Source organism: Cuculus canorus, chromosome 21 (genome assembly GCF_017976375.1).
Source record: "Cuculus canorus isolate bCucCan1 chromosome 21, bCucCan1.pri, whole genome shotgun sequence".
Lineage (NCBI taxonomy): Eukaryota > Metazoa > Chordata > Aves > Cuculiformes > Cuculidae > Cuculus > Cuculus canorus.
In genome coordinates this window covers 1,874,447-2,140,035 of record NC_071421.1, presented here as the reverse complement: position 1 = coordinate 2,140,035, position 265,589 = coordinate 1,874,447, and the positions used below count along the sequence as shown (strand labels likewise).

General features: G+C 45.0%; 9 protein-coding genes across 28 annotated transcripts; 7 read left to right on the top strand and 2 right to left on the bottom strand.

Annotated features, from left to right (window-relative positions):
* The first annotated feature begins 1,141 nt into the window (after positions 1–1,141).
* Positions 1,142–13,514, top strand: TMEM52 (transmembrane protein 52). Of its 4 annotated transcripts, XM_054086082.1 has the most exons (5): positions 1,441–2,005; positions 2,163–2,323; positions 2,708–2,824; positions 4,616–4,785; positions 5,417–13,513. In XM_054086082.1, the coding sequence occupies exons 3-5, from the start codon at positions 2,793–2,795 to the stop codon at positions 5,734–5,736; spliced, it is 522 nt and encodes a 173-aa protein (XP_053942057.1). In that variant the 5' UTR covers positions 1,441–2,005; positions 2,163–2,323; positions 2,708–2,792; the 3' UTR covers positions 5,737–13,513. The 4 variants fall into 4 exon arrangements, with proteins under 4 accessions (XP_053942056.1, XP_009559866.1, XP_053942057.1 ...); XM_009561571.2 differs by lacking the exon at positions 2,163–2,323 and having other exon boundaries at positions 1,437–2,005; positions 5,417–13,514; XM_054086083.1 differs by lacking the exons at positions 1,441–2,005; positions 2,163–2,323 and adding an exon at positions 2,494–2,525 and having other exon boundaries at positions 5,417–13,514.
* A 13,125-nt stretch (positions 13,515–26,639) lies between these two features.
* GNB1 (G protein subunit beta 1) lies at positions 26,640–70,878 on the top strand. 4 transcript variants are annotated; one of them, XM_054085758.1, is made up of 12 exons: positions 26,640–26,809; positions 48,591–48,642; positions 55,661–55,768; positions 56,421–56,459; positions 57,257–57,363; positions 59,071–59,134; positions 60,600–60,762; positions 63,419–63,485; positions 65,005–65,206; positions 65,538–65,754; positions 68,673–68,784; positions 69,162–70,878. In XM_054085758.1, the coding sequence occupies exons 3-11, from the start codon at positions 55,712–55,714 to the stop codon at positions 68,777–68,779; spliced, it is 1,023 nt and encodes a 340-aa protein (XP_053941733.1). In that variant the 5' UTR covers positions 26,640–26,809; positions 48,591–48,642; positions 55,661–55,711; the 3' UTR covers positions 68,780–68,784; positions 69,162–70,878. The 4 variants fall into 4 exon arrangements, with proteins under 4 accessions (XP_053941733.1, XP_053941730.1, XP_053941731.1 ...); XM_054085755.1 differs by having other exon boundaries at positions 69,159–70,878; XM_054085756.1 differs by lacking the exon at positions 26,640–26,809 and adding an exon at positions 27,694–27,934 and having other exon boundaries at positions 69,159–70,878.
* A 16,132-nt stretch (positions 70,879–87,010) lies between these two features.
* On the top strand, positions 87,011–109,058 carry NADK (NAD kinase). 3 transcript variants are annotated; one of them, XM_054085653.1, is made up of 12 exons: positions 87,011–87,183; positions 92,601–92,814; positions 95,536–95,619; positions 99,769–99,898; positions 100,445–100,553; positions 100,773–100,858; positions 101,143–101,245; positions 101,994–102,145; positions 102,647–102,746; positions 103,378–103,535; positions 104,673–104,755; positions 105,800–109,058. In XM_054085653.1, exons 2-12 carry the CDS (start codon positions 92,642–92,644, stop codon positions 105,945–105,947), a joined length of 1,326 nt encoding a protein of 441 aa, XP_053941628.1. In that variant the 5' UTR covers positions 87,011–87,183; positions 92,601–92,641; the 3' UTR covers positions 105,948–109,058. The 3 variants fall into 3 exon arrangements, with proteins under 3 accessions (XP_053941628.1, XP_053941629.1, XP_053941630.1); XM_054085654.1 differs by lacking the exons at positions 87,011–87,183; positions 92,601–92,814 and adding an exon at positions 93,286–93,428; XM_054085655.1 differs by lacking the exons at positions 87,011–87,183; positions 92,601–92,814; positions 95,536–95,619 and adding an exon at positions 97,100–97,881.
* Positions 109,059–109,207: 149 nt separating this feature from the next.
* Positions 109,208–132,938, top strand: SLC35E2B (solute carrier family 35 member E2B). Of its 5 annotated transcripts, XM_054085656.1 has the most exons (14): positions 109,208–110,421; positions 114,311–114,524; positions 114,620–114,847; positions 115,346–115,456; positions 117,354–117,499; positions 119,804–119,964; positions 124,322–124,845; positions 125,541–125,676; positions 126,782–126,909; positions 127,807–127,927; positions 128,271–128,324; positions 128,917–128,989; positions 129,186–129,331; positions 129,912–132,938. In XM_054085656.1, the coding sequence occupies exons 7-14, from the start codon at positions 124,521–124,523 to the stop codon at positions 130,156–130,158; spliced, it is 1,230 nt and encodes a 409-aa protein (XP_053941631.1). In that variant the 5' UTR covers positions 109,208–110,421; positions 114,311–114,524; positions 114,620–114,847; positions 115,346–115,456; positions 117,354–117,499; positions 119,804–119,964; positions 124,322–124,520; the 3' UTR covers positions 130,159–132,938. The 5 variants fall into 5 exon arrangements, with proteins under 5 accessions (XP_053941631.1, XP_053941635.1, XP_053941633.1 ...); XM_054085660.1 differs by lacking the exons at positions 109,208–110,421; positions 114,311–114,524; positions 114,620–114,847; ... (1 more) ...; positions 117,354–117,499; positions 119,804–119,964 and adding an exon at positions 120,622–120,684; XM_054085658.1 differs by lacking the exons at positions 109,208–110,421; positions 114,311–114,524; positions 114,620–114,847; ... (1 more) ...; positions 117,354–117,499; positions 119,804–119,964 and adding an exon at positions 120,702–120,851.
* Positions 132,939–134,094: 1,156 nt separating this feature from the next.
* On the top strand, positions 134,095–151,262 carry LOC104059847 (cyclin-dependent kinase 11B). Of its 6 annotated transcripts, none has more exons than XM_054085651.1 (20): positions 134,095–134,174; positions 135,026–135,154; positions 135,827–135,942; positions 136,456–136,580; positions 137,149–137,287; positions 137,862–137,992; positions 139,157–139,279; positions 140,432–140,527; positions 140,639–140,767; positions 141,555–141,620; positions 142,232–142,401; positions 143,068–143,158; positions 144,867–144,988; positions 145,317–145,422; positions 145,999–146,120; positions 147,080–147,187; positions 148,061–148,177; positions 148,446–148,594; positions 149,187–149,376; positions 150,219–151,262. In XM_054085651.1, the coding sequence occupies exons 2-20, from the start codon at positions 135,044–135,046 to the stop codon at positions 150,309–150,311; spliced, it is 2,304 nt and encodes a 767-aa protein (XP_053941626.1). In that variant the 5' UTR covers positions 134,095–134,174; positions 135,026–135,043; the 3' UTR covers positions 150,312–151,262. The 6 variants fall into 6 exon arrangements, with proteins under 6 accessions (XP_053941626.1, XP_053941624.1, XP_053941625.1 ...); XM_054085649.1 differs by having other exon boundaries at positions 142,226–142,401; XM_054085650.1 differs by having other exon boundaries at positions 140,429–140,527.
* Positions 151,263–151,647: 385 nt separating this feature from the next.
* Positions 151,648–167,722, bottom strand: MMP23B (matrix metallopeptidase 23B). The gene is made up of 9 exons (XM_009556748.2): positions 167,194–167,722; positions 162,287–162,621; positions 159,952–160,097; positions 158,805–158,944; positions 157,452–157,619; positions 157,068–157,232; positions 156,094–156,204; positions 155,071–155,197; positions 151,648–154,602 (listed from the first exon to the last, which is right to left on the bottom strand). The coding sequence occupies exons 2-9, from the start codon at positions 162,455–162,457 to the stop codon at positions 154,428–154,430; spliced, it is 1,203 nt and encodes a 400-aa protein (XP_009555043.2). The 5' UTR covers positions 162,458–162,621; positions 167,194–167,722; the 3' UTR covers positions 151,648–154,427.
* A 1,592-nt stretch (positions 167,723–169,314) lies between these two features.
* Positions 169,315–209,716, bottom strand: MIB2 (MIB E3 ubiquitin protein ligase 2). Its single transcript, XM_054085645.1, has 19 exons — positions 208,989–209,716; positions 197,286–197,636; positions 196,665–196,836; positions 190,988–191,094; positions 188,798–188,992; positions 188,340–188,482; positions 186,477–186,584; positions 185,149–185,253; positions 184,253–184,415; positions 183,026–183,159; positions 180,937–181,085; positions 180,164–180,320; positions 179,332–179,486; positions 178,589–178,715; positions 177,330–177,560; positions 175,858–176,036; positions 174,154–174,338; positions 173,338–173,403; positions 169,315–171,561 (listed from the first exon to the last, which is right to left on the bottom strand). The coding sequence occupies exons 2-19, from the start codon at positions 197,530–197,532 to the stop codon at positions 171,320–171,322; spliced, it is 2,865 nt and encodes a 954-aa protein (XP_053941620.1). The 5' UTR covers positions 197,533–197,636; positions 208,989–209,716; the 3' UTR covers positions 169,315–171,319.
* Positions 209,717–226,129: 16,413 nt separating this feature from the next.
* Positions 226,130–259,980, top strand: LOC104055604 (Golgi integral membrane protein 4). Of its 3 annotated transcripts, none has more exons than XM_054085795.1 (14): positions 226,130–226,453; positions 231,930–232,004; positions 232,403–232,452; positions 233,279–233,332; positions 237,121–237,271; positions 240,294–240,376; positions 244,127–244,282; positions 244,404–244,682; positions 245,376–245,533; positions 248,494–248,702; positions 250,366–250,433; positions 250,730–250,894; positions 251,948–252,019; positions 253,150–259,980. In XM_054085795.1, the coding sequence occupies exons 1-14, from the start codon at positions 226,267–226,269 to the stop codon at positions 253,258–253,260; spliced, it is 1,818 nt and encodes a 605-aa protein (XP_053941770.1). In that variant the 5' UTR covers positions 226,130–226,266; the 3' UTR covers positions 253,261–259,980. The 3 variants fall into 3 exon arrangements, with proteins under 3 accessions (XP_053941770.1, XP_053941771.1, XP_053941769.1); XM_054085796.1 differs by having other exon boundaries at positions 251,948–252,032; XM_054085794.1 differs by lacking the exon at positions 253,150–259,980 and adding an exon at positions 252,224–253,061 and having other exon boundaries at positions 251,948–252,032.
* Positions 259,981–261,848: 1,868 nt separating this feature from the next.
* FNDC10 (fibronectin type III domain containing 10) lies at positions 261,849–262,931 on the top strand. The gene has a single exon (XM_054085955.1). It carries the CDS (start codon positions 261,992–261,994, stop codon positions 262,631–262,633), a length of 642 nt encoding a protein of 213 aa, XP_053941930.1. The 5' UTR covers positions 261,849–261,991; the 3' UTR covers positions 262,634–262,931.
* The last annotated feature ends 2,658 nt before the right edge of the window (positions 262,932–265,589 follow it).

Genomic DNA, 265,589 nt, shown 5'->3' with positions numbered 1-265,589 from the left:
TCCACAGCTCAACACAGCAGCTCCAGCCTTCGTGCACGTTGATCTCTTGAAGAAGCAAAAAGTCCCGTTCAATACTGTTCTTCCAATGCAGGTGATCAATACCCGTAGCACGTTTGGTGTTAAAATTGCCAGGAGATTCTAAACACACATCTAATGTTTATAAGACACCATGAGGGATGAAGCCCTCATTGTGGTGATAATATCGAAAATGTGAGGAAAATATATCAAAGTTTCCCAGAAGCTTAAGGTTTCTGCTCCTCTGGATGCATTTCTGAACATTATGCTTTCAGACTGAGTTTTGCAGCTGTGATTGCTCTTGGATCACTGGACACAAACACTTGTGCTTTCAGATCTGGATCTAAATGCAAATGTGGTTTTTGGCTCTGATGCAGCTCCAGTTGAATAAGAGAGCAATTCACATCCCTGTATGATCTTTAAAATCCTTAGAGTTCTGGAACAGAAATCCTCATTTCTAGAACAGAAAGGAAGTGAGCGATCACTCCTGGTGTCACACACATCTTATGAAGACATGTTCCGCTTATCCAGTGACTTCAGAGATTGCTTCACGCTTATGAACGCAGCTTTTCCTAAATGAGCAATGGTCCCATGATCCTGTAGGAGACACTTTAGTCAGGGCGCCACATGCCATCGTTGAGCTTGAAACACTGATTGTAAGCGTTGTGGAGCAGAAGCAGTGACTGTCATCTGGAGAACAGTCAATTGAACCAGCCGAGGGGTTTTGTCCACTGTTGCTCCCACGGGCATGATTGGCTGGGGCACATTGGAGCTTCTTACAGAAGAGACTTCTGGCAACCGAAGTCCAAATACATTCTCTTCTTGTTCCATTAAAATCTAAAAAAAACCCAAACCCTTTTATTTTGTGCTATTCTCATTCCTGGTGGAGCTGTTGTATACATCCCCACACGCACACCTTGTGGACATCGGGGACCTCAACAGACTTGTCCAAATACTGTGCTTTCAGTTGCTCTCCTCCTTTCTTCTCCCATTGAAATCTTCATAATCGATTAATTGGCTCTCTTGCTTTTCAGCTCTAGACATCTTTCCTTGTGTTGCTTACCCAGACATTTATCATCATCACCCTCGTTCTGATCATCTCTCTTGACTAACATCCTTTTTTGCCATGTACCTCACCTCTGCTATATTAGTGCTTCACAGGTGCCTGACCTTCAAGTGGCTTTCTCCTGTGAAGCAGAAATAGTCCCTGCTCATGTTGGTGGCTACAGTTGGCCTGGGGCACGTTTTCTTCTTCCTTGGTGATGGCAAAACTTCTGTAACTCATAGCGGGTCCTGGCTGCTAACGGGGTTTGAGGAGGTTTGGGAGGCACCGTCCTCCTCAAATAGCTGGACTTGGCCCTGGAGAGAACTGCAGGGAAGCAGATGGGCCAAACTGCTGCAGCCATTGGTGTAACTGCAGCAGCGAAACATTCCTCCGTGGAATTCCTGCCAAGGAGTATCAACACCAGGGGCTGGGACAGTGGTGTGGCAGATAACCCTAAGCCAGCAGGCAGGCGCTGTAACCGGATTTCTGCTCTGCGTTTGGAACACGGGGCACAGGTCAATTATGCTGGAACTAACAGATCCTCAGTGCCTTTCCGTTCGTGTTCCATGCGTGCAACAGGACCGCAAGGGAATCGATCCGCTTTCCCAACCCTTTGTTCCTCTTGGATATTTTCATATTTATGTTCTCGCTCCTTTTCTGTTCTCGCCGGTTCTGTTCTCAGCTGCGGGCACGCATCTTCCCCTGGCAGCGGGATTCCCTCCCTCTGGCGTCACCCCCTCGATGCCGGGGGCGGCCCCCCCGGGCATTTATTGCCCGCGCTGCCCTGGGGCTCCGCGTCCCTGCCCGAGGCTCGGAGCTGGCAGGTAGCGCAGGGCTCTGCCTGGGAGCAGCCGGGGCTTCGCTGCGCACCCGCTGAGCTGATCCTGTGCTTCCCCTCTGCCGGGCACCGCTCTGTCCTTCGGAGAACCACAGGAACCCTGTCCCGTGAGTAATCCACATTGCAAATGTTTGTCCCCAAAGCTGTTCCCGCTGGGATCGAGTGGCGTGTCCGGATCGGAATGACGAGTGACTGACAGCCAGCCCTGATGCTTTTCTGTCTCTGAGGTCACTACTAGCTTACAAATCCGGACTTCTCTTTCAGGAGTCACCTGTGAAGAAGCCAGTTTAGGGATTCTCTTCTGTGACTAAAAGTGCTGTTCTGTTCCACAAAGTCGTGTGCGGTTCACTGCATACAGTGCTGTCGCGGCAGCTGCACCCCTGAATGCATTACTGATTGAAGCTGCTCTCCTTTTTTCTTGTACTGTAAGTAGATCTGGAAAAAATATTTCTGATTGCATTGAAGTTAGGAAAAAGTAATTTAAAAATAACCTGGAAAGCAGCCAGTTGGCTTGGGCCGGCACTTCCAGGTCTGTGGTGTTAGGTACCTCCTCTACGTTAACTTTAAATAACTTTTTGAGTTGTTGTGGGAGAACCCGGTGTGTGCAGCTCTGCCTCCTCAGCAGTGGTAAAGTACCGCTTTGTAAAACCATTTACTGACTCCAGCCAACTTTTACAGTGGGTTTATTTGCGTGTTCTTAGCTAGCAAAATTTTACACCAATGACAAATTGGATTTTCAGTTGTCTGAAATGAAATCTAAAGGGTTTTTAATTTTGCCCTTATTGATTGCTTTCCCTTTTTCAGCTCAGAAATCGTGTGATGTTTGCTCTCTGTCCTGCATCCACTGTGTGACGGTAGATCCTGAAGTCCTTCCTTCGCAGATGCTCTCAGAACATGTCTAGCTGGACCAGCCTGTGGTACGCCTGGTAAGTTTATTTTTAATCTTACTAGCCAAGAATAATTAGAAAGTTATTACTAACAGTAACTGTAGTAAGGTATCAGAGACATTCTTCCCTCGGGCAGGGTGCAGGAGAGGGTTTCTCCTCAGTTTTACAGAAGCTACCCCTGAATATCTTACAGATGAGGCCGTGGGGGAGATAAGGTGTCAGGCAGGGCACGGCATTCATCTCGGGATGTGTCATCTTTCCTTTCTCAGTGCGCTGCAGTTTAACTGTGGGGCTTGTTTGTTCTTCCTAAATAGAGAACTTTGCTGACCACAGTGGCAGCCACGCAGCAGGGACGCGCTGGGGCTCGGCCTGCGTTGCCTAATGCCCAGTGCTCGATCCCTGCCTTTTACGGGACAAGAGATCGTTGCCTTCTAGCGTGAGTTCTCGTGCTGAGCTCAAAGCAATTACCAACCTGTTTACTGGCTGAGTGACGCAAAGAGGGAGAAGAGTGATAAGTAAAAGGGTAAACTCTTGTCACAAGTGGATTCTTTTTTTGCCTAACACACTCATTATAGGTATCCTAACAATACGTTAGTATTTGCATTCTGTCAATATTTAAGCCTTGATGGCAGCACGTGGAGTGAGTTGGCTACTTTCTGCTGTCATTCAGTCTGGGCTAATTTGGGTTGATATTTTTGGCTTTCCCAGAACGTGCTGATACACAGAACTGTTTAAAAATATATCGGTACGGACATTATTTTAAGAAGGCTTCTGTAATCAGGCAGTATTGAAATCACGAGAGCTAATGAGCTAGTGCTGAGGTGGGCAGTGCTGAGACGCCTTTACCTGGGGGATCGCTGCCTTCATCAGAGCGCCACCGCTGCTGAGGGCGGAGGATTTCACAGGACCCGTGTGCAGCTTGTGCGGCTTCAGGGAATAACGATTGGCTGGTGATGAGGGATCACTCTTCGCACTCTGTAGGCAGCGTAGCCATTGCGTGTGTCAGACTCGCGTACTAACAGAAAGATACTGTTATTAAAACTAGACAGAACAGTTATTAAAGAAATGTTTATTTTGGAATCATGATTCATATGAGCTACTTTTGGTTTGGAAAAAAGAAAATCCTACTGAGGCCATTTTTACACATGTTTCCCAGTGAGAAATTCAGGAGCATGATCTGTCACACGGTAAGTCCTGTCAAGCCGCTATGAATGCACTTCAGCTTTGTCCTTGGACCTACTTCTTTCCAGGACTTCCAAGCATTTCTTCTTACCTCATTGTCTCATGACGTCTCATGCTCACCCAGGTCATGAGAAGAGTGGGTTCGTTTGGGAAACTGGGGGGGCAGGAAGGCAGGGTGTCAGTTGAGAGGAGAACCTGAAACCCTAGCGTGTCGACCTAGGAGCACTATGAATTGTTAAACAATAAACTTCATTAAATAACTGGAGATAGAATTGTGTCTTCAAGATGTAGCACGAAATATAATCCCTATGCTCATTTCCTGAGACTTAGGAAAGTTTGTGCTTGTATTTCCCTCCAAGTCCATACCCTCTGTTGAAAGCGGAGCCATTCTCACTGCATGAAAACTGAAAACACAACCCAAGATAATTAACATAGTGGCATCTGTGAGCCAGAAGGCTCCCCCATGGGCAGCAGTACTTTGACTTGTGAGTGTGTTTGTGATCCGCTTTCTCATTCAGGCCCATTCAGAACTAAACCCAGGAGGGTTGGCCTGTCTTTCCCTGGCTCTGGGAGAAATTATATATATATAGCTCTGGAGGAAGTAAAACATAAGCAGCGAAATGATGGTGTTCTTTCTCCTTCTCTAAGGTTAATCTTGCTGACGGTGTTCCTGCTCCTGTTCTGTGGGATTGCAGCAAGCTGTATCAGATGCTGCTGCCGCAAGAAGAGGCCCCCGGTTGAGCCCTTCCCAAGGGCCCCTCATGATGTGACAGTTACGACCATTGACAGTGACAGCACTGCCCACAGCACAGTGACCTGTGAGTATCCTCTGGAGGCAACTATTCACCAGTGCTTTGCTATTGAACCGGGGCCTAGAATTCTGTGCCTGGGGCCTGCAATAACAGGGGCTCTCTGAGGTAGTCCCAGAATAATTTTCAGCTCCACAGGGTGGGCAAGAGAGATAAAGGAAGGTCGTCAACACAATGAGTGAGTGCAGAAACCAAGTCAGATATAAGGCTATTGAGGTTAAAATAAAGTCTGAGGTGGGGTTACCTCTTAGGTGTTGACTCCCACATCTGTTCTTATCGTCATTCCCTCGTTTATTTAACTTTCTGCCCAGCCAAAGTTATCTGTCATGTGAGGAATCCTCCCTGTTCATGCATGCACCCGACTGGCACTGCCCTGTTCCGGCGCGCTCGCGCAGTGCCAGGTGTTTCACTGGATGTTTCGCTGGATGGCAACAGGCAGAGCCATTTTCTCTTCCGACTGCTTTCTTTCGGAGAATGTACAGATTCCACCAGGGGTAATTCTCAACCGATAGCTTTTAGTGTTTATGTTCTGACACCATGAAAGAGAGTCCATAATTTCTGGGAGAAAAGCACGATTGGCCCTTTGTATTCCAGCATTACATGAAGGTGTTTAATTTTTTTTAACTCCTTTTCTTCCCAGCATACAGCTCGTTCCAGTACCCTCCGAGTGCCCCAATTCCTTCAATATTTGTGGATATGGATAAGAACGCTGTCTCCCCTCCTGCTTACAGTCTCTATGCAATGGAGCTGCCACCTTCTTATGAGGAAGCTGTCCAGATGGGTAAACAATACACTGAAGCAGCACAGATAAGCCAGAAACTCGACGACACCCCTGGGCAGGGGACACTGGGTGGGCTGGATCCCATCCAGTATTCACCTGATACAACCAACGGAGATCCAGCAGCACAGGCAAAGTCACAAAATTTAGAAGGTGGAACACAAGAACAGGCCCATCTCTGACTCATTTCCGATGGGGAGTAAAGGAAGGGAAGGATTTTAAGAGCTAAAGAAGATATGAAGAGTTGGTTTTATAGGCAGGTTATGATGGAAAATTTTTCCTCTCGTGCCCTTGTCATGATCTGTCAGCTAGAAAAGATGTTTTCTGTGACTGCTAGAATCTCCTGGGAAAGCTGCTTCAAGGATCTGAAATGAAGTGAAAGGGCAGTTTAAAAATGCCTGTTAAAGTGGGACACGAATGCTTGTTCATCCTCTGATTAAAAGAAATATTCCTCATGTCCAGCATACGGCAATAAAGGGGTCAGGGGAATGTCATCTTCTTGGGAATACATGAAGAGTCAGAACAGTCCTGACAGCAAGCTGGTGTTCCGGAACAGAAGCTTCCCAAGCTGGAGCTGGAAGGGGAATCCTAGCAAGTCACACTGAATAGCTGCTGTCGTTTCTCTTTTGAGAACATTCACTGTCCAGAAAATCGCTGGAGTGTGAATTGCTCCGTGCTGGCACACACTCCCTAAATGGCAGGAAGGTGGCAAACAAGGACAGGAAGGCATGTGGAGGGAAACACACTCCGTTATGTTTCACCACTAGAGACCCGGAATGAGATATGAGAAAAGATACTTTTGGTTTGTTGGTCATGAGAACTGAAGGGATTGAGTTTGAGGGTTTTTAAATCTTTAAACCTCTGTTTTCAAGGTGAGCTGGCTTGTGGGTGGGATCCTTCTACTACTTATTTTGCCAGTTAAAGTACAAATTCATCTCAAAGAGACGCACACATGGTTAAGTATTACTAATGTGTTACAAATATTCATTGAGTATGTCAGAGGTGCCTTTATAACTTGTTATCTGCTCAGGTGTCAGGGTCTCAGTTGGTAACAGAAAAGAAAAATCAAAGATTCCTGGCAGTTTTCACCAGTTTGGTACATAGACAGAGCTCAGTGCAGGATGATATGAAGCACACTCTAGCTCTGCCATCTCAGATAAGTTATAAATACAAAATACCATAGTACAGGCTGGGCGATAGTCCAGAGAAAGTTCTCTTTAGGGATGATCCTTCATGAAGTACTGATAGGAAAGAGAACTGCTGTGCATCATTGCAAGGCTGGGAGCTTGAGTGGATCGCAGCGGCTTCAGCCCAGGCAGAAATGTGGGCCGAGTGGCCTTTTATTGAATGACAGCTCTTTCCCTTTCTTGCCCCTCCCATATTCCAAATAGTATGAATTTTGTCCATTCCTGAGTGGTGATTTTCTTTGAATTGACTTTAGCAAGGTGCTGATTTAGCTGCCTTTGGGTGGTTCGATGTGTTTGATGTACTATCTACAATACAAGAGCGTGAAAGAAATCATGAGCTTTAGGTGCTGTTAATGAATATAACCCGAAGTGTCAGTGCTAGGTCAGAGTTCGTGTTGGCTGCCCTGCAACCGAAAAAATGACTGATGGGCTTCATTTTGGGGGAAGGTGCTTTGGTAGCTGTGGAAGGGGGCTACCTTCTGCAGATATTTAGGTGTCTGACGCTACTAAGCAGTAGCAGTGGTGGCCACAAAATTTTGCACAGCTTTTAGAAGACTCTTCTCTGACAACCAAAGGACTACCCTGAAAATGAGCACTAATGATTTAAAACCGAAGCTCTCCCTGCCAGCCAGCAGACTCAGTCTAGAATCCGTTACACATTCACTTACGTGTGAGCTGTTCCTGAGTCCAGCTCCCTAGAGAAGAGTTGGTTCTATATTTAGCTTGCGTATAGCTTGCTTTGAGGGCTGCAGGGAGAGATGGGCTTAACAAATCTGCTTCTCTTCTTTCTCTTCTCTGTCATTCATAATTATAATTCTGTTTTATTCTCTCCTCTGCCTTCTTTTCCTGTGTCGAGATGGAAGTAGGCACAGCCCAGCCTTACTATTCAGGTGTCTCTGATGGAAGAACAGTAGATGCCCAGCCCTGGGTGTCTCGAAGTCACAAATTCAGCAGGTGTATTTTTATTTATTGAGCTTCTCCATCAGGATAGAGCTCAGAAACAAACCTGTGCTTTTCCAAAGAAGAAATGGCTGTTGGAGGGAAGCGACTGAGCGCTTCCTCACTAATAGAAAGAGGAATGTAGCACCAGTCGAATGAAAAAGCAGTGAGTGACACAAGAGGGCAGTCCTTCGCTTGTCAGCGTGTTGCCGCCTGTCACCGCCGGGAGCAGCTCCGGGAGGGCCGAGCGGAGCTCTCGGGGTTGCGAGAGGCGAGGGCGCTTCCAGGACTCGGGTTTGCCGAGTTCCTCAGCGATTACTCTGCAGTGCAAGGCCTGAGCTCGCTTGAGAGCATGGAGGAATGATCACAACGGTTTGACATCCCATCCCTTCATGCTTTAGCTTGCACAAAGCTTCTGCCTGCCGAGCTGGCAGGAGACTGCCAGCCGATCTGCAAGAAGGTCCATTTCCACTCGGTTATGGGCCCATAGTTCGAATTGCGAGACCCCATTCCAGACCCTAAAGCCCTGTGGAGCCGGTACAAGTCAGATCTGACTCCACCACCACCTGGATCAGGAGAAAAGCCTGTCTCCCTCTGGGTCCTTCTGTGGGCAGCGTGGCCGGGTTCGGCTTGCCCTGCAGCTGATTGCATGCTGCCGCCAGGCATTATCCAGACTAACAAAGAACTGGACTTGTCTCTCCTTTATGAAAGAGCAGAATGGGCAAAGAGGGGGTAACACTGAAGGGGCCGAGTTTCCATGTGTGCCCAGGTGCTTGCCTTGTAAGGTGGTTCATTAATTCAAACAGGAACTATTTGTAAACATAAGCTACTGACCTCCCCACCCTGCAGGAATACAGAATTTTCTTTGTACACCAAAAGCAGCTCAGTTTGCTCCTCACAATGTTTTCAGTAGTGAGGTCTCAGCCCTTTATCAAAACCACTGACTCCTCACAGAAAGCTGATAATCAAAGGTGTCCTTGATCTCTGTCTCTGAGGAGGCCTTTTACCCCCACAACTGTTCGTTAGTTACATCTCCACTGCACAGGTTTCTGCAGCTCTATGGCATTGCAGCTCTGCTCCTCCAGACAGAAAGATCATAACTAGGGAATTTACAAATTCCATTTAAATTCCTGCAGCAAAGAGCTCTCTTTCCATCTTGAGGGCAGTTTATATTTGTGTAGAAAGACCAGTTAGTTCATCAAGCAGAATCACTGTTGCCTGTGGGAACACAGTGAAAGAAAATGACCCCTTAACGAACTAACATCAGATGAAAGAATGAAAAGGGCCTTCTCCTGAATCCTGGTCTACACAAGCAACAGCTTGAAAATGTTGCTCCCAGGTGCTTTACATAACCCTAAACAGCAGGATGTCCAATGGAAAAGCATCTCCATTGATCACCTGGATCTTTTCTGTTTAATTGAGCAAGTCAGAGCAAGACAGAGCTCCTCCTTGTTAATGTCTCTAAAAATAGGCTCAGTAGGCAGCTTCCTCTCAATGCGTTTTTACATAATGAGAAGGGAACTATGAGCTTCTCACCCCATGATGTGGTAAGTCCAAATGAACTCCTTTGTTTTGACTGATGTTTTAAAACTTATTAACCAAGTCTAGAGATGTGGAATGAAGATTAATGCTCTGCCTTCATATCTGCTGATGGTTTTTGTAAAAGTTTTTCTTCTGACTTTTGGTTTGTGTTCTGCAGAGCTCTGTTGGCCTCCTGGTGCGGGGTCTGACTTTGTAGTCCTAGAAAACTGTTGGGTTTGCTCCCAGCCTAGCTAGACATAGAGTTCCTTTGTGTTTATTCTACTGAGCATGTAAAAGGGGAAGGACCATTCTTAAGCTTTGCTTGTTCTTACTGGGTATGACTATGGGGTCCCTGGTGGTGTCAGTGAAAGCGTTTGGGCTGCAGATGGTTGGTTTGCCTTTAGGTTTGGATTCTGCGCTATTAAAGTCAGAAGAAACAAAATGAGACTCTGCTGTAGAAAAGGAGCCAGTTTACATTCAGGTTTATTCCTCTTGAGCACGTCTGCATTTCCTCCAGTATTTCCAAACAGGTATGATGTCTCGATTTCTGGTCAGAAATCATGGGCAGCGTTGCTGTAGGCTCCATAAGAGCCATCAAATGGCATCCAGAGGAGGGCGGATATCTGTGAGAAGTGAAGCGACCCCCATGGATGTATTTCTTACAGCCAGTTTTTAAAGAACTCTGAAGTTTCAAAATAAGACACAACAACTGATGCTGTTTTAGTGCTACAGGCATCTAAACTGTGACTGTCTAAACTGAAAGCCTTCCATGAGAAGCATGCTATCCCTGACAGTAGCGTAGAACAGCCTCTTGGGAAGATCCAGGCTATTTCCACTCATAAAGAATTAATCTATACACTTTTTCTCCTCAAAAATGCTTAAATAATTAAATAGGTTTTTTTTTTTTTAAAAAAAAATAAAGGTTTTCTACAACAGAGAAGTGAATTTAAATGGATAGATTAAAAAAAAATCGCTTTCTAATAAGGTGGTCATTCATGCGTGCCTGAATAATTCTAAATGGATGTATTTTTAAATTAGGTAAATAACCAAACAGGACTTCACTTATTGGCAGATCTGGTCAGGGTTCCACTGAACTCATGTCTCTCGCAGCTGTGTATCACAGCTTTTCATACAAGTCTCATGCCATTTGTGTAAAAAATGCAATGTGACAGGCCCAGAAAGAAGCTGCAGGCGTTAGTGTGGTGCAGCAAAGACGTGCTCACGATTTACTCTTAGTTTGATCAGGTCTCTCCTGCCTGTTGTAGGAGGGCCCTGGGAAACGTGAACTCCTGTCAACACCGCTATTGAAGCAATTCCCCCTTATAACGCTAAAGGTGCTGCCCTCTGGTAAGGAAATTGCTCGCAGCTCCTGTGCTGTTGCCATGAGCTCTGTTTAGAAGCCCCTTAAGTGTCCTCCATCGAGTCACTTCCTCTCTTAAACTCTATTTTTCCCCAGCCTGTCGGTCCAGTGCTTAAGATCTATGGTCTCTGGTGCAGGAAATTCTCCCCCAGTGCTGCTGTAGTGGGAATCCGCTCATAGAAGATCCTCTGCGGGTTCCGATAGTAACAACTGTTGGGGAGGAGGAAAAACACTGAAACCCCTTTGAGTTTCTTAAGCAGTGGAAGAAATGGAGCCTGATTGTCTAGATTTCTAAATATTACAGCAAAGTTCCTTAACATTTAAGAATATGTAACCTTCAGTGGAAGCTTTCCTTACAGTTCCCTTTCTTGTGTGTACTCTGGTGTATTAAAAGATCTCTTGTCTCTACCGAGCTCCTGGTTTCATGAAACGTTTAGAAGCTTCGTGTCTCTGAAACCTCCAGTTCTCTATCACCTCGCTTGAAACTGCTCAGTGGATTCAGAAATTATTAGCTGGAATGTGGAGTGTTGAAGGAGAGGAGGCAGGACACAGATTTGATGATTACAAAGCCTCTCTTCATAAGAAACCGGGTTTAAAAAGACCATCGAGAAGGTTCTAAGTTCAGCTGGATGGAGGAGCTAAGAGTCCTAATTTGTAAGTCTAGCCCTTTCCACCATCGCTAGATCCTCTCAAGTCCGATTATATCCACATAAGCTTTGTGACATCTCGAAGCAAAAAGCCCCTCTCTGTAATTATGCAAAGTGTATTTTTAATTGTGACTTGAATTTGGTGTTTGTCTGGCACTGTTAACATGCAATTATTCTTCTCTCTTTCTCTAAAATGTTTGTTTTGCCAGTTATTTCCTGTTGTCATTTGCTGGCTGTGCTGGAGAGATGAACTGCTGGAGAAGCTGGAGCTTGCATGGCTGTCAGCGTGCAGTTCTGTCTCTCTCCACTCACATGCACTCATGAGCACTTGTGCTTAGAACAAAAATGCAGACTTGGAAGTAAATTGCCTCAATAATTCATAGGCTTTATAGCCCAGAGCAATTTATACCTTGGCTCTGTCATGAAATTCAGGTTGCAAATCCCTTTATAGCCGAGCTCATTCACAGTGTAAGTAAAGCGGTACATCTATAATGGCTTCTATAACAGATGCATTATAACTTTTTGAGAGTATTAAGTGGTAAACCTGCAGCATCCAGAGTGGAGCATCAGCAGGGCCTGGAGACTGTAAAAGTCTTTTTGCCTTGCAGTTGCCTTTGTCTGCCTTGCTGCCCCCAAATAGCTTGGAAGAGGGTTTGGTTGGTTTGTTTTCAAACTGCATTTCAACGTGACAAGATGCAGTTTTTGAGGGAAAGGCATCCCTGGGGTCACGCTGATGGGTGGGACACAGACACCTGCAAAACCTGCTCACATATGGAATAAAATAGCTCTCACAAAAACCACTTTCCAGATTCTTGCTTTTAGCTGTTTCTTGGTTCTGATTCTGATCACCTTTACCAGCTGGAACTATTTCTGCTCAGGGAGATGTTTACTAACTTTTTTGCAAATAACAGAGGTTCTTTCCTTTACCCACAACTGAAATTCAAACTGTGAGTGAAGCCTTTGAATCGTATTCAGAGCAGATGATGAAAACAAAGTATCACAGGGGAATTGTGCTGTATTAAAATGGAGAAGGTGATCAATTTTTAATGAACTATTGCATCCTAGGGTTAAATCGAATGCAGAAAATAAAGCTTAGGTGCAAACCCGCATCACTGGGAAAACATTTTTTTCTAGTCAGTCAAAATGTAGACCACAAAATGCCGGAGCTTTTTACCTTACTGGAGAGAAAAGGAGGCTGTAGAAAAGAGTTACTCACTTTTTGTGTTTAATCTTTACTCACTTTTTTACCCTGCTTTCCCAAGTAGCTCAAAAAGGAAATGAAGAAGAGCCTGATGTTGAGCTCCGTGTGCATTTTCTCTTTCCATGGTAACAGTTCATGCATAAGCCATTTCCTTCCCACAAGTGAGGAAGTACAACCCCGAGGTCAAAGTAGTGACCTGGAAAACCCAGCTTGGCTCCTTGTTCTGCCACAGGCTTCCCATACGGCCCTGGGAACGTCACCTGGTGTGCGCTCACTGCCTCTCCTGCCCTGCAGAACAGAAACTGTAGCGCTACCTTATCTTGTAAAGAATTTTGAGGAGAAATATATTGAGCGTGGGCTGCACTGTCATAACGCAATACAGATACGCAGTCAGAGCACAATGAACTTATCCTGAGCTTTGTGTCCCACACAGAAAACCTCCCTACTCCCTCCTCCTCTTAAGGAGAAGAAGAGAAGAAAGTCAGGCAAAACAATGTGAGGTTTAGCAATAGCCTCTGGCTGTTGGATACCTAATCCAGGCATTGTTACAACATTCCTAACTAGAGGAAGAAACAGAGGGGAGAGGAATTTAAGACAGGCTCAGGATCAGTGTGCGATGCCCAGTAAGGTGATGGTAGGAGTCCTGTGATGCACCTTATCTTACCAGATCGCAGACCTCCTGGGGATCGAATGTCCTGAGATACCACCTTGTGTGTAAACATGAAAAAGAAGAACGCTACTTTTTGTCGGTTTGTACAAGCACTTAATTATTCTCACTTGAATTTCTCTGAAATTCTGAAATTTGCTGAAAGTCAGCCTTTGCTCTGTAATCTTTTGCTCTAGTTCAGAAATCTGCTTTCCACCCTCCCCACGCTTAGCAGATCAAACGAGGCCAGAAGCTTTGTCAGGTCCAAGAATGCTGGCAAGAGATGCCCTCCTTCCCACCCCTGCCCAGGCCGAGGGGCTGCTCCTCTCGGCAGCTGGCGGTGGGCTGTGGAGACAGCTCTTCTGCACTGCCCGTAAGGGCCCTTCAGCTCTTTTTAAAGGCAATACTATTACATTATGTTCATGGCCTTCTGGTTAACTAGTTAAACGCAGCGGGTGTGCTGTAGAACTCGCTGTTCTCTGGCTAAGCTGCCTTCTTCCACGATATGGCACAAGGTGGCCTCAGTGGCCTGTGGGGGGGGTTGGAAGGGGTGGTGCTGGGAGGCCACCGTACAAAGTCAATTCGGTTTTGTGGGAAAATTATTTGAAGGGGGAAAAAACCCCCACGTTGTATGCCTTTATTCCTGACTTCAAAATTGCACATATGCAATTTTCTTTTTCATTTGATAAAAGGTCCCCCTACCTGCTGTAGAATACTGAAATTCAACTGACTTGGGCCGTAGCAGAGGTTACAAAGCGCAGGTTATTTTCACTGTAATATTCCAGAAAAGAATCTGTGATAGTGGAAAGCGCTTTCGAAGCCCCTCCTGGAGTGTGACAGACTCCTGCTCTACCACAGATACCCGGAGCATCTACACATGTACTACTTCCAGTGTGGGTGCAGAAGGGTCTGTCTTCAAAGCCCATGTGTCTGCAGTTCTAGTGATTCATGTCTTAAGCTGCTACAACATTGTCTTGAATTCAGGGAAGGCTCCAGTATAAAATCTCTGGCACGGGAAGTTCAGCTTCCTCTCCAGATTTCCTTCCTCCACTTCCTTATATGCAGAATAGCAGGGAACATGTTTAAATTTTGCTTGTGCTGAGTGAAAACTGACCACTGTAGAGCATCTTGCATTTGTACCCAACAGTTTCGGCTGAAGTGGTTGAGACAGGTAGCACCGAAGCCAGTGGTTTTTAATGACAAGACAACCCCCCAAATATCCTGAACTGTTCTATTCTGCCACACTGAGCTGCACCCGCTCTGTGAAGAAAATGTGATCAAAACGGGTGAGAAAGGTGACACTGACGTTCCACCCCACTTCCACAGTGAACGAGGTAAAGCTCTTATTGATGACAGTGGGGAGTTTAGCCATACTGTAAATCTGCTTCAAGTGCAGTGTAAGAAAAAACTATGGAAACCCAGGCCTAAAGTACCACCACTTCTGATATGTTGATTTCACTGCCTAGAGACTTTTATCTAGGCTTCAGAGTCCTTTAAAAACAACTTGCTAGGGTCCCAGGCAAGGGCCAGTCAGTCCAGTTGAAATTGGATAGAAAAGCAAAGGCACACTACAGTCTAATGAAGCTGTGGCAGCGCGACTGCCGTCCCTGTGCTGGCAGAAGTTGGGTACCCAGGTCTGGTTTCAGCTGTATTATGGGCTGGGCAAGCTCAGTGCTGAAAAATGAGTAATGCAGACGGAGCCGAGCGCTGCCCTCAGATCACATTTGACAGCTTTCTCATTAGATGCGTGTTACTGATGTGCAGCCTTCCACGAGGCTGGCCGAAAGTCAGAATCTGAAAGCATAAAAAGCAGAGTCACCTCAGTGCCAGGTGCAATTGCTCACTTTGGGAAGCAGCGAGGGTTTAAAGTCCATACTGTGCGATCTGCTTATTCATACCAGAAAAAAAAAAAAAGTAAAAATAAAATCATTGAGTTTCCATCGCATCCAGATGCTCAAAGTAAGAGATTAATAAATAATAACTAGCAGTACTGTCAATAACAAATGCCGTCGGGTGATGCTGTGTCTCAATGCGGATCTGCTGACTAGTGTGTATTACTGAACCGCCTCGTGCTTCTAGCCTCGACTCCAACATCAATTTTGGCAGTGGAAAGAGGTTTTATTAAAAGTACTGAAATGTATTACGCTTGTTATGAGGATTTAAAGCCCAATACGGAACGACGGGGAGAGGCAAAAATTGAAACTGCCTGATCTGATCATAAAAATAAATGAAACTCAGAAACTCACACTTCAAATAGTGAGAAGTACATTAACTTCTGATGTTTCTAATGCTATAAGGTGTTACTGATAGCATTTGTTTTTTGAGGTTTGTTTTTTCTTTAAGGTTTTCTTTTTAAATCCCTTGTGAGTTAAATGATCTGCAGGTACGTTATGATGGTAGCCTGTAATATGTAGGAGCAAAAAATTAAATAAAAGGTAGGAATGTGGAGAAATGAAACCATTTGATTAGGTTTTTTTAATACTAAATTCAAAGAAAACATAACTCTTCTTAAAAGTGCTTCCCAGCAATCCAAGCTGTTCCAAACACTGCAGTAAATTCACTTATTTGAAACCATCACCATATCTTTTTTTCTATTTTTTCAAGTCCAGTGCTGTACAGCATGTTGGTGTGTCAGTCTTTCCTAATGCTGAATCATTTCTGGGATGTTCTAGAGCTTTCAGGAGCCTGAAGTTCCTGTGGAATTTTACTTATTGCAGGCTAGGATCCATAACCTCAAAATAGGATGCACCAACAATTCGCTAGATTGTTCTGCTGTTATATTACCAATGCAAATCCCTACTGGTACCAGTGGTAGAAGTCACAAAAGATACAATGGTCTTTATGTTTTATTGGATTAGCATAATACACATCAGTAATATCGCAGCATAACTCAGCCTAAACACACATAGGCAATATTACAGCTCAGTTGCTGAGCTTTTGTAGGTAAGGAATTTGTCAGCATGTTGCTCACGTTATGATATAAAACCTGTTTTCCAGCTGTTGCAGTTCTCAAGTAAAAATGTCTTTAATCAAGCACCAGAACTCAACACTTAATAATCGCCTATGAATAGAATTTATCGTTTCCAAAACTAATTTGTTCGGTTCATTAAAAGCAGAAGGTTTTGGAGAATACAGTCTCTTTGTGGGTTTCCCTAGTTCTGTGTTTGTTCATGGAGACCTGTTACATGGGGGAAAGTGGATGGTTTATTCTGGCTACCTATTTTTTTTTTTTTAATGCATCACTTGACCCTTTAGAACTTGTTGGTCCAAATCTGTTTGTGTTTTAAGGTTTATCTAAAGATTTCCTATCAAAATTATTTCTTCAAAAAATATTTTGGCTTGACTAAGCAACAATATACACGTAGAGGGGCTTATTTTTTTTCCATTGCATGTAATTATCTTTATATATAACCTCAGTTTTATTTACTAAAATGTTAAATTCTTCCCAAGAGAGAAGCTCCCTACTGGCTCAAGCACACAGGTATTTCCACATGCAAATCTTGCAGAATACAGAAGGTTTGCAACTTTTCTCACCCTGTATCACTGCCAATGAATTTGGAATCCTATTTCCAGAGCTGAGAAACAGAATTCAGTAACAGCATCAACAATCATTACAATTTCTTCATCTCTTCCAACCCAAGGATCTCAAAGTACCTCGAAAGCATTACTACATTAAGTTTTGCAATACCATCGTGTATTCCTACGTCTATTCCCCACTGGCATATGAAAAGCAAAGGAGCTAAAGAACTAATTCAAAATCATCCTCCACAGATAAGCCAAGAATAAAACTAAAAAGATTAGAGTCTCACTCCGGAATTTCAAGCCCTTCTTCTTGGAGCAGCCGTAACACATTTGTTTTGTGCTCTATAGGGGAACTGTCAACAAGACTGTTCTGCAGGCAGGATAATCTGTAAATGGATTTTTCCTTAAACAAGAAAACCAAGACGGCAAACCATGTGTTGACACCCCTGGAGGAGGTCGAAGATTTCTAAGGATAGCGGAAGCACGGATAAGCAGAAAACTGAAGTTAGATTTCCTTTAAAGTAAATGACAACATACATAAACAAGGGCTAACACTGGGGAGATGTGAAGATATAGCATTTCAAATGCACAGTACAGAAACCTCTATATTGTATTTAAAAGCAAAACTGCCCATGTCTTATTTCCAGTGTTGTCACTGGGAGTTGTTTCCCCAAAATACAAACAAGCACCTAAATACCAAAATTACACTTAATATATTCTGACACAAAATCTTCTATTGGCCAATTTGTGGATACTGGTGAAAAGGTGGAATGAAATAAGAAACCTAAGTTACTGCTTTATAAATTTTTAAATAAGTGTATGAGAAATTAGGCACGTTTCTTTTTGTCCAACGCTGAGTAATTCAAGCTGTCCAGCTCACAGGGAGTAAGGCTGGAATGTACGCTCCCCTCTCTGCTCGTGATAGTATTTCTTTCTTGTATTTTTTTTTTATAACCAACTTAACCATTCAAGCATGCACAGTGAAAGTCTGGCTGTAAAAACGGGGGTAAAACTCCTATATGTGTTCATGTAATTTAAAATCTCCTCTGAACTCCTAGGCTACTATTGCTTGGCCTCTGAAAATCGGGCTGTACTAACTAGGCAACCACCTCTGTTGGTTCCCTTGGGTGGTGGCTCGAGAGAGGTTTCATGTTAGGTATGTTTTGTTCTGTTGCTTAGAAACATGAATTTTGTAAGCACTTTTTTTTTTTTTCTACCAGGTGCTCACAAGAAAGGGTTCTGCAGAACAGGGATCTTTGATGAGTGCTTTGAGATTTGGGGTGTTTACTGTAACAGAATCCCAGAGGTCACAAGAATGTTCTCTCTTTGTAAATTAGACTCATCCTAGTCTCTTGTTCAAAGGACATGAGTTTTTAGAGATAGAAGTGTAGACCTTTGCTGCAAGTTCTTTCATTCATGGCAGCAATTGAACAGTAAGGTAGATACGGGTCCTGAATACTCAAACTTTGGTTCCCTTAGCTCGTTCTCTTGCAACTCAACTCTGTAAACAGACTTCCTCCCATAGTCTTCGTGAATATCTTGTACTAATTCTTTCTGCACCGGTGAGTAAGGAAATGCAATATGCAGGTCTTTCTTGGAATTGCTATTACTTAGCCTGCCTAGGTTGTGGTTTAATGTAACATTAGAACAGATTTTCTTTTCTAGGTTTTCCACGCACTGCTTCCGTGTCCAAGACCAGCACAGCAAGGAGCACGTGTAGCTCGACTGACACATCACCGGACCTCATAACTGGTGATTCTTATTGCTTCTCCCACAGCTTCATGCCCAGCTGTGTCTCAACCGTTCTCTATCTTCAGCCCCTAGAGCCCTTAGGGCCACTTAACACAACAGTCGATATTGCCAGGCAGCCCACGCAGAGCCACTGTGCCCCTTAGAATATTCACACATTTTTTTTGAAGCTTTCTCTGAAACAACAATAAGATCGACATGCATTTTTTGTTCTTTATGTTCTTTTCCACTGCAAGAACAGAGTGGTTGGGCTGAACTCAGTTGCCAGTTCTGCTTGACGTGGCTATCTTTCATCGCCGTATTTCGCTCAGTCCCAGTGCACTTTCCCAAATAAATGCTTGTGTTTGAAGTACAGGATGTAACCATTACAGACGCTACTTATTTTATTACCTATTGTGATTAAATTGACTACTGAACTTTCTAAGCATGCCTTATGACTTTTCTGTATCACAAGCTGTCTTTGTCTGACTAAACATAGATGCTCCGAGGATGGTGGTACATGTGCCCCTACTCCAAATATTTCTGATTTATGAATGCAAGTTTTGTTTGTTGGATTCTGGAATCTTCAGCAATGAAATGAAGGCTTTCTGAAAGAACAGGGCTCTGCTCACTAATTGCAGTGTTTGGTCACTGCTTCACTAGGATGTGAAGCTAGTGCCTGCTTTCCCAAACCACTGTGTCAAGGAGGGAAGAAGGTTCTACAGGAATCTGACACATAGCTAGGTAAGCAAATTCTTTCTTATGTTTGGAGGTATTTCTCACAAACTTCCCTGCAGGTCTGATGTGTCTGGTGACATGGAAACTTTAGTAGCTAGGCTGAATTCTCAACGCGGATTCTAAATTCTCGTTGTCTCCAGGGTTCTAGCTGTTTTCTGTTAGTTGCTTCATAAGACAATGATCCCCTTGAGGAAAGTCTCTTCAAGTGGAGAAATATTGGCCTCTAAGTTTTTACTCAAACTGCTTAATCAGCATTCACACAACTAAAACATTACTTAAAAGATTGCTTACTGAAAGGAAATCGTACAGGTGTGCAGACAGTTGCGTACATACTTGTGTGTATTGATATATGTGGGTACACGTGCACACACTGTAGAATCCGATCTCTCAGATTATAGCAAAGCCCTTTGTGGCTATTACAGCTGCAGGATAGGTGTCCGTACAGGAAAACAGACTTCCATTTACTTCAAAATATCCGTACTCTTACTCTTTTGGTTCCACCTCAGCTCTGAACAACCCATGCTCAATATAGGATATGAGATCCTGAAAGAGATGTTCGTGCCCTGTTTTATATTCTCCCCCATACCTGCCAGTTTGCTGTGCTTCAGGACATGGCAAAGCCAGCTGTGTTTGTTCCGTGCCATAAAGGGTTTCATCATGTTGAAAAAAGATTCCCCTGGCCCAGGTAGGGCAGCTTCTTGGCCAGGAGAACTGAGGGACTTTTTGAAGCCGAGCTCTGGCTTGCCACATTTGAAAGGACAGCAAAAAATGTATATCAGTAACACGTGCTTGAATGTGAATGATAAACAGAGTAAAACCTTGTACAGTTCCTTGCATGTGGAAAAGACCTCTGATACCATTCTGGCTGTAGATAAAAAGCACCAAAATCCTCTCTCCCAGCTCTCTCAAAATGAGTTTGCACATATACAAGAAATAGAAGGCGGTTTCTAAGTGCACAAATGGGTTTGGAGCAGCCTGAAGACACCCATATATGTTTCAAAGTTGGAAGAGAAAAAGAGCAGATTTTACTCCCAGCAGAGGAGTTCTGTTATTTTGTTGAATGTGTATAGATAGAGATTACAAAATGCTGCATTTGTATCACTGTAATCGTATCGCTGCGTGAACCTACCCACTGACCGCAAGGAACACCAGATCCAGGTTCCAGCAATCCTGACATTTCACCTTCTCTCTCTCCATGAGCTGCTGGGCTGGGGTGGCTAAATCACTTCGTGTGTTATGCATCAGTTTCCTACGTCTCAGAGAAGTGCAGTTCATATTTTTTGCTTTGGAAACTGCATCAAGGTACTCTGAACATGACAATCACACTTGAACTAGGCACTAAATGTTTATGATTGTTGAAGTTGGAGAGGCTTATGGCATTGAGTTTTTAAATGGGTCACAAGGGCAGGTCACAGGGAACAAGGTTTTGCCTTGGAAATAGAACTACCTCAGCTAGAAATTGAGAAAACAGGACAACACATAATGCCCTTCAGGACATGTAGACCAGTGTACGCTGTCCCTGTGTGGCTTTCTCTGCCTCTGTCAAGAATGAGATGTACAAAGACAGCCATGTAACAGATGCGCTTACTACACTCTCAGCACCACAAATGAGCAGTGCTGCAGTAAATGAATCCACAGGAACCCTTGTGGGCCTTCATGACCCTGTTCAACTTTGCTCACAGCCAACATTGTTTTTTTATTTCAAAGAATTTTTAAGCAGCTTGCAAAGTCTCTGAATGTTTCTGAATTAACTGCTCTTGAACCCATTGCACAGATAAACCATTCTAATTCATGCCATAAGTAAGATGTTCTGTATAAGCTTCCAGGACTGTATTAGTCAGGAGACCAGGGTAAATGGATTTTCCTGCCTTTTTGTCCTAAATTACATGAGGACTCTCAAAAGTAGTTCCTCTTACCTTAGAATCTTGTCAATTTTATTCTGAAGAGAATATAAGTTATGCTAATTTTATGCTTTGTCCTCAGAATTTGTTTAAAATAACTCTTTTGTTGCATGGTAATACGCAAACTGAAAGAAACGATGAGAAAGCAGAATGTAACTAAGGAGACTGAGTTACTCCTACTTTTTCCTCTGAAAGTAGCAGCCATGACTTTCATCCAATTGTTAAAGAACTGGTAAATAACAGCAGGTTCAAACTGTTCTGAATCAGTTTTTTTTTTTTAAAAAAAAAAAATTTAAAAGTATTCCTCATCTTCTGAATAGCCTGGTGACCAAAGCATGGCTGAAACTGAAATTTGCATAAGCTTAATTTAACTTTGGTGAAAAGACAGGAGAAACAAGGGGTCTGGGATGCTTTGGGGACCAAATGGAGCGAGAGCTTCAAACAAGATCAAAATCGCTTGAATGTCTCTTAACCTCTCCACAGTCTTAATAGAATGGACCCTATAGAAATCAAAGAATATGAAGGTAAACAAAGTGTTCTGGAATGGGAAATAGTGCTGGGGTGATTCTGGAATGGGAGGGGTTCTTTTGAGTTATTATTGTGGGCAAGTCCATTAGAAACAATTGCCTGAGAAGTCACAAATAGAGGAACAGGCAAAGCAATTATTACTTCTGTAGTGTTTTTATACTGAGGAGCTATGCAATTTTGGGAAGTGCTGCTTTTTCATCCTTTCTTTAGAAACCACAGCTGTCACCATACCTGTTTGGTGACAGTAATTCTTTCAGAGTCCAGGAGCATCTTCGACTATACAGAACATGCAGTTCATTTACTAAGATAACAACATGTAAATTTTGATTATAACAATGCTATTTATATGCAAAAATGAACTACTTTCTAAGAAATTACAAAAATCCATTCAGTAAAACATGAATATGATATATTTCTAAACAACACACAGTGGCGATTTCACTTGCAAATAAAACCCGTACTCATTAATACAGTGGGGATCGAGTTACATCCTTGCTCTTCTTGTTGAACAAGAACACCTTCTCCCAAGACTGCAATACCTGTCCTCCTATCTTTTTGCTTTTGAACTGAGAGTTCCTTCTCCTGCAGCCTAAGAAAAGCAGCAGTTGCCTTCCTAACTGCTACACTGATAAAGATCTGATACAGATGCCTCCAAAAGTACTCCACCATGCGTTATGGCATCATTAAATCAGTAAATTTAACTGTTTCTAAACAAAGCAACATGGCTTTGAAAGACAAATCACCATACGTGTGGATAAGCAAAGCAAAAAAACCCCAAACAAACTAATTTTAAGGCGAAGTTTCCCCACCTGTCAAAGGAAGTCATATGGCAGGGTTGCTTGTCTTGTGAGCTACACGACTCAAATCTAACTCTACCTTCCAGCTCTGTACTTGTAATTGCCTCACTTTTAAAGGTACAGCCACGTATCTGACAAGGCATAGTTGGGATTCCTGAAGCAGTTTGTTAACTAAGATGCCTGAACAGGGCACACTTGGCTGTCTGAGCCACTGAGTTTCATTCTGTGTCACCTTGTGGATGCGAGACAAAGTTTTAAGATCTGATGACCATAAGTGAGACAACCGGTATGTAGGAAACATTCCACAATTTCCAGTCCCTGGAAGTACTCTCTCTCTCTTATGCAGCCCAAGACCCTCACAGATGAAGGAAATATAACAGCATTTTTGGTTGTCAAGATTCCCAAGTCTGTATTTCCGTACTATTTTAATGCCTCTCTGTAGTCTCCTTTTTACCTGTTGATGCAGTCACACGTGTGAGAGTGAAAGCAGAGCCTGGAGGCCAAGAGCTGGAAAACAACTTTCAATGTGCGTGCAATCAATGGCTCTGTTTAAGCAGGTGCCCTGTTATCAGGAGTTGGTAAAAGGGTAAAACTATGCGTGGCATAGTTACTCCCTGTTTGGAAAAGTTTCTCGGTAACACCAAGAAAGCCATTTTTCATTTTCACATCCAACTTCACATTCCACAAAAGGCTTCAAACAATGACTTTTCACAGCCTCACCACCAGCATGCTGTAGTGATGCTGTAACGCTGGGTTTTGGAGGCAATCTACAAAACCGGCTGTCCCGGTAGCATGGCAGGTAGGACCAATTCTGTCTGGTTTTGTCATTGTGTTTGAAACACCTGAAGAGACACACAGACTAGTGAAAGTGCCCACAGGTTCATCCAATGCTCTCTATAAAGGGGTTAATATCAGCTGATTGAGAAAAAGGTACAAGAAATGTCGCAACTGAGAACTATGGAGCAACCTGCTTGTTGGAGAGATTTTCTTTAGAGCTAAACCTAGCTTCAGGAGAAAAACTCCTGTTTTTTTCAGCTGACCTAGTCCTAGCTTGCGTGTAAGCCTCAGGTCTGAGAATCACAGAATGGTTTGGGTTGGAAGGGACCTTAAATCATCCAGTTCCAATTCCTTTACCATGAGCAGAGGTACCTCCCACCTTCCAAATATCTAATAAACTTGAGGTGTTTCTTAAGCACTTACATTAAATCCGTATTTTTCAGGTAGGAATTCTAGATGAATCACTAGCCTCAGCCTCAAGGACTCTGTCAAACATCACCAACCTGCACAGATGCAGTTCCAAAGATTTTAACTGGATATTTCCTGTCCACGATGCTCGTCATTGTGGATCTCTTTCAAGGGTGGAACAGAAATTATTTCCCCATGATTACTGAACAGAATGTAAGCAATTTGGGACTATAATTTGAGACTACTTTAATTTAAGTTTATTTTTTTATTTGTAAATCTCCAGGCAAAGAATTAAGGCATCACTGCAGCACACGGGTTATTTAAAAATGAACATTTGATTATTACAAAACAAAGGCTTGACCACACCGGGACCTAATAGTTATTAGTAACAGACAACCCAAATACCAGCCAACCCATTTTCCTACAGTTTAATTGCCAAACCTATTATTTTTCTTACTAATTACAGGTAACCTCGCCTACTTTTCCAGAAAGCATGATGGCAAGCAATATGTTTTAAATTCTGGAGAAGCAAGAAATGTCTAGGGGAAGGGTTTGCAGAAAAGGTATTGTTCATTTAATGTTTTGTTGGGTTTGTTTTGGGTTGTTTTGTTTTTGTTTTTTTTTTTTTTGGGGGGGGTGCATGTTAAAATTTAGAATCATAGAACAGTTTGTGTTGGAAGAGACCTTAAAGATCATCTAGTTCCAACCTCCCTGTCATGGGCAGGAACACCTTCCACTAGATTAGGGTGCCCATCTATTACAACATTAATTTATTACAATATATTCTTCTAATAAAAAATGTGCTAATTATGTGATTTTTTTACTTTTTATTCTAAACCTACTTGGTTACTGAGGTAATCTTGTCTCTTAACAAAGTATAGACAAATAGGGCAGAGAAACAAAGCTGGGTTTAGACCTATTGATAGGAGAAAGTGGTGCAATGCTTCCTGTATACTTACTTTCCATTATCCAGTAACAATGTTTCAGTAGGAGAGCCCTGATGGAAACATTCCGTGTTGGCAACATCTGCCTTGCCTGGCTGAAGTGATGCCCACTCTGTAAGAGAGAAATCGCGTTTTTTAAGTTCCCTTATTTTCCCTTTGACTTTCTCTTTTCTGCAACGCCTTCCAGAGCCGAGAATGATGCTCATCCTCTGAGAAAAAGATGAAAAGAAGGCTCTAGAAAATTTGGCTGTGCAAAAAGTGAAATAAAGAATCATCAAATGCCAGGTCGGAAGGATCTCAAGGATCATCTGGTTTAGCCATTTTAGGTGATAAATTGTTGACAGGAGATGGCTGAGCACCCTGTCAAACTGAGCCTCAAAAGTGCCCAGGGTTGAGGAATTCCCCGAGGTGATTATTTTGATATCCAACTGTTCTCTCTACAACTACCTGACAGGAGGTTGTGGAGAGGAGGGAGCTGGGCTCTTCTCCCAAGTGACTGAGGACAGGACAAGTGGAATGGCCTCAGGCTCCGCCAGAGGAGGGTCAGGCTGGACATCAGGAAAGGGTGGTTGGGCCCTGGCAGAGGCTGTGCAGGGAGGGGGTCGAGTTGCCTTCCCTGGAGGGGTTTAAGGGTTGGGGGATGAGGTGCTGAGGGACATGGTTTAGTGAGCGTGAGGAATGGTTGGACTCCATAATCCAGTGGGTCCTTTCCAACCTGGTGATTCTGTGATTCTATGATTCTTGTGGTGAAAAATTTTCTTCTGGAATCCCATTGGAATCTCCCCAGGAGCAATTTAAACCCATTACCCCTCATCTTTTCCGTGGTAAAAACGGGGTCTCCGTCCTCTTGGAGACAATCTGCGCGGTGGTACACGGGAATAAGGCCTCCCTCAGCCCTTCTCCTATCAGGGCCGAACAAGCCCAGTCCTCTCAGGCTCCCCAGAGCTCTGCTCATCTTGGAGGCCCTTCTGTGTTCCCTCTCCCTCTCCTCCGCGCCTTTTCTGCTCGGCGGGACCCATCCCGCAGGCGGTAGAGCAGCTGCGGGCTGACGCGCTGAGCTGAGGGGACACCGCCTTTCCCGCCTCTGCCGCCCCAGCCCCGCCCCGGGGCCGCTCCTGAGGCGCACACGGCCCCGGCGGCTCCTCCCGCTCGCCTTTTGTCCCCGCGGCTCGCTCCGCCCGGGCCCGACGGGGCACGAGCCGCCCCCGCAGCCCCCCCCGGGCCCGGCCTTTGTCCGAGGGGCTGCGGGGGGGTCCCCGCGCCGTGGAGAGGAGGGCGGGTTGCGGCCCCGCCCAGACCCGGCACCGCGGGCGGCCTGGCCGATCCCATCCCCGGTTCCCCCGGGCTGCAGGGCTCGTTCCCGGTTCCCGTTCCCGGTTCCTCCGGGCTGCAGGGCTCGTTCCCTGTTCCTGGTTCCCGTTCCCGGTTCCCCACGGGTTGCCAGGGCTCATTTCCGGTTCCCCCGGGCTGGAGGGCTTATTCCTATTCCCGGTTTCCCGCCCCAGCCTGCACGGTTCATTCCCGTTCCCTGTTCCCCCACACGCTGGCAGGCTCGTTCCCGTTTCCCATCCCCGGTTCCTCCCGGGATGCAAGGTTATTCCCGGTTCCCATTCCCAGTTCCCTCGGGCTGCAGGGCTCATTCCCGCGCCCCATCGCCCCCCCCCCCCCCCCTCCGAGGCTGCCAGGCTTATTCCCTGTTCCCGTTCTCCCCTGCTGCCAGAGCTCATTCCCCTTCCCGTTCCCGCCCAGTAGCAGGGCTCATTCCTATTCCCGGTTCTCATTCCCCGTTCCCGCCCAGTGCCGGGCTCATTCCCGTTCCACTCCCCGTTCCGCCCGGGCTGCAGGGCTCATTCTCGTTCCCCCACACCCTGCCAGGCTCGTTCCCACTCCTCAAGCGGTGCATGGCCCATTTATATTCCCGTTCCCCCGCTCCAGGCTTGTCCCCGCCGGCCTCAGGGCTCGCTCCCGCTCCCGTCCCCGCCGGCCCCAGGGCTCCCTCACTCCCGCCGCTCCCCCCCCGCCTCCAGGGCGTTGCCCGCGGGCGCGCGCCGCGGTGCCGGGCGGGGCGGGGCGGGGGCGGCGCGGCGCCGGGGTTTCCCGGCCGGGCGGGCAGGGGCGGGGCGGGGGCAGGTTGGCCGCGCCCAGGCTCTCGCTGCCCGATGGCTGCGGGGAGCTGAGCGGGCACCCAGCGCGAGGAGGAGCCGGGACGCGGCCACATCCCCCCCCCCCCCCCCCCTCCTCCCGCCGCTCCTTCCGACTCGGCTCCCCGGGACCAGCCGGGCAGGGCGCGGGCGGCTCCTCCGCCCCCTCCTCCGTCTTCTCCTCCGCCTCCCCCCTCCTCCCCTCCCCGGCAGCAGCCGCGGGCGACTGGACGAACCGGGCCGGTTGATGAGCAGCGGCCGGGAGGGCAGGTGAGAGCCCGGGGGGGGGGACGCGGTGGTGGGGGGTCTACACAAAAGCCTCGCCGGCCCCACCCCGGGGCCATCTTCCATCCCCCTTCATCCTTTTCCATCCCTTTTTTCTCTTCCATCCCCGTTCTCCATCCCCGGTTCCTTCCCTCCCCTCTTTATCCCCTTCCATCCTTTCTTTCTCCTCTTCCATCCCCCTCCTCTGTCCCCTGTTTCTTCCATCTTCTCTTCCATCCCCCCCTTTATCCTCTTCCATTTCTCCTCCTCCATCCCAGGTTCCTTCCATTCCCTCTTCCTCCCCTTTCACCCCTCCCTTTATTCCCGGTTCCTTCCACTCCCCTTTATCCCCTCTTCCTCCCCTTCCATTCTCCTCCTCCACCATCCCTTGTTCCTTCCATCTCCTCTTCCACCCTTCCTTTATCCCCGGTTCCTTCCGTCCTCTCTTCCTCTCCTTTCACCCCTCCTTTTATTCCCCGGTTCTTTCCATCCTCTCTTTCTCCTCTTCCATCCCCCTCCTCCATCCCCGCTTCCTTCCGTCTCCTTCCACCCTCCTCCATCCCCGCTTCCTTCCATCCCCTCCTCCATCCCCGCTTCCTCCTTCCCCCCGTTCCCCTCCCCCGCTCTTCCTCCTCTTCGCTTCTCCTTTTTCCCCTCCGTCCTCCCCTTCCGCCGCTCCCTCTGCCCCGGTTGCTCCCGGCCCCTCCTCGCCCACCCCCTTCTCCCCGGGCCGGGGTTTGTCCCCTCGGGCTGGAAATCGCCCCCCTCCCCCGCGCCTCCCACCTCCTCTCTGCTCCGGCTTCCCCTAAAAAAGAAGCGTGTTTGTAGCTGGAGGAGGAGAAAAAAAAAAGGTGGGGGTGGACCGATTCCCTCTTGAAGGCTTTGAGGCGAAAAGGGAGGAGACCTCGGATCTTGCGGGGTTCCATTTTTAATTAGAACTACCCCGTGGTGGCTCTGCCGTCCGGGTTTGGGGCGTTTTCTTGACCGCGCTGAGACACAAAAGGCGGCTTTGCCCAACGATCCAGCCGGCGGAGGGGAGATCGGGAGAGAAATTCCAGGCTAGGAGCTCCGGTGTGGCTGCTGTAATGGTGGAAAACTGATTAAAGAGGAGACGGGGGTGAGACAACCCGGGTAAGAGCGCTGCCGGGGCTGGGAGGGGTTCTTTCCCTTCGCAATCCGACCCACGGAGGGATTTAAACCGCATATTTGTTGTTCCCCCGTGGATTCTGGTGCTGCAGATCCTCGGGAGCCCCCGGCAGCAGGACTGAGGATCATGGAGGGTGTTTGCTACAATAGAAAAATGGAGTTTTCCCTCTTCGGAAACGTGGTTGAAAATATTCGTTCAATTCTCAGCTTGTATTCAAACGGTTTCAGTATTATTATCTTTTTATTCGTACGAGGCGCGTTTAAGGCGTAGAATTTTTTATTCGTAGGCAACGAGGTGTAGAGCCTGATACGTAAATATGAAAGAGGAGAGACGTTTGATTAAAAACATATCCAGGAGAGAACCAGAATGATGTGGAGGTTGTAAGATGCTAATTTATCATTCCTGAAGACCAACTGATATTTGGATATTCTCCCCCAGAGTCCCGGCTGGGATTCGTTCTGTGCAATCCGGCATCCTCCCTGGGCTGGGGCTGCCACGTTAGTCTGTATTGTCTCCACGGCAGAAAATAGGAGGAAAAGGGCTGTAAATCTACGGCTTAAGCGATTATTGAAACAGCTTTCGAGAACAGTTGGCTCGACTCGGAGAGGTGATTTAAGACGGAAAAATTTAACGTTTTGCTGCTGTAAAATATCCCCACCTAATCGTGAGAGATTTATCCCGTATTTTAAGCTGATCTGCTAAACGCCAGGATGTGGATGAGGACAAAACGCTGTCGATGTGTGTGTGTGTGGAATGCATTGCGAGCAAACCAAGAGGTGACATCAAGATCTACATTTGTTCCAAACCTCACCTATCGGAGCTTATTTTTTTGATTTCCCCCCCTCCCCGCTTTAGGAGAGGAGACAGGGAAGGGGCGATGAGGGTGCAGTTGTTTTGGTGGCTGCAGCTCGGGCAGAGGGTGTGTGTTTGATTTTCTTTTTGCTGGGAATGAATGGATCCCTCTGTGCCTGGGCCCAAGAGCTGCAACAAGATGGCGTTTGCAGCAAGGCAGCTCTCATTTTTCCACTCCTCCTCACCACACAGCTTTGCCAAACTGCATCTTAATTTCGTAACTGTGTTTTAGATTTACTTTCTCCTTCTCTTCACTTTCTCCTTTTTTTTTTTTTTCGGATTGGGGAGAGCATTTGGAAAATCGTTAGAAGGAATCTGTGGGGTTGTGGTGGGTTTTTTTTTCCTTTTTTTTTTTTTTTTTGTGAGATAGGAACTGGGTGGGAGGAGTAAAGAGTTTTATTGAAATGTTCACACAGGCTCTTGCTGGAGAAAGGGGTGACATGATTTCCTTTTTCGCTTAGCACCCTCGCGATGCTCTTGGTTTTCAAGCCTGTTGCTGACAGACAGAGCTTTAAAGGCAGAGCACGGGTGTCCAAAGAGGCTGCTGGGGCTGAGCTCTGCTGGCCAGGGAATCCTCAGACCATGGGCAGGCGGTTCTGTTCTCTTTCTGTGATACAAAAGAGCCTCCCGCCTGCTTCAGCGCGCTCACAGTTTGTGGAGGCTTTGGAAACGGCTTTGGACCTGGAATTATCGTGGTGCTCTAGGTAACTGTGTGTTTTAAGGCAAAGAAAAAGAAAGATTTGGGATATTAATAAGTTAGGGATATCAAACTGATTCTGTCTGTGTTGTATTTTACTCAAAAATGAAATCACAAATTTCTAAAGCCTTTCGCATGTGGTTTTTTTTAGTATCTTTTCAGTATAATGGACTTTCAGTTTGTAACTTTAATGATATTTCACTGTAGTGCCAAGCTTCTTAACTAAATGAAATATCTTGGTTAATATTTGATATACTGAACGCAGGCTTAAAATCATACGCTATCCAGCAAGAAAAAGAAATGCTTGTTGTGTCTCCTGTATTCAAATGACCTCCAAACCTTTGGTAATACCAACCTTTTTAGTACTGTTTATCTATGACTTAATGTATAATCTGTTGTTTGTTAGTTTACTGTAATAGCCCAGCTGTAGTTCAGGCAGAAGGAAGGTAGGAAGAAGAAGAGCTGATTTGCAGTTGAGGCTTGTTTTGTTTTTTTAAAGCAGAAAAACCCAACCCATTTTTACTCCTAGTATGTCAAGAACAATTTTTAAATTGAGAATACTTGGCCGATAAACTCTTAGTTCCAATTGATGGTACTTTTAAAGTGCTGATGAACTTGAAACTAGTTGTGCAGTGGTTTTTGGCCTTTCAGTACAGGATCAGAAAGCAGTGGGGTGAAGTGGGATTCCATTTTGGGTAAGATAAATTGCATATTTTCCTTGTGTAGTCCTTGCAGCTGCCAGGTCAGTCAGTAGCAAGCCTCCTACCACGAAATGTTCGACAACGTGTAAAGGTAGGATTCCACAGTAAATCCTAGCAGAATGGTTTTTAAATCGCCTCCGTACCTCATGGAAATCTGAAAATGTTGTATTTAGACTTAATGAGAATTCCTCTTGTGCGAGTAACCAATAAAGTTTTCTATAATTAGGAAGTGTGTAGAATTCTGAGCAAATCATTATTCTTGCTATCATCCAAGAATAAACACTCTGCAGCTATTAAACATTTTTAACCTAGAACAGTTAAACTAATGGAAGAAGAAAATCCTTCCATTAATGCAGATACTTTTAGGATCCTTTAACTCTAGTGGAAATAGCTATTTTTATGTGTTTGTGGGATGCTTTTTCCTGAAATTGAGCAAGCTGCTGTTGGCTGCGAGGTGCAATAACTTCCTGGTGATTTGTAGGCCTGGGTTTGGTCATGTGGAAAACAGCCTCAACTGTTTCTTCTGACATGGTTACTTAGTTATGGTTTCTCAATCAGGGGGAAACAAGAGCCAATTCACATGAAACTGGTGTTGCTCTTGCGGGTTGGTGGGATACCTTTTGCTGTAGCTCTTCAGGACGTGTTACATTTAACCAGTTTTGTAGTTTTTGCAAGGAAAAAAAAAAATCAAGAGTTGCTGGGTGTCTGTGAAGCGGGCGGTAGATTTGTCTTCTGGATGTCAGGCTCAGCTCCTGTTTTAGTCAGTGAATTGGATTAAATTCTTACTGTCCGTGGATTTTGGCTCTCGGCATTAGTGGATTGGTAATTGATATTCTCAATTTTAATATCCAGTTTTAGCCATATGGCGTACCGTATTGTTTCAAGGATTGCATTTAGCGCTAGCTTGTTACCGGCGAGCTGAAATGAGGAATCGTGCATTCCAGCGGTTGAATTACGCCTAGGTGAGTTGGCTTTGGAGTCTCTAATGCCTATGTTTGTGCCGGTACTTTGGGTATTTTTTTACAGTATTTTACCGGTTATATTGGGGAAAAAAATCTATAACCTTGAAAGCAACTGGCTTGTGTTAATAAAATGTTTCTTAGCATGTGATTAAAGATAATTTCTTTAAGTGAGTCTCTTGATTGCTCAAAGCGCAGACTCAAAAATGAAAAGAATACATATCCCATTCAAAATGTTTTTTTTCTCCCCACTGATAATGATGTATGAGCCAAGGTCGTGATAAAAAACAAAAATACCCCCAAGCCCTTATGTTTCTATTTAACATAGTATCTCGATTTATTATTTCTTCACAGGGTGTCCAGTGTGCTGGGGATTTTGTGTGCATGGATTTGTTTTTCACCAAACAGGAATGTATGCAGAATCCATAGATACTTGAGCCAACTGGTAGTTCAGCAGAACGTTAAGAGGTTTTTAAAAGCTTTGAGCTGGCCATGATCAGTACCTTTACTTGAGATGCCAAAATAATCAATTTAAATTACTGGAGAAGGCTTCGTAGTACAAAAATATGGACGCTTCAAAATAGGTTTTGAAGCAGAATACTGAATTTTTATTACAACTAAGTAGAGAGAAAGGGGATGGTGGGCTGGCTTGAATAAAAATATGCATTTAAAAGCATTTTGGAGAATTTGAGGATCAGATGTTCGTGGCCTGTTTTCTTACCAGCTGACCTACAATGTGTTCTTTACAATTAATATCTTGTAAGGCTCTATTCACTTGTAGTAAATGCTTGTGTCCATTGCGTTTATTAGAGTGATGTGGAATGTGTGATGGCTTTTTTAGTCTCTGAAAATATAATGAAATATTTCTACTTGTCTGGAAGCCTGTAGTTGGAACCTTGGGTGTACTGGGTCCATGTTTGCTTGCCCAATACATTCTTAGACACCAGGAATCTTCCTTGAACCCACCTAGAGTGCAATGCCATGAACATATCCATGCATGCATCTGGAAACGGCTAAGATACCGTGTTTCTTGCCGTCTATCTCTTACACTGAGTGTTGCTGAGGATGCTGTAAGTAGATGCCTACGTGATAATTTGTAAGTGTAGGCCAGAACACTTTTGGGGACATCATGGGAGTGTAATTTGTAGTGAGACTTGGAAATTATAACTTCAAATTCTGTCCAAGATTTTTCAGCAATGGCCGGAACACTCAGCTAATTGGTTCTCAGCATTTTAAAATGGCAGAAAATAAGGATCCATACAAAATGTTACACACTGACCTGGTTATTGATGTTTTGGTTCATTGAGGGTGGAGGGGAGGAATGACAGGACACAGGAATAAATGCTTGAGAAAGCAGTTACAAAGTAAATGTTTCAGTTGTTTAGGTGTTGCCAGATTTGAGTCTTATTGAAATCCAATACAAATAACTATGGCAGGTTTAAAATAAGGTTGTTTTAGAAGATGTTGCAGGTGTTCAGCAGACCTGGCTTTGATAGAGGGCAACCTATTCATTAACCCAACTCTTCCATGGTAACTCATAGAATAGTTTGGGTTGGAAGGGACCTTAAAGCCCATCCAGGCCCACCCCCTGCTGTGAGCAGGGACACCTCCTGCTGGATCAGGGGCTTCAAGCCCCATCCAACCTGGCCATGAACACCGCGAGGGATGGGGCAGTCACCACTGCTCTGGGCAGCCTTGGCCAGATCTCACCACTCTCATAGTGAAGAAATTCCTCCCTATGTCAAGTCTAAATCTGCCCCTCTCCAGTTTATCCCCATTGCCTCTCATCCTATCCCCACAAGCATTTATGAACAGTCCCTCCGCAGCTTTCCTGCAGCCCCTTCAGGTACTGGCAGGTCACTATAAGATCTCCTCGGAGCCTCCTTTTCTCCAGGCTGAACAACACCAGCTCTCTCAGCCTGTCATCGTCCATTATCCCAAGCCTGCACTCTTTAGATAAATGCAAGGTTATTCAATCCAGCACAGCCCTTTTTCTTGGAGGACCTAATTAACCCAGTATCTCAGGCTTGATTTAGCCTGAAAATACACATATAAGATGTCTCCTGTGGGCCAACTCATGTTGGCAACTTGCTCATGAGTCTGATCCCTGCTTGGCTTGTGGACCAGTAGAATTGTAGGTTGATGTCAAGATCTCCAAGATTCCTACTGACTTAAATACTCCGGTAGACTTGTTTTAAAATTATTTTTTCTAAATATTTTAGTCTTAAGAATTCTTGAAAACAAGGCAACTTTGTCACTTGTCACAGACTTATGAAGAGAAGAGCTATAGTTAATTTTGACTTGGTGGGACCGAAGGATTAAAATTTGATCTTCCTGTCCTGTATCTGTTTTGGAATCCTAATAATGAGTAAGTGAAAATGAGGCCAAAGACATGAAGAAGGTGATGTGAGGGAACGTAAAGGAGTCAATATATAAGGCACCTCTGTAATGGATGGTGGTAAAGATAGGCTGAATTTTCAAATTATTTTCATAGATAGCATTTAGAACTTGATGAGGGGAAAAATTAGTAGCAGATAATAAAGTGAAGAGAAAGTGATTAAAAATCTAGCTGCCAATTTAATGTGAAATGTAGTTCATTTCTGTTAGTTGGCATGAAACTACTTGATTAAAAATATGCATTTTGATTTCATTAAGTAGGATTTCAGCCTGTCAAATCACTGTAATTTCTAAAGATTCTGTGTGTCAAAGAAATATCTTCTCTATGTTATAAGGATTAATTGAATTGTAGATGGCTAAATACTTTTTTCTGTGTGTTTCTACACTGGTCTGAAAACCAGGAAGGTTTGCCTAAAATTTCTTGCCAGTTATGTTTTTAGTGTTTTTTTTCAGATGAGAATATTTTTGATGTCTTCTTGAAAATTGCAGTAATGCCTGCCAGCACTCCCAAAAAAGAAAATATTAATTATCTGTAATTAGATGGATTAGATAATTTTTTGTATCTTTATGTAATACAGTCCCAGATTAAAAACTATGTTAAGATTTTTGTCGCTATTTTCAGCTCTGTCTCTTTTTTTCCCTCCCCTAGCAAAGTAGGGGGGGGAGAAAGTGAAAACAAAATACTTCTCTCTGGCAACTCCTTCATGTTGTCTGTCAACGTGATGGTTATCAGCGGTGATTTTGCTTATCCTTATTAAAAAATCAAACTATATTGAGTATGGGGGACTAAATAAGAAATTTTGCAAGGCTTTCTATATGACTTTCAGAAAGACGAACGCCCACAACATCGACATCACTGACAGGAAAGCAATGCCTTTCTCCCGTGGCTCCTTTCTTCTGTTACAGTAGGCTGAGTTACAGCAGCTGCTGCCAGTTCTTTCCTTTCTTTGTAAGAAGGAAAGAATTTCTGCTTAATTGTTGTAGGTGACTGTTAATTGTCTAAGATGTTAATACTCTGCATCTTTATTTTCTTGCTGCTTTTCTGGCTTTCTTGCCTATCACGGGCTGGATCTAGGGAACCATCTTAGAGGGCTGCTCAGTAACACGTGCTTTCTGTTTCATCTTGATGGTTTAGGATTTACCAAACGCTGTCAATAAACAGAGGTTATCCAAAACTGTTTACAGCACCACGAAGTTATTTGATGAGCCCAGTGGGTTTTGTTTTAGTTTCATGAAATGTTGAAACAAAATTCTGATGCTGCTCTGAATTTTAAAGGCAGGAATTGCTAACTGTGCACTGCAATATTGCAGTTTAACCTTGGCGGAGGCTGCGATGCCCCCGCCCAGTAGGAATGGTGGATGCTTTCCTGTAAGGGCCTTCCCACTGGGACCTCTCTGGTAACAGACTTCCCTAGTTTTTCTTAGCTGAGGGTTACTGAGCAGGCTGTTGAGCTTGCAAATGTTGTTGGAGACAGTGTGGTGTGCTTGTTTCTGTCCAGGTGTGCCCTGCAAGCTTCTGCCTGAGGTCTCGCTGCCCTTTTGTAATTGGTGGGGAATGGGGCTTTCTTCTGGAATTGGAGAAATAGAACTACCCTGGAATACTCCCTTTTCAAAGTGCAACACTGTGTAGTTTGGTCTTTCGGAGGTAACAGAGAGATTTACTGAAACAATTGAGGGATGGGAGGTGGGTCAAAGCTCCAAGGTTAAAAGGTACAGCAGATGGTATCAGAGATCTTAGAAGTTAATGCTTAGTTATCTGCAGCAGTGAAATCTGTAGTCAGGCAGAAATGTTCGCTTTGCAATTGGCATGGCCAGAAGCCCCCAGACTTCTTTCTCAGTTCAATTTGTGCACAATACTAATATTTTCTACTAAGGTCTTTCTGGTGAGGACTAATGCAGTAAGTCTGTTTATGCCATACAGGAGAAGTTCTGTTCCATTTAAGTCAATTTTAATTGTTAGGCTGATACCTCTTAGTTAACGCCAGCTGGTTCAAGGGATGTGTTGAACATAGCAATGCTTGAACCTCAAGCTAAAAAGAAGTAAACCTGCGTTTCGGTATATAAAATACTGTGACTTGTAACTGCATAATACAAAACTTAGTGTGTGTTTTGTTTCCAGTAAGTGAAGCAATAGTGCTCAACAAAGCAGGCCTGCGCGTGCTTCAAGATGCTGAGAAGAAATCCGTTTATGGTCCTCTTGGATTTTTCCTGTTTAGTTCTCAAAACTATTTTCTTCAGCTAGCCCCACTAATGTGTTTGGAGAGTGGCGGTAGTAGTTCTTTCTGTTTGTCTAGAAAAACAAAGTAGGTGTGATAGTCTGCCGAAACCTTTGGTACTCGAAATAAGATTATGCTGCGCTAATTAAAGAGCTCTCTTTGTTGGAACATATGTTTGATATTCCTGTGGCACATTCTTTGTGAAGTGGTAAAATACTGAAGATACACTGCTGTCTGTTTAACAAAGGTGTTGTCTGTGCAAAGATCAAGAACCATTCGCTTGATGCTTATGGCAATTAAATTGTGCTTCAGGTTACCAAGTCCTGGGTTTCACCACAAGTTGTCAGATATTATCTGGCTGGTGCCTGGAAACTGTAGAAATTAAGATCCAGGACTTTGGCTAAAAGACTGTAACACTTGGAGAAAATGAAACAATATTGAGCAGGAATGGTTTAATAGATTTAAAATCTTGACAAATAGCGTGTATTTAACAGACACTTGAGAAGCTAGGGAAGTGGGGGTTTTGAGAATGGGAACTCAAATATCATAGAAACTTTGGACAGTGAAGTCCTATTAGCTGGTTTATCTTTCTTTATTTTCGAGCCTACAGAGAATGGGTGAAGGTTCAGTGTTTCAGGAAATACTTTGGTTTGTCCTAAAAAGATTCATAGCTGAGGTATGGGGGAAGGTGAAACTTGTGCAGAACCTGCATTTGGGGCGTTAATATGTGGGCATGGCAGTTCACAGATATTTGAGTATCTGATTATTCCAAGGCACTCGTTACCTTGAATATGATGTACTACAAAATCAGGGTATCCAAGATTCAAGTATGTAACGATTTAATAAAGAAAAATCTGTATCCTTATAATGAAATGAAGTACAGATCTTGCAGAAAAGGAGAGAACGTCTTAAAACCACTATAAACTGAGAAACTTTGGAAATAATATTAAGTTCTTCCGAATATTTTTTAAACCTTAGTCCGAAATCCTTAAACATGAGAGGATGCTCAGTGATTTTCATGTTTACTTCCAATCTGACTCTTCTTTCTTCCCTTTTGTTCATATTAGAAGCTGGAACTCATGCTAAACCGGGCATTGGAAATTCCACTTTTGATTTGCTAACCTGTGGATCAAATATAAAGCATTTGAATGTGGTTTCTTGAGAAAAGATGGGATGTCAAGCTCTGTCACCTAGGTAGCGGTCACTACCTGTTTACCTGAATGGAGAATTCAAGATTCAATTCATTTGGATTTGATTTCTCAGTCTAATTTTAGTAGTTTATTCCTTGTTCCATATCCTTGCTGTTGTGAATTAAACTCGGAAGGCTCGCTGTGGGGAAGCCAGTTATTGCTGCCCTCTGTCACAAAACGTGGCACAGACATCTGCTGTTCCGCAGCTGCCTCACCGGTTCCCAATGCAGCGTGTTAAGGAAACCAAGATGGGCACAGACTTTATTACCATGCACTGTGCTGCACAACTGTGACAGCTCAGCTTTTATGGAAGATGAAGGAACTTATAAAAGCAAACTGAGGTGGAAGCTGGAGCTGGAAACAACTACTTTTTTCCCAAGTCAGGATCCTTACTATTCTGTGTAGGGAGGAAGCAGCTTGTCTTCAAAGCTCTCTCCCCTTCTATTTTAAAGGACCAAGCTCATCTATTGTCTACTGCAGTTAGGGTGTTTTCTGTTTTAAAACCAAACTTAAAACCACTGTTCCTTCAAAACCTCACATAGTTTTGCACAACAGTATTGTCCAGGGGCTCCTAATAAACATGAGGCAGTGCTGGTGTACACGGGGTGCACAGAAGATCAAGAAAATCAGTGCGGAACCTTAACAGTTACAGGTTTTGGCTAACCTTACCAGCTGCTGGCTTTGTTTAACACACTTGGCTTTTTTTTTTGACTTGGCTTTGCACATTTTTTTCCTTTGAAATAGATCAAATTCTCTTTGAATATTTTAATTTTTTTCCTAGTTAATTCCCACCTTGGCTCCTGAGCCAGTTGTGCTTTGCTTGCTGCTTTTTTTCTTATATTTTAATCTTTTATTTTGATCACCTAGCCAGATGCACCCTATCTAGAGGAATACAACTGCTGCTTAAAGACCAGTGCCAGGAGTTTTAAGAGGCTTAATGCAGTACTATGGAAAGAAGAATGTTCAAGAGTGAAAGCAAGTATTTCCTGCTGTACCTTTGTGCTCTTTATTCCGATACTGCCCCTGGCTTGTGCTTGAAGTTTACCTTTTGTATCAGTGTTAAGCCTTGTTGCATTGTCTGTTCCCAAACACCACTTCTCAATCTGTCAACCTTGCTGTTCTTGTTCCTGCTCTTCTGTCCCTTAACTTATTTTGTATCAGCAGTACATATCAAAATACAGCGATTGCTGGGAGAGATCAGTGAGCTACTGGAGGGTATAAAATCACTGCTATCAAAACTAGTGGAACTGCTTGCACATTGGTTAAAGATGGGTTATGTTGATTGCAGGGCTAGAGAACAAAGTATTGCCGAGTCTATATTGGGTAAAAACACTAGAGAAGTCATGCCATATTTTAATCTCTGAGTATTCTTTTATCTACTATATGCAGGTAATATGTTTTGTTGATTTTTAAGGTCCATTGAAATACTTCTTATCTTCAGGCTGGTGCTAGAAAGTGGTTATTTTGTGATTTAGCTTAACTTCTTTCTACAGGCACTCTCTTCATCTCTTCTGCAGATCAGTGTTCTGTCTGAACACCCAAATTCTTATTTCAACAAAATAAATGTATTCTTTTATTAATTAGCTGAAGCTTGGATAAGATCTTGAACACAACTGTAAAGAATGATCACCTTTTAGATGATCTCTCTGGGGCCGTTCTGTACAGTCTGTGTAGCAGAGGCACAAAGAGAGCAGACTGTTCCAAGGTCTCAACTGCCACAGCTACTGAGGCAGGATGTGACAGTGGTTATGGACAGGAGGTAGTTATCAAGTCTTGCCCAGCCTATCTCTAACATAGGCCACCTCTGTTGCTTCTATTGGTGTTTTTTAATTATTATTATTTTTATTTGCATAAAAGATTAATACAGTAAAGCTTGCTTGCATTCTCGGAGTCATTTTAAGTCAGAGCAGAAAGAAGAAGCCATATGCTACAGAACTACTCTTTCAGGATTCAGCCCTAAAATGAAAGCGGTTTGGGTGGAGCTCTTGATCTGTATAGTAAAGCACAGATCAGGTTTGATAGAATATAAATTATCTTGCTGCTTCTGGAAACCTGATGTGTTTTACCTTAGTGTTTTGGGGCCTTAGTGCAGTGAGACATGTAAGCCTGTGAGCATCTCAAAGTCTGCGCCTACATGTGTGGATGAGGGCGATGCTTTTCAGAAGTAAAACTGTCCATAGAGGACCACCTTATGTTGGTGAATGTCTCCCTTAGCTCAAGAATAAGAGTATGTTAATTCAGCTGGCAATTTCTTCTAATTTTAAATGGTGTGACTTTAAAGGATGTGGAAAGCAGTATTGCTAAATGTGGCATTCTGAAAGTTAGTTGTGTTTTTTAAACGGGTGTAAGCAGGAAGCAGCTGATTCTCCTTTGACTCAGTTGACTCTTTACTGGCTGGCATGTGTAGAACGAAATGGATGATTCAGCTTCTGTTGATAAAATAGTTGAGCTGAAATTTATGGAAATATATAATAATAGGAATTTCTACTGATTTGCTGGACTTACGCATGTACACAATCTTGCTGGGGGGGTTTATTAGTATTTTTCGTGTCTAATTTTGCTATTTTTGTTTCTGGTTTTTGTTTTGTGAAGAAGTGATCACATAGCTCATTTCCTTCTCTAATATAATAAATGTTGTGGTGAAGATCTCAATGTACCTACTGATGTCATTGGAACGGTAATATCTGAAACAATACATGATTTTGAGCACGGCTGAGAGGATCTCTCCAATCCAGACGTGTCAGCAAGCAAAGATGAGGGAAATACTGCTCAGGCTTTTGGAAAATACTTATTCTTCTTTTATGCTTTACCCCTCAGCCAGTGGCAATTGATCCACCTGCTGCATTTTCTTGGAATCTTCAGGATTTTGGTAACGGGAGGTGGTATAATCATCTACCTCTGCAGCAGGATTTGCATCTGGCCGACTTGCTTGTGCATTCAGTGCTACACGATCCTGAGAGTGCTCAGCACCTCCTGGGAGTTGGGTGGGGAGGGCTTGAGCAGAACGTCATCACGACAGAGCAATGTATCAATCTGTGTGAGGGCTTCTTGGTCATGTTTAAATTATAGGAAATAACTGAAGACCTACTGGAAAATTGGTAGACCCCCAAAAACCCAGTCTTTGGAAGCGCCATATGATTTGATAAGGATCGTGTTTCCCAATAGGATTGCAATGGCCTAGAGGCACAATCTAAAATTGTGGACTATAAGCTTGGTTTGATGCCTGCATAAATGTGTTTCTAATGTTAACTTTTGCTAAAAAGAAACAAGAACACGTATTTAGGTGTGTAATATGTTTTCATTTGCTGTTATGATTGTGGTGCTGATTTATCTCGCGGGGATGATGTGTGAACTGTCCCTACAGCAGCTTGCTTCCATTTCCAGCTTGTAGGAGAAAATGTGCTATTTATAGCTGGCATTCTGAACCGCCCTAAACCTGCTGCCTATAGACTCAGCTGATCTAGGGGAGAGATTACCTATTTTCTGTAAAGACGATGTCCTGATCCTGTGGCATTGCTTTAGATCCCCTGGAGAAGAAATAATTAATTTCATGGTTTCTTTCTGGGTTTGCATCATTTTGTTTGACTTCTCTGCAAACGTATCACTGTGAACACTTCACACCAGGCAACCTTTCTACCTCTGACTGATTTGTGCTATAGTTTTATCCTTGGGTTTTTTCCTCTTTTGCCTCCTTAACATGATAATTATTTTTTTTTTTAAATCTGAGAGGAACAATGGTATCTTTGATTCTATGATTCTAATAATAGATTAATAATAATTTTATGATTCTGATTAGATGGTATCTAATGATTCTATGATCTATGACCTTTTTGATCTATCTCTAGTAAAATGCAATATATTTGTTGGTTTTAGCCTAGTAAGACCTAGTTTTAGTTCCTGCAGCTCTTGAACAACTGTGTGTTACTGAGAAGGTGTTTGCGTCTAGCAGTATTTGGTTATGTACCTTTGTAGCTACTTCTCTGTTCATGGCAATAATATTACTTCTAAATAGTGAAAAATATGGTCTGTGTAAGTATTAAAGCAGGGTTGCAATATCCCTGTTGACCGTGTGCTCTGCCCGGTTTGGTTAAACAGGGATTTCTGTTCATGAATTAAGAGAAAATGCCAGTTAAAACTGCTGGCTAATGATGGGAAGGAAGCAACCTCTTAGACAGTTGAGGTAAGAAAGAATTGCTCGGTTACTGTAAGGCTCCGCAGATAGAAGCATCGAGTAATAAATGCTTAGTCATTTCTGTGTTGGTTAATTAACAGCAGTGTGTTCTCCTTCAGTGCTGCCTGGGTTTTGTTTTTCAGTCTGAAGGGAGATGTATAGTTGTACGGGACAGCAAAATTGCTTGGGTTTGTGTAAGGGGATACTTTATTAAGTGGCAGTTTTCAGTAACTGATAAATGTAGGTAGGAATTCATGCACAAGCAGGTTCTGAGCCATCCCGACTTCCTGTGGGGTGTGTTTTTATTTGTAAGATCAGGAAAGGAGACAGTCAAAACCATCACTGGCTAGTTTGATCAAACTGATGCAGTTCGTCCATAGATGTGTTGCTCTCAGAAGGAGTAATTGCATATTGGTAACTTTGAACAAAGGAATAAAACCTGGAGTAGTGGCTTTTAGCATTATTAGTAAATACAAGTTTGTTGAAAACTGGTGCTGAATATCAGTAATTTTTGTTCTTACAATAAGTTAACTTCATATGCCGTCACTTATTGGGGAGCATTACAATGCTCTTTAATGTGAATTTCTTTCAGAGCGAGGCAGGAAAGAAGATACGCAGTTAGGAAAAGCTTTTAGCTTGGGTCACTAAAGTAGCAACAGTTATTAATATTCATAAGCTACTTCAAAGATTTCCTAAGACCCCTCTTCTCAAAGTGTGAATTTAAGCATTTGGCTTTAGGCATCTGTTAAACTTGTAATATTCGGTTATTTTTTTTTTTCACAGAAATTCTCTGCTGTACCTAGAATTAAGGATTTTTTCATAGTTCACATAGCCTGTGGATGCATTTGGAAAGGATTAATGGGTGACCTGTTACAGGCCAGGTTTTTGTGCTTAAACACTGCATCAGAACGATTTTTTTTTTTTTAGATGTAGGTCATGGGATTAACATCAGGAAATGTGAGTATTTTGGCAACACAGGGCTGCTGTCTGCCATGAAGACAGCTTGAGTTTGTTCACTGTCGGTGGCAGCAGGAGACGGGCCACTGCCCTGCTGAGCTGGCGATTGCGAGCGTCTGTCCCTGCCATGATCGTGAGCGTCGCTGTCTGCTGGTTAGTGTTCTGCTTAGAGAAAGCGGTAAATTATCCAAAAGGGTTTTATTGTTAAACACAGGGAGTGATTAGTCCTCAGGTCTGAAAATGCAAGTGGGAGCTGATGGATTATTCGTATATAGCTTGAGTTTGGTGATTGGCAGTAGGTGGTGTGTTGCTTTACTGCGGGGTAGGAGCCTCTGGCATTCCGAGGAATCTGCTCGTGGATGTTAACTGTTTTGTGAATTGTTCTTACTCTTAACACTTTTGGAGGAGATAAAAATGCAGTTTCGCTGGGTCTAATTTGGGCCTTTGAATGTCAAGCTGCCTTATTGAATCATAGAATATTGGGGGTTGGAAGGGACCTTAAAGCCCACCCAGTTCCAACGCCCCTGCCATGGGCAGGGACACCTCCCACTGCCTCAGGGGCTCCAAACCCCAGACTTCAACCTGGCCTCGAACACCTCCAGGGATGGGGCAGCCACAACTTCCCTGGGCAACCTGGGCCAGGGCCTCATCACCCTCATAGTGAAGAAATTCCTCCTTATGTCCCGTCTAAATCTGCCCCTCTCCAGTTCATACCCATTGCCCCTTGTCGTATCACTTCAAGCGCTTTGTAAACAGTCCCTCCCCAGCTTTCTTATAGCCCCTTCGGGTACTGGAATTGCAAAGGCTTTGGAAACCTTTGCAAGGTTTCCAGATTTATTCATATCTGGCTTCTCTTCTGAAATACAAGGTTTTAATTTTTAAATTTTACTTGATTTTTTTTTTTTTCCTGAGTGCTAGCAGCTATTGTTTGGGATTGGTTTTCTTTTGGTATTGTGGGATTCTGAAGTGCCTACACTGCTGTCCTCACTCTTTAGTTGAAGGCAGTTTGATGGAAGGCCATGCTGACTGGTCAGAAACTGTTTAATGTAAATCTGTTCTGCCTGGGTTTTCATGTTTTATGTACTGTTTTGCGTGAATAAGGTTACAGGATGAAGGAAAGTAGTTAGAGGTTTGAAGAACCCTAGAACTGACCTTATTCTCTACCCAGCAATTTTCGTGTGTTTTATGCAGCGATGAGAATTTCTTTTCCTGATGCCATCTCCTGGATATGTCAGGAAGAGTAGACAAAGTGCACGATTTCTTCAAGAATAAAGCATTTCCAGATTTCTGCTACTAGAAGTGGCAGGGAGGACATGGCACTTGTAATCTTAAAGATAATAGCTCCTAACAGGGCTGCGACTTTATACCGTGAGGTCACAAGCAGAGCTTGAATGTTCCTCAATCCTGTGCGCAGGAAACAGGTGAAGGATTTAATTTACCACAAAAACTTGTCTTTGCGTAGAGCAAACACAGAAAAACTGGGTTTTTTTGCTATCTTACAGGTGTTCTGCAGCTTTTTTAATGCACATAATCTCTAAAGTATTGACATCATTGAACATGATAGAAAGCTAAAATGAATCCTGGAGCTCGAGGATTGAGCTATGGGTAATAATGAAGCATTAGTGAAATCAGTTCATTTAGTTACAGTTGATTTTACCTTGTGTAATTATTATTTTGTACTTGCAGACTACATTGAAAATGGAAATTTGTCAGCTCTTTAACCAGCTAATGCAACTGTTGCATAATGAGCATTAACACTTATCGTTATTTGCTTGTTTTATGTGCACTTCACACCAATATGGGAAAAGGTTTACTGAGCACAGTGACTGCTTCAGGTGGCAACCGGGTGATTCTCCCAACGCCAGAAGCATCCAGTGCCTCCCAAGGAAGGCCCAGCCATGCTGGCCTTTGACTACAGGAGCCTTTGCGGTAACTCTTTGAAGGAGTTGTACAACCTGGCGTTGTCCCTACTAGGGTAATCTGTTTTGCAAACCTGCTAGTGAGGTACTGCTTGCTTTTCAAAGCTTCTGCTTGGAAATTATAGACGCAGCAGTTGATTCCCAGGAAGAAGACATCAAATAAATGAGAAGAGGTTGCATCCGTTCACTTGAGCATATTTAGATTTATGAATTTGTAATTATTTTCTGCGTCTACAGGCTGTCCTTCAAAGCCGCTCTTGTAGGAGGTGACAGCAAAGACTGAGCATTCTGGGATTCAGATCTGTACTCAACAAGGAAAGTCTGAACTAGAATTAACTCTTGGAGGAGTTAATGTGGAGACCAAAACGTCCTTCAAGTTTCCAGCTGTCTGATAGAACTGTTTATGCTGATAGTTAGGACGAAGCCATCAAACAGGATAGGATTTTTTTTGGGGATGCAGAATAGTCTTGAAGCATAGCTTTAGATTTCAGGCTTCTAATTACTGTTGCCTGGTGGCATAATTGGAATTTCTTGTTGTTAGCAGTGATTTGGAAAGGTCGTGTAATCTCTCAGGCATCAAGATGCTGTTCTGTGATAATAATCAGCTACGTAGACTGTAAGAAATAATTTTAATAAACTAACTTGCAATTCCCAGTTTCACAGACATTGCCTCTCCCCTGTAGTTGATAGGTTAGAGTGGAGAGAAGCGTTGGATACCTGAACAGAAGCGTCTGCATGTTAAATTAGCGGCTGCCTGCCTGCATCCTGCTGTCCTTGCTGGGTGTAGGATGCATCCTGCACGGATGGGTGTGTGTTGATAAGGAGAATATACCAGCACGGTAAAATAACCTCATTTGAAATTGTTGATTTACTTTAATAATAATATTGATGTTTGCTAGTAGGTTTCTGGTTTTGTTTGGCCTTGTTTTTTTTTTTTTTCCTCCAGTGAATCATCTCTGGTTGAATCCTTTGGATGAAACAACCTTCTGTGCTGCGTTTGCAGGAGGACGTGTTGTACAGGAAATCTTTAAAACTCAAGTGGTGGAATGGCCACAGAAACTAGTTTTTACTAGTATGATGGGGATCTGTTTAAAACTATGTCATAGAATCATAGAATAGTTTGGGTTGTAAGGGACCTCAAAGCCCATCCAGTCCCACCCCTGCCATGGGCAGGGACACCTCCCACTGGCTCAGGCTGCCCAAGCCCCATCCAACCTGGCCTGGAACCCCTCCAGGGATGGGGCAGCCACCACTTCCCTGGACAGCCTGGGCCAGGACCTCATCACTCTAATAGTGAAGAAATATGTTAATAAAGCCACTCAAAATACACATCTATACCGAAGACTGCACATGTTAATAAAATTCCCCTGAGCCTCCTTGGGGCCGAACAGATCTCAGCTTTTCCTCATATGAGAGATGCTCCAGACTCTTAAGGACCTCCGTGGCCCTTCACTGGGCTCTCTCCAGTTGCTTCATGTCTCTCTCTTGTATTGATGAGCCAGAACTGGACTCGGTACTCAGATGCAGCCTCACTAGTGATGAGTGGAGGGGAAGGATCCACCTCCCTTGTCCTGCTGGCAGTGCTCCTCCCAGTGCAGCGCTGGATGCTGCTGGACGCTGTCTTTGCGGTGAGGGAACATTGCTGGCTCATGTTCAGTTTGCAGTCAGTCAGGACCCTCAAAACATGAAGAGGAGGGCCTTTCTTGAGGACTGGTTTGGGGTGGGATCCCTCCTGCAGCTGTGCTGGAGATCTCCTTGCTGAAGAGCAGCTGGTGTTGTCTGTGCTCTGCCTGTGTCCCTACAGCAATGGCAACTCCTTGCAAAGCTTGGTCAGACCTTGTCCCAGGGCCTGAGTCAAAACCTTGGTGGGCAGGTGTCCTGTTCAGTGTGCTGTGCCATGCCTGACCTTGCGCCAGGTTATATAGGACCTGATGGGGTGTGTTGAGAAGCTGGAGTGCTTTTGCTGCAGTTCAAATATTGGCCTTTGGCATCTCATCAATGTAAGTGTCTTAAGGAGGTGTGCAGGTGGAATTGGCATCTAGAATATTTGGGTTTAAGTTGCGTTGAATCCATAGTTCAAGAAGAAAAACGTGTTTACGCAGCTAATGGCTTTGGAGAGGGCTCTAGTGAATGTATTTAATCTTCTTAAGAAGTTGCTTAGAGGAATGTTCAGATTTGCTATGATGTTAAAGTAAAATATGTTTAAATGCTTTCACTGCTCTTCAGAGACCCTCTTCTTCCTGTCTTGTCTCTTTTCTTCCCTGCTTTCCCAACCTCGTGAAACGAGCTGTAGTCTCTTCAGTGGAAGAGTGGTCTTTGAGTGAAGATTTGTGTTGTGGTTGATATTGGAGCTGAGATGAATTTTTAGGCTGGGCTGTAGCCTTATAACTCCTTCAGTATCTTCAGAGGGGAAAAAAAAGATTATTAGGTTACAGCAGTTAGTGAGTACCTGCAGTAGGGGAGATTAACCCAGAAATGACGGTGCTTTTCACCTCTGGAGTTACTCCGAAACTGCTGTGCTGCTTCTCCTGGAGGAGAAGACTGTGGGGTCAGCCACCATGTGTGGGGCTGGCCAGCCTCTGGGTGCTTTGATGTAATGGCTTAACCACTTGAGCCATGCCTTAGGTATTCTAGGGTACTATTTGTTCTCTCTTGTTTTAGAAACCCCAGTTCCTGATGCTGAGAACCTCAAGCTCTCAGCTACGCAGGGTTCTGAGGCCTCATGAGGGCAGAATGAATGAAGCTGGTTGCACCCTATTTGGGTGCTGAACTGGCACTGTTGCGCCATGAAGGAGTTGGCCTGTAATCTTCACGTTGCTTTTACTAGGCTATGTTTTAGCAAAAAAATGGAAGCTTGTGGTAATGCAGATCTTTTTTTTTCTTAAGTAGCTTGTCTACTTTTGCTCTTAAATGAGCAAAATGAGCTCCATCTTCAATGTAGAACTGAAAATAACTCAGTCTCCAGATCGCATTCCTCGGGCATCCCAGGATGCTTTTGTATACCTAACCAAAAACTTCACCTGGTTTGAAAAATCAGCTAAACTTAGTGGAGGACTTTGCTGTTATGATTCTTTACTCTCCTTACAGGCTGGTTAAAGTAGCTTTTTGTTTTGTTTTTCCTCTTTTTGCAGAAGGCATATGAATCCTGCAGCACCTCTCCTGTGTTAATGAGGGTGCAGCACCGGACACTAAGGGTGTGTGATTTGGCCTTTGCTGCTGTATATTCTGTGCGCTGTTAGTAGTTCAGCCTAATTTTACTGGTAATCCTTTCAGAGTTTCACTAGGTTTCATTATCTCTGCTGTGTAGGCAAAATCTTCTCTCAAGACCTCTGAAAGCTGAACATAGTTGGTCCTTTTTCAGAACTTTAAATGGCCACGTCATGTGTTTGTGTCTGTGAGGGATGGAGTTTGGCCTCTAAGTGTGAGTTACTGTTTTATGTCTGCGAGTGCGTTGTTCTGGCAGCAACAAAACTGCTTACACTGGGATGGTTTCATAATCACAGCATTAAACTGTTCATCTATAAATGAGCTTGGCTGAGGATGACCCATATCCTAAGTAGCTTAACCTCCATACCCGACACTGAAGTGGTTTGTAAATTTTCCAGCTAATAGCGAACTGTAGGAGCAGAGAGACACGTTATGTGTGAGCATTTGTTTAAACTGTAGGAAGCTGTAGGCTGGCCTTCTGATTTAAGATTATTTTGCTTCGGTACATTCTTGCTTTGTGCTTAGAACCGTCTTCCACTGTCCGGGTGCAGCAGTTGTGAAAATGTGCTCTTAGGTGTCCATGGGCAGCACTCAGCCCTTGTCTTGCTGTGCAGCGGGGAAGGATCGCGAGTGTTTTGGATGTAGAGGAGGCTGTCGGTGTTACAAATCCAGGGGCTAACTGAAATTATTGCTTTGTGCTGCTGGAGGGAAGAATGTTCTGAAATTTCTTCCAAAAACCTTTCTCACCTTGCTCCAAAACTGCTTTGTGTGTTGAATATTTACTGCAAGTGTGTGTTTTTTCTGTGTCAACTCTTACTTTTTTTTTACTTTAGTGATAAGAAGTCACAACCCTCCTAGAATAATGTTGTGCTCTCACTTGAGCTCATTAGTAGGAGGTTTATGTAACTTCTTTCGATGAAATAGATATCTTGATATTTAACCCTGCTTAGAAATCAAGCGTGCCTCAGGAACAGCATTGGGCAGAAAGAATTGAGTGCTTAAAACATGCAAATTGGAGGGGGAGTGCTTTGTAGCACAGTGAAAATTAGTCTGAAGGAGACAACGTTTTGTTGTGATCCTAAATTCTCTGATAGTATGGACTTCTGTACTGCTGGAGGAGGAGAATTAATGATCTGAGGATCGCAAGGGCTTTCTTGGAAAAAATGTTAAAAGCTTCTTGACATGAGCGAGTCCTTTGGTTACAAGATTATTATTAAAGCAGTGCTCATTTTTTGTGAAGGCAAGCCGGCAGTTTAAGGTAGCGCACGCAGAAGTCTGCTTTGATACTGATTTAATTTCTGCTATATTTTTTAAATAAATCAGTGTTATTTCTTGTTAACTGTACTAATTCTGATTTTGTGGTTTTTTTTCCAGAATTTACATGTTTGACAGCAGAAGTTGGCTTTCTACTGTAGTGAGAGAAAATGTAAGTAGTGGTTGAGAAACCAATACTGTGTTTTGAAAGTGGCAAACATAAGGTTTTCAGCTGCTATTCTGTGCAAGCCTAAGGTCCCTGTTTTCTGCTTTAGCATGTGCATTCTTATGTCAACAGGAAGGATTTTAAAATGGCCAGGAAACCTGCTAAATAATAGATGTTAGTGCCTGCCTTCTTTCAGAAATGGAACTGGCAAAGCAGGGGGAGACCGCAGATGAAACTGTTTCATCTCAGTGGGGCAGGGAGTTGTAATAAACAAAATTATGAGAATAGTTCTTCTCATGAATGAAAAATTACTGATCCACCATGTTTGACAAAAGAAGGCCAAATTTCTTTTGAGCAAAATGGTTCTTGTCAGAGTGGTTTTTTTCAGAGTGTCAGTATTATTTAAACAGAACCTGAAAGTTTTGGAGTTTGTTCTGTGTAATCTTAATTATTATTAATTTTATTGGAACAGAGAAACTTTCATTGCCTTCTAGACTGTGACTTCAGACGTTCCTCTTGGTCTGTGAGGACCATTCCCACCTGTTCTGTGGAAACCATTTCCCCAGTTAAATTGTTTACTTTCAACGCCAAGGTATTTACTTGCTTTTCCAAAGCCAAGCAGCAAGCTAGCCCCATCTCTAAGCCCATTTCCTGAGGTGTTCTCTAATCAGTCACTTTGGTCCACTCTGGGTAACTGAAACCAGACACAGTGTTCCCAGTGTAGACAAACTCAGTGGCATTATGATATTTTCAGTATTTTCTGTCCTATTTTCTATATACTCTTCTGTTTTAAGCAGTGCTATGTACTAAGCCAATGTCTTTGAGCTATCCAGCGCATACTCTATTGGCTTCTTTTACCCTTCAAATAAAGTTTATATCACAGAAGCTTACATGATTCTGTACATTTTTTTTATATTGTCTTCCTGTGTACCTTTTCTATGATTTCTCTCTTCTGAAATTATCTGTACACTCTCTGGAGATATGTGTCCTTCAGAATCAGAAGGCACCCCTGAATTTTTTTGTCAACTATTCTGGGTCATGTAAATGGTAGAGAGAACACCTCAAACTTGTTCCACAAGCGATTCTGATCATTCTTACTGTGTTTTCTATTGAATAAAAGTCAAATAGAAATCAATATGTACTTCTGATTAAATAACAAAGCTACCCTCAGCTTTTCAGAGCCAATAGGGTGTCAAAGCATTGGAACTAACAGTGGATTGTGTATAATTCCTTTGTCATTGTGAAAATGTACAAGCTGCTGTGCATGTTGCTAATAGGATTTATGGTATCTAATAGATTAGCACGGCTTCATTTAATCAGATGACCCGCTATGAGACTGTCTGGTAGGCATAACATAAACTTGTTATTAAGGCTGTAAGGTTTTGGGTCTGGCTTTGCAAATAAAGTGTTTTGATTTTCTTCTGGCTGTTTCATAAACGACGGGTATTATGATATACGTACTATGATATCGAACAGCTTACTCAACTGGGAGAAGGGTGATTTGACTAACCGTAAGAAATTACTAAAGTATTGGGTAATACTTTACAATATAAATTGAAACCCTCTGTGTTACCAGACTTTGCAGCAACAGTGGCTTGGTGGGATTACTTTCCTTTTCAGTAGTAATAATGCATAGTAAAAATACCTTGTAGCAAAGAAAGTTTGGCTGTCAAGGGCTTAAAGTACTAAATATTTGAATTAATGATAAATGTGACTTCAAATCTGTATTCTCTTCTTTTAATCTGTGGAGATTATTCGCAGGACAGGTATTTAGCAGAGGATGGAAGACTCCATCCTTTTTTATTCTTTGATGTGAGAAAATGAGACAATTAAGTGTTTAGTAAGCATTGCCTCATTGCTGTTACCAGGTAGTTTTAGAGAGGAATCTATTTAACCCAGGAATATGTGTTTGGATGAGCTGTATTTGTTCTTCCTATTTCTCTTATTATCTACATATAAATGTGACGGCATTAAACCAAGGGTTTCTTTACCTGGACTTAATTGGATCAAGAGTTTGAACTCTGGAAAGGACATTGAAGCCGTAACAATGATATGAGTGAATCTGAATTCTTCCTTAGCTTTTGAATTTTTCTGTCACTGTTTTCTGTGTAGTGAGCATTACCTTGAAAAGGTAATGGTATTGAGATCTAAGTCTATGTCCATTTGCAGGCCGTATGTGGAAGTTTTTCTTATTTCATAAGGCTTCCTATTCAGTTCAAGGATTTTGTGTAGAGCCCTTCCCCATATAGTCAACTGCCTGGACACAGAAATTTCCTCTTGTGTAGAAACAGAGCTCATATAGCTTAGAGGGGAAAAAACTCAACCAGTTGTTAGTTTGGAGGTGAGTGCCATGATACATCCTTTTGACATGGTTGAATTGTGAAGTTTTATTATATATAGAAAGTAACAAATTAAGTGAAATCGATACTTGATTTTCCTGTGTGGGGAGCAGAGGAATAAGTTGATTCTTCCCTGGGTAACTTTTAAGAAGAGATTAGCGTCTTGGGTTATTGGAGTAGTGAGGAACAGCAAACTGCTTTGCAAATGCACATATTGTTGTCCCTAGCAAGAAGAGAATTATCTACAAGGAATTCTTGTCAACAAGATTAGGAGGAATTAGGCTTAGAGCAGAGACACTTAAGCACTTCAGCCTCTGGAAAGGTCTAGAGTGAGTTCAGCAAAGTGAATGTGCTACTCTTGAGAAGTCTGCCTTCAAGAGCACAGTAACGTATTCAAAAGAAAGTGAGGTAAGCATGAGTTTGGCTGCTACCTGTTTCTTCACGGCTATGATGATAATTTGGATAAAAGGAATGTGGAACTTGCATAGTGACTTTTTGTGTGAGATTTGCTTGATTTAGGAAATTGGTATCTTCTTTCTAAACCCCTGAAGTAGAAGCATCATCCATATGAAGCTTACAGTTTCTTCTAGAACCTACCTTTAAAATGGGGTTAAATGCCTTTAGAACATTCTGAGAAGCAAAATACATTATAACATGATAGTCAGTTTTGCTAGTTTGCGATAAGCATAGATCATATATTGAACAGTCTCTGCTTGTTACTTCTGTCTGTAGTAGGAATAAATCTTTATCACAATTTCCCATGTATCAGAAGTGAGAACAGATAAAAAAATTGTTTTCCCATACATTTTCCTGACCTTACCCGTTGCTCTTGCTCTTTTAAAGTTTTTTTAAATGCTAGATACTAGTATGCTCTGATTTATAGTACAGCTGGAAAGTACACAAGAGGATGGAGCCGTTTTTCCTCCATGGATCTCATATTTCTGCCATAAATTTAATTGCCTAAGACTTAGCGTAAAAGAACTAGAGGAATAGCCAAGTTGGTTGGCTGGCTGTCCCATAAATTTTACAGTCTGCTTCAGAGAACTCTTATATTTTAATGCCCTTGGCTTCAGTAGGATTTTTGTTTCCTGAGTTCAGTCATGTTGGCAGGAATTGAAACTTCCTGTTGATGTTGAAACAACAAAGGCTGCATAGGGAATGTGGAAATCTGGTTTAAACAACTCCTATGGATGCTGTCAGAAACGCAACTCTGAGCCTGGAGCTGCTTGGAATGCACATGGGCTAATTTGTCACTGAAAAAGCATATCTGACTTATCACATGGCGGTATTATGATATTGGAGGTGGGGAAGACATCGAGGGCTGTACGTGCTGGGCTACTGACTGTCATGCAGGGAATCATAGAATAGTTTGGGTTGGAAGGGACCTTAAAGATCATCTAGCTCCAACCCCGCTGCCATGGGCAGGGACGCATCCCACTAGATCAGATCCTATTGAATAGGAGTCCTGCCTGGCAAGTGGCCGAAGGCCTAGATCAATAGAAGCTGCTTTTACCATAGTTGTTAAGTGCCTTGAACTCCTTGAAGCCTGTGATAAAGGAGGCGATACCTTGTTTGTAGGTGTAAAGGTTTCTGTAGTGTTGGTAAACCATTTTGAAACTGTTCATTGAAAGGAAACTTTCCTTTAAACGTTGGTGAGAGACCATCTTGGAAGTGGAGCTCCCAAAAAAATGTTTAGGAGCTCGGCTCCTGCAGGTAGGGCAGGTTACGTATGTGCACGTTTATGAAATGATGCCGAAGGCTGGGTTCTGTTCCTGTGTTTAGTTAATTCTGACTGGTTGGGAGGAAATTCGGATTGTTCTGTTCCCCCATAGAGTGGGACTTGGAAGAGAATGGAGGCAGAGTGCGATCTTGAATTTGATGTGAGAGTCTCTTCTGTAATAAAGCGATGCTATATAACAATTATTGTGCGAGGCCTAATGGAGGTTTCATTTGTGTGAAGCTAGAAGTGTATGTGCTGGTTAAGCTGTGAGATGATCCCATCGGCTGGGCCATGTGCCTTAGGTCCTTCCAGCTGTTTATGTGGCTGTGTCCGTGTTACCGCAGAGGACTCGGCACTGTCGGCTGCTTCCTCTGGCACTGTGGTTTGCAGGGGGGCCCTTCTGCACGTGCTGCCTTGAGCAATAAGGCATAAGCGTGGAATAAGCTTGTACGATTGTGTTAAACTTGCCGTATGCAAATAATCCAGAATGAAATTGCAGGTTCGGTTTCTGTGAAGTGAACTTTTTCTGTATGACCTTTCCTAAGATTAGTGTTCATCCCCTTGGGCCTCATCCCGTTACTCTTGTTTCATGTAAATGCAAGTGAATTCTATTGCCTAGCTCTGGTAGAACTGCACTGGCGCTGTTTTAAGCTGTGTTACAGCAGAACATCTCTGCTTTGACTGACATTGGATTATTCATCCTATTAATGAAGCTGCATGTAAATCTTCTATGTAGTTACCTGTGACTCTGCAGCTGGAATTCTGGTGTCCTAAATCCTTGTCCTAATCTCATCGTTGAGTTGCTGTGACCTTGAGCAAAATGTTTAAGTTTTGGATCGCAATTTCATTCTCTTTAATAGCAATGATAACATCTCTAAATTCTTTGTACTCTGCCTGGACAGGTTGGTATTTGCTTAGTGGGAAATGGGCTTATATATTAACATAGAGAATGGCAGAAGTAGAAGTGGATGTCTAAAAGAGAAAAGATCTGAAAATTTGCGGTTTATTCTTAGGAAGTCTTCCGAGTTTCTTAGTGCCTTTCTGACGAGAGCAGTGCTTATTATCACAGTGTGTGTGAACTGCACAGGAACTGGGGGACTGCGTGCTGAAAACTGCAGGGAGACCCAGCCACAGAGTGCTTTGTCTTCAATACAGAATGATCAAAACATCTTGAGAAACAGAACAGCCTTCAAAAGAGACAAAGGTGTATGTAGGATAATAAAACACTCTTGATGGGTTTTGTCTTAACTGGATTTTGGACTAAGCTGAACAAGCAATCTTAAAGGTGCTTAAAGATGACCCTGGAACCAGGGAAGAGAAAGAGGAGACCCAGTTTCACAACGAAGCGAAAGGAAACTGTGTGAATGAAGGGTTTTAGACAAAAGCGAACTGAAATTCCTTTTCTAAAGTATGTTGGGTTTCAGAGAAGAGTATCATTTGTAAATGATGATAGGACAAGATCTGACGTTTGTTCCTTGAGGTCCTTGGTTTGGAATAGCAGCTAGTATGAAGAGAGCTCTGAGATAAGTCTGGTTATGTGGGACAGCAATGTTTAAGGAATGCTCAAGTCTTAACTCTTTTGACAGTGATGTTTGCTCTACTGCTTTAATTTGCCTTCACAATATTTTCCCTGTTACTGTAACTGGATATAAAGTTGGAAGTTATCCTCAGCTGTCTCCTTGGGAAGAGCTTTAGGAACAAAACAAAACCGCATGCTTGCAAAGATAAATAAGCTGATTAAATCTTAGCAGAATAATATGTAAAGCTGCTAGCAAAGCATTTGCTTTATTCAATAGTAAAGGAGTCCATTCTGGCTAATAAAATGTTCTAAAAACACATTACCAGTGTTTTATTTATAAATTCCGGGTATCCTATGTAGCGTTTGAAAATGAAACCAATTATCTTGTTCTGCAATAAAGATAAAACTTCATCAGCACGTTTCTTCAGCATCTTGTAGTGGGGTCGAGCTGCAGAGACTTTGAAACAAAGCTTAAGAACAGCTGAGTTTTCGGTATGGAGATGCCAGTGAAAACAGCAACAATATCTTCCTGGAACAGTGACTATTACAGATAAGTTGTACGCTCCAGAGAAAATATTGACGTGTTTATTATATTGGAAAACTGCCCAATGGTTGAGGAGGTCTGCAGGCAGTAGTCAAGGGTGGTCACCTAGAGCTGTGTTCTATTGCGCCTCTCTTACTGGTTGCAGAGCACGGCAGAGGGGCGTGTGTTAGTAATTCTGTGCTTATTGATGTAGGAAAGTGGAGTTTAGAGGGCGAAATGTCTATTTGAGGTGGTTTCTCCAATTGCTCCCTTCAACTTCACATTCTAAAAACCACTGATTTTATTCTGATGCTATGTTAACATTCGAATCCATTCTGGAAATCAGGGAGCCCTTTCAGCAATTAACAAGCGAAAACCTGAGCAGTGTCTGTGAGTGATTGCCTTTTATCCAGATCTCCAGAACAACATTTCTTACAACACAGATAGTGTTCACGGTGGGTCTATTTACAGCATTTTGCAAGTCCCTGTGTCAGTCTGTAGATACTTAAGGTGCTTATGCTTGATAGGAGGATTCCTTACTCTGTTCTTAAGACCTGCAGAGAAGTTCTGACTTTCATGTCTAACATCGGTGTTATCTGCTGGCTCACTCTCAGGGAAACTTGAATTTATACAAAACTGAATCAGAAAAACACTAATGAAAGAAATGCAAAATAGAGGCCTGGAGGAAAGGAAGAGTCTTGAGTTATATTTTATTTACTGTGGCTGGAAAAAAGCTGAGCACGTTTGTGTGTGGTAACACCTTCTTGTGAAGAGGTTTCAGGGAAATATTTTCACCTGTATTCCAGTACTTCTAAACCAATCTGCCCTTTTTTCAAGTGCTGTTTGAGGTGGTTATCTTGCCTACTCTAGTGATTTCAAGCTGTGATTTCTAATAATTCTCATTACTGTCCACTGTCTTTCAGATTTCTGGTTGTTTCAGAGGTGGCAGTGAAGCACACCTTTAGCACAGGAAAATGAGCGAGCTCGACCAGTTACGCCAGGAGGCTGAGCAACTGAAAAACCAAATCAGAGTATGTATTGCATCAGGGGATCCTGAACCCACAGTACTGATGAACGGGCATTTCCATGACCTGAGGAGGACAGAGGTGGACAGAAATGATGCATTAAGTTAAATGTTTTCACCATTTCAAGGTTGTTTAAAAGAGCAAGCACATATAACTGCTTTATGAAATTACTTTTTGGTCTCTAATATTGCTTAGAAAATTGTAGTTACCCAAACAGCGTACAAAATGGATTAGATCAAAATGAATGTTTACTAAAGTTGTTCTGAGCCAGACTATAAGCAATGTTAAGCAATCTCCATCTTAAAATAAGGTCACTTATAAGGTTGTTCTGGGCTCTGTCCAAGTTAGGCCTTGAAAACCTCCAAGGATGGAGACTGCACAGCCTGTCTGTGTAAGCAGTTCCATTGCTTGACTGTCTTTGCGGTGAAAATCATGTTACCTTTCTGTCAAAAGCAGAAGAAAATGTTGAAGTTAATTTCTCAATGTGTTTTGACAGCAGCCAGGGTGTTATGTTCATGCTGCGGTTAGGATGGGTCCTCTCTACATGACAAGCAAAAACCGCTTCTGGCCTTGTTTTGAGAGTGCTTGATCACCTTGACAAAGCAGAGATAAAGACATGTACAGAACTTTCAATTTCTCTAACTTTCTTCTGTTGCAGGATGCCAGGAAAGCATGTGCAGATGCCACCCTGGCCCAGGTAAACATTTGAGTTTAACTTGAGTTTTGAAAACTTGTCTCCTTTACAAAAAGAACATGCAGGTTAAAAACATAAGTGCAAGTGAATCTTCTTTGCCTCCTTTATAGATTATTTTATTTTGCTCTTGGGTTGTTCCTTCTGGAAATAAGAACCTTGGTTATGTTTGTCCAGTTCCTGAGGGCGATAGCCTTGAGCAGTGGCTTCTTTAAGCAGTGGCTCGGGGTGGATCTTAACTGCTCAGTGGAAAATAATGCAGGGAAACCCCAGCATTCTGCTACGGATATGTTAGTAGTGCAGTTATGTTACTGGGATAGTCTGAACCACAAGACCTGTTGAGGTTAACCTCCTTATTTCCACACAATGTTGCATTTATATCTGAACTGCTTCTGAACCTGAGCTGACACCTTTGCATTGTGCTCTTCTGTCGTGTTTTGGTCCCATTCACTTGGCTTTGGACAACATTAACTTGGGAAAGTTAATAGTCTAGTACATCTCATGGAGATATGGTGGGGGTTTTTTTCCTAGAAATCTGGTATAAATTTAAACTGGAGCAGATTATTTTGGCGCTGGAAGAGGTGGCAAGCCTTTGATTTTTGGGGTTTTTTTTTTCCTAGATATATAATGTACTGGTTTACTCTGGTCTCCTACTTCAGTCCATTTACTTGAATGTTGACTCTTTATCCTGTGTGTCTGATTTAAGATAGTTGGCACAGAAACGCTTGCTGTCACTTTATTAATTTAAAATGTCCATAGCTATAAAGTCAAAAGGTCAGAGTCTGACTTTATTCCTATTTCAGATCACAGCCAACATTGACCCAGTGGGGAGAATCCAAATGCGCACTAGAAGAACACTCCGGGGACACCTGGCTAAAATTTATGCAATGCACTGGGGGACTGATTCCAGGTGGGTGCCAGCAATGCAGCCCTTGGCTTCACTGCTCTTTGGAAAGCTGAGTGCACAGGACTCTTTATTTTTCCTGTTTCTACTACTAGGAACCAATTCCAAGGAAATTCGGATAACCAAGAGAATTTAGAAACACTTTATCTCTTTTTTCCCCTCCTAATGTCCATGTTTTTGTCATCTAAATCCAAGTTTGTTGCCAAAATACGCAGTCTTCATCAGTTTGCCGACAACCTATAGTTGTGGTACCACGTCAATTCTGAGGAACTGTGGAGATAGTTTTCATTATCAGTTGTCTTTTTTTCTTTAAATCCTTCCTGCTAACTACTGATGTCCAGTTAGAGAGAAATGAAATAATATTACTACCAGCTACTTTCTTTCCCTTTTTTTACAATGTTTTTTTTTGCTGGAACAGATTAAGAAAACCCTCCAAAGGAATTTTTAAGTATCTAACTAACCTCTTTCTGCTTGGTAGGGATTGTCACAGGGAGCTCAATGTTGTCAAAGTTATGTCCTTACCAAATTTCTGTATGCAAGCTGTGCCTTATGTCTGTGCTGGGTGCACTCGTGTCTGGATGCAGACAGTAAATACAGTAAAGCAAAGTAGCCAAGTGGTCAGCAAAGACGAGAGGATGCATCATGAAAATGAAAAATACTTCATGATGTATTATATTTTGTTTCTGAATTGCTTAGTACTTAAAAATCGGAACACACACAACTGTTACTTTGAGTTAAACTTCAGTGTTTTGCACCTCAGTTTTCTATGTGTGTGAAAGAAGATAATTTATCACAGATGTAGAACTCATTGCTTCAGGCATCTCTTTGGCATATAGCTTTTTTAAAAGATGGGGATTTAATTTCTTTTTTGGTGAAAGTGTTTCAAGATGGCTCTAAAATATAATCTAGAGCAGAAAAAGCTTAATACAAAGCAACTGGAGTGCTTCAATGATTGCACTTTGTTGTTCAGCTGGGAAATGGTCAGAGGATGCACAGAGCAAATTTGAATGCAGTACTGGAGTATTTTATCCAAAATTTAGTGTGGAGACAATACAGATTTTTTTCATTTCAGTATACCTGATCTATTTTTGAATGCATTAAAAGCAGATAAGAGAGCTCTGAAGGATGAATCAGCTGCATCGCGTTTCAAGCATGGTTGCTGGGTGGGGACTGAGGTGGTGCTGATTTTAAAGTAAAATATTCTGAATGCTGCCCCTTCCATTGGTGGTATTTTTGCTGCGTTTTATCTTCATTCCATTGTATTTCAGCACTAACATTAATTCAGGGCTTTTGGTCGTCTTAGAATAAACTCCTGTTTTAAAAATAGGAAAAAGGAAAACGTGTTGATAGTGTAGATTCCCACCAAATCTGAAGGTTGCGTGCAGAACACAGAAGCACTGATTCCGTGCAAGTTTTGTCCCTCAGTTTTCAAGACTGAGGTGTAAGTTAGATGCCCACAGTTTTTTCTCAAGTCAGAATGTGTTACCATGAAGGTGTTCGGCCACATGTTCCCCTAATATTTAGCGTTGAACCTCAGTAGTTCCAAAATCACTTTTATAGTGCTAATAACTAAATTGGGTAACGCACGCTGGACTTGGTTTCAAGTACCTTGGCCTTGACAGTGCAGACAAATGCCATCACCAAGATGTTAGAGAGAAAGCTGTTCCTCCTTGTCTTTGTGCAGTGACCATGCTTACCTCCTGTTCCCTCTAGGCTTCTAGTTAGTGCCTCCCAGGATGGCAAACTTATAATTTGGGACAGCTATACTACAAACAAGGTAAGACTAACTGATACATTGTGATGTAATTCAGTTGTAAATACAAAGGAAGGGAATGTTATTTGTCTTGGTTTTGGCTGCATTGCGTTCATAGTCCTAAGACCAAGCCTTGAGTTCTCCAAAAGAATATATTTACATTTAAAGAATGAAACATGTCTTCAGTGCATTGTGGGTGGAAGTGTTCCCCACAAATGGAAAATGATGAAATACTGAGTTCTAGAGGACGTTTTGATTTGTTTTGATACCGCAGAGAAACTGGTCAGCAGAGAGCAAGGAGTCACCAGCAGGTTGCACCAGAAGGGTCAGGTTTAAGCACAATCATAGTAATTTGTTGTCTGCAGTTAAAGCATTGAAATATCTGATGGGTACAATGGGTCATCGCTTTCTGGCTGCAACCACATGATGCAGTTCAGGATTACTTTTACTTTCATATGACAGTGATTGGTATTTACTAGTTACTTTAAAACAGTTTTGCCAAGGTGCTGGAGGAGAGAGATACAAAAACAAATGCAGCAGCAACTTCTGAAGCTGGGATTATTCTTGAATGTCAGTTGTGAAACTAATGAATCTATAACTCTACTAAAAAGTAACAATACTGTTTGCAAAATAAAAATAAACCCTCCCATTTTTGCTTTCATTCTCCTCCTTTGACCCCAGCCTGCAGGTAAATGTGATCTAAACAACTGTAACAACTGAAGGATAGGATGGTAAAACAATCACTGTATGCCGTGATTTCTATATTGATATCTTCAGTTCTTATATGAACGCTAATTAATCCATGGCATCATCAAGAGGCAGAGAGCAGCTTTCTTATCATGAGGAATGGAATCAGAGGTTGTTACTAGACTGGTAAAATTTTGACTGGAATTGGAAATAGAAACCTTAAACTGCAAAACCATCCTCCCCTCCATGCCTCTTGGCAGTATTGATCCAGTGGAACTACCATTCAGCTTAAAACAAAAAAACCCACCCCACTCCAATGGCCAGAGGAGTAAAAAAACACCAAACACACATCCACACCAAACAACAAACCTGCTGGAATTATACGTAGGAAACAGTATTAAATCTGACTAGGTAGTGCCTGGAAGCAGTGGGTGCATCCCAGCCTGCGATCGGCAGTTCTGCTGACTCCACTTGAAAGTCAATATTTTTCAGAACCTGTAATAACCAATAGTAATCAGAGCACTGAAATGAAAAGATTTATTTTTTACTGAAATTACTGATTAAGCTGAATTCAGGAAAGGCAAATCTTAATTATGTCATTACTTGGTCTGATGAGCTATATATGCAAGCTACCCTCAAAATAGTTTGATACTCAAACAGACCAAGACTTTTCCTCTCTTCTTTTCCTTTCTTTTTGGTGAAAAGATGGTGTATGGCTTGAGAGACAGGCAAAAAACTTCCTGATGGTAAATGATTGACTCAGTTGTTTTGCAGATGAAAACCACTAATGTATCGGTTTCAGGTGCATGCTATTCCCCTGCGTTCCTCTTGGGTCATGACTTGTGCATATGCTCCTTCTGGAAATTACGTGGCTTGTGGTGGTCTCGATAACATCTGTTCCATTTATAACTTGAAAACTCGTGAAGGGAATGTACGTGTCAGCCGTGAACTAGCTGGTCACACAGGTGAGTGCCTGTTTAAAATGATCCAAACCACAAGGTGATGATGTTTTTTAAAACCTTTTAAATATAATTTCCTAATTAAAAAGAAAGATCTACTTCATTGTTGCACCTCTGTTGCTCGGAGGGGGCCGTAGCTTTGAATGGCTTTTTCTCCCTCCTTTTTAGGAACTAAATTTTTAAGAATGATACTTTTTGAACCAAAAACGTCTGACGAGGGAGAGTTTTAACTCCTCAAAAGAAAGACAGCTGCCTTTTGAAGGAGCTGTTCTTTAGCTGCAGAGGTTTGAGTTCTCATTGCTTCCCCTTCTGTTTCTCCCTTCTCTCCAAAACGCAGTAGCTCAATTTTTGCCTTCAGTTTCTGTTTCAAAGGTTGACTGTCTTGAGTGAGAAGAGGCAGGTAGACTTGTAGGCTTTGCCTGGTGAATTAGGATGTAAACTGTAGCTGCAGAGTTCTCTTCGTGACAGATGAAGCAAAATTCGTCTTGTTAGGTAAGGATCTTAGAACACAAGCGTTAGAGTGTTTGAAGTAAGGAAGTCCCTCCTGGTGCTTAAAAGCTAACGTTTTAAGTGTGGAGGATGAGTTGAAAATTATTCTTTTTGAACAAACCAAGAGACACAGTGTCACAAAGTCTCTTTAAGGGCAAATTCAGTGGCTGAAGATACTCTCACTTCCTGAAGAACATACAGTTAACAGATGAACATTTTATAGGCAGTACTAACCTAGAAAATGCAAACTGCTTGAGCATATTATCTGATAATGGCCAGATTGTATTTTTATTTTTCTGTGAATGGGACTGGACATTTTTCAGAGGAAAGCCAGGTGCGTGGTTTCTTGAATTCCTTTGAAAATGCAAACACTGGCTATTTAGCAGGCACTCTGGTATCCTGTCAAGCCCCAGCGTAGTGCTGAGCCTGGCACGCACATCGGGAGTCTTCCGCATTCCTGCGGAATCAGTAAAACACCCAGTGATCCGAGAAAGGGATTGGACTGTAATCACACATTTCTCTGAGCTGTCTCTGAAGCTGCAGGTTGGCTTTATGGCCACAGAGAGCGTAACCCAAACTCAGCAAAACACAGGTCGACAGCTCTGGAGGCCACGAGCTCAGCTCCAGAGAGAACCCCCAACAGTTTGGTAGGGTAAATGTCAAGGGGGCTCTGTCTCTTGCTGGCTTTCTTGCCTGATCAAGCCTCTAAGTATGGAGTACAGAAAACAATAGAAAGACTGTTCATTGAAGGAAAATACGGCTACTCAGAAATGAAGTTAAGCATTAATGAATTTTTATTCAAAAAAAGTTGAATGTGTATTAAAGTTTGCTTAATGATATTTAATTTTCTTTCAGCTGTTTCTCTTACCAAGTATGGTTTAGGTAGTTCAGGGCAACCGTGTGCCCTCTGGCTGCAATTACGGGTGTGAGAATGCAGTGTTGATTTGACCTCCAGGCAGTGGTTGGGGTGTGACTAGTGAAGGGTTTTGTAAGGGGGTACTTGCCTCTTCTTCGCCTCCCTCCCTCCTGCCCTTCAGGACACAGGAATAATTGGAATGGTGTTTGAACTCCGGGAGCTTTGGCTTTCAGGACGTGGCCTTGTGTGTAGGTGTATCAGAATAGTGAAAAAATATTTTAGCAATAAAGGAGAATTTTTTCGTGATATTCCAGCTGCTTATTGCTCTTTATGGTTATAAACTGTGTAGCTGGGAAAACATGGATTTTTACATAACACAAGAGGTAGAATTTTGCTGTAATGCATAGGTCAGCGAAGGAATACATTGGAGACCTGACCGGTTTGGGTCGAATCTCCTCCAAGGATCAGTGTTAATGAGCTGCTTTTCTGCTGCAGAATGGAACAAAGCCTGTGGCTGGGAGCTGATGTTCACAGATTTTCTAATTTTGCTGTAGTTTGAATTTTCAGAAGATGTTTGTGTTTTGTGGAATAGAGGTGGCTGTCAGGACAGACTCATTTTGTAATAAGAGTTCTGTTGATAGTTTGGCATGAGGCACTTCAGCAGAAAGATTCTTCAGAGCATTCAGATGAAGCTGTTTGGTGCCACTGTTGGGCGGGTGTCCTGTGTACATGCTCTGGGTTTGGTACTGATCAAGAATGTAGTACATCTTTCCTCAACAGTTGTATGGTACTGCTGAGGTCATGAGTTTTGGTTGCTCCTGGATGCAGTAAAAGAACCGCGTCTAGCATGTTTAGTGTGTACCGTGCAGGGTTACCCGTAATTCTCTCCAGCTTGGCCAGGGAATTCCACACTTTTGCCCCTCTATTCTCTCTTTCTCTTTCTCCTCCTTCTCTCCCCACTCTTCACCAAAAGAAAAATGGTAGGGTATTTCCAAAACATTGTCTACCCCATTTGGTTAAGCTGCTGAAGTTTACCTTGTTCTGTTACAGCCACCTTTGTTCAGGTTGCCCTGCTGTCGCAGGAGTGCAGCGCTGTGCTAGAGTAGGTTGAATTGGGCAGGTCTGTGAAGAGCCAACATCATTTTTGGTTCAAAATGTTGGAGGTTCGTATATAAAAATCGTCTGTGTTGTATTTTAGGCTTATATAGCAGCTCTTGCTTCCTCTTCAGGAGAGGAGAAAGCAATGCCTAAGCAAGCCAGTATGCCATGTGAAGAGTAATCTCTGGTCTTACTCATCAACTTTTAATTTGATTTCAGGATACTTGTCATGCTGTCGTTTCTTGGATGATAATCAAATCGTTACCAGCTCTGGTGACACCACTTGGTAAGCAGTGAAATTTGGATATGATGACTTTTACAGCTACACTCTATTATTGAAGGAAATAATAATCTTTGTAAACCTATTAGCTATGCAGAAGACTTAAGTGTGATTAATTATTGTTCATATGGCACATTTTTACTACCAATGGAAAACCTGTTTTTCCAAGTCTGCTTACTTTGGCTGTTTAGTTGTGCCCATGTTCTGAAGAGCCTGACCCAGTTCTCTGTGTTAGGATGGAATGGGAAATTGCTTTTACCACAGCTATTTGACTTTCAGAAATGTGTGTTAGACTAATGACTTTGAGAAAAGTTGTTTAGTATCTGCTATTTATCGTTTAGTGTCATATTTGGATTTTTCCAGCTTGGAATTTAGTTTATGTAGCTATTCAGAACTGCTAGAAAATATTCTACAGTGACAGCAGATGGATTTTTTGAGGAGAATGTAGGTGTGTGTCTTTATATACACCAGCTTCTGAACCAAAAAAGACCTCGCTCTTTTTTTTTCACAGGTTATTCTATTATATCTAATTCTTAAAAGCATCTCAGCTCTGCCAGGCAGCAGTTCTTGCAGTGAAGGTTGTCGAAATGCCTCTCCTGCACAGTGTCAGTCCCTCTGAATGCCCATCTATTAGTCGAGGGATTTGGAGTAGCCGTTGAACACAAACGTTTGGGTTTTATACAGAAGTGTTTCTAAATATGTGATTGTGGGTTTTAAAGAAAACAAAACCACACACAAACCCCATCACCTAGAATTAGTTAAAATTATGCTCTCGATAAGAGAAAGCAGCAGCTTCAGGAGTGATTGTAGTAACTGTGCAGCTGTCTGGATAACAGTTTGTCCCTGACATGCCTTCAGTGCTGCTAAGCTTCAAAGTACAGCATCAAAGTGCAGCCATCTCTTATTCACGTGGTGCAAATCCGCCACTGATGGGTCTGATTTACTGAGAAATTACAGAAATTAAAATTCCTCAATCTTGCCTAAATGTTTAGACCTCTCTTTCTAGGGAGGCGAGAGCATTCTTTCATCCCTTTACACTCTGATTATCACTGTACTAGTGGTTTCGCTGTCTCGGGAAAGCAGCACAGCCTTAAGATAACAGAATCCACAAAGCTGCACATCCTCAGCGAGCTCTTAAAAATGAGAACTGCTGACTCAGCTTTTGCCAGAGCCTCACCTCCGCTGCTTTAAATCAGCCTTGTAGTAGTGCTAGACAATAGCCATTGGCGCAAGGACTGTGTGTAAAGCAACAGTGAGCGTCAGTCCATAGGATTTTGTACTGTTCTTCAATTTAATACCCTCAGTATTTTAAAATTTGAGATGGCTCTGCATAATTATCCTGTAAAACAGCCAGAGTTCAACAAGGAATGTTATTTTTCTACTCACAGTATAGTTCTTGTTAATACTTCATGGAGTGTGACTTTCCAGTAGCGATACTAATAAATGGGTTTAGACAAGAATTGCTGTCTAGACCTTCTAGTGGAGAACAAATGTGTTGAGTTTTGCCTTTTTTTATTCTTTCAAGCGCTCTCTGGGACATAGAAACTGGTCAGCAGACAACTACATTTACTGGGCACACTGGAGATGTCATGAGCTTGTCTCTTGCTCCTGATGCCCGGTGTTTTGTTTCTGGTGCCTGTGATGCCTCTGCCAAACTGTGGGATGTTAGAGAAGGAATGTGTCGGCAAACCTTCACTGGCCATGAGTCGGACATCAATGCCATCTGCGTACGTATCAACCTGAACTGGGGACACGGAGTTTAGATTTGTATTATTTCTCTGGTCTCATGTACTCTGCGATGTAGCATCTTCTCTTTAATTAATAGCTTTGTAAACGGGGAAAGTACCTAAAATTTGCACAACTTGAGGTAAATGAAAATAGTGGCTGTTAAAACAGTGTTTCTTCAGATGCTCTTAATTCCTTCCTTGCCCACCATCCAGTCGTAGAGAGGTTTATGCTCTTCTTTTTTCCCTTGGTCTGTACAAAATGATGTATTGAGTGAGACGGAGGAATCAAATCTGAAATCGTGTCTCGTTTCCTTCCCCTCTCCCACTCCAGTTCTTCCCAAATGGCAATGCATTTGCCACAGGCTCGGATGATGCTACGTGCAGGCTCTTTGATCTTCGGGCTGATCAGGAACTTATGGTTTATTCACACGATAACATCATCTGTGGCATCACCTCTGTAGCATTTTCCAAGAGCGGCCGTCTCCTCCTAGCTGGTTATGATGACTTCAACTGCAACGTCTGGGACACACTGAAAGCTGATAGAGCAGGTAAAAGGTTTGAGGCTTAAATATGACGAACGCCGTGTGATGTATGGGATGTGTGAGTTGTATGTGCAGACCTGTTAGCTTCCCCTCTCTCAACTTTAAAAATCTGATACCGTGTTTTAGGATGACCAGTGATGAAACATGATGTTAACAAAGAAATTGGAATACTTCTGAAGGGTGAAAGGGAATGATGGATGCTTAAGAACAGGAAGATTGCCATTAAAAATGAGGTTTTGGCGGTGGATGGCTATTTCCTTTTAGACTTTATGGCATTGTATATGTAGGAACTGTTCAAAGCATTTCAGCATTAATGCTGCTAATTATACGAAGACTTCTATATTTGTAGCTGTAGAGACAACCAGCGAAACAACAAACACCGCAAAGATTGTCTTTTAAGAAAATAAATATGAAATTTATGGTCCAAAGATTGAGATAATTTAGCTTCAGTTCTTTAAAATGAAAACTTTTATTAGAAAAAAGGTGAAAAAATATAAAGGAAGCCACAAATGTGTTTTTATTCTCATCACAATAGGGGAGGAGAACAAGGACCTACTCTGTTACCAAATGAAGTGGTCTAGACTTTTCAAATTATCCTAGGTGGGTTTTAAAAGCAAACAAAACCACCAGCCAAGCAGAATATTCTTCCCTGTGCGGTTGAAAGGATTAGTTGCAAGTACATTGTTTGGTGCAAATTGACTCATTGCTCTGAGGGGAGCATATATTGCAGGTGGAAAACACATAAAACAGTCACATAATCCTGAGCTATACCAAAATAGTTTCCTTTGGGGATGTTAATTTCCATCTCTAGCAACTTGGCTTTGCTGCTCAAATCTCCTCTGTGTCCCAAAGAATTCATGATAGTTTTTATCAGAGCTGAGAAGCTGGAACTGTGGACACACAGCTCGCATATTGTGAAATAATATTTGGTTCTGTTTGCAAATTAGTGGTGCCACATCCCATCATTTCAGTAGTGACATGGATTTTATGAATCGGGCTTGTCTGTGTGTTGAGATTTGCAAGTTGAGATTCTTGTACTTTGATTATTGAGACAATAAATGTGTGTTTAAGCCTAAGTGGAGACCAAACTGAGGAATTTGTCTTGATTCATGTCAGACTAGGTTACAGTTGGATGTAGTTAAGCACCACATAAACAGTTTTGTTTTTTCTTGTTTGTTCTTGGTTGGTTTTACAAAAAACTTGATTAACAGAGATTAATTGGAAGGCGGTAGTGATCTTGCTTACCTGTAGCAATAAGAAACAATTTTTTTATACAAATCTGGGTTTACGGCTGATGCTCTCATGAAGTGCGATTCTTCATTGCCAAGTTCTAGAACTGATTTAAAGAATTACTTTGTCAAATATTCTTCTTATTGAGATGTTCAGAGACTTGATTGCTGAGCAGATTGACACTTCTATCGTGCCTGATTCTATATTAAACACCTTTGTGGTTATGCATTCCGTTCAGATTGTGTAATTCTTCTTGGTGCTCTCTTTATTTTACCAAATTGCCGCAGCTATTCGTGTTGGTGGTAGACTGAATTTTCATACATTAATGCTATTTCCACAGTAAATTCTAGGTGACTCCTCAGTGCTTCTGTATTTCACCAAACTTCTGAAGATTTTATCTGCTTCAGCCCTTAAGATTTGGTTTCCGCTGTAGAACCAAGCGATTTTGTGCTGAGGCTTAGACGCTCGTATGGATTTAACGGGATCTGGAGATTAGTGGTGTTACAGAGCATTGCTGCTTTTAGAAAGTGTGTATCAGGAAAGTCATTTCTTCAAACGTAAAACCCCCTTGAGTATGAAATAGTCATTTTTACACTTAGTTAATGGTTAAAAATAATGATTTTAAAATATACTAGTTTGTTTAAGAACTAAAAGAGACTTAATTCATGTTTTGCACTGGAGAACAGTAAATGGAGGGGGAAAACCCAGGTTATGAATGAGGGTAGTCCTACAAGCAGTGTGATTGATGTAAAAAGATTAATTTTAAGCCTTTCAAGGATATCTTAGCTCTGTGCTGCGGACTGGAAAGAGCTTGAACATAATTAGGTTTTCTTTTGACCTCCTTGAAACTGTTAAATTAAAGAGGATACAGGAAAATCTTGGCTCCTTTCAGTTTTCTGTTTAGCGTCTCAATGTTTTTTTTAATGCAACTATAACTGAATTGTAGGAGATCTCCATATTGACAAATAGATTGTATGTAGGAGTTTGTCTTGTGCTTACAAGTATAGTAAGATAAAATTAGATGAAAAAAATGCTTTAGTGCTCATAATATAATTCAGCTTAAATTCATAGTTTAGACATCACAATGTTTTGTAGAATCCAACTGATCTGTATCACTATAGAGAGGAAATACCAAAGGCCACACAACGCGTGGTCATGCTGTATTTATTGCTATGACATTGGCGGCAGGATTTTGAGGTCTGTGATTTTACAGCTCACGAGAAACCAGTAAAAGTCTGGGGGTGGGCAACATACACGGAAAATTTTGGAGTTAATGCATTTACTGAATTACCCCCTTGCAAACTCACCCAGTTATATTAAGGTTGTGCTTATAGGACGAAAAACATTGAAAAATTAATAGAATCACAGAATGGTTTGGATTGGAAGACTTTCAAACATGTCCAGTTTTGACCCCTTGTGATGGGCAGGGACACCTCCCGTTGGATCAGGTTGCTCAAAGGCCAGGTTGGATGGGCCTTGGGCAGCCTGGTCTAATGGGAGGTGTCCCTGCCCGTCGCAGGGGTTGGAGTTGGATGCTCTTCGAGGTCTCTTCCAACCCAAACCATTCTATGATTCTATGAAAGCCAACAATGTCTGTTCAGGATTTTTGAACACGAAGGCTAACCCAAACATGCCTCAATGTTACTTGAAATAGGAGATCATCCGAGTCATGTCCTGCTTGTTCTTCCTTACAGGTGTCCTTGCTGGTCATGATAACCGTGTCAGTTGCTTAGGCGTGACTGATGATGGCATGGCAGTGGCAACAGGATCATGGGACAGCTTCCTCAAGATCTGGAACTGAAGTAGGTAGGTGTCCCATTCATGAACTGTCCTTCTTTGGGATTCAGCATGTTTTTCTCCAGGTCCAAGCAGGGCTGTTTTCTCAGTGTTGGAGGCACTTAGTTCAGATTAGGCATGGCACTGAGCAAACAAAAATAATTGTGTCATTTTAGAAGGTTGTTTAATGTATGCATGACATTTTTTGCGATGAACTATTTTTGGCATACTTTATTTTCTCGGTAGGGATGACTGTACGGTCTTTTGAGTCTGGGTTTGTAAATAAATGGCATTCTTGAAAATGGTGAGATAATGGCTAACTGCGTCAGCGGGCAGTGAGAGCAAAGCTTGAAAGTTGATTACGGTTTAAAGTGCAACTCTTAATAAATCTTTCTGTGTGTCAGAAGAGCGTCGGACTCCATGACTGGAAGAAGTCTCCAACGGTTGAAAATTAAAAAATGATAGCATATCCAATCCAACCATACTAACTCGGACTCCCATCCTCCCCAACTTCAAAGGGCAAGATCTTTTCCGTCTCCTGTTGCTGAAATGAAGAGCACAATTACCTTTCCAAGAAGAATTTCTGTGTTGTAAGCAAAATGAAATTGTGCATTCCTTTTGGGACCATTTTTTTTCTGTCTTGAGAATTGAAAAATGAAACACTATCATAAAAGCATGACCAGAAAATAAACTTGAGCATAATTGTGAAACAGTTAGCTTTCACTGTAGTTTCCAAGTCGAGGTTAAGGACTTTCTCTCACACACTTGCAAATTTTAAAGTCATGTTTGTAGCAGGATTTTTTTCAAGTTTCCTTTTTAAATACATTTCTTTATGTATTTAATTGAGCAAAACAAGGGAGTCCTAGCCCAGAGCACCTGGGGGTCGTTAACGCTGTAAATTTAGTCCCTAATTTTTTTTATTTTATTTTCTAGTATCACAGATAATTGTTGCACAAAACTTGGCATATATAGGATAATGTTAAGCAGTAAGGTAACCAAGCACATGCTGTAAAAGGTAATGAATGCTTGTTTAAAGAATCCTTTCACCTTTTATGGATAACAAATGCAATCCTTGGTCCCTCCTGCCCCCCCGCCCCCCTTTTCACCACACTGATTTTTTTAATCTGTTTTGGTTTTGTCCACTTGAAAGGGCAGTTTCTATATCCTAACACTATCCTATAAGTCTCAACAACCAGGAATCTCTGTTTTCAAAAGAGACCTATCCTACACTTGGGTATTGAGTCAATTCTTTGTGTATGAAATGATGTACAAATCAATGTTTTGAAAATAATGATCTTGAACTTTCTAAGTTAAACAAAAAAAAAAAAACCTTTTTTGATTGTTTGCCATATTGGGTGGGTTTACTCTTAGAATCGCATGCTGTAGAAATGCTAAAAAGTGCATATTGGACTAAGTCCTTAGATGTTTTTTCTTTGAAGAAATAACCTGTTTAAAAACTGTAACCATTGTCGCTGTATTCATTTATTGTTGCTACTCTGTGCATAAATCTATGAAGAACTCGAGTAAAAGCTATGCACGTTTTGGAGTAGCGTGATAAGTCACTTTTTTTTTTTATTTTAAAGAAACAGCCTGTTCAAACAATCGCTGTCAAAGATTCTGGGGTGTGGGAGGAGGGAACCTAGACCATCTTCTTTATAAATCAGTTCCTCACAGCCAGTTCCTCTTGTAGGATGAGTCCTTTGCATCTGATCAGAGTCATTTTTGTAATGAGCAGGTTTTCCTGGCTTTCTTTTCAAATAAAATGTTAAAAGCAGCAGTGTTTGGACAGCAGATTGTTCTGTTAAACTTTCCTATCTTCTCACTGTATCCAGAAATGCTCCTTCCTAGCAGCAGTAGTAGCTTTTCTCCATTTTGTTTTTTCTGCAACATTCTGTACAAAAATGTGCTGTAATTGTGCGTTAGGCCTGGATTTGGCATAAAAGATGAATTCCCTCTTACTCTCTTTCATGAAACTACTCTGTAGAGCTTTCTCCACGCCCTGTATCCCTCTTCACCTTTTGTATTTAATTTTAAAGTCAGTGTACTTCAAGAAAGCTGGATGCAAGATAGATACTATATTAAAATGTAATGTTATTTAAGATGTAATAAAGCAGTTTGACATGAGTTTTGACTGATCTGTTCTGCAGCTTATTGTTCAACCCACAAAACACCTTCTGGCAGGAGTCGAGTTATGAAATTAAAACGTGAGGGAAGTGTATGCTGCCTCCCAAAATGGTCAGTATTTTTAAATGGCTTAGATTTTTTAATGGTTAACTGGACAGAATATTCAGCACGTTAGTGTGTATTCACATGGAGGGATGTGGGTTTCATTTTATAGCTAAAAACAAGAGTTGCACGACGAACGAAAACCCTCACGATTTCTGTTACAGGAAAGTGTCGCAAGCAGTGTATGAAAATACCCGTGTAAAGGTGCAATATATGCCTACCCTGGGCGGCTGCAGGCATTTTGCTTCCTCTGTTCTTAACTATTTAAGATGGATATTTCTTGTTTTGATTGCTACAGCTACTGAAGAGCTTAATCAAAAACTGCTGGTAGCTCTTAGCACAGACTCCAAATAAAAGTAGCGACTATGATTTGTGTGGTTCATATGACAAAAATGCTTTGTGGAATACAAGAGGGTAAGAGCAGCAAATCAGAGCAAAATGTTTAGTAACTTTTAAAACTTTTGTGTCCTTTAATAGGAAAAGAATTGAGTGGAGCGTCTTGTGTTGTGCCATGTGAGGATCTGGCAAATAAGCTCTGTTGTCATTGTTAGCTGTCTTTACTGTAGGTATTGAGAAGGGTAAGTAGTTGTCATTTTAATGCTCAGTAAGAACGAAAGTCTCCACAGGCAGAATTGTCTAGAAAAAAAGCAAATGGATTTTATACCCACAGAAGCAAATTCTTGAATCAAGAGGTGTTGAAAGGCAATTGGTTTAACAACTTGGTATTGGTTCACTTTGAGGGTTTTGTTCTTTAGTGGGTGAAGTCTATTCTCTTGTTCTGACCTAAAACAAAAGTGGATTTTCCCTCATTTCACATCAACCGAGAGAAATTCCGGTGCCATGGCTTGGTTTGATACCAAACATGGAAATTCTCAGCCTCAACAGAGAAGTTTTTAAAAGCTGCAAGTATGGAAAATATGATGGTGACATTACTTAACTAGAGGCCGTTAACTGTGAGCCTTTGGACTGCAGAACGCTGGTAAGCACTCATGGCTGGAAATGCTTAATTTTGGGAACTTGAATTTAGTCTTTTCCAATTCCAAATTCCAGCTGTTTTTTCCACTCACGTGGTATATTTTTATTCCAATTCTTATGTGGCTTTGTCTAGTCTATAATAGAATCAATCAGACACGATCTGTCTTACCTTCCTTAATCTCTATCTATATGTTGAATTACTCCTTCCCGCCCGTGCTGAGAATGCTTTGCTGGCAACAAAACACCTGTCAAGACAGCAACTCCTTGTGTCAAGGGTAATGTGCAGTGCGATTTTGTTTGAAATGCAAACAGTTGCAAATGCATTTTGTTACAGACAGCGCTTCTGTTAAATATGAAGCTGTAAACTATATTATTTAAATATCTGTCTGTCTTTGTATGGTTAGTTATTCAGAGAGCTGTAACTGAAGAAAAGCAGGTATGGGAAGGGAGTAGCCCTGAACTCTTATGTCTTTGAGTTTGGGCCAAGTCTTTGAGTTTCAAATGCCTTTAATTTTAGGGTGGGCTTAGGTTTAATACTGATCCAAGCAGCTTGTGTAATCTTACCTGTAGCAATCACAGGAACAGAGTAGCTCCTCCTGTGGGCTTTCAAAAGATTCTGACTTCAAGGTAATTCTGGGATCTGGTTCCAAAAGAGCAGCCTCACCTCTAGCACCTGGCAGATTTCTAGAGCAAAGTTTCATAAACTGAGAGCAATGATATGTGAGAACAGATTGTTTTCGCTTGGTCTTAGTGGCAGCGCTTGCAGATTGTTACTTGTGATGCTCCTGAGTTTGTTAGAGATGTGAAGGGATGAGGAGTGATGTCTTTGCAAAGGAGGATGGAGGAAAACTTCACCTGTTTATGAAGAGTGTTAGATGACAAAGGTGGACAAGACCGATGGATCTGAGGTACTTGGAGAAAGAGGGAGGTGGAGGTGGGAAAAGGAGGAGTTACAGTCGTCTGGTCCTGGCTTAGGAAGTGTGTAACAGCAATAGAATAGACTTCCACGGGTCTGGAATCCTCTCCTGGAGCTGGGAGGGAGGGAATCAAGTGGGAAGAGATAACAGATTTCTCAATCTCAGTACCTAGACTTCTAATTTTGGTTTCTGTGCCCCTCATGGCCTTTAATTTGTTAGTGATTTAAATGTTATTTTAAAAGATCCAAGGCTCTACTGCTAGTAAAAGAAAAGATCTGAGTTGGGCATTGGAAGTTTTGACCATTAAGTGCCCTGGAGTGTTTGTTTTAAATCGGCTGTGAAGCATACTTAAAATTACTGATTGAATCATCCCTTTAAGAACTAAATATAGAATAATCTGGTTTCTGGGAAGTGGCAGAGTAAATAAAGAATAATAAACCCTGTCACCCCTTGTAAGTTCTGTTTAACTTGGTCTGAAACAAATCGGGTTTCTGTGTGTTATTGTGATTAACGCTGCTTTTAGTGTAGGTGTAACCTTGAATTCAGATGTGAGGGGAACAAATAAAAACAGACTGATGAACAAGTTCTAACAGTGGCTGGCTATTTTTGCATAGCGATGCTCTGTTCTCTTCATAAAACCTTTAGAATGTCTGCTTCTGCTTTAAACATGGACTGCTCAATGGATCCGAGCTGAATTGCTCACTTTCTGTAGTCCTCTCCAATGTGTAATAATTCTCCTAAAGCATGAGAAAAGCTGAGGGGTTTCTGGTTTAGGGTCATACAAGAAAGGGAGGAAGAAGAGCTGGAGAAAGTTAGGAAAGAAGAAACAACAGACTTGAGCTCCATTGTTCAAAAATGGGGATGCTTTGCTGATTTCCTCGTCACCCCTGCTCTGAACAGCTCTCTCAGTGAAACCCCTCGTACACACAGGGATGGAGCAGAGCTCCCGCATCCTGAACGTCGGCTGCTCGCATCCTGTCAGATGTGCTTGTTCCTGGCAGCGTTGCTGCCAAACCAGAGTTGCTGATTGTGGTCCAACGTACCTGGTGAGTTAAATTCCTGCTGTGTCTCCTTCTGGTCTTTTCTTAAGCGTTGCTGGATGCTGTCCTTTACTCACTTTCTTGTGAAACATGATCCACTGGTAAATCAAATCCATGGACCTGCTCCATCAGCCACTCGGGCTGAGCAAACAAAGGCCTGGATTCTGACGTGGCTGGATGTTGTTCCAGGCTTCACTGCTTGTGTTAAACCATCTCTCCAGGAAATGCTGTTCAGACAATCTGCGGTTCCCGTTTCCTGACAGGAGACGGGATGCGAGTGGCAGATTTCTGTCCCCCCTGACCACAAAGCCTCACCTCTGGCTCTGTGCTTTGCTGCCTGCTGGTTTGTAACCCCTGCGTATTTAAGAGCGTTAAAATACAGACCAGGGAGAAGTTTCCTCGTGTAGCGCTTATTCTATGGATTAAATCAGTTGAGGGGAAGCAGGAAAGCTTGAGCTCACAATTCCTATGGTGATTCCTAAACTCTTGCGGAACACTGACAAATTGTGGGCTCCGAGATGAGGAGCTGGTGTGCCGGAGCACCTCGCCTCCCATAATCTGGGCCCATTTGAATTACATTCATTAGAACCAAGGCAATTAAAATTGATTCAATCAATCAAAGGAAGGCAAAGTTGAATAGTTCAGGAGCTGTCTACTCAGCTCTTTCTTCAAATGTCAATACTACACAGTCTCTAAGGAGTGTTTTGGAAGTTTGTATGGACAGTACCACAGATTGTATTCATAAAACTGCCCTGGATGTCACTTCCATGGGGAAAATGGGAGCCACGGAAATGGGACTAAAAGCTCGGTGAGCTGCTCAGTGCTTAGAGCTGACTGCTAGAAGCTCAACCTTTAGAAACACAGGCCCTGCAAAATACTCATTCAAGTAATTCCAGCCTTAAACCAAGTCAATTTTATCATACAATATAACAAAGAGAATCTTGTTTTCCTTCTTTAATTGTTCTTAAGCCATTTTTAGTGCAGTGAGATGGGATTGACCCTGAGAGGCAATCGCCTGTGGAGCGGGAAGTGAAAGGTTATTTGGTGTAACAGATTTTTAAGTGGCAAAGTAGTTAAGGGAGGAAAAAAGTCTGTTTAAAAGGAGGGACTATTCAAGATTCTGAGTTGCCATGAAAATTTTATCTAGACTACAAACGGTGCAGCTCCATCTGGTGGTGTAAAACACAGGGAAGATGGAAGGTCAGTGTAGACAAAGTGTACACGAGAGAAGGCTGTGCTGGGTTTGGCTGCAGTATGTGTTCCTCGTACGTGCAACCTCTCCTTTGTTTATCTTCAGTCATTGAAGACGTTCTGGCTTTTCCATGAAGACTTGCAAACATAGCGAGCTTTTCCTAATGTTTACTTTTATAGGGATTTTCTATTTTTTTCATGTAAAAACTTCAGAGGAGGAGAGGTTAAAATCAGCCAGCATTAACTGGAGCAGGGTCTCTTAGACAACTTTATCTCCAACTTTGATGTAGTAAATAACGGATGGAGATGAGGCAAAGCCTCAGTAATCCCGTGTACTTCTCTCTGTGTGTTTCCCCCTCCAGTATTTCTGAGCTCCCTCTCAGGATTTTCCACACACTGCAGAATCCCAAGTGGTTGCTCTTTTCAGATTTCCTCCTCTACTTTAAGGTAGGAACTAGGATCTTGAGTTTCTAACAAAGGTATTTTGATTGACAAGGGTTTTGTGCTAAGGTCAGGCTCCACGGTCCACTTCTATAACATCTCACAGGGTAGTCCCTTAGTAAGTACCTTTCTGCAGTGGAAGTGAGCGTTCATAGGATCATAGAATAGTTTGGGTTGGAAGGGACCTTAAAGATCATCCAGTTCCAACCCCTGCCATGGGCAGGGACACCTCCCACTGGATCAAGCTGCCCAAGGGCCATCCAACTTGGCCATTACCATGATAGATGCTATTCTTGTATCTGATAGAACCATTGCATAAATCCCAAGTCCTCGGTTGAAAAAGCAAACGCATTTTAAGATCCATAGAATTCTAATATTTAGGTTTTGCCTCTTTTGCAAAATAAGGACTCCATGTTGAGTGAAGTACAAGTAGGCAGCAGCAGATCCTTTTCTACCCTGGCTGGTGCTTGACAGGGTGAGTCATGCTGTAATAATATGGAACTGCATATATTTACCTAAACTTACATTGATTTTTCACTATAGTTCCTTATTTTTTAGTGATTCATTTTCTGTGATTATAAACAAAACTAAAACAAGGTCCACGGGGAATAATCACGTTTGCTCCTTGGCTTCCTGAAGCTAGTGCTTAATCCAATGGAAGAACAAGTTATTTATAGTGAGTGGTAGACAACATCTGACACCTGAAATTACTCAGTCTTTATAACTACAAGTTTTTTTTGCAGTGTTCTCTCGCATGCTGAAGATGCTCAAGACACCATGTTAGAACCCCGAGGGCATGAAATAGTGGATGAAATGGTCTAGGTACGCTTTACAATTCAGGGGAGACTATTTCAGCCTCCTTACATGAAAAAAAAAAAATTTAGAATATGTTTTCTTGTATATTTTTCCTTTTTCCTGTAAACCAGCACGTGTGCTTTGCCGTAAGATGGTCTGCAGATCTTCCCAAGTTTTACAACCCCACACTGTGGAATTGGAAGTACTACTGAGCTTCTAAGTTTCTAACCACTTTGATGATATCATTATTACTTATCTTGAAGTCTGGCTGTTGATCTGGAGTCTTAGCTCAGGTTGCTGTCTCAGTTGTCCCTCAGTACACCAGAAACCAGATACTTGGGGACTTTCCTGTGTTTTCAGAACCAACCACAGGAGTCTTCCTGAAATTAAGTAGGGGAATACCATTATTTAATTCTATGCTTAGTGGCACTGGCCATAAATTGGATAATCAATGGAACTTCAACCTCACCCTGATTTGTATTTTTGTTGTGTTTAAGTATTTAGTACTTTCTATCACCCTGGTTTCTTCTTTCTGAAATCAAGGCAAAGGGAGAAGTCATAAGGGGAGACACCGAGTCCCCACTTCCACCTTCCCTCTGGCCCCTCCAGGCTGCTCCAAGTTCTTTTGTAGAGCGTAGGAGCTGTTTAACTCTTCGACAGCTGCTGTTCTCTGCCTGGTGAGGATCCGAGCTCTTGAAGGAACATTAAGTACTGAAGGAGTGACAGCTCTGGGGGTGATGGACACCAGTTTGAACTAATGAAAGATCTGGAAGTTTTTCCAAGGGTGTCGGCATCACTTAATTGAACCATTCCATATTTCATTTGCTACTTGCATCAGATGTGTGATTAATCCACTGCATTGTGAAAGGCTTGTCAAGTCTTGTCCCAGGTTCATGCTCTCAAGTAACGTGGGAGAGTTGCCTGGGATATGAGGTATTACGGAATCACAAAGGAAGGCCAAGGTGCTGGGAACACTCGCTATGAAGGAAAAGGAGTGAGTTGCATTGGCCACGTTGGTGGCAGTGGCAGTTCTAAAAAGTGACGTTAGAACTAAGAACTGATTCTGTTGAGCAGTTCTCTTCCTCCTCCCATGGCTTATTTCAATCAAGCGATAGCATCAGACATGGTGACGGGAAATGGAGCAATTACAGATAGACTTCAAGGAATTGCTTATCAGAGCTGAAGGTTAAACTCTTATAAGCAGAAGGATCATTCTTGTTCTTTGAAGCTTGTCACAGCTCTGTATGCACAGAGTAACTTAACCAGAAATACCAGATGGGAGGCAGGCAGCCTTCTGACCTCAGCTCTGATCCTGGCAAAAGTGAAAGTTCCTCACCAAGTTGGAGAGCTGAAATTAACAGGGCTGGCTTCTCATTCTCTACTAAAAACATAAATTAAAACTCTTGGGCCTGTTGTATGATGTAGCAGCTCTATCCTCTTTGCCCCAAGTCCAAATTATTTGGTCAGTTCTTTGACTTTGACCAGCATCATCCGTTAGAATCTGTGGCGTACACTGGATGGAAATTGTGCAGTTGAGGTCAGCAGTACAACTGCTAAGAACTTCACAACTTCTGTCCTCATTGGTTCTGAACAGTTTAACTTATTAATATACTATTTCTAATGCCGGTACATTTTGGATGTCAAGAGGCAGTGTTGGCAATAGCAGCCAGTTTGGCTTTCTTTTGTGGCTGTATCGCAGTAGATGTTTACAGAGAAGCTGTTTTCAATGCTTTTTTAAGAAACCAGGTCAGAAATTTCTTGGTAAACCTGCACGTGCCCCTTTAGACCTCTTTGTCAACTTAACAACGCAACGCCTGCATACGTGTCTCCAGCTAAAAAGGCAAACCCCTCCCAGCAGATTCCACCACGCTCCTGTGAGGGAGGACTCCCCCATTTCATATCCAGGGATCCTGTGGCATGGAGATGCTTGGGATCTGCCCTCGTCACGTAATGGCTGGGTTGGAGCACAGACTGGCTCCCTGGCCTGTGGTTCTGCGTTCAGCGAGATGAGAGTCCCTTTGCGTTTGCTCTTCCTGCCTAACATCCGCCTGCTCGGGCTGACGGATCTTGGCAGTTGCCATCATTTTCTGCCATGCAGAATCACTCCAGTGTGAGCAGCAAAGGACGATGGCAATGGGATCGGGGTGGGATTAGCATGGGATTCTCGTGCTGTTGGAGGAAGCGTTGACTGTAACACATTTGGGTGTAAGCCAGATACAGCACAAATATTCTTAATTTTACAGTTTATTTTAGTCGAGAGATGCTTAGGAGTTGTGTTTGGCTGAGTGGACATCCTCTGCAACTCCATCCAGGAGATTTATGAGCCTGTTTCTCCACTCGGATCATAGCCCTGTTTTTCTTGGTATTGTTTGAGATGCTTTAATGCTTTGCAGTGTGGAAATTCAGCTCTGTGGAGGAAGACCAGACCATAAAATAATTGTCTGGGCTCTTTGAAGAGTTATAAAACAGGGCAGCTGCATCACATCTGAAAGTTAGTTGGATCTTTCCTTCCCCCTTATCCCTCCCTTTTCCATGTCACAAAGCCAGCAACTTGTATTATTAGTCCAGAGCTCTTTAGGCTCCACAGGTGAAGCAGCCTGCAAGCGGTTCTGATCCATATCCTACCCTTCTCAGCACGGGTACCTGCACTTATCGCTGACTGGAATCAAAGGACTTGTGATCCTGGCAGCAACCATGTGCATTGAGAAGGAATTCATAGCAGAATCTATGCATTATTTAGGAGCTTTTGCTTGCATGAGTGCTCAGGTACAGACTGTCAGCTGTTGGGAAGTGAAGATTATGCCACGCTTGAACATCAAATACTTCTTTTCCTAGCCTCGTGTAACATTTAGGGTCTGGTTTCTCACCTTGTAGTCCTAACCGTGTACTGAACTATCATGTTAATTATATCTAGATAGTTTGATTTCTGGTTGCTCACGTTGAAATTTGAAATTCCGGTTTCAATGTGATGAGGAAAGAAATTGAAGAGACGTAGGGGAACGAGACCCTAAAGTTAATCAAAGCTTTTAGCTATGAATTTTGATTCCTGTTACTTTGTAGGCAGAACCCTACAATTAAACCTTGTCCCCTCCACAGCTTCACGCTGCTGATGTAACTGCCAAAGCAGGGAGTATTTCTACACGCTGTCTTGCCATGGGTGAAGGCTAGTGGAGGGCATTTCTTAATTTTATGGATATGTATTGAAATAGAACTAAAATGTCTTATCTACAAAAAAGAAGATTATGCTCTAGTGATTTAATATATTGTAATTGACCAATTTTTAGGAGAAAGTGTTTGAAATGTGGAGAAAATAGCAGTTTGCACAGAAGTACCATGAAGTTCTCAATTCTGCGAATCGCTCGGGAAGGTAAGGTGTTCCTATAGAGACTCGGGTACTGGCACGCTTCTCACACAGAATACAGTGGGGCACGGTTTCACAAATTGATATAACTGATGTATTTGCCATCCCATCTTTTGCAAGTTATCTTCCCATGAAGAGCGTGAAAACCACACTAAGTCTGCTGTATCTGGGGTGCTGTGCGATGGAAGAAAATTAGACTTTATAGTGAGCCTGGGTCTGCCGTCTTGGAAGTGCCAGGCTGCAGCTTCCACTGCCACCTGGTGTTGATGCCCATTTTAGCCTGGGAACTTATCCCAGAGTGATCCATAATGCTTTGCCCGAGTGTAAGGGTCCTTCTCAAGGTCAAGGTGTGGCCCAAGGGCAAATGAAGTACCAAAAGATAGGATTAACGACTGTGTGGTATTCCTTCTTGCATTAACCCTGTGAGAACACTTTTTGTGTCTTTTAATGATATGTGAAGATACCTCTTCACAAGGAGGGATGCTCAGGAGTGGGAAACGCTTTAGATGTCCTAACCCTGTTGTGGTGAACACCTTGGAAATGCATCTAATACAGCACTAAGGAGCACACAGCGTACGGTGTCTCGTAGCCTCTCCTAAACCTTTTTGTAGCCCCTTCAGGTACTGGAAGGTCGCTATAAGGTCCCTTTGGAGCCTTCTCTTCTCCAGGCTGACCACCCCAACTCTCTCAGCCTGTCCTTGTACGGAAGGTGCTTATTGAGGATTCCAGAGCTGGACATGAAGTATGATGAGGAGTTACCGTTTCTTCTGTACTCTCAGTCTTTACAGCCAAACGTGTAAAGGAAGAGCAAAGCCAGCCTTTACCTCTGGGAAAGAGACCAAAGTGAGTTCCATTTATTTACAGTCTGCAGTCACAGAGGCTGTGTAAGCAGAGGTACAGAGTTTAGTTAAAAATTTCACCTTTTTGTGCTTGAACAAGTGAACCCTTTGAGCTTAATTAAAAACTTCAATTAAGAACTTTTTGCCGTCCCATAAGCGCTAGAGGGCACTGCTGCAATTACAGCAGCAGCTTTTCCCTGCTTTCCAGGGTTTAGGGCTCGCTGCCCAACCCTGTGCAGGTTTTGGAGCAGGGAGGACGGTGGGATAGAAGCAGCAGCAATTGCTGCTCTGCAGGAGAACATGGATAAATTGGAGAATGTCCAGAAGGCAGCAATGAAAGTATCAGAGATGTAGATACCATGCCACGTAAGGTCTGTTTAAACAACAGAAGCGGTGCAATCTGAAGAAAAGAACACCAAGAAATGTTAAGTTTCTGTGTAAAAGGCTGTGGGAATTAACAATATGTATCATAGATTCATAGAATAGTTTGGGTTGGAAGGGACTTTAAAGCCCATCCAGTCCCACCCCCTGCCATGGGCAGGGACACCTCCCACTGGATCAGGGGCTCCAAGCCCCATCCAACCTGGCCTGGAACCCCTCCAGGGATGGGGCAGCCACCACTGCTCTGGGCAACCTGGGCCAGGGCCTCCCCACCCTCATGGTGAAGAAATTCCTCCTTATGTCCAGTCTAAATCTGCCCCTCTCCAGTTTAGACCCATTGCCCCTCGTCCCATCCCCACAAGCCTTTATGAACAGCCCCTCTCCAGCTTTCCTGCAGCCCCTTCAGGTACTGGAAGGTCGCTATAAGTTCTCCTCAGAGCCTTCTCTTCTCCAGGCTGAACAACCCCAACTCTCTCAGCCTGTCCTCGTACAGGAGGTGCTCCAGCCCTTGGATCATCCTTGTAGCCTCCTCTGGACCCATTCCAACAGCTCCATCTCCTCCTTACGTTTAGGATTCCAGAATATGTTTATTTCTTGTCCCTGATGAACAAAGCAAAAAGTAATGGGGCTTCAGGATGTGTCAAGGAAGTTTTGCACTAGAAAATTCTTATTAATGTAATAGTTCTGAGTAATACTGAAATACATCGCCTTAGGTTGCTGTAGTGTTTCCTCCATTAGTGAGCCTTAAGGCTGGTTTTGGTAGATGTGACATGGATAAAAGCGATCCTGCCTTAGGGCAGAGGAATGTTTGACCTCTCCAGTTATTACCAAGCCCTACTTTCCTATGATTAGGAGTTGTTCAGTAATAGAGTTATAAATATTAGTTCGATGACCCGGTTACCGAAATGTTTTCTGAATAACTAACCCGCCGTCTCACAACAGAACACATGGAGACAAAACAGGAAGAGAAAGCATGACTCAGGATCAGCCATGCCTGCTGGAAATCTCTGACAGCTAGTGGGGAATGCTGCCAGAACTGGAAACGCTGGAAACTTTATTCTCCAGCAGCAGAGGAGGAATCAGCAAACACAGGGAACAAAAATGTATGTTTGTTAGGTTAAAAAAAAAAATGAAATATTTGAGGAAGAGAATGTTACCTGGGAATGAGGAGGAGATATAGCTCTGGTAGGAGCTGGCAAAACGCAAGGATGTTATTTTGGATGATATTTTAATTATTGTTATTTTCAAATAGCTGCCTGATTGCTGGATTAGGAAAATCATCTGTGGATGAAGGGAGAAGGTAAATTGGTCCCTGAGTGTACCCAGGTAGTAATCATGAGAACAAGTCAGTCCTACCAGAACAGACCAGTGCTTCCTTCTGGTACTTTTCCCAGTGCTGATGTCTTAGGGCAGGTTTCACTGAGTCCACAGCCACTCAGTGCCTTCTGTTGAGGTAGTAGGACCAGTAATTTCACCCAGGCTATTGTAAATGCAGGTGCAGATCCCTCAGTGTGTCGCTCTTTCATCTGAAAAAAACTGCCTTGCTCTTTTTTTTCCAAAGAAAAGGATCATTTAACTACAGAGCAAGCTGTTATTTCAATATGGGGGATTTGGTAGGTGTATTTCCTTGTCTGCAAAGGGAGAGGATATCTTCATCACCTTTCTGGGGCTTTCCTAGAGCTAGAACAAAGGTTTTGAATGGGGAGGTTTTCAAACGCATCTGTGATCTGAGCATCTGCAAAATACAAGGGAGATGAATACATGAAAAGAAGAATGTTAATAATGCTGTGGTATAGAGAATTCTAATGCAAATGAACCAGTGGCAGAGACTGGCCTCTTTTCATTTCTGTCTTTGACAGTTAGCAGGGTGTGATGTAAGGCTTATATCCAGAATTAATCCGATCTTACATTGAAGCTTTTGAACGCCAAACTGTTTTCATCTGCATTTCTGTTGTAGTGATCACTTCAACTGTTCGTATATGTTTCTGTTTTCAGAATTATATTTGGTTTGCCTTTGCGTAGTAATTCTTATTTGTATTAGGGTAGAAACTGAAAGTCCATGAAATATGGACTGTGTGCTTCTTGGATGCGTGCAAAGAGGTCTTTCCAGGGAGATGACAGCCTTGACAAGTTTGATTAAGAGGAAATTAATTGTTTTTTATCTGTTTAGAAGGCAGAAAAGCAGACTCCATTAGTCACTGCACAGGAACACCTCCCAAAACACCCCAAGTTGTAACCCAACCCATTCTTCACAGGTGTCTCTCTCTGCTCTGAGTCCTGTTGTGAGGTAGGAGGCGAGTCCTGGGTGCCGGTTTGGTACTATTCTTCATGTGTTAGATTTCTCCAGAACCTCTCCACTCCCTGTTACTTAAGTTTTCTTTACTGGCTGCCAACAGCTCTCAATCCTATCCTGACATTATCAAAGACGATCTGTATTGTCAAGTGGATTGAGTGTGGGGCTACATGCCAGCATTCCTGATCGCTTATCTCAGCTGTGCCACAGATTTTTTAACCCTTATGCAAGTCAATTAATCTAGTTCAGTCTTTAAAATCGGGATAATAACATTTACGTAATGATTGACGATGTCTATAATCAGCCTGAATAATGAATGCAATGCTGTGGCATACATTTCTCTGTCTTTATGTCAGTGGCTTTGTAGTTTGTGACCACCGATAAATAGGTTATTTGCTGCACTCAGGTGCCACCATTTTCATCAGAATTTAATCGTTGTTACATTTTTATTTCTCGTGGTTCCTCAGGAATTCTGAGTCATCAGAGACTGAAACAAAGTTTGATAAGTGAGAATCATGTTCTTCAACCCTGTTAGGTGGTAGTAGACAATTTGTTAATTGTTAATATCTCCTGCTGAAGGTGGGTTTGTGTTGTTGATGGAGACTGAGTGGAGCATCTCCATAACAGGCACATCCTCCTTACAACTAGTTTAACAAGCAATAACATTTTCGTTAACTTATCTTTTTTATTCACCTAAATCCAATCCAATCATCTTTCACAGAACTGAGAGGCTTGGCAGAAAAAAAAGCAATATGTTTTTATGTCTGTTTCTCAATGTTACTGACAACGTTTCTCTTTGTTTCCCCCACTGCCTTCCCGGGGAGAAAGGAAGCACAGCCTGGGTCAGAGTGCTGGGCTACACCCTTCTGAATGTGGGGTTAGGGAGGGTGTGCTCAAAAGCGGCACCAAACACTTCTGCTTCTCATGGTACTTCAGCCTGCAGGAGAGGGCAGAGATCTGCCTGTTGTATTCATCCAGACCAGCAAGCAGAGCTCCCAAGGTCGCTGATGAACCTGGGCAGCTCAGAGCTACTGTTCTAACTGTAGCCCTTTTATAAATAGGATAGGTTCAGCTGATTAGCAGTCTTATCTCCATCAATTAATGAGGATGAGTGTTCTTCACGTCACACAGTTCATGCCTCTTGCAAAACGTCAAGCAATTGCATGAAGTTACTCTACGTGGGAAAACGAATTGCCACTTTGAAATGTTTACTTTTTAACAGCCAATGTACCCCTGTGGGATCTGGTGGAGATTCATCTCATTCACCTTAACGAATCTGGAAACATTCATCCCAAAAGCCAAATGAAATGAAAATGTATGCCCTGGTTAGCTTTTGTAGTCAGTAACTGGGTACGGACAGGCAGGGTTAACAGAGGCACTGTGTCCAAGCACGGTTCCTCTCTGCTGGAATGTGTTGTCTTACTGCAGCTTTTAAGACAAATGCTTTGGCTCTCTTAACCTTGGTGCTGTATTCCTTCTTGGTGTCATGTTATGGTGTCCCTTTACAGTTGAAACATCTCTTTCCACGCCTGAAAGACACTTGAGTCTCCAGGATATCATTAAATTCAGAGCACTGTGTATTGTTTCCTTGATTCCTTGCAGACTGGGCTCCCAACACTGGCTAGAAGGAGTATCAAAGAGCACTTGTGACTCAAAATACTGCTCTTTTTAGAAAGTGCTGTAATGTTGCCTATGGTGTTTCCACATATGTAGCAACTGCTTCTTCTTTTTCAAGTTTATCTCACCAGTTATTGACTGTCACTTCTTTGCAGCTCCCCAGTTTCCCGAAAACATACATTTCTGCATAAAGGAAGAAGAAAAAAAAAAAAATCCCAAATTGCCACATTCTGAAATGATGTAACTTGTTCCCACTTTGTGAATTTAGGTACAGTCCAGTGAGCTACATCTATGAGCCCATGATCTCCTTAAAGCAGGATTGATTTGAAATGCAGTTTAGAAATTAGGAAACTCAATTGGTTTTAGTAATGGTGAAGGATTGTTTTCTGGTTGGCAGCTAAATAGGGTGTTACCTCTCTTGAAGTTTGTGACAAAGTTCATGATGGTTTCAAGACAGAAGGGACATCAAATTCGAATAACTTCCTGTTTTCCCACCCTTGCTCAGAATTTGGACTGGAAAAAAAGAAGCTCCTGAAATGCAGGAAAACAGTTTGTAGTTGAGATAAGAGCAATTCCAGTATAGCAAGGTGGTATGCACTCTCAAACAGGAATATTACCTGATGATCTAAGGAAAGATTAAGGTAAAAGGTCATCTGGAGTATTGCGTCTAGTTCTGGAATCCTCAGCCTAAGAAGGAGATGGAGCTGTTGGAACAGGTTCAGAAGAAGCTGCAAGCATGAGCCGAGGGCTGGAGCACCTCCTGTATGAGGACAGGCTGAGAGAGTTGGGGCTGGTCAGCCTGGAGAAGGCTCCGAGGAGACCTTAGAGCAGCTTCAGTACCTGAAGGGGCTACAAGAAAGCTGGGGAGGGGCTGTTCATGAGGGCTTGTGGGGATAGGACTGGGGGCAATGGGTCTAAACTGGAGAGGGGCAGATTTAGATAAGGCACAAGGAGGAATTTCTTCACTATGAGGGTGGGGAGGCCCTGGCCCAGGTTGCCCAGAGCAGTTGTGGCTGCCCCATCCCTGGAGGGGTTCCAGGCCAGGTTGGATGGGGCTTGGAGCCCCTGATCCAGTGGGAGGTGTCCCTGCCCATGGCAGGGGGTGGGACTGGATGGGCTTTAAAGTCCCTTCCAACCCAAACTATTCTATGATTCTATGTCCACAAATGAATGTACATTAAGGAAAACAGTGTGCTTTGCCATGGCACCCAAGAGAGACAGAAGGATGGAGCTTGGAACAACAGGATTCCAAGTAACAAGCTCCCGGATGAAAGGAAATGGCCTCGGGTTGTGCCAATGGAAGTTTAGACTGGATATGAGGAAAACTATGTTCCCAGAGAGGGGTGAAGCCTCGACAGAGGCTGTGCAGGGCGGGTCTCCATCGCTGGAGGGGTTCAAACAACGTCTAGACGTGATTTTTTGGGACATGGCCGGGCTGATGGGTGGACTGAGGTCTAATTGCACCTCCCCGTAATTTCTAATTAGACGCCAGGAACGCTGGAAAACCCGAGCCAAAGGCCCACCACCCGGCGCGCCCGGAAGGGGCGGGGCGCATGCGCGAAGCCCCTCCGGCCGCTCCCGAGGTCTGCGGGGTGCGCATGCTCACTGCTCCCCCCAGCGAGGAGGCGGGGAGAGGAAAATGGAGACGCGAGGCTCGGCCCAGCGGCGGCGCAAGGGTGGCCTCTGTGCGCATGCGCGCTGGCCCTCGCGGAAGGGCGGAGAGATCTCAATAACTACGCTCGGCCCCGCCCGCCGGTGGCGGGACCGAGGCCTCTGTGTGTATGCGCGTTGTCCCCCTTTGAAGGGCGGTGAGATCTCAGTGGCGGCTCGCGTCCTCGCCCGCCGTTGGCGCGAGGGAGGCCTCTTTGCGCATGCGTAATGCCCCCATAAGGATGGCGATGTCGCTCGCCACCTCTGTGCGCATGCGCACCGCCCCTCCCTGAGGAGGCGGGAAGAGCTCAAGGGTGGCGCGAGGCCCCGCCCACCCCCGGCGCCAGGGACATCCCGTCTGCGCATGCGCCCCGCCCTTCGCTGAGGAGGCGGGAAGAACTTCACGGCGACCGGAGGGCGGCCTCTGCGCACGCGCGCTGCCTCCCCCCCCCCGTTCCCCTCCCCCGAGGAAGCGGGAAGAGCCCCATAGGGGCGCGCGGCCCCGCCCGCCCGTGGCGCATGCGCAGCATCCCCCGCCCCGGGGAGGCGGGGAGAGGACGATGGAGGCGCGCGGGTTCCGCCGGCCCCGCTCACTGCCCGGGAGCAGCCGACGCCGCCGCCACCGCCTCCACCGGGGCCGCCGGGCCGGGCTCTGAAAGGACAGGGGCCGGGCGGGGAGGGGGGAGCAGCAGCCGGGGCCGCGGTGAGTTGGGGCGGCCTGTACCTGCCTGGGGTCCCTCCTGAGGGAGGGGTAAGGGGGGATCCGGCCCGGAGAGAATGGAATGGAGCTGGGGGAAGGGCTGGGGTTATGGGAGCAGGGGGTGCTCAGCCTGGGGGAGAGGAGCCTGAGGGGAGATCTCATCGCTGCCTACACCTGCCTGAAAGGAGGTTGTAGAAGTAAGTGAGTGCTGGGCTCTTCTCTCAAGTGACAGGCGATAGGGTGAGAGGAAATGGGCTCCAGTTGTTCTAAGGCAGGTTCAGATTGGATAGAGAATCATGGAATAGTGTGGGTTGGAAGAGACCTTAAATATCATCTAGTTCTGACCTCCCTGCGATGGGCAGGGACATCCCACTGGATCAGGAAAAATTCTTCACCGAAAGGGTTCTCAGACACTGGCACAGCTGCTCCGGGAGGTGGTGGAATCCCCATCCCTGGCGGAATTTAAAAGACGGGCAAACGAGGTGCTCAGAGATGGTTTGGTACTGGACGTGTGTGACTCTACTCAGTAGCAAAGTTTTTTTCCAACCAAGTGATTCTGTGATCTCCTGTGATCTGGTGGGTGTGATCTACTGCCTTGGTTATTTCCCTTGATATCCTGGTTTCTGGATGGAGGAGAGGTTTAGATCACAAATGTCCGTGCTGTGGTGGTGGTTCCAAAGCAAAGGAGTTAACAGCTGGGCTTATTTTCCCTGGAATTTAACATGTGACAGTCATACTAACCAGTTTTCAGTAGAAACAGCACTGGAGTATGTAACCAAAAACATGCCACTGCTGTCAGACTGCTGCATTCCAGTAGGGAATGTTATTTTGGTTTATTTCTTCAGGCACTCAAGGACATGAAGTTCTAAACTGAACTGAAAAGTTTTGTCTGTCTGGCACAGTTTCTTTTTTTGAGGGGTGAGGGGGTTTAGCCCCCTAGGGACGGAGTCATATGCCTATAACAGCTGCTGAAGGGCTTTCTTCACCAAAGTGTAATAATAAAAACACTTCTTCCCAGAATTAAGGGATTAAACGTGGAATCTCTGAATGGTTTGGGTTGGAAGTGACCTTAAAGCTCACCCAATTCCACTCCCCTGCCATGGGCAGGGACACCTTCCACTGGATCAGGTTGCTCTGAGCTCCATCCAACCTGGCCTTGAACACCTCCAGGGATGGGGCAGCCACCGCTTCTCCAGGGGTCTGTGGCAGTGGGGCAAGTGGTACCATTTTTGGATGTGGATTTGACCTCTTACACTGTAACGTGAGGTTGATGGTAAAGTACAAAATGAGGACTTTTGGATGGCTGATGCAATTTCTAAGAAATGAATAGAAATGCTGTGGTTGTGGAGCTGCATTGGAGGCAGTGAGTAGTGGGTTGGGATGGACCCTGTGGTAGCCCTCTAATCCGGAAGGTTTAGGGTAATGCTTTTAACAGGAAAAGTCGGTTACAAAATAACGGCTTATAAGCACAGTCAAAAAAATAGATCACTTGTTGATTTGTAGCTTTATGCTCCTTGAGCAGCTGCTTATCTCAAAGGACGGTGTTCCTCTGTATGCTGTTTGGTGCAGCTGCACAGTGGAGAAGAGGGCTTTTTGAGATGTGAGTGGACATCACCCTTACCTGGCCACCTGGAAGTGGGTTCCCTGTGCCTGACAGCTTAGTAGAACTGTTCCAGGGTTCCTTTCTAGCTGTGACTCTCACAGTTGGCCCAGGGTGTGGTTCCTTAATAACAGTCTGAACGGTGTAGGAAAGCTGTGAGGATGTTGTGTCCTCCTATATAAAGATGAAACCTCTGGGAACTTCTGGTTCCCGGGAGCACTCATTCGTAGTGATGGAGAAGTTGAAGGTGGGAAACTGCACTAAGAGGAAGGATATGAGAGGTGACTCACCTGGCTACTGCACGTCACCGTCACTGAAGCTTAATATTAACAGTTAACACCTTCTCAGCTGTCCTTCATCCTGTAATGCATTTAAATACTTATAATTTTTTATATTTCCGGCCTGACTTAGACCGGAGCAGCCTTTTCACTCATTGCTTGACACGTGCTTAAAGTTTCTTGGATCCAGTCCTTGAAGCTGTTCAGTCCTCAAGTCAAGTCTGCTTATTTAATAAAGGACTTCTGAGGTAACTTTAATTAAACAGTGCATGGCGTAAGCTGTGGCTGAAACATCCTGAATTGGAAAGTATTACATGGAGGGAATATCAACTTCTTAGGCTGTATTTAGTAGGTCTGTACACCGTCTTACTTCCAGTTTTGTGCTAATCTGATTTTCTCTACCGGCAGCATCTGTCAGGTGGAGATACTTCAGACCAAGTTACTTGGCAACACACCTCGTTTACTGCTTGTTATGTTAATTATTGTTCTCTGCACCCCTTAGTTCAGGGTGATGCTGTGGAATAGGATGCATGCTTATCAGCTATTAAGTTACTGTGAAAACAAATTCTTCATAAACTACATTCGCAGATGTTGTAATTCCATACGCTTTATTAACTGCTGTAATTTTTATTTTCCAATGCCTACACCAGGCTCTCAGCGTTTGGATAAAAAGGAATGAGGAGTTGATAATTTATGTGATGAGACAGCAAAGGAAAACGATGTACTGTTAACTGTCTGTGGGTGCTCGCTTCTTGGTGCAGGCTTCTAAGGAATGATTGCTTAGTATTCTAACTTTTGAGACCAGATGCATAATGCACATATGTGTGTGTGGATATATGAATGTCTCTAAGGAAGATGCTATCGAGGTGAAAGACTGCTCACAGCCGGTTTTCACTCTTTGTACTTCTGAAATGGTTTAGCAGCAGTCTGCATTGAGAGCTACCTGGTTTTATAGGTGTACAAGATAGTTGTTTTTAATTTCCTAGGGTAATGCTGTGAGGACAGAGTTTCTTTTGAAAATACCTAATTCCTAAAGCTGATAATAACCCACAGTTGCGGTGGTGGTTGGTAGCTGCTTTCTCACCTCCACCGGTTCCAGTGTGGTTTTTTTCATGTCTGGATGATTCTTGAGGAGCTGATCTCCTTCCTCAATGAATAACTGTCTCCAGTATTTTTATTGGCCAATTCTACTAAACAGAATGTGTTCACATATACTGAGTGAACTTTGACTCACTATGATAGTTTTGGTTAATATTAACTAAGAGCATGGTACTCCAGTAAAGAGTCAGGTCTGCAGTTCCTTAAAAGTGAGAAGGATGGTAAAATATGTGGAAATCCGGATACAGAGGATGCTGGGGAAGCCTGTTTGGACCCTGTGAAATAGATATACCAAACACAGGAATGATTTCAGGTCCTTATATTTAAAAGTAAAAATTAAGATATTAGCTTTTTTTTTTTTTTTAAAGATACATAGATTGATGGGCCTTTAGTAAGTGCATCACAAGTGTGGGTAGCTACAAACAGATAGCAAATGAGACTCTAGTTTTCTAACGTCCTTTATTTTTAAATCTATTGGATAAAGCCCTCTTTGCTAAAATTCAGTCCTTTCTGTATTTGACAAGGAAAACTTAATTCAGAATCCACTTTGTATGGGGAACACAGGAGGGAATCCATCAGAAACGCTTGTTCGAGTCCCTGAAGTGAAAACGGTGGACTCATTCAGGTTATGATTTACAGGAACAAATGGTGTAAGAATTTCTTCGTGCACACAGATGCTGAAAGACCATTTCCAGTCAGAGATACTGAACATCTCATTTTAAAGCCACTTCTTTTCTGAAACTTGGCTATCTGAAAGGCTTCCTTTTTGTAGCCGGTTCAGATTCAGACACAGCCAACCAGAGAAGTGCTCCTAAAGTTTGGTGAGGTTGTAATAAAGGGTAATACTAATTAAAGTCTATTAAAAATAATTTGTTGTTTGAGTCAGATTTTACAGCCTCTTTTACATGTGTTTGCACAACCAGAGTAATTATGTGTCTAAATCAACTAACTGGAACAAAGCTTATATTGAGCTTAAAGTTGTCTAAAATGGAGTTACGTTTTCCTAATTTAAATCGTAAAAATAAATAAATAAATGTGTTCAAAGGACTGTTTCCTCAGTCGTGGTCACAGACGGTGCTAAGCAGTGAGTAACCAACTACTGAATTTTGATAGCTTTATAAGTGCAGGATCTTACAAATAATTAATGTCTGACAGTAATTGTACCTCTTTGTAGTGGTGTTCTCTTAGGGTAAGACTAATCTACAGCAGGAACAAAAATACTCTCTAATTTAATTAGATGGTGGTTCTGTCTAATTTAACAATGAGCCAGTGCTCCTTCTAAAGTTACAACTTCATTTTATTGACACTTTGTCATCTAAAAGTTGGGATGGTGTGAAAGAGTCCTCGTGAAATCATGGAGGTTGTCATTTGCTGTAACTTTACAGCCAAATATTTTTATTCTCTGGGTATTTTCCAGAACCACAGTCCATTTTAATGGTTATGGTAGTGTTATGGTCCATTCCCTACAGGATACAGGGAGGAGCACATCCAAAGTCATGAATTTGTTTTAAAAAAATATACAAATCTCTAAAAACGAACTTTTCCCCGTGTGTTGAAATCAACTGACTTCAGCAATGTGCTGTTCCTTGGGACTGTGTTATCCTAGATACTCTCTGTTTGTAGTTTAGGGTGTATTCCTGCACTGAAAGTCGCTTTCTATTTATGTTCTGATGAGGCTGCTTCTCAAACAACGATGAGAACTTAGGTCTGGGATTTCTAGTACTTTTGGGGAAGGATGGTTATGTAAAGTTCGGGTTTTGGTTTGGTGTTTTTACTTCTGCAAAACTGCTGTCTGGCCAGCTGTTTGTCTTATTTGTGCTCATTATTTGTGGAAGTGAAATATTTCACATTTGTCCTTATTTCATCTTGTTTGTTTTGGGCCATGTCCCCAGTTTGTCACAAATGATTTAAGTGCTTTGGTATCATCCTCCATGTTTGGCTTTTTTTTCTCTTCTCAGCTTGATATTAGTCTTGTTTTTGTTAAGAACTTAAGTCTATTATGGTTATCTCTATTGCATTATTTTTTTGCTTGCTCTGACAGTTTTTTTTCCTGTTATAGCTTAGAGTATTCTAATTTTGTTTGATGTACGTATTGCCCAATAGGAGGCTTGATAGCTTTTCCTGAGTTTTAATTCATTGGCAAAAATTTAAATCTTTTCTTCCTCTTCAGTTTCTAAACCAAATTTATTACTGGAGATACAAATCTGTGCTGGTCTTGAAACAACTTTGTATTGAGCCTCTTCTAAATCTGGGAACATACGGATTGTAATTCTGTTCATTTTTCTTTCCATTATCATTGTCTTAACTTGAACTTCTTGATTGCCCAGATCCTTTCAAGAAGTATTTATCGAAATGTGTAAACTCAGTATTTAATACTTTTTGCTAATGCTGAGATTTTTACTCTCTCTCCTCCCTATCCCCTTTCTCCTGGTGTTTTTCCACAGGAGTTGAATTTCTCTTTCACTGAAGTTCCTTCACTTCCAGGATGGAGATGAATCAAGAGAAGCTGTGTACCAGCAAGGCTGATGTGAGCTCAGATTCTGCTTATCATTGCTCAACGTGTCAGGATGATGAGGAGTGGAGCAACAACAGTCGGGGGCGAGCTAAGTCACGAAGTTTGTCTGCTTCACCAGCCCTAGGAAGCACCAAAGAATTCCGGTATGGCTTCTGGTTCTTCCTGGTGTTGCTACCTTTAAGAAACGTGAGAAAAAAAATTAAATAAAGTTATTTAGATTTTAGTTTTTGTCCCTCTGTTTGTAAAACTATAATCTTGCAGTGGTGACAAGTGACAATGAACAGAAATAAAAAGTCTGTCAGAATGGGTGTCTCTAAAGCTCATTGTCTCCAGAAAGAGTCAACAGTGGACACACTGTGCTCTGGCTAGAGCTCTGCTACTGTGTGTTAAAAACCTGTTTGAGTGTTTGGGTTACATGGCAATGGGAGGCAATGCAAAGTGAGTTTGTGCTTGTAGATTGTTTTACAGCACTGAGAAACACCCATTATTTATTTTTTTTTGCTTTGAGCCAAATTTCTAATCTTGTTGCAAGGCTCTTGTCATGTGGACAGCTTGGATAGAACTTCTGACGTTGTGATCTTTGGACCCATAGTAAATATTGAATAGCATGCTGTGGTAGCTGTGTGTCTTGATCTAGCGAGAAGCTCAGCAGAACTTTCCCTTACTCACACTGTGAACTTGTGTAAAAGCACAGACGAGATCCTGGAGATGTTTCTCAACAGATGAAAACTTCTCGTCCAGAGTTACTGCTTTGCTGGTAGGAATGCTCTTCCAAGACAGAGCGTATATGGGTGAGGCTGAAGATCGCAGAGGGAAGCTTTGTGGTGAAGGGAGGCATGATAAAAGCCTTTTTCTGAAGAGGCTAAAAGGTTAGGAAAATACTTGCTTTGCATATATAGTTCTGAAAGCCAGAATGCTTTTGGAAAGTTTTCACAAAGACTGTGCTCTGGCTGTGCTGTTGGAGCTGCTCTGTTGTATGGTGTAGTCAGTACCTACGACTTTGCATTAAAACTGTGGTAAAACTGGTGTGTTTTCCCTTCTCCACTTAAACCTTTAAGAATGTAAACTTCAGCCAACCTGCGTAAATGACTATGTGGTCTAAATTTCTGTTACTGTCTTCTAGCTAAATAACTATTCTTTCTTTCTTATATTAAAAGTTATCTTTGTAGACCTTGCCCATTGTGGGTTTCAATTAGGGTTCTTGTTTACAAGATTTTTTTCTTCGAGGTGCTCTGTATTCGTTTATTGTCTTCAGTTTAGTGCAAACTTGTCACAGTTTGCGGTGTATCAGAAAGGGGACTCGGGCTTGCTGTGTAGTGTTCAGATTGAAGTGGTTGCTGACCTGCTTGGAACCGACAAGCTTATTTTCCTAAAAGAGGTATAATTTCCATTGCACTGCTGCTCATGTTTAGTTAAAGCAGGCTTAGTACAAACAACTTTAAATTCTGTTCACTCAAACGTTTTACTTTCTGTTGATTGAATAGTGCATAGATTGAGTGCTATTAAAGCCAAGTAAAATCTAAGGGAGATGTATATCAATTATTAATTAGAGCTTGCAGAGAAAGCTTTGTTTGAATGACATGAAGGTCACGTGTGGATATTTAATGCTTCTTGTAGGAACATGTTTAGCCAGTTACTGGGAGTGGCATGGAATAATGCCCTGTGTTGAAAGAAGGCAAAAAGGACAGTTATTTGGGAGAAGCTTGAGTGGAGCAAGAAGTGGGAGGTGGTGTTGTCAGGTGTTATTTAACTATCTCGATTCCAGGTGTAATTGTTCACAAGTAGAGACTCACGATTCCTTTACATGGATTGGTACACACATTAATCTCTAATTATGTCAGTCCTTGCTCGTTTTTCTGTTTCAATATAAATACAGTAAACTTTATAAAACACTTAGTAACAATCTTATCTGACTGGATTAGTCAGGCCTGGACTTATAAATGGAAAAAGTTATTTGAAAAACAAATATCACTTCTGTATGTTAGATGGAATTCAAATCTTACACATGTGATTTTATTAGACATGAAAGAAATAAGATGTTGCTGTTATTCCCTAACTAGATTTTTTCTTAACCTGTCATCTGATTTTGTTTTTTATTAAATTTCTGAGGGTTTTTTTTAGTACTAAGAGTGACTCAACAGGCTTGTCTGAGCTGCTTTATAACATACACAATGGAAGGCAGCACAGTGGTGACTTGTTACTGCCAAGCAATAGGTTGGTTATCAGTTCCTGTGTTAATTGAATTAAACACAGGAAAGACGTATTTCCCTCTTCTTTTTAATGGACTATTTCTAACAGCATTTACATACTGTTTCAACAGTTGCAAGACTCAAGTAAGTTGTGCTCCCATTTGCTGAAGGAGGTGGGAGGGAAGGAAGGTAGAATAGTTCTGACTTGTTGCAGACAATTGCATCCTAGAGCTAGGATTAATCCTGTGTTCTGTGTGGAATTCAAGTTTGAGGACCAATGACATTTCAGAGCTCCTATTTATTTGAAGCCAAAGATCATATTAGATCTTATTAGGGAAATAAATGGAAAAATTAGCATTTTTCCCTACCTATTCAAATAGCATTCTTTCTACCTCTTGATTGTCTCTACCTGCCTTAATCCCAGCCTTCTGTGCATTTTTCAATGGGATTGAACTTCAAGGAGCAGGTACAAGAGTTGTTTCAGATTTGAAATGTGCGAGCTGCTATGTGTAAAATCACATTGCCTGGTAAAACACAAATGTAGGTTTAAGACATGTACTTTGCCTAGTGCATCTTTTTTTGAAGAAGTGGGTTTTGTGGTCAGAGAGCTAATTGTAACCAGTTTTTCATCACTTTTCTTCTTGGCTATTTCACATAAATATATATATTTTTTAGGAGAACACGCTCCTTGCATGGACCATGCCCGGTGACCACATTTGGACCAAAGGCCTGCATGCTGCAAAATCCTAAAACGATTATGTAAGTACTCAACAAAGGAGTGGTATTATGCTTCTTCTATGTGAAAGAAGATGAGTTTTCTTTCTACTCTTCACTCATAATCAGCATTGTTTATATTTTACCTGATATTTAGAGATTTTCATGTTGCTTGATTGCCAGCTTAAGGGGGTCTGCATTGCCAAAATTAGCTTGCTGGTGTTTTCACACAGTGATCATTTAAGAAATCACTCTGAGAGGAGAATGGGTGGCTCTGCTGAACTGTAATCTCAAATAAAATCCCATTACATGTGCGTCAGCTTGATCTGCATGTTGAAAAGTATAGTGTTGATTTGAATGTCGTTGGATTTATTTCCTATCTCCCAAGGAATGATAGGACATAATTCGTATTTCTCTGTGTTGAAATGCTTCCTGCAGGGTAACAGACATAAAAGGCAATTAATTTACTGGGTTTACATTACTAATTCAAGTGGTGTGCTTAGGCCCACTGTCTGCTACCTAAGCTAATAAGAGTTTTTTCACAGCTTGGCATATCTTGTTTTGGAAGAAAAAATTAACCGTTTCTCATAAAAAATACGTCAGGGCCTGTGGATAGTAGTAGGAACTGAAGACTTGTTTAGGTATGTTCTGCGTAATCTGCAGTCTGTAGCTCGATGTCAGCAGTGGCAACCATAACCACTTTCCAACATAACCAACAGCAAAATTGCCACGTGCATTAAACCCCCTTATAGCGATCTAATTATATGGTGGAGCTACTGGTAGCGTTTTGTTTATTCAATCAATTTGAAATATGTAAAGAGCAGTGTTTCTAAATGATAGAGGAACAAAAATTTTTACAGATGACACAAGGAAAGGAAGAGAAATGTTCTGTGTACTATGACATCTGAGGAAAGCCTTCTCCCTGTGTTTGAGCTGGTAGTTTGATTTGTTTCATTTATCTATGGCACATTCAGGGTACAAATATCTTTAAGGCAATTCTGCTTTTTAGCTCCACTGATAAATTTAACGTGCAATAAGGGTTGGTTTCTATTTAGCAGACAGATAAACATTTTCATTTTGTAGGTTGGTTAGTATAACATTGTGGCGTTTTACACCGTATATTATATATTTAATAAACAATTTCTTGACTTGGTCAAACAAGAAACATCATAGTTCTACAGATTAACCAAGTTAGAGGTCCCTGGTTTTGTTCTTTTAAAAACTTATATGGCATCGTTCTTTCAGTTAAAGGTAAGGTATTTGAGTTTTTATTTACCTAAATAGCAGTCTTCCTCAAACAGATTGGTGCCATCCTAACTTTCCCTACAAAGGTGTGTCGGAAATCTTGTAGCGTGCAATAATTCCGCTTCCTCATTCTTTCTGCCTGTTCTAAAGTCGGTGTCTTGGAGAGCTGCAGTTTGGCTGAAATCTGAACTCCGTGTGTGTTTACCCACCTGACTGATGATCACGCTCCTCCCCGTGGGCTGGGCGGACACTGTGCAATATAAAGATAGGCTCAAGATCTGTGGAGCGCAGAGGCTGTGGGCAGCAGTAACGCACGCTGCTTGCCAGGGAGAAGGCTTGCCTGTGGTGCTCAGAATAGCTGGGAGGAAGGAGGGCTCTCGGGCTGCTGAGGGAAAGGGCTATTTGAAGTCCAAATTGTAAATTACTTTTTGTGCTATACTTAAGGTTTATGTCGTGGCTTCTGAAAACGAGGAAAAACATTTTTGCTTGGATTTTTCTCTTCTTGACAGTCAGTATAGTGTTCAACTCTTTTTACTGGAGAGCGTTTTTTAACAGGAAAATTTAAGTTTTATGTATGGGCGTAAGTTAGTGGAGGTCTTGGTGTCTCTCTAAGTGCTGGTGTTGATGACTGAATTGAAACTGTGCTTTCCGAAGGCTGTTGGGTAAGATCCCCGAATAGATTGAATGACTGTTCATTGCAAAAAGGATCAGGTGCTTGTGTTGTTGAGGAGAGGGGAGGTCAAACACCCATTTCTAAACATTTTCTTGAGATGGGATTTTTTTGTACAAAATATTGCCTCTGCGGATCTGCAATAAACATTTTATACAGGATTTTTCTGTAAAGCCTCACACCTTTTTATTGGGACTGACTGGAGCACTTCACTGGGAAAAAACACTTTTCAAAGGAAAATGTTTTCTTTGGTGGTAGCAGTTTATTAACAAGTGATAAAAGCCTCAGCCTTTTTTTCGGAGCTGTTGCGTTGCCTCATTCCTGCAAAGAAACATGAAGATCTTAAAGCGTGCTGTGCATAATCTTTCATGTGGTAGAACTACATGGAATTGGTGAGTACAGCAGACATGGGCAGGCTTTCGTGTGAATGATGTCTGTATTAGTTCCAGGTTTGCTAAGGTAAAAGCTGTGCTGCAGTCTTCAGTTCTTTGCCAGTGTTAAAAGACAGCCCGAGTGTTTTGGGATGGTTTTGGGGGTGATTTCTCTGTGTATTTTCACCTTTTAACAGCTAACAGCATTGAGATTTGAGCAATTTCATTTTATGAAAATATCTTTACAGTAGGAAATGCTTCCTTAGTGACCGTTGGTATTGGAAATGCATATTAAACTTCAGCTGCAGTTCCTTTGCAGCTGTTCAGCAGCAATAAATGCTTTTTTTTTTTTACGATTAATTTAGTACGTTTACATTTTACATTTAATTTAGAAGCCTTCCAACTTCATAGTCCTCTCAGATTCATGGCAGTATTTCAGACAGTGCAATATCTTCAGAATGCACTTGCGTTCTGCCAGGGATTGGACTAGTATCTCCAGAGGTGCCTTTCAACCTCCACTATTCTGTGATTCCTAGACTGTAAAATACGAAATAAAACATAATGTAATGTTGACAGCCTATGTGTGATACTGAGAGTAACTGCGTATTTGTTTTCTTCTGCGTTACCTAATAGTGTTTAGCAAGAGACACAGTCCTTTTTTTTTAATTGGTATTAATACTATTTCATTAATCTATAGTTTCTGCTGTGTTTATCTGTAGGCATTTTGGGAAGTAAAAGGAACAGGTTATTCTACCTTTGTCATCATCTTCACCTGTTTCATTTTAACGCTTGGAAGTGCTAAATCCAAATCTCTGTAAATATGGCTTGTTCAGCATTTACACTAATCTGCTTTGCTTTATGGATTATATCTGCACCGTAAGGGAAAGGGTGGAATGCTTGTTAAATGCAAAATACACCTGTGAAATTACGTAGCTTAGGAGTTGATACAAAAGGAGGAGGAAAATACAGCTGAGTATTCTTAAATCAACTAAATGTATTACAGAGTAGCATGTGGCTTCTCTTACTGAACTCTCTTGAAAGCCACTGGGTTATGTGGTTCCCTATCTGTGATGCTTGCCTGGCATAGAAGTGTGCAGGCATCTGCTCCTGTTTAAGCTCTTTACTTGTGAGGCTTTATGATAGGAATTATAAGTTGCAAGTGCAGACTTTCCAGAGTAGAATTGACGTACTGTAGTTTTTTTCATAGCTGTTAAGGCTTAGTTTGAAGATTTAGTATAGATGACAAAGAATCTTAATTCTTTGCCCTTCTCTTGTGATAATGTTGTTTATTGTTAGTAGAAAAACTGTAGAATTTGTTCCTGCCTCTATAGGTTTCGAATGTTATTGAGAAATCGGTCACAGCGTACTGATATTGGAGAGAAAATGCTGATGGAAATGCTGCTAAAAAGAAAAAGAGACTATTTGGGTTGGAACTATTGTGCTGTTTTTTAGATTTACATTTACTTAAGCTGTTTGACTTGTTGAGTAGTGTTATGCTGTTCTTTTTCTGCTTCTCTGCTTGGATGTTTCTCCTTAGTTTGAGTCAGCTTAGGAGGAGAGAGCACTAAAACAAGATTGAGGAGAGCATTATGGCTGGAAGCGTCAGGGACGATGTCAGTCAGTTCAGGAACTTGATCCAAGAGCTTTTGTTGTGCTGCTGTTCAAATCCCTGTTTTCATGTGTTATTGGCAGGGTAGCAGTTACAGGAATCAACAGCTTAATGCTGCGTTACCATCTTTAGCAGAGTAAAGCATCGGTTGATTTCAGGGGGGAAAAGTACCATTACAATATAAACTGTTGCATCCTACTTTAATTTTGTTTTATGTCTGCGTGCAATTATACTGAAGGTTCTATTCCTGATGGACCAAGCAAAATGTGGTAACATTGTCTTTTTTTAACGTTCTCCAGGCACATTCAGGATCCAGCAAGCCAGCGGTTGACATGGAACAAACCTCCCAAGAGTGTCCTTGTTATTAAAAAGATACGTGATGCCAGTTTGCTGCAGCCTTTTAAAGAGCTTTGTGTGTATCTCACTGAGGTAATGAAATGTAAAATTCCATTTTTTACTGTAATTAAAAATTTTACATCTAAAATGTTTTCAATTACTGGTTCTCTTAAATGTGGAATGTCAGAATTGCATAGTGCAAACAAATTGTACCTGTTGCCACTGGAAGTGATAAAACTTGTTTCAGAGCTTAAGATCAGACCTTAAGTACTTCAGTAAGTACAGAGCTTAAAAAAAAAATCCAGTAAAGTGAAAACTTTCCTTGATTCTGTTTGCAGTTATACATTACAGGAAGTGGTATATAAAAAGCTTAGTCCTTTAAACCTTGAACAAACATAGCAATGTTACTGTAATGTAATCTGTATTCCAAAGTTTAGTTTGTTTATTAGATGGTTTGAGCGTGCTACAAAATTCTTGTGAGAATTTGACCACACATTAAAAATAAACCCCACAATCAAAGGATGCAGCCACTTCTGTAGAATATGGTTCATATGTTTTAAACTAATGCAAAATATGGAGAGATCCAAATATTTTGTCAGTTTAAGAGGTTATTAACAAGCTTATCTTGCCTTTCTTAAGGAGAACAATATGATAGTGTATGTAGAAAAAAAGGTATTGGAAGACCCCGCTATAGCTAATGATGAGAATTTTGGACCAGTGAAGAAGAAATTTTGCACCTTCAGAGAAGGTATGGTGGTGATTTCTTGAAAGTAAAGTTGAAATATATTGCTTATCTGTCTTGGTGTGTTCTTAGCGGTTGGGTCAAGCTTGTTAAATTAATGTGTCATTTCCAAACAGCTGGGTTTGTGTGTTTGAGAGAATGTTGGTGTGCTGCGCTTAATTTATGTTGGGAAATTAAGACTCCGTAAAACTGAGTTCTAAACTTATATTTCAATGGTGCTTCCAGATTACGATGATATCTCCAATCAGATCGACTTTATCATATGCCTGGGAGGAGATGGGACCTTACTTTATGCTTCTTCACTTTTCCAGGTTGGTGTTTGTAGAAAATAGACTTAAAGACCTCTTTCCTTTTTGAAGTATTTGAAGTTTGTTGGTTTTTTACCCTTTGTTGTTGAGTTTGGCATTTGTCCCTTGCTGTTCGTTCCTTTATTTATCAAGCCTGTTTTACCCTATACCTTCTGAAAATAGTGTGTGTAATATGTTGTCCTTGTTATGCACAAAGTTACATCAATAGTCAAAATATTTACAGGCAATTAGTTGAAGTATTAATTGCTTTAATTCAGTAGATTTTAAATTCTTTTCTTTATTGATAGGGTAGTGTACCTCCAGTTATGGCTTTTCATCTGGGATCCCTTGGATTTCTTACTCCATTTAATTTTGAGAATTTTCAGTCCCAAGTCACTCAGGTTATAGAAGGTAAATTTAAGGGGACAAGGTGCGGTGTTTCTGTTTGTTACATTTTCTGTAGCTTTTGCCAAGACTGGTACGTTTTCTTAACCGACTCATTTAAGTTGTCCCTAAGACTGAGTCATGAGAAGTGTATGCTAAACTAACAACAGTATTACGTTGCGTTGACCCATTCAGTGCTGCTTTCCATACCGTTCTGTAAAGGAAAAAGGCTGAGAAATAACTTTATCCTGCGTGGAGTAGAGAAGTAAAAAGTGATACAGGACTTAAAATACTGAGAAGTCAGGCAAATAAAATATTTCAGGAAAGAAATACCTTATTTCTTCTGTATGAGGTTATTTGAGTTACCTCCTAAGTAGATTCCTGAAAAGAGGTTACAAAATTCTCATGTTGCTAGAATGTTGTCTTTTAATAAGTGTTTCTAGTGCACTGGTTTTCTTAAATAAGACTTTTTCTTAGTGAAGATCATGTCAGCCTAACAGTGTTTTCTGATCTTGATCACTCCCATATAAAACTTGAATTTTCTTTTTACATTATGAGGAAAGGGTGGAAGGCCTGGGTTTCAAATTTTACTTTAATTTTGCTCATTACTACTAAAAATTAGTTTTGAGCTTCAACGAAGTGTAGCCAATTATCTTGTGAATGAAATTGGGAACGTTGTAAGAATGTTTTCATATGATTTGCTAGTCATTACAGGCTTTTATTTACTATACTAGCGTATCATTTTTGTATACTTTCTCCTGTATTTCACTTCCAGGCAACGCAGCACTTGTTTTACGAAGCAGGCTGAAAGTGAAAGTAGTAAAAGAGCACCGAGAGAAAATGACAGTCCAAAATGGTATAGAGGAGAATGGGGTCATGTCTACAAACGTAGAGAAAGAAGTGGGCAAGCAAATTATGCAATATCAGGTCAGAGGGCAAAATAAAGCAAAAGAGCTAATGTGCTGTTTGTGAATTGCTTTGTACTTGTTTCATTATAACTTTCCCCTTTTCATTAGTTAATTTACCTTAGCCCAGCAGTGTGAAAGTGATCTGTATTGCTGTAATTCGAAGTATGTGCAGTAAATAGTGAGAATGTGGGGTGCATCATTACTTTCTGCAATCATAAGTGCTAGTATCTTCCTTCTATTTTGAAAACCAAGTAATACCTCTGAAATGGGATATTCCCAAAGATTTTTATAAGTGAAAAGAAAAACCTTGCACGTTGTTAGTAACCAGCTTCTGGAAATAATTGTTAACATCTATAAAATTCACTGTCACTTGGTAAGACAGGAGTGTAGAGAGTCTGATTTGGCAGCTGCTAAATCAGCGTGCATTTTTCAGAGGTCTGGAAAGCATGTTTTTGCGTGTCGTTTATTACATTGTCAAGTCACTAATAACAGACCGGTGTAATATTTGATTTCGTGGCAGGTCCTGAATGAAGTTGTAGTGGATCGTGGTCCTTCTTCTTACCTTTCCAATGTAGATGTCTTTCTAGATGGACACCTTATAACAACAGTGCAAGGAGATGGTGAGTCCGCTTCTTGAGTGAAATGGTTTATTGGTTCACGTGTAGACTGTTGCTATTATACTGGAGGATTTTTTAATGTGGAAACAAAATCTCAAACTTCAGTTCAGTGGTGACAGCAAACATTAGTGTGCAAAGAATAGGTATGTTTATTCATTGGTAACTAAAGCATTCCACAAGGAAGCATTGAAGGGTTGTGGCCTTTGTTTGTCGACTTGTGAAGGCAAGCGACTGTTTCTCTGGGTATGAAATGTTAGGGCTAAGGACAAGAAATAACCCAGAAAAAATTTGATTGGGTATCCAGGATTTGCTGAAGGCCTGAGATCTCAACTCGTGCAATACAGAAGTTAATCTTTAAAGCTCTTACCCTTAAAAAAATGAACGTCACTGTTATGGAGTTGTGTAACCTGAGATCTAGAAGCTTATGCAACTTCGATGAAGCCATAGAACAAAGGTGCTGTGCCAAGACTAGAAAACTTTCTGACTTTAGTGTGTTAGACTGCAGTTCTCCTGTGAAATACAAGTTGATATGTTCTCTGCTTCATTTTCCTAACAGTGCTATTTCTTAGTTGTCTTCCAAAATAACACTTTGATTGTAATGCTAATGCAAGTGAAATTTTTGCTCCTTTCGCAGGAGTCATTGTCTCCACGCCGACTGGTAGCACCGCGTATGCAGCTGCAGCAGGAGCCTCTATGATTCACCCAAATGTTCCTGCAATAATGATCACCCCAATCTGCCCTCACTCATTGTCTTTCAGACCCATCGTTGTTCCTGCTGGAGTGGAACTCAAGGTTAGCTTCTGTTATTCTGTTATTTGTCTTTCTAAGTTAAAAACTTCTGTACTAACCCTGACTAAAGCAGAAGAGGTTAGGGAATGCTGTGCATCTCCTGCATTCCTCCATCTGTAGGAGGACCAGATCAAGTCTGGCTGAAGAATGCATCTTTGTTTCAAATCAGATATCCACTGGCTGAATACTTTGCACTGTTTCCTACTGGATTGTAGGCGTGTAATGTTCTACAAAATGTGAATACACATTTGCATTCTGACTAATAAAAATTAACAGAATTTTGGCTAAAGTGCATGTAAATCAGTGGTGGTAAAGGGAATGAAAAATTCCACTGTCATGGCTAAAACAACAAATATTGCAGATTTTGAGTATATTGGTAGAGTTATCTGCAATTCAATAATCATTTTTGGTTAATGCTGTCTTACAGAAGAAAAACTGTAATACCCGAATATAAAATAGACATAGATAATGTGTATTTTTAACAAGTACCCATGTGTAAGGAGGAGCCCCTTTCTGCTTCTTGTATCTGGTACAAGTGTCCAGCATACTTAAGTTGGAAGAGAGTTGGTGTGTTTAGAAGGGCTCTGCTAGGGGTGTTAGAAGATTAACATCAAGAAATAAGTATGTATTGGGGTTTTGTTCATAAGTCGAATGTTTATTCATGGCACTGCTCTCGGTCCACAGTTTCTGTCATGTCAGTGAGTGTTACTGGCCAGTCGTAGTCAGTTATTTCCTCTTAACAGGAATGTATGCTAAATTCCTGAATTTGACAGCTTTCATTAATTACGTGTTCTGTTTTTCTCAATTAACTTTGTAATTTTCTTGAAAGAGATTCTAAGTCAATTCATAACTGAATTAAAGCATGCACTGGCTGTAACTGGAACATTTATGGCCTTGCACTTATAAAAAGGGGGTTTATTGCATGTACAAAAATAAGATGTGTATATACCAGGCATGAAGTGGAGATTTGGGCATTGTGTGGTTTGTTACTGCACTGTTACAGACAGATGACAAATGTCAGTGCACCTGTAAAGCTGCAAGGGGTCAGTTTTGTACTCGGAGGGAAGGTGGAGGTGTTTGTTCTTTGCTCATGAAAAATAGATTGTGGATCTGAAGTTTAGGTTTTTTTCTCTTTTTCAGATTATGCTCTCCCCAGATGCCAGGAATACAGCATGGGTTTCATTTGATGGAAGGAAGAGGCAGGAAATATGCCATGGAGACAGGTCAAGCCTTTTTTTTTCGTTGTAGAAATGAAAATACTGATTAATGAACTTCTAATTCTCTAACATCTTTCAAAAGGGTTCCTGACAGTGAAGAAATAAGCTTTTGTAAACCCTAACACTTCTTACAACGTGAACTGCACTAAAAATATTTAATTTCTAACCTGAGCTTTTTAGATTTTTCTGATGAAAGCATTGCTCAAACCAGAGCAGAAAGCAAGTGAAATGTTAAAAAAAACATTGTTAAATGTTAAAACATTGCATGCTTGGCAAGGAAGATGAACATGTCCTTAGAAAATCGGCTCTGAATAATGCCGTGTGGTTTGAACTGTTTTACCTTAGTGAATAGCTGTGGTCAGCTGCGATGCTATTGCCTTGAGAGAGCAGAGCGCAGTGTGTGAGCTTCTTCAGTTTTTGTGTGTAAAGTATGGTGGCTTATCCTAATGGGAGGTGATTTCAGGCAACTGTGTGTGGTATGCGACTGGTAGACTTGAGGAAGACGACTATTTTTTTTCCTGGACCATACAAATTGCCAGGAAGAACAATGTAGAGCTGGCGTGACTCCATCTTGAACTGTTTGCATTTCCTCTGAGGCTGAGATTCATAGAATAGATCAGGAGAGCAGTAAGGGTTCAAACATGAGATTTAGCCCTCTGTCACACCCTAGACTTCTTAGTGCTGTTGCTCATAGTTGACACTTCAAGGCTAAAGTGGTGACTTAACTTTTCCGTAGTCCCTGTGTTATTGATGTGAAGACCAGCAAAAGGCTGCAGGGCATCATGGCAGTTGTTCAGTATTCATCATGGTTCAGTATTCTCCCTGTGTCGAAGAATGTTGTTCACTGTGCATCTGTTAACAATTTTAAGCCATGTTCACTCTCTTTAGATGAGCCTGCTGACTTCCTTGTTGCTTGATTATGGAAACTCCCTGTTTTACTAAACTGGCTGAACAGAGCACTACGATAGCTAGCAAAGGGAAGATTGGTTGTTTTAACAAAATGGCTATTTATTGCCCTTGACTGACTGGGGTGTTCCTTTGTTGTTGCAGTATTAGCATCACTACCTCTTGCTATCCCCTTCCTTCGATCTGTTTCCGAGACCCTGTGAGCGACTGGTTTGAAAGCTTGGCTGAGTGTTTACACTGGAATGTTCGGAAGAAGCAAAATAACTTTGCTGTTGAAGAAGAAGAATTTTGAGTGTCTACATCTAACAAGACTCATGGGAATGGAAAGTGGCAGTATCCCTTCTATATGCTTGGGGGTTTAAGTTTTTGACTAACAAGTGTGGTCACCATCTCGGATATATAGTGATTATAGTTCATATCTGTCTGATCTGCTGTTGGATGGAAAGTGTTGAGCTTCTTCCTGTCATCCTTGAGAGGAATGGAGAAATTAGGCTCTGATTGTTGTAATCCAGTTTGAATTTCCTTTAATTGAGCAATTTGAAAATGTTTTTTTTGATTGTTTTGAACAGCATCAGGAGACTTGATTGTAACGTATAACTTACCAATAACATGGTAGGCTGAATGTAGACACGTAACAGAAATATGGCAGTAAAAAAGTGGCATTAAAATAGTCTGGTTAATTTGGTATATTTGTAATTCTATGCATATAAAAGCTCTAAGAAATTTTCTTTAAATAAAAAAAAAAGCTCCTCTTTGTTAGCTTAAATGTGTCTTGCCCAGAACAGCTACCCATCAAGACAGCACTTAAAATACTTCCTCCTTACTTTTGAATGCGACACACTGTGAAGAAACACCCATGAAGAATGTTTTTTATGAATAGATGGAACCTAAAACAAAAATATGTTTTACATGTATATATGTATCTCTTATGCCCATTTGAACAGTGTTTGACCTTTGGCTGTCATCACTGTGTAAATAGCCACAAATGGCGTGGCGAGCATTACTGTGGGCATAGTTGGTCACGACAGTGATCTTCATTTTTGTAGCTGAGATGGTTTTAGCTCTGCAGTTCCTGTTGGTAGGAATCATCAGTGTGTTGGTTTTCCTTTTTTTGTTTGGTTCTCTGGAATAAATGATAGCATTAGACACTAAAAAAGGAATCCTCCAAGTGTTCAAGAAGAATCTGGACTTCCATTAGGACTGTGTAGTATAGTTCCAGAAAAATAATATCCTATATTAGACCCTGAATGCCCTCAACTTCTACAGACACCTCCCATCTCTTGGTGCTTTGTAATACGGAAAGGGATACTGTGTTAGTAGGCTGATAAATGAGAGGACACATTCCCAGTAGAGCAGCAACGGTGCCTTCAGCACACTCAAGATATTCTAAGTCTCATATTTACTTTTTTAAGATGCTTTCAGATGTTTCTAACTTCTCTATGTACATATTTTATTGTATGTGCTTTTATGAAAGAAAACCAAAACCCAACAGAAATCTAGTTGGGGGAAAAAAGGGTTTGTACTGTATTTAACTAAAAAATATCAAACCCAAGTATAATGTTTACATTTATGTTCTCTGTGATGCCGTCTCATGATCATACTATCCAAAATTCAGCATTTTCACAGTCTTGCTGCATTGGTCATTAAAGGAATGGACATTATCTGTTCAATTTAAGCCTGTGGCATAACATTGTGCAGGAATTAATTTACTAATTAAGGTGGGGTTTCCTTGGAAGTGGAGTGAGAAACTGTTGAATTTTTCACGAGTGTCTTACATTGTTTATGTGGTCCAAAGTGGTAATGGGAAGTTTATTCATTTCCAAGCTCTGCCTACCCTGCTGTCCTCCGATAGTTTAAATAATATCTCTTCCATTTTGGATGCTGCCCTAGTCTGTCTAATTTTACTAAATCCAGGTGAGAGCACTTTTCTGTAAAAGAGATGCAAACTCTCGGTTAATGATACAAATCATAATGAAAATGTGCTAAGTTAAATTAATACTCAGTGTGTACATTTTGTAAAATAGAATATTGGTTTGATTTGGTCAAAACAGGTGCATTTTGTGATATCTCGGAAGATATCCAGATAGCTTTTGGGATTTATCTTTCACTTGAATCTGCAGTAATTGTTTAATCACTGTTTTGAAGCTGCTTACGGGTTTCCTAGGTGGAGTATTCAGTTATTAAATAACTGTTTACTTTTTGAACTGTAGAAGAGTCAGACTTTTTGCTTTGAAACTATTTTATTTAAACATGCAATAATTGAGGAAAGGAACAGGGTAGAGTGGCTCTATAAATGTATTGTTAAGTGGAAAACAAGCAGGATAGACACTAGGAAGTGGAAATCATTTTGCAGAGGCGAGGCAAGATGATTAATGAGCCTTATCTAGTATTTTTTTAAAGATAAAACTATATTCAGCACTTTTTATTTATGCTTTTTATAATAGTAAATCTATTATTGGCTAAACTGCCAAACTTTAATTTTCAGAGTGCATAGTTCATGAAATCTGTCATCAAGACTTACCGAACTACTTTCTCTAGATTAGATCTAGATCTAGATTAGGAGTTGTCTTCAAATTTATCACGTGCTGCAATTGCGTTAACTGGCTGTGAGGCTTCTGCAGTTTTGCTTGTACAACTCTTGCTGCTTGATACCGATCTTATTTGGACGGCTGCTCAGCCAAGGAGAGAGCTGCAATTACTGAATAAAGGAGGGAGTCACATCAGGACTTCAGTCTTTGCTTTTTCTTCAAGAAAAAGCTGCGTTGATTAGAATTCCACAAGCTGCTTTATATCAAAACTCAACCCAAATTGAGTTAATAGATTACAGATTTATCAAAGTGTACAAAAGTTACTTTGCAAGGCCTTTAATCTGCAAACCCATGATTCACGAGCAGACTGGTGAGGTTTGAACAGCGCTTGAGTTTTCCTGATTTAACTGCTTGAAATGTGGGTGACTTCTGTTCGAACCACAGCTGAACCAGACAAAGTTGTAATGCAGACTTCAATATATTGGCAATAAAAGCTTGTTTTGCTGAGGTAGCTCACTCAGAGTAACTTGTTTAAACTGTACTAGTAAAATAGGGGTTTGCTGATTAAGAACAGTGTGTCTAAAATAAGGGTTTGTAAACGTCACGGTACCTACAAATCCTTTCCAGCCCACAAAGGGCCAGAAAGGACACTTGGAAATTAATTTGTTGGGTTTTTTAAAAAAAATAAGTTATTCTCTAGTAGAGAGTTTAAGAAATTATTAACCACTGATGTAGTATGGAATAAAGCAGTGTACTGAATTTTTAAAAGAGGAAAAATCCTGTTACATATTGTTAATGCTTTGAAAAACTTGTTTTAAATATTGTTGAAAACAAATATTTTTCAATCCTTTCAATAAAATCTTTTTGTAAAGTTGGATTTGTAAAGCAGCATTTTCACTGTTGAGAATTTAAAATGAGGTCTATACAGTGGCTTGGGACGCAAACATCTGGTGTGGGGTTTGGATAAATGGTCTTATGGGACTGGAGCGTCTCTTCTTTAGGAATACACCTACAGCTTTTCTGAATGTATAAGATGTGTGATACCAATCTTCCCTCAAGAGCTTCCAAATAAAACTGTATTTGCTGTGCAAGTTGAAACAAAGCTTCTGTAGAACGAGTTGGACTACATTAACTGTGTTTTTTGAAGGCCCAGGAATAGAAAAATGGGGAAGAAAATAGATAAGGGCAGTAATCTGAGATACTCTCAGATAATTTGGATACCCTAGTAAGTTTAAGAGAGAAAATGTAGATTAAATGCCCATTCTGTCCTTATCTTTGCATGTTGTGACCAAGTTCTAGACACTTCTTCCATGAAACTTGTGGTTAATGGTTATGATTAAGAGTCCGATTTCTGTTTCATAATTAATCTGTAGCCTATTCCAACGGTTTGTATGTGTCGAACAGTTGATGAATGTGAGGAAACATCCTCTGCGGGTAATGCAGCTGGTTTTTAATGGAGTTCATTTGCATTACAAGGTACTTTAGAAAGAGTTTTCCATCTTCCTGTGCCTGAGAAGTGACAAACTTGTGCTGTCCATTACCAAACTGATAATCCACCGTTTCCGTGACAGGGACACTGTTGCCCAGGCATTAAACAGGGGAGCGGGCAGTGCCATTGCCAAGGACTGAACCCTGCTTTACAGATCGTTCTTTTGAGGGAGCTTAGATGCAGTTTGCTAGTCCTGTCTTGCCAGAATAATGGCTTCTTAGTTCAAATGGCCTGGCTCTAGCATTAAGAGCTGTAGTTATTGTAGTTTGTTGAACCAGAAAAAGTACTTTCCACCCCCTCCACAGTTTTTCCAAGCTGAGGTGTATCAAAAATCAGTTCAGCTGGGCTGATTTAGAAAAGGCTGTATCAATTTACCCTCCATTTTTAAGAGTTCTGAGAACTTAATGTAGCCCTAGAAAGGATGATGTGGCCATAAACCTGTATGAGCCTGAGCCCATCTGTTTTCTACTTTTACCCTGCCCTGCTGTGTGTCTGCATGATAAACTGAGATGGTTCACGTAGGAATTGAGTGGCAGGATGGATTACAGCCATCTTGGGAAGGACAAAGATGTGGAGGTCCACACAGCTTGTACTTACTGCTGCTGTTCCCTGAAATATGCAACTCAATTTAATAGAGATCTCCCTTTTTGTGCAGCACCTCTTGGCAGCATCGTGGTCCTTGTGCAACTGAGAGATGACTTCCTGCATGCGAATGACAGGAGCGGAAGAGAAGCACATAGCGTTTACAGGTATTAGGGTGTGTTTTGTAAGAACACGACTGTTCTGAAGACAATTTGAACTAGTCATTTACTGATTAATGACTTCTTCCTGTGGGGCTCAGGGCTGCAGGGCCTCAATGCTCTTCCTTGCTTTGTCACATCATTTGCTTTTCTGTGCTGTGTCCTTCTAACTTGTCTGGAATCCAGACTAGCGTGGGTATAGCAGCTCAAAACTGTGTCAAGGGGAGTTGTGAGCACAAGTGGGGAAAAGAGTTTGGTCTCATGTATTGTCCTCAAATAGAAAAGCAGGAAACTATGCCCAGAGAAGTGCAAGTAAAGCTACAATACTTGGTAGTGATGCAGAAATAGCAAGGTGATTAATGCTTTCAGTAATGCACAATGAAAAATTGAACTCAAAGGCTTGAACAAAGAACAGGTAGGAGACAACGATACATAAATGAAGCTTATGAGTAGTTTGGACTTCTCATTGGGTGCACTTATTTCACTGCATTTGAAAAAAGGAGCCTCTCTACATGCTGTTTGTGAGAGGTTTCTCAGCACAGAAGATTGATCAAAGAAGGGGAAATATTTATGTATTTGTATGGTGTTATGTAAAGAATTCATGCAAATTGCCTAAAACTGAAATCTCCTTTTACATCTCATTCTGGGTGAAACCGGCTAAATGCTTTTGACAGGGCAGTTCTTGATAAGATGGAGAGCAATAGCTTCCATTCATTTGGTACAGTGGAATTTATCTGTTGTTTTGCCCTTGTGTTGGTGAATACCAATAAAAAATACGATGTGTAACTTAGGCTGCTCGAAGCCTCATCCAGTTCCCTGCCCATGGCTGGAGTATTGGGACTGGATCAGGACCTCCTACTGGATAAGGTTGCTCCAAGCCTCATCCAGCCTGGCCTTGAACACCTCCACAGATGGGGCAGATTTTTTCAGCTAATTCTGACCAAGTACAGGCCTCCTACAAGATCCAAGCCTTCCCTTACAGGTCCTGCTCCAGGCAAGACCTGCTGCATGTTTGCTTGTTTTAGAAAAGGACTGAATATGCTTAATTGTGTTCCTCCATTTCAGCAACAATTTCTCATCACATTTTGGCTTGTGGAATGAAGTCAGTCATCAGCTGGTGCTCTCGTGCTTTCTCTTGATATTGTCAGCTGTATGCAGCCTGACCGTAGATGTTTAACCTCTTCATGCCTCCACTGTGCTGTCTTGAAAATAGATTTGTTCTAGGTTTAAAAGACAAGGATGAGAACTATTGGTTTTATAGAGGTTCTGATATATCATCCTTGTAAGGCTCCCTAATAAGCTGCAATGAGCTATTTTAACTGCTTTTTTCCTGCAAGTTAAGGATGTATCTGAAGAGGAACACGACAGCAGCGTTCACAGCACATGGGAGCTGCAGTTCCAGCCTCTTCCAGCCTCGGTTTGTAAACGGGCTTCCCATTGAACTCATGCTGCTGATAGGAGAAATAATTATCCTTGCAAAAAACTTTGTTTATTAAAAAATAGACAGCCAGTAGGTAAAGTCTTCAATCAATAAAACTCCAAACTTTTAAATTACAATATTAAAAGCTTATTTTGACCAGTCACCCTTGTGTATGGGTATGGAGTGGCACGTGGTTAGATACACTGTAGGAAGGCAGGAGATCACCTCACATAGGTGCCATCAGAACAACTCTGGGCCCTGACCTCTGTTCAGCAACAGATCTGAATTAAGAAATAACGGCAGGGCAGTCCACTTCTAGAGTCAGTAATAAAAGACGGGTGTGCAAATTCTTTCATTATGTTTGTGTATACCCAGAAAACAGCATTTATATCAACAATGCTCTCTACTCACATGCACGTTGTGACTCTCCTGCAGTTACAAAGCAGCATTAGGAAAACAAGGAGTGAAAGATGCACTGTCCTGTCAGCAAAATGCACTGAATTGAGAGGATTACTGTTCATTTCCCGAGCGCACTTTGCTTTTTAAACTAAGTTACCAGCTGCGCTGCTGTCATTCCCTAGCACGCAACCAAGGAATGTACAGATGTCTTTCCGAGCAGCCTCCCCTGCCTCTGTGAACCTGATCCGTGAGCTTACAACTCAGATATAGGAACTTAATCAGGACTTCCCGAGCTACGGGTTCACTCTCAGAGAGCTGCAGACAGAGCACGAGCAGGGTGCTCAGAAGTCGATCCTCCCATAGGTAGAAAACACTGTGGGAAGAAAGGAGGATCAGTCAGGATCAATGCTTGGCAGCATGTATGTCCTCTTTGTAAAAGGAGGTTTGGGAAGTTTAAGTTCAGTGGCTCTCTAGGTCCCTTTATGCCGTCTCTCTTACATATTATAAGGCAGTTACACAGCATGATGATGAAGAATTGCATATATAGAGGAGATTTTTCCGCCCAGGTCTGTTTTTCTGGATAGCAGCAATTCTTGCATAGGTTGGAAGCAACTTTGATGCTGCTTTTCTTCAGGGAGAAAACACTTATGTTCCATCCAAGATCCTGAGCTTTGTCAGGCTAGTAAATTCTGAGGCTGCGGTAGTGCCAGATGTCATTAGGGATCTACCTTTTATTGTGATTATCCCTAACTATTTTCCTGGCTCAACAAGCTCTGTACTTAATTGTGGCTGTGTTACAATAGCCTACAACCTTCACAGTTAAGTTAATCTTTTCAAGTGCTTACTTCTTTTTCTGAGCCTTTGCCGAAAGCTGTGGTAGATGTGAATCAGTGCCCAGAACAAAACTGATTTTATTGCAATAGAAATGCAAGAGTCAGTAATGAAAGCAGCTTCCAGGGTGTAAGAACTCCCTTTGCCTCACTCCTTTATCACCTGCGAGAAAATAGAGACGTACAACGAGCAGCACCCAGGCCATGAAACCTGTGTGGTCACAAAAAGTGTGTGGTCCTTCCAAGCTTTGCCAGATCAAACAGGCCAGGGAATAATTGGAACAGCCTGATTTGACTGCATACTTCAAGAAGTAGAGCCCCAAGGACTTGGATGGCTGCAGGCACTGGACTTTTATCAGTATCTGGAGACTATGTGAAGTATGAGAAACATTGGCTCCTATCAGCATTTGAGCCCTTCCTGTGGTGAACAATCTGCTCCGCCCTTCTTCTTCCTTACCCCCGTTTGCTCGTGTGCTGTGGGAGGTGCTGAGGTGTCCCAATGATAAATGCTTTATCACTATTAAGGTGCCAAAAAACACCTGACTCTGGAGTTTGTTGGGCTTGCACTGTTTCTTGTTTTGGCTGTGTTGGGGTTTACAGCTGGGCGTGCTGCCTAAAAATTGCTTTCAAATGTAATAACTTGAGGCCCTGCAGATGCTCTGGCACCACTTGAGACTCCTTGTGAGGGAGGGGAAGCATTTTTGAGGAGCTGTTTGTCTCGTACTGGAAGAATTTGTTCTGTCTTTCCCTAATCATTGTGGACATTTTGCCAATGGCAGAGACTTCCAGGGCCTCTCCCTCTAACTAATCAGTCAAGAGCAGTTTGACATGGTTCCTGTCTGGAAAGTTGATCCTGAAGAGGTAGGACGTGCCTGCTGCTCTCATTGATTCTAACAGGAGGTGCAATGAAGGGGGATGCTCGGGAACGAGGCACTCCAGGATCCAGTAATTAAGAGGAGGCCTCCAGCCTTGCTCCCCATTACCAAGCAAGTAAGTTTGATGAGTTACCATGTAAAGCAGATAAATGAGAGAAACTACTTATGGTACATTCTGGCACAGAAAAATCCATACTAGGAGTTTCGGTTCTTTTAAGATCTAGAGTTATACACAGCTTTGTAACTCGTTGCTGTATACTCTGTAAAGGCTGTAAGTAGTTGATTTTTCAGTAGTATCGCAAATGTTGATCTGGCTGAGCTCTCTGTTTTAACTTTGCTCTCCACTCGCTTTCTCTACCTGTGTTTTTTAACAGGTTTGTTTTCCACTGAGCCGGGACAGGAGTGTTGTTGGTGAGATCAGAACTGGTTGTTTCATGGGCACATCCTGGCAGCTGTGTGTGATTTGAGCCATCTCAGCATCCTCTTGAGCTCTGCCTCCCAATACTTACAGTACAACTCCCAGCCAGCTTAAATAGAGAAGCACTGGCTCCTCTGAGTTGCATCGAAATCGATGGACTTTTTCTTTGGGTATGCTCAGATTTTCTCTAACAAATGAATGTTTCCTTAGCTAACAGACTGAAAGTGCTCTGTGACTCTTTTCCTCACCTTTGCTTCTATTACAGAGGATTAATGTTACTGAGAACTAAAATGTGGGAGGAAGAAGAGGATTTAACTGTCATAAAAACTTTGTTTCACAATTACCCTTCGTATTTGGGAGAGGAGAAATGCTGGACAGCTTTCCAGCAGGCAGCAACTTTCAGCAGTCCTGAACTGGAAGGGCAGGACTGAGCAAACGAAAGAATAACAGCTGAGTCACTGAAAATGAAAGCAGTGACTGCAACAATGCTAAGGTAAGATTTGACACATCTGATCAACCACAGATATCCCCCCAAATCTGTACTTATTCCTCTTTGATGGTCAATGTCTGAACCTCTACAGAAGCATGAAGGGAACTGTCCCTCTGCTAAGGGAGTTTGTTCTCTGCCACCTCTACTCTTGTCTTTCTTTTCTGTGGTACTGCATAGTGCTCCCCTAAGGATAAGACCAGAAAGAAAAGGAAAACAAAGGCTGAGAAACAAAAGAAAGGGGAAAGAGAGAAAATAAATAATGGGATAGGAAAAATAAATCCACTAAGTAAACATGGGAACATGTACATAAATAGAAGAAAAATAATAATCCCCTTGTGAAATGGCATGTGCATCAACCCAGAACTGAGGGAGCATGAGGTTCAGCTGTGCTTTTAGGACTGCGGTTGCCAGAAAGGACTGTGTATGAGGCACATCCAAGTTTTCCCTCCTGTCATGCTTGTACTTTCTGGTGGGTTATGTGTGTCTCCGTACCTTTATTAGGTAACAACCTCATGGCAGGAGGAGTTTCTGAGAACACCAAACCGTGACACGTGTTTTTCTACTGCTGCAGCATCTGCCAGAAGCGAATTGTGAAACACTTGGCTGAACAGGGTAAGGAAAAGGAGTTTCTACTATGACCTCTCTGTCAAACTGGACATTCACTTTAACTAGCTGGACCGTTAAGAAACATGTTTGCTGTTGATGAAAGGATAAGGATACATGGAGTGGGGAGGCCCTGGCCCAGGGTGCCCAGAGCAGTGGGGGCTGCCCCATCTCTGGAGAGGTTCAAGGCCAGGTTGGATGGGGCTTGGAGCCCCTGAGCCAGTGGGAGGTGTCCCTGCCCATGGCAGGGGGTGGAACTGGATTAAAGAGAAGCAAAGAACTCATAATCTGTGAAGACCAACTGGTCATATCAACTGAATTCCTGACAGTGAAGGAAAAGTAGCCAAAAGGATTACACTTTTAATCCTAGCCATTGCTCCCTTCTTTCCACCCCTGACGGAATTTAACTGAAAGCAAAGATCCAGTCCCTCACAGAAGTATATAAGGAGCTCCCATGAGGAACCCTATCTGCTGTCCTCAGTGTCACACTCACAGTTAGTCCTGTCTCCCGTTTTCCCTGCTGGATAGTCGTTAGTGGCCACAACACTCCAAAGTCCAAATGGAGGATTCTATGCAACTCTTCACCTGAAGTCCTGTAAAAGCACAGTGCTTGGTGCCAGCTCCATTTTTAGCAAGGAAAAGCTGTATTTCAGCTGTCAGGAATTTCTCTGAATGGCTGAAGGAAACACTGAAGGAGCCTAAAAAACCCAACAAAACCCAAATCCCCTAAACTCCTTCCTGGTAATAAAAGATTCACATATCTAATGTACTTTGGCCCTGATCCTGCAATCCTCCTCAGCTCTAAGGAGAAAGTTCAGTCTGACTGACATGAAAAACTACATTTGAAGCTCAGAAATCCTTATGACTGCTGAAGCTGCAAAACTTCCTCCTTAATCACATTGATATGGGAATTTATACTAATATATCTTATTCTGGCTCAGAGCTTTTGCTCGGGAAGCTGGAGTTATAGTTACATTTATAGTAGTAAAAAAAAGTCCTTAATAGTACATCTTCTACACCAGGCTTTTACTTTGAGGTTCTTGTTTAATACATAAACTGATGGCTGGTTTAAAGTAATTTGCATCTCTTTGCCTGTTCCTTAGTGACCTTAACAAGCGAGTGTGCTGTAGGTAACTGTTTAACTGAATGGGCAACTGGCATGCAGATCAAACGGGCAAATTCTGCTTTGCTGCATCCTCCTGGCTTGGTTGCCACCTCTACTATCGAAGAATATTTTTTGTATGACTTCACCTTTGTGATAAGCGTGTGACCACAAAAGGGAAGGACTTCTGAGAAGCACGGCAAGGGGAAGTTTAACTACAAATCTTTAACAGCAAATCTTAGTAGTGCATAGAATACAGTCCTTGTGTTACATTTTACTGTGCGAAATGCAAACAAGACAATCTGGAATGGCAGTACCTCCCCCAGCACATTGTATCTTTCTGTTTCTTGCAGCAGGTTACCACAATGCTCCTAAAACCCATCACTGCCTTTATGGAGCAATATGGCTCATGGCCGTTTCCTTACATATAGACTTGGGATTTCAGTTCTGTTCCTAGGTCAGATTTATATGACTTATGCCAGTTGCTTTATAGATGGAAATCTAAAGCAGAGTAGGTAAAGTGAAGGATATCTTCTACAGTAATGGTGTGGGAGTAAAATTCTCTGATATTTATTGTTTCTTTCAGGTACTGCCATATAGAAACCTCTGGAATAGCTCAGAGAGACAGGTTTGCAATTCCAGAGGTGCATGTTTTGTTATTCAGTGGTAGGAATAATTCAGCCTTCTCAGTGCCCTTACCACGGATGCCTCGCCTTCCTGAGATTTTCAAGTCCAAGATGTGAAGAAGAGCAAAGTTAATTTAACACAGGAGACTAACCAGGAGTTTTGGCTTTTGCACCCCAGGGAGAACTATGAAGTTGGCAATGGAATGGAACGTCACTAGCAAGATGGAAAGAAGAAAGACCCTGAGCTCCTGGTGATTCTCCTGCAGGATCCCTCTAGTCATACACACAGAACACTAGGAAGGAGAAGAAAAGGGCCATTATGAGGTGAACACAGATCACACATGATGCAATTGCTTCATATGCTTGATCCCAGTGATAAAATAGAATTAATCAAGACTGCGTAACTTTGGCTCCTCAGTCAAGAGCGTGTCTTTATTCTTACCAAGGAGCCTGGCTCAGACATTTAAAATGAGTTCTCTCCTCTGTGATTTGCATACAAGAAATGAAATAATCTGTTAGATTTTTAAATTACTTGTCAAGTAACACTTTGAAAATGGAAACCTATTAGCTATCCAAATTACCCGGCAGCTGTATCGAACACTGCGTTGAACAGTGTGTTTGCATTAAATAAAGCAACGCGATTTTTATTGAAGAACTGATATGACATAATCTTCCCAGTGAGAGTAATTCAAGTGATTAAGAAAGAATTTCCTACTCTTACACATCCCCTACAGTTTTGTTCTGTGTTGTTCTGACCACTGCAAACGGCTCGTGTGTTGAGCTGCACTTAGACTGAATTCCCAACAGCTTGTTTTTGTGTTGGAATTTTGAAGCACCGCATCCTGCAAACTGTAGCCCAGAAAATAACCAGTTTGGGAAAGTTCTGAGTTAGGTTTCCATAAAGTACATCAAACCTCATCACAGTTGGCTGTCATGGTTTAACTCTACACATTTGTTTTGACAAAGCTTAAATAAGGAAAATGCTTTCCTTTCATAAAAGCAGGGATCGGTGCTTTGTTCTTATATGGGACGCTACTGCAAACACCAGTTAATTCTTAGGCAGAGTAACAACAGATTTATTTTTCCAGAGCACTGCTTCCTGGATTCCGTGCAGCCAGTAATCTGGCTTTGCTGGGCTGGGACATCAGACAAAGTGGGGCAGGAGTTTTCAAAGCAATGTAATAACTTCCTTCTATAAAAAAAAAACCTTCTAGTCCATGAACTTCCTTTTTCACTGCTATTAACGGAAAATGACTGGCAAATTACAAAGGGAATCATGAGAATTTTTTGCATGCTTATGACCTTGGGAAAACCTGGAAGACGTAAGACGGTATTTCCTTCTTTTCCACATTCAGTGGCCAAATCAGAACAAGTCTGTAAAATAACTTTGTAAAATAACTTTTGTAAAATAACTCTTTTTCTGAGCATTAAGGTTTATAGCAGGGGTAGCATATGCACATTTCTGAAATAAAGGACTTCCCTTTAGTTTTGGCAGGTGAACGTTTTTCAACAAATTAAATCTCAGACCCTCTTTAAAGTAAAGTGGTAAATCCAAGAGTTTTTTTACAGCCAGAGCATCAATTTTCTTTAATGAATATCAGTCCATCTCTGTCTGCCCTATGGCAAACATCTGGTTTTGGCATGTTCATGGAGGTCAGCTTGAAACCTCCAGGTCAGCTAATCATGGGTTTAACATGTTTGTTGAATGCTGTGATCTTTACTGACTGATATTTTGAAACAACAGCTTCTGTTTACATCAAAACTTTGCAATCTGAGGGAATGTGTTACAAATATTCTCTTTTTCCTGATCTAAACCATTGCTGAGAGGCAGGTGCTTCTTCCTGCATGCGTGTGGCAGCACAGAACGCTAACTAGGATCAACAGAAGGTAGGAGGGGGGAAAAAATAGATTAGCAAGCATGCTTTCAACTTCCCCCTGTATAACACCGTGTGATTCATTGGGTTTATTATGAAGGTTCTTCATTTTTCTCTGAAGCACAGAACAGCGGTTGCTAACAGTGTGACAGATTGGTGGCACCGATCTAACGCTGCAGTTTTTGTGGGTGTGCTGAGCCTTGTGTAAAAAAGCTGCTAATCAAACCAGAGTTTGGGAATAAAAGTATTGTTTGTGTGTGTCTAATTATAGAATCTGGAACAAATCTATTGTCTTTGTTCCCTCTGGGTGAAAGCATGAAAGCTGGCCAGCAATGATTGCTTATGATTAGAGCATCCTTGTACACAAGGTGCTACACCCACAGGCTATTTATTCTTTTCTACACTGGTTTAGCCAGTGAGCCACCAGCCAAAACCTGCTCAAGCCGCTGAAGAGGGCTTCCTTACTTTTATATATATAAATATGTTATGCATATATACATATATCTTATACTTACAGCTGTATTTCTTTTCATATTGAGTTTCATTTCTATTTAATACAAATAGACTCAGGAATATGAACAAAAGTTTCTATTGAAGCTCAAATTGGAAATATCCAAAGAAGTTTTGCTTCCAGTGGGACACAAAGTTATCAGACAAAAAAAGCTTTAAAAAAAAAATAGATTCTTATTTTCTTTTATGAAAATACTTCAGATGAAGCAACACAGAGAGGTGACTTCACATTTTCTTGTTTCAGATCACGTTGGTTTTCTTGCCATGTAAGAAGTGCCTTGAAACCAGCTCTTACACAACTCGAGTCGAAGTACGGCTCCTGTCAGAGATGTATGTTCTAGGACGGGCGTTGGACACCCTTGAGCGCCCCAGCGTCTTACGGCACAGACATTAAAATGGGAACCGGTAAGCTCCTTCTGGCACAGTTGAACCTTCAGTGCATCTTACAGAAAGGGATTAGCTGCCCCAAAGCAAAATCGCTGCCACGCCTGAGACGAAAGAGTGACACACAAGTAGATCTTCATGAGGAACGATAGCCCTGAACAGGGCTTTATCTACAAAGGAAGAGAAACATAGAACTCAGTATAAACTAGTTGCCGTTCCTAAGAAACACATTATGTCAAGTTGGCTCAGTGGCACAAGTGTGGGGTTTTCCTTGGAACAAGGAAAAGAAATTCCCTGTAACTGAATTGAACTCCAAAACCGTGGAGGAAGGGAGGACTCTGGCTTTATTCCGTGATTAATCTCAGCCTGGATTTTTCTGGTTTATACCCCCAGCTTGCATTTTGCTTTTCTCAGGGCCTCAGTGGGGCTACGGCGCTACAGTTTCATCTCCGGATGAAACCTTTGTGCTGTGGCAGCGGGTGGGACTGAGGGGGCTTTGAGCTACGGAGCAGCGTAGGCCACGCCCCCACTTATGATGGGGGCGTGGTCTCGTCTACAAAGCAATGCCCACACATGGAGCGGGCGGGGCCGACGCGGAAGGGGTGTGGTCTCACCGGCCACGCCCATATGTCAATGCGAGGATGGGGCGTGTCTCTCTCAGGCCACGCCCTTTTCCCCGTGGGCGGGGTGGCGCGCGGTGGTCGCGGCGCTGTTGGTGCTCGCCGCTGTCCGTGGCCTCCGGTAACGGCGCCTGCGGTTCCGGGGCAGCTGGGACGTCACTTCCTCGCCCCCCTCTCCTCTCCCCGCGCTTGCGTCGTCCCCGGGCCCGCCCGGCGCGATGGAGGGCATGGCCGGAGGGCGCTCAGCGCGCTGCTCCGCGGAGCCGCCGCCCACGAGGAGGAGGGAGGGTCTGTGCCCGGGGGAAGGAGGGGGGTCGGGTGGGGAAAGGGGTTGATGAGACAGCCCCGCGGCCTCCCGGGGCGCGGGTGGAATGGCTTCGGGCGGTGCCGTTATCCCGCTGTGGGTCCCGCATCCCTCGGGGGCCGGGTGACCTCCTCCTGCACAGGCGAAGGGGCAGCGACGGCCACACCTGGGTTGGAGCTTTTGTTTGTTTGTGTGAACTGAAGAGCTGACCTTGTGGAGCTCTTTGTGCAGGGTGTAGAGGGAAATGCGGCACAGAAATGAGGTGCAGCTGTTGGAGCGAGTCCAGAGGAGACCACGGAGGTGATCCAAGCATCTCCCGAACAAGGACAGGCTGGGGAAGAGAAGGTTTCAGGGAGACCTTAGAACAGCTTCCAGTGCTGAAAGGGGCTCCAGGAAAACTGGGGAGGGGCTCTGGATCAGGGATAGGATGAAGGGCAACGGGTTTGATCTGAAAGAGGGAGACTGAGATGAGATTTTACAAAGAAATGTGTTGCTGTGCGGGTGGGGAGGTCCTGGCCCAGGCTGCCCAGAGCAGTGGTGGCTGCCCCATCCCTGGAGGGGTTCCAGGCCAGGTTGGATGGGCCTTGGAGCCTCTGAGCCAGTGGGAGGTGTCCCTGCCCATGGCAGGAGGTGGTACTGAATGGGCTTTGAGATCCCTTTCAACCCAAAGCATTCTGTGATTCTATGAAACCAACTGGTTTTCTATACAGATAGTCAGATACGTAGCTGTAGCAGTTTGTTATGTTCACCCTTAGATGGTGGTCATTCCAAAGTCCAGGGTGTTCCCAGTCTGGGGCAGAAGATGCAGTGAGAAACTGCTGGTGTCACGTGTGCAGTGGTGACTGTCAGAGCCTGCTGCACTGATTAAGAAATTGAACCTTTGACCAAAAGGTATCATTTGTTGCAGTACGTGTTTGATTCTTGCCCATGAACGTATTTCAATCATAAAAAATGTTTAGAATGCTCCATGGAAAACTGTGCATAACCAGGGCTGCAGTAAGTAGTTAAAAAAACATACACTCTGTAGTGCTGGAAATGCTATAAACTTTATTTTCAGATAAATCTTGTCTTGGTACAGTATATTGAATTTGTAGAATCCGCTATGCTTCCCCTTTGACGTGGCTGCTTTGTCACTTGTTGCTGTACACGTTATCTTTAAAGAATTCTGTTCTTTCAGTCCTTGGGAAGGATTCTGGTTACGCTGAACTCTGGCTACATTGTTGGCTTTTTATTTTTCACAATTTCGTAGAAATCAGGATTAAGACTGCGGTTTGTCATGAAAGGAAGTTTAAGGGAATACAACTATGAGGATTTTTGACATGTGCGGTGATAATCTTATCAAAACAATTTAATATCAAAGTTAGGTTTTACCTCTTGTATTTTATATTTCTGATTGTGGTTTGCACTGCTCTGAGCAGAAAGGGAGAAGGACTTGAATGCAGGTAGCGTGATGAGTACAATGTCCTGAAGGCTAAGAAACTGAGGAGTTGTTGAATTGGTGATCAGCTCCTTCTTCCAAGTCAAAGTTTGTCTTAGACTCTCAAAGCCTATACTCCGTATCTTTCCCACCTTCAATACAACGTTTTTTAGCTAACGTATTTAAAAGTTGGAGAAGATACAAGGAAGAGCGTTAAATGCAGTGCATGCTGCTTGCTCCTCTGAGCTGGAAGATTGAATGTTTGTGTGCAATCCAAGAGAGAGGCTCTGCCAACCACTGCCACGTTCTCATCTATTGGTAAACATCAGCTGCGGGTTGGTCTTGAGGGAGGAATTAGTTCCAGATGGAGAACTCTTTCAGTCCATTTAAGACTTTCCAGTTGATTTAAGACAGCAGGTCAGTAATTAGGGGAGTAATTTTCTTCTTATTTGCTATTTGGCTTCCTGCCATCAGGAATCACTGATATAAAATGTAATATTGCAGTGTTGCTGAGGGTGGGAGCTTTACTGTGCTTAATTGCTTTTATTTTTAATTGAGTAGTATAAACAGAAGTATTAACCAACTTGTGATTACTGAACCATTTTGAATATAGAGGGGTATTTTTTAAGATCTGAGAAAGGAGGAGGAGTCAAGAATCTGGTTTTTGTAACAAATTCTCTCTCTTTAGCTTGGCTAGTTTTGTCTGAACTGGGTTAACCCAAGTCCAGGGTTTAACCGTGGCATCAGAGGGGCTTGCGCCCCCGCGTGCTGCTAGAATGAGTTCCGGGTGAAATGGGAAAAGGGATGGCGACCACCTGTGCGTGGCTGAGTAACAGAAACAGGGGGCATGAGGAATGGAAAATTTCCATGTAAAGGAGCTGCTGTAGGATACTGAAACAGGATATATTGTATTTAACTACTTAGCACCGCTCTCTGCTTTATTTTGAGATGCCACATTGGGCATTAAATGCATGAAGAAAATAGTGTGTCCTATTCACCCGTTCATACACTGACCAGGGCAGGTGCAGGAGCTCGCGGCACAGCTCTTGTGTTTTTCCTTGCCATTGATGATTTCTTGTGCTGCTGTTGTTTGATGTGCTGAAGGGTTCTCATCTCATTTCAGACAGCTTTGCCAAGATACCCAGTCATTAGTTTCCCCCGTAAGAATTGCTTTATAGCACCATCTCGTCTCTCCAGCAGACACACTTCTGCATAAAAGTATTTCAAATGTCATTTCCCTGATGTGCATTCATTGAGGGGTGAAAGAGGTCCTGTTCTCGTTGATTCATCCTGTGTTCTTTTCCTCAGAGAACGCAGACTGCAAAATAGACAGCAATAAATCTGATAGGGTGTTTTACTGTCAGAGATTTAATGCCTTTTTCTGTCAGATCTTTTAAAAAGGCTTTAATTACTGCAAGTACCAATTGATGTACAAACTCTAGCCGTACTGCGTGGCAAAATAAGTCATGTTGCATTATTTACAAATAATTAAATAGAGAACAAGTCTGTTTGGAATGTATTTTCCTACTTTGCTTGCCTAGATCTCATATGTACCAGGATTACTGTGATTGTGATTAGTGAAAGTTAGAGTCCTTGATGCTTGATTGCTCGCTTTGACTCGAGTTGATATCAGGTTAATTAGTACCAAGGATATGGGCTTCTGGGTTGTGAGTACTTTTCTGTTGAGTAGGTAAAAGAAGACAGAGATCAAAGAAATTGTAGACTCTTGAGGAGTTAATTAGAATTGGAAAGGCTGTGATGACATGCTTCAGGGGAGAAGGAACTTAAAAATGTGAAATGTTTTGTGCGTGTGCTATTTTTAGAATAAAAAAAAGTCTTCCTCAGGTAAATTCTTAGTGCTTAATCTTAATACCGTGATAATGGGAATGCAAAATCCAATCTGAAAGACAAGCAACAGTGGCCTTTTTATCTTTCATAAACTGCAAGTGAAAGGTGGTATCTTTACTGCGTTAGAGATGTAAAATATTGTTATGTTCAGAGCTACATGCTTTTGTCTGTCTCTTTATTCATTCTTAGGCAAAAAGAATGGAGCAGACCCCGTGACAAAGCACGTGAAGTTTGGTTTTATGCAAGATGCTGTTTGGACGACCAAGTCCACTTCTTCAGGCCATGGGAGATGAAAGACTAATCACATGATAGTTCTGTTTTGTCCAAGTGCTGTTCTGAGTCAGTGTTGGTTTTTATTAAGGCCAAATATTAGCTTCTTATTGTCAGCATGTCGGCTGTGGCGAGCGCTCAGACACCGGAGGAACCGAATCCTGCCCCCCTTGAAGAAAAGCCAAAGGGGAAATCGCTGTTTGATTTGCGGTCGCTCTTTGCTAACAGGAGTGAAAAGTTTGTAATTGCTAGGAGTGACAGCGTACCAGAGGAGAACGTTCTGAAAATAACGATCACAGAGACCACAGTCATCGAGTCGGACTTGGGCATCTGGAATTCTCATGCTCTCATCTACCTCACTTTGTGGTTTTTCTTCAGCTTTTGCACTCTTTTTCTTAACAAATACATTCTGTCGTTACTGGAAGGAGAGCCCAGCATGCTAGGTAATCCTGCCTTCCCTTGGCAGTTCAATTCCAGTGAGAGATTTGACAATGCTAGATCCTCCTGTATAAAGCTGGGGGCAAAAAAAAGGGTTCAGCTGAAGAGAAAAAGACCTTGCTAGGAGTTGTGGGGGCAGATCTTGGGGCTGGGAACTCACAAGTTGTCATCTCTGCTTCTGACTTTGTGCTTTCCTCCTCCCACTGAAAGGCAGGATGAAACTTTGCTCTTAAAGGAGCATAAAATGGTTTTTCAGGACGAAGGCTGGGAAGAAAAAAGTAATTTTTTTGTGTTCTGTGGTGGGAGGGTAGTATGGGTTTTTTAAAAAAATAAGAGCTTGAGTCAGTTGTTGACAGTCTCCAAAGCTGTTGAAGTTCAAAAGCTGCCTTTGGGTGATCTCGGTTATCCAATAAACTGCTTATTCCTATTTTTTTTGTTAAGGAGGGAAAAAGGGCACCTTATCTGTGACCCCAATTTTATAGGTGTACGCCACCTTTGGTTTATTCTGCTGCCTTGCTGGTAGACGCAGAGGTCAAGGGCTTTTGTGAGCAATTATAAAGTGTAGACAGTCATTGCCACGTTGCTCAGCTGCTAAAAGTGTTACACATAAGTTTGTCTAAGAAATTTTCTTACATTGCTGGATATGTCGTGTTCCCATCATCTCCTGATTTTGTTTTTTTCCCCTCTCATCTCTCTCTAGGTGCTGTTCAAATGCTTTCAACCACCTTCATTGGCTGTATAAAAATGTTTGTTCCATGCTGCTTGTACCAACACAAAACACGCATCTCCTACCCACCCAATTTCATCATGATAATGCTCTTTGTTGGATTAATGAGGTAAATGGTTAAATATTTCCAGAGATCTGTCTGGTTGCTTCTTGGCATCCTTATGAATGGAAGCTGTATTTTCATGGCTTTCTTCATTCTTGATCGGAAAGCGTTGCAGTATTTGCATTTCCTCCCCCGAAATCACAGTATAACTTTATTTTTAGTTCTTATTGCTAAATGCTGTGTTCCTTTTTTGACGTGTCAATTTTTTAGCTTGGCTTCCCATCACATTTATCTTCTTCTAGAACACATTTCTCTTTCCATTTACTTTATTCCTGTTCTTTTTTGAGGCTGATACATAGCCACTAGTATTTATTATGATGTATGCTCTGTTCCCTCACCTTTTCCAGCATTTTGCCTCAAAAGTGATACAGGCTATTAACATTTATCTTTTAAAAAGTAAATGTTTACCTATTCAAAGTAAATAAAAGTGTGCTGGGATAGTTTCAGTTTGTGGTCTACGAGAGAATATGTGATTTGGTTTCCTATATACTGCATCAATGATAAAGGATAACAGGACTCAAATTAATTCAGAGTAGCTTTACTGTAATAACTGTGCCTCTGTCAATTTTAATGGTTTAGAGTATGGCAAGTACAGAAGGTAAATAATTTACACTGAGGATGGATAATTGCAAATGATAAAATTTCCTTGCTGAGTTTTTGTTTATCAGTAGGGTTTTACTAACTTTTTCAGCTGAGCGAACTGAAAACTTTAGCTTAAAACATTGTCACCTGAAGCTTTAAAGTGCATTAAAAACCAAACTTTGATGTTTTCTCGAAGTCTACTCTGCAGCCATCGCACGATCGCTCAAGGGCGCCTTCATTTGTGCTAAATAAATAATTATATTTAAGCCAAAGTGGCAAGAAATAGATCTGGTCCGTTCCCCCTCACAGGAGCCGCACGGTGAAAGCGTGCAGCCCATCAGCGCTGTGCTCAGTCGGGTTCCTCTGGTTCAGTAACTTGATTGCCTGTCCATGTTCTTAGGTACTGCAGCTCAAATTTATATATCTAGAGAAATTATAATGCAGGGGGTTTTTTATGCAAGAGGTCAAAGAGTTGCTCTTAAAGCATTATTTGATTTTCTGCTTAATTTCATGTATTGTTCTATTACAGATTCGCAACGGTAGTCTTGGGGCTTGTCAGCTTGAAAAATGTGGCAGTTTCATTTGCAGAAACTGTTAAAAGCTCTGCTCCTATTTTTACTGTTATCATGTCTCGGATGATATTGGGGGAATACACTGGTGAGTACTTCAGTGCTGAAATGTGATTTTTCTTGAACAATGCTGTTACTTAGTTGGCCAGGGAGGAGGAAATCCCACTGAAGTATGGTAAACGCAGCTGGAAGAATTGTTCTGTTTGAACATTGTAAGTAGAGTGTATATAGAAGTAAAGAAGGATTCGTTTTAATGCAGCTGGCTAAGGGCATTGTTGCTCTGAAGCTATTATTCTGTCAAGAAAATCACAGAATCATAGAATGGTTTGGGTTGGAAGGGACCTCAAAGCCCACCCAGTTCCACCTCCTGCCACTGGCAGGGACAACTCCCACTGAATCAGGGGCTCCAAGCCCCATCCAGCCTGGCCTGGAACCCCTCCAGGGATGGGGCAGCCACAACTTCCCTCCAGTCCACAGTATAATTCCCTCCAGTCCACAGTATAATTTCTTTGCAATTCCAGTTGCAACTGCATGGTATTTGCCTGAAGAGATTCTGCTTGTTACCAGCTCTAAGCCACAGGAATAACACAAGGCCACGTACAGATTGCTTTGTGATGCAAAAATAGCAAAGGGCTGAAATAATGCAGAGGAAGAGGAGTAATTCAGTGAAAGGGTAAAGGGGGAGAATATAGTTTTCTTCTGTTGTTTGGTGAAAATGATGAACAAAGACAGTCTTCAGTCCATTTTCCTTCCCCAAAGGAAATAGCTTTATCAGTGAATGTATGTCCATGTTGTTTCCCAGAGCCCTTGCTAATGTCAGAGCTCTCACTTTGGAATCTCTGTCCTTTCAAATCCAGCCAAACAAGTTGCTCTTTCTTTTAACTGAAGAAGTGAAGGTGGAATTCAAACTTCCAAAAACTCTAGTGTCTGACACATGTAGTTGGAAGTCCAGGAATTAAACTCAGATTTCACTTTTAATTTGCAGGATTGCTGGTTAATCTCTCCCTAATCCCTGTCATGGGTGGGCTGGCTCTGTGTACAGCTACTGAAATCAGCTTTAACATCCTCGGTTTCTCGGCGGCTCTGTCCACCAATATCATGGACTGGTAAGGCATTGTCATAATTCCGTGTGTGAAATAAAGGAATTCTGTTTGTTGGTAGATTGAAGAAAATTGTTGCTTGTAGTTGGGTTTGTACACTGCACTTAAATATTGGTATTTAACATTTATTTTTAACTGAAGATACAGTTTCTCTATCACGTCTGCTAGCATGAATGAGATTAAAAGATAGTACTGCTCCATTAGTTTAAAGGAGTGAGACCAAACTCCTGCCTGTGATTGCATCGTGTGTAGAAAACATCTGCTCATTGAAGGGTAAGAGCTGGCTGTGGATTGATTTATTTGTCCTAGCTAAAATACAGATAAATGGTGTTGTTTTTCTTTTTTCTAGTTTGCAAAATGTCTTTTCCAAAAAACTGCTCAGTGGAGATAAATACAGATTTTCGTAAGTATTAAAAATACTTCAGGTTTGATTATAGTGGAATTTGAGCTGCGTAAGAAAATCACGCGTTTATTATTATATTGTACCGAGATTTTTTTCCTCAGACTGTTTACAGACAGCTTTAACCTAAATCATTTTATCAGGGAAAAAAAACTCCCCTATGATCACATCCCATGGCGGTAGGTTAGAGTCTCATAATTGGGTAAAACTCTCAGCATACCCAAAAGGAGTCATCTTTTCACAGAAATAAGTCCTTAGTCCTTATTCTGCAATCATAAAACATCCCTTAACATGAATATGCCTGCAGGAAACCAACTTCAGAACTCACTCCCTGGGAGTAAAATGTTGTGGTAGAATGTACGTGTAGCTGTCTGGGTATTTTACTGTGAGATAAAATGCCAGTTTGAGTCCTGAGAATGTGGGCCTGTCTCAGACAACACACAAAGCAAAACACACTCTTTGCAAGAGACTGCTGAGTTTGTGGTCCCCAAAGCTTGGTAGATAGCTTTTACTACTTTTTGATACCTGTAAATACAATAACAGTGCAGCTTTCTCCAGCTTTTAATCATTTTAATCATTGTTTTTTTCTCTGCAGAGCGCCTGAGCTTCAGTTCTATACAAGTGCTGCTGCAGTGGTTATGCTTATTCCAGCTTGGATATTTTTCATGGTAATTTGAATTCACTAACGTGGATTTATGTTTTCGTTTTGACTTGTGAGTAGAATGTGCAACTAAGGTTAAGGTTAATCTTAATTTTTACTTTTCATTCATCCTAAAATCACCCTGAAATGCATTCAGTCTTATGTTTGTAAGAGAGAAATTTGAGTATAAACTGAACTCTTACAAATCCTCTTTTTTCATTTAGGATGTGCCTGTGATTGGGAAAAGTGGGAGAAGCTTCAGCTACAACCAAGATATTGTCATCCTTCTCTTAATAGATGGAGTCTTGTTCCACTTACAAAGTGTTACAGCCTATGCCTTGATGGGAAAAATCTCCCCTGTGACTTTCAGGTAAAACTATATTTTCACACCAGGAATGCTGTTTTATTCTCTTGCTCCATATTTCTGCTTGAGATAGCAGCACGCTCGCAAATGACAGGTTGCTAGTGTTCTGTTAGAATCTTCTGGGGGTCTGTGTTAGCCAGAAATGAATTGCTAACACTGTACTACATACTTAAAAGGAACAAGGACAAAAACCTGAGGGGAGTTATTCATATTAGCTCTAAAATCAAGATGAGTGTCAAGATACCAGGGCCAATAATCAGACAATTTCGTATGGGTATTAACTTCAGGAGGAAAAGTGGAATCTGAGTTGGTGTTTGAAAAGCAAGAGGTCATAGAATTGTGGAATGGTTTGGGCTGGAAGGGACCTCAAAGCCCATCCAGTTTCACCCCTGCCATGGGCAGGGACACCTCCCACTGGCTCAGGGGCTCCAAGCCCCATCCAACCTGGCCTGGAACCCCTCCAGGGATGGGGCAGCCACCGCTGTTCTGGGCAACCTGAGCCAGGGCCTCCTGCCACATTAAAGCGTGGTTCTGTGTAGGGTATGAGAAAGCTTTCTTTGGCCTTAATTTTTATATTCCTTTCCAGTGTTGCGAGTACTGTGAAGCACGCGCTGTCCATCTGGCTAAGTATTATTGTGTTTGGTAACAAAATCACAAGCCTCTCGGCCATCGGGACTGTTCTCGTGACCATTGGAGTTCTGCTGTACAACAAGGCAAAGCAGCATCAACAAGAGACTATCCACAGCCTGGCAGCTGCAGCCCCAGCGTCCGCACAAGCCACGGCTGAGGATACCGAGCCACTCATATCCAAGGATTTGGAACCGTATGGTTAAAATGGTTATTTGCTCTCAAAGGAACCCTTCCTGAAAGCAGTTATTTCTTCAACTGTTGATGCTGATTTGGTTCCTTTGAGTTCTTGGCAAGTCAAGTCTGGGACTTGAAGCAGGGAGAAAACAATTTGGAAGAATCCAGTGAGCCTTGATTTACGGAGAAACTGGATTACCAAAAAAAGGACCCTGTGTCATAAAATGTGGTAAACATGGCTTTATTGTTTTAACTCGACTGCAAGTAACACACAAGCCTATATTAGAAAAAGAAGTTCAGTGTCCTGTGGGGAATACGATTCCTTTCTCCCTTCTCATCAAAAGAATGTGAAAACATGGACCACTCACTGTATTCCAGTTGAAATTGGTGCATCACTGGAACTCCTAGTTGTTTGTTGCTCTACGCTGCCTGCGTCCCCCATTGTCTGCATGCGTTGTAGAGCTGGAGGAAGGAGCTCTCTCCTCTCCCAACGATGACTTTTGGGGTACATTTAGTTGAAGCAAACTATGGAAATGGGCCCATGTCCTGAAGTGGCTATTTGTCATTACAAAGCAAGGAATGAAAAGTGATTTTTTTGACTAAAATTTAACCTGGAAATGTTGCATCCTGGTTGTGCATTGACAATAATGAAATGGAAGCACACGCACAGATCCATACACTGTAGAAACAGAGTAACGAATTAAGTATTTGCAGTTGCTTAGGGGTAAAAAAACGCTGATCAGTTTTGGTGATGAAGCAAGCAGGATCTCATTTCTATAAGAAACCGTTTCAGTATTTTCATTTCTTGCATTTTGTATTTCTGTTACAAGCAAATAAATTGATTTTTTTTGGTATTATTTCTAAGAGTGCAGCAAAACGCTGCCATTTAGAAACTCAGGGTTATAATTCTGACCGATGTGCTAAATGTTTCTATTGTTATGTACTAAAGTATCTCGGATCCATCTGTGACAGATGGGAGACAAGTCACTAAAGGGAGGAATATTAACCATAAACTGAGGCTAATCTTTATTTCCGCTGCTCTTAAGAAGTTTTCTTTTTTGAAGGAAATTTCCATTTTGTGGTAGATCAATGATTAAAAGTTACCTTCCCCTTAAAAAAATTTCTTAGTATTGATAATCAGTTTTGGCAAAAAAGCACAGTAGCAACAAACACATTTAAATAGGCTTTTTGGTAACAAAATTAAACTAAAAATTGAAAGGAGCTGATTTTTATTAACTGCCACTCTTCTGGAAGAGGGTAGTGTGGCATAAGAAGTATGATTAAAGTGGTCTTGATGATAAAAATAATTCCTAATAGGAAGTTGCCAGTGGAGTTCCAGTAAAATATAAGCTCTTCCTCCCTTTTCCAGGTGAGGCATTCCATTAGCTCTAGTGAACTGTTTCTGCAGAGGGCAAAAATGGGTTCCAAGAGAGTCCCTCTGAAGAAGCCTGTCTTCTGTTTAAATAGCCTGTGCTGCTTTTGTCTTACTTCAGGTTACATTCCTGTATGTGACCAGTTGCCTGGGGCACATTCTCTGAAGATTTGGCAAGGGAAGTGTCAGTTTTTTCATCAGTGCGTATGTGATATCTGCTTTTTCTGTTTCTTTGTCCTATCACTTTTACAAAAACCGTGGACTATGTGGAGCTCTGTGGTTCTTTATTTTTGGTAGGTTTGCTTTCAAAAATGTCAGTGTATTTGGCAGAAAGCAGTCTGGTTTGTGTCACATTTCTACTCTTGTTGGAAGACAGAAACGTAAGTGGCTTTCTAATTGACTTGCTCCATTCCCATGTAAACCCTTTCATCAATTGCCGTAGCTTCATTTTAAAAGCTAGCAGGCTTCTGCCTTCCCTGTGCTGGAAACCTTTCTGTGACCCAAACCGCTGGGAGGATTTTGAAATTTGTGATTTCTAACACGTGTCTAAGCCTATTCAGGGTCGGTTTTACCCAACCTGTTCTGTGGCAGCACGACAATCCTGTTTCACTGGGTTTGTTTTCACAGTGTTGATCTTATGCACTTTTCTATGGAGTTGGCTTGGCTTTTGTTAGATTAAACAAACCAACTTATTCACTTTTCTTCCTCTGGTCTTACCAGTAATTCTCCTTTGCTGTTGTGTCAACAAGGACTATTTTGTTCCGTGTTAGGAGTATTAACTCACATGCCAGCTATTTGCCTTCCAGTTACTTTGTCTGATGGCAGCAGCGCTGCTCGATTTCTTCTGGAAAGTCCTCGAACCACTCCAGGGTTTCTCTTACTCGCGTTTCCCACAGCCCTGATCCTCGGGCACCGATCAAGACAAGCTCTGCAAGTGAAAGCGAGGCAGATTCTTTGTTTGACAAGTACATCTTCATACAAACAGCACAGTCTTCCATAAAATGTGAATTCCTGAACTAACCCGTGTTCTTGCTGGAGAGCACAGACTTGCAATGTGTTATGGTGAATGTGTTTCTGAAATGACGTCAATTCCCAGTGAAAATGAGGGATGGACAATAAAGCAGCTGTGTATAATGATCTTTCCTGTCATGTAGTATGTTGCAACCACTAGTCACAGTCAGGCACCCTCACCCCTTTAAAGACAAGGATCTTCAGTTGGGACTACGCAGCTGGAACTCATTTTCCTTTTTATGGAACTGAATTCCTGTGAATTTTCTTTTTTTCTGTATTTGTTCCATTGCTGTTATGTGACTTGTTTAAGTGGTCATTAGAATTGTACTTTATTCATGGGAATGATAATAAAATGTGACTTTTTCTATGTAATTATTATGTAATTTAGGATGGTCCAAAGGAACGGAGGCAGTTTCTTCTTTTGGAGGTGTTTGTTTCTTCTTTTGGAGGTGTTTATGGCTGTTTTCTTTATTTATTGTTGAACAGGTGCAGGTTGGCTGTTTAACCACCTTCCACCTGTCTGCACGGTGGGAACAGATGATTTGATGCTTTCTTAGTGTTTTTTGTTGCTTCCCCCTGAGCACAGCGGGAGAGCTCAGTTTCTCATCCTTCCCCTCACGGCGTCCTTACCCCTCTTAATGACAAGGGTGTTCAGTTGGGACTGCGCCGATGGAAACTCCTCTTTGTTTGTGGAATTGACCTTCTCACAGCGAACTCCTGGGAATTTTCCTTTGTTCTCATTGTGTGACTTGGTTAAACGGCCAGATCGTGCTTTATTCACACGAATGACAATAAAATGTGATGTTTTGGATGGAATTATCAGGATTGTCCTAAAGAATGGAGGCAGTTTCTCCTTTTGGAAGTTTTGGTCGGTTTGTTTTGTTTAAAGGATGACTGCGCTGGGGCAGGTTCAGGTTATACATCAGGAAAAATTTCTTCTCCATGATTCAAAGGACGGAGCTTCTGAACCCCCTTGCGTTCTCACACTTCTCACGAAAGTGGAAGGCCAGGTGCAGCTGGCTAAAGATTCCGAGATCTAAAATCACAGAAACTATATTATTCAATATATTCAAAATATTGAAATATTAAAAAGGTTATTGTTATAAGAATTGGGGTTGTTCAGCCTGGAGAAGGCTCCAAAGAGACTTTATAGTGACCTTCCAGTATCTGGAGTGGCTACAAGAAAGCTGGGGAGGGGCTGTTCACAAAGGCTTGTGGTGATAGGACTGGGGGCAATGGGGATAAACTGGAGAGGGGCAGATTTAGACTGGACATTAGGAAGAATTTCTTCACTATGAGGGTGGGGAGGCCCTGGCCCAGGCTGCCCAGAGCAGTGGTGGCTGCCCCATCCCTGGAGGGGTTCCAGGCCAGGTTGGATGGGGCTTGGAGCCCCTCATCCAGTGGGAGGTGTCCCTGCCCGTGGCAGGGGTGGAACTGGATGGGCTTTGAGGTCCCTTCCCACCCAAATCGTTTCAGGATTTCTTCCTTCAAGGCTTAGAGCCCGGACCTCCGCCTCCTCCCTCCCTCCCTCCTCCCTCCCGTCATGGCGGCTCCGCCCTTCCCGTTACGGCTCCGACTTCCGGCGCGCCCCGTGTGACGCCATGGCCGCGCGGGCGGAAGTGGCGCGTTAGCCCCGCGCTGCCCGTCCCAGGCCCGGGAGCGGTGAGCGGGGCTGGGGGAGGCCGGGGGGGATCCGCTCTCTGAGGTAAAACCGGGCCGCCAGGCTGCCTTATGCCCAGTGCCGGAGTCCCCAGCGTAGGAGGGAGGTGGGGCTGTAGGGGAGGGCCCAGAGGAGGCCGCGGAGCTGATCTGAGGGCTGGAGAGCTCTACCGTGAGGCCGGGCTGGGAGAGCTGGGGTTGGTCAGCCCGGAGGAGGCTCCGGGGAGACGTTAGAGCAGCTTCCAGTGCTGAAAGGGGTCCAGGAGAGCTGAGGAGGGGCTCTGGATCGGGGCGGGGCAGGGACAGGACGAGAGAAATGATTTTAAGCTGAAAGAGAGGAGATTGACAGGCTGGGAGAGTGGCGGTGTTCAGCCTGGAGAAGAGAAGGCTGCGAGGAGACCTTAGAGCAGCTTCAGTACCTGAAGGGGCTGCAGGAAAGCTGAGGGGCTATTCATAAAGGCTTGTGGGGATAGGAGTGGGGGCAACAGGTATAAACTGGAGAGGGGCAGATTTAGGCTGGACAAAAGGGGAATTCCTTCACGATGAGAGTGAGGAGGCCCTGACCCAGGCTGCCCAAAGTAGTGGTGGCTGCCCCATCCCTGGAGGGGTTCCAGGCCAGGTTGGATGGGGCTTGGAGCCCCTGATCCAGTGGGAGGTGTCCCTGTCCATGGCAGGGGTGGGACTGGATGGGCTTTGAGGTCCCTTCCCACCCAAACCGTTCTGTGAAATCCTACTTGGTTTTACCTTAGTGTGGTCGATGGTGTGTTTGCACGTAAAAAATTGGTGCAAAATAGATGTGATTGTATGGCTTGCGTGGATTGCGTGGATTTTGCTAACATCTTCTTCTTTTTCAGAGTTTTTTTTTTACTCAAATGGGTGATGAAAAGGATTCTTGGAAAGTGAAGACTTTAGATGAGATTCTTCAGGAAAAAAAAAGAAGGAAGGAGCAAGAAGAGAAGGCAGAAATAAAACGTATGAAAAATGTAAGTGATCCTCTGTTACTGAAGCATTTCTAAGAAAACCTGAGGAGCTTCATTGTCTGTACCCTGACTTTTCCGATGGGAACCAGGTTTCTTGCCCTCTCAATGGAATTCCTTTGTGCACTGTGATCTCCAATTATAAAGTTTGACCAAAACGATCCTTTGCTCAGATTTCATCAGCCCTATGTTGGACACTGTGCGTTTTTCATAGGTTGGAAAAACTTATGGTTGGAAAGGTGGCAAAATTGATGTGATAAACTGTAAGTTGCAGTTTCAATATAAATCTTCCAAAGATTTTAGAAGAGAACGTGTTTAAATAAATGTTTTTTACTAACTTTGACATGGCTATTTGTTTTAATGCAGCTATGTACAAAATAACATTCTTTTGGGAAAAAAACCCACAATAGATAATGCAGTCTTGTTTAATTGTTGTTTAATTTTGTCTAATTAGACTGAATTTGCAGAAGCTCAGCTATAATTGAGATCAAGCTGCATTTGGCTCCATAGAGCTATGAAATCTCTGCTCCATAAGTCAGTGCACTTTACTGGTGTGACCAGCTGAGGGTGGCTTTTGAGATGAGAATGGAAGAGTTGGATACTACTTAGATTTTTTTCATTTTGTGGTGTATAAAATTAATTACATCTTTATTTTGCCCTTTCTTGTGTCTGTCACAGTCAGATGATAGAGATTCAAAGCGGGATTCTCTTGAGGAGGGGGAGTTGAGAGATCATCGCATGGAAATAACCATCAGAAATTCACCTTACAGACGGGAAGACTCCATGGAAGACAGGTAAGACTAAGAGAATTACTTTTCTACCTTAGAAGAGTTAATTAACATTTAAAAGTATGAGGAGGGGGTTCAAAAAGATCTGAAAGGGAAAAGTTTAACTTCTTTAGCAGGGAGATGTGGCATCTCCTGTTCGTAGAACGTGCCAAGGTATCTTTATGAAGTACTGATTGAGGCTTAGCAGGATCTTGCCTTCCAGTTTTGGCCACTAATAATAGAATATTTAATTTAAGATGTGATTAAAGCAGAGCTGCTGAGTTCTCTTCAGTGCTTGATTCATCCTCGGTTTGCTTGCGTTTTAAAAGCACGCATATAACAATAGCTTAAGTTTGCATCTACGTGACTGTGATTTTCTATAACGCACCGTTAAGGCCTTGGTTCAGGGCTATTATGGAAACTAATATAAATTAAACAAATAGGAAAGAATGCTTTCTTTTCAAATGGAGAAAAGAGTAAATAATCTTTTTGACAGCACATTTAACCTTCCTGGGTTTAATAATTTGTTGTGTGTTTTAGAGGCGAAGAAGATGATTCCTTGGCTATAAAACCACCACAGCAAATGTCACGGAAGGAAAAAAACCATCATAGAAAAGATGAGAAGAGGAAGGAGAAACGTAGACATCGCAGTCATTCGGCAGAAGGTTGTTATTGCTACACTGGGATGAGGTTTCTGGTAGCTTCCCAGGGTGAAGCTGGGCAGGCACTGTATAGGGAGTAAATAACTGTAACAACAAGCTAAAGAATAACAGGTGGATGAGACGAATTCAAATTTGTCTTATTTCTTTGATTGTGCTTAATGCCCTTATGGGAGCGATGGGGGCATATCTGTGTTTGAGAGGATAGTAATCACTTTGGGACAGGGACAGAGTCTCTGCTTCTACTCTTTGAAGTCTGTTAAGTTTCTTTCTGGCTTCACTGAGTGAGTGGCTCTGAGCTCTTTGTGCCTGGCTGTAAAGAAGAAATACCCTTTTTAGTAACATTCATGTTATTTTCGTGTTACTAACTGCATTTTTCTATTTTTAATGCAAGATCTTATAATCATTTCATTTTCCAACACTCTTTTAGATCAGGATTTTTCCACTAAGAAAATAGCAGAGAACATGGAAATAGGTTACCAGAAGTGTTGTCCTTTCTAGTTTTGCTTTTTAAAAGTAGAGGCACTACATATTTTGAATAGTAACACTCCAAAATTCGTTTTTGTTTGTTTAGGGAAACATGCCAGAGTGAAAGAGAAAGAACGGGAACATGAGCGTAGGAAGAGACATAGAGAAGAGCAGGATAAAGCCCGTCGTGAATGGGAAAGACAGAAACGGAGAGAAATGGCAAGGGAGCATTCCAGGAGGGAGAGGTACATCGATCCCTCCCTCCCCTGTGACAAACCAACAGAGAGATGAACAGCTTCCTCCTCTAAATCTATCTATAACCTTTTGTTGTTCTGATGTGACAAAAAACTTGAGAACAAAAGCTTGTCAGGTCTGATGCCGTTGCTGTCTTCATGTGAGTGTGTTGTCTGATGAACGTGTATTCTTGACTTTAATTACCTTTGTAACTGGCTTCATTACAATGGATATTTTTAGGTGAATTCATAGCCAGTGTTTTACTGTAAAGAAAACCCCCTCAAACCAGATTTGCAAAGTATCAGGGAATTATTGACTGAACTTGCTTAATTTCTGCTTAAATCCTGCTGAGGTTGCAGATAAGGTGTGCCTGTGTTTAAGAGCTCATTTGTCTTTGAAACATGCTGTTTTTAACAGATCAGCTGAAAAGCTCTGTCTGTTTTTTTTCATTGATATGCAATAAGTGGTATTGTTGCTAATGAAGCTGAATGGCCCTGTAGGTTGTCAGAGCAAAACAGGTTTCCTTTGTTTCATAAGCTGCATTTGTAGTGAACTGCAACATAACAAGAAATAATTCTCTTCCAGAGATCGTCTGGAGCAACTTGAGCGAGAACGGGAGAGAAAAATCAGAGAGCAACAAAAAGAACAAAGGGAGCAAAAGGAAAGAGAAAGGCGAGCTGAAGAAAGACGTAAGGAACGAGAAGCCAGAAGAGAAGGTAACCGTCTCTGTATAAATGTTGTTTGGGCTTGCTGTCTGCTGACACAGTTGAGGAATGGAGGTGTAGGAAGCATTTTTTACTTAGGTCAGTGCCAGAACTGAGAAAAATTAAAGTGGAGGAGACTCTGTATGAGAGGGAGAAAAAACATATCTATGAGTTTCTGTGTGGGGACCGATGCCATATGCTTTAATATCACAGCATATTGATTAATCAGGAAGTCTTTCTTTCCCTCTGTTAGTCTGGTTTCCTGTAGAAACAAGATTTATGCTTTAACACTGTTTCTGTGTGTGCGCGTGTGTGTATCTGCCATGATTCCAGTCGCTTCTGAACTTTTTGGCTGAGTCTAACCCAAGTTGATACAGATTTGACAGAGGTTTTGCAAATCTCAATATTAAATGTTGTAAGGATTTGGGGAAATAAACTGGAAAGGGAGGGAGAGAGACTATGTGAGTGCTCCAGCCACGCAAAAGGCTGTAGTGGGAGTCAGGTGGGGAAGATTTGATAACCAAGCAATTCAACTTCTACCCATGAACCCTCACTTTGTGTAGCATATTAGGTACCTGCAGTCTAAGTTCAGATCATTCTCGGTTAAAGGATCACTGTTTCAGGGGTAAAAATCAGAGCCCATTCCTGTGATCAAGTAACAAAGAGTAGCAGAGGCAGCTGTATTTATTGCTTATCTTTCTAGCTCAGCTCATACCTTACAGCTCCTTTTTGTGCTTGATATTTATGCTGTTATTGCTCAATCTATCTAGCCTTCCATTTTAGTTATTTTTATTGCTCTAAATGTTCTGTGAGCTTCTTCTAAGCCTTAGCTGGTTTTATTCTTTTATGTATCTCGCTGATCTGTCCTCCTTTCTCTGGCTTGGATGCCTTAGTTTCAGGGTGTTTACTGTGTGGTATATAGGGCGTCTTGCTTCTGTTTCCCAAGTATGGCAGCACTTTTCTCCAAGTCCTACAAACACATATTTTATTGTGCACGAGGTAAATCCTAGTCCTTTATCTCCTAGATGTGGGTAGGTTCCATTTCCACTCCTCCCTGTTACCCTTCAGTCTATAAGGAAGAATGAGATACATGCAGAGCTGGTGGCTCTGGCAGAAAGAAGCGTTCCAATTAGGGCAGGGAGATGTAACGATTTCTTCCGGTTTTGTTTTCACTAGTTTCTGCACACCATAGAACAGTGAGGGAAGAATATGGAGACAAAGTAAAAATGAGACCCTGGAGTCGCAGCCCATTACGACAGCAAAGAGACAAGGTTGAGCAAGCAGATAGCAGGAAACCAGGTAGCATTTGCCACTTTATGATGTCTTTGCCTGGGGGCCAGGAGGAGCTGTTCTGGGGTTGGGTTTAATTTATAGGAGTAAACGTACATCCCTGGTACCCTACTGAAAGCATTGTCCGCTGCTGCCGTGGGAGCATTACCCTGCAATACTCGTGAATATGTACTGGTTTCTAAAGCAATGCTGTTTTGCAGGTAATTGTGCAAGTGAAAAATCAAATAAGTCTTTCCTTTTTAATAGAAGTAGTCATTTTAAAAGTTACAAAGTTAGCAACTTCATTCAGTGATGAAAGAAGCAGCTGACTGAATTTTTAACATTTTAGAGTTTAATTTCCTTGCAGGTTAAGAAGGGATTGTTTGCGCTAGATCCAGCTGGATTTCTTGTTAGGAACTAAGCTCATGCCTTCCAGGGATCAATATAATTTAAACATCTTCTCATCTTGTAGAAGAAAATAAATGCTTAAGGTAGTATTCTGGTCAGATAGTGAATTTTGTTTTCTAAGCAATAAAATGGTTCTTCCCACGCAGAGAAGGTGCTGAGTGTGGGTAAAGAGCTTGCGCAACTGACATGGAAGTGTCTGGTTAAAGAAGAAATGCTCTGTGTCTGCCTTGTTAATGTGTGTAGCTGTAAAAAGAAGTGTAACTATTGCAAGGAAACTGATTGCCAAGTGCAGTCAGCTGGAGCCCTGGGTGGAGGCGGGCAGTGTGTCCTGGAAGCTGCTGTCTGAGCCATCCCAGTTACTCACACCTGCGATTTCCTGGTGGTCCAGGTGAATTGTGTTAGAGTACTGAGCGCTGTGTGCACACACCTTAGTGAGACCCTGCTGTGGTGACACTCATTATCATGTTGCTTTTAATTTCTTTCTTTATTTATTTAGTAATTAAACTTAGAGGGCCTTAGGCATGTATGATGCTTGAAAACCAAAAGGTCAGTTTTTCAGGTTTTGGGTTGTTTATCCTGCACTGCTGCAATTCAGAAAAGCTGTTTGCCTTTTGAGCAGATTTTTTAAAGTGCTTTGTATTTTCAATACACAGTGTTCAGCGCCAGTTTCATGGCCAGAACAATCATCGCCGTTATCTGGGTATTCAGGGTCTTATCACTTCTAATAAGCGATATTCAGTCAGCACCTGTTTTTGGTTTTTGTGGTCTCAGCAGTAAAAGAAGAGAAACCAGAAGAGAGAGATCCTCTGTCGGACTTGCAAGACATCAGTGACAGTGAGAGAAAAACCAGCTCAGCAGAGTCTTCATCAGGTGATTAAATGCAATTTAGTACATGTCATTAATTGTGTGGTTGTCTGTGGAGGAAATGCTGTTATTAGAGTATGTGCCTACTTAGTTATGTGTTTGATTATTCCTGAACAGAATCTGGATCAGGCTCGGAAGAGGAGGAGGAAGAGTCTAGCAGTGAAGGTTCTGAGGAAGAGGGAGAGGAAGAGGAGGAGGAGGAGGAGACGGGAAGCAATTCTGAGGAAGTGTCTGAGCAGTCGGCTGGTGAGTAACGTAGAGCAGGCCCTACAATGGTGTGTTATATTCTTTGTTTCTTGTTCTGTGGTGTTTTATTTGAACATTTTCCCTTTCTCTTAGTCTAGCGTAGGCTGAGACCTCACAGGTCAAGATAACTAAAAAGAGAAAAAACAAGTACAGGTCATATTCTATCCTTTTATATAGAGGTAATACCTATTATTCATCTAAGAAGCCGGATTAGAAAGAGCCCTTTTTGTCTTCCTGCATGGTATAAGGTGAACTGCTGAAGTAATTCTGTACATAACAGACACTCTGTAGAGAACAATTCTGTACTTATCCGGGGGAGGGTGAAATACAGATGTCTCTGTCATTTTGAATTATTTTCAGTTGCAAATTTCATATTTTTTTTCATGCCAATACAAGTAAATGAACATAGAATTTCAGTTAAAAAGTCTACTTACAGCCATTCTTGTAATTAATTAGTACAGAAAAGGCACAAAAGCATGCTCTGATGGCTGGGTATTTTTCTTTAAAAATCAGTTACCGTTAATAAGCAAATATTTATAAGTTTCGTGATTTAATTTATTCAGCTCCCCTCGTCCCTGATTTCCCAGATAACCGTTAAGAATTAGCTTCCCTGTTGGAACCTGAAAGGTGCAGTTAGGGGAAGCATTTGCTTTGCAAGTGCAGAAATACGAGGTCACTAACCAGGCAGTGAAGGGCTGGTGAGTTAAAGTGTTTTGATAGTGCGCTGCGTTACGAGGAACTGCGGAAGCGTTGAGTTTATTCACTTGAACTTGATTCTGTTTTGCAGAAGAGGTGAGCGAGGAAGAGATGAGTGAAGAGGAGGAACGGGAGAATGGAAACCACATCCCAGTTGGTACAGTGCAAATACTAAATATTTAAAGAAGCATTTGGCTGAATCTTTGCAGCCATATCTATTTCTACAAATGTTTAAAAATGGTTTAAATGTATTTCATGTTGCCATTTTGGCGTCATTCTAAAGCATCGTGTGTTTGGCATTTTAGGGCCATTCTCATGTCAGAATCAGAAATTCCTTGAAATCTGTTCCAAGATGTATGTTTAGAGAAAATCAGATCTCAGTCTAATGAGCTAATGTGCCCTTTTCTTTCATTTTGGGTCTCTTGTACTGTCTTCTCATCAAAAAAGCTTTGCAATCAGAATGAGATAGACTGGGTCAATTTTCTGCCTCATTCTGATAGTGTGAAAACTTATTTTTCTGCTATGTTTACTGTATTTAACACTGGAAATTATGTGTAACTGCCTGTAGTCGAGTTCTTGAAAGCATCATCTCTGCAAAGAGGAGAAATTGGGCTTTTGATCTTTGTTACAGTAACTTCAGTTGCATAAGCTGCTCACCTATCAGATGTAGTGATCGGTGTTTCACTGCCCTTAATTCTCTAAAGCTGAATATAATTGTTCCAAACGGCTTCCTCTTTCCCCAACTGATTCTGACTTTTGAAGTTACAGAGTCGAGGTTTGACCGAGATTCAGCAGGAAGCGAAGTAGAAGAGGAGGAGGTAGGGGAAGGCACCCCTCATTCCAATGCCATGACGGAAGGAGACTACGTTCCTGACTCGCCAGCTTCCTCCCCCATTGAATTGAAGCAAGAGCTTCCGAAGTATCTTCCTGCGCTTCAGGTAGGGGATCGCTTCAAGAATGCTTGAGAATATGGCAGATGGATTTCCTCGGCTGCTTTGTTACCATCGTAAATGCATATCTGTGTGTGAGATAGCAAGGTGTGCTCTGCCTATAAACTGACTCAAGATCACAAAATATACATTTCTATGTGAATTATTGGGTTTTTTTGACAGGGGAAAAATGTGCATGGAGCAAAAAGGAGATTACTCATTAGATAAGAATGTAATAATACATTTGATACTTGGATATCTTGGAATTGCTGTCTGAAAACAAGAGTTCCGTTGCTGTGAATGGCAACTGAGAGGTGGCTGTGCTTCTTGTAGCCAACAGCAAAGTGTAGAAATAGGAAGAGCAAGCATGTTTTCATTGATTGAGCTATGTGAAAGGTATCAGCGTAAGGACAGAAATGTCAGTTTATTCTGTGCCAAAGAGAATGAGTGAAAAGTTAACAAAGTAATTTCATTAATCTACTAAAACAGACTGTCCAGAACTCCTTTAGAGATCCAAGTGCAAATAAACCCCAGAGGTGCCTTTTTCACATGAAGTAATCATACTGTAAATTTCAACTCTTCCTGTGAAGTTGCTGAAGTTTGCCTTAAAGAAAACTAAGCAAACCTCTTCCCCAGATGCTGGAGGAGTAAATGTCTGTCTGTCTGTTTTTTCAGGGATGTCGTAGCGTGGAGGAGTTTCAGTGTTTGAACAGGATTGAAGAGGGAACGTACGGGGTCGTGTACAGAGCAAAGGACAAGAAGACTGGTTAGTAAAAGTGGTCTCCAGTTATAAATGGTGTTTAGGGCAAGTCATGGTTCTGCATTTCTCATTGATGGACAAAATCAAAATCACAGATCTCTGTGTTGGCCTGGATGGTGTACAGCAATAACATGGCTTCCATTTCTGGCTCAAAAGGTGGTCCTCTCTGGCCTGAGATCTGCAGATAGGTGCCGGGTTGGGAGGTTTCAGAATGTGCTGTGCGCGTTCCACCAGGTGTTCCTGGGAGTGCAGCTGCCCATTAGAGGATTCACAAAGCAGCGCTTGGTGCGCAGTGACTGTTTACTGCAGGGGTTTGTTGTAGAAAGAAACTTCATCTTTTTTTCTTCTTAAGCTCCATCTCAAAAAAACAATTCTTATGTATTTATGTTTTTAAAACTCAGTCTCTGGTTTGTAATTGCAAGCGTCTTGAAGAAATAATTGCATTTCCTATGGATGGTGCCAGAACCAACCATCAGGTCACTTATGTGTTCCTCTTCCATGGCGATTCCTCAAGTCCAGGAAATATTTGCTCTGTTGGTTTAACAAAAATAGTGATATTAGAGCAGCACTTATTTTTGTTTTCCTGAAAAAGGTAAAGCACAGCAAGAGACGATTAAAGGGTTCTCAAGCACTGGCAGAGGCTGCCCGGGGACGTGCTGGAGTTGCCATCCCTGGAGGTGTCTAAAAGAGGTGGAGATGTGTCACTTGGGGACACGATTTAGTGGTGGAGTTGGCAGCATTAGGTTTATGGTCAGACTTGATGATTTTAAAGGTCTTTTCCAACCTAAGCAGTTCTATGATTCCATGATCTGTTCTTTTGGCTCTGATGTTGGTTTCCCTGTAGCATTGCCATCACTAGGGCTACATCGCTTTCTAGCAAGCCAGCCCCTTCCCTTCCAAGGAGCTGTAGGTTCAATATCTGCAGTTTGAAATAAGAGTTGGCAGATGGTGAGGAGAGCTTGTGAAAAAAACTGTGTTCCAGAGCAGACCCAGGCAGAAATCAGGGTTATTCTCAGGTTCCAACTGACTAGCTGTGATTCTGGTGATGCATTAAAATGCTGGATGCCTGGGTTCCTCTGGTTATTTTAGAATAACATGACCATTTGTCTCCTTTGGGGAGTGGAAGTATGCAGCTGGCATCATGGTTTTTCCAAGTTCTTGTTTACTGGACAACTCCATGAGCTTGTTTTCCTTCTCTGCCTCGAGGCCTGCTCCCAAACTAACATAACCGTTACTCTCCATAATATGTAAAAAATGGCTGTATTCGTTAATTCACTTCAGTAATGTTTTGTGTAGCACTTTGGTTTCCAGTTGTGTCTTTAAACAGAGGTGAATTGCATTTGCGGCCTTTGTCTGCTGTTTTGTCTTCCTAACTATGGCGAGGAGTTTAGAGTTAACTACACTTTTTCTTTAGTTTCTCTTCACGTGGGTTATATTGGAATGCACTAAAATCCACAATGCAGCTTTTGGATTGCTGGTTTGGGTTTTATTCTTCAAACTTGGCAATGTTGTGGTGGTGGTTTCTGTTTTTACTTTGCTAATGTGAGACTGACTCTGCTTTTGGTTCAACATAATGTCTCAAGTAACTATTTAATTCCAATAAATTGAATCAGGGACAACATGGAGTTAGTGACAGCACTGGGGGCCTCTTACTGTGTATTTTATCAGTGATGTGATTGGAAATCTGCAGTTAATCATTTTATTTTCTTTGCAGATGAAATTGTGGCTCTGAAGCGACTGAAAATGGAAAAGGAAAAAGAAGGCTTTCCCATTACTTCTCTGAGAGAAATAAATACTATTCTGAAAGCACAACACCTAAATATTGTCACTGTCAGAGTAAGACCACAATCTGCTGTATTTTTGTTTTTGAAATATTGCCTCTTGGCTTTTAAAATGCCGTTGTAAAAACATTAGCATTCATAGCGGGGCTCGTTTCTAGAGGCAGTTGTATACTACCTGTAAAACTATATTGACATTACTTGTCTCTATGCAACCTGTTTTGCAAAAACGAGCTGGTGTTTTATTTTCATACAAAAATGCATTTTCCCCGGATGCTACCGGTGGCAGGCTCCAGTTATCCTCTTGCCAGTGAATCTCTAAGTTCGTTTTTGCGTTCTTTTTAAATACTGTGTGCTTGTTTTGATCCTTTGTTTCTGTGTTTTAGGAAATCGTTGTAGGCAGCAATATGGACAAAATCTATATTGTGATGAACTACGTCGAACACGATCTCAAGAGTCTGATGGAAACAATGAAGCAACCATTTCTACCAGGTACTGTTCGCAGAGTCTCCCGTAATTCTCAAAACTGGCCAACACAAACCGTAGTGCCTTTGGGCTGAACTGATGTGGGAGAAGCGGCTTTGCCGGGTGACCTGTGTTGTTGCAATGTCCTACGCGTGTTCTTTGGGACAGAGATGGTATTGCCTTTTTCTGGTCGGTCTGATTTCACTGATACAAGTTCAGATAAGAATGTCAGCTGCGAGTGCTGATATTCATAGTGATAGTTGAGCGATGCATCCTTAGGGTGAAGGGAGGCTCAGATGGGAAATTGAGGGAGTTTCCCCTGGGCTAAACACGAAAAGAACACTGGGTTTTAATTTTGGCCTTACCCTATGTTTTTGAGGGGCATTAATTCCTGATGCAGTTCAGCCATCCAAGTTAATTTTGCTTTATTGGCAGCTCTGTGGGTTTACCTGCTCTTGTTCTGGGACATTTTTATGGTGCAGTCAATGCTGTTCTTTTTAATTTGATATCCCCTCCTCCCCCCCGAAGCCCTCCCTCTTCTCCAAACAAATAAATTACAGATGTATTCTCCTAGATGCATTTGGATTCTTTTTATAATTTCAGGTGAAGTGAAAACCTTGATGATCCAGTTACTGCGAGGAGTCAAGCATCTTCACGACAACTGGATACTTCACCGCGACTTGAAAACTTCCAACCTGTTGCTCAGTCATTCAGGCATTTTAAAAGTAAGAATTACATGAAATTGGGTGCACTTGGGAGAAAGCTGATAATGCAGAAGTACAGTGCGATACAGCTGTGGCAAAAGCAGGGTGGGGTGTTTTCGCATTGATTTTTTAAGAGGTAGGAGGTGTGGCTCATCAAACAGGTGTAAAAGAATGAACTTTACTAGTAAAGCAAAGAGACTGCCTCGCCACAGCTGTAGGGTTGATGTGAGGGTATGAGAATCAGGCATGGTCTAGAGAACAGTGAGTTCTCTGCAGTGTGATTGGAAGTCTGAACAGCATTAACTTCCTGGTGATGCAGTGTACCACGTGCACGACAGCGTCTTTTACTGCTTCTGTGTCAGCATTGTGGTGTTTGAACTGGGATTGCTCTTCCCGCGTGAGGGATTGCGAGGCTTAAAGAAAATAAATCTCTGGTAGCGCTGAACTGTACAGTTACTGGTGGAGATTATGATTTTTAATTTGTGAAGAAAGTTGCCCAATTAAAAAAGTGATCTAATGTTCCACTGACTTACTAAAAAAATCTAAGAGAAAAGCAGTACTAAGATCAGGACATGTCAGTGTTTACTTCTGAATTTCAGCTGCCCATTGTCTATTGTCGTTGCTGACCTCTTTGCAGCCCTTGCTGTTGTTGAGCCTTTCTCTTTCTCAGGAAAACTGCACTTTGAATTCTTTTCTTTCTTGCAAAGTTGAATCTCTTGTTGTTTGGTTTTGTTCCCACTGCCATATGAGCTTTCCGTCAAGGTGATCAATAACAGGAACTCTGACTTGGCCTCAGGAAGGGAAAAATGCATTTCCCCTTCACTGGAAAAAGACAAGAAAGGCCCAAGAGAAACAGTGTGTTCTGTGGCTGTTTTTGGAGGCTGGAAGCCATGCAATAGCCACCATGGGCAGCACACGCTGGCACTGTTAGCAAAGCATGGGCCGTGCTGGAAATCCAGCTAATTACCAGTTTTCCTTAGGTTGGAGATTTTGGACTCGCCCGAGAATATGGCTCTCCACTGAAGCCGTACACGCCGGTGGTTGTGACGCTTTGGTACCGGGCTCCGGAGCTGTTGCTCGGAGCTAAGGTAAGTTTCTCCTCATTTCTCTGGCTGCTAAAATGAATGGCAAGGAATGACTCTTCAGACTTAACTTTATTTTATGAATTATGAACACGATTTATGTTTGATTTTTTTTTTTGTATTGATTTTGAGGTGGAAATTCTGAATCTTCAGTTTTATTTTTCCAAATAACACAACTAAAAAGGTCCCACCTTCCACAGGTAGAAGAGCAGCTGGATTTTTTTAGTGGTTTTTTTTTTTTAAGCAATGTCTAAAATTTGTGACACCCCAGAGCAGAACAAGGCCCTGGCAACATTCTAGTAGTGTCCCCTACCTGCTGCTAGCCAAAATCTGGATGAAATCGGGGTCCTGCAGGGCTTCAGTGACAAGAACCACGCTGGAAAAAAGCTGCTCTACAACCAAAAAAATGGGTGCAAAAGCAAAATCCCTGTGCTGTCGTTCAAAGGTGGTTTTGTAAGAGGAGAAATGGCTGCATGTAATAGAAGAGGTGACCATGGGGACCAAGTGCTGTGCCTGTAACCAGAATAAGGAATAAGGGCCAAGGATCTCTGTGACAGTGCACGTTAGGATGCTCGTTGTGCTCTGCTTGCGAGGGAAGAAGAACGGCAGCATTGTGGGGATGCGTGTTTTGTCCTGTGGTGTTTGTGTAGATGGGTATTACTCGTCCTGTAATTCACAGTAATTTTAACTTATAAATAACTGCCTTGGGCACTGGAAGGACTGTCCGAGTTCTATCCAGAGGGGTAGAATCCTTATCAAAACAACCACCAAACCCCCACCAAACCCCCAAACCAAAACAACAACAACCCCTCCCAACACCAACAACGCAGGGCAAGTATTGTACTGCTTTTATAAGGCATCTTATATTCCCTCTTTCAGGAATACTCGACGGCCATAGACATGTGGTCGGTGGGGTGCATATTTGGAGAGCTGTTAACGCAGAAACCGCTCTTTCCGGGGAAGTCAGAAATCGACCAGATTAACAAAGTTTTTAAGGTAACGTTTTTCACACCTTTAGATTCAAACTGGCTGGGTTTAGAGACAGGGACATGAGAGCAGTAAGCAATTAAATGTGCTCGTTGCTCTTCTGCAGAGATTCAGCCTCAATTCAGACTCTTTACTCTGTACTTCTTATAGGCTAAAACGAGGATGTGCCTTTTGTCAGTTTGTTCTCGACACTCACCAGCTCCTCTAGCCACAGAATGAAGCAGCAGAAGGGTTGCACTCTGCAATGAGTTTATTAAGGAGATATTTTAATTTACAGGATCTGGGTACTCCAAGTGAAAAAATCTGGCCCGGTTACAATGAGCTGCCAGCAGTGAAGAAGATGACATTCACAGAGTATCCCTATAACAATCTACGCAAGCGATTTGGAGCCCTCCTCTCTGACCAGGGCTTTGATCTGATGAACAAGTAAGTGCCAGCTCCTAGGGATCCTTGGGAAACCGTGTTCGTGTGCTGTGATAGTGGGGGGAAAAATGATTTGTGGTGAAGCGTGGTCTTTCAGTGCATTAACCTTGTCAGAACCTGCTGATGCATTTGAAGTTTGGCTGTGATGTTCCTTGCAGTGCTATTCCTCACTCTCACAACAGCTTTCTGCAGTGTTCCATGCTTGGAACACCTGCTGTTAAACCTCCATCCAAGATTATTCTTGCATGCCCATATCCTAGAAGAACAAAAAATGTTTTAGTAGCAGTTCTAGTTTGTTCCCTGTCATTTTAATTATGTGGCGAGTCAGCTGTGATGCAGGCTGCCACAAGATTTTGTTAATTAAATTACTATAAAATAAATGGAAAAAAGCCGCACATTCTAGAGATCAGGTTAAAGAATGAGGAAAACAGCGATCTTGTTTCTTTCCCTAGATTTTCAACAAAATTCTTTGTTAAAAATCAGAACATTCTAAATCACGCTTCTGAAGAATTCATACCTTTGGAGCTAAAATTTTTCTTTCTGCCTCTCTGTCTCCCTTTTTTCCTATTTCATTTTCTTCCCAAATTCCTCTCAGCTTTTTGACGTACTACCCAGCCAGAAGAATCACTGCCGAAGATGGTTTGAAGCACGAGTATTTCCGAGAGACTCCCCTTCCTATTGACCCCTCCATGTTTCCCACCTGGCCAGCAAAAAGCGAACAGCAAAGGGTGAAGCGCGGCACCAGCCCCCGCCCGCCCGAGGGAGGCCTGGGGTACAGTCAGCTGGTAAGCGGAGCAGAGCGAGGCAGCTCACGTCGGCTTCTGATGTCGGCTGCTCTGGGAAAGTCCACGTGGGCTGCGTTTTGTTGACCTTGTGGCATTATTTTGCACTTCTTTTTATGTTAACTGAGCTTTCAAATCTGCACATTGATTTTTGAGAAAAAAAAACCCAAGCCTGGTAAGTTCTGCAGGTCTTGTGGATCGAAACAGGCTGCTTTTCCCAGTATTTGGAGGAGAATTCAGGAAAGGCAAGCCTTTTATCTTTATGTGTGGGGGTTGTGCTGCCCATTCTGACAAAGAGTTGGGTGAAAAAGATGGACCTGTAAGTACGGCACTGTAGGATTTCACATCCTTAATTGTATTGATGACTGATTACTGTTTCTGTGTTGCAGCGTAGATGAAATGGTGTTATGCAGTTCCTGCACCCAATTTAACAGATTAAGTAGCCTTAAAAGTCTATTTAGCCTCTATTTTTTAGGCCATGAAGGTAGACAGAGAAGGTACACAGGGTGTGTTTTGTTGGATGCTGAATGAATATCACTTACTCTTACTTATGCAGCGTGTTCACAAATGCTTTTCATGTCATGTATGCAGTCAGAAGTGGGGGCACAGCAAGCAACGCACTCGAGGTGCCTGTAGGAAAGGTGGCTTGAAACAGCAATGTTTAAAGATCACAAATAACCTATTAGCATAACTAATACTGCATTGACCTTAGCTGTGGTGCCACTAAATCAAATGTGTTTCTCACCTCCTAGAGATACTTTGATATTTGTTGCTGTTCAGCTTGTGTTGGAGAGAGAAATGCTCTGCACAGACACTGATCAGTGACTTGTGGCTGCTTTTCCCAGGGTGATGACGATCTGAAGGACACGGGTTTTCATCTGACCACCACAAATCAAGGAGCATCTGCTGCAGGACCTGGTTTCAGCCTCAAGTTTTAAACGCAGCGTGAAAGGAGGGCACAAAAAGAAGAGAGAACCATTCATGTGAGTGGGTTTCTGAGTGCCCCAGTTCTGTTCTTTACATCAGACTTGGTGTTTTTCACAGGGGAAAAGTCAAATGTCATCCCAGATTCAAAGCTCTTGCTGAGTGTGGAGTAAAACTGCTGCATTCCATTAGCGGACTGGAATTAACCTGAAAAGCCAAGGATCGTTACAAAATTTCACTTGAAGTACAATCCTGGAACAGTTTCTGGTTTACTTTTAGGATTTTTTTTTTGTTGGGTTTGTTTTGATTTGTTTTTTTCCTTTTTTCCTTGTAAATTTGTAGAATTAAAAAATACATTTTTAATTGTTTAACAGTGTGAAGGATTTCATTTCTTCACATGCAGCAAACTTGGATGTTGATGGCATTAAGTCTTTGAAAGTGGAAAACCTTTTCCCCCCAGATCTGTGCTGACACCGTTACAGTGAGTTGTCAGCCGGGGCCAACAACTTCCTTTTTCTTGTAAGTAAATTGTGCGTATCTGAACATTGTTGGGGCACCAAATGATGGCAGCTCTGAGTCCCTTTGCTATTGCTCGCCTTGTCAGGGCTGGGTTGGCTCAATACTCACCAACAATGGTTTCGGGTGCACTCTGAGCTGAACACTGTTTGATGTGCTGGGTACATGTATTTATGATGGCATTTGTGCAAAAGAAGTGCTCTATTGTTTTATAAATCAAACAGATTTAATATGGAGACTGGAAACTTTATTTTCTATAGAAAGTTCTTTTAAATATGCCCTTTTTCTCTTCTTACTGATTGTATAACGCTGTATTCCAATCCTTTTCTGATAAGACGAAAGACCGGAGGAGTCATGTTGGAATAGCGCAGCCTCTGAGGCGCTGGTTTATGGAATGCGATCGTTCTTTTCTGGGAACAGGAGGATTTGGAAAATTGTGGGGTATTCATGGGCGCCAGTCCAGTAAGAGGCTTAACTCAAATTATAAACATTCCATCAGTTCCAGTGCATTTTAAGGGTTTTCTGGGTGAAGGCCTAGGAGCTGGAATGGTGATGCCCCAATGTGGTACGTTTTGAGGACAGGGTTTGGTTGGGTTGTTTTTTTCTGTGGAGGAATGCAGAGCTGTTTTCTCCTTTTCTCTGATTGCCTCGTTCTGAGGGAGAAGCAGCTCTGCTGCTCGTCCTCACCTGATGTAGCAATGATTTTAGCAAGACTCCTCAGAGGTGGAGCCCAATAACCCATTGTAAAGAAGGGGGTTTTTTTTATGTCCCATGGAGAAGCTGTTTTTCCGTGGCCCGTGCTAAGAACGCAACTGTACATTTTCTCTTTTGAGCTGTGCTGTGCATCTTGGGCTCCGTGAACAATTTCCTTCCTCGCTTCCTTGGCGCTGCTGCCGCCTGTGTGGGCATCGCTGCCAGAGCCGCGGTCCTGACAAAAAGGGTTATTCAGCTAAGCTGGGATAGTTTTAGTAGAAGAAAACTTAATGCTGGGTTGCAGCGAGAATTTAATGTGGTTATGGGAAAGATGTGCACCTCCAGAGTTTTGTTGTGTAAAAGGGAAATACCCGCTCTCCCGGAGCACTGCAGTGTTCTTCGGTTATTTTGTCTTGGCTGTCTCTTTTTGCAGAGTGTTTGCCTTTTATTGTCCATGCAAAGACACATTTTTAAGTTCTGTACTCTCAGATGTGATGGTAAAACTGAATCCTACGCTTATTTATTTATGTACAATAAATATGTGAGAAGTGAAAGGGCAAAACAACACTGATGGGCGAACTGCACGTTAAAAGCTGTGATCATTGATATTTAACTTTACAGACCGGGGCTTTGTGTGCAGGTAGTGGATGTTCTTCCCAGCACGGCCGAGGACCGGAGCTCTGACACTGAGGGAGAGGAGTTTGCTTTTATGTCACGCGTCAGCTTTGCAGAGGGAAGGAAGGAGAGGAAAAAAGTTCAGGTCTCTCTCACCAGATACAGTATCCTCCTGTCCAATGAGTCTGGAATTTGGTCTTTCTAATCAACTGGTGCCAGCATGGAAAATCTGCAGAACCGGTGCATTTAAAACAGAAATTCCACAGCCCGAGTGTGTGGTGGGATCACGGGACTGTTCTAGTTTAGGCACTTGCTTTGTTGTGGGTTTATTTTTATGAATTCAAGTTGTAATCTAAGAGCACGTAAGTCTTGTTGCTTACCTTGAGGATATTGCTGAATCCCTGAAGCATTTTCCATCCTGGCAGCGCTGCATTCAGCGAGCGGGAGCCGGGTCCTGCGGTGCCTGGGCGGGGAGACCTTCATTTTTTTTTCTTGGCATCTTTACAGAAAATCAAGTGTTTTGTTTTCAGAGTTTGTCGACGGTTCTGCTGGGTGACCAGAGAGCCTGGAAAGCGCAGGCAGCGTAGATCCACACGCTGGAGCACTGTGCCACGCCGATCGGGTCGCTGGCACATGGGACAAACGGCAGAGCAGGGCTGTGGCCTGGTGTCTTAAGCCTGCGTCTTGTTTCATTGGTGTCTTTTTCCACCAGCCTTCAGGTCAGCAGCCACTCCCCGAAGGCAGCTCCTGTCTCAGGCGAGCTGGGCAAAGCGGACCCGTAGCTGTTACCCTGCCGCTGCCACTTTTGCCTGGGCGATTGCTTATTCCCAGACTCCAGCGTGGTTGCTGCCTGCCAGAAGCGTCAGAGAGCTGTAGGGCGCTGCAGCGAGCACGGTGGGTTACTGCAGCGCAAAGGAACAGCGTTCAGAGAAACGGTGAAGCTCAGAAATCATAAGTGATGTTTAAAAGACAGCGTTAGGCTGTGGTGGAGAGATGGAGGACTCTGGCTCTACTCGAACATGAGGCCTCCTCGCAGACATCCCTTGTGACAGTTACTGAAGGCTGTGGGGATCAGCTCTTCTTTCTCTTCTCCGGATCCCGCAGACAGAGCCGTGGGAGCCCTGTGGTGGAGCTGTGCAGAGTTTGTGCTAGAAGTCTGCCAGCGCAATTACAGTCACTGCAGCCGTACCAGCCGTTATCAGTTCCTTTCTTTTCCCTTGTGCTTTTGCTGTCCTAACCCTGAGGGCAACTCTGCTCCAATTCAGAGATCTTTCCGGACTGCTGACCTCTGCCCCAGTGTGGGAGATGCCTTGCAGTTTTGTGCTTTTAGATAGGAACAAATTTGTTCCAAGAGGTTAAGAGGACAATTGGATGAACCTAAGCAAAGCGCAAGATGGGAAGCTTTAACACTGGGTAGGGATCTTGCTAAGCATAATGACTGTCAGGGATTCCTAAGAGAGCAAATGAGCGCTCCACTGCCCAAGACGTGTGAGAGCACCAGGCTGGGCCCGCCACTGCTTATGCCGTTTTCCTGTTGGATGTGGCTTGGTGACCGGGAGGACAGTCATGGAAATTACCTCATCTCTGTTGAAGTCGAGTCCGGTGGCTTCCTGATCAGACACCTAAAGGACAAGTTCTGCGGAGCCCCCAGTGGAGGTAAATGCTCTCTTGAGATAAGATTACGCACACGTAATAAACACAAACCATGGGAAGGCGGTTGGGGGTAAAAAGCCGTTCTGTGGATGCTTGAACTGAACAATGTGGAATGATTAGAAAGGGTTTGTTGTAACCTTATATCCTCCTCCTGATAAATAAAACAATATTGGGTCTTGTTCTTTCTAATATGTTCTTATGCTGTGCACCAGGGTCTGACAGAAGGAGGCAAAGCACTTACAGCGTGGAGTGGGTCGTTGTCCTTCCACAGTACCTCTGCCTCCCTTGCCACGGAGCTGAGCCATCCCTCTGTTCATCCCTCTGTTCATCCCTGTTTGATGACCTGTGTGTTTTCCAGCAGCCCGCGGTGATCCGCACGGTTTAACTGCAACATCTCACACTTTGCTATTTAAAAAAAGTCTTCTTTAATTCTCTGTACAGCACCTACGGAATCAATTCTTTATCATTAAAACTGAGTTGGAAAAGTCTTACATTCCAGTAATCAAGTCTCAGAGTCTCTTTTGCCCAAGGTCTGGAAGCAACCGATTTCAAAGTTCAGTTACACAACTGGAGATTAAATACCAAATGCCAAAGAAACATTTTGAATTGGAAACGGAACCAGCAGTAACTGAAGTGCTCGTTCCAGGGCCTCCTTAGTGCTTCAGTCTGATTCTCCAGGAATAAGTAGTCAAGATTCTTCCTTTTTTCTTTACTATACAAGTGTAAGTTCCTTCATTAATTGCATTTGCGATGATGCTCATATGATCTTCATTTAAGGACAAGTAACCCGGGTACGAGTACTCCAGCAGCTCCTTATCTTTATACCAGCTGTCATGAGAAACACAATAGAATTAAACTACACGCAGTGTGTGCACCTCTCAGTTTTCAGTACACCCAGAAGTCGGTCAGCAGTAGGAGCTAACGCACCCCTAGCTCAAAGGGTAAATATCACACTGCAGGTCTTTACAGAATGTGGGCCTGGGAATTTGTTGCAATGGTAAGAATTATCTGTGCTATATATTCAAATTAGACTTTATCCATTTTCAACTGGGCTTGCTCGTTTCTAATCTCTCTGCTTTCAAATTAGAAGCTCTGCACTGCTATGAACAGGATTTGCACACTCCCTCTCACGGTCAGCCACGCCTCTGTCTGCTCTGGGTGCCAGACGAGACAGTGATGTGCTCCAGAACCTAAACTCCATTCTTATTTATGCTGTTCTATCATCTTTCCTCATCCTTTTTGGTCCCTAAGCTGCAAAGTCCCCTGTAGGATGGGAATAAATGACAGAGCACTTACTAAACTTTGCCTTTTTTATGAATGATCTTCTGTCCGCAGCGGAAGGTGACGTTCCTGCCTTCGGAAACGGTCTTCGTTTTTGTCCTGGGTGGGGGCAGAGTAGGGGGCACTGTTGGAAATGGGAATTCTGTCCACCAGAGGTGAGTGAGAGAGAGAGAGAAAAGGCAAAGGTGAGCTTAACTCATTGTCAAGCTTTAGTCACTCCAAAACACACACAGAATTAGGCAAACCTTGAAAGTATCAATTTAGAAATGGCTCCTCTGAGCAGTTCTTGGATAGACTGGTTACAGTTTAGTGGCACGGAAACAGTCAGAGATGGACAAAAATCAAACTTCCTGTTCTCTGCCATTTGTTTAGTACCTGAAGGTCCCGTAGAATACATGGGGTTGGAATTATCTCACTGCATCTTTGCATTAATTAACCTGGTCTAAAAAATCTCTCCGTACTGGAGCAAGGGGTACCAGTTAAGGGTACATTGGCCTAAGGGCAGCATTAATTCCACAGCTGCGGTAACTTGCCCTGAGCCCGGATGAGTCCCTTATGTGGACTCCTAAAACAAAGATTAGAGGCGATTAATGTGCTTTATCTCCTTTTCTGTAAAGCAGCCCCTGTCGTTTGTCTGCCTGAGGAACGGTATCGCACCTCTTATCTCTAAATGTGACACATCAGCCTCTCACTTCCTCGACCAAACGGGAAGCAGTGTGAGGCACACGGAGAAGTTATGTTTTCAGGAACTCCCTATTCTTGGTTCAGTTAAACCAGAGCAGACCGGGGCAGTCTGACGCCCTCGTCCCCAAATACTTAAACAGAAAGCTGCTTCCCATTTCCAAGCCTTGCTCTCGCTCTCATATTGAAGAGGCCACCTCTGCTGTGCTCCTTATCAGAGCTGGATGGGGCTCATTCCCTGCATCTACCGATCCCTGGGGTGGAATTCGGATCCTGCCCATCCCTGCAGCAAACGCTGCTTCACTTCCACCTCCTCCCTCTGCAAACCCCACCAAGAATCCCAGAAGCATTGGATACCGTAGCAGAAGTCGCAGGTAGACGGACAGTGCTTTTTCATCAGCCTCCTACGTTTCTCGCAGAAACCTTTTCGTGCCCATGAGGGACACATGAATAATCTATCTTTACAGCCTGAAACAGGAGGAGACACGGCATTAGAGGGACCAGGGTGGAATGTTCCTTCTGAGAAACAAATTGGCATTTCACCTCAATCAGATTTTTTGATGTAGATGGTAGAACCGGGACATGAAAGCCCTGAAACCAGAAGCAGAGTGTGTTATTGTATGAGCAGTGGGGTGGATACTCGGCTGCCCCCCAGCAGCAGCATCGGGGAGGCAAGGAACTCGCTATTTCTAAGTCTAGGTACGGTTTGAAGAGCAGCAGACAAAGGTGTTGGGACTTGAGAATTTTGCCCCAGCCTGTTTGGTTTGCAAAGCGTTTTGCCATCTTGTATTAATACACCCAAGTCCAGTCAAATGCGTCATTAACAGCTGTTTGCCTTCCCCCTTCCTTTGCATCTGAGCTTTTCCCTTCCCTTCCGTTGTGTATAAATGCAATTTGGGGCTCTCCACGGCTACGACGGCCCTGTCGTCCCTGTGCAAACCACAGCACACGAGGCCCAAAGCGCCCGTGCCCAGAGGGCACGAGAGCACCCACAGCTCTGCCCCGGGAGCAGCTTGGAGCCACCCCAGGACAGAGGGGACCGGCCCTCCCAAACCTCTCGGAGCCCCCAGCTGGGGAGGTGCGAACGTGATGTCTGCAAGCCTTCCAGCCTCCTATCGCTCCCATTTGAAGCCGGCAGTGCTGGAAGCAGGCGATGCTGCACCTCCTTCTAGCTCTACTTTGCATCAAAAGGAGTAAGATTCCTTCTGGCTGCTGCTCGCTGGCTGACAGCCGAGTCCTGACAGACCATGAAGGTCTGACACCAGAGAGCTTCACTTTAGGCAAATGTTCTCTACCCAGAGAGGCCCAGAGCACAGCCCTGCCCGCCTTACCGTAGAGTCGGTGAATTCCCCACACTTCATCTTGAGAGATGGTCTTTTTCCCAGTCAAAGTGGCGTTGATGTGCATGAGGGCATTGGGGTTCAGGGAGTGCATGAGTCCTAAGGCGTGGCCGATCTCATGGGCGGCCACGTGTACCAGATCTGTGAGCCAAACACCTGGAAGAGAAACGGAAAACCAATTGGCATTCTGGACTGGAGTCCATTTGCTCATCCTGCTGTAAAGCCAGAAGAAATCCTTTACCAGCCGGACGGTGTGGTCTTATCAAAGGTTGCCCCAGTTCTACCTACTCTGCAGGTGCTCGGGTAAACCTCAGAACACGGACTAAAATCCAAACCCTACAGGCTTTACCCTCCGGGCTCCCCGAGACGCCTTACCTTTCTTCCAGCTGAACCGTGTGTTTCCCAATATCCAGTATTCATGGTCATCAAAATGGATCTCCCCGTTGGGTGGGAAGAAGGCGTGGGCGAGTTCTCCTGTGGTCCCATCGAAGCAGTGGTGGATGAGAGACTCCAGGCAGTCCGTGTGGTTGATAGAGTAGAACCCTGTGGAGGAGCAGCAGATTTAGGGTACCACGTCGCAGGTCACCCCATCCAGGACACAGACAGCTCTAACCTCGTGTTTGCTAAGGGTCATCTTACGGTATCCCACGTGTTTTCTAACTTACAGAGCCACAAAAGGGAAAATAAATGCAAAGCGACTGTCAGGAACGATGGCTGCGTGGTGCAAAATATATTTGGACCCTGGATTCAGAGCTGTTTCCAAAGGACGCGAATGAGTCTACGTTTCCACAAGGAATGCTGAGCTCTTTTTGCAACATCCCATGGAAACTCTTTAGTGAGGGAGCAGCTGGACACCACGATGATAACCCCAGGATGGAATCGTTCCATTTTAAATGTAAATAATTAGAGAGCCTTTAGTCATAGCTGCTTGCCGTCTCTTTGCCAGCGCCACGGTAGCATTGCCGTGTCCCCCATGTCCACGGGAGCCAGGCCCTCGGGAGCTCACATGTGACAGCCAGACAGGCCCACGGGAAGGCAAATCATGTGGCTTGTGAGTGTCATCATGGAACACACCAGCGAAGAACATGTTGCGAAACAATGGTAAATCTCCCGGTTATGTCAGTGTTGCTGCCATCTGCACAGGAAATTGTTACTTGACACAAACCATAAATCCCAGGAAGAATTTACAGCTGGAGTTGAGACCGAGCAGATAACGCCTCAGCACTAATGTTCTACTCGGCCAGAGAAACTCAGGATGCAACTACTGTGCAGTGGCAGAGGGGGAGAAGGAGGGGAAGGAGAGGGATGGTGCTTTGTCAGCATCAACAGAAGGGAGACTGAAACCATACAGAGTCTGGAATCTGTCACCTGCTCTTTGGCTGTGGAGATATCCTCTCACCTTTCAATATTCAGCTTCCCCATCTGTGGAACAGAGGTACTGCTGTCCCGCTGGCAGACTTCGAGAGTTAATTATTGCCAAATACCGAAGGTTTCCCAACTGCAAGATCCCCAGAATGTGGTAATCACAACACCTAACATCTCCTTAGAGCAAATAAAGGAAGTTTCTCAAAGTGACTAAAAGGAAATGATGCCCCAATCCTTGTCCAAGAGGCCCTACCAAGAACACGCAGCAAAGCAGGAGCATCTTCTGCCTCTGAGCTCCTGGTTTACATATGGAAACACACGCAGAGCAGTGTCCTGTCAGCACAGGAGCCCGTACTCTCTTACCTATTTTCAAGTCGCTCTCTACGTGGCGTGGCACTTCTCTGAAGCTGAATGGCGAGACTTCACTCCACATCCGGAACGCAGCCGCCAGCCCCTTGCGTGTGTCCCTGGCATTTATGAGGTTCCTTGGGAAGGACAGGATTCTGTAGGAACACAGAACAACTTCAGGAAAATGCTGTTCCCTTCTCAAACATCAGCTGAAGGCTCTCAGTGCTGCCTCAGACAACAGAGTCTTTCCATTCTCTCTAATGGGTTCAAAACAGGAGTGCTTCAAAACCGGACAGCTTCAGGGGCTGCTCAGCCCCTGCCAGCGTAAAGAAGAGAGCAGCTCCAAGGTTAAACACCAGTGGGACTGACATTGCCTCGTGCCAGCAGCAGCAGTAGAGCCAGACAGCAACGAGAAACAGTTCAGGGTGAAAGTCCAAAGGACTCTATCAACTTTAGGTCTGGACGGGCTGCTTGTCGAAAGCAGCACCAGCGTTGCACACTTACATAGCTCCTATCAAACCCGGACCACTCTACAGCCCTGTGGCACTGCTGGGGCTGAGCAGGGGTAAAACCCAGCTGGGAAACAGGAATCTGCACAGCAATTTCTTTGTCAGAAATGCCTGAAAATGTTCAGGTTAACATTCACTCACCCTAGAATTGCCAAGCGCTTTTCATTGCTTATGTGTTAGCAACCTACGAGTCTGCCTCCTTTCCCAAAGGCAACAGGAAAAAAGAGATTCCCCAAAGCACTAACAGAGCTCTGTCCTCCTGAAATCACAGAGCCTTTTAACAGCGATTTTCCTTAGTGATGATTTAGGTTCACACTGAGCTCTTTTAAGAATACCAGCATGACGGAGCTAATATTCAATCCACTGCCTTCTGAGGAAAGCCCCTAGTTCTGGGAAGCCCATCCGTCCAAAACCAGAATCTGCTCCCGAACAGTTCATTTAACTCTAAGAAGCCTCAGCAAGCAGCCACACGTGCTACGTGACGCACAACTGAGGGAAGAGGTGGAACGTTTGTAGAAATCTTCCTACTTTGGAGCAGCTTTAGCTGCATTCACCGGCAAATGGATTAGCAATCTCCACGTGGTCAACATTTACACCTGTGGCAGGAAAAACCTTTGAAAACGCGAACTCTTAGGCCCAATACAAGTCCGTACTTGTATGTCAGGTTGAAGTGGTCCCATTTCAAGTGTCCTGGGGTGATGGTGTATCGTTTCCTCCGTGCCGGCGGCCGAGGTGGGAAAGCTGGACCATACAAAGCAGAGGCACTCGCTCCACGCAGACCAGGGGAGGTGGCATCTTCCTTAAAAGACAAAACAGAAGGTTGAAAGAGATGTGAGAGACTACAGGATTGAAGAGTGTAAAAGAGAAACTTTGGTACGGGACATTTGGAGGTGGGGGACGCAACTGCTGCTCCCGTAGGGGTGTCCAGGAGACAAGACCAGAGCTCTGCAAAGCGTGCCCGTTCACAGCGTGCTGCACACCAACGCAGAGCAGAAGAGGAGCTGCACTATGAGTTCTTGGGGCACATCTTAGAGCAGAGACGCAGGGAAAGGGAGCAGCACTCCTCAAGGCAGGATCCCAGAGGATCAGCGCTGCACGCTCCCTGGAGCTGCTGCACAATTCCAGAACCGCAGCCGCTCTGCTCGCCTCTTGGAGAGGAGCAGGAACGAGGCCTCGGTAAGTTCTGGCCACAGCAACTCTGCAGCTCTTCCTGGAAAGTTCTTATTTCCTTTTCACTTTGCTATTGCTCTCCAGCGTCACCGCAGAAGAAATTAAATACTGAACAAATGAGTAAAACAGGCAGCCCTTTGTGCAGAGCTCTTTATAAGGCTGCACTGTGGATCTGAAATGCTGTCAAAGTAAATAAAGCCCTGGAAACCCTGGAGTGCATCTCAGCCATCATACAGTAGACATCAAATGTGATGACAGGTCTGACGTAAACTATAAAAGCCTTTTAGTCCGGAGGAGCAGAGGTAAAAGGATGGAACCCAGCATGGCTCTCTGGAGGTCTTCCTGCCCTACCTCCCCTTTTCAGGACTAAGACACGGAACGCGATGCTGGGTTGTCCTTGCTCTGGAAGCACCAAGACACTTGCTAAGCAGCAATGCTACAAAAGCTGCCCCAGCAGGAGCCTGTGCAGCCCCACAGCACATTCTGCAGAATGCCGAATTCCCTAGGGAGCTTCTCCTCAAAATACACCACAAAGTAAAGGTGATCGAGGCCCAAGAGTGATCACTGAGACCTGCATCTGACTCGGTCACATCTAGAAGGGGCTGAGGGCCGAGTCCTCTCGCTCAGGTGTTCTGCTCAACCCTTGTCCTACCCTAGCGCTGTTGCACCAGGAGGCTTTTGATTAAGAATGTGTTGCAAAATGAATGACAATGGTGGGGAACCACACATACACTGCAGCTCAGATGGAGGATTCCAACAGAAATGGGATGACCCAGTTAAAAAATTCCCAGTATAATTTGGATCCAAGGACTCGTCTGAATATAGCAAAGAACTGGGACTATGGGAATACCCAGAACTGGAGAAGAGGTCAGCCGCTCCCGGGAGGAAACCCGTTCAACTGGGGATAAAGGTCTCAAACAGCTTGGGAGGTACCAGAAGGACACGTGCTTCGATTCTCCCTCTCAACAACTGTGACAAACACCAGTCAACATCCCAGCTCTGCGTTATTCATCCTGGGCAGTCAGATCTCCATTAATTTACTTTACAGAGTTGCAATGAATGTAATTTGTTCCTCCCTCCCTCTCTCTCTCTCTCCTAGTCACGCAGTTCTCCTTTCATAAACTGAACCATGACTTAACTCAGACTCGGTACCTGTTAATAAGAGCCCCGAGCACGTGAGGCAAACAAAGGTCTTCATAAACACAAACAGCAGGAAAGGATGTGAGCACTTAGAGAAGATTGTACTTTATGAAATTAATAATTAAAATTAATCTAAAAGCTTCAGCTTTTCAGAATCCTAGAGCCTCGCTACAGTGGTCCCCAACCAGCCTGTCCCAGGAAAGCTCGCTAACGGACAGACCTTGACAGAGCAAGTACCAGCTAACAGTTCCTGTAGGTCCAGTTAACTCCCAGTGCAGATCTCGTGCACCACGAGCCTCTGGAGTTCCTAGGAAAGGAAAGCTGCTGCTAGGGAAATCAGAATATACACATGCCACATCACACTAGGCTGGGACAGCAGAGCTACTTGAAAGAAAAACCAAAGGTCTGAAGGAAGACAACCAAATCTGCTGTGCGTTGACTGTCTGGTTGTCTGCAAACTGCATAGACAGCTCTAATAATCTGATTTCACTCAGCTGCATGATCACCGTTTAGGATCCTCTGCAAAAAGGGAATCCAACAACCATAAACAGATCTTGCTGCCTTAACAGTTATTTATATGTGATTTAGATCGCTTCCTGAATTTATCCATCTCCTAAAAAGATCTCACACGTCCCCACTCCCCTTTCAAGCATTTGAGAATCAAACCCTTTCCCCTACCTGACTCTTCCGAATAGCCGCTCCAGCTGGATCTCCCACAGCTGCCAGCAAAGCCACCACCGGGAATACACAGAAAAATCCCACAACGGTCCCACAGCCACCGCTCTTTCTCTTGTCCACTGAGAGGAAGCTCTTCCTTCTGTCTGCAGAGAGTTGTTCTACTTGATCCATGTTGGTCTTTAATGCTTTTTTAGAGGGAGATGCGACAGATGCTAAGACATTCTCTTACCGAAGGCATTGGTAATCCTTGTGCTCGCAGTTGCACTTGGAGCATTTGTGAGCAGCTCTGCAGTTACTGCCAAAGCTGTGCAGAACCGCCAGGGCTTCAAAAAGCCCTACAAAAATAATAATAAAAAAAAAAATGTAGACTTTACATTAAGCCTCTTTCCAATGTGCCAAAGATTCTCTCAGCCTCTGCCAAGTGGTCTCATATTACCACAGCTGAAAATTGGGCTGGCGGGAGAAAAGCAGCAAAGTGAAACAAGCTGGGATAGACATGAACTCTATTCTTGAACCGACTGTATCCTCAGAGGACAGCTCTGCAGTTGTCAGCTTTATGTAGTGAAAAAATAGGGGGAGGGGGCAGAAACAAGGAATGCAGAAGGCAGCATCATGCCCTTGGAATGTTTCATCGGGGATGCTTAACGCTGGAAGAGCTGTCATATGTCAGGGGCTGCCTTAAGGAGCAGGGTGAAAAATGAGATGTTGGGAGGCAGCAAGCAGGGCTTCTCTGCTTCGGAAACGCTGCTCAGGGAGTTTACAAATTAGATAAAAGTAAACATCAACTCTCTCTTCCGTGACACCAGGCAAGGGACCTGCAAGGTCGCGTGTACTTGGGAGCTGCCCACTAAGGGCTGATCAGGAGCGGGCAGGTACAGTTGGGCTTGATGATCTCAAAGGTCTTTTCTGAGCCAGTGATTCTATGATGTGAGGACCAGTATTTTCGGAATCACACTGTTTTGGGGACTGTGAGCACGTCAGAAAGGCTGACGAGGAGAAGTGGTCAGTTTGCCTTAAGCTGTTAAGTCCTTTAAGACATCTCCAAGCTGTAGACATGAAGTCAATTTAGGACCTCATAAGAAGCTTACTCAGAAATTCTCTGGTTTTAAGAAAGAGCTGCCCTTTGGTGTCTGGTCACAAAAGGCTGGATACTCCGTGCTCCTTAGCTAAACAGTTCCGACCAGAGAGAGGAAAAGGAACTGTGTAATCTCCCAGTTTCACAAGCAAAAGGCAGAGAGGGGGTAGTTCTGTGGCCAGCCAGTATAAAACAATCCTAGGGGATATCCAAAGCCTTTGAAAGGTTTTAGAAACTTCTTGCACTTTTAAATAATAAAAAATGGTTTCATTTTTTTTTCCCATAGCTCATACTCAAGCTTGTGGCATTTTATAAGTTTTGTGTATCTTCAGACTAAAGCTGTCTGCGAGCTTTTAAAGAACTCAGGACATCATGAAAATGTTCTTTCTCCATTTTCACCAAGCTTCCCCTGGGAGAAAAAAGATGCTTTCTGTAGAGAGTCGCTGAAGTGCAGCAGTTGTGAAGATACCAGGAGGAGGACAGAATAAGGAGCAACATGGAAGGAAGTTATGGACAGAATTACAAAGGAAAGCTGGAACCAGCAGGAAGGGAAAGAGCAGAAAGCAAGAATACAGGGCTCAAACTTCTGTGGGTCAGAGCAGCCGACTGCACAGCCTGAGGCTCTGGCTCCTCTCAGCTAGCAGCTGCTTTCTAGGGACAGTTACCCCTCTTCCTCGGTAGCAGGGTTGGCAGAATGAAACACGCCTGAGCACTCTGAAGAGTGCTTTGTTTGGAGCTCCAAAGAGTGGTCAAAGGCACCTCCATTTGTGGTTTCAGCTGTAGACCGCAGCATGAAGTGAGGAACTGGTAACACCACACTCCGAAGCTTATCAGCGTCTCAAGTGCCCTGAATAAGTTTCTGTCAGAGTCTGTAGATGAGAACACATCTGCAGAAAGACTGATTGAGAAGGGAGTCTGGATGTCAAAACCTGCCTTGGAATGGGGCTCAAAATCTTCAGCCAAGAACTCTTCTCCAGTAACGCAGTACTGGCTCAAAAGAAAAACACTGCTCACAAACACAGTGCTGGAAGAACACTGAGTTTCAGTCATAGAGCAGCATAACAGCATTGAGAGCATCCATCTTTCGTATGGCTGGGAAGTCTCAGTAGCAGTTGAAAAAGATTCTAACCTATACACAATTACACAGGTCCTTTCCACTTGCCAGAGCATCTCAGTCACTCAGAGCATTTACTCTCCCGTCCGTCTTGAAGGTAGGGAGGTAACGCTGTTATCTGCACCTCACAGGTTAAGACCCTGCTGTGCAGAGGAAAACACTTGCCTGAGGTCAGGTATGGAATCTGGCAGAGCAGGAGCATGAAAAGCTTCCCGGCTCTCAGTTAGTGCCTTTCTGTTTCTGAAGACGACTACATGAGCCCGAGTTTTAAAGCAAAGCTTGAGAACTCACACAACCACATAGCCTGAGACCAAGAAGAATTTTCTTTGTCACAACGTAAAGAAAGTTGACATTTTTTGTAAACTACATCTGCCTCAGACCTCTCCCAAGGCCATATTTTAGCAAAATATACTTGAGGATCTCATTGTTGCCCTACTTATTCATGCAGTCACTAAGTTAATGCAGGCAAGCCCTTGTCCACGAGTTACTGCAGAGTCTGAATGGGAACAGAGCCTATTCCATATATTAACCTTTGCACCACATGTGGGAGAACAGGAATTTTTAGCTGCAGAGATGATTCATGACCACTGTGACATTTAGGATCCTGCTTCCCTGTCAAGGTAGCGAGAACGTTATACCTTGCTGGATCAGAAGTGACAGCACTGGGTTTGTTGGAGAGCACGTAGTTCACTTTCCCCCCTCAGCTGGAAACACAGAGCGCATCCACATCAAAATCCATCGAGTGCCTGTGCCTCCAGCTCCACCACACCGCTGGCTGCAGAACGCTTTCAGAGCTTTGAAAATTGAAGCCAAATATTTGCTCAGAAACCAGCTCAGCAGTAAAGGCCAAGACAAATCTCAGTTACTGGGGCAATGAGAGTCAGATGAGGAAAGCTCTTATGCTGAGGTTTTCAGAACTTACAGATGGGACTTGCAGAGCTAAGAGAGACACAGGAACTTAATGCCGTGCACACTAACGATGCGTCTGATAAAGTCACTGTGCATCCGGATCCCTTGGGGCTCAGGCTCTGGCCGGGATCCTCAGTGCTGCTGCTGATAAAGAGCAAAATTTCAGCTTTATACTTAGTTTGTTAATACTATGGTTGTTAAATTTCAAGCACGGGTCTCTTCTGTCGGTATTTTAAGGATTATTAGGACCAGAGTGCACATCTGTTGACTTTTCATCCCTCTTCCCTGCCCTGGGTTAAGAACATCATGGCTTTCCCAAGAGATACTTGTGCTTAAAGGACTCTCAGATGCAGCCATCAATGGCCTCAAATCTACAGCACTTGTCAGAATTTAAGCCTCTTTCAAATGCTTTAGACAACTCCCCAGACTCCCTGTGGGAGCCAGTTCTGCTCTGCGCCAAGAGCAAGGAGCCAGCCAGAACTCTGAAGCTCTCTCTCTGTCTTTTCCAATATTCCCCATGCTTTATGGCGCAGCCTGAGCCCCGGAAAGGGCAACTTTTAGACAAGCGCAGAGAACTACTGCTGCTGTGACTTCAGAGTTATGCTGAATTTGAGAGGTCTCGGGCTCTCGAGGGCGGATATTTGGTTTGGACTGCAGGCGAGAACTGTCATCTGACTATATTTGGAGAAAGAAACATTCCTGGCTTTGGTTTCTGCACAGTGTCTAAAAGCAATGGAACACATTACGCTTTGAGGGAATCCATATGGTGTAATGGGGAACAGGAGAGGACGGCAGGGGACAGAACTGACTTTGCTTTGCCTTCACGCTGTTCTCCAGGTCCTGGTCGCTGCTGCTGTCATTTGTAGGGAGCTCGGATTTTGTAAGCAAACATATCCCAAGACCTCTGCGTGCAATAACTGTCACATGAAAAAGCAGCTGTTGGAGAGGAATTAATGTTGCATAAACCCCACAATGGTCAACTAGAGACTATGGAGAACATAAAGGATTGGATCATTTGCACGACACAATCAATTTTCCTTGTTAAATCCCCTTGGTCTTGCTTTGCTCTTTTCAGGCTTAATTGCGGGGCTGCCACACAACACACAACATATGGTGCCATTCCCAAGGGTAAGTTTAGCTCAAAGACAAATACTTTCTCATTTCCATGGATTATTCTTAGCGTTTCTCTCCTCATGATTATTCAGCATAGTTAACATTGAATGGTGCTTTAAGCACTATTTCTAAATTGCTCTCTCTGCTACATTTGCCTCATTTAAAAGAAAAGTTAGCCCTGGTGCAGCAGGAAGCGCGTTGGCACCGCCTCATTTGACACGAGAATCATCTGTTACAACATGGCTATACTCACGCTAAGAGCTGCTACGTGGAGAACACCCATTAGGGCTAGAAATGCAGCTGTCTGACTATCCAAAATTAATCTCCTCTCTCATTGTACCTCTTATTCATGGATTAAATGCGTATTGTTCAGTCTTGGAACAAACTGCTCTCTTTAGCTTACCCTGTCGTGAGGTGGAAGTACTACATGGAGGTGGGGAAAGAAGGAAGGAAGGAAGTTAGGAAAGAAGAAAGGAAGGAGGGAAGAAGGTAAAGAAAGAATCTGACATCTGATCACATCCGATGGCTCAAAGCATGAGCATCAACATTTCATCTCTAGGGCACCAGACCAACTCCAGGCCACAGGCAGGGGAGAGCACACATCTGAATGTGATTTACCACTTATTGGCTTCTTGGTGGCCCATGTGAAAAGAATTTGCAAATCTTCATATAGCTCTGATTTTAAAAAGCACTTACATATTTATCCCTTCATCTCAACTTCGGCAAGGGCCAACCCAACATTCTTGCATGGTTCCTGTGGGAACAGCAGTTAAAACTTGTACTTTGCAGTGGGTCACGGACTAAAAAGGATCATATCTGCCACAGCAGGGAGCAACATTCCCCAGGGAGAGGGAGAATAAGACTGTTCTTTAGTCCCCAGGCACTTTCCCCACTTTCTATGATGCAGCCCCTCGTGATCAGCATCTGCTGATGTTCCTAGAAAAATCCATGGTCCGCTGAATAGCAAATGAGCTGAAAACAAGGGCTTGCTCCAGCTGGCAAAGAAAATGGAATTCTTGCTTAACTGTCAATTTTTGGAGCTGCAGCTCACAGAATTGCCTGCACTGGCCTGACCTCGTGTTACCAGAGGCATGGTCTTGACCCTAGTCAGAAGCTCTGTAGTCCAGTCATGGCCACGCGGTGAGGAGAATTTCAGGAATGAAACGAGGGAAGAATTTTTCTCACCACACAGACACTCAAGTGTGACCATAATGGAGTAAGAAGTGCTTCCCTGGGTGGGGATATTTTGTTGTTGCTCTTCGGTGAGCTGTACTATCTGTAATCTATCTGTGGATGGAACTAACCTCCTGAAATCCTGGGAGGACTAGTGAGAACATAATCAGAGATAAGTTCTTTTCCCGACTCTCCCCTCCAACAAGTAACCTCCCTCTCTCTACTCCCTCTCCCTCAGTCTCACGCTGTCTGTAAATCACGGACTTCTGGCCACACTTCCAAAGGAAGCGCTTTAGAGACCCGGCTTCTGAGTACGAGATGAGCTGCCCTATTATACTTTAACTTTTACACCAGAAAGACTGAGCAAGGTTGTTTCCTTTCAAAACCACTGCTGAACACAGCTGCCAGGTACAGAATGGTGTTTCAGGAGATGACAGAAGCCCGAGGGAAAACCAGGAGCTCCCTAGCTCGTTTGCAGAAGACTCGTCAGTCTCATTTGTGGGAGAGCAATGGTAATAAACATCAAACAGAAGGTTACACGCTGCCCACACCGATTAAGCAACGACAATATTTACCTTCTGTGTTTAAAGGAGCATTGGCCTACTGCTCTGACATCTCCATGTCTCTCTTCAGCCCCCTGCTGTTCCTAGGACCAAGAACACCAACTGGCAGCAAAAGGAGGAGAGGAACACCTTTCCCTGCTCTCCCTGTCTCTCATAATCTAGCTAAATTTAATGTGGCTCCTTGTCTCAATCCAGGCTCATAGCTCTTTTCCTGCTTACAGCCAACGCTTTTTTCTTCTCCTACTTCAGATTCAAGCCTGGATTGGAGCAGATAAACTATCTGAGAGCACAGGCCAGATTAGACACAAACTAGATGAACCAGCAAGTACACAGAGCTACCCATCCCGCCCAGCATGGCACTCAGTCGGCCACAGGTTACCTCTGATCGTGGCCCTCCATGCAAGCAAGTTCATCAGGAAAGATAAACCAGCAGAACCTTCCTCTCTTCTCCAAAGCCTCAGAATCCCACGGAGCTGAGCTTGTCATGGGGGCAGAGCTTGCCAAACACATACCTGGCATATATGGGCATCTGCCTGCTTTCCATTATCTCTTGTTCCCGAGGCTCCATTGACCATCTTGGTTCATCTCTCGTGGTGCAGCAATTCCCTTCTTCTTACTAGGAAAACAAAAAGGTCAAAATGGTGCTTTAACAGCTCAACTCTTGCTCCTCAAAAGCAATCACAGTGGGAACAGGGAAATGAAGTAATATACTCCTAATCTGAAAGCTCTGTTTACAAACCGTTTCTGTAGCTCTTAAGAAGCAATATTATAACGCAAAATTCCATCTGTAACTTGACCAGACAATGAATTTCAGATATGAAAACAAGATCAGGAAATCTTGAAATGGAAATGGATTTTAAAAAATTTAAACATAAAATGGAAGGGACCTTTTCTCTTTTCATTACTCAGGAAAAAAAACCCAAAAGAACTCCATTTTCTCCAACAGCTGCGCAGCTTGGAAACTGAAGGCTGCAGTCTTCCGACAATTTTTTTCCTTTAGGGAGAATACTCACTTGGAAGCCTCTCTTCATTTCGTATCCAAAGGAATCATAAGAAAAACGAAGCAGATTCTCCCTGTTGATTTTCTCCTGAACAAAATGACACCTTAAGCATAGGAGATGAGAATAACACAACGGACATCGAGCAGTTTTCTGTCCCCTCCTCCCAGGTGCCAGCACTCACAGATACAGTTAACACACATAAAATCATGGAATGGTTTGGGTCGGAAGGGACCTTAAAGCCCATCCAGTCTCACCCCCTGCCATGGGCAGGGACACCTCCCACGGGATCAGGCAGCTCAAGGTCCCATCCAACCTGGCCAACACGATAGAACATCAACCAGTTCCACCTTTAGTAAATGGTGTTGAATTTGATGTAGAGCCTTTTTAAATAATTGTATTTCAAAAACCACTTAGCACAGAGCCGGGCTATAGATTGGACGATTATTCTCTTGCACCAAAGAGCAGGGAAAGCAGCTCTCTCCCTCTTGCCCTACCACAATACAGCAAACGTTTTGGGGCAATGCCTGGTTTATTCCAAAGGAATTTACACTGCTATGAACTTGTAGGAAATACGTAAATGAGTATTTGCGCGTCAGATTTTTACCGGAGTGGATTCCACGATTCACCTGTAGGTTATTTGGGTGTTAAATCAAACCAACCACATAATTCAGGTGTTAAATCTGATACATTTTCATAGCTCAAAGAAGTCCACTGAAACTATAACAGCCTTGAGTGACTACTTTGACAAAGATTCTCTGTGGCAGTTGGGGGCTGTGACAGAAGCCTTTCTCACAACACCAAGGGACCATGAAGTAATAAACATCCCTCTGATTACCATATATTCCACACAGCTAGAAAAATCATTTAAAAGATTTGCCACCTCTTTGCGAATGAACAAACATAGTAGAGGAACATAAGTCTTTTTGTTTGCTTTAAATATTGCTTGCAATATGTAACAAACAGTATTATGCTCGTGGATAATCTTGTCGTTACAGATATACAACACACACGCAAACACGTCTGTCTACGAACACCCACGCGTGGCACGCTAGCCCTACAGGCTGCCACTTCCACCAACAGTTACATTACAGGATGGACTCAGTGGATAACATTTCTTCAGTCAGACAGTTGGAAAACACAATACAGCTGATCCGTATTTCAGCTACTCTTTGTACATTCATTTTAATGCTCAGGAAAATATATATTTTATTTTATTAAGTTTTGCTGCAAAACAAAACCAAAAATGAAATCCCTTTTTCTCACGCCTTAATTATTACTATTTATTTTCTTTACACTTTGATTGGAGTATTTAACACCTGCCTTTGGCATTATGGATAGAAAGCTCAGGAGTCTCTGAACACATGGTTGTGCCAAAAAAAAATATGGAAGAGTGTCACTTAGAGGTTAGAAATGCTTGTAACAACATATTTTTTCCAATAAGTGTTCACTACGTTATCTCTAAGGCACACACTCTGTCTTTAGGATCTCATTACATCCAGATTTGTCTGTCTGTCCAAGTGGGTCCATCAATACTAGTTTGGAGAGCATGCTGTCTTAGGACACCCCCTCCCTGCCACTGACGGGCATCTGGGAGAGCTGATGTCAGGGCTGATCTCCTCCAGTATCTCCTCACGTGAAGTGGAAGCGTATGCTTTGCCATTGCCCGCCATGGTATAAGGTACATCCTCCTGCAGCATCTCCTTTTGGAGCAATGCAAGGCTGCAAACCTGACGCCGCAGGGCACTGGACACAACGCAGTCACTGGAGCTGGATGCTGTGGAAAACATCTGCACGTGGAAATCTATTTGTCTCTGGGTCTGAAAGTCTCTTTGCCTTCAGCAGATAGGTCAGTGTTCTTTACTGGATCAGCAGCTCTGCCCTCACGCACCGCTCCTCGTCCTTATGACATTGCACACGGAGGGGACTTCCTCCACTTAAGTCACATCAATCATTTGCTTCCCTGTCTTTCAGGATGGCTTTGCAGGCAGCCAAACACACCAGCCCAACTAGTGCTTCTCATCTAAAATGCAAACAAAAAGGAAGGGAAGGAAGGAGGTGGGAATGGGAAAGGAAGCAAGCGTATCCTTAGACAAAGATCTGAATCCTCTCCCGGATAGCCTGCCGGCAGATGGGGCAGACGGTAAGGGCTGTGCTGCAGTCTGGGCAAGAGCCATGTCCACACTGGAAGACCAGTTTGATTTGGTCATCAATGCAAATGGGGCAGGTGATGCGCTCTTCCATCTGCCGGTAGCGGTTCTGCAGCTCCTCCATGAGTTTCCTCTGATCAGTGGATTCAGAGCTTGGGCTGCACTCCACCTCGGTGCTGTCTGCAAGGGTGGAGAGCAGGAAGAGAGTTAAGTCACTATTGTGCTCTGCCTCATGTAGTGTCGCTTTAATTAGACTCTGCTCAAGAGCAGCAATTAATTCAGACTAAACTCTCTTCACTGAGCCTTATCCAGGGATTCCTCAAACGAAAAGCCCGAGGTGATGCTTTTTGCAGACTAGCCAGTGTTGCTTTCCTCCATTTAGCTCAGCTGGTTTGGGGGGGTGTGTGTGCGTGTGGGTGGTTTTGTTTGAATTTGGTCTCTAAATGTTGTCTGAGATGTCCTGCCTTGGTGTTCTGAAATACACTGCTGATACCTTCGAGTAAAAACACTCAACGCTGGTTATGATGCTCTGCTACACCAGCCTGGCAATCCGCGCAGTGCTATCGGTCCTGCATCCTCTCAATCTCCTGTTCACACCTGGGATTCAAATTTATGGTTAAGTCTTTCAGGACACAAATGGTAAAACAAGAAGAAACCATTTGACATCACTTAGGTTGACTTTTGCATAGATGAAGCTACATAAAATAGAGTAATTAATCAACTCTATGAAGTGAAAGGATCCCAAATCCAGGACAATTGCCAACTTAGGTAAATAGACTACTCCTGGTTTCAGCTTAATACAGCCACTGTTCGTCTTCTGCTCCTCAATCTTTGATTGGGCAGCTTTACACTTCACTATAGATGTCCCTTTCCTCATCTATCTGGGAACAGTTGCACTTCAGTGGTGCAGGAAGTGATTTCAAATTCATAAAGGTGAAGTAAGTCTGGGGATGGGGAGCTTGCTAAAGGTAAACACTGAAGACATCACTGGTGGGGAAGCACTGCTGATATTCTCAAGAGACCTTGATGTTCCTCCTCCAGTGGCAAGCTGCACGCAAATGTCTCATTTGGAAATCTCATCACTATTTTGTTGCCAGTCTGTAGCAAACAAATGTTCCTGCCTGCTGTCAGGTAAACTTGCTATCCTTTGCTTTGTGGAGTTCCAAAGAGGATTATGCCTTTGCCAGCTGTTTATATCCAATGCCACGGACAGATTGCTGTTCCCCTATGCTTTTGTCCTGGCATCGTCACAGGACTAAAGCCTGACTCCAACGAAGGCGTTCACAATGCTAAGCCACGAGCAGCAGGACATGCAATTCATTTTCACGTGAGACATCAGCCCTCACAATCGCTATGGAAAAAGCTTCGGGGGCAACCTGCAGTAATTCCAAAGCAACTGCAAACCTGCCCTAGCTTGCCGACTTGCATAACATAGCCCATTCCAGACATGGAGAACGTGAACAGAAGACAATCTGCTTGGAACCAGGCTAAAGAGCTTTTTCAAAGCAGTGCAGCTCAGTGATTCCTGGAGAGCTGGCTAATGCCAGCCCTGCATAGGCACTGTAATTTCAGCCAAGGGAGAAGCAAGGCTTTCACAATGCGTATTTTCTCCTTTCTCGCAACTTTTCACTGTTAAATCACTGCCTCTGAGAATAGCTAGAACTGATACACAGAGAACCTGATATTTGCTTTCAATACACAAGACAAGCTTCTTCAAATCTCCCATCCTATCTATGCAGCTTGAGTGTGGCCCATCACACCTGAGAGCACCTACCTGTTCGTCTCTAAAGGTGGTCAATGCAGCAGGCACTGCTGCAAATCCTCCCCAAATCCCCTAAACAAACAAAAAATCAGCTCCTTTCCTTTTGCGTGTTTTACCAAAGATCATTGGCATTGTTCAAACTAATGCCGTGCAGGGCTCTTCTCACAGCTCAAAGGCAGGAACAGCAAACATACCTTGTTTTAGTTTTTTGGTTATTGTCACTTGACATTTGATGCACTTCTTCATTCTCCTGGAGCATTCTGCCATGAATTATACAAGAAGAGATTACGATTAAGCCAACTGATACTAGAGCATTTACTAAGAGTCAAGAACAACAGCTTTGAACAAGCTGAGATCTCCCTAGATGATTAAGAAGTGGTTTCTGCACAGAAATGAGGACCTTCTTTTTGAGCTGTGTCCTAAGCCTCTTGGTTTAGTCTTTCCTACGCTAGTAGCAAACAGGACAATCTTTACTCTACACTGCGAATTAAAACAGCCCTTTGCTTTGAGGCAAAAAGATGCAGCTGTGGCAGACAGTCCTCAGCAAGTTCCCTGCGGTCAGATTGTGAGCACCTTGCGAGATAACAAACTTGCTGACATGTTTGAGCAGGCTGTCATTAGAACAACTGAAATGCAAACCAGTTACAAATGCCAGAGAAGAGGGAAAATCCTTCCCAGGAGGATTTTGATGGATAAATCACTGCCAGCTAGAACTGAAACATCTGGCTTTCCTTCTGAATTATCCTGGGTATCTATAAGCCCAAGCAAAACTGCCTGGGGTCCTAACCAGTAGGTGGTCAGAACACACTGTGCTTTTCATAGAGAGCTTTGGACATCTTATCTAAGATGAGGGTGCTGAAATCATCCCAGGGTTGTTTCAGGACACAAATAGCACAATAGGCTCCTGTCTAAACAGAGCTCGACTTATGAGAGTCAGGCTAGGGAAGCTGGTGGAACAGGGAAGAAAAAATGTTAAAGAAAGGGGGGAAAAAAAACCAGAACGGACTTACCTTCACACACAATGCTGTGCTGGCATGGGAAGAAGTGGATGAGCAAGGCCAGCTCTGAGCAGACCAGGCACTCTGTGGGGACAGCCACACTGGAGACGCTAAGGTTGGTCATTGTGTTGGGGGTGGTGTGCACACGGCGAAGGCTGCAGGTGATAGTTGAGCTCTCGGAAGAAACCTGTTGTTCCCTGCCATGAGGAACACATCATAAAACTTGAGTCCCATACTCCATAGAATTGTACTGATCCCTGGCAAACACACCACAGGGAGACAGGGGAGCCGATGCTCAGGTAGCTTAAACTCATGAACCTTGATTGGCCTGTGGGACCAACTCAGCCCCTAGTAGCCAGGATTCTAACTGGATCTAACCTGCAAGGATGATTAATGACTGAACAGAAGGGACAAGGGCAGTCATTTCCCAGCAAATATTCTCAGCGCTGCCAAAAACTCCCTGGACCACTACGAGTACTGAGAAGGGGTGCTTTTCGGTCTTTTCATAGTAAGTTTCTTGGAGGAAACTGCTAACCAGCCTCCTACCAAAGTGGCAGTAGCTTCATTATAAAGGTATATAAACCCTAGATCCTCTCCCTCTTCTAGAACTCTTAATTTCAGTCAGGTTAGCCAAGCAGCTTAAGAAGGCACAGCTAACAATCCTGTCCTGACAGCTCCTGTGTGCGGTGCTGGGACACGTTGTGGTGTACTCAAGCCTATGAATTAGTATGTGGCACTCTGTCCGCAGCGGCTGCTTTAACTCTGCAGGCACCCCCCAAGTCCTCCAGTCGAACCTCAACAGAGAAGCTGAAACCAGTACAACACAGAACCGTTTAGGTTGGAAAAGACCTTTAGGATTGACAAATCCAGCTGTAAACCTCACACTGCCAAGTCCCTAAGTGCCACATGCACAGGTTTTTTAAATCTTTAGTTTGAAAGAATTGGCATTCTCTAAGAAAAAAAAAAAATTAATCCAACATACACTTTGCAGACTAAATTCCTATCCAAGATGTTTAAAGGGACATATTTTACCCGTTATTTACAACAGACCAGAAGTGTGGCCAGTTACGGTGGCTCCTACATGGCTCCTCCTCCCCAGAACAGGGTCTATGCCCTCAGATCAAACAGAATTTGTCTTTCATGTTTGCAAGGTCAAAAATCCAAACAAATATTTCTTAGAGGCCGAGATAAAGCCATCTTTGACCTGCCGCTCTCCCTTTGGCATTTTCTCAGCTATTTCTCTTATCAGTTGAAAAATAAGCATTTATCTACCTCTGGAGTAGGCCATGCAGATTCTGCTGCCCGCTCTTTTGTTGCGCTTCCTTTCTGTTTGGACTTTAAATATCTGTAAGTCCAGAATCCAAAGAAAGTACAAGAGAACCCAGAACTGCTCTGCAAGACAGAAGTTGCTCTTGGCTTCAGTGGTCTGTCCTCTCAGGCTGCCTCAGGGCCTGCTGCGAGTCAAGAGGCTGAGTTTGCACCGAGCAGTACCAATCTGCGTTTCCCAACTCTTTCAAATGGCCGTATGTACCCCTAACGAACCCCTCCAGAAACATGGGGTCAGCAACCAGCTCCAGATGAAACTGGAGGTGCTCAGACCGACATCCAAAGCATTTCAAAGGTGATTCATCCCTGCTGGAACAGCAGCTGCGTGCAGTAACACTCTGATTTTGCGAGGAAGTACATTATAGCTCCTTTCCAGAGGACATGGTTTACCTGAATTTCTGTGAGAAGTCTTTGATCATCTGGACAATCCTTCCATCTGTAATGAGGTCCAAAGGAGACTTTCCCCGATGGTTTGCATAATTAATATCTGCTCCTTCTTGTGCTAAGTAACATGCAATTGCAGTTCCAACATTCAGCTCTATGTTTCCAAGAAATCCAGAAGCCTGCAGCTAAAAGATGTTGAAAAACACTCTCTGTTAACAGAAAAAGTTTCTGTTATGTGGCTTTGATTCATACCAAGTTCTAAACAAGGTCTTAATCCTTATACTTTGTTCTTGAAAGTGCAATTAAAACACAAAAAGATCCTTCAGCTTGTAAATAGCAGATGAAAATCCAGCATTCTGGGAACAAGACTGCATAAGACTGGTCCTAACTGGTGCTAATCATTACCAATCATAGAAACAGGCATTCCTGCCTTCCAATAGTGACAAGGAGGGACACTGCAGATCCCACCCCAGTACAGGTGGTGTATGGAGCACTAAGTGGCAGCTATTTAAAAAGCCAAGTTTTTGTGCACATTATCTAAGCTAAGCTGAAATCAACACAAATTTTCCACTGCCTTAAAAGTCCAGGGCAGGCAGATCAGGGCAAGTAAAATTAGACATGAAGGAGTCTATGGCATCTAGATATAATATATTCTGATCCCTCCTGCTCAATGCAGTGGGCTGGACGAGATGACCCTCATGGTCCCTTCCAATCCAAATCATTCTATGACTCTATGGTTTCAAATCACAATAAAAAAAAACGTATGCCAGATTTTCCACTGTACTTAATTGTCCCTACAATGGAATTCTTGTCACGCCATCCAAGACGTACAGCTACTGTCGGCACTCCTGGTTTGCCCTGGAAATCTGGTGTGTGCACGTGTTGGCATTTAAATGGATGGCAGAACACTTTGAAGGGCTAGTTCAGTGTCTTTGTTCCTCATATATCCATGAATACAGACTAACACAGTGAAATCCAGTTCAGCTTTATAACATCATAGCCGTTATCCTTCAGCCTGATACCTCTCACTTCTTGCATTCTGCTCCACATCCACAGATAACCGGCTGTTTGTGGTTAGCTATCCTCATATTTTCCATGCCATCAGACAGAAATGAATTGCTGTGGTTCTGGGGCGCAAATTAAACCCAAGACTCTTGGCTTTGCAAATGGATTCATGACCTTTCCCATGTCAAGAAATAAGCATACAATGCTAATAAAAGTATCAGGGGAGACAGTATGAATTGTTGTCTGACTATGAAGTTTCAAGCTATGAATTCAAATACGGACTCAGAGGCCTCAGAGGATGTATTCTTGCTTTGCCACAAAAGCAAGGAGATTTGTTTCCACAATCCTCAACTGGACTGGCTTTACACAGTTTCCCTGCCTTCCTTTGCTTCCTTAGATCCCCTATCTCCTGTCATTCTAACATCAAGCATTTTCTGCCCTTGGTGCTGGAATTTCTCCTACTCTCAGCTCACCTTGGAAAGGAGGGACAATCCCATCTCCCCTTCACGCTTCTCCATCATGACGGACATGAGCTGCTGCCGTTCCAAGGCGATGTGCATGGCTGTATCCCCGTCTTCATCTTCAGCATTGACATCACTGCCTTCGCTGACCAGCAGTTGCACCATCCCTACGTGTCCCTGGATGACAGCCAGGTGCAGCGGTGTCTGGTTACGGTTGTTCTTGAGGTTGACATCACAGCGACCCTTGAAGAGAAGAATCCAAGAGAGAGAGTTGCTGCCAGGTTTGGCTGAAGAAGAATGCTGCAGCTGTGGTGCCCCAAGTCTCCAGTTTGTCTTCATCAGGACAACAGGACAGAGATCTGCAAGACAGCTACATGATCCAGCCCTCTGTATCTCGGCCACGTGGCCCACGCACCTCAAATATCAAGAAAGTGAGGACTGGAAGCCAAGTTCCCAACTGAGACACAGATAACATTTTCCTGGTGATGACTTCTATATGACAACTCATCACTTCCCCGACATAACCAAACCCTGGAATTACTCCAAGCAAACAGTCATGGATGAGCTCCTCTAAAGCAATATTGATTCCCTGCCGCCTGTTGTGCTTTGATTTCTCCTCTTCAAAGCAAAGAATCTGAATCATTCTGCCCTCTGCAGCTGGGGGGAAAGGCAACAGCAAGGGTTACAGAGCCTCTAAAGATCCAGCTCTGCTAAAACAGTGGTTACACCAGACTAGAAATAAAGGAATCGCAGTACTAAGTAGTTTGTGCTCACAGACATGCTCCCCTATGGCACTTATTTTTAAATCCACTAAAGTCTTGTTCTAGTGGTTTGGATCCCCTTTGTAAAGATGGAAAAACTCAGGCAACAAGTGACCAAGAAGAAGAAACAATACCAAGGAGCACTGACATAAACACCTTGAGCACCTCCAGGGATGGGGCTTCCATGACTTTTCTGGGCAACCTATGCCAGTCCTTCAGCACCCTCACAGGAGAACATTTCTTCCTAATATCTCACCTAAAGCCTCTTTGGCTGGGGAAGCCCCATCCCTGGAAACATTCAAGGCCAGGTTGGACGGGTCTATAAGCAACCTCATCCAGTGGGAGGCATCCCTGCCCATGGCAAGGGGTGGGAAGTGGATGGGCTTAAAGGTCCCTTCCAACCCAAACCATTCTATGGTTCTACCACAGTGTTTAGGAAACACAGGGGGTTGGGAGTAGAACAGACGGGAGTTTTTGTTGTTGCTGGTTTTGTTTTGTTTTGTTTCTTACCTCTTTTATGAGAATTTCTGCCACTTCTTTGTGATTATTGAGAGCAGCAAGGTGCAGGGCAGTGAAGCCATCTTCCTTTTTGGAGTCAACCAGCTGCCGAGCTCTTGCTAGAATCTTTTGTATGGCTCTAGAGTGCCGGAGGTTAACAGAAATGGGAGATTTACTTTATCAGGAAAGAAAACAACGCAGAAGAGACAGGGCTGCCTCTCCTGCTCAGTAGTTATGAATGTTCATGTTTTAATAGGCAGCACCATGAGCTGGCACCCAGGATGCAGAGCACTCCCTCTATCTCACGTATTGAATTACAAGAATACAACAAACCCCTACAGTTATCATTTACTAAAGCAGAGTAAACTCGCACTGCTACGAAAATAATGAGCAGATTTATTCCTGGAAGAATTCCAGAAGCCCTCAGCTAGACACAGTCTTTTCAAAGTAGCGTTTTACTGCAGACCTTCCTCCTGTCCCTCCACGTGCCAACCCAAACATCTACGGAGACTAGCGAGAAGCAGACAGATTTCTTAGTCAAGGTAAGGAGGTATGAGAAAGATGGGATGGGGAAAGCAGGTAGCAGTTTCCTGCAAATGCATGAAGGTGGGAAGGAGTGCAACAGCTAGACCTGGCCACATCTAAACCCAAGAAATGCATAACCAACCACTTCCTTGCTAAGCTGTCTAGAACTACATCTGCTAGTAAGACAGCAAGCACGAGTTATCATCTTTAAAAGCAGTAAAGTCACTTACAATTTGTTGCCTTTTAGAGCAGAAAAGTGGAGCAGGTTGAAGCCTTGGCAATTCTGGACAGTGAAGTCTATGTTGGGTACTTCAGTGAGAATCTCGATAACGACTTTGTAATCTTCAGTGATAGCATAATGCAGGGGAGTGTCTCCCTGGGAATCCTATCAAGGACACCGAAACAGAATACAGGTTACCTACCTCAAAGCGTCGCATGAAACGGCTCACCCTGAGGGACAGTTCAAGACAAGAAGATATATAGTGTTACCAGGTCCCCATGAACTCCAGGCGAAGCAGCCAGACATCACTGGCATCCAGAGCGGTTCCACGGCCTTTGTGAAACCATTTCCCCAGCGCCTGAAACCAGCTGCTGAGCCGACAGGCGCTAACACTCCTAACCGGCTTTGACAGACTGCCCCAGCAAAGGCCAGGCCCACCATCACACAAGCACACCCGAAAAATGGGCTGGGTCCCTTCCACTGTCGCTGCCCTTCAAGTTCCTAAATGCCAGCACTTTAAAAAAAATCTCAGCACTCCTTATTGCTGGAAACAGGAATGTTTTTACACCACCCGCCAGGCCAGCTCTCACTGGAGAGCGAGTCCAGCGCAGCAGAGAGCGTGCTACTGGATAGAGCCGAGATGATGATGGGGCAGACCCAAAACTGACGTTCCAGACCATCGAAGTTAGAGAGTACTCCCTCTGTGACAGCACAGTAGCGCAATTTAAGAGAATGACCTTCAAATTCTACAAAGCAACAAATGGTGTAAACCAAAGAAGCACCTACTCACCTCAAAAAAAAACCCACAAAAGTCACCCAAATCCCAGAAACTCCAAACTTACTGGGAGGTTGACATCACAGTTGAGCTCGCAGAGGGCCCGCACCACTTCTGTGAATCCTTGGCTGACGGCAACGTACAACGCTGTGCACTTTGCATTATTTAGCAGGTTTGCACTGGCTCCTTTAGCAATAAGCACACGGGCAACCTCAGCTTGGTTCCTGATTTAAAAGCAAGGAGTAAGACAGATTAAATTCAGTCTTGTGCAGATGGTAAATTCTTTCTCCTTGCAAGGCAACAGAACTTCTCGGGTTTTGTATCCTCTTGACCTCATCCCACCTCCTCTTGGTATTTAAAAAACAAAGAGGAACAAAACCAAAAAATCGTACTCTAGCATCTGCTCTCTCTTTGCTTTATGTCAACAGAAACGTCCCACTCTAAATGATGAATACTTCCCTGGTAACTGACAACACAATTCAACCTTTCGTCTTGCTCTGGAAATCATATGCACTTACAGAAACCAACCAACCAAACTAATCCCAACCAATCAAACTTCCCTCAATTCCCCTGAAAAAAAAAAAACTCATCAGCAAAACCTTCTTATCACTTATTCTAATTCCCCTCAAAATATTTCTAGCATGAAAATGGACCCAGCTGTGGAGGTTAAATTAGTGTGCTAAGAAACACACCCATGGCCTTGAAGCTCAAAGGCTGATTTCTAGCAAGGTAAGAACAGAGAAAAGCCACAGCCACACATCCTTCACCACCCATTTATACCTAGATACGTCGTTCTGAAGCCCTTTAGGTCTTGTATTAGAAGTTGGATAGATATCCTACCCAAAAGCTGCGTAGTGCAGTGCTGTATCCCCCTCTTCATCCCTCAGGTTGACACTGGCATGTGCCTGCAGCAAAGTCTTCACAACATCCAAGTGCCCCTGATAAGAGGCGATCTGCAGGGCAGTTCTGCCCTGGTTCTTTGCGTCGACCTACAGGAAGGGCAAAGACACAGCAGACAGCTTGATTAGGAAAGACTTGCCTCACGTTCAGGCCTTCGCTTCACTCCAGAGAGGGCCCAGCAAGGGGAAGTCGCTGGGCTGCAGAACAGCTCCGGGCTCAGAAATGCCAATCAGAATCTGTGCCCCGTTGGCTACACTTTATGTGCGTCAACTACAAGGCTGACCTTGTCCCAGAATATTTCCGAAGGGCAAGAGGACAGTACATTTATTCAAGAAGGGAGAAGAGAGCGAACAGAGCTGGAAGCCAGGTCTCTAATTACAGCTCTGATGCCAAATCCCTCTATGAACTGCAAGCAGAATACTTCTTGACATCTCTGCCAACAATTTCTTTCCCAATAGGAAAACGTGTGAGGAGATTAAATCAGTTTTTCATAAGGCTTCCAAGATGCCAAGTTCCCATTGTTCTGTTACTCCAGGTATTTCACTGGGTACAACGGCTCGAGGGCATATCACGGTGTTGAGATGTTTTGACAATTAAAAGGGACTGCAGAACAAAGCGAGGGTGTAGGAAAGGCACAGACAAAAAGGAAAAGAAGCCACTGAAATCGATGGGAGGCTGAGGAGAAGAGATGAAGAAGTTCATAAAACCTCAGCAGACTGGCAAGGAGAACAAAAGTTTTTATCCCTGCAGCTGGTTCTGTGCAGCAGCCAGGAGAGCAGGAGAGGCAAGACTCCCCCCTTCACTCAGATGAAAGACAGGTCATTTAGCCAAGGAGGTGTTAGAGACCTCTGTGTTATTCTTCCATTTATACAAGGAAGAATGCTGATAAGCTAGAAAGGCCTTGGCAAGAAATTTCAACTTGCACTACTAAGTGAGCCTCAAATCCAGCCTCCCCTTGCTGTGCAGAACACTCCAACAGAAATAACTAATTTATTAATATAAATATTATAATAGAAATAGAACGTAAAAGAGAAATTAATAAAAATAACTAAGAACGTAATGCATTCTTGACTCTTGGCACTTTATCTGGGATAAATTTGACAACTGCCAGTGTCTGTCTATTCCTCTCACCTCCAGAGGCCCCCTTAACTTTGTAAATAAAGAACTATAACAAATACCAGACAAATATCCACTAAATCAGCTTCACAGGGGTTCCTTCAGAACTGATCCTAGTTTTCCTGGTCCGTGCATCCAGCTGCTCCTGCCAGCCATGCAGACACAGCTTCAACAAAACTTATCTTTTGTTATCAACGGTTTCCAAGGCCACTGCTGAAATACTTTCTCTCGTTCTCCTTTCTTAACCTGCTCATAAACCCTGTAACCCATCACTGAAGGAGCCTGAACCTTCAAACAGCTGGAAAGAGCAGGGATCCGGGTAGATGTGTTCTTAACAGTTTGGAACTCTGCAAGCACACAGAACGTTCAGCGACAAGTCAAGCCCAGTTCCTTGCTCCAGTCAGACATGAGATAAGACACAGCACAGACATGCACAGTATCAGGATCTGGGCAGCTTTTCTCTTTCCTGACTCCAACAAAACCATTTTGCAAGGTCATCTAAGGACAGACAGATTCAGCCAGACACAACCCGTGACCTTCTTTTTAAACAGAGGGTAGATACGCAGACTTCATCTACTGTCTTCCTACAGATAAATACCTCTGCCCCTAATTCTACAGGTGTGGTGTCCATATGGGAAATCTGGGAAAAGCCAGCTTTGAAAATGTGCTGAAAGGATTTAACTGTAGTTCAGACTTAATGCTGCAAAATACATCCATAAAATACGCACATTTTACATACAAATTTAACCCTAAATTGCAGCAAAATAATCTTCCAGCTGTTAAGAGCTAATACTACGTCTGAAAAAAAAATATCTATTATTTATCTGCCATCCTCTTCTTGATTACAAAACTTTTATGACAGTATTTTAAAGAGCAGCCAAAAGTAACCATTCAGGATGCCTTCACAACATGCCTTATCTGGGTACTTTTGAAGGATCTCCCGAACTTTAGCTGCGTTGTTGAGCGCTGCACAAATGACCAGGCAGCCTGCGTGCTCCGACTCTGTCTTCTGGGACAGCAGTTTCTCCAATACAGTAACCAAAGTACCTGGTAGGAATGAGAAACAGCCACAGGTTAAGAGGGCCAAGAAATGCGTGGATATGTGCATACAGTTGGCACAGTACAGCTGTAAAACCACAGTTCAGGCCTGCTGTAGCTCTAACACTCAGCTCACGCAAAGAACTTTACAAATTTGTGCCTTACACGGAACTTCTGCTTCACCGGTCTGACGTTTTGAGAACCCAAAAGAAACAAGACCACACTATGGAAGACCAAAGCAGAAAAATCACTACTAACAGGCAAATAATCTGAAGAGGAATGCATGGATTTGGATGCTGTAGGGAAGAAACACAGGTTCTTTCAGATGGGCCTGGGCTTTCAAGTGTTAGAGAGGATAGAGCTGTCCAGACAGAGCAAAGTTAAAAAGCTTGGGCTTGTATGCAATTTCTCCCTGAAATCTAACTTCAGCCAACAGTTTAACACCCATCTACTGAGGAAAACAAAAAACCTGGCAGGTCTGCCCTCTCTCCCGCATGATCCTGACATCTAAAGGAAATGAGGATGGGAAGCCTATAAAAAAAATTTATGAGCAGATGTGCAAAACAGATAAAACCCCCTCTCCACATCATGGGATCCCAAATCCAATTTCACGGTGGACTGGGCAAAATAATCATTGATATGACAACACTTCCACACAAGGATCTGGGAATACAGAATCAGGGAATGGTTTGGGTTGGAAGGGACCTCAAAGCCCATCCAGTTCCAACCGCCCTGCCATGGGCAGGGACACCTCCCACGGGATCAGATTACTCAAAGCCCCATCCAACCTATTTCACAAGCATTCAAGCATTCCTACAGGAAACACAGCAGGACAGAACAGGATATCGAGACAGATCAAGGCAGAAGCAAATACTGAACCCAGGGCAGTGCTACGGTTAGCATTCCCAAGTTCTAAACTGGGTATCTGCCTGTTAAAATCAGCTTTGCTTCCCAAGTAAGGCACAGCTGGTTTTGGAGCTTTGTCAGGGGAAGAAGAGGCAGTTGGAGTTTTAGACTGTCTAAAAAGCATTGCTGTTGTTACACCACAGCAACCATTTCCCAACCCCAGACAGATCCGACTTCTCAGTTCTCGCTATCTCACTTTTTGGTTCCTTTGCATTCTCCGTTGTCATGAGGTTTGCTTCCTCATCTCTCTGATAGGCTGTCAGGCAAGCTGGGTTGAACGTCCAGGACTGCCCTCCAACCGACACTCGCAAATCTCCATCCCCGTAGACCTTGATCACTTTGCCGATGTGCCCTAGGGTCTGCAACGGAAAGAGAGAAACGATTATTGAAAGGTAAGACACAGGATGCTTTGCATCTCAGAACCAATGCAATGCTTCTAAGAGCAGTTTCGCAGGCGGCACTCCTGCTGTGTGAAAAGAAGCACCGAACAGTGACACATTCGCAGACAGCTCCCGCTTCAAGGACACCAGAGGGTTCTGTGCAGTTTCTCTATTATTGGTTTTATATCAGAAGGATTTCCCAGACAGATTACAAACGTCTGGAGTGGAAGGTGGTGGAACAACCAGACATGGTCTAAGGAACCCTGAGAGAACTGATAAAACTGGGACCAGGAAAGGTCTTCTCTGTGCACTTAATTGCTCCTGGAGGACACCTGTATTCTGCTTTTTAGCCATACAGGTCTGATCAGACCATTCTTCCACTTGGACACTTTCCTGCCTCCTTCCAGAGAATTAAGGAAGGTTTAAGAGGACCTGTTTACATTGGTTAGTGAAACCTCTTTTCTGACTTACTGGTAGCCAAATCCTTCATCAGATTTTCCCCATCTTTGGGTGCTGTAATAGGATTGTATCACCGATAGCCAATAGCACTGAGCAACGTTTATTCTGCAAGGCCTCAGCAGTCCCGGAAAGGTCTGTGGCACTCACTGACCAGCAGGACCACTGGAGGGCAATGCAAGCCCAGTCACTATTACTGATTGCCTGGGAAACCTCAGGAAGTTACTGGACTGTCCTGGATCTGGCGCGCACTCACAGGTGCCATTTCATCTGTCCACTCCCCATGACCAGCTTGGAATCGCTTCACTGTTTCCATATCATCTATCACCCGGACAACATCACCAACCCAAAAGGTGTTGAGCTACAAGAAAAAGAAAGTCATAAGCTTTTGGGGGACGAAGCCAGAAAAAGAAAAATAGCGGTTAGCCCCCCATCCCACCCCTCCACCCTCAGAAACCCCAACCAAACGAGAAGCCCATTGACTCAAAACCAAGGCATTACAAAACTTAAGTACGATGACCAAGAAATCTGTAATCACTGTGCTGCAAAATAAATGTAGTCCAAGGGCTGGGGCGTTTCTGTTTTAAGCCAAGTGCACACTGAAGTAGGGAAATAATTCGGGACAGAATGTTTTTCTTTTCTTTTCTTTCTTCAATCCATTTATAATTAAGACCACTATAAAGTGCATATGGTACATACATCCCTTGGTCTACCTCCTCACTATACCCAACTGGGCACTGCAGATTTTAATTCACTTTAATAAGAAGTTAAATCTGTTTGTTATTTAAAACAGGGAAGGGAAAACAGAGTTCATCTCTCCTGGTAATCTGCCAGATGCTCCCTCTGCTCACTAAGCTAAGAAAAGATCACTGTCAAGACAGTTTTCAAAGCAGACTAATTCTGCACAAAACAGTTTGACACTGTTTTTTTCCATTGGTATTGGAGATTTTAGCATTGTGACCTTGTTCAGCTCTTTAAGAATTCTGCAGGCCTTTCAGCAGCTTCTTGTCTATTAGCCCTGCTTCTAATCACCCACATTTCAAGTTCACAAACCTCTGGGGAAGGCCAGAGCTAGAAGCTTTAGAAATGCAGACACAAAATTAGAAAAGGTGGATTAAAGACTCGGGTCATCCCGAAGAATCAGAGAGAAGCGAGACAAAGAAAGATGTAAAAGGAGAATTAACATGAAGACACAAGAACAAGGAAGAAAACAAAACCAAATGGAAATGACGTGGAAGAAGGTTGATCACAGATGAAAGGTAGACGCAGAAGGATGAGCTACTGTAGCTCTGCTGTTACCACTCTTATCAAAAGAAGCTGAAATTAAGAAATGGAATTTACCTTAGGAACTTAAAACACTTGAAATGCAAAGGTTCATAAAACTAGACAGCCTAGTAGCCCAACTCCCACTGCCTGCAACCATTTGTCTTAGCTCTGATGGCTTGCAGGAAACTGTCTACAACTACAGCTTTTAGAACAGCAGTGTATTTCTTCAGCACTTGCTTGAAACACATTGAGCAGCTAAATTGACAGCTTTTCCTGCAGCATTTCTAGTTCTGGCCAAGCTCACCTATCAGCACCTACCTTAGTCAGAGCTCCAGGATGGAAAGTCCAGCGGGTTTCGCTGTTGAACTGGACCCTCACGTCCCCTCTGTCCGTGATTCTGTGCACAGTCCCTGTCTGGCCAATGAACTTTTGATAGGGGGAAAAAAAAAAGTAGGGGAAACCCCCTAAATAAATCACATTGCTTAATAGCAGGGAAAGCAGGCATCCAAGGCATAGATGGCTCAATTACACAGCATTTCCAATTCACAGACTAACAGCGCTCCCAAACCTGCTTTCAGCGAGACGCAGTCATGGCTTTTCTGTGAAAGGAGGAAAAGGCTGTTTAAAGCTCCCTTAAAGCAACAGCACACTGGGAGAGGAGGGTGATAGGAATACCAACTGTAAAATCCTTGGAAATGCAGCACAAATCACCATCTTCCTTCCAAATGACAAAGGTGGGCAGAGATTACAACTGCGTTCTGCTGTTTAACACCAGCAGCTGCTTTGAAGCTGCTACAGAAAACACAGTACAGTTGTGTAGGGTGGTTTTCTATACCTGTTCATTCAGGCAGCTGATAGTTTTGAGGGAGACAAAAAGTACCAATTTCTGAGACTCCAGGAAGTTACTGTTTCTGTTTAATGTCCTTCTCTACACTTGCATTTACCAGCAACAGGAATGCAGAGGCGCAGAGGTTTAACAACGTAGCAGACTATGTTAGCTACATGGCCACAATCAAACCTGATGTTGAAACCAACATGACATCATTTGCCTTAACTAAAGTCTGATGTCAAAAAGCCCGCTCCCCTTCAGGGCAGGCTGCGCTAGGATAAGGGTAGAATGTATCTTTATAATTTTACAGCACTCACCCACCAAGGCTTTGGGCAGCTGTGTCCGATTCAGACCTCAGGTTATTCAGTTGACTGACCCAAGCGCAGCAGGCATTTGGCTCACTTGTGGTTACACACTTCCCTCCCTTTCCAAAAAGCCACTTTTATACATGTCAGTAACGCAAGCTCAGATAGGGCTGACTGCTGGAATGGCGAGTGTCAAAATGTGATATTGCCTTGCAGTAAATCTGCACAGCAGCAGTACCACCTTCTTCAGTGTGGGGAAGTAATTTAATCTATTTTGGGCAATACCTGTAGACTATTCAAAGCTAAAAAATTTGACTTAAGGAGAAACAAAAAAAGCACACACTTTTTAATCTAAACAACAAATGCATCCGTTTGACTGCCATCATTTTGTGTGAATGTAAGCTCACAGCAGACGTTCACAAGGCCCTGGAGCCTTAACTCCACGATGCTCCCCAAGATGCTACGCTACAGTAACAGATGCCATTTCTATCTTTACTTCCTCTGCTCTCTGAGGTTCATCAGACAATAGGTGACAACAGGCTGATAGCTCTCCAAACTAAAGAAAACAGGCTAAACTCCAAGAACATCATACGGGCCGAGAAATTTTAGCCCTGGCCACGGATAGAGCCCACTGTTGACAAAACACATAACTTTCATTAGCAGTAATGCATTGCGCACAAAAGAAGCCAAACAGGGAATGGATCCACAACTCCAAGGAAAAAAGCCACGGCTCATTTAAAAACAAACAAACTAGCCATTAGGTCTTTGCACTTGCTTCCAAGACTTTTGAACAACTCTTTTGACCCATCGCAGACTCTTATAAATTATGCAAGGCTCCACAAAGCAATTCTCAAACAACACAGATTGATCTGAGCCTCAAAATAAATCTGACTCCAGTGTTTTATCACTGAAGAATTTGTGATTCACTCAACACAATATAAATATAGAAGGTACGATGTTCTGGTAACTTCCCAGCCAGCGCCTACATGTGTAGTCTGAGACAACGACCGATACATTACTGAGAGAACAGGAGAAGCAGAAGCATACCTCAGCCATTTTCGGATTCCAGCCACCATGGCCCTCCTGCATCTCCCGCAAGATGTCGATGTCCAGTAGGCATTTCACTTTGTCCCCGTGCTGGAATGGGTGCCTGTCCGTGCTTTCCTTCCTCTGTAGTTCAGCTGGTTTTCCTAAAGAGAAGAATGACACCACCCATATATTGAATTGAGATTGAGAGAATTTAGCCCTAACTGGATACCAATATGGGTTCAACACGAGGCAGTTCTAAAAAGACACAATCTTATCCCTCTCCGGGGGGGGGAGGGCGCTTTTGAAAATCACCTCTCATGTCATGTCAGACATCAGCAGCTGTTCTTAGCAATTCAGGCCCCCACAACTGTTTTTCATCAGACACACCCACACAGCACTCAAAATAAGTTCTCTTCTATAGGCAGCTTTGTGGAATGCTCTCCCCTTAGACTTCCTGAGAAGATGTCTCTACATACCTAATTTTGGGAGATGCTCTTTGTAGTAAAAGCCACCAGACGCCTCCACAGTACATTTCAGGTCCACTTTTCCCTTGTGTCCCACTCTGTAGACGTTCGTGGTACCATCAGACCACATGACGCTGGCCACACTGCGTCCTGTCTCTACATCCCAGCCACGTATATCAACCACACGTCCAGTTTTACCCTCACCACCTGACGAAAGAAAAGGGAAAAAAGTGTCCAGCTTGCATTTTCAGTGAGACCAATACACAGAAGCTCAGCTGACACAGGGATGTTTACTGAGATATAAAAATTTAACGACATTTTTATCTTAACAGAGTAAAAAACAAGGAAAAAACTTGTCAGTCCTAGAACTCTTTACCACAAAGCAGCAGGCACAGATGTCAGTAACTGGGACAGATGAAATTTTGGCATAGAGGTTGCTGCCAGGAAGGATTTCTGTGGGGCCACCTTTACACGTTGGACTGAAGCACACAGCTTGGCTTCACCGAGAGCACACTGCCTGCAGCAGCACCCTCCAGTCAAGTGCTCTTCATACACAAGAAAGAAGGAAATCACAGAGACGCAACCATTCAGCAGCTCGTACAACTTCCTTAGAGCTGGCATGATTCACTTGATCTGCAGAAGGGCCAAGAGATCTCAGTAACCTGTTTAATTAGGGAAATTAAAGATAACTTGGTTTGACCAACTAGGTGAGAATCTCTATATTAAGCTCACCCAACCATTTACTTTGGAATACAAACACAGAAGATTAATTCCACGCAGAAGCAGTCACTGCTGGTGGTGCACAGCAAGGCTGCCCAGCTCAGAGATGCAGTGTCACGGCACCACACTGTGGCAAGATAAAAACACAGCAGCGTTAAAGACTCGAGGTCTTTAACCTCTCCCGAAAGTTTGGTCAACTGGAAAATTTTGCAGTCAATGCTAATTTCTGCAAAGGGCTTGAGGCAGCAGGAACCCTAAAAATACATAAGCAAATAACAGCAAGACTGCAATCCGATTTCTCAGCTAGCTGCTCCTGCCCTTACCAGACACACAAGGCCACACGATGAATACATAAACTTACCAAGACCCTATCATAATGTTTGCGAGGTTATTTATTACTACTGCTTACAAGTTACCTCCTTAAATGGAAATAGCGCTGATGTGTTAGTGCTACCAGAAAGCCGAGTTCAGAAGAGCAAACGGCTACGGATCAGGCAGCTCCATCAAAGACAAGGCAGAGAGCAGCCAAGTGGCTGGCCCTCTGTTTCTTCCCCCTTGTCTAACACACACAACTGCTTTCAGGTCACAAGCATTGCAAGCAACGCAAGTCTCAGACATGTAAATGTTCATCTGATCCTAAAAGGATGGCTAAGCTGCACTGAGCGTAAGCTTCTTTTGCTCTCAGACCCTGCAAGTATCCGTGTCCTCTCCTGAACCAGAGCTGCAACAAACGGAGTCAACACTAGAAACCTTTGGACTTAGAAACTGATTTTTAAAGGATAAAAGAAGCTGCAAACATCGCAGTGTGTACAAGGCTCTGGAATAGAAAGGGGCAGTGAAGTTCCCTTAACCCTGCAGTACTACACAGAAACTGCTATCAGTGAATTAGACACGGTTATTACACCCACTCTAGAAAATACATCTTTGTCCTTTTGTGTTTTCAGCCTGAAGTTACAATTCCTACAGAAAGCAGAAGCCATTCTCCAGCAACTCCAGCAAACAGTTCTTCACTAACGCCCCACATGAAACGCTCCTTTATTGATCACTTCTCTTAAAAGTGTCCAAATAAGAATATTCCAGACAACTCCAAAGGAAAAAGGAGTACTGCACGCAGAGCCAGACAAACCTTACTCCCACTGCGAATGGAAGCTTTTTCAGGAAAAGATGGGTCTTTATTCTTTTATAACCTGATGTACATTTATAGCCCTAGACAACATCTTCTAGGATGGCCCCCGTGCCTTTTCACATCTATGGAACAGGAGCAGCAAAACCTCCCTCCCACACCCCGAGTGAATGCATCCCATTTGTGTCACAGGTATGTTTTTAAACGAATACGCCAGAAGAAATGGTATTTAATAGTCTGAAGAACAGCAACCTGCATCATCTGAACAGCTCCCCTAGAAGCTACTGCACAGCACAGCAATCTGGCAACAAAATAAAATATAGAAGGATGTTTTAGAGGACATCTCCAAAGCAGCTTACCGTCCTGGTTACCCCACTCCCAGTCGGGGCCACGGACCACTTTAGCCCCCTGGAAAGTCCCTTTTAAGGTGATGCGAGTTAAATTCTGTCGAGGACTCACTAAGACTCTGGAAAAACAAAATTGGAGAAAAGTAATTAATTTATTGTTACTATTCACACTTTATAACTCTGTTCCAAATGAAGTCTGTCATATGAGGACCGAGTGTACCACATTAGATAGAGAAAAAACACAGCTTGAGTTCTGGAGAGCATGTAAAAAGTAAGAGAGAAGAATAAAAGAACCGAATAGGGTCTTTAATCCTAAAAGCTGGTCTCCCCAGGAAGGTCAGAACACTTAAGCACTGTTCCACTGAGGGCAAAAAGACAACTGGTGGATAATTCACTGCGCTAAAAAAAAGTTCGAAACCTAGGTCTTATCAAAAACTGTGAGATCCATGGTGAGCTCTAAACCGAATTCTGTGCTTCTCACAACTGTGGGACGGGGAATAGAGGCTGTTATGGGCACAAAACAAGCAGGCATGCTTCAGTGTCATTCTGTGGGGGTGAACACACATCTGCACACAAGCAGCCAGCTTGTGGTGGGGTCTCTCTCCTGTTGGAGACACCAGAATGTCACCTTGCTGTCTCGGGAAACCGAACACACATAAACAGAAAGATTCAGAATGATAGCATTCACTCATTCACACACAGCACATTTGGCCATGAAGGAAAAGAGATGGTCCTTCCCTCGTAACTTCAAGGGCCTTGAGGGGGCTGCATCGGCAAAAATAAAACCTAGTAGCTCAGCTCCAAAGAGGAAAAAATTCTCCACATGCTTGACAAGATACACAAACCATAAATTATATCAGGGCAAGGCAGCTCACCAAGGGCCAACTCTGATTTCAGAGAGGGAGCAAAATGGACTTTCAGCTGCCCTCATATCCAAGCTTAAGGTGATGCTTATGGGCATTACAAGAGAAAACACTGCACAAAAGCGTTAATGGCTCGGGCAGTCCCTTAGCTCAAAGTCACATGGAGTTCAGCACATTTCAAACCTTAAGCTGCAGAATGCACAGCCTGCTTCCCTTGCTAAAAGGCAGAGCAGATTAGACCAGAAGGGTTGTGGCTACACCGTTTCCAGGCTACCACAGACCTTTCTACCTGCCCTGCGATCCACACTGTGGGCACATGCCCCAGTCCATCTTAAGAAAAAAGAGAAAAGTACCTACGTGATAGTGAACAGCGGGTCTGCTGTCCTGTTAAAGCAGCTTCCAATTCCCATAATGTTACAGCAGCCTCTGCTGAGTTTGCTGAGTTTGTGCGTGTTGTTCCTACTCTGTGTTCCCTAGCCGAAAGCTTTCTCATCAGACACCGAGCCACCAAATCCTTATGGACCCGTTCGTGTTGCTCGCCCAGGGTACAATCCAGTTTTCTAGGTGACTGCGGAGGTGCCACAACCCATGCCCGTGACCACACACCTCCTCCTGACAGGCTCTTGGCAGCTCCCAGAGCAGACAGTGCAAACCCAAGTTCAGCAGCTGTTGCCCTGGGGAAGGGGAGGGGAAGCCATACGGAGGGGAGGGCTGACCTCAGAATGCTGTGTTTATTTTCCATCTAATACGTACAGAGAGAAGGTGGAGACTCTGAAGGATAAAAAGCTTATGATTGAACTTACTGTTTACCTATCCATCAAAAGCCTAATTCTTTTACCTTTCCTAACTCGTTAACAGATCTCCCATCGGTGCTTTGCAATCTAATGTGTTTAAAAAGAGGGAGAGATTATTTACACATGTTTTTATAATCACTGAATGTTCATTATCCCGATTGCAGCTCAACACGAGGAAGACAAGGACTGTTTAGAATGGCTGAGATTTTGACTGTTTTCAACACGATCAAGGCTGGTAGTTGTTATCAAAGCGAAGATCACGAAAGAGGGCTTGGTAAAGGCTCAGCTGAAAAAAAAAACCCTGATAAGTATTTATTTTATTGCACTATAAACTGGCTTCAAGAAACAGCATGGAAACATCTGAAACAGACTAGCTACGACATGCTATTTTCACTGCATTTTGCTGAACGCTTTACTAACAATTTACCAAAGACATCTTACTTGAGACCTGAGACAAAGTCTTAAAAGTACACTTCTCTCCCCCAACCCTCCTCTCTGAAGGGAGGAGTTTCAATGCACACGTTCTCAGTGATAGTAAAATAAAGCACCCAGCTAAGCTTAAGCAAGATGTTTAACCAGCAAAATAGATCCCTTCATTATATTCCTAGCATAATTCCCCTTTCTGTGCAATCACGTAAGCGCAGTCACTTCCTATCTTAACAGCTCTCACATTAACCTCTCATTTCTCAGCGAAATTTGTGGCCAGAGACCAGGAAAGCAAAGCTGACCAGTTCAGAAAGCTGAGCTCCCTTGAAGAAGAACGAAGGGTAAGCAAATCCGTCTTCCATTGTACCAAAATGCTGCAGGCAACCCACCACAACCGCCTTCTTTCCCTGGCCTCACAATAATTTTGACCTTGTCTTGAACTACACTGCTAATCAGCAACGCTGAAGAACGATGCAAGAACCAGATGTCCTAAGTCTAAACATCTTCAGTTTTAATCAACTCCAATGCAGGATAACAACCAAAGTAATTAGTGGGTGCCAAAAATACCCTAGGGATACATTTAATCACTGTAATATTGCCTTTAATAGCAATTTTAATTATGAGAGCCAAAGTCTGCAGCCACTGCTGCCCTACAAATTCCATTTATATTAAATTACTACAGCACCCAGAAAACACTTGGGATCATGCACTGTACAGAGGGAAGCAATGCCTCTCTCCAGCGCACCCTGTGGATATTTTGCCTGTGCTCAAATTTCGTCGAGGCGCTTACATAGCCTTTCCCATCTCTGACAGCTACACTCTGAACAGCCAGAAAAATAGCATCATCCATGCTTTACAGACAGAGATTTGAGACCCAAAAGAATTGACCTGGAGAAGCGTAAACCGAGACTGTTTTAATTTCAGCAGCGATCTGACACGCTGCAGGAGTCAGAGCCCCTTTGTACCTGGCAGAGCTAATGCATTTTGCAAGACTGACTTCTCCACTGCAAGAGAATTCTCATCTGGAGAAACAAGGACAATGCACAGCACTGGAAAGCAGAAGGGATGGTAACCTGCAAGGCGGCACGCCATCAATATTGTGTTAATCTCTTTAGAAAGGCACAGCTGTAAACTAGAATCTCAGCTCACGGCAGGTACAAACCTGCCCTCCTTCTAGGACGCATAAAGAACAACACAGGCTGCCTCAAGAAAAGCCAACACCAAGATCTTACAAAATCTACAGATAAAACTGGCTTCAATGATTCAAAAAATTCTAGATTCTCTAATCCTCCCCAGCAAAGCTTTTACTGAAGCACTTCCAGCAAAGGATAAAGGGAAGAAACTCTGACAGATGGCAGGCGGATGCCGATTGCTCAAGCATGAACCAGACTAAGACAAGGACACGAGTAAGAGAGGGATCAGGATCACAGAAACCTATTTCAGGAACTGTCTTGACGAAGAATTTCCACTGTGAATCCTATCCTTCCTTGCCACGGCACAGTTCTGCACAAAGCCAGCTGTGTTTGTAACCCAGAGCGCAAGGTCTGGGATAGGCTAAACACTTCCTGCCTGTTTTGCCGACCTGCAAACCTACCTCAGGTCAGCCTGGGATTTGGAAAGCCACAGCAGGCAAGATTTCAGACCAAAGCTACTGAACGCAAACTAAAATGTGTATGTGCACCTAAGATTCAGCATTGCACTGCAGGGAGAAGGTTTTCTCAGCTGTGCTCTCGAAGATGTGTGTACGCAGCCTTTAATGGCAGAATGTTGTCCTGAGAGCAACACCAGCACTGGTGAGCGTGCAAAGTGAAATGTCTTGTTATCAATGTAATATCTTGTTAGGTCGTTTATCCCGTAAATCTTGCTGGTACAATTATTATAATAACTAATACAATAAATTAAAAACCAAATTAGTATTCCTAGATTCATTACTACTTAACAAGCATTTAAAAGAGATTTAGGAGACAAACACATCATCATGAGTCAGATTTGATTCAAAACATTACACACCAAAATTTCTTAGTCTAGCAGCTTAAAATGGGGTAAATAACACACGTTCAAGAGGTCACTACAGTAAATAGACCTGCATCTCCTTTACTGTCTGGTAATCAGACGCCCAGCAGTTGTCACTCAGCTGCTATATTAGTTCAGGCTTACAATGTAAGCAGGCACAGATGGAAGGCTGGATTATTAAAGCTGCCTTCAATGGGTCTGCATTGCACACGCATACCTAAACAACAGCCTGCACTTGTTTGTGTAACCTGAGTTAGGAATCCTACTGGTAACTCGAGTAGAGAGAGCTGGGCTAAGAATTATGGCTGAAAACAATTGCAGACTCAGGTTTGACTACAATACAAAATACAACGTGAGAAAATACTCGTATTTCTTATGCTTGATTACACAAAACATCTTCCTGTGTACTTTGCTGGCTGCTCCAATTCCATTGTTTTCCAGTAAAAAAAATAGGATTGCTGAAGAATTGTTAAGGTTGTGATTTATTGGTGAGCGAAGTCTAGAAAATGAACCACATCCCCTTCTGAAATACAACTCAGCCTCATCCCTGAGAAGGCGATGCACGCAAAATGCCATTGCTGCCTTTGCACTTGAATATCTGCTACTGATATTTCCTACGATTACCTCAGACTTGATTATTTGCAGAACTCAGACTTCCAGCCCTAACATAAACCCAACAAGCTTTGCTTTGCAATCTTGCTTACACACAGAGATTTATCCCCCAGTTACCAAGCATATATTCAGCTAACAGATACAAGACTGCAAAAAAAGGTCTTTGGTGAAACTTGGATGTCCATCCTTCTAAACCAAGCCTCTCCCAAAACAGCCTTAAAACTCAAACCAAACAAGACTAATAACAAATACCAGCAGCTGGCAGAGGTCAGGAAGACACTACTTCAAAGAGTAAAGTAAAAATAAAACTGTAGGCCCTGCCACAAGAAGTTCAAATTCTGGTCATAAGACCTGAAATAGTCTTCAGGTAAAGGTCTCTTCAAAGCCTCTTTAGAAAACTGATTGGGAGCCCTCAGCAGCATCTGTCTGGGCTTAAGGCATCTTAAATCCTAGGATTAGTGACCTGCTACACATTTCTGTGCTGGTCTTGCCCAGGTTCAGCTGCATGGGGCCATGTGGTGAGTTTGGCAACAGCAGTGCAGGTAATTTGCTGCACCAGGCCATTGCACTGCCGCCTCCAAAACTGTCCCACTAGAGGCACTGGCCGCTAAAGGAGACCTATTCAGCGTTTCACGGCCATTTGTAGTAACAAAACCCCAGGAAAACCCAAATCCACACAAATCCGTACAAGTGCCAGATGCAGCCCTACACTATTCTTTAGAACAGTGGTTCCCAGACTCTTTTTGATCATGAAATCCTATCACTAAAAGAATTCGAGCGCTCCTCAATTTATTTATTTACAAATTATACAGATGTGTACGAGTGCAGTTCAGTTAACGTTATTCCTGCAACTCAACAGATCAACTTGAATGCTCCATAGCTCATTTTGGAGACCACTGTTAAAGAACGATAGAATATAGAATTGTAATGACTTCTAAAGCTCAGCATGGTTAACTGACGTTCCCCTACAGCACCACTTACGGTTGCGAGTGTGCTGTCTCATAGCGCTCGAAGGAGTGAGACAGATCGTGCTTGTTGTTCATGTAACACTGCGTGCACAAGTCATAGTCAAAACACATTTTGCATTTCCACCGCATTCCCCGTATACCATGCTTCTTGCAACAGTCACAGATGATGTTGGGGTGACGGACACCTAGGAGTACAAAAGCAAAGGAATAAGATCCACACAAAATCCAAAGAAAACAGGTTGACTAGGTTCAGCACATCAGTATGTTTTAAACAAAAAAAAAAATAATCATGAACTGTGTGTATTGAAGATGATGCAATAATATAATAAGAAGTGATACGTGTAATATAAAGTATCCGTTTCCTGACTTAGGGAACTCCTATCCTAAAAGTCATGCCAGAATCTCACAGAACAACAATCAGCAAATCTTTTGGACTCACAGTAAAACAGAAAGAGTAAAGAATAGTCTTTGCATAGAGGCAAACAGGAATTTTTCATTGCTGCTGTTGCTCAGCACCTCAAGCAGCTGCAAAAGGCTCACCATTCCAGCTGGCATGTGAGGCAGGTGTTAGGTACGCTAAAGGAGATGAGCGTACAGTACTAGAGTTTATGCTTCTTGTCCAGGTTACACTTACCTATTTGTGCGTTATCGTACAGAAGAAGGTCATAAGCCCCTTGGAATCCAGTCCGATAATTGGTTCTGTTGCCTTGATCCCACTGCACGACCACAGTCTTATCTGGAGTGGTTGGGCTGCCTGTCCGACCAATCTCAACCACGGTCCCAACATTCCCTTCACCACTGTCCTGGTTGCCCCACTTCCAGTCCACTCCACGAACTACTCGCATCCCAACCTGCATGCTGGCATAGGGGTCCGCGTCCATCGATCTGCACAGCAACTCCTACAGTTCTTCCACGTGAGGGGTCTTGGAGACAGGCAGTATCAGCAGCAATGCATTCAGCAGCAGCAGCAGCATGTTCAGCACACCTGATAAGATAATATACAGTTAAGTGATGCCACTCAACACACCACATCTTCCCCAGAATGACCTAGCTACAGAAGAAGCCCGACCTGCTGAGTAGATCACAGAATCAGGGAATGGTTTGGGTTGGAAGGGATCTTCAAGATCATCCAGTTCCATCTTTGGGCATCGCTGGGTCTCCACCTTTACCTCAAGCTATCTATAACATCCAAAATTTTCTCAAGACTTCCAAAACCACCCCAACAGAATGCCAGGGGCCAAACGGCAAGGTTTGCTGTGCTTTTGGGATCTGCACTAACTGCTGTGACACAGAGCCAGTTCAAACCAGGCTGACAACCAGCTGACAACCTAATGGGATGTTACTCAGACATGGCAATAGCAGCAGCTTTGTGCCCCGTGACGTGTTGTTAACACTGCACCCACCAATAAAGCAACTGAAACCACCGAGGCTTAAAAATACACTTTTCCCCCAGCCAAAAATCCTCTTTTAAATGTATGGAGGAGTAGTTTGATGCAAAATCGAGTTTCTAGCACGCAGAAAAAGACTAATTTCTGTTCAACTCAAGCATCTCTCTCAATTCAGACTCTTCCTGCTATGCATCACAGTGACATGCAAATGCCTGTCAGCAACAGTAAAACAGAACGTCCTTGTGAGCTTCATGACATCTTTCGCTCCAATCATTGTTAAAAGATGCCTTGGGCAACACTTTCATTTAGATTTCCTTTGTGGATATGGATGTAACAATGCTGAGTTTAAAGCACACCAGTGTTTATCATCTTCATGAAAACAGGAAATCATCAAAAAGAAAGAATATCTTTTTTAGAAAGCATCACAGAACCTAATGAGGTTTGTACGATCCTCTCTTCCTCCAGATCAGAAATGAGTGAAATGACAGTTTATTGCTTTAACAAAGAGGCAGAACTGCTTTTCTAAAAGGCTGCTAACAACCAGTCAAGACAGTCAAACCCACGGCAGAGAAAGCTCACAGAAACATCCAACAGCACAAAGGTACATGAGAAGCACAATTCAATTATTGCTTAAAAACAACAACCCACCCTGTTTCATGCAAGTAAGGTGGTGCAGTGTGGAGGGAAGTAAAAAAAGTGGGAAAGGAAATTGCATGCTCGGAGAAGGAAAGAGCAAACAGCACAGGGTTTTTTTAGGTTAGGATGGAGTACTGCTCTCCAGCCTTAAGAGTTTCATGCTATTTCAGCGGACCTTTCCCCTCTCCCCATGAACGAGTGAAACACCACAGGCTTCAGAAATCTCAGTATTTCAAAGAAGGCAATGCCAGTTCCAAAAATTACTCGCCATACAAGTATATTTCAGGCTGTGCCACAAACCCATAAAATTTAAGTCACTGCAGTATAAAGAGGATAATCCCTTCCTACCTGGAAAAAGGAAGGCAGGCAAGCACACTATAATATGTGGTGACACGTGCTCAAGAGAGCAGTCAAACCACAGAACATCAGCCTCAGGTCAGAACTGTCTTGGGTCTGCAAATGTGTGACCTACACACAGGCAAAACCACGCTTCCTCTGTGTGCCATCCCATGACTTTTCTGACAGGGATGCTACGGAGAATCCTTCTTCAAACTGCCAGTGGAATACACAAGCTACATGAAGACACTTTGTAGAAAAAGCCTTGGAGAAATGCATCGTTTCGCTGCGCTATGCATTTGTGTACAGATGCAATAGGGCATGCCAACATCAGATGTCTTGTCGCAGAACTGCCACCAGACAGCAATCTCTGACAGTATGACGGGTACTGAGTTGCAAGGACAAAAATCCATCTAATCAGTAGCCCATAATAAGCTGGATCCTAATGGGAACAGACTTTTAGTGCTGCCACAGGCATCAGGCTTCCCTTCCCTATGACTCACAAAGGACCTGCACATGGACTCTCCCACAGCTCAAGGAAGACACTGGCGTTGAACTGCACCCTTGCATCACCAAACACCCATTAATGGAGCTGTCTGTGCTGCAACAACCTTTGTGCAATTCCCTGCTCACTGCTGACTACTGTCTTCTTAATGTGGATACTTCATTTTCCACACAAGAAGGCACCAAATACATTCTGCATTCCCACCTAATCTGCAGGGGCGATGCGTAACAAGGGTAAAGAACCATTCAGAATCCTTATGATGAATTACAACACTCATGCAGTCTGAACCTGGCCAGGGATCAGTATTATTTACTTCCTAAGTAGAAATGTTTCACTCACTGAAGCAAATGCTCCTCCCTCGATGCTGGCTGGATCATAATTGTTCCACGGAAGGGTAGGTATAGCTGCCAGCAATAATTCAGAGAGAAAACACCAGTTTCCCGTGGGAGTTTAAAGTATGAACAAAGAATCCATCATAAGACACAGGAATATTCCTGAGTCCTGGCCTCATCTGCTGGGACACGGAGAAGACCATCCCACGTGTTATCTATGAGTTAGCAAATCCCAGTAATACTTAGCAGGAAGGAAGGAGAAACAACACTATTAAAAGAAGTCAAATGTCAAATCACACAACTAAACACGACTGATCAACTTCCACTACTGTAAAGTGTCAAGATTTATTTTTATATACAAACATCAATAGAGATCCAAACAAGTTAGGTGTACTAAGTCAGCTCATATTGGCTCAAGACCTTCTGCCGTGGCTTTGCAGTGCTGCTACAACCCAGCTGCTTCTGCCCTACCCCTCTGGGCATTCACTCCACAGAAATAAGGCTCCATTGGGTTTTTTCTCTCTCCTGACACAGCAGTGATTTTGTGAACCCAACACGAGCTGAATAGCTCGATGCCTGGATGATGCTTATCTACACAATCCAGTATTGTTCTCAGCCCCAGTTTCCCCACCTGCAAAACAGGCATAAATACTTTTGTGTTCTTTAATAACAGACAACGACTAGGATCAAATACCTCTAACCAAGGTTTAAAGCTGCTTAGTTACTTACCAAAGCTACTTTTCATAACAACAAGCTCAAATTCAGACTTACTTTCACTCTTCTTTCTCCTCAGCAAACAGTAAGCCCCCAGGACAGTGCCGAAGTAAACACATGAATGTGCTCTCACCAACAGGACACAGTGCAATCTCTCTCAAGGATACATAGAATTCCCACAAATATACTCACTATTAAATGAAGACAGTCCAGAAAAACACACAGCAAATAATCCATTTTGACTTCCCACAGTGTAAGGACCATGTTGTAGCTGATGGCTCCTCCCAGGAGCGGTCAGGAGCCGTAAGCCCTTATTGCTGCCACCTGGCCATGGTGCCGCAGCTGTGCCACCTCATGCAATTCCAGACCCCCAAGCAGCCTCCCTGGCTCCCCACACACCTGAACTCCATATAATCAATCTCCACTTTCTAGGAGGGGCCCTGTCTGGAAACATTGGCCAACCCCACAGCACTTTACTATCTCAACTCCAATTCACACCAGTTTAATATCGAGCTCTACTGGTTGCAAGTCCCTCTCCGTGTCTACTCTGACGTTTGGCTTTCTATGTAGTCCATTTGTATTGGGCCCATAAGTCCTCCCTTGGAGATACATGCTCTAATTTCCCCTGTTTCTTCACAACAGAGTTTATCATCTGCTCCTGGATTCAGGTGGTTTCAACCAGCTTCCCCACTACTCAAACAAAACCCTTGCCTTCCCCTTTTTTTTTTGCTGTCAGAATGGTAGTTTCAACAAGTTATTAATTCACAAACACTAGGCTTTAATACTACACCATAACACAGCACAAATACGAGTCCTGCCTCTTGATGTGGAAAAATGTACAGTCAGGCCCATTCGGTTGTTTATTGTTACCCAGATCTCATTCCACAGCCCTTGCTCATACAAAGAGAGCACTGTCAGATCAGGCCTCTGAAGGAGGGGAGATTGAGATGAGATCTTAGGAAGAAATGTTTTCCTGGGAGGGTGGGGAGGCCCTGGCTGCCCTGAGCAGTGGGGGCTGCCCCATCCCTGGAGGGGTTCCAGGCCAGGTTGGATGGGGCTTGGAGCCCCTGAGCCAGTGGGAGATGTCCCTGCCCATGGCAGGGGGTGGGACTGGATGGGTTTTGGGGTCCCTTCCAACCCAAACCTTTCTAGCACAGAGAACAAAGAAGGACAGATGATGTTTCTGTGGGTTAAATTTCAACAGCCGATAACGGAAGCCATTCTTACTGACAAACTACTCTCAGCAGAAAAAAACAGATAGAAATGGGGCAGCTGCCTCCATTAAAACCAATCAATAAGAACAAGCCTGCATGAGATGAAACCATTTCCATGGCCCAAGCCTCACCTGCTCTCAAAGCATATGTAACTGTATTACATAAACAGAACAAGGCAGGTGATTAATATGCCTTTGCTCAGGGACTAATATCTTGTCATTTCAGCTTCGCTGCGTAAGCAGGCACGCATCCTGAGACACAGCGCGAGGAAATGCTAAAAATAACTAGCCAGGCACTCAGCTTAGAGACGGTTCCATTGAGTGTATTTTATCCCTGCAATCAACACTTGTCCTTTACAAATGCCAGCCCATTGATCTGTTTTGCCTGAACTGAACATTACATTCAGTTTACACTGACTGTATTCTAGCACTAAGCTGTTATGGTAAGAGCAGAATGTTGCCTTCCCTTTCAAGCTGCGGGAGCGATACTTTAAGTGGTTACGATGCTGGTTTAATATCTATTCTGTCACCTTGTTAAAGGACACAAGCCTAAAAGAAGCGTCAGAAAATTTATTAATAGTCAATAACAGTAGTTTTGTGCCAACCCTTCTGAGAAGCTCGACCCCAGCGTTCCGGTTTCCTAAAAAATGGCAAACAATCTCAGAATAGATCATAAAGATGGTAGAAGTCACAGAGAAGTTACACATCTGACGTTTTCAGGTTCATTATGTGCGAGAATGGCAAAATCTAAAAGCTTCAGTGGATGCAAAAGCCAACTGAGCCACATAAAACAATCAGAGGTGGGCTCTGCTTAGCTAAGGAAGAGCACAAGAGATCACTGGACAAAAGCCAAGATCCTCAATCGAGAAACACTCAGTGATTCTTCTGAGAGTGGCCGTGGCAGAGCCAGAAGCACCACATTACAGTAATCCCAGTGGACTCACTCAGTCTCAGGCCATGTTGTCTTCATACTGTAGAAGTCATCACCAGAAGAAAATGCATCATAGCAAACATGAGAATGAAACGTACAGGCACCACCAGTTGTCTCTTAGGGGGAGAAGGCAGGAGCTCCAAGTTTAACACTCTGCATGTACCAGGACCATCATCTGGACTGCAAGGAGGATGCACCAGGAATAAACTGGCTGCACAGCCCAAGGTCAGCAAGTCACATGCTTGCAAAGGGCGAGATGGTATTTAAAAAACCCTGCAGGGATATCTTCCATTTGCCTTCTTCGAAAATTTAAATGTCTTGGTTTTAAGTACAAATACTGGGGCTGAGAGCCCTTTGTTGTTATACCCGAATGCTGTGAAGCCCTCTGTACTTTTGAGGCTGAACAGATGAAAAGTACTGCCTGCTTTCAGATCCAGGATCGCAACTAAGTCTCAGATAGAAGACATCTCTCCGTAATTTTCATCACAGATAGATTCAAAAAGCCACAACTTCAGTACAGAAGAAGTCTTAAGAGCTTCTTCCAGCTGAGTGTGAAGGCATGCATGAACGCTTGCAGTCTCCTAGAGCTACCAAATCAGAACCCAGTTGGCCTGGAGCCTTCAGTTCCCACTTTACTCAAACTTCAATCCACCAGTGACGGCACCAGACACGGAAAGATGAACCTGCATCAAAACCCCAGCGCTCATCTGCAGAGCCTCGACCAAACTGGCAGTTACCAAGTTCTAGGGACCGAAAAGGGATTTTTGTCAGTGACAAATAATAATACAAGTTAAATGGGAACTGACAGTATCAGCCACAAGATCTACCACAAGCAAAGAAACAGCAAAGTATTTTCAATTAATCAGCTCTGTGGTAACTAATGGACATGACTCACGAAATAAACTGGATTGCGCAATAGGTCAATATTTGCTTTAAACCATACAAATGCAAACATAACCTTTGGGAAACACCACCAGTAAAGTGAAAAATAAACAGCTGTGACAGGCTGGTATACCACAGCGTACTGGTGTCTGTTCATTTTCTTCAGAGTAGCAGGTACGGTACTCTGTTTCCAGTTTGTGACCAAACGAGTGTTGATAACACAATGACGTTTTAGTGATTGCTGATCAGTGCTTACACAGTACCAAAGCCTTTTCTGTTTCTCACGCTGCTCTGCCGGCGAGTAGGCTGAGGGGAAACAAGAATTTGTGAGGGAACACAGCCAGGACAGCTGACCCCAACTGGGATATCCAATATGACATTGTGCTCAGCAGTAAAAGCTGGAGGGAAGAAATAGACCTGATGAAGAACTGCTTTCTCAATTCTACTCTCCCAGTTCTCCTCCCTATCCCACCAGGGTGGAAATGATCAAGCAACTGTGTGGTGCTTTGCTGCCTACCAAGGTTAACCCACATCACAGAGAAAGGAGGAATACTTCTTTGCTAGGTCAGGGATGTTAAAAATTCAGATTTATAAGTAAACATCATTCAAACTCTACAAAAGAGCAAGCTCCCTCTACCAGCTTCTACTGAACACAAAAACTTCAGGCTTTAAACCGGAGAGATCAATGCTCATCTGCCCACTGGAGAATTAAGAGTGATTATAAGTGAAAGTTCACACTGGGCATCTAGTGGATCTCTCTCTTATTACAACCCACAAGATAATTGCTCATGAGCCCGATGAAATTTCCTTCTGGCTTTTGATGAACTGTGTTCTCCCCAGGAGGGAGAAAAACAGCTCCAGCCGCTTGCTTTAATTGGACCTGACAGTTTGCAGATTGCTGCCCCAAGCCTTGGAAAGCTCAGTAGCTGGGGCCGATGAGAATCCACTTTTTCCTCAACAGCAGATTTCAGAATTAAATTTGCATTGCATTACAGTAAAAACAAACACACACACACAACCACCAGGTGATGTTGTTCCAAAAAAACAAATATTTGCCAAGTTCAAATTAAGGTCTTTTTCACTTTACATAGGAAAAATGGGACAGTGATATTTTAACTTCCCCATACCCCCCATGGAAGAGCTCTGTTGCATGAGGAAAACAAACCAAAATCTCTCCTGCCAAGAATTACCATTGCTTTTCTGGCCATTGTCATTAAAAGACCAGTGGCCACCTGTCCAGCATCCCTTGCACTGGCCAGCAGGTCTTTTTGTGCCTGTTCAGAACGCTGACAAAAGTCACAATATGTATATAAAAAAGTTCAATAAGTCAAATCCAACCCAGCCACGGAAGCCAGAGAATCTCCATTACTTAAAGAACAAGCTCAGCATATCCATCACGAATGGTTTCAGCATACTTTTACCATGCCTTGCAGAAAAGGACAGACCAGGTGGCCTCATCAAAATCCCTTCCAGAACTATTTTCAATCACCTAGAAATGGAAGACCATACAGAAACATATTCCAACAGTGAGAAATCTGTCCTGGCAGCAGATTTCAGCTGTATTCTTCCTTAGACATTGCTCTAACATATCTCTCAGAGGCAGGAGCTCTCCTGGGCAGGAGCATCTGGCCCAGAGCTGATGGTGGTGAGCTCTAGGTAAAGTTCAGGTCTGCATCTTTCTCACACCAGCTACCAACTCCTATTTACCATGAAAATCTGGGTTAAATCACTTAAGAGTTCATAATCCTCCAATCTATTTACACCATAAAGGCAGTAAGTTTCCCCACAAGTCTTTCAAAATCAGAAGACTAACATTACTACAGGAGTAAAAAAAATCAACAGGAATAAACACTGAAGTCCTGCTGATAGACATGTGGTTGGAAAAAACACAGCACTGTGGTTCTGTGATACGGCTGTTCATATTGTTCAGACCCTGGTACTCTCAGCAGTTGTGATACAATAGGATTACAAATCATCCCATCAAGGAACAGACCTCCCTCCAACTTTTCAAAATGAGAAGTAGCTACCTCAGATGCTGGCATAGAGTATAAACCTTGCTGAATCTCTGACAAGCCTTGATAGCTCATCCTACCGACTTTCATATCCCCCTTCGGGCTTTCAGAACGGTCAGCACTGCACTCCTGACAGTTTTCAGCCTGGAACTTCCCCCATCTGTGCTCTGAGAGCGGATCAAAAGGTTTAAGTCTAATCTATGCTGACGTGCCTTTGGCTAGAGAGACATCAGCTGCGTAGGAGCAGAATGAATTGAGTTAGCAGTAGCTTTCCTCCCTGGTACTTAACGAACATTTGAGGGTCAGCGCATACACCAATTCACTTACGAGTTTGTACAGTTTAGAAGTACAGATGTTATCTTTCAGCTCTGGATAGCCAAGTACTTTAAAGAATGCAAGAACACTTTACAGATGGGAAATGGAGCCATAGTTATGTATGGAATTGGTTGCAGAGCCAGGAACAAAGCTCACATATCCTAACACCAAGTTCTGTTCTCCACAACCTGCTCCACAGGGGAGAACAAAACCCTATCAACCCATGATCCAGCACACATCCTCACATTCCTCGGGGTCATGTCACGGAATGTGGATCGAGGTCCAAGATCAAGACATTTACTGTCCTGCCACCACACACAACTTCAGTGATGCCATTTTCCATACAGGGTTAGTCTACATGCCACAGGACTTGTTCTGTATTCTTGGAAATTTCAAACACCACTACAGCTCTCATTACAGAAATATTTAAATTCTAGAAACAAAAGAGGTCACATTCTCAGTCTTTGCCTAAGAAAAGAAGAATTATAGCACCACAGAATGGCTTGGGTCGGAAAGGACCTTAAAGGTCATCCAGTTTCAACCCTCCTGCCATGGGCAGGGACACCTCCCACTGGATCAGGGGCTCCAAGCCCCATCCAACCTGAACCCCTCCAGGGATGGGGCAGCCACCACTGCTCTGGCCAACCTGGGCCAGGGCCTCCCCATCCTCCCAGGAAAACATTTCTTCCTAAGATCTCATCTCAATCTCTCCTCCTTCAGCTTAAAACCTTTTCCCCTCATGCTATCCGTCCCCAGCTTTCCTGTAGGTGAAGATCATATCCAATGATGTCTCTCCAGTCAGAGCTCCTAGTGAGAGTGTACTGGAAGTTGCACCACTCTCCTTCTGAGCACACTGCATTACAGCACCCTGGCCCCTCCATAAATGCCCTTGATGAGCAATGAATCAGAATCCTTGAAGAACAACTAGGACAAATAGCCAGCTCATAGGACTTAGCATTCTATTCCTGGATCCCTGGAAAACAGCAACTCAAAACTAAAGGGCATGATCAGTACTGTCGCAAGTGTTGTGGTCACACTCAGCGTGACCCAGAGCCCAGGAGCAGTTCTGTATCAGAGATGATGAGCAAGACAAACAGATTTGATAGGAACAGGCAGGCACAGGCAATGTGACCCAGGAGAGCTCAATTATCAAGTTGGAGAAAGCCTTCAACTTCAGTGAAGCCATAGGCAACCAAGACCGATCTCTGCAAGCAATCAACACTAAGAGACATGGATTCAAGGCAAGAGATGAGCTTGTTTCAGACACAGCTGCCACAGCCCTGGAGAGCCCATGGTGGTCCTGCAGCCTCACACTTGTTGATCAAGGTAGCTTAGAATGCCATGAACATTCTCTTTTCCAAGTAAAAATGGAAGGAGACGATTGCAACGAATACACTTATGGTACTTCCACAGTTTTGGCAACTTCCAAGATATTTGTCAAAGTGAAAAGAAGCTCTGCATGGACTCCAAATTCTTCCAAACACCCCCAGCAGTGGATTAGCGGCCACTGCAGACCAAAGCAAGAAAATAGCACTAATTTGGCACAGGATTTCCACAGTTGCAGAGCTTCAAACATGCATTTAAAATAAATGTCAAAAGGTATGAAGCTACACAGCAATACATGAATAAGAAGAGAATTAAGCTAACCCAAATAGCAAAATAGCACACAACTGTGAGGGTTCTTCTCCTATCAGTGACTCGGAGAGGTTTGCTGTGCAAAGAGAAAGGGATGGGAAACAAATTTATCTTTTTGAAGCCTAAAAAGAGAATAATCATTCAAGAGAACAGAACCAGTGGTGGCACTGTTAAATGACAGGGAGGTAAACGTTATGTTGTAGACACACTTGTCAGTCCTAAAAGAACTCTTGTCCTTCCGCCACAGAAACAGACAGGATTAGTATGGAAAACAGGCGTAAAGTCCTGAAGACAGACCAGCGACACAGCCAGGACTACAGTGAGACACCAATCGACCGCTCTATTAATTGGCTGCCTTAAGGAAGAACTTCTTGCAGAGAACCACTGTCCACCCAATGGAAGTTAGCTGCCCCAGACACGAACCTATACAGCTACAACTCAGAGCAGAAAGCGGAGTTCAAAACAGGGCAAGAATTCTCTAGCTCTGCCAAGGTTACTGAAGATTTCTCTTCCTGATTACTGTTAGCAACATGACACACAACATCATTCCAATCATAACAATCTGGGTAATGTGGGTAATTTACAGTAACTGCATCTCTTGACAATTCACTCATCCGGAAACCACGGATGAAAAATTCAACAGGTAATCGAGTACAGGGGAAGGACCAAAAAGGATGAACAACTGCATTTTTCTTCATAGGAAGTAGTTTTAGGAAACCAAGGAGCTGTTAAACAGAGAAGAAATAACAATGACATCCCATTTGAGCCAAATAAACTCCTCCTACAGCAACAGAGGAGCACAGAGGACGTAATGAGGCTCTTAGCCAAAAAGAGAGAAGGTGGAGTAGTAAAGCCAAGCTCAAGCGACCTCCATGAAGGTGAGACAGAGCTTGTTTCTAAGTGAGGTAGAAATTAGACTTTGCTACATTCAGAAATTTAGTTCTGAAGTTAAACGTCTGCAGAGACATCAGAACAAACATGTGTAGCACTTTCAATGCAGCTGTACCACCTTCTCTAGGTTAAAGCCTGGCCCTTGATTTCATGACTCTTTCTCAGTTCATGAAGATTGCAAATATCATAGAAACACGGGAGAGAAACAGCCACATGTGCTCCACCCTGAGTCACATTCAGCACATGGCACATGCTCAAGTGATACAAAATACCAGTAGGAATCACTGCCCATGTTTCAGCGCTCAGCTCTCACCTCAACAAAGAACGTCTTACCAGCAGTACCTGTTTCTGAACAGGAAAGCAGCTGTACACTCACACCCTTCAGGGCAGCCAGCACTCGCCGTGCAGAGGAAAAGAAATAAAAATGGAGAAGTAGCAAGCAGATGTGCTTTCCCATGGACTCAACTCTGGCCAAATGCAGCCACGTAGAGCAGATCCACTCCCAGTGTAGCCCAAGAAAGAAAAAGGGAAAGAACCAGGCACATACCTGTCACAGCTGGGGGAGAGCAAGGCTCAGCCAGACCTCCAGAAAGCCACTATCCTTAGCCAAGGGCTGCTTTGCTTCTGTCCCTCGTTCATTCTGGGAGCAGGAGCCAGAGCAGCAGAGCTACCACAGTGGCCTAAGAGAGAGCAGACAAAAGACCAGAAGCCGCTTGCTCATGCACCATGGCTGTAGCTGACGGTCACAGGCTCCTCTCCCTCTCCAGACCTCTACTGTACGGGACTCTGGACCACCTCCTGCTCCAGACCTCCACCCTATGGGACACTGGCCCCTCTGCCACCCCAGATCTCTGCCATACGGGACGCTGGCCCCTCTCGCACTCCAGACCTTCACCACATGGAACAGCAGCCCCTCTGCCACCCCAGATCTCCACCCTATGGAACAGCAGCCCCTCTACCTCCCCAGACCTTCACCATATGGGACACTAGTGCCTCTCCCACCCCAGACCTTCATCCTGTGGGACATGAGGCCCCTCTCCTGCCCCAGAACTTTGCCATACAGGACAGCAGCCCCTCTGCCATCCCAGATCTCCACCCTATGGAGCAACAGCCCCCCTCCCACCGCAGAACTTCACCATACGGGACAGCAGCCCCTCTGCCATGCCAGAACTTCACCATACGTGACAGCAGCCCCTCTGCCACTCCAGAGCTTCGCATTACGTGACAGCAGCCCTTCTGCTATCCCAAATCTCCACCCTACGGAAGAGCAGGCGCTCTCCCGCCCCAGCCCTCCACTCTGTGGGGCAGCGGCCCCTCTTCTGCCCCAGATCTCCACTCTATGGAACAGCAGCCCCTCTTCCACCCCAGAAATTCACCATATGGGACAGCAGCCCCTCTCCCACCCCAGAAATTCACCATATGGGACAGCAGCCCCTCTCCCACCCCAGACCTCCACCCTGCAGGACATGAGGCCCCTCTCCCGCCCCAGGCCTTTGCCCTCCAGGACAGCAGCCCCTCTGCCACCCTACACCTTCAACATATGGGACACCGTTAAATGACAACGAGGCCCCTCTCCCACTCCAGACCTTTGCCATACGGGAAAGCAGCCCTTCTGCCACCCCACATCTCCGCCCTACAGACCAGCAGCCCCTCTCCTGCCCCACATCTCCGCCCTACGGGACAACAGGCCCGCACCCCGGCGGGATGGAGCCCCCCCGCCGCCTCCTCTCTCCTCTCACCCCCCCGTAAGCGGTGCCCAGACCCCCGCAGCCCCATTCCCGCTCCTCCGCCCCCGTTCCCCGCCTCTCACCGCCGGGGCAGCGGCCGAGGAGCCCGGCCGGGCGCCCCGCGGCTTCTGCAGCGGCGCCGCTCGCCCCCCCCAGCCCCGGGGCCGCCACGCCCGGCGCCGTGACCACCGCGAGGCACGCCGGGAGTTGTAGTCCCCGCGCAGGCCCCGCCCGCTGCCCCGGGGGAGCCGCGGACTGCAACTCCCAGAATGCTCCGCGGCGCGGCCCGCCCGCGGGGCCTGTGCGGGGACATGGAGGGGGCGGTGACCCGGGGGGGGCTGAGGGGCGAGGCCGGAGTTTCGATTTCTGGTCGGTGCTGCCTTGGTGGTGTCTCGGGAAGGACTGGGCAGCACGGGCCAGCGGGTCCTGCCCCGCCTGCACGCTCCGTGCTCGGTTCTGCCTCCCCGCCTGACGCCTTTGTGATGCCAAGGATAATAAATATTTGGGTTCTTTCCCTGTTTTTTGGGGGCAAAATGGGCATTGGAAGCCACGGGAGTGGCTGGCAGGGGAGAGGTGCGAGCTACACGCTGGGGTGCTTCTTATTAAACCTGTGGGTGTTGGATTTTTTGGGGTGTTTTTGGGATAACTTTGTTAGATAACTTAGGATATCTTGGCCAGATAACTTAGATAACTTGGTTAGATGAGTTATGTTAATTTACGAGATGATTTTCATAGACTCATAGAATAGTTTGGATTGGGAGGGACATTGAAGCCCATCCAGTCCCACCCCCTGCCATGGGCAGAGACACCTCCCGCTGGATCAGGGGCTCCAAACCCCATCCAACCTGGCCTGGAACCCCTCCAGGGATGGGGCAGCCACCACTGCTCTGGGCAACCTGGGCCAGGGCCTCCCCACCCTCACAGTGAAGCAATTCCTCCTTATGTCCAGCCTAAATCTGCCCCTCTCCAGTTTATACCCATTGCCCACAGTCCTATCCCTCCAAGCCTTTGTAAACAGTCCCTCTCCAACTTTCTTGTAGCTCCTTCAGGTACTGGAAGGTCACTATAAGGTCTCCTCGCAGCCTTCTCCAGGCTGAACAACCCCAACCCTCTCACCCTGTCCTCGTATGGGAGGTGCTCCAGCTCTCTGATCATCTTTGTAGCCTCCTCTGGACCTGTTCCAACAGCTCCATCTCCTTCTTATGTTGAGGATTCCAGAACTGGACACAGCTGAAATGGTCATCGTGAGATGCTGTGATCCGCTGGGCAGGTAGCCAGGAGGGCTTCAAAAGATGCTGCGGGCTGCCCACCAACAGCCTTCTGCCAGGGTTGTCTTTATTCCAAGATAAAAGCCCATTTTGCCTGCATGAGGTCATCGGTGGTTGAAATGCCACCATGTGTAGACCCGAATGTGTGAATCTAAAGATCTAAATCTACTTTCTCTTCAAACAGGCAACTTAGGAATTTGTGTTGTCTCGCTGCTGCCGCTGTTGGTATGGATCTGTTGTGTCGAGGGTGGGACACACTCTGCTGACTTCACCCCTGCCGAGGTCAGGGACACCTTGGAAACCTTCAACAGCGTTCTGTTCATCACTGGCACATCAAACACAGCTCTAACAGATTAGACTTTTGGGTACATTTAATCTTTGTTAACGCAGAGCGGCAGAGCAGAGCAAGGGTTAAAAGGCTGGCCTGCCTTGATAGTGAAGAAGAGCATTCACAGCAGTAAAACAAACACTCTGCACCAAAACCAGAAAGCCTGCAGTGTGATAAGACCTTGTCAGCGTAAGACCATGCACTCCCAACAGGAATATGGCAGCAAGGTCATAAAAGAATCATATGTGACGTTCCTTTTGCCTCTAGCCCATCAGGAATACTATCTAGAGCCCTAAAACCCAACGGAAGGAAACGAAGACACCGGGCAGCAGAGTTGCTTAGGACTTACGAAGACAAGAGCAGGCTTCTGAGACAGTGTCACAGCATAGTTGTAGCTACCCTAACATTTATAGCTACAGGGTACAAGGAACCTGTCCAAAATCAAGCTGGTCGTTGCCGTTTATAAAAGCCAAACAGGACGAGTCAGCATCCGTTGTCCTCTGTGTTGCGTAGCGGTGATGTTGGCCAGGCTGCTTGACACACACATTGAGGGCATTATGACAATGGGAATGTGAAAATGAGTGAATTGAATCACTCTTGGTCCTGACCAGGGCTGCCGTGCGTTTTACCCTTTGACCTGAAGATGGAAAATGCGTACTGTGAAGTATTTGGGAGCGTGGTAAGTGGACGTAAGCATGCACTAACACCCCCTCCCTCAGCTTACTTTTTACCAGCCAGATCTATATCTTAGTGTGAGCACAGAAATGCATTAGAGACAGCCGAGTGCAGCCAACATCAACTGTCTGAAAAGATCCATTCGCATTTAGAGTAGATTCTTTTGTGCTTGCTCAATAAATGTCAAGATAACTGAGACTTTACTTTTGCCAGTGGTCGTTGCAGACGCGTGAACCTGCATGCCCAGACTCTGAGTTATGTCAGACTTGGTTTTTCAAGCTAATTTTTCTTTTAAAAATAAAAACAAAGTTGGAAAATTGTTTTAGACTGTCTGTGCAGTCACCTTCTCAGGCAAAGGCGAAGTCAGGCAGCATCAGCAGCTCGGTCCATGGCCAAGATAAAAACTATATTGTCATTATTTTGATGAAATTTTGCCTTTGCTTGTGCGTAACCGCTTTGGAGAGATGGTATTTTGATTGTGCTTAAACACCACAGGTACTGCAAATGACAAACCTCTCCGGTGTGTGCAAATGTGTGAGCTCCAATGAATCTTTTCTAGCGGGGCAGCATTTGTGAGAAGAAATGAGCCAGCCTGGCAGGTGGAACCCATGGGCAGTCTGCAGGACAGAGAATTTCAGACCTCCTTTTGAGGGGTACAACTCCAAGACAGGCATCGGGAGCGCAGTGTCTAAGAGAAGGAAGGACTTGAGAGGACAAAGAGAAGTGTTCTCATGTACAAGGCTGATGCTGAGAAGAAAGAAAGAGCCTGTCTTGTGTGCTTAGGGGGTGAGCCAAAAAGTGATGGGCCAAAATGCAGCAATGGAGACTCAGTTTAGGTGTTAGGGACAACTGTCTAAGGCTGATGAAATGCTGCAGAAGACAGGCAATCTGGGAATCTTGCTTTGCCCACAGGATGCCGCTGTTACACACAATTAGGCACAGTCTGTTTCTGTAGGCTTCTGCTCTGGGCACTTTCCCCATCAGACATGAAAGACCACTCCAGGGTCAGCCAGGCTATATGGATTTAGCCCTTTAATCCAGCCTTTTTTAATAAAGGAACTCGCCTTAACTTTTTACATCTTACTGACGTGGCAGGTGTGAACGAAAGCCGATGCCTACGTGATGGCACCACCAGCAGCAGGAGTCTGGAGATGTCCTTTCAAGGTGATGGAACAGAAAGGGAAAAGAAATATTGGCTGGTGGGGGGAAAAACGGGTTGTCCAAAATGTGTCCTCAGGTCATATATAGAGAGGGAGGCTTTCCTCAACAACCGTGTCCTGCAGTGCCCGTTTTGCATGCTTAATACAGGAATTTGTATGTGGGAAGACTGGTTCAGGGAATTCTCTTTTACAAGCAAAGGCTGGCAGTGGCAGCTTCCCTGGCTCACCCGGTGCAAATGTGCACGGATGTTACGATTACACCTTCTGGTGTTGCCTTCAGAGGCACTGACCTGGACAGAACAGAAAAGATATGCCTGTCTTCTACTCTTCAGTGCAAGCTGAACAGTAATTCAAGCTCAACTGAGCCCCAGAACAAGGCAGAAAGTGACCTACATCCAATACCCAGCTTTGGGAATTAACTTTGAGGAAGTTCAATTCCACATCTAGGTCTCTTCTCTGAAACAAATGGAACTGCAGCCTAATGGAATCCACACCCAAGGGGAATTCCTTTCTATTCCTCTCTAACGTATTTTTAGCGCTGGAGAACAGTGACCCTGATTTTTTAATCCACATTTCTTACTGGAAAAAAATATGGTTCCGTGTTAATGCAAATTATTGCAAATCTTCAGGGGGGGGTTCGGTTGTATATTAGAAAAAAATTCTTTACCTAAAGAGTGGTGAAGCCCTGGCAGAGGCTGCCCAGGGCAGGGGTGGAGTCTCCGTCCCTGGAGGGGGTCAAAAAACCTGGAGATGTGGCACTTTGGGACACGGTTTAGCAGGTACAGTGGGGTTGGGCTGATGGTTGGACTGGATGAGCTTAGAGGCCTTTTCCAACCTCTGTGATTCCATGATTCCACGAATCCTTCAGATTCTAACGACTGTTCTGGATCCTGATGTCTTGAGCCACTGGCTGGTCTAAACAACAGGAGATTTAAAATGATCCAGGAGTTGTGGCAAGGCTGCTGTGACGATTTTATAACCGCTGTATCTGTTAAAAGGTCAGTGTTTATCTTGAGATACCATCTGCATCCGATAAGGTAACTGCTAAACAACAGGCAAAGCGTGGGTCCGGCTTTGTGTGACCTACACTGGAGTGGAATTTTGACTTCGGTGGAGTTTTTCCTCTGAGCCGACTCACTTAGCTGACAATCCTTTGCCATCTTGCTGTTCTCTGCAGCCCAGGCAGCATAATAAAAAGGACTAGAGACAGCCTGGATCTTCATACATCAGCCTGAAACCTCAGGGGGGAACTTTAAAACACTCGCTAGCAAATTTCTGCAAAGCATACGCTGAGCGTATCAATAAGGCAAATGGCAAATAAATATAACGGTGTTATGTATTCAGCCCGAGGGCTGCAGCTGTGTAATTGTGGTGTCCAGAAAAGCACTGCTCTCTGCTTCTGAATTTCATCCAGTTCCCCGGAGCCCTATAAGAAACAGCCCCCATCCCCGTTCTGTCTGTAAAACGAGATGAAAGGGGATCCACCCTCTTATCCTTTACACTCCTCTGCATCAGCTTTGCATCAGGATCCAATCCCACTGCCCTGCTGTGAGTAGAAGCAGCGCACCAGGGCACTGTGCTCCCATCGGAAACGTGTCAGCAGTGTCGGGAAAGACGGCAGAACGCCGAGTAGCCCTCCAGAAATGCTGGATAGACACGTGTAGCTTGCTGTAGACACAGGCAGGTAAATTCTCCCCATTTTTGGCAGGTAATCCGGAGACCTGATACTGAATGGATTCATAAAAGGAGTGCAGCGATGAGAAAGCACGCTGGCCTCGGAAGCTGCAGAAAATAGCAGCACTGAGCTGTGCCAGGCTGCAGGCTTCCTGCATTTTTGTCGCAAGCGTGGTGTTAATGACCAACAGCGAAAGAGCAGGGATCAGGTTATTCACAGATGTGTGTAAGGAACATGGAGCTCACTGCTGCAGGAGCAGTCGAGTGACAACTGGTGAGGTTAACTGCGACAAACCCTGCCTTGCTGCATGTCTTAGGCACACTACAGTCATTTTTACCCAGGTCACCTCCATCTTTTCCCGAAAAGACATTCCAGATCAGCTGCCTTCCTTCTCTGAAGGAGTGACACTAACAGAAGATCGAGTCTGCTGCCCTGTGCTCTAGGACCGAAGGCGCATGGGCACGACAGGCTTCTCAGATACCCATGGGCAGAAGAAACAGAAACAGTGTGCAAGATGAATCCAAACTATAATCCCGTTACTAGTTTCTGCTCACTTGAGGCTGGGGCTTCCTCAGGGAGCAGAGATCCTGCTGCTGCTGCCTGCTTTCTTGGGAGTTCCTCAGCCTGCTTCACTGCTTGGGTTTAATCCAGTTTGTATTCTAAGATAGTTTGCAGCCTATTCCAGCTAATTGTTTGGCTACTCATGGATTCATATAATTACTACCGGTGGGTAGCTAAATATCTCTTAGCTGTGAACTGAAACCTCGCCAGCCCTTGCCAACCCAAGTACAGTCTGCATTTCTAGGTCTAGGATCTCCTTGACTCATGAATCTGTCTCCAGAGAGAGGGATCTCCTGGTGCTACAGAAATCCTGGTGGGCGAAGGGGAGTTATGGAGGTTCCGTGCATCTCATCCTGAGCACAGGGCAGCAGACCTGATCTTCCATCAGTGTCACTCCTACAGAGAAGGAAGCCAGCTGATCTGGAACGTCTTGCACCAGCTGGTTTACATCCCAAAGCGGGGATCCAACCTCCTTTCCTATTTCTGTACAGAAACCATGCAACAGTCTTAATAACTGAAGGCCTCTTGTTTGAGGGGGTTATCACACATACACATTCTTTCCTTTTTCCCTTCTTTTCCCCTTCAATGTCTCCCAGTTATTTCCTTTTCAGCTATTACAGGCGCACTCATTGTAATGCAATGACCGTTTGTGCAGGCAGCATTTGAATAAGTACTTTACTGCCCTGTGTGACTCAAATAGCTGTTGGATCAGGAAAATATTAGCAACCATTTAGTTTTAGGTGTTTTTCTGAGCAGCCAGGGCTTTGATCAGCAGAGGGGTATATGGCACTGCACCATTCCTAAGGTCAAGGAATTCTACCTATCGCAGGAGTCAAGAGTCTTATCTTGTGCGGGCTGCCCCATCCCTGGAAATGTTCCGAGCGAGGCCGGATGGGGTTTGAGCCCCTGATCCAGTGGGAGGTGTCGCTGCCCATGGCAGATGGTTGGAATCGGATGATCTTTAAGGTCCCTTCCCACCCAAACCATTCTATAACTGCCAATGGTAACTGAAGAGCAGGCAAATAAAGAGAAAGAGGGGAGTAACTGGCAGGGATTCAGAGAGAAAAAGCTGGAGTATCAGCGTAATTGCCCTGTGCTGTGTTCTGCAGCGTGTGTGACAGTGCACGGCAGCACTGACTCCAACCATCAACAGTCCTGTCATGTGGAGAAGAGGGGCTCGCATGAGTTTGCCCTGAAGGGGCTCCTTTCATGTCTAAATCATACAAACAGGGCCAGGAGAGTCACTTTCCATGCGGCTCGTTACCCGGCGTTATGTAAGGAACTGAGTTTATGCGACTATAATTGCTCCTCGAGGTTGGGTTTGCAGGCAGAGCTGGCTAGAACACGCAGTTTTGTGCATTTTTGTGCGAGAGCTGAGTGCCTGCGTGCCAAATTGGCTGTTTGTGCGTACAGCCACAGGATCTATGAGAGTTACAGGCACTGCTGCAGATTTTATCTCCCAAATGCAGCCTCTGGTATGTGTCCAGGGAGGCAAATGAGCAACAGCACTTTAAGCCTTCTGGGCAGGTCAGACACATAGAGCTGGAAATACAGGCAGGTAACAATTTCCTGTATTTTGAGGTCTTTCTGTAATTAGCTTAGTGTCAACTTGATTGTTCGCCACGGAGAGGATTTTTGACAGGTTAATATTGAACAGGAGGCGATTTCCATTTTTATAGCTCCACGTTGTTCTCCCTGTTGAATTCTTACAATTCAACATATCCATTGCACGCCAGCAGGAGGGGTGCACGTGGAAGGAGGCTGTTGAAGACAATCATCTCAGAAGGATGTCCAGATGGACAGTTTGAGTGGTAGATGAGATCCTCTTGTCGCTGTTCTGCAAACAGGTGTAGACCTCAGAATCAACGAAGTATCTCTCTGGATTATGTTCCCATTCTCTCTCAAATACACCATTCAGGAAAGTCTGTTCTATTTAAAACCAACCCTGATCAAGCAATTTAGAAAATCTCATCCTAAATCTGTGTCCTATCTGCTGATGGCCGTAGTTAAGAGACAATGGCAAAGCAGAGATGACGTAAACTCTTGGCTTTCAGGGGTATTAAAAACCAGATTGAAATCTCTCTGGCTGGCACCCAACATGCAGGGACGCCAGCTTAAGTTGCTCACAAGTGATCTTTCTAGCTTGGTGCTCAAAACGTATCATGGACATCTGGATAGAATAAAACCAAATATAAAGTGAACCAGAAAAGCCCTGTGTCGATCTGATGAGGGTGCGTGATTCCAAGAGAATTCTTGTGCAGTCATGAAGCTTCTCATGGAAAAAAAACACTGGAGTGATGCCATGAAATAGAATAGTTCACATCTCTCTGTCATCCCAAGATGCCACATGACGCAGTGGATAATCCTGGAGGAGGATCTGGAGGTCTCTACGTAGTGAGCTGTGCTAGCTCCGTGCTGCTGGCTTCTCCCTTCATCGTTATCTGTTTCTCTGAGAAGTCGGCTGCCTCATTAGGTTCCACTCTTGGCTAAGCCAACCAGTATGGGAAATACAATTAAATTATACAATTTCCATATGGGAAATACAATTAAAAAGTCCTCTCTATTCTTCCCAGCAATGCTCCCGCAGAGCACACTGAAATGGCACATCATGCAGCAAAGAAACTCTCTCTTACCTACAGAATCCTGCCTCTCGCCCGTGTGAGAAACGTCAGGACAATCCACAATGGTGTGGTTGATGCAGACTTTCTGAAATACATCCTATAAGCCCAGGGAACGATGTTTTGCTGTGGTTTGTAGGGCAGTGCCTCCCTGGGTTACTTATGGGAAGGAAGAAACAAACCCCGGTGCCACAGAGGCGCTGTTAAGAATAGCAAACTGCTGCGCTCTTGGTCATACTCCTGTCCAGAGTCCTTGAGCAGCTCGTGAATATGAACACAGTGAGCTTGAAACTCGGCTTTACAGATGCCATTCATCAACGGTTAACACTGAACTTCATCAAACTCAGTGGTCATGTAGGAAGAAATACTATTGTGCTCGTGCCAGCATTCTCTCTCTACGGCACTATTTCTCTCCGGCTAGAACAGAGCCCGTGAGGAACAGAGGGGAATTGAAATCCTGGAGACAAATTCCTTCACTCTTAAGATGAGGAAGGCTCTTACCTGTAGCCAAGCCCAGGCTGTGGTTAATCCTGCCTGTTCTCCCGCTGCTCAACAAAAGTCCCCCCTTCTCTCCCCCTGCCATCCTTCCCACTGCCGACTGCCTCATGAACGGGCAGGGCTCCGCTCATTGGCTTCTCTCCAGTTCAACCATCTTTTTCCACTAATGCTTCTTCGGAATTGACAGTTAAGGCTTTGTCCGTGTGAGCCATGTGCGAAGACTTCTGGCATCTCCCCCTTGTAACCTGATACAAAGGCAAAAGGATACAGGGGAAGAAGAGGAGACTGTACCACCACGGACTCGGCAGCCTGATGCTCTGTGGCTGAGCAGAGCACGGAGGAGGAATCCTCAGGTCCTTCCGTTGAGGGATGAAGGATCACAAGCGCCGGGGGACAGGCTCCTTACACCCTCAGCTGAATCCCAAAGATGTGAAGCTCTGGAGGCTTGGGTCAGATGCAGCAGGAACACAAAGTGTCCCTATCCCATGGGGGAAGGAGGTGAGGCTGATGCTGGAACCCCACTGAGAGAGGCAGGAGCCCAAGATTCGCAGCACCTAAACAAACCAAACCCCTTTTGCTCGTTTGCTATTGTTTTCTGGCAAACTGCATCTTTATTACCTCTGGGAGTTGGAGTGTTCCCTGGCTCCAATAAAAATGTCTGTACCTTCGTAAGGCAGTAAAGACTTCAGGGGCACCAGCTCGCCTTCAAACAGCTTCATGGGCGTTGCAGATGCTGAAAGCAAACAGGCGATGGAGTCACAGGGCTCGAAGTGGACTGTGACGCTTCTTGTTTTGTTTCATCCCTTTTAATCCAATTCTCATTGCTTCCCCAGTGGAGGAGCTGAATCTGAGTTGTTTGGGGATGGTCTTACGAGAAGTTGTTGAGGGGTATGTGGCACAATCCAACATGGTTGGTCTTGCATACGAATCACCGATTTGAGATCCCATCTGCATGGAGGACAGATTCCTTCCAGCCTGGATTCCGGATGAATGTCAAAATCATCAGGATGGATCTCAGTCAGATGAGTTCAAAATTATCTGAGCTTCCTGAAGGCATTTTCGAGCATTTCTGGTGGTCTTGGTGCAGGATGCTTCTCTGGCCTTTCTCTACCGGCCAGCTGTGCTCCTACTGACGGACCGGGAACTCTGCTGTACGCCGAACTGGGGCAGAGTATGATTCTTCAGGGACACAAGGTGGTAGCTCATCTGCTCTGTACCTTGAGTGTACCTTAGGAGATGTTCTGTGGACTGGGAGTTACCAACAGACCTTACAGGTGGATAGTGGTTTTCTACTGGTGGTTTTGACACATCTTCTAGTAGTTGTGGATATAAGATCTAGAGAGAAATTTGTTACCATGAGGGTGTTGAGGCCCTGGCCCAGGCTGCCCAGAGCAGTGGTGGCTGCTCCATCCCTGGAAGGGTTCAAGGCCAGGTTGGATGGAGCCCCTGAGCTCCAGGTTGGATGGAGGCCAGGTTGGATGGAGGTGTCCCTGCCCATGGCAGGGGCTGGGACTGGATGGGCTTTAAGGTCCTTTCCCACCCAAACCATTCCATGATTCTACGATCTCTTTGAGCTCCAGTTTTTATCATCTACTCCTGTAGATGATAACTTTGACCCTAGAACCTTGTGCCACGAAAAGGCAGGGATTATGCTGATCATGTTCCCCCATTCCTGTCCTCTTATTTTATGGCCATGCTCAGCGCTTGTCCCCGAGGTCTGACAGGGCTGCGGAGTACCAAGATTTCTTGAGATCTCATACCTTCCTTTCAGGCCTGGCATAGCAGCAAGGTGACCCAAAGTACGTACGTAGGCTTGGGGAAGACAACCAGGAGAGCCGCGCCAACGTGCCATTCTGAGACAAAAAATAATTTCAACAATGCACTCTGAAAAATGGTCCCACCAGTTCCCCGGGGCACCTCTAATGGATCCTAATTAGAGGCTGTCACTTCTTGTTATGGGAAGGAAGGAACAGTTCAGCTTTCCCAGCCCTTAACCTTGGAGAGACTGAGATGAGAGCTGCCCGTAGGAATTGTTTAATTTAGGGCATTTTCACTCCTGCAAGAAATTAATTGGGAATTTCTGTGTGTGGTAGGACAGGCACCTCCAGGAGGTACCTGACACGAAGCCACGTCTAACGCTGTAAACTCACGCACCTACGCCCACCTGAGAAAACTTTAATTTTGGAACATTTGTGCCCACCATTTCTCATACACCGGGCTCCTGCCCCAGGCTCCTCTCCTGCTCAGCCTGCTCCCACCAACATTTACGCACTCGATTCCTACTAGATTCGTCGAAGGGGTTTCCCTGGAAGGCGACTGCAAAACCCATCAAGGCTGTAGGACACAGTGTCCCGCACAGACTGCTTCCATGGGTTGTGGGTGATGCCAATCAGCTCAGCAGGTTTCTAAAAACCTGTTGTGAAACCGCAGCCCCTAAAGAACGAAGCCTCCCCTCTGTCTCCTACTAATGCATTTCTTACATGCGTCTTTTTCAGACGTTTGGTTTCTTGACAGCGTTTACGTAACCTGGCTCGAAACACTCCCACAGATGATTAAATGCCTGCTGTGAAATCCAAAGCTCCGATTAAAAGGATGGAGCTTTCCAGGACTGCAGTATTGGTGCAGATGGTTAATACTCATGGTTTGCTCTACGAGGGAAAAAGTGACATTTTCTTTACAAGTCCATACAGCTTGAGCTTTCCCATGGGAATTGCTTGTTTTGTTCAGATTATTATTTCAAAGCCACGGTCAGATGTGATCACCCATTGGATTAGAGGAAGCAAAAGGAGATGATCAGATAATCCCTGCGGCACAAAGCATTTTGAGTTCAATTTGAAGAGAGCCGACACTTACGGTCAATTTGTTTCGCTCAGGGGTGCTCCTCTTCTCCTCTCCATCGAAAATCCTCACGCCAACGGCTGTAGACCATTAGCTGTGGGGTGTTGGAGGAATCTGCTCACGGCAGCACCTGCTGGGCTGGCGGAGGGGACAACCCCCCTTCAGGAAAAGCGCACGCTTCAAAGAGGAAGGCGCAAAAGGGCAAAGAGCCAAACCAGACCTTGCAAAATCATCGCGATGTCCCTTTCTCACCTGGTGGGTGGACATCTTTGGCAAAGAAAACTTCTGATCTATCCCAGGCTATCCCGAGCACAAGATAAAATAGTAAATACAGATCATAGCGTCGTAGAATCATAGACTGATTTGGGATGGAAGGGACCTCAAAGCCCACCCAGTTCCACCCCCTGGATCAGGGGCTCCGGCGCTCCGTCCAACTGTGCCAAACCAGGCACAATAAAACCAAACTCCCTGCAGGTGGGGGTTTGTGCCATGGGTCTCAGAACAGAAACATCGGTGAGGGGGAAAGTTCCCAAGAATAAGGAATCCAATCTCACCGCTCTTCTATTCCCATCTTTCAAGCTTGCCCTGAGTTTGGCTGTTTATCGTGAGAGTGCTCTGCTGGGATACCCCAATCCCTTTGGGTCCTGCAGTTGTTTGGCTTTTCCTGAAAACCGGAAAACATTGGAGTAGCCAAAGCCATACGCTCTGATATATTTTTTTTTGATGTGGAAGAATATGACCGAAGTGGAGGATTTTACCACTGACTGCAGGGGAAGTGGGTCAGCTCTCAGTTGACTGGGATTTCACCAGCAAACCACGTAACATCAAGACTGGCTGAGCGCAACCGAGAAGCAAAGCCTTCAGCGCTTTGCTGGGGCTGTGCTGCTCCTCCAGCCCCAGATCCGGTGCGGAAAGAGGGAGCTAAAGCTGTAACTGAGTTCCTTACAGCGGTGGAACAGTAGAGTGCCAGATTGCATCAACTTTGTCAATCAAATCTTTCTCAGATAAACATTCCCTAAGTCAGGTTTTAACCTTTTCCAGAGTCCTCTCTGTCAAAACCACCAAAATTCCCAGTGTTTCTCAGGCAGGAACGAGCACATGAGGAAGTAATTAATGACAGCAAGAGAAAACAACAAAGAATGTGCTGAACGGAGGCAAAACTGAGACTCCTCATCCCACGGGCTGCCTCCTCAGAGCTCAGGACGCAGACAGAAGGCGTTCCAGCTCCTGACAAAGAGCCTGACGAGATGCTGCAGCATTCAGCAGCCCCGGGACATTAATGTAAAGAAGCAGTGGGGCAGTAAAGCTGCTCGATGCACACTGTCTATGCCGCGGAGGTGGAGAATGTCCTCAGCCGAGGGTGTGCGTGCCCCAGCACCATCATCCCTGGTCCTACACACTCAGGATCCACGGCAGACACAGGCTGCACGAAGCATCACATCAGTGGCATTTTGGTTTTCAGAAAGAGCTAAGCAGTAAATCTGGAATAATCAGTTAATTCATTAAGGAAAGTATATAAAGGTCTCTGGAAGCCAGGACCGTCAGCCAAAACACACGGTTTCCAGCAGGCTGGGTCTCCCCCTTGTTCTGGCAGACACCTCAAACAGTACACCCAATCCACTTAAAATGTTTGGGATAGAAAAAAAACCCCAAAAAAACAAACCATAAAAAACTTAGTTACGTTGGATAAATCATAATCTTACAGGAATGCTGTGCCTCAGTTTCCCCATCTGCAGACTAGTGAGACAGAGGAATGCCATTCAGCTATTTCCCAGCAGTGCCTTTAAAGCCCATTTGATTAACATTTCTAAAACCGTGCGTGATTCTTGGAGGGGAATTGCTGCTGAAGAATTAATTGTTACGATTGTTGCTTATTCCCTTGAAACATAGAACTTGGCAGAATTCCGGAGGAAATATCCTTGTGAGCTCAGATAAGAGACGAAGCCAACCTGACGGGCAGCTGCTGGTGCCGGCGAGGTGCGTTATAAACCTGAGGGTCCCAAATAGCGGCTTTTGGCTCAGAACACGGGCAAAGCTCCAGAAAGCTCTGTCTGTGCCGTGAAGCGGGACTGTTCTCTCCTGTTCCCGGCTGGGTCTGCTAACAGCGCGGCCATAAAGCGCAGACCTGGATAAACTGAGCTGGGCAGCTGCTTAGGAGAGGCAATCGCTGCCCAGAGCATCCTGAGAAAGCCTCACCAGGCTCACGCCTTTCTCTTTCTGCTGTCCCCATACCTTTCCCAGCTCACATTTCCCCAAGAAGCATCATTTGAAGATGTCCTGCTTGTTAATTAATGACAGACTCATGGTATTGTTTAGGTTGGAAAAGATCTTTAAGGTCATCAAGCCTGACCCTTAACCTAACACTGCCAAGTTCACCGCTAAACCGTGTCCCTAAGCACCACATCTCCACGTATCTTCAACTCATCCAGAGATGGTGACTCCACCACTTTCCTGAGGCCATTTTGGAGGCCCAGGTGTAGGCGAGGTGTCCTGGGTGGCAGGGAGAGGGCTCTGGGATGCTGTGGTCCTCCTGCCCTACTGTCCCCCACCCTGCTGTCCCCCTGCCCTACTGTCCTGTCCCTGCTGTCCCCAGCCCCGCTGCTCCCATCCCAACTATCTCCATCCCTGCTGCCCTATCCCAACTGTCCCCATGTTGACTGTCCCCATCCCCATTTTCCCCATCCCAATTGTCTTCATCCCTGTTCCCTCATCCCCACTGTTCCCATCCCCACCCCTGCTATCCCCATTCCTTGCTCCCCCCAACCTGCTGCCCACATCCCCACTGTCCTCATCCCAACTGTCCCCATCTCCGCTCCCTCATCGCCACTGCCCCATCCCCACTGTCCCCATCCCAACTCTCCCTATTCCTGCTCCCCCATCCCAACTCTCCCTATTCCTGCTCCCCCATCCCAACTCTCCCCATCCCCTCTGTCCCCATCCCTGCTCCCCTGTCCCAATTCTCCCCCATTCCCCCTCTCCCCATCCCCTCACCTCCATCCCCTCTTTCCCCATCCCCTCTCTTCCCATTCCCCTCTCTCCAACCCCTCTCTCCCCATCCCCTCTCTCCCCATCCCCTCTCTCCCTATCCCCTCTCTCCCTATCCCCTCTCTCCATCCCATCTTTCCCCATCCCCTCTCTCCCCATCCTCTCTCTCCCCATCCCCTTTTCCCCATCCCCTCTCTCCAACCCCTCTCTCCCCATCCCCTCTCTCCCTATCCCCTCACCTCCATCCCCTCTTTCCCCATCCCCTCTCTCCCCATCTCCTCTCCCTCCGTCCCCTCTCCCTCCGTTCTCTCTCCCCATCCCCTTTTCCCCATCCCCTCTCTCCAACCCCTCTCTCCCCATCCCCTCTCTCCCCATCCCCCCTCTCCCTATCCCCTCACCTCCATCCCCTCTTTCCCCATCCCCTCTTTCCCCATCCCCTCTTTCCCCATTCCCTCTCTCCCCATGCCCTCTCCCTCCATCCTCTCTCCCCCATTCCCCCTCTCCCCCATTCCCCCTCTCCCCCATCCCCTTTTTCCCCATCCTCTCTTTCCCCATCCCCTCTCCCTCCATCCCCTCTTTCCCCATTCCCCCTTTCCCCATCCCCTCTTTCCCCATTCCCTCTCTCCCCCATTCCCCCTTTCCCCATCCCCTCTCCCTCCATCCCCTCTCCCCCATTCCCCCTTTCCCCATTCCCCCTTTCCCCATCCCCTTTTTCCCCATCCTCTCTTTCCCCATCCCCTCTCCCCCATTCCCCCTTTCCCCATCCCCTCTTTCTCCCATCCCCTCTTTCTCCATCCCCTCTTTCCCCATTCCCTCTTTCCCCATTCCCCCTCTCCCCATCCCCTCTTTCTCCCATCCTCTTTCCCCATCCCCTCTGTTCCCGGTGCCGCCGCTTTCCTGCCCTCCTCCCGGCTCCGGAGCCGCCGTTTCCTCCCGGTTCCGCCGCGGGGAGGGGGCACAAAGGCTTTCTCGTGCCTTTGGGTTATTTTTTCCGGCCGCTGCTCCCGAGGGGGCGGTGGGAAGAGCCCGCGGCGGCCGTGCCCCCCGCCCGCCCCCTGCGCTGCAGCACATGGGAAGCAAAAGTTTTCCTCCTCCTCCTCCTCCTCCTCCTCCTCCTCCGCTCGCCGCCGGCTCCCCTCGCCCTCCCGGGCCGGGTGGCAGCTGCACGATGGCTTTGCCCCTCCGGCATCCCGGTGCCGCCTCCATTCCCGTGGGAAATGAGGAATAAACCGGTGTCGGAGCATCCTCCGCTGCTCTGAGCGCTGGCGAGAGGGGGGGAGAGGAGCGCGGCGGGCAGAGGGAGCGGCGGTTTCCTGCGGGAAAGGGGCTGCGGGGGGGAAAAAGGGGCTGAGGGGGAAAAAGGGGCTGCGAGGGGAAAAGGAGCTGCGAGGGAAAAAGAGCTGCGGGGGAGAAAGAGCTGCTGGAGGGCAACAATCGGATGCTTTAGCATCGCCCGAGAGGCAGCGCTGCATCGTTTGGCTTCGGCCCCGTCATGGGTACCGGGATGTGTTCGAGGAGGCAGAAGGGGCTCCTGCAGACCGGGTTCCTCCTGCTCGCCCTGGCCTGTTTGGCCTCGTTTTTTTTCCTCTACAACCACCTGCAGCAGAAGGTTCGGAACGCCGAAGCTCTGGCCCAGAAATACAAACAGCAGCAGGAAGCGCTCTCTGCCCAGCTCCAAGGTGAGTGACCTTCTCTCTCCCTTCTCCCGGCGGTACCCACGGGTGGCTTCGCCCCACAACCCAGCGGCAGGAGGGTGCCTTAGGGGAACCTCAGCTTTGGGCTTTAAAGAGCTTTAGGAAGACACCGTCACCTTTTTCTTGCTGCCCCCCTCCTTTTGCTGTCTGGAAATGAGAACAGCCTTGAGGGGAACGGCGTGTGCTGGATCGGGGAGCTCAGCTGCGTCACATCGATTCCATTTCTTCTCCCCGTGGTCCCTTTTGGCCGTAAAGAACAGTCATTCCGAATGGGAAGCAGTGAGAAAGGCAAAGAGGCGCTTCCAGCAGCGGTCAGGGCAGGCTGAGATGTGGCTGAGAGCGAGACGCGGCTGCGAGAAAGGGAAGAGAGAGGCAGAAGGGGGTTCTTTGGTAAAGTTTGTCATCGTTCTGGCTGCTGCCCATTGCCTTGGGCGAGAAACAAACCCCTCTTCTCATCCAGAGGTGGATCTGTGGCTCTAGAATCTTGCCAGCCCGTGGGGGGGTGATGGATGCAACTGAGCTCCCTAAAAAGAGGGGAGGAGGACGAAGAATTGGCTTTTCTGAGCCTTCTGACCAGCACTGGGTTCCTCTGGCAAGAGCTGCCGGAGGACCAGACGGCAGCGTAATACCTACATTCCCCTTCCCCCTTCCTCTCCCCCTCATTTGTCCTCCTTACAGGAATGTCTGCCTGTGGGAGAGTGACATTTTAGCCCAGGAAAGGCTGAGGACGTGTTACTCCGTTGCTGAACTCTTTACCTTCTTAGTCCAGCCCATCACTCCAGCCTTACTGGTGTGCCAAAGAGACATTTCCAGCACCCGTGCCTGGATTTGGAGTCTCTGGAGGGATTTGCTGAGCTCCCTGCAGGGAGCGTTGTGGGATCCACTCTTTGGGAACCGGCGGTTGTGTGTGTGATGCAGGAGAATGAGTTGGTTCTGGAGTATCCCCCCCATTTTATGGGGACAAAATACTGTTTGCCTGTGGTTCGAGTGACTCGAGGTCGAGAGGTAACTACTTTTTCTTCCAACAATTGTGTTTTACATTGTAGTGTTTAAATCAAGAGCTTTTCCTCAGGCTAAAACCAGATCTGGGGGTTGCGTTTTGACCTCTGTTGACATAGTGCAGTGATGTTGTGTCCCTGTCCTGTATTTGCGGGGCGGTCTGCAGCTCTGTCACCCCACACAGGTGCCTTTTGGGGTTAAATCTTTTCTGCGGGCGCTGTTGCGATGCAAGTGCAGCATTGGTCCAGCTGCTCCTTGTGCTCAGGGCTGGTATTTCTACCTGCGAGCTGGGAAAGCAGAGCCTGCGTGTCTGCGTTTTGTTTGTCTCAAGGAAACACGCTTTAAAAGAAGCCCAATCAATCTCGTGAATCGATCTAACGCGTGTCCAGCTCGGCTGCTCTGAGCTTACTGTTTGTTTCCAGTTCTTTTTACTCCATTACAAAGGCGTTCAGACAGCTCCAGCCCCAGCCCCAGCGATTCCCACCTGCGTCCTGGGTTTCTGAGCTGCAGAGATGAGCGTGGCACAAGTTAGCCCGCGTTCCTTTCTGGTGTGTCAGCGCTTCTCGCTCCTCTCGGAGAGAGGGGTGGTTCTTCCCAGAAGAAGCTGACAGCGGTAGCCTCAGGGAACCCCAGTTTTGGGAGCAGCAGCCTCAAGCAAACAGCCGAGATGGGTTCATAACATCTTTTTCACCCCGATACGTGCGAACGGCAGAGGTGCAGCCTGTTGCTGTGGCTTCTAACCCTCTGCCAGCCCTCCCATTCCTAATTACAGTTGTTGCCATGGATACCCCTTTTTTATTTTCGGAAGACAGTTGCTTGTCCAACAATTTTCACACGGGCAAGGCTTCTTTTTGGATTTGGCTGGTGGGAGAAGCCTAGCGACTGGCAGGTGGGAGCCGTGCTCCTGGAAGTCTTCAAGCACAGCGGTGTTTGCACGTGTGGCCGTGGCTTTGGCGCCGTCACCTTGCGTTGCTGCTCCCTGCGCCGCTTTGGTGCTGAGGCTCTGCCCCTGCGCTCTGCTGACCTGTTGCATGACTTTCACTGCCTTGTCTTCTGCGTCTGATTTGTCTTTCCGGCTCTACAAAAGGAGGGGGACGTTATTCTGAGGTGGAATTCAGTACTCTTTAACTGGTGCGCCGGGTCATACAATCATAGAATAGTTTGGGTTGGAAGGGACCTTCAAGATCATCCAGTTCCAACCGCCCTGCGGAGGGCAGGGACACCTCCCGCTGGATCAGGGGCTCAAAGCCCCATCCGACCTGGCCTGGAACCCCTCCAGGTGTGCAGCCATCAGGTGTTTCCTGCCCTTCTTACGTCCAAGTGCAGCAGAAGAGTAAAACCCGGGACTGTTGGCGATACTGGACTCGCTCTGCCTTTATGGACCTCAAACTCTCCCTGGCAGATGCTGCTCTCGCTACCGTGGGGTATATAAGGCGACTCCTTCACAAACTCACCCTGTTTGCTGTAGTCTTGAAATGAGTACGACTCCGCCGAGGCAGGCCTGACCTGTTCTTCTTTCCCAAAGGCGAGGCGAATGCATTGTTTTAGCAGTTCTAGTTCTGCATTTTAGCTCATTTGGCAGCAGGTGACAGTGCTTTAGCGCTGAGTTCTGGCTGAATTCCAGCCTGGATTTCGCCACTGACCACCCTCCATTCTCTCCTGTTACTGCAAATTGTTAAAGACTTCCTGTCTTCCTGTGCTCTGGAGCGGTACGGTGCCGGTTTGCTCTGCTGAGTTGTTGCTGCATTCCACCGCAAAGATAAATAGAGAGACTATTTTATGCGGCACTTACTCACTGCTTTGTGTAAAGCTGAACGCACCCTTTCTGGGCTCCGGAGACCTGGAAAAATAGCAGGAGAGAGCACAACTCTTTTTTTCTAGTCACTAGAGCTTATTTCAGCTTATCTTACTTATAAAAAAAAGTGTCAAGAGAGCCAAGTTTTATCCTAAATTGCTGAATAAACAGCCTACGATGCGGAGCGGCTCCTGAAGACTCATCTGCTTTGGGGTTTGTGGTTATGGGTGTTTGCACTCACCCGTTGCCAGAGCCGCTTTCCTGTGCTTTAATTCCCCGTTTACTGTGTGAGATCGATAGCACCTGGTAGTTTGGGGTCACCTGAGCAGACAATTAGTTATTTACTTGCCTGGCCCTGGGCTGGGAGGGTTTGGCTTTGATGAGGTTGGAGCCATTCCGCTCGCCTCCTGCGGTGCCCGGCGCGCGCTGCTCTTCTGGGTGACGGAGCACGGTGTAGTTAAGTTACTCGAAAATGAAGTGCTTCCAGAAGAAACTCCAACATAGGGAATTCCTCCAAGCCCAGAACCACTGAGGCAGACGCAGACTGTAAGCTCGGAGAACGTGAACGGGCACAGCAAAGCCTCTGAGCATCCCTAATAATGACTTTTCACTGCTGGTGTGAGGTTCTCATCCCACCAAAGCCTTGTCCTCGGGTGCTCCGCTAGGTAAGGTGAGATCTTGTGGCGGAAACATCACTGCTCGGAGCTCGCAGATCTGTCTGGAAGTGGCTGATGTTCTTCAGATGACAATTAATTTGAACGAGGCTTTCTAGCACGTTGTGAAGAAGCATCCGTGGTCTCTTGGGTGCTCAGCGGGGCTGGGGAAGCCCTTGGGCTGACATTTGAGTAGTCTGTTGGGAAAAAGGCTTCTAAAAATAAAGCTGTTGTGAAGTAGGTGCTTGCACAGCTGCAGCGATGGGCCTGATGCTCACCGATGGGCTCAGCACGGGGACAAATCCTTCCAGACGGAAACCAAATAGTTCTGCTGTAATGCTTTGGAGAATATGGGAGTTTCCTTGCTTCAGAGGAAAAGAGTAATGAAGCGGCCCAACCCAGGGGAAGCTTCTTCATCGTTGGGATGTCTGTCTTTGTTAACTAGGGAGGATAACGAAGAGAAGGAAGGAGATAGCAGAGCTGGTGACAATAGCAAATCCTGCCCTGGGACGCTGGCCCTTCCTGCTCCCTGGGGAAGGTCAGAAGGGACAGATGGGGTTAAGACGGGAGGCAGTTTGGATGTGAATGTGTGCCTGGGGAAGGGCACAGCCTTGCAGTTCCTGGATCATCTTTAGGATTGTTCAGAAAGGTGTCCTACCCTGATTTTTGGGATGCTGGAACTGCCTGTGAGCTCCTCTCTATGTAAGTATTGACAGCAACATCTACAAGCGCCAAGTGGCCAAGCGCCACTGATGGGTAGCGCTGTAAAATATTGGATATACATGTGGATGTTTTGTGTCCCTAATTTCCCCAGATTGGGGAAATCTGCTGCTCTCAACCGCGTTTGAATGCAGGACGTGCACTGCCTTGGTGGCTCCCGTGTGACCTGGTGGCCTTGGCAGCCTCTGTGGATTCACTTGCAGTGAGAGCACGAGAGCACTTGGGGCTCTCGGCTTGGCGAGATTTCAGCCAGGAACGAGTTCGCACTTGTTTTATGCCAATATCATCCCACTTTGTTCATTTTCCTGGAGACGGAGCATCAAGGCACGACTTGCCCCCAAAGATCTTGGCTTTTGAAGTTTGTTTTCTCGCCCCTGCCCTCCGATCACCGCCCGGTGCTGTCGTGGCGCGGTGGCAGCCTCCGCGGGGATGGAGGAGCTCGTGCAGCTCCGTGCTGTGACTCGGGGAAAGCTCTCGGTTCGCATTCAGGCGTCGGAGTGGATTAAAATCCCCATCCATCAGGAACCTTCTCCGACGCTTCGTTTGTCGTGTGGCTGCTGGAGGAAGCAACCTCACCCCTCTCCTTTCTGGGCTCCTGTGCAGAGCGCAGATGCTTTTTTGATGTGTAGTGGGAAAGGGAGCTGCTTGGCTCGCTCTGCCTCAGTGCTCCGAGGGCCGGTTACAGGTTGGGTTGTGGAAGGGGAGAAAATCTCTCCTGCGTGCTGCCGATGCCTTTACGGAATGGGTGACCTGGAAAGCTGTGGCTCTCTGGAGCCTGAGAGCAGCCTTAACGTGCAAATACATGGTTTAACCCGTCAAGCCAGCTCTTGGGCTTCACAGCTTACGATCCAAATCAAAACCTGAGCGCTACTCCTCGCAGCATGACAGACTGATGTGTTAGATCAGGAATATCCATTGTCTTTAGGCCAGCTGTCCTCATCCTGCTCCAGACCTTATCTGTTTAGAGTTGACAAAGATGCACGAACAGCTTGTAGCTGGACCTGACCCTCCCGTTGTTTAGGACATCGGGTATCTGCATGTCTTTCAGCACCGTTGAGCTGCTTGGTCTGGATCTTACATGTGAGCTGCTGCGTGCTTAAGCCTAGAAACCCAGAGTGATACACGCCATCCAAGCCGGGAAAGGCTGTGCCGGCTGGCACTGCTCTCTTGGGCAATTGCTGACCAAGTCCATGGCAGGATTTGCAGCCCACGTGTGCCCCCGGCCACATGAAAAGGGTACACGGGAAGAAATGTCGGGGTTTGTCTCATGCTGTGCCTCTTTCTGCTTCCCTAGTTGTGTACGAGCACAGATCCCGGCTAGAACGATCCTTGCAGAAAGAGCGAGGGGAACACAAGAAGACGAAGGAAGGTGAGTCCCTTGCGTGGGTGGCACAGTGGTGTCCGGCCACCCCTCCAGCTGTCCTTGGGGGAGGGCTGTGTGGTACCCGAAGCTTTTTCTGCCTTCAGGGCCATGAGTGGATGTTACTGAACAGCCCCCAGGTGAGACTCATCCCTGGTTTGTAGGGAATAATTAACTGACCTGTCCGTTTGCGTGGGCAAAAGGTGCCGGGAGGTGTTCTCTCGTAGCCCTCTGTATTTCCTCCGTTCGATCTAGGTAACAGCACCTGCCAGGTGGTGTTGGAGCTAAACCTGGCACTAGACCATGTTTTTTTTCTTGGAAATATGTAAACTTTCTTATAGAAGTGATCTGAAGATGCTGAGCTCTACAACTGCTCATTCAATTGTCTTCTCCTCTTCCATTTCTAGATTTTTTAGTGTATAAGTTAGAAGCTCAGGAAGCTCTCAACAAGGAGAAGGTAGGTATGGTTTGTTCCTCAGAGACTGCATATCCATTGTTTTCTGTGTCCAGGGACTGTCAAATGATTTCCACCAGCCTGTGGACTTTGCATTCGGCAGGGAAAAGCAGGGCCCTCCAGTAAGGGTTGGAAAGAAACGCATCCGTGGGTTATCAACATGGGAAAGACGTGGATCTCTTAGAGCGAGTCCAGAGGAGACCACGCAAATGATCTGAAGGCTGGAGCACCTTCCATACCAGGACAGACAGAGAGAGTTGGGGTTGTTCAGCCTGGAGAAGGCTCCCAGGACACCTTGGAGCAGTGTTTCCAGTGCTGAAAGGGGCTCCAGGAAAGCTGGGGAGGGGCTCTGGATCAGGGAGTGCAGGAATAGGACGAGGGAGATGGTTTTTAGCTGAAAGAGGGGAGGTTGAGATGAAATCTTAGGAAGAAATGTTTTGCTGTGCGGGTGGGGAGGCCCTGGCCCAGGTTGCCCAGAGCAGTGGTGGCTGCCCCATCCCTGGAGGGGTTCCAGGCCAGGTTGGATGGGGCTTGGAGCCCCTGATCCAGTGGGAGGTGTCCCTGCCCATGGCACGGGGTGGGACTGGATGGGCTTTGAGGTCCTTTCCAACCCAAACCATTGTATGATTCTATGAATTAGTGAGCTGGTGGTCGGGGTGCCTGTTCTGCTGGTCACCTTGGTAGGCTTATCCCCAGTCTCTGTGTGTGTGCCTGTGTGTGGTGGGGCACGTGCTGTTGGTGCAGTGGCCGGGCAGGTGCTCCTGTGTGTTTCTCTCCACCATAGGTTTTTCTGGGATCTAACGGCACTGTTGAATCTGTTTCTTTCCAGCAAGACTCCATGAACAGATACGGCGCCCTCAGTTCCCAGCACAAGATACTGAAGGTAAGGGAGGAGTCTGGTTGGACGTCCTCGGTATCTGCTGCACGTTAAAGAATGCTCCTTGGAAGGAGAGTCGGTGCTTTCGCTCACCAGAGATGTTTGGGAGAGACCAAGGGTTTCCTGCAGATAGAGACAGCACAGAGGGAGGAGACCACACAGCGATGGTGACCTACAATCCGTCCCGAATATTCAGGTTCATGGGAGTTTCCTAATTATCCTGTTGGGCTTTGTATCCCAACAAAGATAGGAAAAGAAAGGATTGCAGCCTTCACCTGTTCCTCATTGCAGTCGTAGTCTTTGTGCAGTTTATGGCGCAGGAATTCTGCTGTTCGCCGTGTTCTTTCCTAGGTCTCTTAGCGTGACAATGGGTCTGTTCATCACAGCGTGCTCTTTGGGCAAATACAACGTATTCTGGTCCATGCAGGAGGCTCAGAGCGGGGTGACTCACTGCATTTTGGACCTTATCACATGTTCTACCTGAAGCATATCTTGATGTTCAAGTTTGCTTTTGATAAAGCAAAGCAACTGCGGCTGGTGATGGTGGGTTTAAAATGTTTTTTAGCTACAGCCCTGGCAGCGAAACGGTAATTTAACTCCGCGATGCAGAAAGAGAGCCAGGTTCCAGCAGCCCTTAGCACCGCTGGGCTGTATTTCCTGAGCGGAGCTGGACGTCCAGCTGCCTGGCTTTTGGATTCAGACTTTGAGAAAAGGGAAGTACAGTTCTGTCTCTTGGGCATTGGCCAACCCTGCGGATTCTGGAACGCTCTGCAATAGTAACGTTCCTCTTCATAGCAACTGCGGGCTGAGCAGAATGCTCTGGTTTGCTTCTCTCAAGGGGACAGTGACAACACTTTTGTCCCGTTTCCCTTTCTCTTGCTTCCTTTTATTGGAGGAGAAACAAATACTCTATTTCTTTAACTACATTTACAGCTGCTGAAAGACAGGCAGAAAGACCGCAGGCTCGGGACTGCGGTGCGGTAGCTTTCCACCCCCTGCCCTCAAAAAATCGGTTTTCAGCTCAACTTCTACCTAGCTGAGAATGCGATTAACTCTGGAGCACAGGCAAAAAAATCCTTCCCACTAGTGGTTGCTCCTTCAGGAGGAAGATTGCTGCCAGCAGCATCATTACCTAGAAAGTAGACGTGTAAGGCTGAGCAGAAGCAACTATCTCAGCTGGAGGTCCCAAATCTGGACCATGAAGCCACCTCGACGTATCTGGTTTTGGCGTTTGTGGCCATTGCTGTCGTTCTGAGCAGTATTTAAGTTATCAGCACGTGATGTACATCTGCCACAGGCACACCGGGCTCCAAAGGGCGAAGGGCTTGGCTTGGTCCGGAAATAGCAGCTGCGGTAGTTGCCTGTGTTTGGGTTCCTGCTGGAGCCAGACTTGGGTTTGCAATTCCTTTCATCCTCTTGAGCGGAGATTAAAATGTTTTGTACTTGGGGTGCTCGTATTTTCTCCTTTCTCTTCATCTGCCCGTTTCCCCAGAGACCTGCTCCTGCCTCGCCGCTGTGTTGTGGGCACTACACGGTGCCTCAACAGCCAAGGGAGGAGAGGACTTGCTGGCCTGAATTCAAACAACTGAGTTGGAGGACACCCGGTTGTGAAAGATGAGCTGGTTTCCCCGTGTCGCGCTGTTGGGTATGATGAGTAGGGTCACCGTGAAGCGTCATCGTGGCGCGGTTCTCTCTGTATTCCCTCACCCCGGCTGCATTTGTACATGGTTTACCCAACGCCCGTGTCTTGCAGTTTCTGCTTGCCTGGTTGAACCAGTGTATCCATGAGCCTGGAGAAGGGAATGGCGTTACAGCCAGACGTGAGAGGTTCCCGGCATCCTCAGGGCTGCCAGCAAACCTGACCCAGAACTGCCTGGGTCAAGCGTCCTTCGCTTACAGTTAAGCTGTTTCTCTGCAAAATAATTACTTATAGCACATTCAGACCTCCTGTCCTGCAACTACAATAAAGCAGCGGCTGTAGATTCCTCCTGAAGTTTGCACGCGTGGGTCACAGCCATCCTGAGGAATCGGCTGGGATTGAGGATGCTCTGTGCGTTTAATGAGCTGTTCTGCGCCGTGGGTGCTTCGTGTGACCTTGGCCAAGGCACTTATCTCTCTCCGCAGCTTCCTGCTGCTATTAAAGGATGAATATTCCCTCCCTTCCTCGTGCCCGGGAGCAGGCTGGGGACAGACGTTATGCACATCACCCGCCAGACAGAAGAGGGGCTAGAAACTAATCGACCTAAACTGATGAGGGCTGAAAATTCCTGGAGGTGCTTAGAGTTTCTCGCTCAAATCAGTTCTTGTTTGCTAATGGTGGCGCCTTCGGAGGTGTTTAGTTTCAAAATGATGTTAGGGATGTGGTTCCTCCACGGCGGCTCTGGGAAGATCTGCAAGTACCTGATGTCTTTGAAAGCCAAAGCAGGAATCTTTTTATTCTCTTTTATTTTCCCTCCTGATCTGGCGATCTGCTTAACCTCACGTCCTTCTCTCTCCTCTTGTTCTGTCTCTGGACCCCTTCACGTTGATAACTTTTTCCTCCTCATTGCATGTGTTTTTAGAGCGTGGTTATATCTCCTTTTAGTGGAGGATAATTGCTTCGGGGGAGATTGCCTGGGCCACAGATGCTTTGTTTAACCGGGGAATAAATGCAATCATCGATAACATTTAGAGATTTGAGTGTTTTCAAAAAGAGTTTTTCCACGCAGTCTGCTGGAAATTGCTGCCTGGGTCCCGAGGAGCTGGAAGGGCCCGGGTTCAGCGTGAGCCAATCCATCTGCATACATAATTGGTGTTGACAAACTGGATGGGGAAGGACTCTCTGGGTTACCATGGGAACAAAAAAATAGAGGTGAATTCCGGTTCAGTGGGTCCGAGCAAAAGGATGTCTCAGCGTGTTTTGTTCTTGGACTCTGCAAGAGGGGAGGGGAGAGGAGAACAGCTCTTCAACCCACTTCTAGCTGATGAATTCTTGCTCTGCGTGGAATAGTCTGGTCTTGTGAGAGCCTCGTGTCCTGGCGTCCATGCCCGTGAGCCCCGTGTTGCTGTGGGGAACGTGGGCTCGCTCTCGTCTGGCTCTTGGGGAGGATGGGATGTTCTCGCAGGTCTCCCTGGTGTTCTGGCAGATGGGAGCGGTGGGTGAGAGAGGAGCCCCGCTGGCGGGGAGCCAAGCAGAAAGAACAACCCAAGTGCTTAGGTGTCCTCGGTGACTAACGATACCTGCACACAGAAAGGCAATGGGAATTAGACCTTAGTGCTAATTAAAGGTGAGCTGCTCCTGCCTGTAACGTGCAGACTGATGCTACGTGGACCATGGAGACTATCCTTGTCCGTGTCTGGGACTCTGGAAAGGACCTTGGATTTGAACAGTGTCCCATGGGCGTTTGGTTTGATATCAGAAGGTGTCATAGCCTGCATTGCTCGCTCAGAGCTGGGTGTGTAGGGGACTTGGGGAGGAATAGGAGTGGTTCTTGGCTGTGTCCCAGAGCCTCCATCTCTCTTTCAGGCAGGAGTGGACTTGTCACCGCATTCTGTTTCCAGTTTAGTGGCTTCCAAGTAGACCTCCCAAACTGCTTCACAAGGCAGAGCTTAACTGGCATTTCGCATCCCTCCTGAACCACAGAACACAAAGAATATTGTGTTGTATCAGAGATTTTTGAACTACCTTGTCGGAGGAACGACCATCTCTGCTTCCCCGAGCATCTTATTAAACAGAAGCACTTGAGTAGCACTCGGCGATAGCTAAATTACTCTTCTCCTTGAACTGACTCTTTGTCCCTTCTTTTCATATTCAGAACCAGCATGATGATGTGAAGAAGCAGCTGCTTGACCTGCAGCTGCAGCACAACAGCTTGAAACTGGAACATCGGAAAGCACTGGAGACCCATAGCCAGAAATACGCCCAGCTGCAGCAGGAGAAGGACAGCGAAGTCACCAACTTGCAGGGTGAGTGTGATGGAGAGCTGAGGAAACATCAGCCAGAGAGAGGGCTGAAGAACTGAGTTCAGGAGGGGACTGTGTTTCTTCTACAGCCCCCCAAAAGGCCTCTCAATACTGTAGGAATGCCTCTGTTTGACCGAGCACCACAGCCCTTCTGCACCTCAGCTGGAGCATCGTCCCACCTCGGGGTGGTGGGACAGGAGCAAGGGCAGTGTTAGAGCTGGCCAGGTATCCTGAGGGTGCCTTGAGGGGAGCTGAGAGGTGGAAAGCAGGCTATGGAGCAGCTTCCCCGTGCGAGGGAAGCCATCGGGGTTCAAAGGTGGTGGGTTTGTGTCACGATACACACCGCAAAAGCTTCTGGCACCTTGGGCTGGCGCATGCATGGATCAGGCTGCAGTTCCATGGTCAGCGTGGGGTCCAGAGGAGAGGAGCCTGGGACTTTTATAGCCTGAGGGTAGACTATGCAACCTAGGATTTAACCCTACTTTGATCTCTCTGCGATTCAGACCCCCGTGCTGTTCTGCTGCGTGGGGCATCCCTGCCTCCTGTCGATATCAGCACTTTCACCGTGTTATTTTAAAAGCCTAATTGACTTTTGGTGGCTTCTTACGCCGCCTGCGGCTGCCGCTTGTCTTATTTGTGTAGAACCAGGTGAGGTAACAAATTAGCGTGCCAGATGCTGGTGGTGTTCGGGCTGTGAAACCATCTGTGTCCCAAGGTCACACTCAAAATGGATAAGATAATCCAAAAGTAAACGGCGTGGCGGTACGTGCTGTGGCTGCACAGCGGGCTGGGGCAGGAACAACCCGGCAGGAAACACTGCCTCACCCTCTCCTTTCTCTGGTGCAAGTCAGCGGAGATGCTTTTCGTGGCAGAGAGAAAACATTCCGACATTAGGTATCCCATCTATTTATCCCAGGGTGGATGGGTCTTGGGCAGCCTGATCCAGTGGGATCCAGGGGGGTTGGAACCGGGCGATCTTTAAGGTCCCTTCCAACTCAAACTATTCTATGATTCTATTTCTATATACATTTCCCGCTTCTCTGTATGCTTTTGACAATGGAAAGCAGTTTCCGTACTACCAAAGTCCTATAAATTCTAACATTTCATCTTGGAAGCAAATTAAGATACCTTTTGTAATTAATACAGGTCTATAAAACACATTTAATAGTACAACTACTGCAGAGAATGCTGATCCCTTTAATTCCCAATTTCGGTTTAGCCTACTGTTTAATTAGATTGAGGGGGGTTTAAGGCTTACACCGTTCTTACTTGCGTTAGGTCTGAGTGAGCCAAATCTGATGATGTTTTTTTGCTCCTCTGATCGACAAAGCCTGGGTATGTGATGAGTGAGAATCACCATCCGGGGTGAGAACGGGAGAATTGAGCACAAGCAAACAGAACGTAAAGATTTGATAGTCTCTCTCCTTGACATACGCAGCCCCCGATGAAGGAAGAAAACCAATTCTGCCCGAGAAAGGAGAATAACGATCAGAAAAACAATTCCGAGAGGGAAGCCCGCCAGGAAGGTTGGCTTAAGGCTGGGATATGAATTAATATTCTCTGTTCATCCTCCCGGGTTGCTCTTCTCTTGGCGCCGTCTCTCTCCTGTGCTGTCAGCTCAAGGCTGGCTGGTAAATCTTCCCCTACGTATCGGTAACCGCCGTACAGAAGAGCAAGACGGTCTCGGGAGGTGGGGAAGGCAGAGCTGGTAGCATTGCTAACGCCTCATTTTCTTTCCTGATGTTCCACCAGCACTTTCTATATATAATGTGCCCTCAGGAGACCCGCGTTGGAAGCCGTGCCTCCGGCAGCGAGGGGAACGGGAGAGGCGTCTGAGCAGCAGGCATTGCTCGGGGCTGTTAAAACGCAACTGAGGGATTTCTACCATCCTCTTATGGGGGAAAAATTCCCCTCCTTGTCCTGGCAGGTGCAGCTGTGTTTGTGGAGAAATCCCAGTGCGGTTCTAGGGATGGTTTAAGAGACCTTTAGGATCTTTTGACGTAATCGTTCTTTTTGTTCAGTTGTTTCAGGCAGTGAAATGGAAGTGCATTGTGTGTCTTGTTGCTGAACCACTTAGGAGTGTGCAGAGAGCTTGAAAGGAGCCCAGCAAGGCCCGAGCTTGCTCTGTACCAGCGTAGGAGCCCGAGGACCAAGCTGCCCTGTGGTTGCTTTCTCTAAATGAGTTGTGGGTTTTTTTTGTTGGTACCATCCTCTCACGAGGCAGCTGCTCTGTGCGGGAGGAGGGAACCTCCTTGCTGGATCTGCTGTGGGCTCAGGAGACCCGACGGACTCCTCTTAGAGTTTCTCAACCTTCCAGTTACCACAGGTAGGGGTAGGGACCACTGCTCGCTGCTCCCTGCTGTGATGGGTCAGGGAAATGAAGAAACAAACACCTTATTCTGCTAGCAAGCGCATCCAGAGCCAGAGTTCAGCTTAGACTGAATATAAGGAAGAAATTTGTTATGCTGGGGGTGGTGAGACACTGGTGGAGGTTGCCTGAGGAAGTGGAGGAGGCCCCATCCCTGGAAACATTCGAGGTCAGGTTGGATGGGGCTCAGAGGAGCCCGATCTGGTTGAAGATGCTCCTGCAGAGGGGTTGGACTGGGTGACCTGCAAAGGTCCCGTCTAACCAAAAGCATTCTCTGATTCCCTGACCCCGAGACACTGCAGGAGAGAGGAGGTTCCTTGGACGGGCAGGACTCCTGGGTGCCTGAAGGAACGATGATTCAGGTTTGTTAGTGTGTTTGGCTTGTTCCTAGTGCTTCACGGTAACTCCTGGGCTCGGAGAGATCAAACTCACAGCATCGTTTAGGTTGGAAAAGACCTTTAAGATCATCAAGTCCAACTTGATACCACCCTTGATACCAACTTGATACCAACTTGATAAACCTAATACCACCAAGTTCCTTACTAAACTGTGTCCCTAAGCAAAGATCTCTGAGGTCAAGAGGAATTTATGCTAAGGGAGGGAGATACTCCATGTGTGAAAATAGCTCTCTTAAGCAAATTTCTTCTTCTTTTGCAGATACGGTCTATAAACTCAGAGAAGAGAGCAAGCTGCTTCGGAAGGCCCATCAGGAAGTTCACTCACAGCTCCTTAATGCCCAGGTAATCAGTAAGGCGGTATTTGTGGCCACATGGGACAATCTTTCACTGGGGTCGGGGTGTACCATCAAACATTCTCTAAATAATAAATCTAGTTACCAACTGTGTTGCAGTGTGATGAGTCGCCTAAAACAGCGCTGGTAGTACAGCTGCATTCGTACAAGTAAAATTCTCCCACCTAGAATCCGTGCCGGTAGCTGAAAATCCAGGTCCGTTACGTGAGTCATTGTGGTTCAAGGGAGCATGGACGTGTTCCCAGCCCTGGGATGCCTCATGTCACTTACTCATGTCTCAAATACGTCCACTCTAAATGATGATGAATTGTCTCTGTTTATGGCTATGGAATTAATTGCAGAGAGACACGGCAAGGCAGAGGTGCCTTGCCTAGCTTGGAGGGACCACAAGTAGACACTCAGCAAAAAGGTCCCCTTCTGCATCTCCCTGTGAAGCCCTGGGACAGAGGGAGACTTATAAAATCTTGGAAAGACCTATGTCAAAAAGAAGGCTTGGATCAGAAATGGGGTCACCAGCAGGTCCAGGGAGGTGATTCTCCCTCTGTACTCAGCACTGGTGAGACCGCACCTCGAGTACTGTGTTCAGTTCTGGGCCCCTCACCACAAGAAGGATGTTGAGGCTCTGGAGTGTGTCCAGAGAAGAGCAACAAAGCTGGTGAGGGGCTGGAGAACGTCTGACGAGGAGCGGCTGAGAGAGCTGGGGGTGTTTAGCCTGGAGAAGAGGAGGCTGAGGGGAGACCTTATTACTCTCTACAACTGCCTGAAAGGAGGTTGTGGAGAGGAGGGAGCTGGGCTCTTCTCCCAAGTGACTGAGGACAGGACAAGGGGGAATGGCCTGAAGCTCCGCCAGGGGAGGGTCAGGTTGGATATCAGAAAAAAATTCTTCACAGTAAGAGTCATTGGGCACTGGAACAGCTGCCCAGGGAGGGGGTCGAGTCGCCTTCCCTGGAGGTGTTTAAGGAACGGGTGGATGAAGTGCTGAGGGACATGGTTTAGGGAGTGTTAGGAATGGTTGGACTCGATGGTCCAATGGGTCCTTTCCAACCTGGTGATTCTGTGATTCTGTGAAGTGTTGGAGCGATGCTTTTGGAGGCCAGGGCAGACTTGCAAGTGGTGTTGCCGTAAGACTAGAAAGACGGAAAGGCATTTTCTGCAGGGGAAAAAGCAAAATGTTGTTGATACGTTGTTATGCTGATGCTATGGAAATAGGAGGCCAGGCTGAGAGATTGGCCCTCTTTAGCCTGGAGAAGAGAAGGCTCTGGGGACACCTTAGAGCAGCTTCCAGGGCTGAGAGGGACTCCGGGAAAGCTGGGGAGGGGCTCTGGATCAGGGAGTGCAGGGAGAGGATGAGGGGAACGGTTTGAAGCTGAAAGAGGGGAGATTGAGATGAGATACAAGGAAGACACGTGTGAACGTGGCACTTCAGGACATGGTTTGGTGGGCATGGAGGTGTTGGACTGGATGAGCTTAGAGGTCTTTTCCAACCTGAACGATTCCATGATTTTGTGAGTAGCTGTACTGCATTAGAGGAAGCAGTCAGCAGTTCAGTGGTGTGAACCAGCAGATACTCTGAACGGCATTTAGAGAATACTTGGCTGGAGATGGCTGAGACTACAAAATGAAGTGCTCGCAGACGTGGTGGCGGCTTTTGTGCTGCCAGTCTTGCCTCTTCGGTGCCCAATGGGAAAAGCAGTTTGCGAGAAACAACTCACTGGCATTTCTTGCCAAAATTAATAATGAGCCAGAGTGAAAGGATTTGCCCTGGGTGCGGGAGAAGCGGCTCAGCTCCCTGCTCCGAGTACCAGACAGTCCCGGAACCGACTTGTGCTCCAGCCATCTGGCTGCTGCTATTCCTGGCTCTCGCTGAAGTGGCAGCGGTTGGTCCCAATGAGATCAGAAAATACTTTAGATCTTTCTGACAACGAGCCTAATGTTAAAAGTTTTCAGTTCAGTTTTCTGGTCAATCCTTTGTGGTGTCTGATCGGTGCTCTGTATCATAAAAATGAACGGAATGGTGTTTGCCCTCCGCATGGGGAGATGCCGTACGGCAGAGCAAAGACTCCCAGCTCCTTTATCAACACTGCAGTTCCTCGCGGTGTTGATTTGCCCACAGTATCCCGTTGTTGATCTGGAAGGTGGGTGTTTAGAGGAGTAATTTAAATTCAAGATGTGTTCGTTTTCCAAGGGTTCTAACGTGTTTGACCAGCCCAGCCTGCAGCAGCTGTCATGGAAGTTGGTCTGCCAGGTAAAATGAGGCACAAATGTGGGCACAGCTTGCTGTGACGGGGTGCAAACAGCCCGCCTGTGCATTGAGGCTCCTTTCCCTCTGGGCTGAGCACCTTGACAGGCTTCGCAGGAGTACAAATTTTTATAGAATCGTAGAATAGGTTGGGTTGGAAGGGACCTTAAAGCCCATCCAGTCCCACCCCTGCCATGGGCAGGGACACCTCCCGCTGGATCAGGGGCTCCAAACCCCATCCAACCTGGCCTGGAACCCCTCCAGGGATGGGGCAGCCACAGCTTCTCTGGACAACCTGTTCCAGGGCCTCCCCACTCTCATGGGGAAGAAATTCCTCCTTATGTCAGGTCTAAATCTGCCCCTCTCCAGTTTATACCCATTCCCGCTTGCCCTGTCACTCCAAGCCTTTATGAACAGCCCCTCTCCAGCTTTCTTGTAGCCCCTTCAGGTACTGGAAGGTCACTATAAGGTCTCCTCAGAGCCTTCTCTTCTCCAGGCTGAACAACCCCAACCCTCTCAGCCTGTTTTGCTTCCATCTGGCTTGTTCTGACTGGAAGCAGTCTCCGACGAGTTAGGACTATATCCCACGATCGGTTCTTGGCTTCCTTTTCCTTTCCTCATTCCTTTATTGTTAACTTTGCTAAGCGTTTTTTTTTTTAGGTTTTGGTTTGTTTTCTTAACATTAATTTTAAGGTCAAATTTCAGGCGGAAGAACTGAAATCAACGGAGCCTGCTCGGGAATTAATTTCCTGCTAAACTTTCCTTGCTGCTTGCGAGCTTTCCTGCTCTGCCCCGTCCCTAATTCGATCCCTTTCCAGGTACCCTGGCAAGATATGAAAAGCTCTCGCCCTTCGCTTTGCTATAAATAACTGGGGTGGGAGTGGGGAGCTTTTCCTGAGTAGCTTTTCCAAGCCCTGCTTCTCAGGCTCGGAGATGGAAGCAATGAGCTGCTGTAGAGAGGAAAGCGTTGCATTTGCTTAACAGTCCAGGAGAATCGATTTTCGTTTGTCTTGCAAAGTAAATTGAATTGTCAAGTAGGATTATGGCAATTATTGTTTGCCCTGCTGAGATGAGCGCTTCCACGGAGAACCGCCGCCGTGGGAAGAAGGAAAGCTGACCTGAAGGTACAGGAATGTGAGGCTCAGGAGGGGATGGAGCACCCAAGGAGACCCAGGGCTCCGTTCTTGTGCAAAGGCAGGAGTTGTGTCAATGCCTCAGGCACCAAATTGGGCAAAGAATCGGTGTTACGGGTCAGCACTTCAAAGCTAAACATGTGCAATAAAATAAGATGCAAGACTGGCAGAGGGGGAATACTGAATATCCATGAAATCTGTAGGGAAAGCTGGCCGTGTCATTAATATTCCTATATATAAAAATAGGTATCTTCTTTAGTAGTGTATCTGCTGAACAGTTGTCCATAAAAGAGTGGCTCTTCTCAACAAGGAGTTGTTCAACCCTCTTATCACGAGAGGTTTCTCTGTTCCCTTCTCATCCCCTCAGGCCCAGATGGAAGAGTTCAGGCAGCTCAAGGAAGCTCTGCAGAAGATGCCGAGTTTCAAAGGAGGAGGAGCGGGGAAGGGGCAGCAGCAGTTTCAGGTGCTGAAGGAGCAGCCCGTGGTGCCAGCCAACAGCCAGCTGCAGCTCGGGAGGCAGAAGGTGCGGTGCTCCCTGGAAACCCCCGGGAGGGGAGTTCTGCGGGTTTTAAGCTCAGAGCTTTTGTCTGGAGGGAACTGAGCTCATCCCTTTAGAGTTTGCTCTTGTCCTTTCTTCCTTGCAGGCTTTTCCAGTCCATCAGGAGAGTCACCCTCTGGGGAACCCAGTGGCATCCCAAGTCTCTGGGGTTCAGAGGCAGGCGGACGGCCCTCTGCTGCAGGGCCACAACGTGTACGGTAACGATGCTCAGAGGCCACAGGCTGACGTGCTCTTCACCCATCCAGCCCCGCTGCAAGATGCCAATTTGCTGCCCGAGGCTATGCCAGCCTGGCCCGCCAGACACGGGGATGGCCACGTGATCCGATTCACCCGGACCATGAACAGTCTGCCAAATGGGAACCCAGTAAGTTCTGCTCACCTGCTGCTTGGTTTGTGTAACCCTTGCATTCGGAGCTCGAAACTGAGTCGTGGCTGCCCCATCCCTGGAGGGGTTCAAGGTCAGGTTGGAAGGGACCTTAAAGCCCCTCCAGTTCCAACCCCCTGCCATGGGATTGTCCCTGGATCAGGTTGCTCAAAGCCCCATCCAACCTGGCCTGGAACACCACCAGGGATGGAGTGGCCACGACTCAATTTTGAGCTCGGAGGTGTTTGTGGTTTAGGGCTGGGATGAACAGGCTAGAGGGTTCTTGTTCTGGATCCTGCTGGATCTGCCAAGAATCCTGCAGCCAGCTCCCCTGCCTCCGGGGCTGATTGAGAGTGAGCCTATGGAAAGCAGATTTCTAAAAACACGACAATAATTGCAGTGTGGTTTTACTGTCATTACAGTAACTATGATAATGGCAGCGTGTGGGATTTTTAGAGGTAGCTTTGTTTTTCCTCTTCTCCTCACGTACCCAAGATAAGCTTGGGTCATGTAGGATCCAAATGATTCCCTCTCAGCTGTGTGGAAGGAGAAGGACCTCTTCTGGAGCACTTCTGAGTCTGTTGTTCTTTGAGAGAGGGTTTTTCTGGCCCAAATGCAAAGGAGACCTGCAGGTAGCTGATCAGATTAGGAGGTTGCGTAGATCCTGACCGTACGCGCATGTCTTCTCTGCAGGATCTAAAGATGGTGATGCGCATTCAGGTGAAAAGCAACGAGGAGAGCCAGGCTCCTGGATTGCCGCTCTCTGATCCGAAACAACCCTCTGCGGCAGAAAAACCTCCGATGCCAGGCGACCACCACCCGACAGGGAGCAAAGAGGTGCAAATGCAAAGGTTGGTGAAACAAAACTCCCTTCTGCTCTCAGCGTTCAGGCTCAAAGGTACCAAACGGGCTCATCCCTGGTCTCTCTGTTCTTGTTTATTGTGGTTTCTACTTGAGAGACAGCTGAAGGAGGTGGTGTTGGATTCACTGTCTTCTCGTTCTTGTAACTGAACGTTGCTGCCAGGCCTCTGTCTCAGCCGAAGGACAGTCGCGTTGCCGGCGATGTGTGAGTGAGTGCACAGCCTGCTGTGGGTGCTGTGAAAAACAAGAGGCTCCGATGTTATTGGTGATGCTCCGTAGGCTGCCTTTGTGTTCCGACTGCTCGGTGAAGTGTTTGGGTGGGGAAGAGAGAGGAAGAGGAGCTACTGCTGAATGAGAGAAGGTCAACATGGATTTCCTGCTCACTAGAGGATGGGAGTCTGTGACTTGAAGAACTCTCCTCCCTTTCAGTGACGGTGACATAAATATCCTGTTTTGTTTAGCAAACTGAAGAAATTCCGCATGACAGAAGTGACCCATCTGCAGCAACAAGGGTGGTTAAAAATTCCTTCACTTTCTATAAATAAGAGGCATTAAGTTGTATACGAGAGCTGTAACTTGCTCATTTCTTCCACTAATTAATCAGTAATCTGCCAAGCTCTGCAGGAAAAAACAGACCTTGGAGATATGGAAGCTCCTCTCTCCAAGGTTGTGTGGTAATCTGGGAGCAACAGGCAATCATAGAACGGTTTGGGTTGGAAGGGACCTCAGAGCCCATCCACTCCCACCCCGTTCCATGGGCAGGGACACCTCCCACTGGCTCAGGGGCTCCGAGCCCCATCCAACCTGGCCTGGAACCCCTCCAGGGATGGGGCAGCCACCACTGCTCTGGGCACCCTGGGCCAGGGCCTCCCCACCCTCACATGGAGTCATTTCTTCCTAAGATCTCATCTCAATCTCCCCTCTTTCAGCTTCCAATCATTCCCCCTTGTCCCATCACTGGGACTATTTGGGACTGTTGTTTGTATTGGGCATCCGCAGCACAATGCGTTCTTCAGCGCCGTTCCTGGGGTGAGTGGGAGAGGAGAGCCCTGGCGAGGGGGATCCCCGGCAGAGGTTCTGAGAACGGTGTGACCCTCCCATTCCACGCGGGGAACAGAACGGCTGATTCCACAGTGCATTGCATGTGTTGCTGGAGTACCCGGAGTCAGCCAGGGACCAGGATCCACTTGTACTGGATGCTGTACAAGCACAGGAGAAGCATCACTGTCTCAGCAGCCCTTGCAGGAGAACGGTCTGTTTTGCAGAAGGAGGAAAATGTCTTTCTGAGGCCAAAATTCATCAAAGTCTGGCCATAATCCCAAAAAATTACTCTAAAAATAGTACTTCCTCACTTAATTTTATCCCCACGAATGCCTAGGTCACGCCTGCCCAGTTTGCTGGAGGAAACAAGATTTCATTTCTATTTCACTTGTGGATTTCATTCTCCGTTCAGCCTGATCCTACCCATTTTCCTGTGCCGTTTCTCTTCGTGCCCTTCCCCTGTACTCTTCCCGGGTCAGAGATGGTGCTTTGTGCAGTCCTTTGGAGGGCAGTGTCCCCCGGGGCCAGGTCCCACCTGCACGGACACGAAGAGGACAGCACAGGGGATGTTCTGCCTTCTTCCAGGGAGGGACTCGTGTGGGTGTAGCTGAAGGTGAGGGTTGAAGTTGTGATGACAGCGTGGCCTTTCCTGTGGAGCCTGGCGAGGACGTTGTCGCTACTCCGTGAAACAGAAAAAGCAAATATTGGGTTTGTTGGGCAAATACTTTCTGCAAGGACAGAGATCACGGTATGGTTGGGGTGCGTTTCTTTTCCTGGATCTATCATCAAGAAATTCCTGAGCAGCTGGAGGTTGGGATTTATGCTGTGTGAGATTTGCGATAAGGAGCGCGTAAACCAACTTCTTCTGGAAGGCGTCGATGCCAAGAACAATCTCAAACCCCAGTGGAGGACAAAGGAGGCCATGCATCCAGTGCCAGGAACTCTAGCATCGGGTGGCTGAGACCAGCGGGTTCCAGCTGAGCTCTTGATGGGCCAATTTGCATTTTGATGGGTTTATAATGGGGAAATGTGAGCTGAGGGCTGGGTTATGATTTTTTTTTGATGAAAGTTCTGTGTGGTGGCTGTACGCCGGCTTTAAAGGGCTGCTGAAACTGAGGCCACTTGTCCTTTCTCAGCAGTTAAAAGCTTAAATGTCTTAAGTGGACTTTTAAATCTCAGCTGGCTCACGTAGCAGGGTACAAGAAAGCAGGAGGGACTGCGCAGTAACCCTGCTGGAAACGGGTGGTAACTTACTCCGGTTGGAAGTTTTGGTGGCGGTCACTTTGGAGCGTCTCTATTATTGGGATTTCATCTCTTGCTTTACCCTTCTTTGTTTCTGAAGGTGTCCCCGAGTGAAGATATTCGGGAAGAAAACATTCTTTATGAGACAGCCCTACCTTCTGGGCTGCTCAGGAGTTCACTCAAACTGATAGGGACATATTCTGCTTCTTCTGTGACCTCCGATTCATTTCTGTGCAGTGGAATGAGGCCCTGGCTCAGGTTGCCCAGAGCAGTGGTGGCTGTCCCATCCCTGGAGGGGTTCCAGGCCAGGTTGGATGGAGCCTCTGAGCCAGTGGGAGGTGTCTTTTTGTTGTGAATTGGAATTTATTGCCATGCGGTTGTGTTATTGTGTCGCGTGAATAATATTAAAGCAGTGATATAATAAATTGTGTTTATGAAGCATAACTTATATTGTACTTAAGTGGCATATTAAATGTTCTGTTTCAAGCAGAGATCATGGTGACGGATGCAATCTATTAGTTTTGCCATGAAGTTAAATTAAGACAGACTTTTGCATGTCTTGGAGGCTCTTTTTTTTCCTCTGCTTGCCATTATCGAGTGGCGTTGTGAAATCTCTTGCGGTTACTGAGGATGGGGTGCTCTGCTCTGTTTCATCCCCTTGCTGCAGCTGGAAAGACATCGTTCACAAAGTGAATGCCCAGATGGATGAAGAACAAGCTCACGGTCACCCAAAGAGCCTCCGTTTTGATCCCAAGCCTGGGCAGGAGGTGCAGAAAGGCAGCCCACGGCCACTCTGGCAGACGAGAGGGGAAGAGCAGCAAATCGCTGGTCAGGAGGGCACGAAGGAAAGGACAGATGATGAGGAGCTCGAAATGGGTATGGTTTTCCTTGACTTTGTGTGAAGCGCATCATCACATCGTGAAACCAGCTCATGGAGAATCCATTTAGATTGTGTGTATGAGGGAAGAATCTTTTCTTTGCCTCATTTTCCAGATGAGGTTTATCAGTTGGCCACTGATGGGAGTCAGGTGTGAGGGGCAAAATGAGGAAACAATTAAATTACCGTTTGTGTTGCGTGAAACAACAGAAAAACAGCTGTAAAAGGATGAAACCTTTCAGGGAGTCGCAGTGGGCGGGCAGGGGGCTGGCAGGGGGCTGGCAGCGGTTCCTCGGCTCTGCTAACAAAGGGAAGGTGGACTTAATTGCAGCTGCACATCTGTGAGCGTAAGAGGGAAGCCACAAACCTCTTTTGCCAATAAAGAAGACATCAAAAAATGGATTAGAGAAAGCCAGGCAGGCCGTGGAGAACTCAAATGGGCTTTTGAGCAGAGGTGTGTGGTCTGAGAGTCTGTGCAGAGGTTCGAGGGGCCGGGATGAACGCTGCAAACTGATCTCTTCCCTGCAAATAGGCTCTGCCGTGCATTTCTCTCCCATGCATGGAAATAACCTTTAAGATCTGGAAGTTACCTGGTTCCCTTTGTCAAAAAAGAGCCACTGACGTGTGGATGTGACTAATGCTGATGCTGGATGTTGCTGGACTGAGGCAGAATGATTAAGTAGGTGGCTTTTCGTGTAGATAATTTTTTGCTGCGGATTTGAATGCTGCGGATTTTGCTGCGGATTTGAAAGGGAAGCCGGGAGCTGAGGCTCCTGGGAGGATCTCGCTTGAAACGCTGCCTTTTGCATCCTATTAAATAGTATAAAGATGGTCTCAGATTGGTTTCTTGACAGTAAATTTTGGCCCTAGATTTGGAACAGAGGAAGGATGTCACGGAGCAGAGGCGAAGGTCGGTGGTTCTATAACTGAATCTTGGATGAAAAGGCTGCAGTTGCCCGAGATGGGCGATTTCCTCGCAGGCTGTTGGTTCAGTTCGCTCTGCGCGGGTGAAATCCTCCCTTCCAGAAGAGCAGCAGCTGGGTCACAGCTCCTGTGCGTGCAGATCCCCCTTCAGAGAGGAGGTTTGGTATTCCTGTGCTGTCCCACAGCTGTGCTCGGCTGCTCCTTCAGGTTTTGCTGACCCCATTTTCAGCAGGTCCCCTTAGAGGATCTCAGCTAATTGGTTCACATCAAAGCAATTTCTACTCTGAAAAGTCTTCGTGGCAGGTATATAAGGGAGCGTCGGGACCAATAGCCCTGACCTCCATGACCTGTTTGGGATTAGGAACCGAAGCACTGACTCTGCTGTGCTGCTGAGGGGTTGGGAACGCTGCTGTCCCTCAGGCTCCTTTCATGCTTTGGGTTGGAGCGCTCGGCCCCTGGTGAGGAGGTGGTGAGTGCCGGAGCTGGGACACGTCAGAGCCGTACGCAATTCAGGAGTGTTTCCAAAGGGTTGTTTCTCTCTTTAGTCTCTTGCAATCGGCGTCAAAGAATCATTCCTATGGAAACATCCACCGAGTATTGCCCGCTCCAGCCTGCAGGCAGAGACAAATCCCTTCTTGGCGTAGAGTTAATGCAGTTAATGCTCGCCAGCAGTGGGATCTCAGCTGGTGACACCGGCTGTTGTGAGAGCACACTGGTAACCGTCCCTTTCCCTTGCAGATGCAGGAGTGATTGAGAGAGAGGAGAACTTGCCTTCTCAGAAAGACTCTGTGGTCCAGGAACCAATGGTGAGCGATGCTGTTATCTGGATGCAGCCCTGGCTTTGAATAAGAATCCAAGTGTCCCATTTATGTTGGTGCTTTGGCGGAATTTTCTATAATGTGCAGCCCAAAACGCTGCTTCTGGAGGGATTCGGGGGAATAATGACCAAGGGGGTTGTTTTTAGAACTGCTATCATGCTTGAAGAGAGGTGGGAGTAAAGTGCTACAGCACATCCTGCTTACTGGTGAAGGCGGACTGACCACGGCTCTGTCTCCTAAGGGGATATCCTGCCTGGTATTCACAAGAGGCTTCTCTTGTCCAGATGCCAGATGATGCTGCAGATCCTGCCCAGGATCCCAATAACCAAGGTGAGGATGAGTTTGAGGAAGCTGAGCTGGAGAGACCTGACTTTGAAGAGAAGGTGGGAGGTTTGGAGAAGTTCAAGGAGCCCAGCGCGAAAGAAGAGTCCAAGGAGAAGCCCCTGAAGGTGACTGACGGGAGGGCAACCAGCTGGGGCCAGGGAGAGGTCCCCAGCTGAGAATGGGGGAGGCAGAGGGTTTAAGGACTCAAAGGAGAACATCGTGTTGCTGGATGGATCCCTAGTGCCGCTGCAGGGATATGGCAGGCAGGAGAAACCGCTTTGGTCAAAACCAGAGCTTGTTCTGGCCCCATCCTTCCTGCTCGTTGAAGGCAGCCCGAGCGTTTGCAGCACCTGCATGTCTGGAGGGACATCGGATGGGCGATGGCTCACCCCACAGCTGCCGCTGCAGAGGTGCTGCATCGTTCAAGCACTTGAAAGATCTTTCAAGACCAAAACCAGAGGTGATAATATGAGCCCGTGATTGGGGTCTGGTCGGCGCGGCCGTTGCTGTCCCCGGGGTGGGATATGGCGAGAGCTCTGCCTCCTCGTGTGCCGGCTCGCAGATGGAATCCATTTATTTTGCAAAGTGCTCCTTGCTGTCTGAAGCCAGACTCGGCATCAGGGAAATGTTAGCTTGTTTTGACAAGCAGCTGAGCGTTGCTTGTTTTAAAAAGGAGTGTTTTATCTGTCAGGCTTTAAAATCAAGATTAATAGTGAGCTTTGAAAAAAAAAGAAGAAATCCAAGCCAATGAAATCAAACAACAAAGAGATGCTGGCACCCAACAGAGCGACACCTCCTTAAGATTAGTGCAAATGTGGAAAGAATTAGTGACAAAGACCTGGCTCTGCTGTACTCCCCAAAGCTCAGCCCTAAATAACTTGTAGATTCCCAGCAGTCCTGGGGCTTAAAGCAAGAGCGGCGTGTGCAAAGCCCTTCCTGCTGCACGAGAGGCCTCTCTCCCTACGGCGGAAGGCGATGGGTGGCTGTTGCCAGCACATAGGAACAAAGACTGGCTGAGAAAGTACTCGTAGAGTTTGGGTTGCCTCATTGTGTCTCTACTCTCCCCTGATCCTGGGTCCGTAGCCCGGTTTTCCAGACCCAGGGCTCTAATGCAAGAGCTGTATCCCGAGTAGGGAATGGAAGCAGGTCAACAGGGTCTGACTTTGTGTCTTTTTCAGGATGCTGGCAGACCTGCCAAGCCCAGGGATGACCCGATGGATGACTATCAAGATGATCAGGAGCAAGAAATTGTACGACACCAAGGTTCTTCTTTCACTCTCTGTTTGTTTGGTTTTTTTACCTGGGTATGTTGGTAGCCGAGAGCCGAGTACAACTCTGCTTTTAGGAAACCAGATGTGAGCGCTGACTTCATTTTTGTCTCTGCTTGTTCAGCGAGGTGGGTTTCCAGACCACAGCTGGAGCCTCCTTGCCTCCCGCTACCTTTTCTTTCTTAGGTGTTCAGAGCACCCTTTCTGCTCCATCTCCCCTCCTCATTTCTCCTGCATTGCTGCAGCAGCTGAGCTGCGAGATGCTCCCCAAACAGCAGCTGGGCTGAAATACAACCTGTGCTGGTGCAGCAAGGCAAGCTCTGTGTGTCTCTCCAAGCGTCACCCTGGGTTTATTCCTGTGGTGAGAAATTCACTGGGAGCCCCGTAGGCGTCTGCTGCTGAACGGGTCCTGCTGGATCTAGACTGTGGAATGGCTGGGGAGAGCTACACCGGTGCTTTGAGAAGGGTTGTAGGATCATTAAATGGTTTGGGTCGGAACGGACCTCAAAGCCCATCCAGTCCCACCCTCTCCCACACCTCCCACTGGATCAGGACCTCAAGCTCCATCCAACCTGGCCTGGAACCCCTCCAGGGATGGGGCAGCCCCCAAGTCATTGCCAGCGAGTCAAACAAACGTATGAGTGGCAGAAGAATGTCATGTCCTACTCCTGGGGCAAGTGTGGGAGGTCGTTTGCACACCGGATAATTGGACCTAAAAGTGCCGGTGGATGCTGTCTGCTGCACATCGCGGGTGGGATTTGTTACACCATTTTAAGCGTGGTGGGTGTAGGATACCGACTGCTGCCGGGGTGGCAGTGGCAACAGGCTGAGCTGTTAAAATTGCATTGTAATGCCAGGATATTAAATGTGCTTAAAATGAACAGGCTGATCGTGGCAACACAGGTTTCTCGCCTCTCTGTCTTAGCTAAGTGGCTTCCCAAGGAAAAGTAAAGGTGCCTGGCAGAGAAGGATTCTACCCTGTCATCCTGAGTTTCCCAGGCTGGGCTGGTGTGGTAGAACAGCTGTTCTCAGCTAGTTCTTACTGCTAGTTAGGGTCTCCTAATCCAGGTCTTGCTGATTTTTTCCCTCCTGGCTGTTCCCTCTCCACCCAGGAGGATCATGGAGGTGAGGTGGATGACAATGATGACCTGGAACTTCTTCAAGACCAGAAGGACCGCGCGGGCATGCAGGGAGCTGACAGCAAGAAGGATGACTACTACTGAAAGGTGCTGAAGGAAAATGGAATATGCTAGGAACGAGAGGATGGAACTCCTCCTGGGAACTGGCTCCTGTATTAAACGCTGCCTGGAACAAAGGCAGGAGGAGGTAACTGTCTTCTCAGGCACGGAGCAGGGTGCTTGGGATGTGTGTTATGACAGCTCTGTGCTGGGGCCGTGCCTGCCTTGCCAGTCAATAGCATGGAAGTGCTCTCAGACTGTAGGAATGATTTTATCCTGCTGCTTCGCTTAGAAGCACTTATTGATTTATTGTCTTCTTCACCCTCATGTTTTCCCTATCCCCTCCCAAGCCGGAGAGTTTTTCGTATTTTTTTAACCCCCAAGCGGCTGTGGGGGTGCCTGGACGGGTCCTGGGACTTACTCGACTGCTAATACAAAGGAATCTGTCTTTGTAAAACACTTTGCTCAGTAGTGTTTCTTTAAAGCAGCCTTTGCTCCCATCAGAGCAAGGTGGAGAGGAGTTTAGCTGGATTTTTGTCTGGAGTAATGCCAGGGTGATAGCGAACCATGAGCACCAACAGAAATGACCACGTGCCAGCCGGTGTCGGGGGGTGTGTGTGTGTATGAATGACTGGATCCTCCTCCTCGTGGTACAAAGACTCTTCCCAGTGATTTGGAGCAGAAGCCTGTAGTGTTCTCCTTTCCTTGCCTTTGAGCTGTGACTGTGCTCCTGGACCTGGAGCCTCCCCATCTAACGATGCGCGTCTCGTGTAGCTGTTGCTGCTGCACCTGCGGTCCCTGGAGGTGTGGGCTGGCCTGAGCAAAGACACATCACCGGCTGCGATAGATGAAGCACCTCATGGCACAGCTGCCAGTCCCTCCGAAGGGATGTTCTTTTTACTTTGTGTAGCGTTTTTGTGGAGGGGGGAGGGATGTCCCCAGTGGGACGTGAAGGGAGTCTGGGAAACAGCTGAACCATCCACAGCTTAAGGGTTTCAAACGCAAGCAGCAGGATGGGAGCAGACACCTATTTCTGTGATGAATCACAGAATCGTTGGGTTAGAAAAGACCTTTGAGATCATCATGTCCAACCGCAGAGTGTGTTAGCAGTGAGGTTTGAGCAGCTCCTGGTGCAGCTGCAGCGTCTCAGCTGAGCCGTCCCTACTCTGCCCTCCTCGCGTTATCAGCAGGATGTATCAGAGCATATTCCAGCCTGCCTCTGCCTCTCAGTCCCATAACCTTCTCCCTCCCTGTTCTCCTGCCATACCCTTAGCTTTCGGCACCTCCTTAGGTTGCTCAGGATTCCCAAGCAATGAAAGACTTGCGAAGGATGACATTCTGTGCACAGGACAGGGAAATAAAGTGAGGAAGAGTATTGGTTATGGTAGGTATGATTTAGAGCCTGACTAAGGCAAATCCCGCCTGTTCAGCTTCTTTCCAGTCTCCCGGCACTTGACAGGGAGCTAAAATAAATTTTGCTCCTTCTAGAAAGGTCTGCTTTTTAATCAGCAACTTGGGTACTTAGTGTGCTGTTGATTCAGGAGATTGAAAGCTTCACACAGTCTCCAAAACACATCTTGCCTGACCTCAGCTAGAAAGAGGGAATGAGTCAGCTGGAGTCCCTGGAATTTAAAGCGGAGGCAGCAGGAAGGAGACAGGGCTTCAGTATGCTGTCTCCGAGCCCGGGACCTGGTTTAGTCACACAAACAGGGCAGAGCTGTCACATCTCCTGCCTCGCGGGAGACCCCTGTGTCTGAGCTGTCTGTCTCCCACTCCCTCATCACCATTTCAGAAGTCCTGGACTCTGGGAGTTCACTCACCGAACGCAGCTCGTGGCTGAATCATGACCTGATAAGAGATCAGAGGAGAGATCTCCGTTCCCTATCTGACTTAGTTATGCTTTTTTTAATCCCTTGTTTTGGTGCATATTTTTAAGCACCTTTAGACACTTAGAAAAACAATATTTATCTCCCGATAAGCTTGGTCTTCTTCATTCAGACAGTATCGGTTTCTTTCTTTTTTCTTCCAGTGGTTCTAATGGAGCTTGAGACCAACATCATAGCACTTTGTGGTTCTTGGGTTCTGTTCTGCTTCAGCTTCGTCCCAGCACAATCAGCCGTGCGGGTCAGACTGAGGTAGACTGGAGCAGTAAATGTGGTTGTTGTTCTGCTTGTGGAAGCAACGAGAGCTCTGCTTTTCCAGATGCTTCGTTCTCTAAAGCTACAGCATCCGGGCTGTACAGCTGGCCGGTTCTGCTGGTTGGTACGGAGTCCAGTAGCATCGTGTTGGTAGGACCTCACCGGCCTGATCTGCTACGTGCTGAAATTGGGAAGGATGTATGTGTGCACCTCGTTGCAGTGGTTTTGAACTGTGTGTTCCAAAACCACGTGAGAATTCAGAGCTCCTCGCAGACAAACAGTGATGATACTAGTTTTTGGGAGGCCAGGAGAGTTCAGAGAGCTCCTGGCTACAGTCCTGCCTGCAGCCGTGCCTACACACCTTATCTCGGCTAAGGTAAAGGCAGAGCACCGGAGCCCCAGTCGCTGCAGAGCTATTCTCAGCAGCAGTCCAGCTGCAAACCCACCTCTTAAGATGAGAAGAGCTTTCTCAGGGCTGGAAAGGAGCATTTGATCTGCAGAGCATTCTCTTTATACTGCTTTTCTTCTTTTTCTCCTGGTATTCTCCCAGATTTCTGATTGGGAAACGGTCCAGCTTGTATTTAAATTAAGCTCTTTCACTGGAGAACTTCAGCAAAACCTCGATTTATAAATAGTTTCCTGGTCTTTCCATTTTGTATCCCTCCCTATAACCGCCTGCTCTTAGACGAGAGGTATCCAGGCCTCGGTGTGTGCACAGATCTGCAGAGAAGACAAAATGCTGTTCTCGGGGCTCTGTACTCATCATACCACTTGGAGTTTGTGGGAAGAATAAGCATAAGTGCATCCTTAAGTGCCAGAGGCAGAACAGCAGCCGGAGACTGTCCCAGGGAGTCGAGGAGGAGGTTTGTTAGCCAAGTGCCAGAGCTGCTTGTGTAGCCCCCTGAGGAGCTCACTGCAAAACTGCAGTGGGGTTTAAGAGACCCAAAATGACTCGAAACGGTTAATGCTGCGTGAGTGCTTCGTATTGCCAACCTTGCTGTATGATGCAATACTTCTCAGCCGCCGCTGCCTGCTATAAATAGCACGTTCAGAATAGATTAACTGGAGTTGCAGTTGTCTGTTCAGGTGCATCCTGCTCAGAAATGCCTCCAGTTCTCAGCTGGGCTGGTCGGATGTTGTTATTTCACAGGTCAGCGCAGGATCAGTGCCCACCGCGGTCTGCGGCACGAGCTTCGAGCCTGCACGGCCAGGCTGCCCCAGCGAGGGTGGGTCGGGCAGCCGACTGTCTGCTCAATTCCATCCGCTCCTCTTCCCATGCTTCTCTTAGCCTGTAGCTGTCAGAGTCTGTAAATTCAGCCCTTACTGGAGGTGAATCGAGTGCTGGAAATAGAAGCCCAGTGGGGTGAGGCTGCGTGCTGATTCAGAGAGGCTGCAGGAGCTGTCTAAATCGGAAGGCGAATTCTCTGCTTTTGCACGTCTAGGATGAGTAATCCTCCAAGTTATGACTTGGAGGGGACTGTAGCAACTGAGCCCTAAATGTAGAGCTCCCTGCTGCTTTAGCAACCATATGTCGCACGCTGCCCTCAGCCGAGAGCTAAGCATCTCTCTCTGCTCTGGGCATCGTCTGCCCTGGCTGCATCTGAGGCTAAAAATAGCAAAGGGTTGCATAAATTGTTAGCTGCGGGTGCTGAGCACCTTCTTCTCTGGGCGAGAGCGAGTTGCCCCCATTTTAACGCTAGTTCACAGTCTCCTCTAACAGGAGATGAAAGAGGAGATAATAAAAACCTAGTGGAGGAGATCGAGAAAAACAGAAAACCTGTGGTGATGGGTCTCTCTGAAGGCTTATAAAGCCATATGGCTCTAAACCGGAGAGGGGCAGCTTTCAGCTAGGCAGAAGGAGGAGTTTCTTCATGATGAGTGGGACAGGTTTGCCAGGGAAGTGGTGGCTGCCCCATCCCTGGAGGGGTTCCAGGCCAGGTTGGATGGAGTTGGAGCCCCTGAGCCAGTGGGAGGTGTCCCTGCCCATGGCAGGGGTGGGACTGGATGAAGGTCCCTTTAAGGACCTCTTTAAGGTCCCTCTTTAAGGTCCCTTCCAACCCAAACTATTCTATGATTCTAATATGATTTTTTTATATGCTGCCTGGGGGTTCACTGCTCAAAGCCATCAATAGTGTTTTGCCCAAGCAAAAGCAAACCGGCGAAGCAATGTATGCGAGAAGTCCAGGCTGAGTTTTATTGCAGACTGGGGCACAGAAGAAGGTCTCGGGGAAACAGCTGGGTTACCAAGAGAGCAAACAACGAGACAAAGCAGTCATGCAAAGCCAGTGCTGGCAGGGTGGCCGAGCCAAAGCCTGTGGTTTTGCTTCTCTTGCATAAAAAAATTGCCTTTTTCTTAGAGACGCGGTGCAAGGCCAAAGGGTGCAGAGCAGGGTAAGGTGTAGTGAACCTGTAGTGTTGTTACAAATTTCATGATGTGCTTGGTTGCTCTTTCTTTTCCTCTACCAATATGATGTAGGTTAGATTTCTGTAAACAAATATATTTCCAGGGTTCACGTGATGTCAAAGCATTTAGTGGTTTGGCCCCATCCTTAGCCAGATGATGAGAATTAATGGTGCATTCTGTGCCCTTGCAAATAAAAGCATGGATGAGGAAAGCATATGCCTATCGATTAGTTAAAGGAAATCTCTGTTTGATGAAGCCTGCTTCTCCATACTTCGCTTCTTACTTGGAAACCTGTTTAGGATTATTAGATTTATGCATTTACATGGCATGTTTTAGGGATTAAAATGTGACAATCTAGTAGTTTAATGAGATGTTTTCTCTAAGATATCTGGAATAGTTAGAGGAGACGATGCCCCAAACCCTTGCATAATGTACGTGTGAACTGCCCGCATGTCCCAAAGCAAAAATATCCTCTCATTTCTAATTCTATAGAAGACTTAAGCATGACAACTGTTTTCAAGGATGATGGTTGTTCATATTCTATATAATTAGAGTGAGACTGGCTGTTGTATAACTTAGGGATTGACTATGACTCTAAGCTGGGCTGATGGGGCATAAGCCCTGCCAGGGACTGAACATCCCTCAGTGCTCGTTCCCTCCTTGCAATGATGAATGTCTGCTCACCTCAATCCACATCTCTCTGGGATATTTTACACTTGACCACCCCCGGAGCGCCGCCTGCCAGTTTGGCTGAACTTGGAGCTATTTTAGTGTTAGACAATATCGATGCGCATGGAAAAGACGAGGTGGGAATAAAGCATCGCTGACAGGGGTTGGGGGGTGTGGTATCCTTACGTTCATGTGCCTGGAGAAAATCTGGGAATCAAAGGAGTGTGTGTTTGTCCAGATGTCTTGGTATAAAGGTGACCGTGGGTCTCCGGTACAAGGGTACCGAGAGGTCTGAGGATGCCAGGGATGGCGCAAGGATGTACTCAACAGCTTTTGTGGTGGTTTAGGTCAGTTCAGTGTTCTGTTCAACAAAACCCTTCAACAATTCCAGCCTAGAACCACAGAACCAGTTATTCTCATCACAATGTGTAAATGAAAGTCAATATGCGGGTATATGACTGCCCTGCGCACCACAGCCTCTGACGGTCAGAGGTTCAGGACTCAAACCCAAAGGGAAGAATATGATTGTCTATTCCAATTTCTGGTGATTTTGGCAGTCCTTCTGAGAAAAATGTTTGAGGGAGCTCCACAGCTTTCCATGCAGTGAAGTATCTCACGTTAGCTTGTTTTTCCCTCTTCCGCAACTTCAGATGCAAGCATGGAATTAAGTCCAGAGCTAAGTGATGTGGCACGTGCAATCAGGGGTCTTCACTGCTGTGCCAACCATTTGTCTTTCCCGTACCAAGTGCCAGACCCTTCTGTGGGATCTCTCAACAGAAGAACTCCAAGTGCATTGCAAATCATAAGCAGCATAAGCTGCATTCCTTCTCTGATCGCTGAAACAATGACAGCTCTGGAGTGCAGTCCACTCTTAAGAGCAGTTAGGAGAACTGCATAAAGTTTAAAGAGTCAAAACTTGCTTGGTTTGGCCCCGGCCATCTCCTGAACGCCCCCCATTTCTCAGGAAGGGCTGTCAGATCTTCTTTTTTTTACATCCTAGCAGGAACTTGCACAGGTAAGTTTGCCTCAGCCACCAAAAAGTGCCTTCAGGAGCACAGCACCTCCTGTTGTTCTGCGATAACCAAGTGTTTTCCGAGGAGAAGAGCCATTACTATAACTTCAGCATCCTTTTCTGTGCTAATCCTGGGTTTTTTTTTTCATTGATTCCTGTTGACACCTCTTGATATCAAAAGAGATTTCTAGCAACTTTCTATAGGCTCCTCCCTCAACATTAAATTTGGTTAAAAACTGGATGTGGAAATAACTTATAAGGCTTGCTTTTCTTAAATTATGTGTAAAGATCTCCTTAAGGAACCAAATACTTTAAAAGGACAAGTCTTTGAGACAGGAGAGTGTCCTGATGTGAGATCATTTGGTCGTGTAATGTTCGATGCACCAGAAAACAAAACTATTTAAACACGTTCCCCATTGCTGCACAATTACACTTTGTGTATATTCATGTAACACCTTCAGTGGAGTCCAAGGTGTGTAATTTGGGCTTGAAATGGGCTTCAGAATCTTATTTTTGTGATATTTTAAAATTATATGAGACAATAAACACTTTTAAAGAAAACTTTACATGGTAATGTGTAGATCTCTTTTTTCTGAATAGGTAACAGTGAAGTAAAATCTCATTTCTGGGGTTTTTAACTGTGTAACGTGGTGATTTTTCTACTTTACGAGCTAAATATAGAGAAATGCTTATATTCTGCTATAAAAACTGGAACGGGACCCTATGTAAAACCTGATCAAAACACGCACAAACGAAAAAAATAGTATTTTTGTGTGTGTGTGTAGTAAAATCTGCAACTCGGAAAAGAATCATAGCATGGTTTGGGTTGGAAGGGACCTCAAAGCCCATCCAGTTCCACCCCTGCCATGGGCAGGGACACCTCCCACTGGCTCAGGGGCTCCAAGCCCCATCCAACCTGGCCTGGAACCCCTCCAGGAATTTAACTGTTACAGAATCTTCAGCTATTGCTTAGGTTAAGTATGTAATTTTAATATTTCATTAGAGGACTTTCGTTTCCAGCTTTAGACAGGTCTGTCGGTCAGTGTAACCCTCTCAAGGTCGTTCAGAAAGCGCGATGGTGTGATGCTAGGACGGAGCAAGCACTGCTCTATCTCCTTCAGCCCTCTTCCGTGCTGGAAAAGACCCAGCTGGCTCTGGATCAGAGGGATGGGGCATGGGTTGGTCCTTCTGCAGAGAGGAAACCTTGTGTTTGTTGGAGGGCGTGAGTAAGTGGGAGATCTTTTTTCCTTTGCTCTTGCAGCCCACTGCGCGCTGAAGCCTGGCTGCTATCAGCTGGCCTGGGGGACTCCCGGCTTTCTCCCTGTCTTATGTCCAGGCTGAGTTTCTCTGAATTTCTGGTCCCAAGGGGTTAAAGCAGCCCCGGTCTGCAGTCATAACCCTTAAACACACCCCTGAAATCCCTGTTTCTCTGAGCAAGGGCTGCTCTGCTGGCTGGGAGCTCTGAAAGGCTCCACAACCCTGGCCAAAACCTCTGCTGATTGGGAGCTCCCGGTGCCGGAGGTGCCCAGGTCCCCACTGCACTTCATCCGTTGGGGTTGAAGCACTTTGGACCCTTGGTTCCATCATTCCTTGGGGATGGAGCTCCCAGGAGCCTCGGCTGGGCGAGCATCGCAAAGCCCAGAGGGAGCTGAGCAGGTCGCTACGAGGGGGATGCAGCACTCGGGGTGCCCTGTGTACCCCCATCCCTTGGGAATGGAGCTCCCGGGACACTCAGCCGGGAGCAGGAGGCTAAGTCAGTCCCTATGAGGGGAATAAAACATAAAGCCCGGGATGGGGGCCTGAGCCGGTCCCTACAGGGGGGATAAAATGCAAGGCCCAGACTGGGGGGTCTAAGCCAGTCCTTATGGGGGGATGCAACACAAAGCCCGGATTGGGGGGGTCTGAGACAGTCCTTATGGGGTGGATGCAGTGTAAAGCCCAGCATGGGGGGTTCTAAGCGGTCCTTACAGTGCGGATGCAGCGCAAAGCCCAGCCCGGGGGGGTCTAAGCGGTCTTTATGGTGGGGATGCAGCGCAAAGCCCGGCCCGGGGGGGTCTAAGCAGTCCTTACAGTGGGGATGCAGAGCAAAGCCCGGTCCAGGAGGCTCTGAGCCAGTCCTTATGGGGTGGATGCAGCGTAAAGCCCAGCATGGGGGGGTCTCAGCCGGTCCTTACAGGAGGGATGCAGTGCGAAGCCCAGCCCGGGGGGGGTCTAAGCGGTCTTTATGGTGGGGATGCAGCACAAAGCCCGGCCTGGGTGGGCTCTGAGCCGGTCCTTATGGGGTGGATGCAGCATAAAGCCCAGCATGGGGGGGGGGGGTGTGTGTCTAAGCCGGTCCTTACGGTGGGGATGCAGCGCAAAGCCCGGCCCGGGGTGGGCTCTGAGCGGGTCCCTACGGGGCTCGCCTCCCCCCGGTGCCGCTGCCGGAGCGGGCGCGCCTCGCCGCTGCCGAGGTGGCGAGAGTTAACGGCGGAGCCGCCTCTCCATTGGCGGCCGGCGGGGCGGCTGCCGAGCCCCGCTCTATAACGGGAGCAGCCCCGCATCGCGGCCGGCATGCCCAGCCTGCCTCCCCCCGCTCCGCCTCTCGTCCCGCTCCTCCTGCTCTGCCTCGCCCTGAGCCGGGCAGCGGCGGCGCCGGGGGCCGAGCAGGAGGAGCCGTGGTGCCCGTACAAGGTGCGGGGCGAAGGCGGCGGCGGCGGGCGGCTGTGTTTCCGCAGCCCGGCTCGGGGTTTCCAGTGCTCGGCTCGCTCGTGCCGCTCGCACCGCTCGGCGGGCGGCGCTTTGGTGGCGAACGTTCTGCGCAACGGGAGCGTTTTGGTGCAGTGGGGGTCGCCGCGCCCCTCGGCGGGGCTGCGGGGCTTCGCGCTCAACTGCTCGTGGGACGGCACCTACACGCGGTTCCCGTGCGAGAGCGTGGAGCTGGGAGCCTCCTGCCGGGATTTCCTGCTGCCCGAGGCCCACGGCGGGGTCCGGTACCGGCTGTGCCTGCAGCCCCGCTTCGCCCCGCGCCGCCCCGCGCCCCCCGCGCAGTGCGTGGAGTTCCGCCCGCAGCCCCCCGCCATGCGCGACATCGTGGTGGCCATGACCGCCGTGGGGGGATCCATCTGCCTCATGCTCGTCTTCATCTGTCTCCTCGTGGCGTACATCACCGAGAACCTCATGAGCCCGGCCGTGGCCGCCCCGCGCAGACCCTAAGTGCTGGCGGGCAAAGGAGCCTGGCCAACCGGGGGGCTGTCCAGGATGGCGTGACCGCGAGAAAAGCCATGGATGTCATCTATCTGGACTTCTGTAAAGCCTCGTCACATCTAACCTCCAGCATTCACCAGGAACAACTCCTGTCCAACCAACCTGGTGGCTGTCCGTGATGGCATGACCGCAGGAAAAGCCATGGATGTCATCTATCTGGACTTCTATAAAGCCTCGTCACATCTAAACTCCAGTATTCACCAGGCACAACTCCTGCCTGACCAATCTGGTGGCTTTTTGTGATGGCATGACCACAGGAAAAGCGATGGATATCATCTATCTGGACTTCCATAAGGCCTCGTCACATCTAAACTCCAGTATTCACCAGGAACAACTGCTGCCTGACCAATCTGGTGGCTTTTTGTGATGGCGTGACAGCGGGAAAAGCGATGGATGTCATTTATCTGGACTTCTGTAAAGCCTCATCACATCTAAACTCCAGTATTCACCAGGCACAACTCCTGTCCGACCAACCTGGTGGCTATCTGGGATGGCGTGACCGCGGGAAAAGCGATGGATGTCATCTATCTGGACTTCTGTAAAGCCTCGTCACATCTAACCTCCAGCATTCACCAGGCACAAGTCCTGCCTGACCAATTTGGTGGCTTTCTATGGTGGGTTGATCACATCAGTGGACATCGGAAAAGCAATGGGTGTCATCTACTTGGACTTCTGTAAAGCCTTGTCATATTTAATCTCCAGCATTCACCAGGCACAAGTTCTGCCTGACCAACCTGGTGGCTTTCTGTAATGGGAAAAACGATGACTCTCATCTATCCAGGCTTCTGTAAGCCTTGTCACACCTGAACTCCAGCATTCACCAAGCGCAAGTCAATGGCTTTCTATGATAATGTGTGACCACATCACTGGACGTGTTAAAAGCAGCGGATGTCATCTGTCCAGACTTTTGGAAAGCCTTTGTTGTGCTTAGGCTTCAGTGTTCATGGAGGCAAGGCCTGCCTGACCAACCTGGTGGCTTACTGTGATGGGGTAACCACGTCATTGGACATGGGAAGAGTGATGGATCTCATCTATCTGGACTTCTGTAAAGCTTTGTCACACCCCAACTCCAGCATTCACCAGGATGGGGTGTCATCCAGAGAGACCTGAACAGGCTGGAGAAGTGGGCCTGTGTGAACCTCATGAGGTTCAACAAGGCTAAGGGCAAGGTCCTGCACCTGGGTCGGGGCAGTGTGCTGTATCAATACATACTGGGGGACAATGTGGTTGGGACCAGCCATGAGGAGAAGGACTTGGAGTGCTTCTGGATGAGAAGCTTGACGTGAGCCAGCAACATGGACTTGGAGCCCAGAAGGACAACCGTATCCTGGACAGCATCAAAAGAAGTGTGGCCAGCAGTTCAATGGAGGAGATTCAGATTACTCCGCTCTCATGAACACCCCACCTGGAGTACCATGTCCAGTTCTGGTATCCTCAACAGAAGAGGGATATGAAACTGTTGGAATGAGTCCAGAGGAGGCCACGAAGATGACCCGAGGGCTGGAGCACCTCTGCTGTGAGGACAGGCCAAGAGAGATGGGGTTGTTCAGCCTGGGGAAGAGAAGGCTCCAGGGAGATGTTACAGAGGCCTTGCAATCTGAAGGGGGCTACAGGAAAGCTGGGGAGGGGCTTTTTACAAAGGCCTGTAGTGATAGGATGAGGGAGGAATGGCTTTAAATTGGAAGGGGAAGATTTAGATTGGACATTAGGAAGAAATTCTTCACAATAATGGTGGGGAGGCCCTGGCCCAGGGTGCCCAGAGCAGTGGTGGCTGCCCCATCCCTGGAGGGGTTCCAGGCCAGGTTGGATGGGCCTTGGAGCCTCTGATCCAGTGGGAAGTGTCCCTGCCCATGGCAGGGGTGGGACTGGATGGGCTTTGAGGTCCTTTCCAACCCAACCCATTGTATGATTCTATGATCCTCTGCCACACTGCCCCCGCCACTGGCTTCCCAGCTCCTCCAGGGCAGGGGGAGAGGTTTTCCAAACTGTTCCTGCAGTGGGATTGCCCACCCCCACCTTTGAGGTGTTGGATGTCTTGGGTTTGCCTTTCCCAGACTGCCAGGATTTGGGTTTTCCTCAGTATTTGGAGCTCTTCTTACTCCTAGGGTGGCTTTTCTGCCCGAGCCATGCGTGGTTACTGAACTTGTGGCATCCCAGTGGATTAAATCATGGCAAAGTCCACAAGTGCCAGAAAAACATCTCTTTTCCAAAGCAAGCGGCCGATCTTACGAAGGGCCCATTTGAGAAGACTCCACAGCCCCTATATTTTAAACCTATCCCTAAATCCCATTGCTCTGGATGTTTGCTTGGTTTTTTTTTTACCTGAGGGGGGAATGTTTTTTGATATCCGTGGGGGAACAGGCCAGCGGAACCACAAAACACGCTGCTAAGCATGTGTTTGATCCAAAGCCCACCTAAATCTCCCTGATTGAAGTGGGTTTTGTATCATTCCTTAGGCTGTTCACGGATTATGGGAGCCAGGCTGGCCACTGTCTGAAACAACGGGAGGTTCTGGTGGGCTCGAGTGGCCATCAACCTCCTAAACCCGCTTTCCTCCCTTTAGAACTGCCGCCTGGGTGTCTTCCATAAAAAGCAGTGCTAAAGGGACAAATATAGTGTGAAATCCCATTTTATTGTGTGACTATGAACCGATCCTTAGTTATAGAGTAAGTACGATATAAATGAGCACCATCACTGCCCTCTGAAATCCCATCTTTTAGGAATGCTGTGTGCAGCTCCGCTAAGGTTAAACCCACAGAACTCACTAATGTCGTAACCACAGAACTCACCAATGTTATAGCCGGGTGTTTTGAGTGTAGGAACACTCCTCGTTAACTGCTCACTCGATGCTGTAGTCAGGTTTTAGCCATATTTTAGTATTAATTCTATCGTGCCTTAGTGCTGA

Bases quoted from the DNA above. Each gene is read 5' to 3' on its own strand.
- LOC104059847 (XM_054085646.1), top strand. From the start codon at position 135,044: ATGGGTGATGAAAAGGATTCTTGGAAAGTGAAGACTTTAGATGAGATT. The intron at 140,528-140,638 runs GTGATTAAATGC...ATTCCTGAACAG, and splicing joins CTCAGCAGAGTCTTCATCAG to AATCTGGATCAGGCTCGGAA. The intron at 149,377-150,218 runs GTAAGCGGAGCA...TGCTTTTCCCAG, and splicing joins GCCTGGGGTACAGTCAGCTG to GGTGATGACGATCTGAAGGA.
- TMEM52 (XM_054086081.1), top strand. From the start codon at position 1,399: ATGGGCCAAACTGCTGCAGCCATTGGTGTAACTGCAGCAGCGAAACAT. The intron at 2,006-2,162 runs GTGAGTAATCCA...CTTCTCTTTCAG, and splicing joins AACCACAGGAACCCTGTCCC to GAGTCACCTGTGAAGAAGCC.
- GNB1 (XM_054085758.1), top strand. From the start codon at position 55,712: ATGAGCGAGCTCGACCAGTTACGCCAGGAGGCTGAGCAACTGAAAAAC. The intron at 57,364-59,070 runs GTGGGTGCCAGC...TGTTCCCTCTAG, and splicing joins CACTGGGGGACTGATTCCAG to GCTTCTAGTTAGTGCCTCCC. The intron at 65,207-65,537 runs GTACGTATCAAC...CTCCCACTCCAG, and splicing joins CGGACATCAATGCCATCTGC to TTCTTCCCAAATGGCAATGC.
- MIB2 (XM_054085645.1), bottom strand. From the start codon at position 197,532: ATGGACGCGGACCCCTATGCCAGCATGCAGGTTGGGATGCGAGTAGTT. The intron at 179,487-180,163 runs GTAAGTTTGGAG...TGTCCTTGATAG, and splicing joins ACTGTGATGTCAACCTCCCA to GATTCCCAGGGAGACACTCC. The intron at 177,561-178,588 runs GTAAGAAACAAA...CTTCTCTTCAAG, and splicing joins CAGAAATTCTCATAAAAGAG to GGTCGCTGTGATGTCAACCT.
- NADK (XM_054085653.1), top strand. From the start codon at position 92,642: ATGGAGATGAATCAAGAGAAGCTGTGTACCAGCAAGGCTGATGTGAGC. The intron at 99,899-100,444 runs GTAATGAAATGT...GCCTTTCTTAAG, and splicing joins TTTGTGTGTATCTCACTGAG to GAGAACAATATGATAGTGTA. The intron at 102,146-102,646 runs GTCAGAGGGCAA...ATTTCGTGGCAG, and splicing joins AGCAAATTATGCAATATCAG to GTCCTGAATGAAGTTGTAGT.
- LOC104055604 (XM_054085794.1), top strand. From the start codon at position 226,267: ATGGGTACCGGGATGTGTTCGAGGAGGCAGAAGGGGCTCCTGCAGACC. The intron at 232,453-233,278 runs GTAGGTATGGTT...GTTTCTTTCCAG, and splicing joins AAGCTCTCAACAAGGAGAAG to CAAGACTCCATGAACAGATA. The intron at 237,272-240,293 runs GTGAGTGTGATG...CTTCTTTTGCAG, and splicing joins CGAAGTCACCAACTTGCAGG to ATACGGTCTATAAACTCAGA.
- MMP23B (XM_009556748.2), bottom strand. From the start codon at position 162,457: ATGGATCAAGTAGAACAACTCTCTGCAGACAGAAGGAAGAGCTTCCTC. The intron at 158,945-159,951 runs GTACGGACTTGT...GTGTTCCTACAG, and splicing joins CACTTCAACCTGACATACAA to AATCCTGTCCTTCCCAAGGA. The intron at 154,603-155,070 runs GTAAGTGCTCTG...TTCTCATGACAG, and splicing joins CATAAAAAAGGCAAAGTTTA to CTGGTATAAAGATAAGGAGC.
- FNDC10 (XM_054085955.1), top strand. From the start codon at position 261,992: ATGCCCAGCCTGCCTCCCCCCGCTCCGCCTCTCGTCCCGCTCCTCCTG.
- SLC35E2B (XM_054085656.1), top strand. From the start codon at position 124,521: ATGTCGGCTGTGGCGAGCGCTCAGACACCGGAGGAACCGAATCCTGCC. The intron at 124,846-125,540 runs GTAATCCTGCCT...ATCTCTCTCTAG, and splicing joins AGGAGAGCCCAGCATGCTAG to GTGCTGTTCAAATGCTTTCA. The intron at 125,677-126,781 runs GTAAATGGTTAA...GTTCTATTACAG, and splicing joins CTCTTTGTTGGATTAATGAG to ATTCGCAACGGTAGTCTTGG.